This window comes from Triturus cristatus, chromosome 9, assembly GCF_964204655.1.
Source record: "Triturus cristatus chromosome 9, aTriCri1.1, whole genome shotgun sequence".
NCBI lineage: Eukaryota > Metazoa > Chordata > Amphibia > Caudata > Salamandridae > Triturus > Triturus cristatus.
In genome coordinates this window covers 635,845,770-636,134,127 of record NC_140592.1, presented here as the reverse complement: position 1 = coordinate 636,134,127, position 288,358 = coordinate 635,845,770, and the positions used below count along the sequence as shown (strand labels likewise).

The 288,358-nt window shown below is 45.7% G+C and overlaps 1 protein-coding gene across 7 annotated transcripts; it reads left to right on the top strand.

Moving 5' to 3' along the window:
- The first annotated feature begins 55,886 nt into the window (after nt 1-55,886).
- On the top strand, nt 55,887-270,195 carry HIF3A (hypoxia inducible factor 3 subunit alpha). Of its 7 annotated transcripts, XM_085625673.1 has the most exons (17): nt 55,926-55,973; nt 165,001-165,063; nt 215,521-215,576; nt 240,421-240,634; nt 243,041-243,186; nt 243,414-243,495; nt 245,816-245,925; nt 247,033-247,244; nt 248,097-248,203; nt 248,362-248,509; nt 250,563-250,750; nt 251,332-251,576; nt 256,178-256,270; nt 256,497-256,888; nt 259,881-259,983; nt 260,109-260,205; nt 267,758-270,195. In XM_085625673.1, the coding sequence occupies exons 3-17, from the start codon at nt 215,553-215,555 to the stop codon at nt 267,907-267,909; spliced, it is 2,313 nt and encodes a 770-aa protein (XP_085481799.1). In that variant the 5' UTR covers nt 55,926-55,973; nt 165,001-165,063; nt 215,521-215,552; the 3' UTR covers nt 267,910-270,195. The 7 variants fall into 7 exon arrangements, with proteins under 7 accessions (XP_085481804.1, XP_085481800.1, XP_085481799.1 ...); XM_085625674.1 differs by lacking the exon at nt 215,521-215,576 and having other exon boundaries at nt 55,888-55,973; nt 240,444-240,634; XM_085625676.1 differs by lacking the exon at nt 215,521-215,576.
- Nucleotides 270,196-288,358: the final 18,163 nt, after the last annotated feature.

The following is a 288,358-nucleotide window of genomic DNA, read 5'->3' as shown; positions in this document are numbered from 1 at the left end:
TCTTTATCCTGATGACATTCTTTATTGAGTCTGAAGAGTAATCGTCCCACTGTGGGTTTCCGAGTGGCAAAAAGCAAAGTGTACCATGCTCTACAAGAGCCATTATGAGAGAAAGGAAGAGGTATGAATGGCGTTCCTCCTTTCTTCTGATGAGCTGGCATCATACCACATATCCAACAGTTCGTAGCATTGGTGGCAACATGGGTATGATGTAACATCTGGATGAAAGTGTTATTCAAATAGGACTGACGATGCTTCAACTCTTGATACGGAAGGGTATAGAAATAGTGCCCCGCAGGCACTGGAGTGGTCAACACAAGCAACTCTCGGGCAGGAGTCACATCCTCCACAAACCATGTGGTTATCCCTACAATAGCTACTGTGAGCATAAAACCTGTTGCACAAAGGATCTTCTTTTTCTCCATGTCAAAATAGAAAATCAATATCTTCCTGAGACTAAAGGTTTGTCAGAACTCTTCCCCTTGGGCAGCGGTCGATTTCTTCACCAACGGGCCAAGACGGGTGTCGCTACACTAATGCAGGGCTGATCCCCCCCCCTTGCCTCACTGGCTCTCCGTTTCACTAACCCAAGGGCCGTTCTGACAACATGTCCCGATACTGAAGGATTCACTTTCTTGGCCTCAGATGATATCGCCTTCCTCCAGGAGTCGCGTGGTCCGGAAAGAGCTCCTCAGCGTCGTTCGATTCCACAGCACGGCCTTTCTCTGTGGTCAAAATCTCTCGTTGATCGGTCAGTACAGCGGGCTCCACCAATCCGGGCGGTACTTTGCGGCAGTGCAGGGAATGGATCCAATTCTTTCTGTTGGAAACTCGCACAGCCGTCCTCGTTGCCAGTAAGACTTGCTCAGGGCCCACCCATCTCGGCTCCAGGCTGTTCGTCCTGTCGAAGATTTTCAGCATGACATAGTCTCCAGGCCGGAGACTATGTCCTTCGCCGGTGGACCGATCAGGGAGCGCCTCCCGGACCTGTTGATGAATGGAAACCAAGTTATCCGTTAACTGTGCCAGATAATCATTCATCATTACACAAGGTACATCATACACAGTCTTAGGTTTTGGTGGACCCCAAATATTCATTGGACGTCCAAAGACAATCTCATACGGTGTAAGACCGATTCGAGAGTGCGGTACCGACCTAATTGACAACAATGCCAGCGGTAAAGCATCTGGCCAAGTCAAAGACGTTGAAGCTTGAATTTTAGCGATCTTGAGCTTCAGTGTACCATTATACTTCTCGACTAGTCCTGCAGATTGAGGGTGGAATACTGCGTGGAACTTCTGGGTGATGCCTAGACCCTTCAGAACATACAGTCTACAAACGCCATATCGAGGGAAGAACTCCTTCAACAGCATCTTAGCGGTAGTCATTGCAGTATTGTGCTTCGTGGGGTATGCCTCAACCCATTTGCTAAAGGCACACACCACTACTAGAACATACTTCAAATTATTACAACGCTCCAGCTGGATGTAATCCATCTGCAAAACCTCAAAGGGTGCAGTAGGCGTTACGAACCCTCCTGCTGGGGTCCGAGTCCCCTTTCCTGGGTTGTACCTCAGGCAGATCATACAGGTCTGCACCACTCTCTTTGCCGTGCTAGCAATCTCTGGATGCTCCCAAACTTGGGTAAGCAATTTTACAATTGCGGAAGCTCCAACATGTGCTAGCCCATGTGCCATCTGAACCATAGGTTGTACAAAAGCTGTGGGTAATTTCCATCGATCCATCTGCTTATTTCTCCAGCAACCCTCATCATCCAATTCTCCCTCACTGGACCATTGCTCCCGTTCTTTATCAGAAGCGGTCCTCTGTATTTCTCGCACTTCTTCCTTCGCATCATGCCATCTTTCTACTTGTGACTTTACTACATACATGGCAGTAGCACCGGGCTGCATCGCAGTCTCCCGCGCCACCCGGTCTGCTAACGCATTCCCTTCTCCAACTTTATCGACTACTTTCCTATGGGCGCTACATTTAATGATAGCAATTCTCTTCGGATATGTCAATGCAGTTAAAAGATTATGAACTAACTCCCCATGCATTATTTGTACTCCATGCGATGTTAAGAACCCTCTTTCCTTCCAGAGCAGGCCGAAATCGTGCGCTACTCCGAAGGCATAGCGGCTATCTGTATAAACATTCACACACAATCCTGTACTGAGCTCACATGCTCGTGTTAATGCTATCAGTTCCGCTGCTTGAGCTGATTTCTGTGGTATGCGTGCTGTCTCCACTATTGTTTGCAATGTGGTAATCGCATACGCTGCTGAAGTCGTACCATCTGGTAGCTTCAGGCATGACCCATCCACCCACAGTTCTCCATCTACATCTGAAAAGGGCGTATCCTGGAGATCAATACGACCCTTTGTTTGTTCCTCGGTCATAAGGATACAATCATGTGCTTCTCGTGCCTCAGACCGAGTCTCGGGGTATGGCAACAATGTGGCAGGATTTAACGTCACGCACCTCTTCAACGTGATATGAGGAGCCAAAAGCGTCAGCTCATATCCCGTTAAACGGGCACTGGTCAAATGCTGCGTCTTTGTCTGATTAAGCAGGGCATCAACAGCATGGGGGACTAATACCAACAGCTTATGAGATAACACAATTCCCTCGCTCTGGCGTATTGACACAGCTGTCGCCGCAACCGAGCGAAAACAACCAGGCAATGCTCGGGCAACAGGATCAAGTACAGCCGAAAAATATGCACAAGGGCGCTGCTTGTCGCCGTGCATCTGCAGTAAAACCGATAATGCACATCCATCTTTCTCATGCACATACAGCGAAAAAGGCTTGGTATAATCGGGAGTCCCTAACACTGGTGCTGAACAGAGGGCCTGTCGCAGTTTCTGAAAGGCAGTGTCACACTCATTCGTCCAGGGGAGCGGGATAGGTGTATCTTTTGTCAAAAGGGCTAACAATGGCTTGGCTATGTACGAAAACCCTAATATCCACTGCCTGCAAAAAGAGACAAGACCCAAAAATGCGCGCACGTCCTTCTGCGTGGACGGCGTCGGTGTATCCAGAATCACTTGAACACGGTCTGGTGTGAGTGCACGTCCCTCCTTAGACAAAAGGTGACCTAGATAAGTCACCTTTGGTCTACAGAATTGCAACTTTTTCCGAGAGACTTTGTGATTGTGGGATGCCAAAAAGGAAAGCAAAGACAACGTACTCGTTTCACACAACTCCGGGGTGTCAGCCGCCAGCAAGATGTCATCGACGTATTGAATGAGGGCGACACCCTCGGGTAGAACAAAGGAGTCCAATTGTCTTTTCAAAGCTTGACTGTAGATGCTAGGGCTTTCCGTATAGCCCTGAGGTATTCTACAAAATCGGTAAGACCTATTATTGAGAGTGAACCCAAAAAGGTATCGACTATCGGGATGAATGGGAATTGAAAAGAAGGCATTTTTCAAATCAATAACTGAAAACGTGGTTGCCGTAGGCGGGACCAAAGTAAGCAACGTCGTGATATCCGAAACCACTGGGTACTGAGGTATCACGATCTTATTCACTTCTCTCAAATCAATGATAAACCGATAGACTTTGGCATCCGTATCCTTTTTCAGAATAGGTAGAATCGGGCTATTACAAACATTATAGGGAACTTCTTCCACCACTCCCACCTTGATCAAATCCTGCACAATCTGTATAAGAGCCTCTTCCCCCTCCTGCGAAATACGATACTGGGGAAGGCGTGGTAACACCGCCCCCTCCTGGACACTAATGTGAACGGGCAGAATCACCATCTGTCCCACATCAGTATCCGAGGTGGCCCACAGAGCACGAGGGAGGGCAGCTAACACAGCATCTTCTGTAACCACACACATCCGTTCAGACAGGGGGTAATTGTCATTCAATATCACCCGCACTCCAGCAGGGGAACACCGGATCGTAGCTCTGAAGTGCTTCAGCATATCAAGGCCCATAATATTATCCGGCGTGTTCGGAGCTAACAAAAACGGACAGGGTGCAGAAAAGGAATTAACCTGAAATGTGAGGGGCTGCGAAAGAGGGCTTCGGGAGAGTGTTCCATCAAACCCTACCGATGTAACCATTAAGCCAGATGGGGGAGCCCTCGGAACCAATTGTTTAGACAGCGCACTACGAGTCGCTCCTGTGTCCACTAGAAACTGATCAGTGGAGCCCAAAACCTCAGCTGATACGTAAGGACCCCTCTGATCAACTGGCACCTCAACTGATTCTAACCCCCATCCAACGCATTCCTATGCATATTGAGAATCATGGTACCCGGAACGGTCAATCCCCGACACTTGATACTGATTTTGTCGATCAAAAACATTAGACCTATCTCGTTGCTGCCCGGCAAGGTCAAAACGAGCGTGATCATTAGAATTCCCTCTAAAATTCGAGAAACCCCCTCTACCTCTCGGGCCACCCTGAGTGTGTCCCTGACCGTGTCCCTGCCGTGAAGCATGCAACGCTGGGCATTCTCTGGCCCAGTGCCCCGATTGCTTACAATACGCACATTGATTCCTATTCAGATCCGATCGGCCCGAGGGAGGACCATAAAATCCTCCCCTACCTCTATTTACACCCCGTCGGGGCGGACCATATACCTGTGCTAACATCACCTTCGTTTTTAAATCCTTCGATTTCTTTTCCTCCTGCCCCTTCGCTTCTAGCTCCTGGCGCTCATAGTACTGAGCTATAGTCAGGAGGGCTGTCGGGGTCGTAGTGGACCAAGAACTTTCACTCGCTTTGAGGCGAGCTGCAATTGCCGGTAATAAATTCGCCACATATTTGTCAGCAAAAAGGTGCCGACCCGTATCATCCGTAAGAGACTGACCACTAAAATCATGGAACGTCTCCTCAAAGCGCGTAAAGAAATCTGCAACTGATTCATCGGCTTTCTGCTTACACGAGGCTAGCATATTCCAGTCAATCTTTTTAGGAGGAATGATGGTCTTCAACTTAGTCAGAATAGCAGCGGGGAGATCTAAGATAATCTGAGGTGGTTTCTGCGCGGGCTTTCTCTCCCTATCCTCATCCTCAAGTTCAGACCATCGAGCCTTAAAAGTGGCAACATCATCCACCTTCCGCACGGATCGCCACATATCTGGTGGTAGAATAAGCCCAAAGAACAAATCTATATCTGCTAAGGTCATAATACAAGAATTCAAGGCCCCCTCGACTTCTTCGTAAAAGGCCGCTGGATTCTTGCGGGGATCAGGCAACGCATTCTTTAATGCCATGACGTCAGCCCTGTGCCAGGGAGTATAAACCCAATTATACACAAAATATCCCTTAGCATCGGCGGAGGTAATATCCGAGCTAGTCCCCGCTCCTTTAGGAGGAACATACAAAGGCGCCGCCTCGCGCATTGGTTTAGCATGCACTGGATCGCTCTTATCTGATTGAGAGGTGGATGAATGGCCGCCTCCAGTACGCGAATCCGATCGCTTTTCCTCCTCAAGATGTTGGCGCGCTTTCTCTTTAAGGTCTGCTGCCGCATCCCGCAACGCAAACAGTCGCCGAACCGCCTCAGGCGCCTTAGAGGGAGAAAAAACACCATTACGCAATGCTTTAGAATCTAATACCACATCAGCAGGTTCAAAGACACTGGAATATTTCCGAAAGGCAGCAATCACTTCATCAGAAAAGTGTCCCAAGAAATACAACCTTTCTCTATCCTGCCACGACTCCCAAGAAGCCAACAGTTCATCAAGGGATAACTTGCCCTTACATGCACGATAGGAAAACTGGCGAAGCTACCCATTCGCTCAGCCGATAACATGGACCGCGTGTCTACCTTACTCGAACCCGATCCAGAATCTTGTGGCCTCGGGGCAGACGCGCCAACATAAAGAGGCGGAGAACGATCTAATAAATAAAAATCATCGTCATGATTATTAAGGACAGGATAGAGTGGCTGACGAACAGCATATTGACCCGAGACTTGTAACCTATGTTCTTTCTCTTGTTTCTCCGTCTGTTCTCTTTCCTCCCGACGCTTTGCTTCCTGCGCTCTCACATGATCATTCTTTCGTTGCTCTTTATCAAACAGCGCTTTCTCGCGTTTCTCTCGCTCACGCACTTCCTTCACCCATAGTCGCACACACTCAAACATGTCTTGACGTGCACGCCGTTTACACATACACTGTTCCACATACTCAATCTTACGTATATCAAACGACCCATACAACGGCCACCGTAACTCAGGATCCTTCTTGGTATATTTCCTCCATACTGTGCTGTACATTATGGAGGAAAGACCATGCTTCACATACATATCCCTATTAGGAGTCCCCTCTGGGGGAGCTGGAGCAGATTCCTCGAGGTTTAACCGGTTTCCAAAGCAGCAGCACCACTTACGGAGTGCGCTAAAAGCAGGCATGCTCAAAAATAATGCAGAATATGCAGTATTATCAAAAAAATGGCACTTAAACGTTGTGCTGTTCAAAGTTACACAGTTCCGGAGAAATATCTCCACATTACCTGCCTATATGTGTTGCAACGCATATATTCTCACAATAATCAATACAAGATATGACCGGTCATCACAAATCAAACTCAAATAGCCAACCCAGGCTTCAAAAACTCGGAGCAAGTACCGTACAACGGTTCTTACCAATCAAGAGTCCAGATTCCAACTGCCAAGCTCCGAAATTCGCCCAAACGGCTGTCACGGCAGAACCGACAGAAGAGGTCTCAGTCGAGGACCGGCGCCACCCAGATGGTCAGCTCGGAAGGGAAGGAAGAAAAACCTCAGGATGCCAGGACTAAAGTGCCTCTGGCAGTGATCACATCCCCGGCCAAATTCCTCACCTTTGTCGCGACCAATCCTTCGAGCATCCGAGTCGCCGATGAGCCCCACGTGACGGGCGCCAATTGATGAGTACAGGCCCCAGCTAGGCCCGCAGGACACAAGGGTTCGCTCTCCTGTAAAGAAATCTATAAGGAAGTTGGCACGGAAACTGCAAAGTACAAAGACATGGTTTATTAACCCTTAAGGGTGGTCCTACAATCCATACAATACCCTTCAGTATTGCATAGAGTAGCACAAAGAACTTGCATACACGGTCCCCTTTTATACACAACAGAGGGGCTCATAAGTGGGAGGATACGACATGAGACGAAGAATGTTACCTTTTATGGACATTTGCAATACAAGATCGATATGTGGGCGGAGCTGACATACTCCTTAAGCCCGTGAAAACATGGTCAAGCAAGGACTAACTGATAACAGATGTGGTCAAGTCTGGGCATGCGCCAGACGGACAAAGGAACTATTTATAGACTGTTACTAGGCAGATTACAAGAGCAACTGACACAAAGATAAGACTCTTCTCGTGCTGGGCACGTGGAGACATGACAATACAAAATGGAGTCCAGACTTCAGTCAACATAACAAAAGGAACATGTGTAAGGGAGGAGAATTCATGTCTTTAGTAAATGCTTAATCACATCGAAGTTGCAATTTACAACAAGGGGATATGTAGCAGCTTCATCTGGGGTTATAAAAAATCTAGGAAAGCAATTGAGCTACTTAAATCTTCATTTGAACAAGGCGGACTTGGCTTTCCGGATTTCAAAATGTATTTCTGGGCCTCATTTACAGGTCGCTTTCGCTGTCTGTTGGGTCTGGATCAGACAGACTCAGTGTTTGAGTTTATTTTAGGAAACCAGAGGGACATGTTCTTATATGGAATAAATGACCCAAACTACTTCAAGCAAGTGAAGTTTAAGACTGTGAGGGATACTGTATATATTTGGAGAGATATGTCTGCCAGGTGTAAATTACCAATATTTCATAGAAAATTTCCACTATGGGGGAATCCTCTGCTCCCTGAGGTGTTTCAGGACCAAGCAGGCAAATCTTGGGTGAAGTATGGAGTTACATGTTTGGGCGAAATGTACAATGAGAGAGGAATCAAATCATTTGAAAATTTGCGCCTAGCTTATAAACTCCCGGCTCATTTTTTCTTCAAATATCTACAGGTTAGAGATTATTTGGCTCCTAATCTGGCGGTAACTGAGATTATGCAGTCAAATATTTGGGATTGTATATATGGAGGGAAGACCAAATCCTTGATAGGGCTGATGTACATACATCTACATAGTTTTAGATCAGACGGTAGCGAGAAATTAGCTGAACGCTGGAGCCAAACCCTGGGTATAGCGGTCTCATCTAGAATGATTAAACAAGCCTTAGGTAACGTTAAGGATTCGGTCCACTCTGCTAGCTTGCAACTTCAGCAATTACGTACTACCTGCATGTTGTACTTTACCCCGGCTAAAATAGCCAAATGGGCTCAAGGTAATACGACGGGGGCCAAAAAGAACTGCCCCAAATGCGGACTCTATGCTGCTAATCTATTACATATGTTTATTGCATGCCCAGTACTGGCGGGTTATTGGCAGAAAATGGAACAGCTACTCCAGTCTAAACTTGGGCTGGATCATCCACTTACTGATCTTGAGATTATGTTGGGATATAAGGAGGATAACCCCGCTATCGCACGCCTCCTTTCAATCTTGATGGCTTCTGCCAGACTGGCTATTGCCAGGGTATGGGTCTCTCCCACACCTCCCTCGGTTGCGGAATGCTGGGCTATTATTAGAGAAACTTATGGTCTAGAGGCTGCTCTGGCAAAGGCAAGGGGAATTTGCTCCTTAGTTAAATTAGAAGCGCTATGGAGACCGATGGCTTTTGATGGAATAATTTAGTACTTGTTAGTATTATATGAAATAATCTGTGTCCCCTATGATTTTTGATTTTTGCTTTTCTCTCTATTGCAATTTCTATGTTTTATACCTGATGTATAAATTCTAAAACCCCAGTTTTTGTTTTATTGTATAAATGTGCCATTCTTGATGATGAAAATAAAAAATTATTTAAAAAACAAATATATAAAAATTTCTCTGCATGATTTCTTCACCCCTAGTTCCATCTCTGATGATTGGGACATTGATACAGTGCATGACATGCTAGATGATCTGCAGCGTTTTACTGTTTTCAATGACAACGAGATGTATGAGGGCATGGCTAGTTATGGTGAAATGTTCTGTTTTAATGATTTTGCTCACCATTTCCTGCATAAAATGAGTACTCCATAATTAATTACAGACAATGGTAATGATGGAGCGGGTAGTACAAAATGTTGTATACCCCCCTATTCTGCATGTTTATACTAATTTGAATAATCTATTAATTTTAGTATTATTAATGTGTTTGCATGAAGTTTAATGAACATTACTAATGTATGAAAATACACGTAGGATTTGCATTTTGCATTGCTAAATAATTTGTAATTAACATATGTACACATACTAACATTAGAAAATTAGAATATCGCATGATATATGTTGCTTTGTGACGTTTTCGTAATGTTGCACCAGATGACATCAATTGGTGAATATGAACGCTTTAAATGTCGCTATACGCTAGATAATTACAAGCACATAGGGGAATTAGTGAGGGTTTAACGTTTTATTAGTTATTTCTATGTTTTAATTACTCTTTTGTGTTTGTTTCGCTTAAGTTGTCCGTTGGGCCTAAAGTAAAGATGGCCGCCGACATAGTATGACGAGATGGCCACCATTCCATGAGGTTCCAGGCGAGGTGCGCATGCGTTACAACATGCACCAGTGGCCTCGACATGACCCTACTCTCGCTGTACCCAAGCAAGGTCATGATGGGAAGCTCGCCAAGTACACTAACAAAGAACTGCCACATGGAACCGTATGGATCATGTATAATGACATAACCTCTTGAACTGTGTGAAACCTCACCGGACTATTCCAACCGACCAATGGAAAAAGCCCAAATTTTATAAATATGTATCTACTTGACATTACTATTATTATAAAAAGATGGTAGAATAGAGAGGGTGTGCATGATTTTCTTTTTACTGACGGAGACGATGGTGACGCTATGTGATGGCTGCGTTCCTGGATCTTTGAATGACTGAATCTATGGGCACTGATAGATGCTTGCACGTCTCTGGTCCTTGTCCGTTCTTGGGACTGTAGTGTGCCGCATGAAGAACTTATGAATTCCGATTGATTGACGACTAAATTTGATGACTTAGAGGACGACAAATAGCCAGATTAGGTAAATATGGTGTTTTGTGATTTCCGTAAAAACTAATAAATTTATTGGATGGAACTAAATTCTTGCGAAAATTAGATAAACGAGCATTGATTAACAAGAAAATGTGTTTTGTCATTTATTGAGTGAGGTAAAGATCAAATATTGAAGTGTTTTTAGCTAGCCTAGAATCATCTTATCAATCCAACAAAATGATCCATTGATCATGTGGGAGGAGTATCTTGCTGTTTAGGATTGAGATCTGTAGGGGGTAAGGATATTAGTGTATAAATGTGTAAACAAATTTCTCTCTATAGGTTATAAGGTATTCCTCTCATGTCAGTGCTTGGAACATTCATCTCTCCTGTAAGTGCAGACCAGTGAGAAGTGAAGTGTGAATGTTGGTGTTATGGGCCCCACGAATGATTGTAAGAGTGAATGTGCTAATGTGATATTTGGTCTGTGACCAAGGGGGGATATTTGGTACGGTGGTTTGTCCTGATTCCCGTTACCCAGATTCCGCGCTGCATCAGTAACACTACCCTTCACCACCGAAGAGTAGTTCAAAAGCATTTGACAGAAGTTTGCATATTTTTCAGGTCATAATACAGCTGATCCAAAGTCTTATTTTTACAGATTAAGACCCTCACATGCTCAGAAAACTAGGCTCAAATGCACCAAGCTGATATATTCTGCATCCTTCATTTACCAGCTGTCTGTACAGGGGTTTGACTTTTGGAAAGACAATGTTGATTTCAAATCCATTGGGGGAAGTTAAGATTGGCAGGTTCAGGGAACCAAGGCTTTATTTAGAGGAAGACTTATACTACAACAAATGATTTTCCAGAACAAAACTGTGCAGAAAATATCCTGTCTTGGCTTGGCTAAGATAAAAGATTTAAATACATCAAACATTCCCACATTTGAATTGTTTGCGAACTGAGAACAATTCACAAATTACACAGAGGAACCATTAGACATCATGCTTTGTAATGGCTCATACAATTCTTCCGACACCAATCAAAGTGGATGATGGTTAGTGTGGCCGTTAGCTACTAACGGATATCAGGCTCATTTTCTGGGTGAGACTGACGGGTTTAAGATCATGAGGCTCAACCCAAGATACGAACAGACACAACACTCTGGGGTGACAACAACTTACAGTGTTGGGAAATTATGCCTTGACTGGATAAAAACCTCAACATTGTCTGAGGTAAAACAACACTTGTCCTTTCTTTCTGATGTCATTGGTGTAGGAAGATGGAATCTGACTGCATGGTTACCCCCACTTTTTACCTAGTGTTTTGCTGGTTTTCGACTTAGTTTGACTGGGATCCTGCTAATCAGGACCCCAGTCTATCTGCTTTCTCCCTAAATTGATTGCATGTACTTTAGGTTCACTTCAGGTTGGATTCTGGGGTACCCTTATAAGTACCTAGTATATGGTATACTATGTACCTAGGGCATAGGTACCCCAGAGGCCTCTCAGGGGCTGCAGCATGTATTATGCCACCCCTGGGAGAGCATTCAAAATGACACCACAGGTCTGCTACAGCAGCCTGTGTAAAGTGGTGTATGCACCCCTTACTTAGATATAGGTTCACTATATCTATCCTTATCACTGCACATATAAACCTGTCAGTCACCCCTGTGGCAGGCCTTACCAATCCTGAAGGCAGAGTGCTGGGTTTTATGTCAGAGGGTGCCCATGCATGAGCAGAGCCCTTCTGCAGCCTTCGGAACCTCTATTCCGGGGTTGTTTTTGATGCAGCCAACCATATACTCAAGTGCATTATAACCTCGCGGTAAATGCTAACTTTAAAACGGCTGTATGGAAACATGTTGTGTTTGGTGTCAAACACCTTGGAATCATACCTTCATACCAGTAACTGGTGTGGGAGGTATGATTCCACCCTACTAGAGGGAGAAATATGACAGCACCGGTACACCCAGTACCAACATTACAAGCCCTGGCATCACAAAATGGATGCTGCCAGCCACAGACACAAGTCTGCTCTCCTACTGCTGGACAAAACAACGGCAGGGGACGGCTGGACAATAGGTTTCCTGTCACAGGGAGGTGTGACCACCTCCCAGACAGGCTTTAGTGTATTGGGGCTAGGTGGGTGCACTCTTAGAGTGCTTTGATGTCTGCACTGGGGGCACATTTGGTGTCCAAGTGCATAGTCCAGCTCAAACCGGTTACAGGGGCTCTCAGATCTGGTGCGAAACTGGACAAAGGACATGGGTGTAGCCACCCCTCTGTCCCGACCCTCCCATAGGTGGGTCCACAGAGTTTGTCCCACCCCTTCCTTGGGTATAAAGTAGGAACCCCTGGCTACAGGACTTTAAATTTACCTGGAAAAAAGTCTGCTACAGAAACAAGTACTTCAACTATCTACACTACGTTGGATGACCAAAGAATCTCCTTTGGAGTAAAGGAGTTACTCCCCTGCAAGGCAGGCACCAAAGACGCATCTGACCGGTTTGCATCTATGCAGCTCCTGACGGATTCTGTAGATTTTGCAACACAAGAGGTGGGTTCCTAAGCTTCCTCAAGGCTGACCAGGGTTCTCAGCAAACCTGAGACCCGCAGCCCTCGTGGGGACCGTGTAACCCGAACCCCTGGACACCGTGCACATTTGCAGCAGCATATGCTTTTTGGAGATCCCTGAGGCTGTGCTTTGGGCTACTTGTAGTTCAGACCCCGAGCAGTGATTCCACCAAAGATTACTGGCCTACACTCCACAAGTGTTCCGTGGGCTGGTATTTTGTGATTCCTCTCGAGGTCCATTCATGATCCCTGGTCCGTCGACCTGTGGGACCCTGAGAAGGATACTTTAACTTTCAGTGGGCTTTCCTGGTTGCTCCAGATGTGCCCTGACTCTCCATTGCTTGGGGAGTCCACAGGACCTTGCTGGTCCACACCGAAGCATCTTTTCTCTGACCACGTGGGTTGCAGTTGCCAAGGCTTGTTGGTCTCCAATCCGGACACTGACCCCCCCAGCACTCAACATCCTTCGTGGGACAGATTGCCTGTGGACTTTGGTCATCGGCGACGTCTCCTGGTCCCCGTGACTGCAGAGTCAAGCTTCACCTCTTCGCACCTGAAACACCCGACATCGGTGGGCATTCGTCTATCGTGCCCCTGGTCACTGGCAAGTGATCCAGACTCTGTCCCCTCTGCTTTCAGGTTCTTCTCAGCTCCGATCCAGGCTTGGATCACACTTTTCCTCTTCACGGCAGCAGCACTTTGCAGCATCACGCCATTGAAACGACGAATATTCCCGACACCATTTGACACCTAAGCACCCGGCTTCCCTGGGTTAGGTAACACGAGTACTCCAGTGCTCACATGGGTGCTGGGCTTAGAACCTTCTAAGTTTGAAAGGGCTTGCTCCAAGTCCTCTCCTAAGTGTCCTTAAGCTTTAAAATTCCAACCGCGACTTTTCCATTGGATTGTACGGAGCTCGCGTCTGTGTTCTCATTCGGCACGTGTCCCCAGTGGGTCCCCTGTGTCACTACCTTGGGTGGTTCCTTGGGATCCCAGCGATTCTACATGCTCTAGGAACTGTGTCTAGTCAAGTCGGGTTGTTATACCACTTTCTTAATATATGGTTAGGTCTCCCCCTGGGGCCCTCTGTGTATTGTGCTATTTACTGTCATTCTAGTGATTTAATATTGTGTATCTTGTTCTCTAATCTCATAAAGAGGTTAGTAGAGAGTGTTTAGTAATAAATACATATATTTTATATATACCTTGTGTGGTTCTCCTTTCATTTGGTCATTCAGGAGGTTATAATCGGGTAAACCAAGCTGCTTTACATTCCTTCGAGACTTAGCCTGAAGGCTGCTCTCCATACCACTAGGATAGCTTTCAATAAAGGTTGTCTTTAATCTAATCATCCATAAGGGTTGTTTGTACTGGTACAAGGTGCCTACTTCAATTAGTGGACAGCATATACCAAGCCAACTTCTCACAAGTGGATTACAGGACTTTTTACTAGGTCCTCGAAGACCAAGTCAAAAGTGATAATACAGTAGTAGATAATGGTATGACTACTCTATCTGCCAGGATTTACTCTGTGGGTAACATAGTGTCATCTGCAATTGACATCATTCACAGTGACATGTCTTCTTTACAGCATGGGCAGTAACAACTAAGAGCTATAATGTTACTGCATTGGACTCTGCAGACACTTCGGGCTGGTCGTATTCCATGGAAGCACCTTAATGCCACCAGCTTGTTTTTTGCCTATAACCGCACAAAAGAACCAACAGTAATGGCAAAGAAGGAACCAACTTATACCATGTTTACACATAGAGGAGCTATAGAAACAGAAATTCACTTTAGTTGAAACACTTTCCGTGGCTTGGATAATCCACGGATTAATTTCTCTGCCAATTTTGACATTTCACTTCTAATACTGCTTACAACAATATCAAGTGGGCAGATATGAGGCGCTAGGAGAGGGGTAGGTACTTGAGTCATGAATGTTACCTTTCAAATACCGATGTAGGAATAGGGAGATTGAGGTTCTTAGTGGGTCTGACTGCGAGAGTACCTTGAGACATCCCTTGGTTCGAAGGGACGCTTCACTTCATGACCCATGTAATGTGTCTAAGGCAAATTGTCATGCTACTTGAAAGGTTCCCCGCATGCTGTGATCCCTCTGGCTTGATGCTGAATGATCAAGGCTGCTGTGGGATGAGACCGGGTATTGCCTATCTGGTAACAGTCTCTGCGGTTGTGACTTGCTGTACACAAGTACTGTTTCCACCTGCCTGCCCAGTTAGGGATACAACACTTTGGCCTTTGATAAAGCTTACCAATGAGCGTTTTGATGCTTTAAGCCGACCAAAAGCCTTATTGTTCCAGAAAGATATGGCCTTAACATCTGCACTGGAGATGTTTGAGCTTCAAATTGCAAGGTCCTCTTCTGGGATACAGTTGCTACTCCACACTAATTTCTAACACCATTTTGGGGAGCTTGTGTCCTGCATTTTTAACATGTCTAATACGGTAGGAGCAGCACACTTTTTTAAGTCAATTGGCTCTGGCTCATTAGCACCTTCCAGACAGTCTTCAGAGTTATTCTATCATTCAAACACTTTGTGCTTGGAAGCATTTTTGGAGGCTTACTGCTTGTCTTGTTCCTAGTTGTCGAACCATGATTTTACTACCACACGTGCGCCTGTGTCGTAAATGCATGAAACAGTGCTTTGGCGCAACCTTACTTCAGGAACTGAACGACCTTTGGTTCTTGTCCTTTTGGTCTGTCTTGCTAAACTGCGTGCAGCCCGTTTTCCACTGTCTGCTATGCACTTTCAAGTGTGACCTGCACATATGCTTGGGATTGCAATTGATTCAATCCTCAACATTGCCCTACTGGTAGGCCCGTTAAAGTCTCACTTGTACTGTTGTCCCTGATGCTTGTCATTGCTCCTGAATGCATATTATGAGCCCTCCTGCGATGCTTCTTGGTGATCTGGATCCTGGCATCTCAGCGGTTGCTCCACTCTTGGCAGATAATGAGGTGAATGGACTGGAACATCTTTCTCTATAGACCAGATGCATTGGGTGCCTCTGGGATAATTGGCTGTGGCTACTGGGAACAACAGTATTTTGTCTACTCCTCTTAACACATAAACAATCTGGCTGTTTCGAGTTATGGGAATTTTTTTTAATTTGGACTTGTTTTTAACATAAATTGTTTTTAATTTGTTTTATGCACCGTCTTTTGAATGACATTTTTAGATTTGCTTTTAGGCTTTTTAATATGGCTTTCAGGATGTTTTTATCCTCAAGCTAGCATACTTGCCTTTTTATTGTTTTAAGGGTTTTTATTCTTTTACGTAGGTTCAGCATTGTATTTACATAGCTTTATTTTCGTCATATTACGTCCAAGGAGTGGGTGTCACATGGATGTATTAGGCCCGATTGAGAAACACCATCTTTACAAGCTCACATTGTTAAGTTGCCTTCTCTCCCCTTAAACACAATTACATTAGACACACATTCATTTGTGTGCACACACAGGATAACATTCCTCAAACTCAGTTTGCTTACAATACCACTTCATAGGCACTATATCAGAAAATATTAAACAATTTGTACAATGGCTAAGTTCAGCACACAAGGTGTTATTATAGTTTTTGGCCGCTCGGCGACAGAGCTATCACAATAGATTAAACAATAGCGGCCTGACTGGGGCTTCGGCGTGGTAACATAGAGGATGTTATTATATATGTGACATCAAGCCTTTGTTTATTCAGAGGAGCATTTCGCTGGCACTGAGAGGTTTGTCCATGCCAGAATTCTAGCTCCGCTGTTTCCTGTCACCTCATGCGAGGGATGCTGTTCAACTCTACACCAAGACGGGCAGCTTGGTGACATTTACCCACAGACAAAGGGGAGTTAGACCACCGACAGGGATTTGGCAGATTCACTAAACTTAGACAAGATAGGGTAGAATGTGCAAGCATATAGTTTCATGTAATCAGCAAATTGGCTGAATTGTTCATCTTTCTCAACATTATCGTAATGTAAATCGCATTATTCTGTTTCCTCCTATTAATCCTGACAGCGCAAGTATTTTACTCAAGAATCACAATGCTTCAAGAAATATTGAAACTTCATACTGTGTATCTCTTGTGTATTTCTTTGGGTATGCATAAGTGAATGAGTGAAAGAGTTCTATATCTGTTACCACGATTTCCATGGGGAATCGGTGTCATGTTCTGAGGTTGCACATCCATTAGCTACCCTGTAAGGTTAGGGGTACACATGGTGCACTGTCAGCTAGCAGGACTATAGGCCAACATATCCAAGACCTTCTGCTGGAGCTCCAGGGGCCCCCATGTCATTCATTTTAATAAATCTTGCTCACAAAGAACAATCCTACTTGTGAATTTTATTTAAGTTCCTGGTGCTCACACCATTCTGAGCAACTCAGCAAGATGTGCTACTTATGCAAAGGTGCAATGGAATACTGTTTCTCCTTCTAGCCTGGATTGCAGATGCGAGGCGTCCTACCACTATGGAATGGACCATTTTCTTAACATGGACACATCACAACTGAATATATTGTACCAGTCCTGAGGACCATCTTGGGAGATCTTTCTTGCTTGTGGCTCAGTTCCTGATCTTTTCACCAGTGTTTCCTATGCCTTCCTGCCTGAGTCCTGCTGAGAGTTTCTTACTGTGTTCCATTCTGAGCTATTCCTGGTCTGGTTATGTCAATATAGAGCAACCTTTTCTTCTCAGTAGCCCATTCCTGGACCCCCATCAGCCTCTTCCTTACCTTACTCTGAAATGACTGGCTTCGAACCCCAGATTTGTTGCCCTTTTTACCCCACCACCTTCTGAAACTGTATGAGTCTTGTCTAGCTTTGGTTTATCCTTGCCTTCACTATCACCTTCGAGCAAGTCATGTCTGTGACCAACTCCTGAACTACATTGTCTCCCACCCCTCACAGATACTACCTTCCCTACTTTACCCGCCACCTTCTCTGGACTCCCTCAGTATGCCCACCACCTTCCTGCTCTAATGGGCATCTGCTTTTCTTGATCCCTGCCAGTTGCTCTCTGTAATTTCAAACTTGCTTTCCATTCTAGTCCAGGTCTATTTTTCAGTGTTGACAGAAACCTGCAAAGCACCAACACCTTTGCCTCCGTTAGCTTCTTTACCCCACCTTACTCAATCTCAACTGCCAAGATGCGGACTCTCCCTCAATCTGAACCTCCAACCCCCGTCAGCAATCTCACCATCCTCCAACTCTTTGTTCTTGTCATCATAATGCAGTTCAATGTTATCATCCCAATCACTCACCTTCTTCACACTACGCATATCCTTTCTCACACAACACAAACCAACACTAGTACTTAGCAATTTCCCATTCCCAACACCACCATGGTCCAACAATGAAGTCCTCTTTGTGACATACGCCGACGTTGGGAAGGAAGCCATTCTAGACACCTCCCAGAGGCGTCCACAAGATGCCCAAAACTTGACTGGAAATTATTGCTGACCACACATGCCAACTCTGTACTGGCTGACCTCCCTGCAGCACCCAATGAGGGCGGGCCACCACACCTGGACTTTAACTTAACCTGACAATCACCCCCCTTCTTTCCAACCCAAACTCGCCTCCCATTCCTTTTACTAACCATTGAGTTTATTCTCCTCATGTTATTATCCCCCATATCCCTGCTTGCCCCACCCAGTACCCCACTAAACACCATCTTACCCCGTGATGCCTCAACACCATCTGCTCTGCTCATTGCCTTTCCACTAAATGCAGGCATTGGCTATAAAATGGGACCAATTTGCCTGAATTCTTCACTGAAATTAGTAACAACCGTTTGCTGCTCATGGTAAACTGTCTCTGGAATCACCCTCCCCTCTACTGCTCCCTCCTCACCCTTAGCACCACTAATTATTATGATGGTGCCATCCTCACACATGGGAGCTGGCATCTTTTTCTGTCCCCAATGGCATCATGTGCACTCCTCCCACACAAAGACATCCCCAGTTTTTTAGCCCTCTGGCAACTAACACCCTATACCGAACTCACTGGAGTTCGCAGTCCACCTGATACTTGCCCTTGTCCCCTACACTAAGCTTGGGGCGCAGGTCTTGCCTCCTCCCTCAACTAACGCTGACCTACGTAACTGTAGTGAATGAGCCACTTTTGTGGTCTGACACCCTATGATGACCCTCAACCACCACCATTGTGTACTGACTTTAGTGTGTTATGTTACCCTAGCCTTAATGTAGGATGGTCTTGCATATGCCTGCTTCTCTTGCTGTCTTTCATGTTGACTCGAAGATTCCTCGGGAGCGGAACGATGCAAAAAGGGGTCCACCTCTCGACAGCCCCAACCCTGACTGCTATTAAAGCACAGGAGAGTGGGATGGTCAAGCGGGGGAAGGAAAGGATGGGAACAGCTGGGAGGGAGATCTGAAAGTGAAAGACACTAAACACATTAGCCTATTCTTTAATATGCTTGTTCAACTCACTCTAGAGGAAGAATGCGTACCTGCAAACAAACTTAAACAACGTTTTCTCCAGGTGTACTCATCCTGGATCCCACTCAAGCAATACCCTGTTCTGAATGATCTAGAGAGTTCTAGAAACAAAAGGAAGGCGACATGAAAACACTTCCTCACACTCTGTGGCCCAGCAACCCGCAACACTCTATTTGTGCTCCTTATCATACACACCACAAGGGTTGACTTGCTTCACTTCACAGGGGATGAGCAGACTGCCGCCTCATGGCCCCCTGTTAATAAACAATGGTCCGGAGTTAAAATGCTTCTTTCAACTCCGTGGCATTTATTTCACTGTCAACCGTTGGTTAATGTTTTCAGGGTGAATATATACAAGTTCCACTAAACACCTAAATCACCCAGGAACGTGTGCACAGGGAATGCGAAATAATAACACACATGAACATAGAGTAGTCAGGAGACCAAGGTAATCACTCAGCAAGGAATAGCAAGATATGGTCTCTCTCGCCTCACAAGAAAAGTCTAGGCAGGAGTACGAAGTCTTTGTAAGAACTATATCGAGAGCAGCGGCTCTCAATGATCCAGGTGATGCATGTGCACCCTTACCCTACACGGGCGAACTGCAGACGTCGGGGATCTCGGCTGCAACGGGAGAATAATCAGCAACGAGTGAAACGCCGAACGGCGTTTTCAAGGTTTACCTCTTCCGGTTTCTTCCCATGTGATCGGACTTGGTGGCGGAAGTGCAGGGATCATGTGATCGGACTGGGTGGCGGAAGTGCAGGGATCATGGGAATTGTAGTCCTAACTCCCGTTTGGCTCTCGTTCCGTCTCCACCATCCGGCTAACCACCCCATCAGCGCTCTCGTCTTAGCGTCTGGTGAGCTATTCAGGGCATGACGTGAGTCAGGCGAGGCACGGAGAGGAAGGAGTGTGACAGCACATCCTTTCTTCGGGGCCCCTCTTTGAGGGCCAGGTTTACTAGGGTTCTTTTTATGAAATAGATGTATCAATCGAGGGGCATGCACGTTCTTTGCTGGCTCCCAGGAGTTTTCTTCAGGTCCGTAATTCTTCCAAGCCAAAAGGTACCACAGGGATTTGCGTCTCCACTTGGAGTCGAGTATTCTCTTTACCTCGTACTCAGGTTGTCCATCTATTATCGCCGGAGACGTTGGTTGTCGAGGTGGTTTGGCAGATGGTTTCAGAAGGGAAACGTGAAAAACCGGATGGATCCTCATGTGTGTGGGTAAGGCGAGTTTGAACGCCACTGGATTAATCTTTTTCACTATGCGATACGGGCCCACGTATCGTGGATTGAATACACTGTATTTGCGAAACCTGAAATTCCTTGTGGACAACAATACATAGTCACCCTTCATATAGGTGGGACCTGGTCTACGATGCTTGTCGGCCTGTTTTTTGTATTGTTCCTTGGTTTTTTGTAGATTACTTCTGGCGGTTTTCAGAGTTTCTTGAATGACTGTTACTCTTTCTTGTACACTCGGTATTTTCTCATTATACTGAGGTTACCCTATGGGAAGAAAGCGTGGATGAAATCCATAGGTACAGAAAAAGGGTGTCATTTTGTTGGAACTATGCTGAGCATCGTTGTAGGCCACTTCTGCTAACCACAGAAGGTCCACCCATTCGTCCGTTGTTTGATCCACGTAGCAACGTAAGTACTTCTTTAAGGATTGGTTCAGACGTTCTGTTTGACCGTCTGTCTGGGGGTGGAAGGCCGTGGAGGTGTTGTTTGCTATGTGAAGTGTTGAGCACCAGGTTTTCCAAAATTTGCTGGTAAATTGAGGACCCCTATCCGTAATGATGACTTTGGGTATCCCATGAAGACGTACGACATTAGTGAGCAGCAAGGTTGCCAATTGGGATGAGGAGGGCAAGTCAGCGCACGCTATGAAGTGACCCAACTTAGTTAGGTTATCCACGACCACTAAAATGGTTGTACAGCCTTTATCCTTTGGTAAACTGACTATAAAGTCCATTGATATGTATTCCCAAGGTTCTTCTGGAGAGGGTAATGGTTGTAGCAGTCCTTGAGGTTTTCTATGGTCTGCCTTGGCCTGACAGCACACAACGCATTCTTGGATTCTTTTTGTGATATCTTGTTTAATCTTGGGCCACCAAAAGTGGCGCTGAATTTTTTCCATCGTTTTCTCCAAGCCTGTATGTCCAGCGCATGGGTCTTCATGGCACCAGGCGAAGACAGTTTTTCTTAGTGCAGAGACAGGTATTAACAGTTGATGCTGGCGCATGGGAAGACCGTCTTTCAAGTGCCAGTCTGTATTGTCCTTCATCCAGGTTTTCCAAGAGGGCTTTTTAATGGCCTGTTTTACTTGGTCTAGGAAGTTCTCTGTTTGTATTACACCCACAATTTTTGTGGAGGGAATGATGGCCTGCGGCTCCTGTTTGTTCTCAGCAAGGGAATTGTCACGACGAGATAAGGCGTCTGCCTTCCTATTCTCCACCCCGGGTCTATAGGTAACCACAAAGTCGAACTCCGCAAAGAACAACATCCATCGTAGTTGACGCGGAGTGAGTAACCGAGCCGACTTCATAAATTGCAGGTTACGATGGTCTGTATAGACCGTTACGGTATGTCTTGCCCCCATTAGATGATGCCTCCATTCTGTAAAGGCGTCTTTGATAGCAAGGAGTTCTTTTTCTGCTATGGTGTAGTGGGTTTCCGCCGTGTTTAATTTTCGGGACATATAGGCCACCGGATGTAATTGCCCGTTCACTTTGTTTCTTTGTGATAAAATGGCTCCAATGGCCACATCCGAAGCATCTGCCTCCACTACGTAGGGTATGTCACTGTCAGGGTGGGCAAGAATAGGTGCAGTGGTGAAGGCGGTTTTTAACACCGTGAATGCCTTCTGGGCTCCTTCAGTCCACACATAAGGAACGTTCTTCTTCAGTAGTCTGGTCAGAGGAGCCGCCACTTGCGAGAATTGCTGAATAAAACGTCTGTAAAAATTGGCAAACCCCAGAAAACACTGCAGTTCTTTTACGCTTTTGGGGGGTAGCCAATCTAACACAGCTTGTATTTTCCGTGCTGCCATCTCTTGTCCTTCAGCCGATAGAATGATTCCTAGGAATTCCACCTTCCTCACGTGGAATTCACATTTGCTTATTTTACAAAATAAGCGATGTTTTCGTAGCGTGAGCAGAACCGCTCGAACGTCTTCTACGTGGTTTTCTTCTTTCTCAGAGTATATTAAGATGTCGTCAATATAAATGATAACCGTAACATCAAGGAACTCACGCAAGACGTCGGTCAAGAAGAACTGAAAAGCGGCTGGGGCGTTGCATAGGCCGTATGGCATCACACAGTACTCAAATAAGCCATATCTTGTGCGGAAGGCCGTCTTCCACTCGTCCCCAGCACGCATTCTTACCAAATGGTAAGCGCCTTTCAAATCCAGGCGGGTATATATTACCGCTCGGCGTACTTGGTCTAACAACACCGGAATGAGGGGCAGAGGGTAGCGATTCTTAATGGTGATGTTATTCAACGCCCTAAAATCCACACAGGCCCTGAGTTCTCGATTGGCCTTAGGGATAAAAAAAGAGGGGAGATGCAGCGGGTGATTTGGATGGTCTTATAAACCCGTTGTCTAAGTATGTGTCTAGATAGTGGCGTAAATGCTCATTTTCTGGTTCGGTGAGCGCATAGATTCTTCCACATGGCACCACAGCCCCGGGAACCAGATCAATTTGGCAGTCGTAGCTACGATGCGGTGGTAAAATATTGGCTTGGTCTTCGTCAAACACGTCCCGGAGGTCGTGGTATGGTGAAGGTAAACGAACGTTTTTCTCCTCAGCAGTGGCTATCATATGCGTTCGAGAGGACCCTTTCGTTGTGCTCTGTCGATTAGAACTACAGTGTTCTATGCAATAGGGTGAATTAAATTCAATTGTCTCTTTCTCCCAATCAATTATCGGATTGTGTTTCCGGAGCCAGGGAAGACCCAATATGATTCCGTACTGGGGTGCCTTTATCACATTGAAACAAAGCGTTTCCCAATGTTGTTCTTCCCAAGATATCTCTAGGTTTTCCGTACAATATCGAATGGGACCAGAAACCAATTGTCGCCCATCTACCGTCATCACAATTTCGGGTTCTGCCTTAGGTATTAGTTTTAATTTCAAAGCGTGAGCTAAGTCCTTGTCTATAAAAAGACCAGTTGCCCCCGAATCTACCATGGCCTTGAGGGGGCGTTTCTGTTCTCCCAGATGGAGGTGTAACGACACATGTAAATGGGACGTCGAACTGTCATCAATGTTTTGTACGGAAGGGATCGCCATTATGCCCAAGAACCTCCCTTCTTGTCTTCTTGAGCCTTGAAGTTTTCCGTCTTCAGATTGTCTCCACTCCTACGGGACAAGACCTCTCTATCCCTTCCTGGAGGTTTAGCCAAACACTCCCTCACATAATGCCCTTTCTTTCCGCAATATAAGCACAGCCCATTCTTGCGTCTCTGCTCCTTCTCTTCTGTGGTAAGAGAGGCTCGAACTGAACCTATTTCCATGGGTTCCGAAGTAGAGTTATATCCTCCAGGAGCTGGTCTAGCTCGGTCAAACCGAAATGAGGTTTTCTCTCCTCTCCTTTTATCCACCCTACGATCTGCTAATCTGTGGTCTAACCTCTGGGTTAGTTCAATAAGAGCCTTGCAAGAGGTGGGTTGTGGATCTATCGTAGCCAATGCGTCCTTCAATTCGTCTTTAAGACCCTGATAAAACAACGCGCGTTGATTATTCTCGGGCCACTCTGTCTCTGCAACTAATCGTTGGAAGGCGTTGACATACACAACTAATTCTTTATTCCCCTGTCTTAATTCTAGCAGTTCACGTTCAGCGGTAAAGGTGGCGGCCCTGCGATCAAACACTCGTTCAAATTCGTCTCGAAATGCATCCCAGTCATACAAAAGTGGATCATCGCGCCGCACCAAGGGAACAGCCCACTGTGCGGCATCACCGTTCAAATAGGAAATGGTGAAGGCTACTCTAGATTGATTGGAAGGAAAGGCCTTGGGTTTACACGAAAAGTGTAGCAGGATTTGTGTAATAAATACCTGCACCTTATGGGCATCTCCTGAAAACCTTTCGGGAGGTGCAAGGGGAATAGGTGTAGGTAGTTCTACGCTAAATGGTGTGGCTGAGGCTGAAAAGCCACCTAAAGGAACCCGCCCCATACCTGCATCAAAGGGGTTGCGTTGCATTCCTTCAACCCTCTGTCTTAAGGCTGCGGTTTCGGCTCGAGAAGTGGCTAGTTCTTGCTGTACCAAGGCTAAGGCCCCTACAACTTCCTCTAATGTGGCCATGTTTTGCATCGACCCGCCCAGGAGGAAGTCAATTCGTGGGCTGATTATTCTGTTGACTCGAAGATTCCTCGGGGGCGGAACGATGCAAAAAGGGGTCCACCTCTCGACAGCCCCAACCCTGACTGCTATTAAAGCACAGGAGAGTGGGATGGTCAAGCGGGGGAAGGAAAGGATGGGAACAGCTGGGAGGGAGATCTGAAAGTGAAAGACACTAAACACATTAGCCTATTCTTTAATATGCTTGTTCAACTCACTCTAGAGGAAGAATGCGTACCTGCAAACAAACTTAAACAACGTTTTCTCCAGGTGTACTCATCCTGGATCCCACTCAAGCAATACCCTGTTCTGAATGATCTAGAGAGTTCTAGAAACAAAAGGAAGGCGACATGAAAACACTTCCTCACACTCTGTGGCCCAGCAACCCGCAACACTCTATTTGTGCTCCTTATCATACACACCACAAGGGTTGACTTGCTTCACTTCACAGGGGATGAGCAGACTGCCGCCTCATGGCCCCCTGTTAATAAACAATGGTCCGGAGTTAAAATGCTTCTTTCAACTCCGTGGCATTTATTTCACTGTCAACCGTTGGTTAATGTTTTCAGGGTGAATATATACAAGTTCCACTAAACACCTAAATCACCCAGGAACGTGTGCACAGGGAATGCGAAATAATAACACACATGAACATAGAGTAGTCAGGAGACCAAGGTAATCACTCAGCAAGGAATAGCAAGATATGGTCTCTCTCGCCTCACAAGAAAAGTCTAGGCAGGAGTACGAAGTCTTTGTAAGAACTATATCGAGAGCAGCGGCTCTCAATGATCCAGGTGGTGCATGTGCACCCTTACCCTACACGGGCGAACTGCAGACGTCGGGGATCTCGGCTGCAACGGGAGAATAATCAGCAACGAGTGAAACGCCGAACGGCGTTTTCAAGGTTTACCTCTTCCGGTTTCTTCCCATGTGATCGGACTTGGTGGCGGAAGTGCAGGGATCATGTGATCGGACTGGGTGGCGGAAGTGCAGGGATCATGGGAATTGTAGTCCTAACTCCCGTTTGGCTCTCGTTCCGTCTCCACCATCCGGCTAACCACCCCATCAGCGCTCTCGTCTTAGCGTCTGGTGAGCTATTCAGGGCATGACGTGAGTCAGGCGAGGCACGGAGAGGAAGGAGTGTGACATTTCAGTAGAATAGTCTTGCCAAGAATAGAAGGTGTGGGATGTTGAGGTGCAGTGTTGTGGGTGATGGTGCACACACGTGCTCAATGTTGGATACTGAGGGATTAAGTGTATAATGTTATTTGGGTTAGGTGAATTATGACTTTGACCTATTGGCCTTGATGTGGTCTACTGTCATTCTGTTTTCTAAGTCTGAATATATTAGTTTAGCTGCTTCAATTGTAGTGATTCCTGGACTGTCAATTTATAACGCTAGAGCTATTAGTAGATTGGATTGTCTTATGGTTAAATCTATTAACCACATCTTAATAGCTTTATCTTGATATGCGTGGTACACGACAAGCTATTTTGAAGAATAGGGCTGCTAGTGATTACTTGCTGTTGAAATATGACCATGGCTGTTCTGATTTTGATGGATTATGTTGCTTTAATCTTTCTGACCACTCTAAATCCATCCAGTCTCATATTACAGCTTTACATAAATTATCATCTGAAGTTCGACAGAATCTTGATAAAGGGTGGTGGGGCTGGTTTTTTGGCTGGCTACCAGATTTTAGTTTGCTACGTTCTATCTTGGGTGGTGCACTCTTAGTTATTTGTTTTTTAGTTGCATTATGTTGTTGCATTCAATGTGTGCCTAATCTTTTTGGAATGATCCGTCCTCGGATTACCTATGCTCAGTCTATACGTTATGTTACTTATTATTCCAGAGATGGTTTGCATACTGTTTACAGTTTTTGTATGTTTGATGGTGTTGGACGATGGTCATGGGTGGAAGGTAATGAATGTGCCATTTATGTGGATAAATAGCCTGATAATGACCGTCGCCCATCACCATCTCAGTCTTATTTAGCATATTATAACATAATATAGTGATGTGTAGGCCTGCCTAGTAAGAATAAGCTACGAAGTAGGGCATGATTATGTCTCTTTCAGATTCTGACTTTATCTTGCTTAACGGCAGTGCTTGCTATTGGCTTTGGCCTGATCTTATGTCATCTTGCATACTAATTTTGCTCTTTTGCGTGAATAGAGGCTTATGCTTGAGTGACTCCATTTTCTGAGCTGTCGCCATTTTCTGAGCTTCACTAGGTGAGAAGGGCATGTTTTCCTTTTCACTTGTGTTTCGCACTTTACTGACCAGAAAGAACTGGATCTTGTCAGAGGAATGTGCTCGCTCTGCTTTGAAGCCAAAACAGACACCTGGCCCGCTCCAGGTCTTGCTGTTCTGCAAGTCTTCTTCATTGTATGTGCCTGTGCATCTTCTATGATCTTCACCAGACCTGTGGGCATCAAGGACACCCGAAGTAATCTCCTTTGGAGTTAAATGGTCACTCCCCTGCATCAGCAGGCACCGTAACAAAGCTGACCGATCTGCTGCTCCTGCTGCGGACTTCGTAAGGTTCAGCAACACAGGTGGTGGTTCTGCAACTCTCTTGAGGCCTGACCTGCCCTCTCTGCAATCTTGAGGCCAGTATCCCTCGTCAAAACCACTGGGACTGAACACCTGTACACTGTGTCGACTTGCTGTTTCCAAGGCTTGTTGGCTCTGCACTCCAGAGATCTTGGGCTACAAGAAGATCCAGCCTCTCTTCCTGCTAAGCACAGCATCCTCACCGCATCCTCTGCACCTTGGGCCTTCCTTTTTGGTGAGCTGCTTGAGGTTCCCTTATGACTCCTGTGCATTCGGCCTGTGGGCTCTCCTGAGGGTCTTCTCTTGCTTCAGTGGGCTCCCCTGCTTGTTCGGGCATGCTCTGTCTCTCCTGCTGTTAACGAGGTACTTGGACCTCACTGGTCCGAATGTTGCTCTTTCTTCGTTCTCCACGCCAGTTGCTGCTAATAAGGCTTGTTAGTGCTCCAGCCGGACACCGACCACCTAGTCACCGACATCCAACGTGGGACAGCTCGTTCACGCTCCTGGTCTTCCTCAGCGTCGTCTGGTCCTCACAGCTGCAGCGACAAGGACACTGTCAACTCTTTTGAACCATCAGACATCGGTGGGCATTGCTTTTCTGTGCCTCCTGGTCACTTCTGAGTGGCATAGAATCCTTGCAGGTTCAACCTTTCCAGAATCCACCCTTGTATTCCACCGGACTTCTTCACCTTCTTCTCCAGAGGCACTTTTCTCCAAGTTTTCCATTGTGGTCTACGAGGTTTTCTACGTCTCGTCATGTGTATGCACCTGGCTTCCCTAGTGTAGGGTGGGGTGGCTCTCCAACCTTCTGTCCTCCAAGGGAATTATTTGGGGTCCTCTGCGAAGGGTCCTTGTCTGCAAAACTGCAACCATGACTTCTCCATTGACTTTCATCAGTCTCATGGCTGTGTTCCCACTCTGCACACAGCCTCCCTGGGGTTCTTGGGCACTTACCTTGGGTGGTTCCTTGTGACCCCGGCTCCTCTGGGTCTTCTGGTCCAAGTCCCGTCCTCTTCTGCAGTTCGCATTCCACTTTTGAATATATGGTTGATCTCCCCCTGGAGACCACTGTATTTTGTGCTACTTACCTTACTGCAATTGTAGTATTTCTGTTTATTATGTTAATATCTCCGGCTAGAAGCTATACCAATGTGTTAATGAGTGTTGTGTAAATAGAAGTATTTTTATATATACATCGTGTGGTTCTTTTCCGTTTTGACCTACACTACATGATTAAACTGGTAAAACAAGCTTCTTAACACTCTTTCACGATAAGCCTGAAGACTGCTCTCCACAGCACCACTTTGAGAGCTTTCTATGATTATCAAAGACCACTAAAACTACCATAAGGTTTGCCTGGACTACTGCAAGGTGCATCACTTAAATATGTGTGCACCATATACTAAGCCAGCCTCCTACACCAATCAAAACAGCGATAATTGCGTGGAGCGGGGTTGGGGAGTGGACCTTGCTCATTGGGTTTGTAGCTGATGAGGTCAGTTCTGTTTCTATGTCCATGTTCAGAAACGAGCATGCACACCCAGTGGACCTTTGGTAGTCATGGGCGGACAAAAAAGGCTGCTTCCCTCACAGTTGAATCAATACAAGCGGTTTCAGCTCACGATTCAGGAGAAATTTTCTACATGTGGAATAATATTCTCGCAAACACACCCGGTAGAGAACAATCTGCAGGGTTGCAACATTAAATCTGCAGGGTTTCCATGAGGAGGGAAGTCGGACTCCCTCCACCTCATAAATATTTCAGTACTACTTATACACCCTTCAAATATATTTTGAGTGGGTAGCTCCAGCCACTTACCCGATTACTGGACATTTATATATTAATGTATTAAAGTGAGCCAAGCTTGATAATGAGCATTTCTGAAACATTTAACCTCAATGAGTAAGAGGAAGAACTGAGAAGATTGGCCTGGGGAGATCTTGAAAGAGCTAGCGCTCTAAAGGATTCTAAGAGCTTCTGGGAAGTTATAAATAGTCACCTCTTTTCTAGTGAATTAAGGAGTATGGACTCGACTATAACTGGGGAATCTTGGGAATCTCATTTCCTGAGTATATTTAATCCAAACAGCGTCTCATCACAAGAACAAAGGGATGAGATAGCCATTAATTTACAATCAGCACATCAACTTAGCTCATCCCTGTCCCTAAGTGAGGTCGAGGATTCCCTAGTAAAGGGCATTTCCTCGAAAGCCCCAGGACCAGATGGAGTGCCCTTGGACTTATTTAAAAACAATCCTCAATTTTGGGGTCCCTTGTTGTTAAATGTTTTTAAAGCAGTAATAGTGGGACGTATCCCAGTATCATGGAAAAATGCAGTGATGGTCCCGATTTTTAAAAAAGGTAACAGGAATGACCCCACATGCTACAGGCCGATTTCTTCAATTGATGCTACGTGCAAGGTTATGGGGAGGGTAATCCTTGCACGTTTGGAGTCATGGGCTAATGCCTCTGGACTCATATCTAATACTCAATACGGCTTCAGAAAGGGGATGGGAACCAATGAACAGTGCCTCAACTTGTCTATGATTATGGGCAAGTACATGAGGGCCCGGGTCAATCCACCTGGCCTTCATTGACTTGTCCAGCGCCTTCAATACAGTGAGCTGGGGGAAGTTGTGGACGCTGATGGAAAATATGGGTTTCGAAGAACCCCTTATTACCCTGCTGGGTAGGTTACATGCATCTACCACTGTAGCTATCCGTTATGGTCCTGTGGCAGAGAAGACTAGGCCCATTGCTTCTACTGAGGGGTTACGCCAGGGCTGTATCCTGGCCCCATTTTTATTTCTAATATACACAAATGGACTGGAGTCATTCTTGTTAAAGCAGAAATAGGACTTCCCAAGCATAGAAGGTAAACAGGTCCCATTACTGTCCTATGCAGACGACACAGTATTGATGACCTTAACGGCCAATAACCTCAAAAAATGTCTGAATGCATTTACTGAATATATGTTGGCATTGGACCTAAAGGTCAATTTTAGCAAATCATTTATTATGGTCTGTGGCCCCAACCAAACAAAAACAAGGAAATTTGTAGTATGGGAAAAAGTTATTGAAAAGGTGTCAAATTTTACCTACTTGGGGAATGCTTTTAGTAATAGATTAAACTGGGAAAACCCAATTGTGGCCAGGATACAACAAACCAGCAGAACAATAGAGGGGCTCTTTCGTTTTGCTTGTATGTTTGGACACAAGCCGGTAGCTGAAATGATAACTTTATAAAATGTCCATCGGAAGCCACCTTCGGGGAAGGAGTATGGGGTTACCATAAAAGTTCCCAGATTCAAATTTTTAAAAAGACTATTAATGATTCCCCGCAGTTCTCCAACACGTTTTTGCCACTCTGAAGTAGGTTTGGATTTTGTGAAAGATAGAATAAATATTGCCCCATTGATTTTATGGGGTAAAATCTGGACTTCGGAGGACCTATTATTCTCAAGGAGCATCCTTAGAGACTGTATGAATCTTGACAACGCAATGTCAATTCCCTGGCTTCGCTATGTTAAAGATACCTTTTATAAAATAGGTTTGGATAAATATTATGATAATCCTGATGGTATCCAATCAAATATGAAACAGGTTGTAAAAAAAGCATTGTCTAATCAGGATAACGGAACACCAGATTGTAAGTCTCAAAGCCTACAGCTGTTTTACTCATCTTTTACTATGCATGTTCAATCACGTTTCCTTATGACTAGACTTCTTCTTTGCACATTGCACTTTCTTGTGGCTTTCCCTAAACAGACGGGTTGGTGTGCGAGCCTAACCCCCTGCCCTTGTAATAATTTAGCCCATCAGAGTACAATGCACTTTATGCTGTTTTGCACACTTTACAAAGACCCAAGGACACGCTTCATCAAGCCCATTTAAAAGGAAATTTGTCTCTGTTCTTATCAGGAGGGTTTTAATTATTTGCGGTCACTATCTACTGCCATTATTTGCAGCGCTGTGCTTAACGTTATCAGAACTGCTTTTTTCATCAGGAAACGTTAAGAATCCTAAAATGAATTCACGTTTTTAGAGATTTTAGGGTTTTTTAATACTTTGTATTTTGAATAAATGTGTTGCAGAATGGCAGGAGCTTTTTCTCCCTTGTACAACATTTTCTGAAGCACTTTTTATCTTATTATTTAATGTATGTATGTAAACCTTTATGATTCGATTCAATCGAATAAAGTTATTTGAACTGAACTGAGTAAGAGGAATACTGTGAGGAGGATCCTTTGCATACTATTTAGAGGATAGTCTATTGGAGGCCTAGAACCTTTCGGTCCACCAATCTGTTAATTGGACTTAGGATCGCAAGTAATTTATGCTGCAGTCGAAGAACTATGTAAAGCGCCAAGAAGGTGACAAGCCTGCCATGTCCTTCTCACTTTCTCAGGTGGCGGCAGAAGACAAAACAACAAATAAATCAAGTAAGTAGCCTCATTCCGGGGCTATGTCAAGTGTCTAGCTGTTCACAGATATAATCCCACTGCACCTCTGCTAGGAGTGCCTGTTTCAGAGTCACCTGTGATGGTGGATGGTTCTGATCTTGATTCAGACTATTCCAAGGAGTTGGATCCCTTTCAGGGACATCTCATTTACAGCTAGGGGAATCAAAAAAGACAAGTAGAAATGGATTATTCTGCCTTTGCCCCTAAGAACATTCAGTTTTACTTTCATTCAACTCAGATGACATTATTCATCTGTGTTCCTACACCAGCTGTAATGCAGTACATGCAAGCCTGAATCAGAAAAAGCTTAGAGAAAGAGGTTTGTAATTGCCATAGGGCGGAATGCCCTAGACCAGCCCTGCTAGGAAATGTGGCTGAATCTCTGTATACACATCCCAATGTGATTGAATTTATGAAGACCTTTTCCAGTGATCTGAAAAAAAAGTTGGAACATCTTGATGAGCATGCCAAGAAAAACGTTACATTTATCTGGCCCTCGCACGAAAATTCTGGAGTTAGCTTATCAAGCTAAAGAATCCGGTTAGACCATTGACCCAGATATAATAGGAGGCCACACCCAAAGGACCACATACCAATTGGGTAACACGAACTGCATGATTTTCAAAGGAACAGCGATCATCCATAGTAAGGCATATTGATCCTAAAATGACAGACTTAGCCTTGTCTGAGGTGGGTTCTGCGACAGAGGCTCTGCTTTTTTGTGATCCATTTGTGAAGGATCTAGGGAGATTTGTTACTACATTTATCAATTGACAAAGCACAGTTGTCCTTGAAAAAAGTGTTTCAACCTTGCCTTTGCTGAAGGGCTGGACGTTCATCAGGCCATCAGTTTCTTCAGAGTCCCAAGCAGGGTCTTTTACCACGCAGATGTGGGGGCTGGAACAACAGATCCAGTAGAGAAACCTTCTTCCCTTTTAGAGCCAGAGGTGGTCACGGCACGTTCGACCCACATAGTTAACAAGCAGATCTGTGAAGCAGTTAAGGGACTGGATTTACAGGTAAACAGTATTCCTTTTTCGCAAGTAATTGTGGGGGGCAGAGTGAGGTTCTTCTTGAGCAATTGGCAAGTGATCGCACAGGATGCTTGAATTCTAGAAAAAAATCAGGGTTTCAAACTCAACATTTATGGTACTACAGTACAACAGTTTGTTCCTAGGCTACTGAGTTTTTTCCTTCAAGAGCAAACTTTTATCGATTCAGAAATTTAGTAATTGTTGGCCAAAAGGGCGATATGTTTGTCCAAATTTCATCCCAGAGAGTAGTGCAGCAACATATTTCTGGTAGAGAAGAAAGGCAGAGGTTACAAGTTGGTATGAAACCTTTGAGTTCAATGGTTGGAAACCTTTGAAAGTGGTACAAATTCTCCCTTGTCACTTCAGGCTTCTCATCAGCTTCTTAGTACTTTACCAAGGTAATAAAACCTGTGCTCAAAACGCTTAGGGCTAAAGGTGCTTGCTTAATAGTGTTCTGGATGATCTCATTATTACAGGACAATAGCCATCTTAGGTGCTTCTTCATCTGTCGTGGATGATCCATCTTTTGCAAGAACTAGGGTTTGTAATAAATGTAATTAAACTAGTAATGATTCCAAAACAATGTATAGCGTTTCTCAGTTTTCAGGTGGATTCAGTGAAGGTTCAACTGCTCTTGCTAATAGAGAAGATGAAAAACATCAAGAAAGAGTTTAGGTCATCCTTAATCAAGCAGACCCTGTTGTTGAGACTCCCAGTTTGAATTGTAGTACTTTTGGCATCCTCAGTGCAAACAATTTTTCCAGAAGTGCTACATTACAGAGCACTCCAGAGGCTGAAGAAACAACATCGTCACTAGGGTCTGTATTATGCGGATCAGGTCTCACCATCAACTGAAGCCACAACAGAACTGTCATGGCGGCTGGAATATATTGAAGCCTGGAACACCACACCCATATTTGGATCACAAATAAATGGTTGGTGGTATGAAACCTTCAAAGTTCAATGAATGTATTTTGTGTAGGCATCTCAAGAAGGAGGGTTAAGAGATCTACTCCCAGAAAGAGACTGGATGGCCAAGTTGGATCTCAAAGATGCATATTTACCTATTTCGATCTTTGCTCTACACATAAGATTTCTTCAATTTCAATGGAGAGATGAGTGGTACGAAATCTCCGTTCTCGCGTCTTGCTTCTCATCACCTCCTTGGTACTTTACCAAGGTGATGATACTTGTGATCGAAATGCTATGGGTCAAAGGTGTTTACTTGATAGTGTTCCGGATGATCTGATTATCATGGGACAAGAGCAACCTTAGACACCTCTTTATCTGTCATGGATGATCCATCTTTTGCAAGAACTAGGGTTTGTAATAAATGTGCTGAAATCAGTAATGATCCCAAAACAATATATAGAGTTTCACAGTTTTCACGTGAATTCAGTGAAGGCTCAACTGCTATTGCCAGTGCCGAAGCTGAACAACATCAAGAAAGAGTTGAGGTCAGCTTTAACCAAGCTGACCCTGTCGTTGAGACTCTTAGTTCGAATTGTAGTGCTTTTTGCATCATCAGTGTAAACGATTTTTCCAGAAGTGCTACATTACAGAGCACTCCAGAGGCTGAAAATACAACATCTTCACAATTGTCTGTAATATACGGATCAAGTCGCACTATCAGCTGAAACCAAAACAGAAATGTCATGGTGCCTTGAACATATGGAAACCTGGAACAGCAAACCAATATTCAGATCACAACCAAATGAGACACAAGCAGTTGGGGCTGCGGAGCACGATCGAGATCGGTCGCCACAGGCGGACACTGATCACTCTATATCAATTGCTTGGTGCTTCCAGCAGGCTTGTTTGCCATCAAGACTCTTGTCTCACAGAAGACGAACTATTGACAACTGTTGTGGATGGACAATGTATCTACAGTTCAGTATATCAACAAGTTAGGGTAGATAGACTAAATAGTCCTAATGGAAATAGCCGACGACATTCAGCATTCCTGTCTTCAGTATTAGATCTCTGTGATTGTGGAGTATGTGCCGGGGCAATGGAATGTGATAGCAGACTAGAACTCCAGGTATATAAAGGAAGCCAGCGATTGGATGTTGCATCCGCACTGTCGCACAGTGTGCATTTTCCAGTAGGAACTGCGTATTTGTTGAGCAACATAAACGTTTGGAGTTGGTACTAGAGTGATTCTGCGCACCGCTTCAGGATATGTTGTCCTATCGGCCTGCTAGCTCACAGTGCCACCATAAGTCCCCCTAATATGGACGTGTAACGAATGGTTTGAGCAACTTCAGAACATGACAACGCTGATCCCTCCCAGGAATCATGGTAACAGATCTACCACCTTTTCGTTCAGTCACTTGTGCACTCTTGGAGAGCTATACAAGACATACACAAAGGGGCATTTTCATTATTAATTGAACCATTGTGATTCTTGTATAAAATATATGTGCTGCAATGATCAATAGACAGAAGCAGATAAAAGTGATTAGAAGTATGAGAAAAAGTGAAGAGAATGAACAGTTCCACCATTGTGCTAAAACAGTGTGTATATATGCTGGTATATAAATTCTGGGTATAGTGTACTCCTACTATGCGTTCCCTAACCTAGTTGTCTAGTGTGTGTGCTCTGTCAAGAGTCCCCTTTATAATGATCTAACTCCCCTTTACCTGGAGACAATGTATGCAGGTCCCCATCTTGGTCACAAGTTGGACATCCCTCTTCACAGAGGGATCGAATGGAACCAGTTAAGCTGAAACGCCAACACAGCGATGACCATGCAAGTGACATCTAAGTACTCCTCTAATTTGAGCACGGAAGTATGTGTGCATTATAAAAATGGCATACATGCTTCCTTGTTGTTGCTTCAGCTGAGCTGACAATGTTTATTGTCTCTTTGATAGCAAAGTTGCCTCATGAACAAAATAACTACATTTGCACAATGTGTGTCGAGGCCTTACACAAAATGTTCAAGGTGTCGTGATAGTGTACTTGCAAAGTGGTTTTGTAAGCAACTAACCCTGCACTGTCATGCAAGCAAATGTGTCAAAAGTCATCGTGTGAAGAAGAAGGCAACTTAAGAAATGTGTGCATGTTAAAATGGCAGTGTTTCTTCCCAGGACTAACTGAGCCATGTGACAGCAGGTGTTTCAGTATCTCAATTGAATGTGGGGTCCATGCTCAGTGGATCTTTTTGCATCTAGCTTGAGCATACAGCTGAAGGATTTCTTCAGTTGGAGGCTGGATCCTGTGGTGGAAGCAACAGGTGCGTTCCTTCAAAACTGGAACAGGTGCATTCGATATGCCTTTACTCCCTTCATGATGATCCTGAGAGAGGCAGTGCAGGCAAAAAAACAGAAGGCACATTTTATTTTGGTGACTTTGATTTAGAGAGCACATCCCTGGTTCCTAGTTCACATTGAACTGTCTGGGGAGCTGTTAATTAAACCTCCTGTTTTCCCAGAGCTACTGAGCGCCCAGTGGGGCAAGCACACCCATTGATTCTGACTGGCCAGCTGAGGCTTATGACGTAGAAGGTTTTGGGCGTCGTTGGCAAATGCCTGGAATTTTGCAATACGCTGCATTTTACATTCAGCAGACATGGCCCTTGAGCACCCATAAGCCACATTGTCCAGCCTGGAAGAAATTGGTATGTTGGTGAAAAAAAAACCTGTGGATCCTTTGGGATCAGACTCACACTTCATATTACATTTTTTACAAAATTTCAGATCAGCTATTTTGACAGGTCCCATTTCAGTGGACTGTTAACATATTGGTGAAACCCTTTGATGTGCAGGTTGATGAGAGGAATTAGACTCTCTAATCTTCCCATACCTAGATATTCTACATTATGGGATGTTAATATAGTGTTGAAGTTCATGTCTTCAGCTTCTTGCAAAATTGAAGAGAGGAGGAGGCTCTGATGTGGAAGGGGCGGTCATTCCATGCTTTAGGAACAATGTAAGAGAACGTCCGTCCCCTGATCTGGTTCTGTGTATGCTTGTGGTGTGTGCGAGTAGAAGTCCTGCAGAGCGGAAGTGTCTCGGCGGTTGGTAGGAGAGGATGTGACTGTTCAGGTAGGTGGGGCCTAATGTGTGTACTGCCTTGAATATGTGTGTGAGAAGTTTGAAATAAGTGTATTTATGTACCGGGAGCCAGTGAAGCTTCCTGAGGTGTGGTGTGATTTGAGTTTTGTGTGGGAGGTTGAATCTGGCTACTGATTTCTGGATAGTTTGTAGTCTTCTGGTGAGTTACTTTGTAATCCCACCATAGACGGTATTCCTGTAGTCTAACTTGATGGTGACTAGGGCATGAGTGATGTTTTTACTGGTGTAGCAGGGGAGGCATTTGAAGATATTCCTCAGTGTCTTCAGGGTAAGGAAGCAAGATACAGCGATTACGTTAACTAATGCGGTCATGTCCAGTTTGCTGCTGATGATGTCTGGGGTTCCTAGTGTAGGTGCTGGGTCTGAGTGTGACTGTGGGTCCTAGTTCGGCTGGCCATCAGTTGGAGTCCCATGGTGTGGTGTTCTTTCTGAAGATCACTACTTCTGTCTTGTATGTGTTGAACTTGAGATAGTTGTCTTTCATCCAGTTAGTGCTTTTGGTCATGGAGGCGGGAAACTTATTTCTAGTGTTGGGGGTCTTGTCCGAGTGGGAGACTGAGTTACGTGTTGTCGGAGCAGAGGAGGTTGTTGATGTTGTGTGTGCAGATGACACTGGCCAGAAGGATCATGGATGCGTTAAAGAGTGTGGGGCTGTGCGATGAACCTTTAGGCACTCTACGGATGAGGAATAAGGTGCCACGCTAACAGACTGCATCATATCCTTTAAGAAGGAGGAGATCTAGCGGAGAGCGGGTCCTTGGATGCCAATCTCATGCAGGCACCTGATGAGGACGCAATCTGAAACCATGTAAAATGCTGCAGAGAGGTCCAGGACAATGAGGGATAGTGTGTTGCCCATCTTAAAGAGATGGCCAGACAATTTTGATTTGTCTATTAAGCAATTATCCGCTACATTGTCAGTGCTGTTGTGCTTGATCTCATGCAGACAGATGTAGGATGTGCAAGTATTAGATTTAACAGGCAGAATATTTTCACCAGATGAAATTTCATTTCAGTATTCCAAGCACACAAAGACACATTCTAGATCAGCACTTAATTTGAGCTAGTTGTTTCCGGTGCTGGGCACCAGCACTTAATTGTCAACACCGGTGCTTGTGACAGTCTGCCACAAGGTGCTGCTGTCTGGCTAATTTTGAGAGGACCACAATAACAGTAATTACTAATTCTATATACATTAAAAATGCCTATTACATGCTGCCTAAGCCATTCTTATAGCTTTGGAGCCATGAAATAGTCTGAATTGTCACTCTTGTAGGAGTGTGATGGTCAGTAGTTGTGTAGTTACTGTCATTAGCAGCATAGCAGGGGCAAAATGTGGTGCAAGCAGCACCTGCCTCCTGATGAGAACCATGGCACTTATATTTTTACAAATTAAGCACTAGATGTATTTCATATCCCTGACTTCCAGAAAAGCCTGAATTGTGTGTGGTTCAATGTTTAAAAGTGTATGAGAATTGCGCAAGGAAATTTAGACAAGACCATTCTGGTACTTACTCATTGCCCTTCAAAAGCCTTCCAGCCTGATGACATTGGCAACCCTGGCCAGATGGATAAAGTGGCTTACGTGTGAAGCTGGTATTGATGTCACTGAATTTGGGGTGCATTCAGTGAGAGGGGCTATGGCCTCAAAAGCCCATTTGTTGGAAGGAAAACATTATGGAGTTATCTGCTGGGTTTTCTGACTCGATGGGTTTTCTAAAATGTTTTATTAACCCCTTCAGTGCCCGCCCCTTTCCCCGCCCTGTGCCGCGCCTTTCATTAGCGGGCGGGGTCTATGACGAGCTGGACTCGTCATGGGCACAGCGCAACCGCGGCCCATGACGAGTCCAGCTCGTCATGGGCACTGAAGGGGTTAAAAACCTCCTGTTGATGTTGCTTCTGTTGTTGTGTGTAAGCTTTAAATAAGCATAATCTGATCCTACAGTCATGACATAGAAAAATAAATGTTCTAGCTATTGCATCAAGAATTTTCAATTCTATTAAGAACACTAGGAGGACGATTAGCCCACATTTGGCTTATGGTCAATATTTGTGCAAGTCATATAAATGGAATTTTCTGTTGCCTGCTCTTACTGGAGGTGATGAATGAAAGGGGGTAAAAGTTACTACTGATGTTTCAATTTCAGGGAAAGAACAGAAACAACACTGATTATGAAAGGAACTTATGGAAACATCTGTATATTAAAAGTACCCTGAATCTCTCTCTGACCAAGAAGAATCAGCACTGTGTTTTAGAGTTGAAGTGGTTTGTTGTTTGAAAGATGGTTGACGTGACAGGAAATGTACAAAGGCAGGATTGACGGCCGAGACCTGAAGTTTGCCTGGACATGTTTGATGCTTACTTCAAGTTAACTGATAGAACGATTCACAAAAAAAAGAGGCAGCAAGATTGTGCCGGTCCCATTTGGTTGATTAGGTCCATAGTGATTGGTGGATTGGACCGTGACATATTGGGTTTTATCATGGGAGATGTCGATTTTTATTGTAAACTGTTTTGAATGTCTGCTGTGATTTTGAAGTACAGGAAAGAGAAGCCTAATGCTCACCTCTCTGCCCTTAATAGAACTGTAAATTATTAATGCAATAGCTAACAATTGTTTTAATTAGACATCTGACTTGCAACTTAGACACAGATCGCTGCAGCATGTGCATTAACCTATTGGCATTGCTGAGTGTGATTTAAACCTGTTATTGGCAGGGTAGAAACAGATCAGTGGCACAGGTGCTTATCCATGGGGAAATCTTATCTGTCACCTAAAAGTTAGACATGCCAGTGTTATGTTATTGTATAGATATTTCTAGAGTGTGCTATCACTTGGAGGGGTAGGCTGGCGTTGAGCAGGTGAGAGTCTAGAAACATCTCACTACTCAAAGAGCCAGATCTTCAGCTTCTTGCAGAACTCAAGAAGCAAGGAGAAGGCACTTATGTGTAGAGGTAGGTCATTTCATGCTTTAGGAGTGATGTATGAAAAATCCCAACCTCAGGATCTGGAACTGTGTGGAATTTGTTCAAGTAGGAGTCTGGCCAAGCCGAGGTGTCTGGATGGTTTGTGAAAAGAGGTAGGCTGGGCCAGTGATGTGATTGAGGAGTTTGAACTGTGCAGGCTTGTGTTTTGGGAGCCAGTTGAGCTCTTGAGGTGTGGCGTGATGTGTATGCTGCATGGGAGGTTGAGAATTATTCTAGCCGCCAAATTCTGAATTGTTTGCAGCCATCTGGTGAGTTGATTGCTGATCCCAGCGTAGAAGGAGTTCCCATAGTCCAGCTTGCTAGTGACAAGGGTGTAACGGTTTTGCGTGTGCTGCTCTAACGTCATTTTGGGGTTTTCCTCAGCATATTTAGGGTAGATGGAGGCTCTGACAGTGTTGAGTTGGGCAGTCATATCAAGTTTGCAGTAGATGACTACCCAAGTTTCTTGGCATATGTGCTGGGCGTGGTGTGGGTTCTAGTTTGGCTGGCCACCAGGTGGAGTCCCACGGTGAGGTGTTCTTTCCGAAGATCACAACTTCTATTTTGTTGGTGTTGCGTATGAGACAGCTGGTCTTCATCCAGTCAGCGACTTCAGTCATGTAGGCATTTAACCTGTTTGGGGTGTTGGGCTGCTTGTCCAAGAGGGGGTTGAGTGTCGTCTATATAAAAGAGAATGTCTGTAACATTGAGGCGGATAATGTTGGCCAGAGGGTCGTGTATGTGTTAAAAAGAGTCGGGCTGAGTGGAGATTCTTGTGGTACATCACAGATGAGGTTGTGGGCATCTGAGGAATGAGGGGGGGCAGACTGACTGCTTGTGTTCAGCCTGGAGCAAATCAATGGGAGAGAGGGTCACTTGATTTTAAACTTGTGTAGGTGTCTGATGAGGATTGGGTGGGAAACCATATTGAATGCTCGGAGAGGTGCGGGAGGATGAGGGCCCCCATGGCTTCACTGTCTATGATCATACATATGTTGTCTTTGGTAGTTATGAGGGGTGATTCTGTGCCGTGGTTGGGTCTGAAGTGGACTCTGTGTGTGATGTGAGATGTCAAAGAGTTGGTGGTCTCTGGAATGGTTGGAAGGGCCTCTGTTGATGAGTTCCTCTAGGAGTCTAGCTGGGTGTGAAAGCAGGGAGCTTGATCTGTAGTTGGCAAGTGCTGATTGGTCCATAGAGGGTTTCTTGAGCAGTGGGAGGACTATGGAATGTTTCCAGAGTCCGGAAAGGTAGCAGATGGGATGGAGGCATTCAGAATAGGTGTGAGTGCTTTGCTCTGGTGAAAGCGTGATGGGAAAGGGGTCAGATGGGGCCCGAGATTGAATGGACTTAATGGGGATGGCAGTCTCATTCGAGGTGATGGTGGGCCATGTGGTCACGGTTGTTTACCTAGTCGAGACAGGAAAACATGTTGTGAGGTCTGCAGGGCCCGGTTGAGAGTCAAAGTGGAATTATATGGAAGCTCTCTTACTGCAGAAGAATTCAGAGAGTTTGTTGCAGAGGTCCTGTGAGGGGGTGAATGCTGATGGAAGTGGCCGCTGGTGAGGTCAATTCTTTCGCGGTGGCCAATGTTTCTACACTGCTGCTGGCATTGATGTGATCTGCAGCTGTGGTGTGCTTGGTGTTCTGGATCTGTTGGTGGTAGCATCTCATGGTTGATTTGAAGGTGCTATTGTCTGTGATGTCCTGGCTCAATCTCTATCTGCGCTCCATTGTTTGCAGTGGTGCTTTGTCATCCTGAGTTCCTCCGTTGGCTTATGGTCTGGATCTTGTGGCTCTGCTGTGCTTGAGGGGGGCCAGGGTGTTGGCTCAGGAAGGGATTAAGTAGTTAAAATCGTTGATGGATGCAGGCAGTCTGCTGGTGTGTTCGGGCCAGTGTGCAGAGAGAGTGGTAGTCCAGTCCTCCTCTGGGATGTTGTACCAGTATTGGTAGGCAGGACTGGCTGTCATACGCCACCTTTCTGGATCCCAGATGATCCAATGGGATGGCAATGCTAGTTCCTCCCAAGACTTGCCCTCGGTTTACAGGAGGAGACACTGCTCTGGTGGCAAATCCCAGGGGGAAGGAGGTTGGGATGGAGAGAGTGTGTAAAGTCAAAGATGCTGTGGCTCATCTACTCAACAGCAACAGTGCATCACGCATTCACACCAGTCTGATGAATGGTACCGGCAGATATGGTACCTATAAATAAACAAATAGTAAGGCTTTAGTCTAGTATTAACTCTATCTCTTAAGGTATCACCTCAGGAAAGCTTTTCAAATCTCAACCAACCTTTAGTTTTTTTGTTGTTTTGTTTTCATTTATATTGTCTGTAGGGTCTCATTTATCAAAATTTTCGAAATTGTAGTATGATTTCGTATGATTTCAGCATCAAACCCACAAGCAAATTTGGAAGGGGTTAGCTTCACCCAAGTCTTCTCTGGCAGAACCCTGCCAACAGTATGTATAAGTTGAACAAAAATACTGGTTACCTTGGTTTGCAGCACGATGTTGCGACTGAGCTCAGCGCATAGTAAAATCAAGTCTGTCAATCCGTCCCTCCTTTTCTTCTTGTTCTTTTTTCTATCCAGGTGCAAGACTAATGCAGGACGTTCTTTGCGGTGAGGTTCAGGCAGGAGGATCAAGGGAGCTGGCAAGAAAGAGTCCTGGAGGCCGGGAAACATGTAAGTGGCCGGCAGAAAGGAGAGGAGTGTGGACGGTCTTTAAATAAGACTACTTTAGAACATTCATAAAGGTCACATTCTAATTGTTTGTAACACGAAACATGTGCAGATAATTACACTGATGAGGCTGCCTTCTAGAAGGTGCTTTAGAATGTTCACAAAGGTTGCATTCTAATTGCTTATAGCAAGGAACAGGTTCAGGGGATTAATTTGATGAGGGCTGTCTTCCTGAAGGTTCATGTTGAGGTCATCTATGCCGGTTGCTTGATGCTTATTCTGGTGGATTTTTTGGATGATTCTGTGATGCCTGCAACCTGACCTTGCATATCCATTATTAAACATTTGTAAAGGCTATTAAGCCTTTCAAACAAACCGGGGAACACCAGCTGCAGCTAGCTATTATTGTGATAATCAAGAGAGATGGGCTGTGGCAGGAATCCTGACACTGGCAGGGGATGGCCTTTGATGATGAGGTGCAGGAATGCTAAATTTGACAAGGGTGTGGCTGTCAAAGTGACTGGTGTGGACTTATCAATTGAGATGTTGTTGAAGGATGAAAATTGGGTCTTAATGGTGTCTGGCACAGAGTGTGAGTCCATTCCTGCATTGGGTGAGGCTGAGGTTTTCAAGGTCTTCTAGTAGAAGTGTTGAGTTTGGGCCTGCGAAGTCTTTCAGGTGGAAATGTATCTCTCTAAAGAGGACTATGTTGTTGGAGTCGAGGATGAGGGGAGCGACGAAGTCCAGGATGGTGTTGGCGATGTGGAAGCATGGTCCTAGAGGTCTGTAGACAAGGGTTCCGCACAAGGTGAAATTGGCTGTGATGTGAAGTTTAAACATCAGATGTTCCATGTTGCTGGTGCATGTGTCCATGGAGGTGGTGCAGCTAAAGACATCCTTGAAGATTGAGACAACTCCACCTCCTTGCTTGTCCTCACTGTCGATCTTGTAGCAGAGAGGGATGCCTAAGATGTCAGATGTCGATGCTTGGTTCAGACATGTTTCCGCGAGTAACATCAAGTCCTGGGTGTGGACATGGAGCAGGTCCCAAAGCTCTGTGGTGTGTTTGGTGAGAAAGCAGGTGTTGAGGAGCAAGCATGAGAGTGTGCTGTGTTGTACGGAGTGTCGTGTGGTTGATGGCTGGTCCGTGTGAGAGGGTGGGATGTTGAGTGCTGTTGGTTAAGGAGTGGTGAGTGGGGGACATGGTCATAACTTGGTCAGTAAGATTGGGGGGTGAGCTTCAGATTTCCCAACAATCACCCTGGCTTATAATGTACATTATAGGACAAGCAGGACATGAGGGGAGCTTAAGAGGCAGTGGAAAGAGGGAGTAGTGTGGATTGTTAGGGGTAATTAAAATGTAATTGTTTTCAAACTAACCAAGTTTTAAGTCAGCGATAAGCGAGAGAGAGTGCGTATGTGTGTGCTTTGTCTGCGTGTGCATGTAAAAATCCAGAGTTAAATCTGACAGGCACCTCATCATACCTGACTCAAAGCACCTGTAGTAAACTATTTGCAATAGAATATATTTATTTTGTGGGGTACAACACCCCAAACACCCCCCCCCCCCGAAGCTACGCCCCTCATAGTGGGCAATGGAGAGTACAAAAGAACTCGCAGGCGGCAAAGAAGATCGTTATGTCAGTGTTGTGTTGGGCGGTGGGGCAACAGCCCAGTGAGTGACGGCTGGAGTTGAAAGAACGGAGGGCCCCGGGGGTGGGAGGACCAGGGCTCCTTGAGCTGGATGCGAACATACCACAGACTGGCGCAAAAAGAGCTTGCCTTGGTCAATAGAAAGACCACTTGTACTAACCAGCTGTGAAGAAATATGGAAAGCTAGACTTAGGAGAGAGGGTTGCAGCACGAAGACCGACCACTTTGTTGTGTTAAAAAGGCTGCTTTATTGAAATAGGTTCACATCACAACTTTTCCTGGCAAACTGCCTTACAATACCAAAACCTAACTATACATCCAGATGAACTAACTAATGCCCCCACCACCACCCCCACCCCTACGGTGCCCCCCCACATGCCCACCCCACAGCTGATTTAATTTCAGTGCATTTCAACATCTCCAACTTTATATTTCCTGTACTGCCTATGACTGCCTGTATTAATCTGTAAGCAACCAAACGTCCTAAAATGAACCTTGAACTGCCTGTCTACCCTCCCTTTGCACATGGTTCAACAACTGGCAACATCAAACAAACTTCTAACAACTCTTGCAAAACTTTCTGTGCCTCCATTATGCATCTGTTCCAAGCCACAGGGCACATATCATAACCTTTGCCCCTGTCTCAACAACGGGCCCTGAATATCAAGAATTCCCGGGTCACACACCCCAAAGACTAGAGATAAAGGGATGGGCGGGTGGGGGAAAAGCCACAACTTGAAAGGCGGGGCCGGCATCGGCTACGCTGAAGGTATGGCGGTCGTGCCGGCCCCCGACGACCATATGGGGGCGGGCCTGTCGCGCGCAGTGGTGACGCGACAGGCGCGCTCCGCCACTAATTGGTCGTAGTCCTGGGCATGACCCGGAAGTGACTGAAAGCACTTCCGGGTCACGCGTTTTTGGGCTGATGCCAGGCCGGTTAGAACTGGCCTGGCTGGGATCTATCTTGGCAATAAAAGGCTGGGGAGCGGCGGAGTCTCCCTCTTTGCTCGCCGCTCCCTCAGCTTGCTATTAGTCACCCCAGCCTCGCTAGGAGGCTGTAATTTAATTTATTTGAATTTGTCTTGCAGGTCACCGAGACAGTATTGTGGAGGATTCGTCGGCAGAGAGTCGGAGTTGTGCAGCCTCGCGGGGAGGCTTCTTTTCACTGGTCTTCTTTGTTTTTCAGGAGGACCGTAAGCGAGTAGCTGAGATCCTCGGTCCTCGAGTCCGGCTCGACTGCGTTTTGGCAGCGTGAGGAGTGACCCTAAAGGCAGCCGCGCGAACGCTCGTTTCCCTTGAATTTCAGGATCTTGCACTGAGCGATGGCAGCGCGTGGTGAGCGCGTTGGGAGTGCGATTGCAGCTCCGCTGGTATATTGCTTCTGCCGGGACTAACTCTGCCCTGATCAGCAGGGTTCGAGCCCGCTCTCCCCCGATCCTCGCAGGTATTGTGCTATATTTTGTGGCCGGTTTGAAAAAAGGTAATAATTGCGTCTTAAGGCAGGCTTGGGTAGCGCTATTCCCGCCGTTTTTTGTGCTTCAATTTATGATTGGGGGCCTGCTAAAGGGAGCGTTCTTGCAGTAGAATAGCCATGAGTAGGGGCGGGCGGCAGCTCGCACTGAGGCAGCTCCGCTGTGTGTGCCGTTTCCGCTGGGACTGACTCTGCCCTGATCAGCAGGGTTCGAGCCCGCTCTCCCCCGATCCTCCCTGGTATCCTGCTGTATGTGTGCCTGGGCCAGTTTTAACAAGGTAATAATAATTGCATCTTGAGACAGGCTTGGGTAGCACGATTCACGCGTTGTTGGGCAGTACTTCAGCGCTCCGCGTGTTCAGCTGTTTGTCTTCGATTCCAGTAACGATTTCAGTAACGTGAGCAGCGCGCTCGAGAAGACAGGTCAAAGCGCTGAAGAACCCTTTTGAAGGACGGGTGGGGAATATCTAAACGGCGCTGTTGGGCAGTGTATTCCCCATGGTTTTACCACCACATTTAGGCTGTTTTGGGGGGATCAGGGGCGGTGCAGATTACGTTTGAATGCGCTGATGAATTTTAAAGTATTTGGTGAAAATCTGCACAGCGCTATTGGACTGTGTATTCTCCATTGTTTTTAGCACCATATTTAGGCTGTTTTGGGGTTCAGGGGCTGTTTATAGTACGTTTACACTTATCATTTCAGTATTGGCAGCTTCCTGGATCGTGGGAGGCACAGCAGCTCCTCAGCCTCACCTGGAGGCCTCACTTGATTTGCTTCTCGCTGTATTCTAGGTTACAAGCAACTGGGATTCAACGCGGTGTATGCAGTCCTGTCGATAAAAGACCCACGAGGATCTCACTTGGTTCGTGGCCAGCTGGGGCAGATCATAGGAGTGGTTGCTTATGGCCGGTTGTGTGCCTCCAACATTATAAGGTAAAAGGCTCGGGCAGTGACCCAAGCTGCGCTGTGCTGTGGGGTGTACTAGTGTTGAACGCTCCAAAGGTGCCTTTTCAGTTGGGCTTTGTTGTAATTTGGTAGTCACTAGCGCATCCCAGTAACAATTGTTTGCAAAACGGTGCTTATCCCTGAACCACTGCTTAGCTGCTTTGGGGGCATCTAATTTTCTTGTTATAGCTTACTGGTACTCGTTTTTCTGTCAAGCTCAGGTTCTTGAGCTACTGTAGTAAGTAATTGCGAACCAAAAGCATTAATGAATTACAGTTAGTAGTATATTGCCGAGTTCCCAGCACTGCTGCATTAGTCAAAGTCGCAGAATTTTCACGATGAGCGGTGAAAGTAGCGGGGGGTTCAGGGCAGGCCTGTTTTATCTTCAGGCCTTGTGTTGTGCAGGCTTGCATGTTGGCAGTTAATAAAGCTCTGTACAATTAATAGCTGGGGTCAAAAGTCGCTGATTTTGACCAGAATAGGTTAAAGTTGTGTGTGGGGGGGATGTTCATTTCTGGCCTGTAATCTTTCAGGCTTTATGTTGCATAGGTTGGCATGTTGTCCCTTATAAATCAATATCGGCAAATGCTCGCCTGTCTCCTTACATAAGTGCATACATCAAATAGTCAAAAGGAAGGATTTAACCAGGTTCGCCACAAGTGTTTTCCAGGGCCCAAAGGCCTTATAAGCACAGTAGCCACGTCTGCCCTTCTGTCTTTCCTGTAATACCCTGAGCAGTCATTTTTGATAACCGACCGCATTAATTACACAGAGGCAAAGGGGAAAAGATAATTGCAAGTTGCTAGATAAAGAGTCACGGAGCATTCCATTCACGAGCTTTTGCATGAGCAGTCATGTACAATTGACTTCTTTTAGAGGTCGGAATTTTAATAGATGCACTGAAAAGGCACGTACTAGGTGAACCCATCATGTGTGGATTTTGCCTTGATATTGACAAAACGTTTGGGCTTCAGCATTCCTTGAGTAATCAGGAATGCACTATTTGCACTCAACTTTGCACTACAGGTCCATTCTTTATATTGTAGGGCTCGCACATTTGGTGTACACTTTCAGGGGAGCCGGGTGCATGGTATGCTGGTAAACATTAGCCCGTTCTATAACTGAATTGGTGGATGGCATTCCCCTTTCATCAGACAAGGTGGGGGTTAGCCATGGGCATTTCACTCTGCTTTCAGCTCTTCCCATAGGGACCCAAGAGGGGAGATGGCACTTGTCCTTCCCCTTTCACAGGTTTAATTTATCGGGTCAATCAATCAATCAATCAATCAAGAATATTTATAGAGCGCGCTACTCACCCGAGCGGGGCTCAAGGTGCTGGGGGGGGGGGCTGCTACTGCTCGAAGAGCCAGGTCTTGAGGTTCTTCCTGAAGGAGAGGTGATCCTGGGTCAGTCGTAGGTGGGTGGGGAGGGAGTTCCACGTCTTGGCAGTCAGGTAGGAGAAGGATCTTCCTCCGGTGGTGGTTCTGCGAATCAGTGGGACGGTGGTGAGGGCGAGGCTGGCGGAGCGGAGCTGGCGAGTAGAATGTGAGGCGGTTGTTGAGGTATTCGGGGCCCATGTCGTGGAGAGCTTTGTGTGCGTGGGTGAGGAGCCTGAACGTGATCCTCTTGCTGACGGGGAGCCAGTGCAGGTCTCTCAGGTGGGCGGAGATGTGGGTGTAACGAGGGATGTCCGGGATGAGTCGTGCAGATGCGTTCTGTATGCGCTGGAGTCTTTTCTGTAGTTTGGCTGTGATTCCAGCGTAGAGAGCGTTCCCGTAGTCCAGCCGGCTGGTGACGATGGCCTGGGTGACCGCCTTTCTGGTTTCGGTGGGGATCCACCGGAAGATCTTTCGGAGCATGTGAAGGGTGTTGAAGCATGAAGATGAAACGGCGTTGGCTTACTTGGTCATCGTGAGGGAGGAGTCAAGGATGAAGCCCAGGTTGCGTGCATGGTCCGTGGGCTTGGGGGCGGTGCCCAGAGCAGGGGGCCACCAGGAGTCGTCCCAGGCGGAGGGGGCTGTTCCGAGGATGAGGACCTCCGTCTTGTCTGAGTTCAGTTTCAGACGGCTGAGCTTCATCCATTCCGCGACATCCTTCCTGGAGGCTGGTTTTGGCGGTGGCGGGGTCTTTGGTGAGGGAGAGGATCAGCTGGGTGTCGTCAGCGTAGGAGATGATGTTGAGGTTGTGGTTGCGAGCGATGGCTGCGAGGGGGCTCATGTAGACATTGAAGAGGGTAGGGCTGAGCGAGGAGCCTTGGGGTACGCCGCAGATGATCTTGGTGGCCGCGGCACGGTAGGGCGGGAGACGGACTCTCTGGGTTCTGTCGGAGAGGAAGGAGGTGATCCATTTCAGGGCCTTTCCTTGGATCCCGGCGTGATGGAGGCGGGTTGTTAGGGTGCGGTGGCAGACTGGCAGACTGTATCGAATGCGGCCGATAGGTCGAGGAGGATGAGGGCGGCAGTTTCCCCGTTGTCAAGCAGGGTCCTGATGTCGTCGGTGGCTGCGATGAGGGCGGTCTCGGTGCTGTGGTTCGCTCAGAAACCGGACTGCGATGGGTCGAGGGAGTCGTACGTCTCGAGGAAGGCGGTCAGTTGCTTGTTGACGGTCTTCTCGATGACTTTTGCGGGGAAGGGGAGGAGCGAGATGGGGCAGAAGTTCTTGAGGTTTGTGGGGTCCACAGAGGGTTTCTTCAGGAGGGCGCTGATCTCCGCGTGTTTCCAGCTCTCCGGATAGGTAGCGGATGCGAAGGAGTTGTTGATGATGTTCTGGAGTTGGGGTGCGATGATGGAGTCGGCTTTGTTGAAGATGTGGTGGGGGCAGGGGTCGGCTGGGGAGCCGGAGTGGATGGTGTTCATCACGTGGGTGGTGTCTTCAGTGCTGACGGGGGTCCAGGCGCGGAGGGTGGTGGTGGGGGGCGTTGGTGTGGTGGTGGGGCACATGGACTGGGCACCGAAGCTGTCGTGTATATCGACGATCTTGCGGTGGAAGAACGTGGCGAGTGAGTTGCAGAGGTCTTGCGAAGGCGTGATGTCGTTGCTGCTGGCGGTGGGGTTGGAGAGCTCTTTAACGATGCTGAAGAGTTCCTTGCTGTTGTGGGTGTTGTTGTCCAGTCGTTCTCTGAATGATGTCCTTTTGGTGGTGTGGATCAGCTGGTGGTGTTTTCGGGTGGCGATCTTGAGGGCAGTCAGGTTATCTGTCGTCTGATCATGGCGCCAGCCTTTCTCGAGGGTACGGCAGGATTTCTTTGAGTCTTTGAGGTCGTCGGTGAACCATGAGGCTTTCCTGCTGCCAGGTTTGCTTCGAGGGTTCTTCAGTGGTGCCAGGTCATCTGCGCAGTTGGTGATCCACTGTGTGAGGTTGCAGGCTGCGTAGTTGGTGTCCGTAGTGTAGGTAGGGGGGTTTTGGCTCAGGGAAGTGGTAAGCTGGTCAGTGATGATCTTGCTCCAGCATCTTCGGGAAACCTGTTGCGCGTGGTGGTGAGTCGTGGTCTTCCTGAAGTTGAAATGGACGCAGCTGTGATCGGTCCAGTGTAGTCCGGTGGAGTAGCTGTAGGTGACGTGGTTGCTGGAGGAGAAGACAGGGTCAAGCGTGTGGCCGGCATAGTGGGTGGGGGTGTCTACCAGTTGCTTGAGTCCGAGGTTGGCGAGGTTGTCTAGCAGGGTGGTGGAGTTGTTGTCATTGTTGTTCTCCAGCTGGAAGTTCAGGTCCCCTAGGAGGATGTAGTCTGAGGAGGCGAGGGCATGCGGGCTGATGAAGTCTGCGATGGCTTCGCTGAATTGTGTGCGTGGCCCCGGGGGTCTGTAGATAAGGGTACCTCGGAGGGTGGTCTTGGGGTCGGTGTGTATCTGGAAGTGAAGGTGTTCGGCGGCGGTGAGGGTGTTATCGGAGTTGGTCATGATGCGGATGGTGTTCCTGTAGACGATGGCGATGCCTCATCCGGTTTGGTTGGTGCGGTCCCTCCGGGTGATCTTGTAGCCGTCTGGGATGGCTATGGCGATGTCGGGGGCTGAGGAGGCGTTCATCCAAGTTTCCGTGAGGAAGGCGACGTCTGGCGCTGTTGTGTCGAGGAGGTCCCAGAGTTCGACGGCGTGCTTGTGGACGGAGCGGGTGTTGAGCAGGATACACCTGAGGTGGTTGTTGTTGGCGCCTGGTCTGGGGGGCGCGGTGCAGGTCCGGAGGCAGGTGAATTCGCAGGCTTGGCAGGTGAAGGGTCCGTGGATGCGTTTCGGGGTGGCTCGATGACAGGCTGGATTTCGGCCGGTGTTGAGTGCGTGGAGGGCGGCAGTGTCGTATCTCAGGCGGGGCTTCTGGCTCCTGTGGGGGCCAGGGGTTCTGGCGCTGGGCTCGGTCCAAACGCGGACGGGCTTGCCTTTGGCGCGCCAGCGGGGCGCCCGCTGCGCGGCCTCCATAAGAGGGGCAGTGGGAGGGAGGAGCAGCTGGGAGGTGGGAGCGGGACGGCGAATGGGCTCACGGGGGGGCGGGGACGCAGCGGCGGGAGAGTGCAATGGAGGGGAGCGGGAGGGGGCATACAGAAGGCAAAAAAACGGGGGGCAGAGGTACAATGAAGAGCAAAGACAACAAGCGGAAGAATTAAAAGCAAAATTACAACAGAAAGAGGCACAATATTACAATATTACAGCGGAGAGACGCACAATAGGGCACAAGTATACCGGTGGCACAAGGGCAGGAAGCGGCCGGAGCAGGCAGCGGGCCAGGCACAGGCAGCGTCACAGGAGGACCGTGAGGCGGCAGAGGGGGGGCGACCTACCTGAAATCAGGGTCAAGGGTCGCTCCCTTCACCGCTTCGCGGCCTCCACAAGAGGGGCAGTGGGAGGGAGGAGCAGCTGGGAGGCAGGAGCGTGGTGGCGAATGGGCTCACAGGGGGGCGGGGCCGCAGGGACGCAGCGGCGGGAGAGCGCGAAGGAGGGGAGCGAGAGGGGGGACACAGAAGGCAAAAAAACGGGGGGCAGAGGCACAATGAAGAGCAAAGACAACAAGCGGAAGAACCAAAAGCAAAACCACAACAGAAAGAGGCACAATATCACAACACTACAGCGGAGAGACGCACAACAGGGCACAAGTACACCGGTGGCACGAGGGCAGGAAGCGGCCAGAGCAGGCAGCGGGGCAGGCACAGGCAGCGTCACAGGAGGACCGCGAGGCGGCAGAGGGGGGGGGGGGGCGACCCACCCGAAATCAGGGTCAAGGGTCGCTCCCTTCACCGCTTCGCGGCCTCCACAAGAGGGGCAGTGGGAGGGTGGAGCAGCCATATCACTGACCTAGAACACAGGTGATGCTGGGCAGATCATTTAATCTCCTGCGGAAATATATGCAGGGGTCCTCATGTAATGCAACTGGTGCAATGTTAAGCACTCTCGCTATGTGCCTAAATTTCAATGTTCCTCATGTAATACAACTGGTGCGATACTAAGCGCTCTCAGTTGAAAGTCTGAAGCCTTGAATTTGACCAAGCACTTTAGGAAATACTATGTGTGTAGACACATCTACGCTTAAAACAGGAATTGGCAATGCCAAAAGCTCTGTCTTAACAAGAAATGTGCTTGTCGTGCCATTAAGTGGGCTTCAGCATTCCTTAAAGTAACCATAGTGGCGCTACTGTTTAAGTAGTTAGGCTCGCTGAATTTGGTATACACCTTCGGGGAGAAGGGGACATAGTAGGCTGGTAAATATAAGCCTGTTCTATAACGGAATTAGAAGGTTGCATTCCCCTCTCGTTGGACACAGTGGGTTGGCCATGGGCATTTCACTTTGCTTGCAGCTCTTCTCATAGGGATCCAAGAGGGGAGATGTCACCTGTCTTTCCTCTTCCAAGGTTTCATTTATCGGGTCATGAAGCTGGCGAACGGAATATCTCGGCAATGACATTGAACACAGGTGATGTTGGGCAGATCATTTAATCTCCCGCGCAGAAGTATGAAGGGGTCCCCATGTAAGGCAACTAGCACGATGCTAGGCGCTCTCATTGAAGGTCCGCTTTCAATGTTCCTTATTTAATGCAACTGATGCGGTGCTAGGCTCTCACAATAAAACTTCTGATTTCAATGTAAGTTTAAAAAAGCCCAGCTTCGGGACAGTCAACCATCGCAGGCTGAGGACCATTCATGGTTAACATTGAGTTTGGGCCGCTTCACAAGAAACGCAAGGTATAGACGTTACGCACCCATAGTGGTTTTAATGTTCACATTTTAAGTGGGTCAGCGGCAGGCTTTTAGTACCAAATGTTTGGCCGTGGAAATCTTTGCCGCCAGAATGGACAAAACATTGATGTTTTTCAGGGCGAAACGGGGCTTGCCCTAATGTTTGCATCACAGCAACCCACTACAATGTTTTGATGGTCAGTCTTGGGAGGCGCTGGCCTCGGGGGATGTCACTCATGTGCATCATCAGCACTTATGATGTCACATCAGTACGTCCCAGGCCTTGTTGTCGCACCTTTGAGAGTGCTTAAACACACATGTGCAGATACACATGTGAATTAGGGGTCTGTGTCAAGAAGCATCTTGGCACCCAGTGCAGGTACACGTATGCATTAGCAGCGCGTTATGTCACAGGGGGGTACAGCAATATAGGCTGGCGGTGTGTCACACGGTACCGGTGCACCCGTGTGCTCTACATGTATGCATACTACTAATGTATTGTGAACACTGGTGCATTGGATGTCTGTGTTGTGTCACACAGTACCGGTGCACCCTATGTGCTTGATCAATCAAGCATTATATGCCTATGGTTTATCACACGGTCTCGCTGCACGCTATGCCTGTGTTGTTACACTAAACCTATTCCCCGTGGGCTTATGCACGTTTTAGTGTTTTTTGGATGCCTATTATGTTGTCATACATCCGTGTTGTGTCACCCAGTACCTATGCATCATGGGCTGGGGGTGTGGGTGACAAGGGGAGGTGCAGTCTCATGATTTAGACGATAGGGCTGGCATGTAAACTGTATCTTTTACCCAAAGACTAAAAGCACTAATCATCTGTGTTTGGTTTTCCTTTATGCGTGGCTAAATCCATGACTGTGATACATGGGAGGCGCTCCACATCACAATGACTGCAAGATGTGGACAGGCAATGGGACCGTAAGATCCGGAACGTAAGTGGCAGGCAACGGCATCAAGTGTGATGGGCGATAAATAGAAAACCCCAAGAGGTGCCAGCATAAATGGGTGAGATGGTGCGGCCCACGCACTATATAGGTTGAGAATAGATGTCAACCATTTGTTGTTGCCAGCCGGGGTATTTTAGCAGTACGCTACTTTACAGATGTATACCTTGCCAGCTTGACCAAACCCAGGGGTAGCGGGCGGATGCCACACCTCAACACCCCTTGTCATGCAATGGGATTCTGCCATTACGGCGCCTCTGCTCGCAGGTGCCATCGTAGCGGACACTGCGCGGTGTTATGATGCTACATAGTAGGGGGAGAAGCTTACACAGAGCCTATCCCAGAACATAGTGGTCAGGAGTAGTTTGGTCACGTATTCCAGGATATGCTTATGTGAGATCTCGGGGCCTGTGGGGCACTACCTGAGTAGCCTTCCAATGGTGCAGTTGCACCAGCAATGAGTATCATTGTCTGTGGCAACAGGTCTATTGGGAATGGCGTGCTGCTTTCAATTGAGGCCATTTATTGGCTCCAAGACGGGATGTCAATTTCCTCTGAGTCAGCCAGCCCTAGCATTTTATCCTGCACTTGTGGGGGGATGACTGGGTACGCCTGGGTAGAAGGGGGGCTGGTCGAAATACTAATCACTGAAGTGGGTTGGTCAACCGTATTTGCACGGGGTACACCCTGGCACAGAGACAGCAGAAATTCCAATGGGGGGGGGGGGAGTGAGTCTGTGAGCATACTGAGCCACTCGGTAAAAGACTTATTAACAAACTGGGGAGGCTAGCTAGGGCTCTAAACCTGCAGACTATAGCCCATGGGAGCCGTGCTTCTTAAAAAGACGGCTTCCATTTGTCCAAATTAAGGAATGAAATCTGCATGGAGCATCTTCTGGCCTAGTTAGTGGTGTATAGGGACAAGGGCATGACCTTTCAGTGCGCTTTTGGGGGGGTCCTGATAGTCGGGCAACTATGCAGGCCTGTGGCGGTAAGGTCATGCTTGGTGAGCAGTAAATTTAAGGTGCTTAGAGGGCGGCGCCATTCTTGAATGGGGTCAAACAAGGGGGAGGGACGAGTGGTCTCTCATAGAACTCCAGGGGCAGTTACAGCCGGTTGGCTGGATGGGTGCGAGGGAGTGGGAGTTACACTTTCCAGTAGGCTGCTTGGCCACCCCGCACATGCATAATGGTGCAAGTAAGCGGCGCATAACTGCAAGGGCCCCATTATGGAGCAAACATACAGGGCGTACGGGGGTGACCTGGGGGGGGTGGGTGTACCCTCACGGGGAACGGGCCCTCTGCGCATGCGCACTCCGGTTGGAGGGCGGGCATAAGGGAATACGGGGGTGACCTGGGGGCGAAGTCCCCTCACGGTGAACGGGCTCCCTGCGCCTGCACACTCCGGTTGGAGGGCGGGCACAGTGAGATAAGGATCTGGCCCACTTATTGACCTTGCCGTAGGCTCAAAATAGGGATACGCAGAAAAATTAAATGTTATTATTGATTATGGTATGTTTAGATTCGGATAAGAATACCTTTGTATTAGAGATATGTTAAGGTTAGCCATCTGACATCTGTACCTATCAATGAAGCAATGTAATGTAATGGTTTTCTGCGTATTGTGTAAATATTGTATATTCTTTTTTTTTGTTTTAAATATTTTATATAAATAAATACGACTGGGGGTTAACGACCCCCTAATCCAAAATCCTCATGTTATTATCTTGTTATTGATAAAGGGAGGAGGGGTTTAGGTAGTGCCTGGCCATATAACTTCCTGCCACCAGTGCACCTGAACCTACAATGGTGGCAGGGAGCCCAACTACTCTTGTATAGCTTTGGGCTATGGCAGTCTTGGACTGCGCCACCCTCCCAAACCCAAACCCAAACCCTCCTTCTGATTTTAGGATTGGGGAACCAGATAAGCGCAAAATTCAGCCACTGTAAACAAACTTCTTAATCTCCCCGTGCCAAAAAAAGTGTAATTCTAATGTATTCCGTTAGTATGCAAAGCGCTTAAGTCGTGTTCGCGCTATATAAAACCACAAAAATAAATAAAATAACTTTTTGCTAGCCATCGCAACCTACTTCGAGATCGTGCGCAAAATCCAGTGTTTGATTAAATTCGGCTGCATTCATGGATTAAAACACACAACGGCACCTTCAGCAGAGTTGGTCAAAGTAAACAATTGCCGTCGCTAACCCACCACAACCTTTAGACCGTACATGGAACAAACAGACTAACAGTAGCCGTAGCTTTATTTACCGTGCCCCTGCCACAGCCAATAAAACGCAAGATGAAAGCAAGCTCTACCTCCTTATCACATCAATCAGCCGCCGCTTGGCTTCGGACTGGCGGCTTTCCAGATGGGAGTGGCGAAATCACTCTGAGTTCGACTAGCTGTCGGTGGAGTGTGCGCGGGCTGAGAGGGAGGGTGTTGACGTACGTAGAGGGGGTGGGGACAGCCCTGCTGGACTTCAGAACCGGAGAAACGATGGAGAAGGAAGTCGGGGAGTCTGGGTCAAGGTGAGCGTTAGCGACAGATAGGAAGCGGCGGCTTGGACTGATTAAACAATGGAAGAGAAAAGCGTGGATAGTAAATTACTGTTGTTGGGGGCGGGGGATACTACAGTCAAAGGGCACGTTTGGGGTTTGGAGTAGTAAATACAAAGTGCCTATTGCTGCACCAAAGAAATGGCTATTTATGGTGAATAAAGAATTGCACTCCTAGAGGGAATCCCAGGAAGCGAAGCAAATACTAATAGTAAGGGGGGGGGCTTCTTTCTGGGAGAGAAGATGGATAGCTGCTGGAGGCGGGGTAGACACCCTTTGAGAGAGAAGTCCAAATTACCCAGGAAGATTTCTTGCCCTGAACTGAGAGCCATCAGGACAGCAGTGGGCGTGGCGGACACTAGGAGGTTACACTTTCTATTTTAACCCCAGTCCTGGGATATTTGGGGAAAGAGCAACAGTTCCCTAAATATTCCAGGAGGTTTATTTACTCTTCTAACGCTAGTCTTTTAATATTTATATTCTGTAGGAAGTTCTAAATTCCACGAGGATTTTTAGGAAGGGTTGAAAAGTAGTCATGTTGAATTGGAGAAAGTGCTGGCCAGCTCAGGGAAGAAGCTAGGAATTGGGGGGGGGGGGGGTGTCACAGGAAAGCTGAGGAAGGGAACAGAGAACAGGCATCCCTGTGGCATAAGGGGACGGTGAACAGGCATATGGGAGAGTGAATAAGTGACAACTCAGCCATATGGGAGGGTGAATAAGTGACAACTCATGAAAAAAAACGCGGATAGCTGTTTCACGAAGGAAGAAGAGGGGAGTTGATACAGGGGGGGGGGGGTGTAGTTGGCAAGATATCGCAGATATGAGGAAGGAGGCATGTTGCATCCTGGGATACAGGTGGAATGCCACCAAGAGGTGGATGGGGCGGTTAGACCTATCTCTAGAGCTGTAGCAAATAGATGCCCGTAGGGATAAAAAGTGGCGATGTGATAGGGTGAAAGTATGTTCTTGATATGTCAATCAGCTATTGACAAAGTAAAAGAACGGTATGCTTCAGACGTGCTGTTTGTACTTCAACACAGATGTTTAAGACTCCACGGCGTCTGGTGCTCTTTCTCTGTGGAATGTGCAAACAAGGTGTGTAGCTCTAGTGTTTGCCATTGGTAGGGGCGTTAGCACGAAACGTGTTATTCTGCTCCATAATACGTCCTTTTGTATTTGCAGATGGTGGTCGGAAATGTTTAAGCTAAGAGAAAGTCTCATGTTTTCAACCCACATGTGAAAATATACTAATTGCGTATTTAAGAAGCTATATGCTCCTTTTATTAATGCATCTGATTGTTTATGTACGCGCACCCTATCTCGGTATGATTTATAATGAATATATATATATATATATATATATCCGGCCTTCTGTTTTAATCTGTACCTCTCCCACTATGTTTGCAATTTGTTCTCACTCAGGGCACCAATTCACAAACATTTTTGCCCGTCTTAATTGAACTTGGATGTGCAAAAAATGTAGCAGAATATTCAAGAATTCTGTTTTTCAGAATCAATTTCAGACATTCACACATGCAGATGGAACAGAGTACTTCCGGCCCACGGCAATCGGTTAACAAGTAGCAAGCAGGGAAGGGCTGTATAGGAGTGTCCTTACCCAAACTACTCGGTCTGAATGCTTTTGACAACATTTTGCTAGTTGTTTATCATGCGTAAGTAAAAAAATAAAATAAAAAAAAAGACGCAATTTTTGGCTGAAATGGCTCAGCAACTTTGTTTAATAGGTGTCCAGGCCATTGTGAACATTTCTGGGCGGAATGCAGTGTTGGCTCAGACGACGGTTGTTTAATAAGCACACTTATTTGTAATTTAACGTTGTATACTTTGCAGAATTGGCACAGACTTGAGGGCATAACAGTGCAATGGCACTATCTTTAAGTTTGTTGAACGAAGCACATTTATTATTTGTACCTTTTTATATTTGTGTAAAATATATGTGGCCCAGACTTGTGATATATATTAAAATGTACTTCTATGTATATTGATTGAGGTAATAAATCTCATTATTTTTTGTTAACGGATGAATATCAGTGTTTTGGGGTCATGCATCTGTATTCACATGGCCGAATTCTTCCTGTTGTTTTACGTTTTTCCCTTTTTTCACGAGACTGACCAATAGATGCCTAGACTATATTAAAGTGCAAGTTTATGCATGTGACCCAGTCACTTACACCAATAGGATTTGTAGCCAACCCAGAGTTTAAGATATGATTGTCAATTCCATTTGAAGCCAATGAGGTGCTCAGTTCTAGTGTTTGTGATTCTGGAGATTAGCTTGCCTAAGTGATTTTGCTGTTTTTGCATCTCCTTTTCTGAATTGTGTAGTGAACCAGATATAGAACATGTTACAGCACCTCACACGTAGCATCACAAGGGCACTGGCTATGTCTACCTTACTATGAGCATTGAGCAGTCGGAGCGCCAAGAAGAACATTGACTGTTGTACGTTGGTGCACTGCAACTGGATTTCGTCTTGGGCTGTGAAGGACGTTGGCTTCATTCCATTTTTTTTGCCTTCATTGCTGTGGTCAGGGTAGGCTTGTCTGTGTAGGCCAGGGAACGTCAAAAGGTCTGCTCCACCTCGCGCAAGGGTCTGCATGGACTCGGAAGGCAGAGGATGGCAATGGATTTGGGACGCTTCCTCTCTTTGCTCCAATCAAATGTGGCTTTTAATATCCATGGCATACACTTGGAATGGTTGCCCAAAGCCGTTCTTGGGTCAAATGTATACATCCAGATGTTGAAGAGTGACTTTGTTTCCCAAATTATGGTTTGTTGATCCAGAACATGCTGTATTTTCACAGTACGAGACATTGCCCTAGTTGGTGAGAGCAGTATATGTTTACATTGCTCCTTCCTCTTTCAGTACATCATACATTGCCTCATCCAATCCCCATCATCACACCTTCTCGCTGCCCTTAAGTATCACACCGCCCTATTCACCCTTTCATAAAGTGCACTTCTTCACTCCCAGAACCTCCTAATTCTGCACCCCCTCGATCTGATTTTAAACATCCCTCGTTTAATCCATACTTGGTATTTTATATCCTGCCGATTCAATCCCCGAAAGCATCTCCTAAACCTATGCTCTCCCCCATCAGAGCCTCTCCTCCCACTCGGGACATTCCTGCAGTCTCCCAGAATAAAACAAAGCTCGATTCTGACCTCAGCAGCGCTTCCTCCAATAGCACGCAGGCGATTATCCAATCATCAGCCCGTGTTCTCTTCCCGAAATAGCTCGCATGGGAGAGAGCTGAGCACGGGCTTCGATCCTCCCGCCCTACTTACCCGCCTCTCTGCTCTACAGCTGCTTTCTATGAACATTGTATATGTTGTTCGTCTGTCAGCCTAGCACAGGACTGCAATCGGGCGTTGGACAAACAACCCCGGGCCCAGGTTTGTTTACTTAATCAGTTAAATCAACACTATTGCTCACAGCACAGAATTATCCAACAATCTAGCTGATAACCACATCCCCACTGGACAGTACCATATGGGAAAATGCAAGTTACTCCATTCAATTCAATAAGCGTTATTCATTTTCGTGAGTGGAAACCATAAAAGCAAAATGCATATATAAAATGCAGTTACTATTTACAAGTTAAAAGGTCATATAAAAAAATAATTAGGCATATAACGCTTGCTTAAAATTAGAAACCTTCAACAACAATCACCACTGCTCTCAAAATAACAAATCCCCCTATTAACAGGGGTTAGCGCCCCTGCCATCATTCAGTCTATGCACTGCACTCCCTACTACAAACACCCCTTATTTTTTGGGCGAAGTCGGTTCGTCACTTACCTTTGCGTTCTTCCCAACAATGATGGTATACGTTCGCCTCCTGAGGGTTGCTAGTGACTCCCACCTCACACACTGCTCAGAATTTACATTTAAGCTCTTTTGTAGTTAATCAGAGTTGAGTTTAATTAAAACTGTGGTGGCGCGCGCTTTTCAGTGTAACTTATTTCCTCCACGGTCCGCAGGCTGTCCAGTACACATTGGCAATTGAGTGCTCCATAACTGGTGTTAGCTTGGTCATGATAAGAAAGCAATACCATGGTTTGGTGTTCTGGGAACGCTCACCAGTTCTCTGTTGAAAGGCATCATACAATCTTCTTTGGCTAAGAACGACACCCCTGCACACAAGGCCAAAGACCTACACGTAATTCCAGGTCAGTTACTTTTTTTTTTAATAACCTCCAGTAGAAGAGCTGGTAAGACGTATTCTTAGAATTCACTTTCTTGGTTAAGGAAGGTAAATCATTCTATCTCGGCTCCCCTGAGAGTAGTGGTTTCAGGGACCAAGATACATTAAAGACTAATTGTGCCAGAGCATGGTACATCGAAGCCTCCAACAATCTGGTTAGGAATTTTAATAAACTGAAAAACTCTGGGTGACCGGCTCATAGCTGGCCTTTGAAGACCGGGCCAACTTAAATGATGGAAGACATCAGTTGGTGGAAAAAAGTCGTGTTTGATTTGGATGTCACTGCATCGCACACACAGGTGTGTCTTTGGCCCTACCACCATTTTGAAGAGGAAATGAATTTGCCTCAAGCCATATTTATTCAAAGGTTTACCAAAATGGCAGTCTTACCGCTGTGCCCTTTTCAGCTCTGGGTGGCAGGAGTTACGTTGACTTGACATTAATGCAACACTATATTAGAATTCTTTGCATTAGAGAGCTCTCGGGAAAAATGTAAAATCAATCTGAAGACCTTGCGAACAGTTAGTACCGTAGGTATGCCGCAGGTGATAGGCTGTACAGCACCTCGAAATATGTTGGTTATTTGTCAAATGCTTAATACATCCCTTAGGCGGCCTCAAGGAGCTGAGGGCAAGAAGCGATGGAACAGAAGGACCAGGAGAGAGGAAATGAGAAATCAGCGGAAAGATTGAGAGGAGCTGGTTAGAGTAGAAGAGGCAAGGTTAGTTGTGAAATGCAAGAATGGGCAAGACTGCGAAGAAGTAGGGAGTGGGAGAGGCTAAGAAAATTTATTGGACAACGTTTTAGAAAGATCACGGACACTAAATTTATTGTAACAGCTTACTCCAAGCCTGTTAGTCAGGGTTTCACCCAAGTTGTAGCACTTAGACTGCAACAATTTGGGCACAGAAGACTTCAGTCGAATCGCATTAAAACGAACCCCACCCGCCCCCACCTGATATTTCTCCAGCAGTGTCCCTCAGTGTTCAGTGCTGTACAGAGATGCACCTCACCAACCTAGCTAAATTAAGCCAAAAAGGAGCTTGTTGTGTTCCATGGCTGTGCGTCAGAACTCCAAGTTACCTCATGGATAGAGACATGGTCTTGAGAGAGTTTAGCACGCTTCTCACCCATTCTTCGGGTTCTATCTTACCTCGTATGCAGATGATACCCAGATTGTGGTGTCTCTGCTCCCGGGGGAGGAGAAATAACAAGGGGACCCGATCTGGTAGCCTAAGGACCTCGGGTAGTAGCTTATTTTAAAGAACAAAGGTCCTTAGCATAGGAGGAAATAATGAAAGCATTGCTACATAGACTACAATGAGCACTATGAGTAGTCTACCAATGTCCAGCCGGACAAAGGGACGTTTATTCAAACAAAATAAAAGGGAATGAACGGAATAAGGGAAACAACAAGGGTGAGAAAGGCACAATCCTGTACCGAGCTAGGAAATAAAGGGATGGAGAGAATAGAAAAGAGAAAATAACAGGCAAAGAAATTAGTTAAAAGAGCAAAAGGTTGCTTACATTACACGATAATCTTACGTAAGCTCATACCAGCAAACAACACAATAGAATTTACACAATGGTTAAATTGTGGTGTTTTGCTAAACAAGGACTTGTCCATCTCACCCACGTCCGCCTCCCAGGTCGCCCGAAGCGCCCCCATATTATCAGGCATATTGTTCATGAGGGTCCGATATGTGAGGGACACCGCCCTTTCCACCATGTGTTCCTGCAGCAATCTTCCCTCTAGAGGTGCGTATTCGGGGAGAGAAGCCGTCTGTATCCCTTCTGCCTGCCAAGCATGTTTCAGTTGCGCGTACTTATAGTACTGCGTGGGGAGCAATCCAAATTCCCTGCGGAGCACCGAGAAGGATTTCAGCTCCCCCTCACTAGCACGTCTCCCAGTGTCGACACCCCGATGTTATCCCATTGCGTGAACCCCCTCAACTTGTTTAGTTCTGGTAGCCACGTGCATCGCCATAGGGGCGTCTGTCTACTTAGTTTCCTGTCCCAGCCAATCTCCCGGGTCGCCCTTTTCCAAATCGCCAGGGTGATTTTAGTGGCCATCAGTAACCGTCCCGTACCCTTGCCACCATATAAGTAATAATTATACGAGTGGGCGCCCATGACATGTCTTTCCAAAGCAAACGTCGGGTGCATTGCCGGGGCGTGAAGCCAATCATTAATGTATACCAGGTGTTCCGCCCAGTAGTAGGCCTCGATGTTGGGAAGCGAGATCCCCCCCGCTATATTGGTGCCTCTGCAGGGTCTTTATCGCCACCCTGGGTTGTCTACCAAGCCAGAGAAAGCTACGGAGTTCCGAATCAATTTCTCGAAAGACCCGCCGAAGGACCGGATAATATTCGTTCTGTAACGCATACAGGAACCTGGGCAGCGTTATCATTTTAAACATGGCTGCACGCCCCAGCAGCGTAAGCGGCAGCCGACGCCATCTTTGCGCATCCTCCACGAAATTGGTCAGAACCCTCCCAACATTCCTGTCGTAGGAGACAGTCCGGTCTAGTGTTATAAACACTCCCAGATATTGAAACCCCTCCGTCGTCGCCTGGAGCCTGTCTGGGAGACTCGGCCAGTCCCCCCGCCCCTCCGGGGCATATAGCACCGACTTATGCCAGTTCACCCTGTAACCCGAGTGGGCACCATAGCGCTCTAGCTCTGAGAAAATTACCGGGATTGTCGTATCGGGGTGCGTAACATACAGAAGGACGTCGTCCGCATAGAGATATTTTTTCCTCCAGGTCATCTAGCGGACCCTTCCGAAAACCACGAATCTCCGGGTGTTGTCTGACCCGCGCCGCCAGCACGTCTATTGTCAACGTGAAGAGCAGGGGGGACAACGGACATCCCTGCCGCGTACCCCTGCAAATACGGAATTCCCCCGATGTAACCCCATTGACCCTCACCCTCGGGCCCGTATACAGTAATCGCACCCATTGGCGGAAGACAGGTCCGAATCCCAGACGCCCCATGACGCCCTCCAGGAAGGGCCAATACACCGCATCGAACGCCTTTTCCGCGTCCAAAGAGAGAAACCAATGAGGGTCCCGCCGGCCCCTTACCACCTGTAGCCAGTTGTGCGAGCGCCTCAGATTCAATCTTGTCGCCCTACTGGGGAGGAAGCCCGTCTGATCCAGGTGGACCAAGTCTGGGATCACCCGCCGCAGCCGGAGGGCCAGCACCGTCGCCAGTAATTTCACCTCAGTGTTAAGCAGCGAGATCGGGCGGTACGACGTGCACTCCTCCGGCGGTTTCCCCTCCTTGAAAATCGGGACGATCGTGGCCAATCTAAGATCCGGGGGGAGACACCCCTCTCCCTGCGCCCCCTCAAATAACGCCAACATATGGCGGGCCAGGAGATCCGCCGTTTTTTTGAAGAATTCCGCGGGGAACCCGTTCGGACCCGGCGCCTTCCCCACCCGCAGCTTGGCCAACGCCTTTGTAACCTTGTCTAACGTAAGGGGGGCCTCCAGCTCCTTAATGTCTCCATCTGCGAGCGCCGGTAGGTCTAAATCCGTCATGTACTGTAGCGCGTCCTCTTGCGAGCCCAGGTCTCGAGCAGCATAGAATGCCCGGAAGTGCCCTGCAAAGGCTTCCGCGATCTACGCGTCGGAATTCACTAAATTCCCCCTATCATCTCGCACCCGTTCTATCCACCTTGCATCTCTCTCTTTTCTACTGAGCCACGCCAAGAGCTTGCCCGACTTATCACCGACGTCATATAAACGGTGGAGTGTTGCCAACGCCTGTTGTTTGGCTGCTCCCGTAGCCAGATCCCGGTACTGCCGCTGAACGTCAAGCAACCGGCGCAGTGTCTCCCGTGCCGGGTCCGCGAGGTATTCCCTGTCCAACTGAGGTACCTGGCTCTCCAGCGCCTGTAGCTCCCTTTGCCGTTCCCTATTTTCCTCTGAAATCCTATCCTGGACTCTACCCCGCATGACCGCCTTCATAGATTCCCAGAGGGTCACCGGCGACGACACCGAGCCCACATTGTCAGCTAGGCAGACTCTAACATCCGCCCGAATGCCCTTCAGCACCTTCGAGTTCTGGAGGTCCCATGCTGAGACTCGCCACTGCCCCTTCCCCGGTACCCGGGGGGCCACTGTCACCAGAAGGGGAGAATGATCCGACAGGCCCCGTGCTTTATATTCAGCTCGAACACCCTCATTCAACATGTGACGCGCCATGAAGATATAGTCCAACCGGGAATACACCCTGTGGGCCCCTGAGAAAAAGGAGTACTCCCGCCGTGTAGGGTGTAACCAACGCCACACGTCCGTCAGACCCAGAGTCTCCATCGAGGCGACGAGGGCCGTCAGAGGCCGGTCCCTTCCCCTATCTCACGTCCTGTCCAATGCCGGGGCCAGTACATCATAGAAGTCGCCCCCAAGCACTTGCACCGTGTCGGATGTGGCAAGCAGTATTTCCGCCACGCCTTTTAATGTGGACGCCTGCAGCTTAGGTGGAGCATAGACAGACACTAACGTGTACTCCCTTCGGCGCCACACTCCCCGGACCCCCACGTAAGTTCCCAGTGAGTCTGTCCATGTCTGTGTCACTCGAAACGGGTTAGTTTTTCGGACCAGTATCGCCACCCCTCTGGAACCCCGGGTAAAGCCCGCATGTGCTAGAACCGTGTAGTGACCCCGGGCTAGGAATCCACATTTAGTCCCCATAAGGTGCGTTTCCTGTAATAACGCTACGTCTGGGCCGGCCCTCCTAATGTATGCGTTTATCAGGCCTCTCTTAATTTTGCTACCAAGCCCATTGACATTCCACGTTAGGACTGAGAGCCCTTCCTCAGCTACACCTTGTTACCGTCGTGGTAGGCATTGCAACTCCGTCCGTGTGTGCTGTCTCGGGGGTACCTCGCTGGCGGGCAAGCCCCGTGGTGTGTCGTGTGTGCCTGAAATGACCTGTCTCCAACCCCTCCCCGCCCAACCATCCCCCACCGTCCCGTCCCCCCCCCCCCCTCCCGTCCCCAAACTGGAAATCCCCAACACTCCCCCGCTCCCACCCCCTCCCCACCTCCCCCCCCCCCCCACCAGTCCCATTGCCCACAAGCACAGGACTGCTGGCGGAGTAGGCCTGACGCCCTCCCTCGCTATCCCACCCGTCGTTAACCTATCTCGTGCCCTCTATGGGAACAGCTCTAGAACAGTCTGTCTGCCCGACCCGAGAGCACCATACATCAACGGCCAAGTGAGAAGACTACCAAAAGATATACACAAACAAGAAATAACAAAAAAAAAAAGGGGGGGGGGGTGACCACTTGCGTGCTCCATCAGGCCAGAGCTGCAATCAAGATTGTCCGGACCAGTCTCTCTCAGGAGTGGGAGTCCTGGGTGTCAGGCCTCCGCTCCTCCGTAGGGTCGGGTACATCCCGCTCGAGACCTCGGATCGCTACTTCCAGCGGGTGTATGGAGCTCTGCGTCGTCCCGCCTCGTCTCGGCCCGTGAGCCGTATCCTCGACGTCCTCCTCCGAACTGCCACTGTCCGCCAGGCAACTAAAGCGAGATCCCGGCACTCCAGCCCCTCCGGATGGCGGGGAGTCCCTCTTGCGGCGTCGTGGCGAACCACCTTCCGAGCAGGGCGTTTTACGCAACCTCTTCCCAGTTCTCCGCCCCGACTGTCCCCGGGACTGCCGGAGTGTCAGCTCCTTGGGACGTGCTCCACTGCCACCCGGCCGCTCCCGGCCCTCCTCCCTGTCGGCAGGGCGCCTGTCCGTCGTCGATCGTGTCTCCAGCCATTGCCAGGCCTCTTCCGGGTGAGTGAAGAAATGAGTACCACCATCATAGATCACCTTTAGCTTTGCCGGGAAAAGCAGCATGTAGGTAAGGCTGAGGTCTCTGAGCTTCGCTTTGACCGCGTCAAAGGCTCTCCTCTGTTTTTGCACCTCCTGACTGTAGTCTGGGAAGATCGTGTTTTCTATCCGGAGCGCCCCCTTCTTCCGGGCCTCCCGCAAGATCAGATCCCTGTCTGCAAAATTGAGGAACCGGGCAATGACGGGACGTGGCCGCGCCCCCACCGGCGGCTTCACCAGGAGCGCCCTATGTGCCCTTTCAATCATAAACAGTTCGAGAATAGGGCCTGCGGGAACGTGTTCTTCAGCCAGGTGCGGAGAAACAGCGCCATGTCCGATCCCTCAATGCCTTCCCTAAAGCCCACAAAGCGAAGGTTATTGCGTCTCGCCCTGTTTTCCGCGTCGTCCACCTTCCAGAGTAGTTGTCGGTGCGATGCCTGCAGTTCCGCCACATCTCTGCGGAGATGGGTGATGGTATCCTCAGCCTCACTGATCCGGGTTTCGGCCGTCTGCACCCTCTCCGACAAGTTGCGGAAGTCCTGTCTCAGTAGCGTGACTTCGGAGCCCACCTCACCGATCTTAACCTCCAGCGCCGCCCTGGACTCCTGAATGTCCGTCCTGGAGGCTTGTATGGCCTCCATCAGCAACTCCGTGTCCGAACGCGCCGCCGGGGGGGGAGGCGGTGCCCCCGTTTGCACCCGGGTGCGGGTAAAGTCGTCCATCGTCCCCTACCGGGCAGGTTTCTCAGGCGGGGCCTTCTTCCCCATCTCCGACCTTGAGCTCCAATCCCCAACGGGCCCCCGGTCAGTAATTCGCCTCTGGGTCTCTGGGGGGGGGGGGGGGGCTGCGCCGTCCTCCTCTACCCCCGCAGGATTCCGCCGCAACGTCCACTCCACCCCGGCGGCGCCGTGCTCCTGGCGGGGCCCCTGTCGCAGATTCAGGTGCGGCCGCCTCTCGCGCCGGGGGCAAGGAGGGAGGGGAAACAAGGGTCCAGCCGCGCCGCTCCGGGCCGTGCAGAGATGCGCCCAGGGTCCACCAGTGCCGCGGGCCTTCGTCCCGCCGAGGCCTCAGATGGTCGCAAGACCAGATGTCCGACCGAGTGTCCCCCGCCGCTTAGCCTCAAGGGTTCCGTACCCGGAGCAGCCGGCGCAATGCAGTGGGGCGCCTGGCGGATCGATCGCCCCGCTCCTCGCCTCACAGGCCTGCCAAGTCCCCTCGCAGAGGCATTCCGATGCGGGCGCAGTCCCAAGTTCGTCGGAGCACCGAGGGGAGGCGACACGCGTCCCAGCCCCCCCGCTCCAGCCCGTCACTTCTCACCTGTGCAGGCGAGCCCCTACCAGTGCATTTGGGGCAACCAGGCTACCTCTTGCCGGTCGCGGGGGCCGCCGCCATCTTGCCGCCTCCAGGCCTCGGTCGCTCATCGGGCAGCTCCGCACCGGATCCGGCTACCAGGCGCTCCGCGGGTCATCCCCCCGCCACCGTGAATGCCTCCGGTCTCGGGGCATGAGATTTCCGTGTCCTTCAGACTGCCAGATTTAGGTAACTCGCCGGATTCAGAGCAGCTCTGTCGGAGCTCTCGCGAAGCACGTCTTACTCGGCCATTGCGCCGGCCACGCCCCCCCCACCCCAATCTTCACATCTTTGATCTTCACGGCATCATCGACGCTTTTGGCTAGCAGAACTTTTGACTATTTTCCCATTTGAAAATCAGCCCGTGACCCGACAGCAGAAACGACATATGCACACGGCTTCCCTGGGGCAGGTAACAGTGGTACCTCTGTACTCTCGTGGTAGTGGGCATCCCAAAAGCTTAAGTCTAAAGTTTTAACTTTATACTCCTGCTAGAAGTATGTTTAAACTGTTTATTTCCAACCTCGACATTCTCCGTAGGCTGTAATAGAGATCCCGATAGCAGCTACTTGCACTGCACGCGCCTCCCGTGGGTCCCCTTCCTCATAACCTGGGGTGGATTCTTAAGGGGCCAGCGATCCAGAATGCCCTAGGCATTGCCTGTAGAAGTGTCGTGGTTCTTGTACCACTTTTTTAGTATATGGGTTGGTCCCCCCCCGGGGCCCAATGTTAATAGTGCTATTTATTGTGTCTATCAATGCTTGTTTGATATTGTAACTTTGCCACAGCTTCATAAAGAGACTGTGGGATTCTGTCTAGAATAAATACATATATTTTATATATATATACCTGTGTGGGCTACTCTTTCATTTGGTTATTCAAGAGGTTATTATGGTAAAACAATAAGCTTAACACTCCTTCAAGACTTAGCCTGAAGGCTGCTCTCCACAGCTACCACTAGGATAGCTTTCTTCAAAGGTTGTCTTAAACCTATCATCAATAAGAGTCGATTTGGACTGGTGCAAGGTGTCCCTATAACTAGGAGACAGCATATGCCAGGCCAACTAATCACAATAACCAGCTGTCCTATAAAGAACAAGTCAATGCGTTAGTTTCTGCCACATCATTTACTTTGAGGTCATGTAAAAAAATCCTGCCCCTGCTGCCCAAAGAGAGTCAAAGAATTGTGGTCTCAGCCCTTGCCCTTTCAAAATAAAGACTATTGCAATAGCCTTTATCTAAATATTCGGGAAGGGCTATTAAAAAAACTCCAATTATTACAAAATAGAGCCGCTCGACTTATCTCAGGGATTCCAAAATATGCTGCAATCTCGTCTGAAATCAAAAAACTGCACTGGCTTCCAGTGAAAAAACGAATACTGTTTAAAGCCATGTGTGTCGTGCACAGGTCACTTCAAGGCAAGAGGCCTTCTTACCTGACTAAGCACATCCGGTGGTATGCGCCCAGAAGAATGTTACGTTCTTCTGAGGCAAAATTGGCCTCAATTCCTTTGGCAAAAAAAACTAATTGGGGAGGATGAAGCTTCTTAGTTGGAGCAACTAAGGCTTGGAATACTCTGCCACGATACCTCAGAGACACTTCAAATCACCTGAGTTTTAGGAAGGCACTGAAAACTTGGCTATTCGCACTCTAATGGTACTGTTCATATCCAACTCAATCTAAGGAGGGACTTCTTCTATAGCGCCAGGACACCTGCGGGTAGCAGCTGCGCTTTACAAATTTTATAACCTAACATTATGCTCAGTGACCAGGATTCTTCATTCACTCCCATATCTTTTTCAAAAGCCACTAGCTTAGTAGCTTAACATTTTTCGCGCAAGCAAGCCATAACTCCTGGCTAGTGTTGACCATCCAGGCACTGTCCATATCCCAGTTCAGTGATGCTAACACAATACTTGCTGGCCTACATAACACCATTTTGGCACCTTCAATTCCATTTTACATGGAGCCTCATGTCTGATTGACAGCCAGATGAAATCTGACTGTATCTTTCCCAAGCTCAGTGAATTACTCACTGTTATTTATAAGATAATCAACTGAAGCCTAATTATATTGTTAACAAACAGACCATCTCTGGTCATCCCCAGAAACGCATGGACCTAGCCTCAACCTAAACTAAAAGTAAAAAGAAAACCTGTTTAAACAAGCATTGACAAAGCCCGCAGGTCTCATCCATGCAAGAGCTATTGGCTTTGGCAATATCTTTTAGCCATGTTATACAGCAGCACCGCTGTTGTGCAGCATAGTTAAAAGTTGGAGGAAAAAAAAGTTCAAATAAAAAAAATGCTTTGAGGTGGCCAGCGGTGGCTTCATCATAGCAGTTTATTCCCCTGTTGGGGTTGGGAGAGAAGAGGCAACATGAACAACCGGTAGAAGGGAACAGAGCCGTTTAAAACAAATTTACAAAAAAAAATACAATGCAGCCAGCACTGGCTGCATCATTATGCTTCTAAGGACTGGCCTGGGGGAGGTGAGCAGGGAAGAAGCAACACAAAGAATAAATAAAAATAGTACCACGATTAGCGGAAAGAAAGCATTAGCTGAAGCAATCGGTTCTTGGCCCATTCTCCAGCTGAAGAAGAGGAGGTGATGCCGGTACATGCTGCCTAATTACAAAGCAGCAAATAAGAGTGACAAAGAAGCATACATACAAATGGTAAGCAATGGGCAGGCTGCAAACCCAATGTTGCACACAAATAAGTCTTGCAAACAGGAGCGCATGCACTGGTGCAGGCAAGACCTGGAAAAAAAATAAGCTCGGTTTATGCGTCTAAATTTGGAGAACATCCTCACAAATCTAAGACCTTCCTTCCGACAGTTCAGAAAGGAACTTAAAGCTTTGCTTTACCTACAACATATTAAGCTAATTATCGTGCACTTCATATCAACATTCTCTATCCCTCCTTTGACTCATCCGAGACCTCATTTTACTACTTTATCTCCTAAATAATGCTTTCTAGACCCTTCCCTCCTCTATCCTATTCAATCCAACTAGCATACCAACATGTCCACCGCTCAAATTAACAACTTTTTTTCCCTATGGTAATCCGCCACCAGTCAGTCAAAATTCTTTATTCGGCTCTACCGAGCCATAAAAGTCACATCATAAAAGAAATGCACAATGATTGATACATGATTAAAAGGTCAAGAAAAAGGAATTCTAAAAATAGGTTCTAAAACCTTCAATACAATCACAACAAGCATTGGCATAGCCAATAGGTCTCACCTTTGGGACCGTATAAGTGTTTAGCCATGCAACAGTTGATGTTGTTGCACCAAGGATATTGTGCTTGATAACTAAACACTTATAAGGTCCCAAAGGCGAGACCTATTGGCTATGCCAATGCTTGTTCCACTTAGATTTGTACAGTAAGTGAACTCAGTCCAGTGCAATCTGCCCTCCCCACTGCAAACGAGACACAAAGAATAGAAACAAAGGTGATAATTTTTACCTTGCAGTCACTAATGCTATCAATAACCAAAAATTCTAAATGTGGCAATCTGCCTATGCAGTTAACAATCGCTGGGTAAAATGTATTTTTTTAATTCTTATTTTTACGAATTAGGACTACAGAGTATCGCATTCTGTAACATGCGGATACACATGAGCATGCACCAAAGCGTGCTGACTTTTAACCAGTGCAACAGTTCTGAAAGTACAGACAAGTGCTGTCCATTGTTAAATGGATAATGGCCAATAACATTAGTTGGCAATCCTCTGGGGGAAAAAAGATGCCTTAAATGTTGTTTCACCCGTTTTCTTGTCTCACTGTTAAATTACAACGAGACGGTTATTTACAGAATTTAAAAACTTCAAAAATGTGGCATGAAGCTCCCTATAAAAATACTAGTACTGCAAGGTCACGCTGAAAGCAGAGGCACTGCTATGCAGTTGTTTACAAAATAAAGGAAATGCAAACCCCCACTCTTTTCAGGCAGGAAGGAATCCCTGTATTTACAACTCAAAGCTTTCTAGGCCGTGCACTTGAAGGTGTTAATGTATGCAGATTGCGTTCTTTGTCTTTTAAATCTAGGTTAAAGTTAAGAAACTGAGCCTCGGAGCACCTCCCCCATATCCTGCTGTTCCACATACATTTCCGGAGCAATTGGAAACCTCCAAGGAGGAAACAGCATGGCTAGTCTGTAAGAAATGAATGGGGTAAAAGGCAAACAGTATTTACAAAAGGTTAATAAACGTTCTGTTTTTTGTAATTGTTGTGAAAATACCCAAAGAGAATTGACTATCCAAATCGTTCTATTAGTCTTCAACCCTAATTTACCAAAAGATGGACAACATAGCAAAGCGTGCATTGCTACATTGTGCAAACTGTAAAAAAAAACAAGCCCACGAGTGGTGCCCACGCGCCACAGCGAGACATCTGTTTTGAATTATCCCGCACACGTCTGGGCACGATAATTCAAAATAGATGGTGCCAGTGCGGGTAACCGCAAGCAATAGGCCACATGCACGAGCGTGTGGTGAGCTTTTTGAAGCCCCCTTACTAGAAGTCTCGCCAGAGCAGCACATGCGCGCTGTACTAGGCTCGACCTAAAAATCCATAAAATTGTGTAGTAGCAGCTAAATACAAGAAAAATGTCCAGTATTTAGATCGTAATCTCAGAGAATTTAAGATGTAGTGAAAGAAAGCAATAATGACCGTTTCATATCCCAGACACTACAGATAAGAAAAGGTAGATGTGTTGGATCTAAAATCCAGAACACGCAATACGGGGCGCAGGAACTGCCTTCTTTGGGGTAACTAAATTGTGCAGAATAATGTAAAGTGTGGACTGCTTTGTGCGGCGGGGATTTCACAATAACCGGGGGGTGGGGGAAGAAATGAAAACCAGGTGCCTTTGGTGGGAAAGGCTACGAAGAAGTGTATAGCTTTAAGTCAGAACCTTGTAAGTAAGAACTTCTGTCTTTCATCTGCAATAAACTGTAAGTAAAGTGCTGTGTGTAGTAGTGGAGCCCATGAAATGTGATGTGATGTGAAAAGCATTTGTAAAGCGCAGCGTACACTGTACAGTTTCATGGCGCTGAAGTAAGCAACTGCCTGGGAAGGAGGGGAGGAAAAAGAAGGTGAGGAAGGGGGCTGGGGAGAAAGTGAGGATGAGATTAGTAGTACGCTGAGCGGAACAAATGAGTCTTGAGGAGGGATCTGAAGTGGGTGTAGGGTGAAGCCAGTCTGATAACCAGGGGGAGGGTATTCCAGAGAGATGGGGCTAGGAACGAGAATCTTAGACCGCCCCATTTCTTGCGCTTGACTTTGGGGACTTTAAGAAGAGCCAAGTGAGCCGAGCGCAAATTACGGGGAGGGACGTACGGGTGAATAAGAGAAGAAATGAACGAGGGGCTGAGACCGGCCAGGGATTTAAAGATAAGGCACCCTAACTTGAATTTACAGCGTTCAGAGACAGGGAGCCAGTGCAAGGATTTTAACAGAGGACGGGTGTGTTGGTGCCTTGGTTGATGGAAAATAAGGCGAGCTGCCTGGTTCTGGACAAGCTGCAAACGTTTGAGCTGGTAGTAAGGAATGCCTACGTACAGGGAATTGGCATAGTCAATTCTGGAAATGACTAATGCCAGAAGAGCTAAGGTGAGGGCTTCAGTAGTGAGGAAACGTGCAATTTTCCCGATTTTGCGTAATTGAAAGAAACAGGCGGAAACAGTGGCGTTTATCTGGGGTTTCATCGAAAGATCTTTGCTGATGATAACTCCCAGACTTTTAGCCGAGTCAGTAGGGCAGGGAGGAAGACCCAGGCTGGTGGGCCAGAAGTTGGAATTCCAGGGATTGGAAGGGCCTCCGACAAGAAGCAGTTCGGTCTTGTCGGGATTCAGTTTCAAGTGATTAGCCCCCATCCAATTACTGATGTGACAGTGGGTAGCTTGGAAATCAGAAACTGACTGATCCGAGGAGTCAATGTTAAAGACTAACTGGATGTCATCCGCATAATTAAATGCGGAGACATTTTTATCTCGGAGAGAGCTAATCAGGGGGGTGAGGTATAAGTTGAAAAGGAGAGGGGACAAAGAGGATCCCTGAGGCACACCGCAGTTCAGGCCAACTTTGTCCGCAGAAAACTGGGACAGTCGAACCGCTTGTTGACGGCTGGTGAGAAACGAGCGGACCCAATCAAGGGCGGTACCCTCTATCCCAGCCTGCCTGACACGGTCGACCAAAATAGCATGGTCAACCGTGTCGAAGGCAGCCGACAGGTCCAGAAGAACCAGAGCCTGGCAGATGTTAGTCGGCTCCCCTGCGCAGTTCTTCCATCACAGAGAGTATGACCATCTCGGTAGAGTGGGCAGGCCTGAAGCCGGCCTGTTGGGAGTCAAGGAAGTGGGACTGCTCAACATGGGAGCTCAGAATATTAGTAACATGGGTCTCGAGCACCTTACCAAGGTAAGGGAGGAGAGAGATGGGACGAAAGTTACTCATGATCGTGGGGTCGGCAGTCGGTTTTTTTAGGATGGGTACTACCTCGGCTGTCTTAAAGATGCTAGGGACTCGGCCGAGAGTAAGGGAGTTGTTCAGTAGTGCCAAAGGGGGGGCGGGGCAGGCAGAAAAGGCCTTACAAAGGATCTTGGGGGGGCAGCAGTCCCCTCTCTTCCTACCTCTCCCCTTGCCGTGCCGTGCCGTGCCTTTTTGATAAAAAAGATCTTTTATATGCATTGAGGAGATATGGGATAAAATAGCCGCATTGTGATTAAAAAAAAAAACTAGGGTGTCCAGACTTTCAATGCTCTTTTTGAAAAATTTGAGCCAGGGGATATCTAGGCAATTATCCAGATTCATACAATCTAGCAACACTAATCTACAGAATTGGGCTTCTGGGTTTTTCCAAATTCGCTGCCACAACAAGAGGGGTTGTAATTTGATGTGATCCTCCAGGTAGTTTATCCCTACCTCATTGTGCCAAAATGATGTTGGAGTAGAGTTTGGGGCAGGAGGGTAATCAAGGGGGAATGAACCACCTGTCGTGTGTTTTACCAGGGTCTTGGGTTCTGGTAGTGTTACAAATCCTCATTCACAAATTAACCGTTGGTGCGGTATATCTCAGTTCTCCGCTTGGTTGGTTACGTGAAAAGCATTATCATCGGGTCTTAGTTGTGCTTACCTCCACCTGGAGGAAAACGACTGGTATTTACAGTAGTGATTTAAAAAAGTGAGGGGGAGCGTGCAGTGTCATTAAAAGTACCTCCATCTGTTGATCTTGGTTTTATTGTGTCTCAAATGGGGCAAAGGTAAAAACAAAGTGGCGGTGCAAGGATAGAAGGGTTACTGTTCTATCGCACCTGTTCAAAAAACGTAGCTGGTCGACATGTTTCAGCCCAGTTATCCCCAGTTGGGTCAGCGGGCTTTCTTCAGGACCACGGGAGGTCACCTTAATAGTTAGTAACATGCAGGGGTAAGTAGTGCACTTACCCTTCTTCTTAAGTGCGTCTTTTCGCACTTGAGGCCTCCATGGCATGAGAGACTGCGCCAGCACAAGTTGCTCTAAGGACTCTTCAGAGAGAGAGTTCGCCTGACCGTCCCCCGACGGAGCCCAAAACAATCAGAGAAAAGTTATAGACACAAATACATCTATAACTCGTAAGTGTGCGAACAGAAAGTGAATGAGGGTTTGTAAGACTACCAGAACCACAGACCCTGGTAAAACACAGGACAGGTGACTCATTCCCCCTTGATTACCCCTCTACTGGTGGAACCCAAAAGAATTGCAGCTGCTCTCTCCCTCATCTCTGATAACCAGATTAGTTGAGTGTGGGGCAGACACAGAAGTCTTCTTATAAACTTATTCTGTACAATCTGGATAGATTTACAGTTTGCGTGTCCCCAAATACTCACCCCCATATGTTGCAACAGATAAACATTTACTTTTAAAAATACTTGGCAGTTCACTTATGGGTTTTATGTCCCTGCCTTTCTGCGAATCTAAAAACGGTGTCAATTGCCCTTTGGAGTTGCAAGACTCTTCCATTAAATAAGAACTCCAGTTAAAATCAAGATCAAGCAGACACCAAGGTACATGAAGTGGGGGTGCTTTCCACTTCTTCACCACCAAGTACAGACTTTCTGGCCATGGACAATTTTGGGCTGTATTTCATTATAAATTACTTGGTTCGGTTACTTTTAGTCCTAGGTTGTCCATAAAAGTATTAAAAGCATCTAACATAGGTATGGGGTTCCATTCTTCAAAATATGGGGTTCCGTTCTTCAGAGGGAGGGGGAGGTTGGGCGGGTGGGTTTTTTGTTTATTTATTTTTCTTGTATCTACGCCAGCCCAGTTGATGGGGCTCATAGCAAAATTCACAGAATGTAGTGCATTGTGGTTTGTTTATGGTTATCATGAAAATCAATAAAGAAATGTAAACATAAAAGCATATAACGGGGAAAGAAGGCCATTCGCTGTTCTGGCAATAAGCACATCAACTGCATAGAGTAAGACGGGATTTCTCGTGAATTTTTGAGCTCTCTTTTTCCAGCCTTTACCAAGTCGTTTCAAGTGCGTGAGTATAGATTAAAAATAGGAATACACCACTAATCTGCTTTGGATAGATTTTGTCGGGCGTAGTAAGCGCTATATAAATACAATTACAAATGAGTATTGTTATATTACTCTTCTCATCTATGTGGTTGAACTGTCTAGGCGGTACGACCCATCAGGTTTGGTTACAGTGAAAAGAGGATTATTCATGGGTGACACACATGTTTCAATTACACCTTGATATTCCAATTGCTCCTCTTTGGCCTCCCGTCCCCCCCACTGCTGGTTGGCCTCCCGGCCCAGGGTCTCAAACTAAAGCCCAATGTGGCCGATGGCCACATATACAGCGGTCCGCATGGAGACCCCTTACAGGAGACGTGGGCGCCACCTAGGACTGCTCCAAAGATGCATGCTTTCTCTGCAGGGACCTGAGGGGAGAGCATTAGAATAAATAACTAACTGTGCAAATAACCCAGCCCGCCCCTCCCCGTGACTCACTTATCAGGACGCTAAATATAACCTTCCTCCCCGCACCCTTGCAACTGCATGCTGCAAATCTCTTGCTGGGACTGAAACCATGGGTATAACCTAAGCCGCCTCTGTGCCCCAACGGGCCAACAAAATAGATAAATTTATAACTATATATCATGTCGACAGCTGACCTGCAGCACCCCGGGAATCCTGGAGCATCCGTGGGGCAATCATACCCAATAAGATCCTCCAGGCCATCTGCAACATCCGTCCACCCTTTGAGGCCAGATAGAGGATGTGGGGGTCTAAGTGGGCCTCCTGTGTCAAGACTTAAGGTAACAGACAGGTTCAGGGAGGCAGAAGATAGTTTATCTGTGGTGGAAGATGCTGCCCGCCCATGGCCAATGATATCACTCTTCCTTAACCATGTCAACCGAGATGCCATATCAGTCCCATCTCCTGCCGAACCTATTTCACACTGTGGTGAAGGTTCATATTTACTCGGACTATACGACACAGGTCCAGCAGCAACAATGATCCTGCCTCACCTTCAAAGAGAAAGATATGCAATTTATATACATGCTTCTATTTCCCAGAAAGCTGAAAGTAATTCAGGAACACAAAATGCATTTATTTTAACACCCGCAGGATGTGTGGGACTGGCTCGGGGTCTGGATGCTCGGTTGGTGGTGAAGGCAGGAGACATTGAGGCCTATGGTCCGACTCCAGGAACATGGAACCTTCCAGAGAAAAATTGCTGAACAATGTCAGAGGCGACAATAGTTGCAGGGGTTCCATGATTGATGACCTCCTTGAACTCCCTTCCCACTCTTCTACATGCAATTCTTGTTTTGGACTATGTGGAGATCCTTTACAACATGCAAGTAGTTACCTGCAAATGGGGGATGAGAGATCAGGACATGATCCCCTGGCACATTACATTTTTATCATTATCGGATGCTAGGTCAGCTATTGATAGTTTTTTTCATCTAGGTGTGCTTGGCTGCGTCCTCTTCAGGCTACCTTTTCCATTGATCGTGGTTTAGCAAGTAAGATAGATAGTTCACGTTACGAAGCGTAGTGTGGTGGGTGTTGGGGAGTATCTTTAGTACTTTTTCTAGTTTTGTTTCAGTAACATATTGCCAGGACCCCTTTCATTGGCCCATGGGTAAGCAGCAGTTTCCGGGCCAAACCTCAGTGGCTGAGGCCTTTTACTTCCATGTCCTGGGGCCTGACCTCTTATGCATCATGCTCAACTGGGCCAAGCACCTCTTCTGCACCGGACTCTGTTAGGTAGTGTCATATGAACAGTCAAGACTCCATCGGGGGAGTCGCTGATACAGATCAGTGAACACGACTCATAACAACGCTCAAGCAACGCGAACAATAAACCAATGTCCTGTCAAATATTTGTTTCTATGTAACAAGAAGTAGTTTTGTTAGACATGGCTCTCTGGTCACCGGAGGGGAGGGGGGGGGGGAGTACTGTGCTCCAATTGCATCAAGTGGAGTGATCGCTACTGGTGTCCTGGGGACTCCGTACTAGTGGACCAAAAACTTGATAATCAAGTACTCCTCTCCAGCACTTGACTCTCTCAGGGTAGTGAGACCGAGCAGTCCAAGGCTTACTCAAGTAGGTGAGGTGGGCTTAGTCAGAATGCAGTGCACACCGTACTACCAGCTGATAAAATCAATGTTCAGTCAGTGCTTTACTTTTTATAAAAAGAAAAGTACTTTAATACTGTGAGAAGTTGGCCTGGCATATGCTGTCCACTAGTTATAGGGGACGCATTGCACCTGTCCAATTCAACTCTTAAGGTGATAGGTTAAAAGACAACCTTTAAAGAAAGCTATCCTAGTGGTAGCTGTGGAGAGCAGCCTTCAGGCTAAGTCTTGAAGGAGTGTTAAGCTTATTGTTTTACCATGGATAACCTCTTGAATGACCAAATGAAAGAGTAGTCCACACATGTATATATTAAAAATATATGTATTTATTCTAAGAACAAATCCCACTAGTCTCTTGTGAGGCTGGAGGTAAAGATACAATTCAATAAAGCATTTAAACAACAATAAATAGCACTGGAATCACAGGGCCCCAGGGGGGGACCAAACCATATATTAAAGTGGTATAAGAACCACGACAGTTCTGCAGACAGTGCCTAGGGCACTTAGGGTCGCTGGCCCCTTATGAAACCACCCAAGGTAGTGAGGAAGGGGACCCACGGGAGACGGTGCAGTGTTTAAACTACAGTCGGGATCCCCATTAAACCCTATGGGAAATGTCGCAGTTGGAAATTACAAGAATCTGGACACTTCTAGCAGGAGTTCAAGTTCAGGAGCTTAGAGTTAAGCTTTTGGAGGGCCCACACCCACGACAGTACCGAGGTACCACTGTTACCTGCCCCAGGGAAGCCGGGTGCATAGGTAGTTTTCGATGTCGGGTCGCGATCTTGTTTTCAATGGAAAAAGGTGAAGAACTGCTGCTGGCGTGAAGCGTCGTCGATGTCGTGCAAATTGAAGATGTAGATCTTGAAGGGAAGGACCTGAAAGCAGAGGGGACAGAGTCTGGGTCACTAGCCAGTGACCAGGGAGCTCAGGAGAAAGAGCCCTTCAATGTCGGGTGCTTCCAGGTTGAAGACGGGTAGCTGGGATCAGCAGCCACGGGGTCCAGGAGGCTTCAAGGAAGGCCAGCTTCTGGAGGGCGACTGTCCCACGAAGGATGAAGGCCGTTCCAGTGTTAGTGTCCGGATTGGATCCACTAAGCCTTGGCAACCGCAACCCACGCAAAGATCCCTTTAAAGTAAAGATTGACCTCCGCTAGGGTCCACCAGTCGAGAGACAAGGGACCGCGGGAGGCGGCAATTTGGAGTGCGTAAAGATGAGCCCACGGGTCGCCGGAGCGGGCTGGAGCGTCGTCCTTTGGCACAAGTAATGCAGAGAGGTTGGCTCAATGATGGGCCAAAGCACAACTTCCCCAGTGGTCGGGGTCGTGTGCTGTGCAAGAGGCGGCAGGTGTCCTGGGGTATTGGGGATCTCGGCACCCACGGGGTCCACGGTGCTGACCTTTGCTGTGCACACTCACTGGCCTCTGGAATACTTGGAAACCCACCTCAGGGTAGGTAGAAGTCTTCGATGTCCGTAGGAGCAGTGGAGTTCCAACCGGGTCACTTGCAGTGTTTCAGGTGCCTGCCAAGCAGGGGGGTAACTCCTTTACCCCAAGGGAGATTTCTTCATATAGCTGTGCGGCAGCTCGTCGAAGGTTCAAGTCTTTGATGTCCAAGATTAATCTGAGGCTCTGGGGACCCTGCACCCACCTTTATCCAGAGATTAGGGGAGTGTCTGAATCAGAGCCCACCAATGAGAGTTCAAGCGGGAAAGGGTGGCTACACCCTCTCCCCTTTGTGTGTTTTCCCACCTGGGCAGGGGACAGGATGCCCCTGAACCGGTTTGTGGCGGTGTATGCAGAAGTAGGCACTGGAGAAGCCTACGTGCAAGTTTGAAAGACATCCTATGGTGCACCCACCCAGTTCCAATCCACATAGTCTGTCTGGGGAGGTGGGAACACCTCCCTGCAACAAGATCCCTATTGTCCAGCTGCCGTGGCTGGAGTTCTGCCCAGCAACAGGCAGCCAGAGTCGTGTGGGTGGCGGGTAGCATCCATTTTGTACTACATGTGCACTTTTAAATTGGTGTCTACAATCTGCCGCTTTTACCAAATCACCCCTCTAGCAGGGGGGGAATCATGCGCTCACTCCCATGGCTGGATTGGGGGTATGATTCCACGATGTCTGACACCAAACATGACATGGTTCTGTGCAGCCACTCTCAAGTGATCACGCTATCGCGATTACTTATAATGTGGTTAAGAGTATATGGTATGGCTGCACTACAAACAACCCAGCAATAGTTTTAACGAAGGTTGCAGAGGGGCCCTACTCAGGTAGGGGTTCCCCCTCACACCTCTCAGCACCCTGCCTTGTAGGATTAGCAAGGCCTGCCTTAGGGGTGACCTATGAGGATATATGTGTTGTATTTAAGTGGGATACAGGATACCTATATCCCTGTAAGGGATGCAAGCACCACCTTACCCAGACTACAGTAGTGGTCTGGTGGTGTCGGTTTGTATGGCTGTCCCAGGAGTGGCACAATAAGTGCTGCAGCCCCTGGTAGGCCTCTGAGGGACCCATGCCCTGGGTACCTAGGGTACCATCTACAAGGGGCTGATAGGGTGTCCTCAGTATCCAATTGGTATGTACCTAGGGTACTCACATCAGTTTAGAGAGGAAGCAGATAGGCTGGGTTCCTGGATAGCAGGGCCACAGCCTGGCTAGAGTCAGAAAACAGTCAAAACATCAGCAAAAAGTTGGGGGCAACTATGCAGTCGATGCCACTCTCCTACATATACACACACAAGAGAAATATACTACACATAAAACTAGGATAAACCGTGAAAAACAGATGTCTCTACAACCCTCTGGGCCAGAGTTCTGACCCCAAACAGTATTATAGTGCTTAGACGGTAAGCACAATAAAACTACAGTTAACATGTAGATATATAATTAGCATTTCATACACTGGACAATGATGCACAGGGGTGCTCTCCTTCGCTAGAGCCATGATACCAATCCTTGTATTGAAATTAGATAGTTTCTACTTTTGATGTGAAGTCAAGTGTTCTTGATCAGCCCTTAACCCCCAACCAAAGCAACAGAAGTGCCCGCCCATCCTGAGTGAGGACCGCTCTCTAGTGGCATTAGGGATCTGATCACAGGTGCCTGATGTCTTGGCACAGTTTACTGGAGTCCCACTAGTCCAGTAGCCACTGGCTAGCTGTAGACGGGTTGTGGCTGAGTAGAGTGCCAGTACACCCTGGTACCCCCAGATGCCACAAAAAGAAAGGTAGGGACCTGTACCACTGGATTCCCTTTACCAGCTACAGAGTGTAATTAGAAGTTCCACACAGGCTCCCACAGCACAGGAGAGGGGTCTGGGCAAAGTGATCTCACCTTCATGGACTGGGCTCAAGCTTCCCTATCGCTCTCTGCCTCTGTTGATGTGCTGCAAGATTCCTTATCTTGTGCAGCTGTCTGCAATTCCCTTGTACAGAGTGCCAACTCTACAAGCCTCACAGGAACAGCTGGTACTCTGGTCGATGCTGCTGCTTTTCGTCAATATGGCAAACTACTTTGTAGCATAATCCATCTGTCACAGAGAAAACGTCCTCAAATTAACCCCGATCTAGGTTTGTGCAGAGACTCGGTGAGCAAGCCGCTTCTGTTGTCTTTCCACCACACGCAGTAAATGGCTTTCTCAGATGGACTCCATGTAGGGTCTCATCTTCAGAATCGTAGATCAGTCTGTAACCACAACTGACTGCTAAAGCCAGACTTTTATCTCCTCTGATTGATAGGCTCATCCAATCAGAGGGTCTGCTACTTTTTAAATCCTGGGTGCCCCTCAATCCGTAGGCACATCTGTGGCATGTTCACGGAGTGTCCAAAGCATGCAAAGAATGACCTACTGTCTTCCCTCGTACCAGCTTGGGCTATTCCCCAGCGAGGAATGTTAATTGACTCTAGACCAGGGGAGCCTGACTGTCCCTCAACTGTAAGGATCCCTCCCAGCAGAGGTAGTGCTGTTGACCACAGATAAGAGTGAGTGTCTAACCCCAGCCCACCAGGCTTCTCCAAGGAATAGGGAGGGGCAGGGGTGAGCTGGAATGTCCAGCCGAACAGCTCACATTACACACAGTGGCTCAACTCGCCATCCTTCCCTAGTTCACCCACAGGCTCTCAAACATACATCAGGTAGACAAAGACAACAGGACCACAGGCATGGAAGACTGCAGAGACTTGATCAGAAGGGGGGGTAGTCATCCATCCTTGTTAGAATACAGTGCTACAGGTATCCCTGACTATAGATTTATTGATACTACCACTGTCAGTCTATTGCAGCCTGTGTAGAGAGGGCCGCAGCCACTCTGTGAAATAGGGATGCACTATGTATGCCTCCCCCCCCCGACCTCAGAGCCAAGCTCATGGGTCTCAATCCATGTAAACAGGGAGACCCTCAGTGAACATGTATGATCGTCATGCTCACTGAGGTAGGGATCTAGAAACCATACAGTAACTGCTAAGTGACTTGCTTAGAGTTCAGCATAAGCAGGGGAAGCATGCTTTCCAGCCACATGCAGAAGTCTTCCATCCCAACAATTTCAATTCTAATTATACACATGCAAAGGTAAACAACATTCAAAAGCAATAACACAATCCCCCTTGAGGTTTGGACTGCAGTAATTGTCAGGCCACTCCCTGTCCCACTAACTTTGGTGCAACGTTTTCAGAGTTATTCCCCATTCACTGATGGCCACATCCAGGGAATGTAAACAATTCGGCCATACTCAAGAGTGGTCCCCCGACTCATTTCGGCAGCTCAGTCACAAGAATCTCCTGATCTCAGCACCAATTGCAGTATGTACCGCATGGGCCCCAAAGTCCCAGTAGTTAATGGCTTACCTGCTCTGGCAGTATGGATGCTCTCAGCAGTGCACCGAAGATCTGCTCTGGATTGGCAAAGTCAAGCTGCGTATGGTCGCAAATGGCATCAGACGGCAGGCGTATGCTCTCTCCTCCGAGCCACGCTACTGGCTGGTTCTAGCAATTCGGGTTGTCCCCGCTCCGGTGTAAGTCGTACTTCCCTTCGAAAGGGGGTTGATCTCTTGCTCCAGCGATGTCCTTTGATCCTCGGGCTTCCTTCAGCGCAATTCACAGTATATGGGCCAGGCCCTCCTTGGTTACAGCAGCAGTTTCAGGGTCCTGGCTGACAGCCCAAACCCTTGGCATCGTAGTCTCTGGTGGCCCCTCCTGACATTTGGAGTCGCTGCCACGGCACTCACTTGTCTGGTCACGCTGACCTGGTGTTTATGTTCACGGTGGCCTCGTTTCTGTCACACTGGGCCACCCACCACAAGGTCATGAAGACCTGGCACCCTCCACACAACCCTCGCTCCTCGTCTCAGTGTACACCGGCCCCTCCTGGCACACGGGGTCCTCGAATAGATTCTACACACTGGCAACGGGCCTATCGGTGCACACCTGCACTCCATGTACATCCACAGCACACTTAATGCTAGGCACGGTTATCCTCCTGTATTATGCCATCACTAGGATAATTATGTGCAGTAAACTCATTCAGACTGTGCACGCTTTTCAGCACTGCAGCCTTTCTGTATTGTAGCAGTGTGCTATTTTAAAAATACACACTGTCAGCATACGCACATTTACCATATGCGCACTGTACCACACTTCACCCTTTGTGTAGTGTACTTCTTGCGAACGCACCTGCACTCAGCACCTTTCCATCAAGCACGCCCTTCCACATCTACCTGATTTAGGTCTGGGGTGAATTAGGCACATAGCAGCTGGACTTTTATAAAGGGGAGTGATCGTGCATGCCTCGCTCCAGTGGCACAGGGTATAAGTGTCCTGTTCACTAGGAGAAATACTCTACTTGGGCCACAGGCCAATAAAGTAGCAGAATAAAACAAATTAAAACACAGTACATTAGCTGCGCAGAAACAGTACACCGATCTTGCATAAAAATGTTCATAGACTACTCCACTATTGGTCTGAATACACAAAGCAGAATGCACCAGCACAGACCATAGGCAACAAGCATTTGCAATGCAATAGGTCTCGCGATTGAGAGATTTAGAGCTATTGGGAAGAGGGAGGAGGTAGGAGGGAGGGAGAGAGAGAGAGATAGAAAAAAAGTAGGGGGGGTTAAATAAAGCCCTTTCAGCCCTATGGACATTGCGCACCTAAATATATGGAAACAATGGTTCTTACAGACAATCTATGGTTATTAAGAAAAAAGCATAATAGCATTCAATTACTGGAATTAGGGTGTCGTAAGAAAAGCATACGCTAGAAACCAGATACTGTTTGCACAAGATAGTGTATTTATAAAAGGTGATATATGAAGAGTGCTCAGTGTCCCAAGTGAAAAATGGAAATCGCATACAAGTAGTGACCAAGTGCAATACACAATAAGATTTCCTAATACATGAAAACTACCTTATAACAGTATCTATACAGCGATCTCTATTATTTTTAAAGAGGCCTGTAAAGGTTTGTTTGTAATGTAAACCAAGTGGGCAACTTCGAAGCACTGAAGGGAAACAGAAGAGGGAAGGAGGCAACACAAAAAGGAAAAAGGATGGAGGGCAGAAGGAAACTTTTTTTGCATTTGGTTAGTCTCTCAGTAGTATAGCCTGGTATATCTCTGTCCACTTACTAGGGTGCTTCATTTCACGATTCTGAGGTTTTCAACACAATATTTTTTTGGGTTTTGCTCAGTCTCTTGTGAGGTGGCAATGCCAGTCAGTGATCTGAGGATGTATGATATTGGTGTATCAAAGTTCTTCATTGAATTAGCAAATCCATTAATGCATTACAATACAACCTGTACGAAATATTGGCAAACCTAATGGGTTTCTCCAATTATATGTAGACGCAAATACATTGGCTTTGCTAATACTTGTAAGCATAAAGTATGGACAAAGCAGCATATGGCAGGACCTACACACCAATTTTTGCTGAACGTGAACAAACTAATGAGAGACTTTATTAGTAATACTGCAAATAGCATTGCTCGTACCATGCTTGACGCTTGCAATAAAAATTCAATCACCACCCACATGACGCCTATAGCTGCAGAATGGAAATCGAATTTAGGACACAAACTGTTTGTAACATGCCACGGACTGAACTTGTATATGCACTATAAACTTACAACTTCCTCATCACCCAGGAGGTATTTAAAAGCTGACAAACCACGAGCAAATGGAGGCCAAGAAAAGAGAATCGAGTACAATATCAAGCGAGGGAAATATGGAGCCTGGAAACAGAAAAGCTTGAAATTGAAAAAGGAAGCACAGAGCTAGGAAGACGTAACATATAGAGGAACAGAGCCAGGAAACTGAACAAATAACCTAGAGAGAACTAAAGGAGGGCTTATGGAGGCAAACAGAGGAAACGGGTAGTAATGGCAACATAAGGGGGAAGAAGGCCAACAAAGGGCATTGTGCAGACAAGAAACACAATGGGGAACCAGGAAGAAATGGCAGAAGACAGAGGGACACAACCAAGAAACCAGAGAACAAGGCATAATGGCAACAAAGATAGGAAGAAGGCCAACAAAGGGAAAATACTAACAAGAAACAGAAAGGGATCCAAGGAAGAAGCAATAGAACGAGGACACATAGAGTCAAGAAATGGATAACGGGAAGAAACAGCAGAAGGCAGAGGGACCCAACCAAGAAACCAGAGGACAAGGCGTAATGGCAACAAAGATAGGAAGAAGGCCAACAAAGGAAAAATACTAACCAGAAACAGAAAGGGATCCAAGGAAGAAGCAATAGAATGAGGACACATGGAGTCAAGAAATGGATAACGGGGAGAAAATGCAACATAAGGAAGTAGTCTGTCAAACAGAAGAGCACGCCAATAAATAGAACGGGGAATCAGCAAAAGCAACAGAAGGTCAAGAGATAAGGCCAAGAAATGGAGAACTGGAAGTAATGATAACAAAGAAGGCCACAGGGATGAGTACAGGCAAGGAGTAGAAAGAAGAATCCAAAAAGAAGCAATCGGACGATTAATCGCGCCAAGAAACATTATTGGAGTGGCTACAAACACAAGAGTATAAACAAGAAACAGAAGGGGAATGAGAAAGAAATAGGACAACCAAGAAACAGAGAACCGGAAGTAATGGCAACAAACGGAGAAAAGGGCAATCAAGCAAATACTACAGGCAATAAATAAAGAGAGGAACCAGATATGCACAACAGAAAAAGGTAGAGTATGAAGCAACAGGAAAGCACTGCTTTCTGAGCGGCCTGAGCTCTGCAGTATCGGTTGCCACTAGTTTTAAGATATTTTGAGCATTTACATTCACTGCGCTCCCACAAAGCATAGCAATCCACTTACAAATGCGGTTGCCAGAACAACCAAACCCGTGCTGGTGTTTCCCGGCATTTACACATTTACAGGAAAATTAATGGGTCTTTTCCACGAAGCAAAGACATCTTCACCATCCGCAGAAAAATGCTGTGTCGCACACCGATGTTATCATACTTTATACCACTTACCATGGAAAACATGCAATGCACCAAGACGCTCACGGCCAGCCTCAAGACAGAGGATCAACACTACGGCAAACCAATGCTAAAGCGTGAGACCACCTCGGATATGCCCCTTTGTGGTCGTCGCATACTGTTGGATTGTTTAGTTCTCTGTGCAGGCAGAAGGGTGGAATACTTTTCGTTTCTTTCAGCACTGCTTTATAGAAATACAGAAATGACCTTTCTTCTGCACGCAGGGGCTTCCCAGAGACGTTGTGTAAAAGTCATAACTAGTCTGAAGCTTTTACATAATTAAGAGCATGTTTTTTCCTGTTGGAACCTTGGTCAAAACAATACTCCAGAGTTATCTTTCAGAACATAGTGTAGGTAAAAGAATGTCCTGCATTAGGTGCCAAGATATAGAAGGGGTTTACTTGACGTTTTAAATCAATAACTAGCAAAAAGTGGTGGGAGGTGGCAACAGGAGCACGCCGATGCGCATTTTAAACAAGCTGTTGGCGTTGTGCGAAAAATATAGTGCGTAGCAGCTAATGAAGGAGTGTGTGAAACACCGCAAGTGAGAGATCCAATCCCGGTGGGTGGGGCCAAAAGTGGACAGGGCGGTAACAAGGAGGGACTAAGAAGCCTCCTTTTCAATCGTGAGCCAGCGTTTAGCATGGAGGATGATGCCAGTGAATGAAAGAGATGGGCGGGGCTTCCAGTCTGCCTCTAAGCCCTCGCATGTCGAGGGCAGCGCATGCGCTGCTCACGCCAGGCGAGACCTAAAAACCTAAAGTGGTCTGCATTGTCTAGAGGTACAGTTCATGCATATCGCAGTATAGTAATGATTGTATTTGTTTGAAATCACAGACAATGTAAATACCAATAAAATTCATTAATGCACTTTGTTAGTGTACAAAATAAAAACGAAAAAATCATAAATATCTAAAATATAACTGCGTAGCTTTCACATGTGCTGAGAAGTAACAACGGTGGCTCACATATCAGCTACACATACATGTCCTGCATAATTCCACAGGTAAGCCAATTTAAGTGCGGGTGCTCTAATACTATGGTGGGTGCCAAGTTACTTCTTTGTTTCTCCCTCCACCAATTTGGCTGAGATGCACAGCTCTGGTGTTATAGTGGCAAGCAACACAAGATCCTAAGTAATAGCCTCACAACGACAACACATGTTGCCTGCCGTCCCAAGGACTTAAACAACTGCAAAAGCGCTCTTTGGAGGGCCTGGGAAGCCAAGAAAAGAGGTGGCAAATTAATTGACGCCCGAACCATTACTGCTCTGAGGTCAGCCTACAAAAAAAAAGTATGGGAGAATAAAAGGGAGCACATCAAAACGGAATGACTCAAATATTTTTTCTCTATTGATGGAGAAGAACCACTACAGGCTGTGGAGGCACATTAATCCGCTTGAGAACCTAGGGATGACAATGGAAAACGGGGTTGCCGAACACAACTAGAGAATGTATGTAAAATGTCTGTATTCGACGACTGACCAGATGAGGTGACCACCTCAGCGAGTCGCTTGGAAACTGTGTCACCTCCCAAGGCACTTTAATCACTGATGGCTAACTAATAGAGACCATCAATAAAATGAGTAAAGCTGGAGCACCAGGCCAACTACGCCGTACTCTTGAAGAGGCTACTTACTCTTTCCTATCCACAAAAAAGACAACCACTCCAACCCAGCAAACTAAAGGCTTGTTGCCCTGCTTGATATAGAAAGCAAAGGCTTACGCCAGAGTCCTTTTGAAGGAGCTAGAGTCATTGGTAAAAGAAAAAGAAATCCTCCCGGTTTTCGAGTCTGGATTTAGGCCACACTGCTAAACCATGGACAACATCATAACATTGGCATATCTAGCCACACAAGCGGTGAAGAAGCACCTGCCCATGTTCTGCTATTTTATAGACTACAGCACCACTTTTGCTAGGGTGGACCGCGTAGACTACGGAGCAAATTGACTGCATGGGGGAACCCTCCTTATCTACTGAAAGCAATTACATCTTTATATCGGGGGACATGGGTTCAGGTCAAAACAAGCCCTGACCCAGTAATCTCAAGACTAGCCACAAACAATGAGCTCAAACAGGGCTTAGTTTTGGCCCCCTCCCTTTTAATCTCTACTGCAGATTTGGGGGTCTCCCTACTAGGCACCAGCCTAGTTGCTCCAGGGCTGGGAGGGGTGTGACTCACGATCTTGGGATATGCGGAAGACCCAGAAATAATGAACCATACCAAGGTGGGCCTCCAGAGAGCCTCAATGCACTCTTATGGTTACACAGTCATGTACTTATCCAATAGGATGAGTTCACTAGTGCCTTGCCTGTATGGTTCAAGCTCTAGGCACGGCCATGTCCTAACCCAGCATACCAGAAGTCTCAAAACGGCCAGATCACCAATTCGCTTTAAAGCTAGGTGGACGTACAAGGGGACGAGTGGCATAGATTGGGGGAGGGATAGTAGAGACCTTATAAAATGTTTTTCTATGAGGGACTCCAGATGACTTGTAACCCAAACCCCTGCCCCATAAAGTGCATCCAACTGGCCAGCGACTTTGTAAACCTCCAGTGCTGAGGATACTGCCCTCTGGATGGAATCCCTTTGCATACTTCAAATAGCAACTGATTTATGTAGTAAGATAGCCCTGGACTTTTCAATATGAGAAGACCGTGACAGAGCTGCCATACTAAATACCAAGGTCATCGAAGTGCTTGACTTCCTCAAGTACCGCAGTCCCCAATTTCAAGTGTCTACAGAAGATCTGTGCATCCTTAGGGTCATGAATTTGATGTTCTCGCCATTTATATCAAGCCTCATGAGATTACAGAATTCTTGAAATTTCTTTAGGAGATTCTGCATCTCAACAGGGGTTTTTGAGATAAGAAGCCTATCATCGGCAAACAGGCTGGGGATGGAAACACCACTAAGTTTAGGGGCGTTGTTGATACAATCATGGAGGTAGTTGATCGCATCATTGATGTTGAGGTAGAACCGCGTTGGTGCAAGGATGCAACCTTGTTGCACCTCCCGTGTAACAATCCTCTCCGTTAACACCCAGTCCCTCCCCCCCCATTGCACTTGGGCATAGTTGTTCTCATGCAGCCTCACCAAGATCCATACCAAGGTGGGTAGGATCCCCATTGACCCGGGGAGTCCCATAGACAAGCTCTAGGAACCATATCAGAGGCTGCTCTCGGGTCAATGACGGCATCATAGAGATGAACCTTAAGAATCTGGATATACTTCCAGAGTATCAACAAGAATCTGAATATGTGTTCCACTGTTCCCTAATTGTATCTGAGCCCCACCTGGAATGGGGAGAGGATATTAAAGTTGGTGGCACACACTTGAAGTTTGGCTAAAATCTGGTGGCAAAACTCCTTCTGTAAGATGTCAATCAGGCTAATAGGACTATAATTACTTGGGTCTGACCTGACACCCTTTTGGAAGATTGAGATGAATACCTGTCCTCTCCATGAATCAGGGAGGGGAGCTCCTGACATGATGGAGTTAGACAGGATATTAATATATGGTGCCCAGATCTTGATCTCAGAGTGGTACAAGTCGTCAGGGATAAGATCTAATCTGGGTACTTTTCTAGGTGTCAGGGTCAGAATCTCTTCCTTGTTGTTGTCTAAAGAAAAGATTATAGGATCCAATACCACAGAATCTATGTTAGACTGCAAGTGCAAATCAGTGCTAGAAGGCAGCTGAGCTAGGGGAGGCATAGAATAGAGATTGCCAAAGTGTTGGACCCAGGTCTGTGGTTGGATATGGTTGACTGTTATAGTTTGGGCTTCGGCACTACTATGAGCAATTACTTGGATCCCAAAAGGAGGAAACATTCATCAACCAGTTTTCCTATTTTTGCTGGCCTCTAACACCTTTTGGGACACACTTCTTGCCTCACGAATCTGCACAGGGCATAAAGACTTAATAGCAGGTAACAAATGTGTTTTGACCTGTTTGCAGCCCTTGGAAAACGAGGGGACGGACTCCGAGATAGCTCTTTTGTGTATGCCAATTCCCACCTCTACTTCAAAGAGGCGACTTAAAGAGCCAAGGAAGTGGCAAAGAAAGGTAGAGATAGAAATATTGAATACGTCCGCGTCCCCTTAGGGAGAAAGAACTCCAGGTAGCCTGTTCTGGTGTAAAATATCAAACCGCCCTTCTTTAAGGGTGAGGTGAAGTGGGTTGTGATCACTCTCTGACCAATTAGTAACACAGAAATCCACCAACCAGTTCCATAGGTCAAGGGATAACAATATGTTACCGATTCTGCTTTTACTAGACCCTTGGGGAACCTTAAAGCCCTATTCTGTTCATTGCACACCCAGAACCTTGGGGCAATGGTGCACAGGGTCATCTGTGTGGTCACTGCAGAACTTGTTTTTTAATTGGGGGGACATTCAGTTCAGGTATGGCCAGGGCTGTATCTCCACTTTGGTTACCAGTGTGATATAATACAGTTGTCCTGTTCACAATTACGGCTCGCTACACGGTATGCTGCCACTGCAACGCATGTGCTGGTTAACTCCTGGCGAAGAATGTACAGTTCCACCACTATGAGGACAGCGCTTTGGGCACCCCTCCCAGTCCATCAAAACCACAATCCATGAGACATGCCTATGTCCTGTCGAACATGCATAATTCTTGGACGCGGACCACAAATGATCTGCATTAGGGATCCAAACAACAGTACATTTGGGCACTCGGGGCAAGGGTACACGTCTCTTGCCATGCAGAGTACTTTTCCGTCCCAACACATCTATACATTAACAGCAGTGTACAACAGACTTTTACGCTGACATTATCTGGGGGGCTATTACATGGTGATTTTGAAGGATACTTTATCGCTTCTTTCTTGGAACATTTATGTCCTTAACGAAAAGATAAATGGACAAGCAGTTTATTAACATCTCAAGCAACATGCCTTGCAGGTAGTTCTCTTACACAAAACCCAATTATTAGGCACCCGATATCTGTTCTTGGATACACATGGGTCTACTTCTCAAGCTATACAAGACATTCCTGGGGCATGGCAGTCCTCATACACAAACTCCTTCCATTGCAGGTAGCACTAGTACACATCGACAACAAGAAGCAATATGTAGGCTGAGCTCACCGAGTTACTTACCGAGCTCAACTTCACTCAACACATATCCATACCCACTCATATCAAAGGTCATATTCTTGACCAGGTTTGGACCACGAATATTCCTGTGTCCATGGTTTCCGTAGATCCTTGCCCCTGGTCCGATCACCATCTCATTCATTTCTCCTTCTCTATTGAGGCAATGATTAAAAATCCCAGCCTGGCCACTTACGCCTGTAGAAACTGGAACAAACTGGAGAAATCACCCTTCATCGACTATCTGATGAATACCGCCCCTCTGGACAATCCTATCCTTGACTCAGCCAACGCTCAGCTCACTAGCTGGCTTCTGACTGCCTCTGATAAGTTTGCGCCCCTTAAAAAGCTTTCCACCCTCCGTCCTCACGACACCCAAAAATGGTTCTCCAATGAACTTAAACTCCTCAAACTCACCCTCAGGAAATTAGAAAGGAAATGGCGCTGTGATTATAAACTAGAAGATAAACTGCTATATCTTAACTTTCGGAATTCCTACAAAAAATCCATCGCAACGGCAAAATCTACCTATTTCTCATCCAAACTTTTGTCCGCTACCAATCGTTCTAAGGAGATTTTCCGTATCGTTAACAAGCTCTCTAACCCTGAAAGAACCCTCTGCAGCTCCTCACCCTCTCAAATTTTCTGCAACTCCCTTAACACCTTTTTCATTGACAAAATTAAGAAAATTCAGTCCAGCATCTCTGCTATCCCAGATTCGCCCTCTTCTCCTCCACTTAGCACCAACCCCAGCTTGTTATCTCACTTTCCCTTACTAACAGACCACACCTTCGCTAAACTCCTTTCCAAAGTCAAATCTGGCTCGCCCACTGACTGCTGCCCCCCCCAGCGTTCTGAAAGAAATATTCACTACGCTCCCACATCCTGCTCTCAATCTTCTTAACAAATCCCTACTTCAAGGTACCGTCCCGACCTCCTTTAAAAAGGCCATTGTCATTCCTCTTCTGAAAAAGACTGGCTCAGACCCCGCCATTCTCACCAATTACCGGCCCATTTCTCTTCTTCCCTTTCTGGCCAAGCTCTTGGAAGCCCATGTCACCAGTTGCCTTGTCGATTTCCTGGAGAAATCTGAATTTCTTGACCCCCAGCAAGCTGGCTTCCGCCCTGCCCACTCCACCGAGGCGGTCATCCTCACTGTTTTGGACACTCTCCGCTGTGAGGTTGACAAAGGCTCCCCACAGGCTTTGGTCCTACTTGACCTATTGACAGCTTTTGACACGGTCGACCACCACCTCCTGGTCGACCGTGTCAGGGAAGCTGGTATCTCGGGCCTGGCCCTAAGTTGGATCATCTCCTTCTTGGAAAATCGCTCCCAGGCAGTTCGAACAGCTCAGTTCACTGCTCCCAGTGTGCATACCTCTTGTGGTGTTCCCCAGGGCTCCTCTCTTTCCCCTCTACTATTCAGTCTTTACCTCCGCCCCCTTGTCCGCTCCTTGCTGGATCGGAAAGTCTGCACCTTCAACTACGCCGATGATTTCCAACTTATCTTCTCTCTCTGTGACACCTCTGAATCGGTCCACGCTTTCCAATCCACAATGCTGTTCATCAGCACCTGGATGAACAAGAATCACTTAAAACTTAATCCGGACAAGACGGAAGTCGTTCTAACTGGTGGTACTGCTCAAAATCCCTGGGGACCCCACTTCTGGCCTGGAGAACTGGGTCAGCCTCCCACCCCCTCTAGTACAGCCAAAAGCCTGGGAGTGCACATCAGTCAAGACCTAACTTTGAAACCCCAGATTAGTTCGGTGGTATCCACCTGTTCTTTTCAACTTCGGAAAATCAAGAAAATCTGTAAATACCTCACCTTTGACGCCCGCATTCAAGTCATCATTGCTATGGTTATGTCACATATCGACTACGCCAACTCACTGTACTTTGGCATTCCCCTTCATCTTTCTAAAAAGCTTCAGCTTATACAAAACCAGGCAGCACGTCTCATCACTCACCTTCCCAGGCATCACCATATTACCCCTGTTTTGAAGCATCTTCACTGGTTGCCTGTTGCTCAGCGCAGCGCTTTCAAAATTGGCTGCCTTATCTTCAAATCACTTAATGGACCTAGCCCGAAACTTGTCAACAACATGATCACAAAATACACCCCCACACGCCATCTGCGATCTGTTCATAAAAATCTTCTTTCGACCCCTACTTTCAAACTCATACGCACCGGTTGAACCAGGTTCTCTGTCCTGGCCCCCCAGTTCTGGAACCCCCTCCCCTCTGAAATCCGTCTCTCCTCCACTCTTCTTATTTTCAGACGTCTTCTAAAAACCTGGCTTTTCCGTCTGGCTTTCTAACTTTTCTTTTTGAACTTGCTTTTTCGGCTAAACCAGCGCCATGAAACCTTCCCGGTGTACGTGCGCTTTACAAATTCTTAATGACATGACATTCTTAATGACATGTAGTTGTGGAATGCACAATGGGGGAGGCCCACTGGGTGTTTGCAGATGTCTACGTCCCACCAACACTCCTGAATCCCACATCAACAGCACTTTCTGAGGTACTGTTGCAGACCCCTGTAGGTATGACTAAAGGGGGTGACTTTAACTGTCATGGGCTCCGGTAGTGACACCAGAAGCCTAGCGGCCCCATGTATCCTCTTCACAAGTGGTTTCATTTGCTAGGCTTAAGCAATGTCTGGTGGACACTGATCCCTACCGAGAGCGAATTTACATATTACTCCGTCCCACACCAGTCCTCACATAGAACCCATTATGTATTCCTTCCTGCTGGCAACATTGGTACAGTGGCAGGTGCGCGTATTTTACCCCATGCTCTCACAGACCATGCTCCAGTACAAGTAATTGCCAGCTGACTTGGATGACCACGGGGTGGAACATGGAAATTGAGCATAAGGCCCCTCTGGGACAATCAGTCCTTGGAACATCTTTGCTATCATATTGCAGACTACTTTAAGCTCAACAGGGGTTTGATTGAATCTATGTTCACACCTTGGGAGGTCTTCAAAACTGTTATCCTGAGTTAAGCCATATCTTATCAGTTGGAGGCTCTGAAAAAGAAATCTAGAGAGGTCGACACACTGGAGGGAGTCATTGTTGACATAGATCGACAACAAACACACAACTTTGACATGTTGGTGGGACGACAGCTGGACTTACTCTGCCTTACCCTAAAGCAAAAGCTACTTGCTACTGCTGTGCTGGCATGCGCCACAATGTAATACAGAAAATACGAATCAGGTGATAAAGCCGGGAAGCTCTTTTACTGGCTGGTAACAGAACTCCGAGTAGTGCCCCCAAAAGGGGTTGAGGACGGACAGACGGTCCAGGGTTTCACTGACTATTACCATTCACTGAATCTGGCAAATCCCTCACTAGCAGAAGCCCCGAACCCTATTAAGGATTTATAGATCTCGCGTGTCTCCAGTTTGGAAAGTCTGCAACTGGATGAGCCCTTCCTAAGGGAGGAAATCCTTGAAGCAATCAGCGTTATTGCCTCTGGAAAGAGCCCTTGTCCAAACAGCTTCTGTCTATAATGCTTCGCTCTTGACTCCTCGCTTTTTAAAAACTTTTATGAGGAGGCCTATAAGATGGAAAATTTGCTGTATGAGCTATAGGGTACTATGATCTCGGTTATCCTGATTCCAGTATCACTACCAGCGCACTACTTTTCCTACCATCCCATTTCTTTGATTAATTTTGAGGCCAAACTTTTGGCTAAAATCCTAGCCAACAGGCTGGCCAAGATCATACAAACACGGATACATCGGGACCCAAACATCTTTATACTGGGCTGTAGTACACGCCATTGCCTGCAGCGTTTAAGTATTGCATTGGATCGCACCTAGAATTCTATTGAGAGAAAGGCCCTTGTTGTGATTGATTTTCTAAAAGGTCCTCAACTCCGTACACTGATCTTTTCTATTTCAATTATTGGCCCTGATGGATTTCAGTGCGTGCTTCCAAATGTATGTGCGGGTCTTAATAAGGACCCATGGGCAGTAGTCCAGGTTAACGGCAATCAATACACCCCCTTTCATATCCAAAGAGGCACAAGACGGGTGCCCTCTCTAATCCCTTTTGTTTGCACTGATTATTGATCCTCTAGCCAAATGGATACGACTGGATGTGCAGGTCAGCGGCTTCTCTGACGGCTTACTCAGGGAAGATAGAATATCACTATATAGAGATGACCTTTTTCTATTCCTTCAAAGCCCTGAACATTCATTGCCCAGACTGCTGCATATCTTGGATATATATGGAGATGCCTCTGGATTGACTGTTAACTGGGAGTTAACGGTTTATATCACGTTAACAGGAGACCATTCTGATACAGCACAAGTGTCCACTCTGTGGGAGGCAAACGGGCACTTTACTTGGGCATGCTAATAGCCCTCGCCCACTAAACGGCTTGGGAACTAAACGTGGAACCTCTGACTTGTGTTACAGACATGGTAGAGTGGAGACATCTGCCCCTCACTGTGGCCTGTAGGGGTGCACTTTTCTAAATGATTTCACTTTCTCGATTACTTTATCTGCTACAAAACTTACCACAGGTGATACCAGATGCAGTGTTTCAGTCCCTGCAGTCCTGCATTACCTCTTTTCTATAGTGGGTGGTGGCCGCGCCCATATTGCCTTTTTGCAAGCGTGCCATGTCGCCTCGTGATGGTGGGTTGGGCTGGTGGTTGTCTAATTGTACTATCTGGCTAGCTAAATTATACCTATAAATGACTGGCTATTCGCAGACTAGGACGATCTGTTGGTAGCACCAGAGCTGGAATGTATTGAGCATTGGGGTTCTTGATTTACTTTATTGCACATATAGACATTGAAAGTTACCACACACGACAAACATGCCTGGCTTGTTGGCATTGAGTACTCAGGTGGATGTGGGAGAAGGGGGTCCCGACAGGGAAGACCCCGCTTTGGTGGGGAATGTAGCTCCAAAATACAGCAGCCCCTGGTGACTTCCATTGCTGGGATAATATAGGAATCTCCAAATTAGGGGACATATGGGAAGTTAATCACATGAAATCATTTGCACGACTGGTGGAAACTTGTGACATGCATCATACGCAGTTTTACAGATACCTCCAATTGCGTCACACATTGGATGTCCATACACAAGGAAGGGATGCAATCCTGGAATATAACCCCTTAGAGGCCCACTTGACACATTGGGACATAAAGAGAGATTGCAACTCTACCATTTATTGGTGCTTGATACACTGATATCCTTCAGAAACAGAGAGATAAGTAGACGCCAGGTGTGGGTCAGTTAGACAATGACTGGACTGAGGCAAAGATGGCTTCCCTGGCCCTTGCAGCCTAGACAGATCCAACTGTAATATTTCTCTTGAGTGTACTACCATCCTACTAGATTGCACAATATGGATGCAGGGGTTGATCCTTGCTGTTTACACAGAGGGGACAGCCGTGGTACCTTTTTTCACACTGTTTGGTCCGGCCCAGTGATACACACCTACTGGCAAGAAGTGCACACAGTATTATCAAAGGTAACTGCCATACATATAACTCCTGACCCTAAAATGGCACTACTGGGTCTGATGGATGAGTAGGGGACCAAGATGTACTAGGCTTTTCATAGCTGTGGGTTTTTTGATAGCCGAACATGCTATTGCCTTCCACTGGCGATCAGAAGCTGTACATGTGGCATGGACTATTGTGCCAAAGTGGTGGAACAAGTATGCCTCTGAGAGGGTCTCCATACAAATACCACAAGATATGGAATTAGTGGTGGACTTATTAAGGTCTTAATCGACTGTAGGGTGACATTGTGATGTAGTAAGATTTTTCTTCAGCTTGCATTGTAATTGTACGGGAACAAAATTATGTAATTCTGTGCTACTGCTGTGCATTGATTAAGTGTTATAATACCATAACATGTCACAAGTCAACACCCAAAGAACCTGTAACCATGCTTGAGTCCTCCAGAGGGGCATTAAGACCAGTTCTGCTGTCTGCTTTCTGGTCTTAAAAGTACCCCACAGCATCAAGGAAAAGTGGGGGGAAGCCATAATTCAATCCCATCAATCACACACAAAAGTGATAATAGATGGATTTGTAAATAGTTTAATCCAGTGATTTGTACAAAATATAGTGCCGGGGACCTGGTCTGGAAGCCTTCGCTGCTAACACCACCATTTGCCGCTGCTAGCACCACCATTTGCCACTGCCAGCACTGCCAATGACAGTACCTACACATTTGCCAACTATCACACTGCTACAAGTGTGACAATTCAGACTGTTCGGGCCTCAGAGCTACAAGAATGGCTTGGGTTGTTTTTAATGTATATTGAACTAATAAACAACTGTTGTTCTGCTCATCTTTAAATTACACAAACAGCGCTACCATGTGTCAGCTGTTTTAAGTGCTGGTGTTGCCTAGCACAGTCAACCACAGGGTCCAATTAAGCACTGGTTTAGATTGCTACCCTGAGTCATAGCCAGAGGTTCTACTATTTGTAAGTGTTCCCCTTGTCACGTTTTGTGCATTTGATATTTCAATCCAATCCATTACCGTAACGGTGCAGCTGTTGCTAATGCTAAACCATCTAGTCTCCAGCTAAATATGAGAGCTAAAAAGTGAGGTGAGCCACAAATAAGTCCCTCCTGCATGATTTCCAAAAACAATATGAACATCTTCCAGTCCCTGGAATGCTTGAAGTAGAGTGAGTTCTGATCCGCCACCTTGTTCTCCTTGCCCGATGATCAGCCACCATCACCGCACTACTCTGAGTCGGGCAGAAGTGCCAAAGTCTTTTGCTATCTCCGCCAATACTGTGATTTTTGTACCTCCTAAGCAATTACTGTATTGGACAACTGGACGTTGCCCATTCTCTGGAGAGTGCAAAAATTGGAGGTTTGAGGAGCCAGAGACTGGATCTCAAATAATCCAGCTAAGAACTCCAGACAATTTATATGAAAATGAAACTCTTCACCAGACCATCTGCCCTCTGTGGTCTCCTCTCCACATCTTGTTCTCTAACCGTGGTGACTGGCAATTGACTTGATAACTATGTGCGGAATAAGACTGAAGATGACTGCGGTTTTATGCTTTCATGTGTGACCGCTACCATTTAAGTACTTGTCAGCTTTACTCATTCAGCTGGATCAACTCTCATAGGAAAGGCCATGCAAGTGTGAATGCTTTTCATTTGCTAGAGGGCCTGGAAAAATTGCCTGAATAGAAGAATCTTATAGGATGACAGGTCTGGCTTTCCAGCGAAGGAAACGCTGTCTATCCCCCGAACTATGCTATTCCCTATCTCGGTGTATCTTACATTTTGATCTGGGAAGATAAAATAGCAGATTTTGAGTCTTTTAAGACGCCCAAGAATGACATGTATTTGGAGGGGGCAATGTTTAGCATTTCCTGGTTGATGGAAAAAAACTAGATCTTTCAAGAGGTTCACTGTCATTACCAGAAGCTGAAGTAAGATCATGGAGTCTTGGACCATGAGAAGCTGGTTAAATAAATAGGCAGACGTGACTCCCTTGCTCTCAGGAATTCTATCATTGGTTTCATCAGTCATGATGGTAGCCAAAGAGTAAAGCAAATAATTAGTAAGTGAAAGACCTCTATTGGAACTGGAAAAATTGGCAAAGGGGTATTAAAATAGGATCAAGAATCCTCATCCTTCAGGTCTAGATGTACTGTGAAGTCTCTATTTTTAGCAAGTCCACGTGGAGGTAGAGGGCCTCTGTTCTTATGTGCCCTCCATTTTGATATGCCTGTTTTAAAATCCAGGTATTCTGGTTCTATAGGTTGATGCCCTCTTGGAAATGTCCACCTTTTTTTGCATTCAGGAACATATTGCTGTGGAAACCCTTTGAATAAGTGGACCCTGTCTGGATTGAGCTCTTTTGTGGAAGAGACTAGGGGGCATATTATCAAGACGGGCGTTAAAATTATCGCCGCTTTAGCGGCAGAAAACTGCAGCTAAAACGGCGATAATGGGCTTGATAATATGCTCTATGGAATTCCAGTTGAAGCCCATGTTAGATGTGAAGGACATCTAACCTTAGCTTCAATTGGAATTCCATAGAGCATATTATCAAGCCCATTATTGCCGTTTTAGTGGCAGTTTTCTGCCGCTAAAGCGGCGATAACTTTATCGCCTGTCTTGATAATATGCCCCTTGATCTCTTGATCTATAAATGTCCTCATGTCTGGAGTGTCTGCTTCCGGCTGGCCCTCAAGAGTTGGTCTGGGAAGTTCGTCCCTCAGGCGATCCATCACCTCTTTAGGAAAAACTATGCACAGCCTTGCTTGCTCGTAGACTTACATCTTAACTAATGGATCTAATCCGTAGAATGGGTATGACCATCTCCTCCAGGTAAATGGTGTTTCTCAAAAGGGTACAAAGGGAGTGCTATCTAGATGATGGTACCTCCTCTTCTATGAACTCCTATCTCTTTTTTTTGTTTTAGATCCCAGCTGCCAAGTTCTAGCTCGATCTTCATCTTAGGGGACCGAATCATGTCCACCTCAAAGTTCATCTGAGGATCAATTGATCATAGGATCAATTGACAGGTTTTCTTCACAACCACCAGCATGGTTAGATTTTTCAAATGACCATCCCATAATCCATTCCAGGTGTTCACCTGAGGAAAGGCATGTATACCTATGAGGCCAGGTGACATCATCTGTCCTGCAGGAAGGCCCTTCATAGGGAAAGGAGAATTCTGAAGAGAGAGAAGTGGAGTGAGGGGAAAGGAGGAAGGAACAAAACTAGTCTTAGTTTTGTCTCAAGTGGCATAGTGAAGTCAAGCTCGAGGTTTTTGTTTGTACATATGTGTTAATTGCTCAATCCAAGAGTACCTTATTGTGGCCAGAAATGCAGTTTGTATCCTTCTTCTCGATAGGATCTACCTGAGCCATCATAGGGGTTCCATGCATGTTACTTGCTAACTGCCAACAGCACCTATAATTAAGCTCTCTCAATATGGCTGAAAGGGAAGGTAGTGGCAAGACTGGGGCGAGAGTCCCAGGAGAAACGCTCCGAGTCCCGGAGCCGAAGCAAAGTTGCACCTTTTGGATGTGGATCGGACCTGAGAGCGCACAAACATGCTAAAGCACACAATGAGGAATACAATTGCCAGGGGCAAGATGATGGTAAGCTGTGCATTGACAGCTGTCCGCACAGCACTGCTTAACAGACTGTATGCTGTCAAAGTGAAATAATTTCAGCAAACAACATGAATAACAATACTGAGCAATGCTTAGTTATGGGTTCTAGGCAGCAATAAAAAGGAAGTACTGAAAATAGACACTTATTGGAAATAATGCAATGTGATTGGTTATCGTTATGAACTGACTCTTTTGATATGTTGTCCTTTACACCAAGCTCTGTAGGCATTTGTTTTTTTAATACTTATTTGGTGCTTTTAACTTATTTTTGGTGCAGTTCATTAAAACAGAAAAGAATGTGCATAAGTATTGCCTCTGGTCCTTCCATAGGATAACAATCAGTAATTGAGCGGGGCCTCTGGAGAGAGTGTTGCAATCTGGCACCAATGTACAATGTTCTTTGAAAGAGTAGTTCTCACTCGTGCCTTGTTCTCTGATAAAACCACATACTCAGGATTTCACTGAGGTCGTTTACTTCAGGAGATAGATAAGTCTTGGTCCCTGGGTTACTGCAGGATATCAGTACCCCTGGAGCAATTACATGCATTACGTTTTCATGGAATCTAGCTGGGACATATAAGCAAATTGAAATATCCAAAGACGGTCTACCACAATTATTTATTTGAAGTTTAAGACGTCCAGAGTAATAGGTTTTATAAAAAAAACTTGAGTACCTCTAACTGTGAAGAAACAGTTTCCTGGTACTGTAGAAAGCAACTAACAGTGGTGGCCTAGCAATACTGATAAGCTGTTCCTGGAAAGTCAAATACAAGTATCTCCAACAAGATCAGACTTTATTTTAGCAGCTAAGATACAACTGATTAGGATTAAAAGTGCTTAATGAGAGGCCTTCAACCTGGTCAGGGGGACTGCATGAATCTTAGTGGGGGGCTCCATCCAGGCACTGGCCAAGAGGAGCACCATGCTGTAAACGGTGCTGTGTTTTTAGTGATAAACGAAGTGGAAATGAGCTACTGTGTAATGGGCTATCAGCAATGTCTTTTTAGGTCTCGCCTGAGACAGCGTGCATGTACTCTTGCTTATGAAAATCTATTGCTTCTTAAAACAAAAACAAAAAAACTCTAAAAAGAGGCTTTCAGCCCACTCATTACTTAGAATTGATTGGCTTCTTGGTCCCTCTGATTTTCCTCCTCTTCATTGGTGAGCTCAAATATGCGCATGTTGGCTTCATGATGGTTTTCTTCCCTGCAGCATGAACTAAGTACTGATTGATTTTGTTTCATTAGAGTTCTCCACGGAGCTTGCAATCAGATTGTGGTATTTTTTTTGTGAGTGTGTATTGTTTGTATGTATGGTTTTTTTTTTGTTGTTTTTTTTTTTTACACTGTCCTATACCTCTCAATCTTGTTTTTTAGTTGTATTTATTCCCATCCCGTTTTTTTGCCTTTTTTGTCTTAGCCCCGCCGCTCCCCTCGCTCATTATTTGCTTTTCAGACTTTTCAAAACTTAGCTTTCTAGTAAGCTTCTTTTTTTCCAGCCAGTCTTACCTGAGCTGCATAACACAGTTTTATTGAATTTGAATAATGCTTCATGTTGCAGCATTCACTAAAGGTGCCTTCGTTTATGACTCATCCTTGTTTTGGTCGCATTCCTTGTAATGTTGCCTTCCTACATAATCTGGGAAAGTCAATGTAAGTTACATGTTTTCAAATTGTCCCAACTGTTGATATTGGCTCTTACCTAAATGCATATGTATGCATACGTCCTGTTAGCAGTTCATAGGCTGTACGCCTCAATAACATGCCATACTTATACCATGATATAGTATAGAATAATAGGCCATGCCATACCATACCATACAATATTATGCCATAAAATGCAATATAAATCCATACCATAACATGCCCAACTATTCAATAGCATGCCCTACTACACGATACAATAAAATGACCGTATACCAGATCCTACCATATTATACAAGAACAGGCCAAACCATATCATATCAAACACTAACAGGCCATTCTATACTATAAAATGACATGTTCTACCATAAGGCTGTACCATATCATGGTATCCAATCAAGTCACTTCTACCCAACCTTGAACCCTCAAGCCTCCCTCACGTCCCTTTACCCACCCCTGAACCCTCATGTCACCCTCGCCACCTTTTACCTCTACCCACCCCTGCACCCTTAAGTCACACATGCTTCCCTTTACCTCTAGCTACCCCCTGAACGTTCCTCCTCACCTTTCTCCGCCTCACACCCACTCTGCAACCCTCAAGTCCCCTTCACATCCCTTCACTTCTACTTACCCCTGAACCCTAAAATCAATTACCAGCTGTTTCCCCAAGGACCCCCAGGAGAAAAGTGGACTTCATTCTCCAACTAGTAGTGCACCAGGAGGCACATTTGAAGAGTGGTGAAGTAAGGGGGTGTGGCCTCTAAAGACCTCTCAGCAATCCTGCTGTGTTGGACTTACTGGAGGTAACAGAAGGGCTTGTTGGCCCCCGAGGACCATCGGCATCCAAGGGGGCTAATCCCAGCATAAAGGTGCGGTCCCCAGCCCTGAGCGCGCAACTGCATGTATAGCTGGTGTCCTGACTTGCTATTTTGGCCCTGGCGTCCTGCTAATCAGCATGTGTGCAGGGACCCAGGCTTATCCCTAGAGATGAGAGGTCCTGGACTCGTCTGTGACCTGGAGAAGCGCACCAAGTGTGCTCTCAGTACGGACAGTGAACTAGTGTCACAGTCATGGGTATAATATAGCACATAGAGGGCTAGTTGCTGCAGTTAGGAGACCTCTATAGGGTGACCAGACATTTTTTTTTTTTTTAAACATTTTTTAATCTGGGTCACTTGGGTTTTGGCCTATCGAAGTCTACCTCCTATATGTGTACCTTGGCCTTGCGCTGACCTCCTGTATGTGTAGTGAGAGGAGCACATGTATGGTGTGTGGGTTAGCTAGAGTAATGGAAGTCAGTAGGATCAATTTTGGATTATCCTGGCATGGCTTAACACAAGATGGAAGGAGAGGACTGTGTTCGCAGACAGTGGAAGTGTATTTATGGCATTCCTGTAGCTGGAGGGAGGAGATTTGTACACTAAAAGTCTCCATGAGAGTACAATTTTGTTGATGGTAGTGGTGCGGGTGGGACTGCAGACTGTGCTTTGTAAAATGAGGAGGTCTGCAAGTGAAGCCTTCACTTTTGTCATTTCATGATAACGCCTTCAGTTTTGCTGATGCCAGCCAGATGTAGACAACTCGCACCTCTTTGTTCCTCTGTTGTGGTTGCTCCAGGTTGGAGATGCCTCAATTCCTGCTGTAAAAATCTCCACTCTAATCAAATGTTGTGTCAGGAAAACAACCTGAAGAGGACAATTGAAAAGAGAACCACCCCAAACTAGTTTTACAGTTTGAGGCAGTTTCTCCATATCCCCTGTCTAGAAATTTAGTTTAAAAGATTGATCCAAACCACCCCTCTGTTCCAGTTCCACGTCCTTTATGACCACGAAAGGGAGTGCTCTCAACGGTACTCAGAGGATAGCTGTTCAACCAGGGCCAGTGTCTGCCTGACAGCCAGTCTCCTAAAGGTGAGGGGACCTGAAGTTTAGACTTTGTGGTGGAGAAGCTGTGAACCTGACTAAAGCGCCTAGGAGCCTGCATGTCAGCTGAGGTAAGGAGTCTTCCTTGGCCTTCAGGAGGAGCACTGTCCAGTGGAGCTGGGGCCCAGTGCTTCCCTGGTGGCTGCATGACGCCTAGGTAGAAGCGTTGTGCTTGAACGATCTACGAAGGAGGCTGGAGGTCAAGGGCTCTGCTTGTCTCTTACCCAGTTCTTGTTCAAAACTGTGACACTCTGCTCCATGTTGACTCTATCGGGCTGCATCTGCCAGAGTACCAAAGGCTCGAATGTCGACTTGGTCTACCCGATTACTATTGGCGTGGTAGGTTGCTTGTGCCTGCCTCTCAGGGGGATACACTTGGCTGTATATGCCTGACTGCCATATTCCCACCCAACCAACTGACTACTGATGCCCACCTGGAAGCGGGCATTACTTGTTCAAAGCAACCGCAGCCCGTCCATGTGAGCAAGCCACAACCCTCCGCTTTTTCCCAAGAGGAACAGTGTCTGTCACACTGAGCAAAGATCAGCTTAACGGACATTGTTCTTGTTCAGGTCAGGTAGACGGGAGCTAGACATGCACTAAATGCGAAGGCTTCTGTCTGCATGAGCTGAACTTTGCTAGGCTGAGGATTTCACAGCCCTGTGGGCGTGACCTCAGCCTGGCAAAAGTGCCTCGAGGCCCTCCCCTTGTGACGAGGAGGAGTGTCACTGATTTCCTCGGTCATGGGCTCTTCAGTTTTAAGCCCTGAAGTGCCCCGGGCCGAGTGTCAATCATTGACACCTCGTTACAGCGTGGGGTGGGGTCAGCACCTCTCGCTGAACCCATCCCTCTCTGTGACGAGTGTGGGACTCCTGCCCCTTATTGGCTGACCTAGGGTCAGCCAATGAAGGAAAGCAGCAGTCCCACACTTCCTGGGACCTCTGAGGCTTTCCTCTATCAGAGCTGCAGAACAAGTATGTTTCTGTATTTGAATGTTTGGTGCGTGCGTGTGTGCTTGTATGAATGTGTTGTGAGTGTTGTGAATAGGTGTGGGAGTGTGCATTGTGAATGCATGGGTGTGAGAGAGTGTATTTGTGTGGCCTGCCCCTCCCCCCGGCCTGTCAAAATGACTGGCCGCCACTGGTTCAGAGGAAGCAGCTCTACAGATGAACTGCTGCAATCGGAGCCTTGCTGACCTGATCATAGCCCTATGCTGCACATTGTGAAAGAGGGCTGGGCAGGCACTTTACAGGACATGACCTGCACATGGCCCTGCCACACACAAAAAGACTTGCCCGCTGCCTATTGAATCCTGTCAACCCTAAAGAGGGGTTAGATATTGAAAAAACTGAGCACAGTTGAATGTTGGGCATTTACTGACTGCAACTGAGACTAACTCACTCCACTCTGACTACCTGTGGCCTCCTGATAAAGGCCCTGGCACTATATATTATTTTAGAAACTAAGCAATGCCTAGCATGCTGTATTATTGTAGCAGAGACCAGGTCAAATCGCTTCTGTGGACGAATAGAGCCCCTGAGAGCCCAGGACCCATGTGGGAGAAATATGTGGTAGAGACCCCCTGTGCTTTTGCAGCACAGTGGAGTAGTCTGTTGCCACCATTAGCCAGTAGCTCATGTCGAGAACTTGGGCCTCTGGAGAAAAATGTGCCCACTGGGCCACATACTTCCTATTCAAAAATATTACAGACCATTACTATGTGTTGAACAGGGCACAGGTTTGGGTTTGCCCCCTCTGGGGGAATAGGGCACCCTGGAATATGTTTGAGTGGTGTTTGGGTTGCTGTCAGGGCCGGACTGGCTGTAGCGGGCACCGGGCATTTCCCCGGTGGGCCGGTTTTGGGCCCCTGGGGAGCTGTTTTTGTTACAGGGCCATTTTTGCAGCATAGCTGCAATATCTGCCCCTGTAACAAAATCGGCCGAAACCGGCCATGGCAAACAGCTCAGCCGCACCCCCAAACCCCAGGAGGGCAGGCCGAGCACTTTGCCAGGGCCGGTTTTGGTTCCCAGTCCGGCCATGGTTGCTGTAGATCAGTGATACTCAAAGTACAGCCCCGGGGCCGCATGCGGCCCTCCTGACCTTTACATGTGGCCCTCCGGGAAACAGCAGCACTGAGCTACTTTTTACTCGACTCAAATATTAAAAAAATGTTGAATAAACAGCAATCATTTTTTTACAGGTTAATTACAGTTAAAGAAAGGAAGTAACTAGTGTGTACTGCACCTCATAACTTTAGGAACACCTGCATTTTTAAAGACCGCAAACGGGTAAAAATATGATTGACTCTTCAGAATTCAAAAAGTGTATTTCATTAACCTGCAGAACCGTTCTACCTTAGTAAATCAGATTTTAGCAGTGCATTCATAAGTATTTTTTTTTAAAGTGATTATTTTCAAACATGAATTTAGAAATGGTCGTGCCCCCTCTCCCCCTCCCACGCTGACAAGAATGCCATTAGTGATTTAATCCAAACACAGTAGAAAGTTTTGTACAGCACACATTCTGAAGTCATGTATTTGGAGGTCCTCTTATGTATAATAATGAAGAAAAAGGAGGAAGAGTGAAATAAAGTAATTGCCCAGGATCATAGAATTTGGTCAAGTGGGGAAGCCGGGATTCATCGCATGTCTTATCGTCCCACATTGTGTAATTCAGTTCAGCCACTAGTTGTACATGCTTTGTTTCCCTTACGCCCACTTTATACCCCCCATTTCCCCCCTGACCATCAGTGAAGCCCTCGGTCATCCCAAAGGCCTATTTTGGGCCCCGGGAAAATTTTAGCGAGTATCCATGCTGTAGGTAGAACGCCCTGGGCCTCAGTGACACGGAAGTCCAACTGGCATTAAACAGGCTGGGGGGCATTTTACGGTTTATATAGCCTGCTGGTACACGGGTACTCCATGGAACAAACTTACTCTGTAGCCTCCTGCCCAAAGTCGCCGTCAGACAGTTGTGTGCCCTAGCAGGGGAGAATCCTGCATATAGGACCACACCAAGGCCACTCCTGAATTGCCCAGGGCGTATGTGGGACAGTTAAGCCACCTGTGTGTGGCCATCCCTGCAGTGAGACATGAGTTTACAACTACACTTCCCCCTTCCCATTTTGTCACCACCCATTTCCAAACGGGGCATAGTTTTCACAATATCCCTTTTTGCAACTTTTTTTTTAGAATGTTTGTTCCTAACAGTTCGTTAAGTACTCAACGAAAACGAAACCACGTGAAGAAATTCCCCGTGACACCAAAATAGAGCACATCTCGCGTCCGAGAACATTTCGTCCCCTGAGTCACTGAGGGCTCTTTGGTGTTGAGTCTGTTTATGCAAAACCAGCGCGGCCCAGAATGCCTAGGGCCTTTGTGTTGTTGGAAATGGCGCCGCCTGGAGCTCCGCATCCTGGTGCCCGGCCGGGCCTTTGTGGCAAAGAGCTCGCCGTGGCTGGGGTTATGCTTTTCCCCTCGGGCCCCCTGGGTCGTGCGCGTGCCATGTAACAGGCAGTGCCACCTTCCAAATAAGTACACGCTGAGTGTCGTCACAGTTAACCGTGGGCGGAGAAAGGAGTACACTGTATTCCATGCAGGATGACAGGCCAACCCGTGGTACCGCCCAGGACCCGAGGCACTTGTAATCCGCCAGTCCCCGTTGTCATTTCGAATTAATCAGTCAGCAGGAACAAGAGGTAGGACAGACCCAGGGGACCTCATGTGAACAAACAGCCTTCAGCACCTTTCATCACACACACAAGACAAGCTGTGACGCACACGGCGTCCGTACAGCGTCTCTTACTGCCTCTCACCGTCGTGTGATGATTATGCTAATCACGCTCCGAAAACACTAATCATAATCGGCACACACACACAGAGTGTACTCTACAAACCAGATTGCCTTTTACCGTTGATCACCTGTAATTAACCGACGTGATGCTGCGCCCTTTATAGAGTTCACCTGGAATGCTGTAGAGAGGACTCGCTTGTAAACGCGACCTTCGAAGAGTGCGCAGATGTCCGGCGTAGGCGCATTAACCCATTGGGCGATCCTGGCCGTTTTATCACTGGAGACTCAATGTCAATGAGTGCACGCACCATTGGACATACTTGTTCCATTTTCAGGCCGAAGCCTACTAGTCTAGTTTGCCTAAAGCAGTCTTGGGGACTTCAGAAAGCTTCCATGGGAATGCATTCCGCCCATTGTTACCATTGGCTTTGTGGTTTGTGAGGCACATTTTCCGGCTTTCTGTTTGCTATCTTTATTTGTTTTAGGCTGTCAAGGTTCATTCAGTTCGTTCCTCCTAAGGACCAAAGCCTTTTCAAACTGCTTCTCCTTGTATTCTTCCACAAGTTCTCCTTTCTGTAAACAGGCCTGTAAATCTTGTTCTTATCTTGTCACATTTGGTGTGTATTCAAAGACAAAGGTGAAATGTCAGGCTGTTTCTTCTGAGGGAGGTTGGTGTTTACCTTTCTTTCTGTGACTTTAAAGTGAGAGGATTTATGTGACAATATTGCTGGATATTGGGGGTAGGAAAGGGGTTTTTCTAGCACACAAGAAGTAAATGAACTATGCAAGTACTTATAAACTGTATAGTTTTATTAGTAAATCTGTATGTCTGCGCAAATGTAATGGACATTTCAATTGAAAATGTGTTGTCTGTAATGTCAGTGTGCTACCACACCATGCATACTCCTTTTGCACCACTCTGCACTATTGCACAGCACTGTGCTCTGCACTACTCCCTTGCACTCTACGTCGCTCTACTCTGCACCACTCTACTTAATGGCAATGCACTTCATGCCACTGCTCCCTACACCACTTTACTGTACGCCATTACACTACACCACTCTCCTCCATGCTATGCTCTCTGACCTGCATCACTCTGCTCTGAAACAATCTACTCTATGCCACTGTACTCTCTGCCATTCTACTCCACTCTGTGCCACTGCACTCTATGTCACTGAACTCTACGCAACTGCCCTCCACGCTACTCTACACAACTGCACTTTATGCCACTTAACTCTACTCTGCACTACTGCATTCAATGCCCTCAACGCCACTCTATTCTACATCACTCCACTCTATGCCACTGCACTCCATGCCACTGTATTCTTCACTGCTCTATGCCTATGCACAACCTGCAGCTCCACTCCACGCTCTCTATTCTGCACCACCGCACTCTACGCCACCATACTTAACGCCACTACACGCTATGCCACTGCAGTCTGTCACTTTACTCTGCAACACTGTATGTTAATGCACTCTACACCAGTCCACTCTACTCTACGCCATGTCAGTGTATGCTACTCAGCCACTGCACTCTACTCTGCACCACTCAACTCGCCTCTACTATATGCCACTCACTCTACACCACTGCACTCTGACACTCTACGCTGCAACACTGTAATTTATGCCAATGCACTCTTCGCTACTCAACATCACTCCACTCTATGCTGCACTCTACGCCACCTTACTCTGCAACACTCTATGCCAATGCAATCTACACCAGTCCACTCTACCCCATGCCACTCTGCCACTGCACTCTACTCTACACCACTCTACTCCTGCCACCCTACTCGACACGACTCTACTGTTTGCCACTGCAGTCTACGCCACTCTACACCTCTGCACTCTATGACACTCTACTCTGCAACACTGCGCTCTGTGCCACTGCACACTGCATCACATAAACTTAGGAACTTATCTACTCCCCTGCCATGACAACAGGGCCATTAGTGAACCAAGAGGAGGTTAGTTTCATGTGATCATCCTATATGTGGCCTACATTTTTATTATAGATGGAGAAACATAGTCTAGTATGTCCAACAGAAGTTTTTTTGTACAGCACATATCTAGAATGCACATATTTGAAGGTGCTCTCATATGTTGTAAGGAAGAAAAAGGAGCCTCTGTGAAATACAATATTTTTCTTGGATCACACAGTTTGCCCAAGTGGGTAAGCCAGGATTGATCCCAGGCACTGTTCCCTGTAAGGTGCACGCCTGGGCGCCCGCGCACCTCTGTTCTCCTGAGCATGCAGTGCTGTGTGTGAAGCGCGCACACACAGCACATCCCGGAAGAGCGTTTCTGCGCCGAAAGCCAGAAAATGCTCATGCACTTGCATGCCTTTCTATTCTAATTAGAACGCGGCTGCCGGGCAGATTGTGGTCCTTTTGAAAGTATTTGGTAATCACAGCGCCCGTCAAGGGCTGCATTTAACATAAATACTTTCAAACGGCAAACAATCAGCCCACAGCTGCGCTGTTTTGAAAAGAAATGCAGCAAGTCAACAAACAATCATCTGAAAGCACACGTTTGTGCTTTTAAACTTGCTGCATTTCTTTTCTAAATAGAGCGCAGCTCTGGGGCTGATTGTTTGTCTTTTGAAAGTATTTGTTAAATGCAGCCCTTAACGGGTGCAGTGATTAACATAATTACTTTCAAAAGGTCTACAATCCGCCCCGCAGTTGCGCAGCATCAAGAAAAGACATGCAGCAAGTTTAAAAGCACAAACGTGTGCTTTCAGATGATCCTGGATCCTGAAACACACGTTCTACTTTTAAACTTGCAGCAATGCCCATAGGCGTAAAAACGCTTCAATAGTTAACCCCTTCGGTACCACAACATGTAGGTGCAACTCTAGTTCACTGGAAGGGCTGGGATAAGGTGGTCAGTGGTTGGTTATTGGGCGCCTCTCTTTTGACACTCAAGCACTCCTTCATTATTTCCATGCACGTCTGTGAGCACGACTAGCGGCCTGGTCCCCATAGCACAGCAATTAACTCCGGCACAGGAAAGTGAGATAGGTGGAGTACAAGGCTGAGCACTAGTTTTCACTACCTCTGTTTCCACACAAATCTGCAGAGCATGATTGGTGCACTGGCCTCCTTAGCACAGCAGCGAACTCCTGCACAGCAGCTATCACATGCCTGCATAGCAGAGTGGGGCAGGTGCATCAAAAGGCCGGAGCACTACTCTCCACTGTCTCTGTTTCCACACTAGCCTACAGAGCACTATTAGCGCCCAGGCCCCCTTAGCACAGCAGCTAAAACCTGCACAGCAGCTCAGCTCTGCACAGCACAGTGAGAGAGCTACAATGCAAGACCGAACACTAGTTTTCACCACCTGTTTTTCCACACAAGTCCACCGAGCACAACTGCTGCCCTTCTCTCTTTAGCACAGTAGCTAAACCCTGCACAAAAGCTAGACCCTGCGCAGCAGCTAACCCCTTCACACTAGAGCGAGGCAAGTGTAACTCATGACCGGAGCCCTAGTTTTCACTACCTCTTTCCCAAAAAGTCTGCAGAGCATGACTGGCGCCCTGATTCTTTTAGAACAGCTAAACTCTGCATAGCAGCCAAACTCTGCACAGCAAGGTGAGGCAGGTAAAGCACAAGGCTAGGGCACTAGTTTCCACACAAACACCCCATCTATTCCCACCCAAGTGTGCAGTGCACTGCCATCTTCCCATCATTATCTGACAACATTTAGCCCCGACAGCAGCACAGTGAGTCTAGACTCTCATCACTAGTTCGATTAGCCTCTGGGGGCAGCTGGCTACAGGCTGATTAGTGCTTTATAATGGTTGGCACATAGTTCCACATAAACAAGACTCCAATATTTCCACAGATATACTCCTGCCCTTATGACAGTGCACATGGCAGATGGGCTGGGGAAACTGCAGCCGGTGCATGAATAGTTATTAGAATCCTAGGGGGCCTGGTGATAAGATGGTCTGTGGTTAATAGTGACCATTGTTGCAAAGCACTGCTTTCTCAGACCCTTAGGATGAGAGTTAACCCCTACAGCACACAAGGAGACTCTGATGGAGAACCCCCTGCAAGTACATTAGTCCCTGGGGGTGGGTGGCGGAGGAATAATGTGGGTTTATGGTGAGCGGCACTGTTTTCACACCATTTCAAACCTGTAATGCCTGGCTACCTCAAGACCAAACACAAGTTAACCCCTTCAGCACCCAGTGATGCTGTGCAGAATAACCCTCTGCTGGTGCCTCATTACTTTACTAGATCACAAGAGGCCTTGCGACAGAGTGATCAGTGGCTGACAGGGGTCAACTATGTTCTCATAAACACCCCCCCCTCCCCCCCCGATGCTTCCACAAAAGCAGCTTCTCAATCGGCTCCTCACAGCTGTATAAACAATACATGATAGGGAAATTAACCCGGGCAGCTGAGCCCGGCATGCTGATAGCCAGACAGAAGTCTCCTGGCTACTCAGAAACAGGTAGGACTTCAGAGACAAAAAGTCATCTCAGCTTAGTCACTCAAGCTGCAGTGAAATGCGTTCATTGCAGCTCTGCTGCGTCCTTCTGAAAACCACACTGTGTATATTGTTTCTACAGTCTGTGTGCTCTCTCTAGTGATCAATGTACAATACATCCAAAATATCGTAGGCATAGAAAAGGGGTAGACACCGCTAAACTCCGCTACGCAGAGGCAGGTAGAGTTTTGGTCGAAATGTAGAATGGCAAAACTCTGTTGGCAGGGAAGAGTTTAGGGTTTGTCCCTGGGCATTTATTGTGCAACTATCTCCACATGCTGGCCCATGTGTTGTGTTCAGCGAGGGACCTCCTCGAAGTGGCTCTCGCCCTATCCGTGGACCCACACAGCGCAGTGGGTTAATGTGCCTCCTACAAAAAAAGTGTACCGTGCAGATCACAGAAATGAGTGTGAGTAAACTAGGAGCAGCGTTATTAAAAAATGAAATGTTTGTCAGAAAGGTGCTATAGAGAGATGAGGTGCACTGTTGGTGAGTCGTAGTGAGGGAATTCATGGAGGAGGAGGAGGAAATGGGGGAGGGGCGCCACTGTTGCACAGTGTGCGACCAGTGCTAGGGCCAGCCATGGCTGGGAGTGTTAGCCTCTCCTGATGTTTGTGTCTAGTTTGCTCCTCTGATCACAGCGTCCGTCATGGGCTGCATTTAACATAAATTCTTTCAAAAAGCAAACTATCCGCCCCGCATTTAGAAAAGAAATGCAGCAAGTTTTATTTAGTGCTAACTCAACCCAAAGGTATTGGAGTGATTTACATGATTTATTGAATTATTTGTATTCATGGGGAGATTCATTGATTTGCTGAAAATCATAGGATGTTAATCTGACCCGAAACTCAAAATCCATCTCCTAAGTCGGCAGCTCGAGCTTTAAGCCACAACCTCTACCACAAGAGCAGAAGCATTTTCAATATTATATGCAACTTTATGCCACAAACAACCGTTGACAAAGCGAATAGTCCTGGCTTCTTGTAGGTGTAATGTTACTTGTATTAAATATCTGGATGCAATGACAGAAGAAGCAAAATATCAGTCGGGTGGCCCATTATCCTAAGCACAGATTTTTAGTTTAATTGCTAAGCCACGCCCTTAATTGCATCGGTCATGCCCCTTTGAGACACACCCAGTTTTTTCATCCCACTTACAGCCCTAGTCTACAAGTGCGGTCAGGTTGTTAGCGCACATAGCCTTCGCTGCAGTGCACAGAGACCTTACTCTGCCGCACACAGAGGAAAGAAATTAGAGGAAACATTTATCCCAAGTTTTCTTGGTTTACATTGTGCTATTCGGCCACTAGATGGTTATCTTTCCTACACCCATTAGATATCAAAGGCCACTGCTTTGTTTTTAATTCTTGGTGCTTGATGTTACAGCATGGGTGGCATGCAGAAGCCACTTGAATGCTGTACTCGTTTCTGGCTTGAGCCGGAGCCAGACTCGAGTCTTCAGTGACTCGCCCACCTGTAATCTACTACACCACAGCCACAATTCTTTTATTGAATACAGTTAATCATTACACATCATCGTTACCAGTGTATCTACATACGCAGACTGTATTCTGAGCAATACCTTCTTTTGTTTTCAAGTCTTGCCTGTAGAAAGCAGATAGGCAGCTTTTAGCTGTCTGCTATGGGAGATCTTTTGTGTACAAAAACAATAATTAGTAGGCTTTTGGGCCAGTCTGCTGCTTACCACTGGTTGGCTTTTATTTCAATCATGCTTGCTTCTTATTCAATGGCTTTCCTTCCTCTTCTTGTGTTTGTTCCTCCACCTGAACATAGTTTGTTTTGATTGGATGATTTGTATTCTTCCATTGCTCACATTCATGAAACTACTTTCAAAGGGAGTACATGCATGCCCTTGCTAATTTCCTTGTGTACCTCAAATAGCCTCTTCTCCCTTGTGCTCTGTCTTGCTCCCCAGCTCATCCACGCTTCCCCCACCTCTCCTTTGCTGTTGTCTTTTTGAAAAAATTATTTACCCACCCCTCAGCACAACTTCAGTTTCTCCGTTGCTCCCCCACACGCTTCTCCATTGGCCACCCACCCTTCTCGATGCATTTAGTTTTTTAGGTCTTGCCTAGCGTTGCAGCGCATGCGCGGCTCGCTCGGCGAGACCTAAAGTGAGAGAGGAGCTTTCAGAAGGGGACTTGAAGCCCCACCCATCATTTTCATTGGGTCGCATCAGCGTTTATGCTAAACACTGGCTTCCCATTGAAAATGATGCCTTTTGGCCACTGCCCTTTCTCCCTTTCGTCCGGCCCATCCGGACTGGGTTGTCTGGTTCACGGCTGTCGTGAAGCACTTTCTTATCTTTAGGGGGGGCCCTCTGTTTATAATTAGCATAGCCTTAGCGCAGTCATGCTAATTAGAAACAGATGGCCCCCCTAAAGAAAGTCTGCAGGCACTACCCTGCACACTGAGGTCTCCTCGCTTCAGCGTCCCACCCTTGACTTTCCCTTCTCCTTCCCAAAGACACCGGCCCTTCTCAAAGGCATCTCCCCACCCGGCCTGCTGCTGGTCGCTCAGGGCGACAGTTTCAATTTTCTCTCTCCCCTTGGCTTCTTCTTTTTTAGGAGAAATTGGACTAATTGTGACAAAACGCTGGTTATCTCTGGAAAAACTATTAAATCCCTTTGATTACATTTAAAGCAAAATGTGCTTAGCACCGTAAAGAGACCAGGCGCTGTGGGCGTGCATATCTCTTTCAGGCAGCTTGCAAAGTCTCTGCTAACATATAAATTATAAGTAAGGCTCCCTGTTTTTCCGTTTTACGGATTTTTACAGATAAATACAGACCGAAAACATTTATCTTCTTGTCTGTATTTATTTTTATATGTGGATAAAAACGGAAATTGGGTTGCTTTTTCAGTAATTCTATATAGTGTCTGCCATGACTGCCAGGCCAATTGCTGTGTGAATTGATAGGTATAGGGATAAAAAAGAAAGGAATTTTAGTAAAGAGGTTTTAACAGCAGTAGATATGCACAAAGTTGATACTGAAGTATGCATATTTTCTTATCAGTGCATTGATTTATCTTTTGTGGGGGTTTACAACATTGAAACCTCATAGCCATTCAAGCATGAGTGCATATTTACCGGTTAAATAAATGTGGAAATATACTAATTTCAGCTGCATTTTTTCACAAATTCCAAAATAAATATGGATAAATACAGATAAAATTAGCAAAAAATAAATATGGATAAATACAGGCGGAAATGTCAAAAAAATAAATACCATAAAACCGGGAGCCCTAATTATAAGGTCACAATTCGGATAATTACTTGATTAAAACCTATTACACTTAATAGGGCCCGCTATTGATCATGGCTGCGTTCGACCGAGGCTGCAGATTGCTTTTCACTCCCACTGACATATTTCAACTTTCACACTGGGATCTGGGAACCACGATGATTTACTGCCACACGTCGAGAGAGGGAGCTCGTGTGTGCGTGAGGGAGTGCGTGTGTGGTTGAATGAGTGTGCTCAGTGTGTGTGCGTGTGACCCAGTGTCTGTGCGAGACTATATATGTGAGATGTGTGTGAATAAGAGGACGTGTGTGTGACTAAATGTGCGTCCCGAGAGAAAATGTTTGTGTTTTGTATGTGTGTGCGTGTGGATGAATGTGTAGTGTGTGTGCATACATATGTGCATGATAGACTGTGTAAGGGGCTGTGTGGGAGATAATAACTAAGCGTGAATGAGTATGTGTGCGTGCCTGACAGGGAATATGTGTGTGTTCATTTATAAAAGAGTAAGTGTGCATGGAGGTGGCGAGAGAGTGATTAGGTTTGTGAGAGTATGTGCGTGCACACGCGTGTGGAAGAATGTGTTGTGTGTGTGCATACCTATGTGAGTGAGAAAGAGTCTGTGTAAGGTGCTACATGTGTGTGAGAAAGAATAAAAACATGTGTGCGTAAGAGTGTGTGCGTGCCTGAGAGGGAATGTGCGATTGTGTGTTTGTGTGTGAGAAATTGGCGTGTGTCGGGGAGGCTGGTGTATGTCCATTTATGAAAGAGTGAGTGTGCTTGGAGGTGGCGAGAGAGTCATTGGGTGTGTGAGGTGTGTTAGCTATGTGAGAGTACGTTTGTGAGTTTTTTTCGGATAATTGATATAAAGTTACTCTTATCTAAATGCCTACCTTATTATTTACTTTACACAGGAACTAGTTTTATAAATGCAAATGCATAGATACTTTTTTACATGTATAAAACTATTCCTATGGAAACTGAAACGTAAGGCCGACGACAGTCTATCGCCGACTCTGTGAACCACGCCTGTGTCCCCTACATGCGTGTATGTGTGTTTGCATATGTTATCACATGCTCATACATTTAGACACAGCCACATAGACATATATACGTGTGAGTCGGAGCACATCTCCATATCTGTATACAAACACCTCGATGCCGGTGTTGGTATATACACGTCAAAACCAAAGGAAATGATGGACGGAGTGTTGAACATTGCAAGCACTCACCCCCAGTCAATTGATCTGGGTTTAATCCATCACTGTTCTTTTGCCCACTCTGCCACCCCAGTTCAGACATGGCCATATGCAAATCAGTCTGACCCTGTGCCTCATGGGAACAGTCCAGCCCGAACTGCCAAGCCATGTCTTCCCTGGACCGGAAACAAGCTTCCTAGGACCGGTTTCTGGCATTTCAGCCATCTTCAGCCAGGCTTGCTTGAATCCAGTGGCAAAGTGAGCAAAGGACTCACGTCTGAGCATACCCTGCCAACTTATGGCTGGGGATGAGTGCTTGCAATGTTCAACACTCCGTCCATCATTTCCTTTGGTTTTTGGTATATACACGTCACCAGCTTTGTACTGCAAGATTTTAAGCATCAATAGGTCTGTAAACAATAAATCAGAGATTATTATATGTGTGTTCGTAAGTGGGCATGTTTTTTGCATATGACAAACTTCTGGGTGTGAACAAACGCAAAAAAAAAAAAACACCAAAGGAATTGCATATGGCCATGTCTGAACTGGGTTGGCAGAGTGGGCTAAAGAACGGTGATGGATTAAACCCAGATCAGTTGACTGGGGGTGAGTGCTTGCAATGTTCAACACTCCGTCCATCATTTCCTTTGGTTTTTGCTTTGTTCGCCATAAGTTGGCAGGGTATGCTCAGACGTGAGTCCCTTGCTCACTTTGCCACTGGATTCAAGCAAGCCTGGCTGAAGACGGCTGAAATGCCAGAAACCGGTCCTAGGAAGCTTGTTTCCGGTCCAGGGAAGACATGGCTTGGCAGTTCGGGCTGGACTGTTCCCATGAGGCACAGGGTCAGACTGATTTGCATATGGCCATGCCTGAACTGGGGTGGCAGAGTGGGCTAAAGAACGGTGATGGATTAAACCCAGATCAGTTGACTGGGGGTGAGTGCTTGCAATGTTCAACACTCCGTCCATCATTTCCTTTGGTTTTTGCTGTGAACAAACACACCCACAAAGTATTGTGTGTGTGTGTGTTTCCGCAACGCAGTCATTTCAGCCCGGAAGTATAAAGGGGCTTGTCAATGAGTAGGGATGGGGGCTGGTGGTTGTACGAGACAGGGTTCCAAGAGACACGAAAGGCTGGTGATAGAAAGGTGTTCATGGAGCGGAACGTGTCACTGATGCAAACAGGAACAAACAGGGTGAAGGGGGAAAGGAAAACCAAGGAGAGATAGGGACAGAACGGAGAAGCGAGGAAGAAATACCAAGAAAAGATAGGAGGAGATAGGAAAACACCGGATAGAAAGAAATCGTAGGCCTGGTTGAAATTTAACTTGTAGGCGGAAATTGTAAAAAGAAATCTGAAATTCAAGTTACCGGGCATTTGGGGACATTTAAAAAAAAAGAATTTCGTATTTTTCGGATTTGAAATCATTTTCACTTCAATTGAGGTTGGTTCGTGCAGAAAATGTCTCGCTTGAGAAATATATTTATCTACCAGTTGCCCGCTGGTGTGCCCCCACGTGAAAACTGCGTCTACTGAGACACTTTATAACCACTTTTATATTGAATCCACACTTTCACGAAATTGCATCAAATTGTGAAACATTTCGCAAAATGACAATGCTACTTTGCATAAAACAATACTTACCTTGGCACACCTTCCCTTTTGACTAATGCATACTAACTGCTGAACATGTTTTATATACCCCAGCAATGCATGAATCGCTGGCTTTCAGGCAACTTTACGTTTCTTCAACAGAAGGAAAACCAGCATTGGCATCGCAATAGGTCTCGCCGTTGGGACCTGCTGCATAACTAAATACTTATAAGGTCCCAAATGCGAGACCTATTGGCTATGCCAATACTTGTTTAATAACCTGTTCCTCCCCCAATGCTGCTCATACCCCACATTAATTTCTTCTCACCTGCTGTTCCCTTGCTCATCAGCCCTTTCCATCAGCATTTGTTATTTTTGTGTGGTCCCAAAGCATAAATATATATCAGCGTCCCTGCAGTGAAACCATGGGGTGTTCACTATTGCAGCAGCGTGTTCGTTTGGATCTACACCAACCCACTGGGGTGTTTTACAAATTTGTTTTTTTTTTTTTTGCAAATAGACAATGTTGGGCATGCGAACTCACTGGAGTTTACATTTTCGAAAGACAACCAAAAATACCAGAAGGCCTTGGGTGAGGCTGCGCCCACTGAGGAGGTGTTTTTGTTTGAAAAAGGTTGCTCTTCACGAAGCCTGCTTAACATTCAGCTGCCATTGAAGAAGGGAAACGATATCCTGAAACGCGTCTGGCGTCTATGCTGGTGACTTCCATCACGGTTCCTCTGTGTGCACTCTTGCAAATAAAGACAAGTATTACCTACCTTATGTGGCTCCTTCCACATGAAGTGCTTCATTTTTGTTTTATATATATATATATATATATATATTCACTGAAAAAACCATAGGTTTCACACAAGTTATAGTTAGCTGTACATTTCACTCGTAAAAAACCAATGAAATTCCACGTTATAGTTCGTGCAGGCAACTATAACTCACGCGACCGCAATCCTCTGCTAATGACATATGTGTCTTTATGAAAAAAAAATATTTGTAATATATGTATAGCTAAAATTTAATGGAAGAAGACATGGGCAAATAAGTGTCTAAATACAGTATTAGCATCAGCAGAGGATTGCGGTCGCGTGAGTTATAGTTGCCTGCACTAACTATAACGTGGAATTTCATTGGTTTTTTACGAGTGAAATGTACAGCTAACTATAACTTGTGTGAAACCTATGGTTTTTTCAGTGAATTTGCAAGGTTTTTTAAATGCTAATTCCTAACTATAACGTGTGTGAAACCTATGGTTTTTTCAGTGAATTTGTACGGTTTTTTAAATGCTAAGTTACTTTACGCCGTTCGTGCCGTGCGCGCCCACTTCACGCAGTTCGTTCCGTGCGCGCACGGTGCGCTTCGCGCACCGTGCGCGCCCACTTAACGCAGTTAGTGCACCGCGTGCCCACGTTACGCTGGATGGGCCATGTACGCACGATGCCCTTCGCGCACCGTCCGCACACGGAGGACATATTATGCGCTTAGTTGTGAAAGGTTTTCTATTAAATGTTCGTTTAATTTATATGCCATGCACAAAAGGTGGCCTGCGGGCACCTTTTGCACACGGGGGCGGGAAATATGGTTTTTGTATTTTTTTTATTTTTTTTTTACCATACGCGTACGGTAAGCGTATTCGGCGTTTTTTCAAAAAAAAAAAAATTAATTTTTTGACCTTGAATGGCCTTCTGGCACACCATAACCAAGGCTAGGTGGTTAGGAGCTGTCTAGCCTGCCCCCTTTTTATGATATCCAACTTTGTTTTTCCTCCCCCCCTCAGAGTGCGAGAGAGAAAATGGCGGCCGACACTTCCTGGTTTCGACCGATTCGAATGTTTACTAAGATCTAACAGCCAATCAGAATCGCGCACGGCACCGTACGCGTACGGTAAGCTTACGGTGCGCGCTCGGAGCGCGCTTACAGATATATATATTGATTTAAATGCTATTTTCTCAGGAACTACTGAACAGATTTACACCAGACCTACAAAAGGCACTTCCTTGACCTGAGGACTACCTCTCTGCCAAATTACAAGTAATTCTGTTCAGCCGTTCGGGCTGTAGCTGTGTCTAAAGGTCCTATGGAAAAATGCATGGGGAAAATGCGTTTTGGGACCCCCTTTTTTCTCAGCCCCCGCTTGACGAATCCCCCCGAGACTTTCAGGGTAGGAGCGGAGCGGAGCGCCCCATTAGTTTTGAAAATTTCGCGAGGATTTGTCGACCGGCGCCAAAGTTATTCCAAATAGAATGTTGCGGATTTCCTATGGAAACAGGGTCCTAACTATAACTACCTACTGGCGACCGCCAGTAGGTAATATATATATATATATATATATATCTATATATCTCAAATTGGTGCCTATCTTAGAACCGTAAAAAATAATTTCAAAACTGGAGGTTGCACCATGCTATATGCATACCCCTATGCATCCTCACACTGGGCTACTGTAGCATCATGTTGCATATGTGCTCATGGATAATGATGCATGCGCACGTAAATGTCATACTTTTAAAAGTTTTTTTTCTGCTGATGCTGGAAGCATTGGCAAAGCCAACATATCTGCATTGGCATCCACAGTGCTAGACCTATTGGCTTTGCCAATGCTTGTTTGGTTCACAAGTCCACTGATCTAACCTTGACCCACTCGTGTGAGGGACCTAAAGTCCTATTATAAAGAGCTTATTCAAATTTTCAAACATTTCCATGGAATGGAAATGGTCACATTTCCTTAAATGTGATCCTGAGTAGCAGATGTCTACGTGGAAACATTTTGACCACTCAGAGGGACTGGATTTTTCAGAGGTCTTCCTCGGGACTGGCATCTTGAGGTAATCGGACCGTTTTTTTGCCGGATTTATCTAATTCTTCAAACTCCTTGTTTGGAATAATTATTTTTCATTTCTTTGTTTTGAAGTAGCACGGGTACTCTTCTCCCCAGAAACAAGTTATCCATCTTCTTCCTTTTGGCTACTCACAGACACATAATGCAGCTGGGTGATGTGGTGTACTTTATTTGTCAACTGTTCATGCCAAAGTGTGTATGCTCCCTTCTTCGCGGGCTGCTTCATTGTTTTGTTTTTTTTAGTATTGATTTCAGCTTCTGGCCACAGACACATAACAAATATTGCCTTCCTGCGGCCATGAGGACACTTAAGGCCTGATTACGATGAGGCTCGAATAACCTCCAACCACAGGTCAAAGGCTTTCGAGCCTCATCGCGGTTTCAAGGAGCCCATCAGCCAGCCACAGACCGGCACATAATCCCAATGGATGTAGTTTCCACCATTCGGATTAAGATGTCAGTTTCCGACAGGCTTTCCATGTCAGGCTTTCTGACTTGGAAAGCGCCATTGGGGGCCCCTAGCTGGGTCCCCTTCACCCTGCGGCCTCCGATTGGGGGCAGAGGGGGCACCTATGGTACCTCCGGTGAATCCCTGCACGGTGCAGGGATTCACACAAACTCCCATTTCTCTATGGGAGCTTGTGCTACGGGTGGTTACGGCCACAGCACAACCTCCCATAGGGAAATATGGGAGTTTGTGACCACACAATATGCAGTCGCATTGTAATTAGGTATGCGGAACCACCGGCCCATGGTTAGGCGGTTCCCATACCTACAGTCCATCCGACATCGCGATAAGGCCTTTAATGTGATAAACAGCCTTTGTGAATGCAATGCATGTATCCATTTGGATATGGCCTTATGCAGTCTTAGCCACAACCTTTTTGCCTTCTTCCTTTTTTTTTTTTCTTTACCTTTTTGTTGGTTTTACGACTTTGGGCATGTTACCACTGCTAACCAGTGCTAAAGTGCATGTGCCTTCCCTCTAAAACATGTTATGATTGGTTTACACCCGTTTGGCATATTTGTTTTACATGTAAGTCCCTAGTACAGTGGTATTCCATTTACCTAGGTCCTGTAAATTAAATGCTACTAGTGGGTCTGCAGCACTGCTTGTGCCACCCACAAAAGCAAGAGTAGCTTTTCAAACCTTTCTCAGTTCTGTCACTTCAGGGCCTGCGTGCGCAGTTACTGCCACGTTAACTTGCCATTTAAAAGTAGCCAAGTCTTAAACTTTACTTTTATTACACGTCACCCCTAAGGTAGGCCCTAAGTAGCCCTTTGGCCAGGGTGTTGTGCAAGTAAAAGGTAGGACATGTGCCTTTATTGTGTGGCATATTCTGGTATTGACAAACAGCCTATTTAGTTTCTCACTGCTCTGAGGCCTACTCCTCTCGTAGGCTAGCATTGGAAGTTACATTAGAAGTGGTTAAGTGGTAATTCCTGATCTGAAAGGAGCAGCTTTGCCATGTTTAGTATGTTTAGAAGGATAGTGATAAATCTTGCTTACTGGTGTAGTTTTAGAAAGTGGGCATTTCTCTGTGCTTATCACTCTTTGTGCTTTGCAGGCCGACTCCAATCCACGTCAAGGCCTGGGTAACAGCTACACTTTGAACATATTTTCCAGACAGCCATCACACAGGAAGGGTTGGGTGTGGCAGGGTTATATACCTGCATTCATTTGCATACTGATGGTCTTCCTGGGCTGGGAGAGAGAGAGGGGCGTTCAAACTTTATATTTGTATAGGCTGTGTCCAGCCCTCACACACAAGGTTGATTCACCCCCTACTGATGTCTGTAGCCAGGGCTGGGTTGAAAGGAGATTGTTGTGCACCTGAAAGGGTTCCTTAAAAGTCACCCCTTGAACACAGACAATTTTGAGTGTAAGTACAGGGGTTCTGACCCCATGATTTTAGACATGCATGGGACTTGTAACCAGAGCCTGCTGGCTCTACATACTGCACCAGAGGATTGATGTGCTGCCAGGAGGAACCACCATTTGGACTACTTGCTCTGTTGTGCTAACCTGCTGCCTGCTAGGTTGCTGAAGGGACTGCCACTCTGCAAAGTGACTCTGTGTGCTGACCTGCCTGCTGCTCCGGAGTGCTGCCCAGTTTTATCCAGGGACTGGTTGGCTGCTCCCCCCACCCCGGTTCGTTTAGAAACCTGGAGTTTATGAGGCTCCGGAAAGATTCTTCCTTTTCTTTTGCATCTTAATCAAAACCAGCACGTGGTGAGCTCTTAATTTTTTATGTCATTTTGTGCCAAAAACGAGTGTGTGGTGAGAGCTTCTTGTTTTGCATCTCCAGCGTGTGTTGAGCGCTTTGCCAGCGGAGCCTCTGTCTGTAGTACAGCCCCCAAGATGAGGGGACTGTGGCAGACAACCTGGTGGGGAGCAGTGCTGTTCAGTAGCACCAGCTCTCCCCTTGAGGATATCCTGACCAGCTCTCTTAAACCCCCCAGTTGGGCATGTTTCAGTGAGGTAGCCGCTGTGCTGGTTGAGGATCTCTCCTGTTGCTGCCTGCCCTAGTCATGTCAGTGTGTAGTCCCCCCCCCCCCCCCCCGATCCTCCCCACAGTCCCTAAAGGTTACCAAAGTGCTGGGGCGGTTTTTAGGGACCGACATGCCCCTCTCATGTATTGCGCCGCACCAGCAGTGAGTGCCGACTCAGCAAAGCAACTCCACAACAACGCTTTGTTGAGACGATGTAGGGACTCCATTGTTGACATCGGAGTAACTCCGCTCTGCTCCTGGAGCGCAGCCGATTCAGAGGCCGCTGGCTCGGTTTTCAAGACCTGCTAAAGGTACTGTACTTGGACAGCTGCAACCACGCGCACACGGGCATCTCTTCCCCCCCCCCCTCCCTTACTTGTAGGAAATATCTGGGGGGTGTTTGCTTTGTGGGTCCCTTGTTCAGTGTTACAACATACTGTGCGGATCCTCGACAGAAGTCTCTGTGTTGTGGATCTAGGAACCTACTGAAATTACCATATCACCTGTAGTAGCCTCGCAGGTGATCCTGTACCCTACGTTGTATGCCTATTTAAAATCATTACACCAGGGCTCCCAAAGATTACTGTAACTCCTGACAATGGGGGTGCAGGGGTTAACACTTTACTCATTGCCTCTGATGATAAGCCTGACTCCTTTGTGCCAAGCTACCAGAGGGTGAGCACAAGTTATCTTTGGTGTGTAACTTACCCTGACTAGAGTAGTGGGTTCTGCCTGGTTTAGGTGCATACCCTAACCAACCAGAAATCACATTTCTAACAATGTGTTTGTGTGTTGGTACATTAAAGCCAGACCTGCTGACTTTGCCATTGTTGTATTTTGGGCTGTGAGGGAGTTTGCAAGTGATTTTAGGGATGTGCCTTCATTAGGTTTACACATCCGACCAAAGGTGCATTTGTTCATGGACAGGAACATGCCAGGATTTTTTCTTAGAGCGGTCTAGGGCCAATTATCTATTTAGTACTTGGGTCATGACATTGTATTGCAAACCATTCATGTTCCCGAACCCCATGGATGCCTAGTCACGCATCTCAATTCTCCCCTCCACCTAAACAAAAACTAAACAAAGGGAAATTATTATTTTTTAGTTCCAAGATGGAACTGTAACTTAAGCACTGCTTAATTTGTATTGGTTGCAGCAGGTGGTGCGCACCACCATTGAATTTTAGAGACAGTACATATTTTTTTTTCATAACAGATTTTATTGGGTTTTAACAAAGATGCATGGCCGCACTGGCCGAGAAATGTTGGAAGAAGTACACCCAGGAACGAAAACTAATTAAATTGCACAGTCAATCCCACCCAGATACCATATTACATCATGCATGTCCCTTAACAGATTAGGCATTAGTACAGACATCATTCCCTTGTGTTGCGGCTTCATAACCTTGAAGTTCCTCTTCAAGAAAGTAATCGGCTGAGCAAACCGGATCCAAGAGAACTCCCCTGTAGTCGGCTGAAACTTTATATATATTTTGAATCAGTAGAGATTGAGAGAAAATGATAGAGAAAGATGGAAGATGAGAAAGACAGCAAAAGGGTGACACATGGAGAATTAAGGTTGAAAAGGAACATACAAAAGTGACATAATGAGGCAGCAAGTGATGGGTGATGGAAAATAGATACTTGGCTTCTAATAAATACCAGGCAGTTGTCTGGCATTCTGCAATGCTGACAGCGGGCTTAAAAAAAAAACCTTGGGTCTTCAAGTTAATTTTCTTGTTTTACACGTTTTATGTAGGAGAAGAGAGATTTTGTTTGAGTAGTACTGATTGCCGCATAGATACCTCTCTTCTCATCCCAAACAGAAATGGAACGAATAGCTTTCAAATAGTTAGTATCAAGTGAAATTATAAAACATAAAGAGGTGTATGCTTCACCTACAAAGTGAAAAGTACAAGAACTATTATAATATTTATCAGTCGTAGTAGAACTATATAGTAGTAAGAAAAACGATAGTTGGAACACCTTTCTATTAGTTTGCGATCTATTGAACTTCCAATTTTATGCATTTCTTTTAGAACGGTCAAAGGCACTGAAGTATTGTGCAGGACATCATGGGATATTACGCGTGGTTAATCGGAATTACAAGGAAAATTTTTTAAAATTAATTTTGATACATAATATTTAGATTTGGTATACTTATAAGAGATTCATGCATAAACAGCGCTATAATATCCAGAGTAGGTAACAAATGTGGACTCTGCTGGAGAGTTGGGTAACTTACATTGTGATGTTGGACCTAGCCGTTCAAGGACCCACTCTGAATTAATTCTAAGATAATACATTTATTGAATGAAAATAATGTGTAAAACCTAGTTAGTCCTGATGCTTGACCATGCAAAACCACCTCTCTGCTACCTCCTTGTGAAGTGATAGGCCAAATTCATTGGCATCACCTTCAAGGCTACTGAAGCAAAGAGTTTAGTTACTTCTGAAATCTAGTTCCAAGATTTTTCTTTTTAGAACCCATGCTTGCAATGTTAAAAGAAAGATGAACCTAAAAGTAATGAAAGTCCAAATTAGGCCTTTCCCAAACTTTACTTGCTCTGACTGGAACACCCAGACCAGAAATCCATATAACAACCAAATTGTAGTAACACGTGGATTTATTAAATATTAACTACTTAATTCTGCTCGACAACAGGCCACACCTTGCACTGAAAAGTCAGCTGCATTTCTACTTCAACTAGCAAGTAGTAAACTGGGCATAATACATCAGATTATATTTATTGCTACATTATCATGTGGCGATTGTGCTTGCTGTTTTTGTATTGAAATAGTTAGCTTCATTTACTAAATGCAAATGTTAGTGTTATTATATTTAAGATGTCTTTGTTCATTTATTTGCATGGTATAAACAAACGGGTAATATACGATGAAGGTAGGTGGAACTTCCCACTAGGCACCTCTACAAATAGCCATATTGGAAACACCCTGAACCTCCATTCAGGATAATCTAAAAGGAGTAGTGTGGAGAAATCTTGACGCTGGGAGGAATACTTGAGTCAGGATCCCACTAACATTTAGCGGCTAATAAAAACAGCTTTGATCTAAACCGACTTGGCAAAGAGCAAAGGATAAACAACTTCCAGGCTCCACCAGCGATTGACTAGCATAATGTTGCACTGTAAGAGAGTGGACACTACAAGCTCTTCTGAAACCCTTCATGAGGAGTTGAAGGCCCAGTGTCTTTCCCTCAATTCGTTCCACAAACTAAGATTTCTACTAGTACCCCATTTCTGGAAGAATGCCCAGTGGCGATCACATGGTTTAAGATTGAAACTGTAGTGAGACTTATGAGCTGCTGAAAGCCCCTTGAGAGGAAACACACCTGTAGAAGTAAGAACCTCTCGAGCTGTGGTCACAAACCAAGCCCGGCAGATCTTTATCAGCACATGATGATTTTCATTTGACTTGAAAACCCTGTTAGCACCAATTACTGCATAGTCCCTCTTCTCCTGAGAAGGGTAACCAAGTTGTACAGGCCCAAAACAATGTATCCGACAAGACCTTGACGGCCACTCTTATAAACCTCTGAAACCGCTTTGGAAGTACCCAAATTGAAATAAAAGTGTAAAGTAGGCTTTCTGGATAGGTAGGGCAGCCACCTTCCACTCCAAAGCAAACGTTTTATCACACTGAACTACATGCGGAGTTTACAAAAATTGTATTTGAGGGCAATCTGAAGCCTGAAAATTAGATTGGGGGCAATTCTGTGAGAGAATTACCACACGGTGTCACACTAGACTCGAAAGTGCCCTGCAGTGGTTCCCGGGCTAATCATTTTTATGTGTCTTCACTATGGTTTTGTGTGCATACCAAGAACACATCTCACTGAGAATAGCAAATTCCCAGCATTATCTCAAATTAGCCCCTAGCTCCTTCCAGTTGGACAGTTAGTACTTTCTTGGAGTGATCAAGGACCATGATCCAACCATGACTGTAGTGTTTCAGCATCAACCCATTCTGATGGCATTTATTAGGACTACTGGGTCCAGAAGGGTCCGAGGTACCACCTCTTACAGACTGAATAGAAACAACCTCAAGTCAATGTTATGTTTGACCTCTAAGAGCCCCAAGGTACTGGATTTGGCATCATTTGAGCAACTGGACAAAAACAGATCTTGTCTGCCTAGGATACCTTTATGAACTGTGGCTGCCTGCTGAATGAAAAGACAATGTGAGGGCCTGCTTAAGTGCCAACCATATCCCAACTTGCCTATGCTTTCCCTGGCTGCTTCAATGCACACACTGCAGGCAGGTCTACTTAATCTAGCTAATCTTAATCTAATTGGCTTTGCTGTTTTGAAAGCCCTACGGTGGTGCCAGGTGTGCTTTCTTGCAGTTCTTTGGAAAGTTATATTATTGCAACAGCTTGTGTACAGGCCTTCTCCCTTGGAGACTGCTCCCTGCAGAGGTGTGCAACAGTCACTAGTTAAGTTAGATGCATGCCACCTGAATCCACCTAGATGATGGGCCCACCAGTGCTGTGAGGACCGCAGGGAACACCACGAAGAAGCTTTCTGAGGCTGAAAGAAAGAACATCAGGCAGGGACCAACAATTACCCAGGATTGTGAATCAGTGGAATCACTGGAGCAAGATGCAGATGAACATCTTCCAACCTCCATTCCCCAGGAGGGGGCGGGCATGAGCTGCGTACATTTCCTTCTAACACTACATCTAATGAGGAACCGATTTCCTAGTTCCGATCCAGTGGGCGCTCTTCGGCACGCCCCGTGTTTATGTACATCGATAGTGCACCCTGTGTCAAATGAGTCGTCTCTGGGTGCGTCAGCGCCTTTTTGCAGCATAATACAAGGAAAGTGCAGCGGGGTCCATATTTCATTCTTGCTGCAGTTAGGGTTAAAAAAGAAAGCTACTCGGCGTGGGTGTCAGGCCGAGCCGTACCGAGCACCAGTCCAAGAGCACACGGATGCATTTCCCCGAGGAGAGTGTCACGGGAAGGATGATGCTGTGGTAATTGGATATCTAAAATGACTGTTGGTGCGTTCGTCAGACTAATTTCTCGAGGGCCAGTCAGGTCAAATGCAGAACAGGAAGCCCTTCAGAAAAGTTGTACATTTAGCGGTCACATCTATTAGATATTACTATTGGTCGCGCATTGAGAAAAGCAGCTGTGAAAAGTAGGGCTTCTTTACGGGTTCCTGTTAATTTGTCTATGACGTACATTTAACAGTGATTTCAGGCCCAGACAGTGTAGGGCCGTATAAAGTTGTTAATACGTTTGTGATGCTATTCAGAATAGCTCCGTACCCCTGAGGAAAATTCAAGTCAGGGATTTAAGTGGACCCGGTCTCACCAGGTCTGACCACCGGCAGATTTTTTTAAGAGGGGCGTCAAAACGGGGCTCTTTCGGGCTGTTTTGTGCCTGCTGTCACTGCAATCCGTTTTTTCCGGACTGCAGTGACTGACAGCAGGCACATCGATGTGGCGTGCTCACACTGCTCACTAGTGGAGGTTACGGCATGACATCAAGCCAGGTGAGTGTTGTAGGGGAAGGGAAATCCTTTAAAGAGTTATTTTATCTCTGGATTTCCCTTCTCTTTTTGAAACTCAGGAGCAGCAACACTGTCCTGGTGTCACCACGGCTTTAAGTGGAAGCTTTTTCAATATTGTATACAACAAGCCATAGTTGCTGCTTATTTATCAAATGGAACTTACCACCATTGACCAAGTCAATAATCCTGCCTTATTGTAGGTATGATGTTACTTGTTGTATCATATATCTGGATGCAATGACAGAAACCGCAAAATACTGGTCCGGCGGCACACTATGCGAAGCACAGTTTTTTTTAGTTTGAGTGGTTTTAAGCCACGCCCTTAATTGCATTGGCCACGCCCCTTTGAGAGACCCTCCAGTTTTTTCATCCCACTTAAAGCCCTGAGTAAAGTGTCCACTCTGGGATAGTTAAGTCCACACTACCATGCCTGTAGGAGCCCAGTGACCATACAGGGCAGTACACACGTCATTGTAGGGTAACAATGTGCTCTTGGTGGGCCGTACACTTTTGTTTGCCCTAGCTAGAGTAGGGCAGCCCTTGTCTTAGGAAGTGGGTCGGGCACGCAGAAAGGCAGTCCAGACCAGTGTATGTAGTTAAAGCCCTCTCGTGAGCAATATAACGCTCCCAGTTCGGTGGGAGAGTCCCTCTGGTGCGCGGCGCACTCCCTGCCTGTGCTGCGTAAGTGCTGTCCACGGGGATGGAAATTGTACTGTGTGGCTCGGAGTCGGAGAGGTGTCTTCGTCCAAGTCGGGATTGAGATATGTCAGCTCCTTTGGTGAGCGGTTTAGATGGTAGTTCGGGCGCTCTGTTGCTGTTGTGTGTGTTAGGGTACGGAGAGTTCACTCCTGCGGTCCTGGTTAGCAGAATATGCCTCCTTGGAGTTTCGTAAACCCTCTGTACATTGTGTCTAGGCTGGCACAATGCCTGTGGTGAGAAGTACAAGCGCCATTCCTGGCTTTGCTAAGTCCCTTGTGTCTCACTCCTTCTAGTGTAAGTAAGGAGTGATGTAGTGATGGAGTAAGGAGAGGATGTGGTCCGTCGCCTGCGCTGCCGCCTCTGGTGCAGGAAACCAGGGTTCGAGCCTCGAGGTCGCGTCCACATCCTGTGATTCTGGGCAAATCTCTTAATCTCCCCGTGCCTGAATGTGTAGTGTAAATACGGTGCTATGTAAAGCGCTCCAATACCTTCGGGTAGAGTTCGCCCTATATAAATATGCACAAAAAAAAAACATATGTCCATCACGAGGAAGAGAACTCCCTCAAACCCAAGCCCTTCTGATGGGCAGGGCACACGTCTGTCATGGGGTTGGTAAATCAGCCTGGCAGGCAATGCACTAGGTTCAATGTATTTGTGAAACCTAAATACGTTCTTCATAAGGTAGATCAGTGCCAGTAGTAGGTGCTACGGTGTCTGGGGCAGGTCAGTCTCTTCGGTGTGGGGTACAGATGTTTACTTTGAGAGGTCGTTCTATATGTTGGGCAGTACACCGTGTGTGTGGGGGTTACTCAGTCCTCGTGGTTGTCAGTGCACGAGGGGGCTTGCTCTGTTACTCTCTGGTAGTCACTTTTTTATGTCCAGTACTTGTCGTGGAAAGTAAAGTTGCCTTTCTTGGAATAGTTCAGTTCTCTGTTGGGCAGGACATGTATCCATCCCACCATAGCTCAGGCCCTGGTAGCATAGAGTCCCTCTGCGGGGGAGAGTGGGTGTTGTGTGTGTGGTGTGTGGTGAAGGGGGAAGCGCACCTCTTTATCTTGGGGAGTGGTGGGGGGAGGAGGGGGAGGCCTGTCCCTCTGGTAGGCAGTATCAAGAGCTATCAAGGTTTTCAGAACCACGCATCAGTAACCCGTCCAGTCATTTTTCTTTTTTCTCTGCATTCTGGGATTTGTTGTCTCGTTTATGCCATTAAAAAATACAATTTACTAAATCAAAGGGAAAAAAACATTGAAAACCTTGACTGTGTGAGCTACTGGGGAATGGAGCTGGGAAACTAACTGCCCCTCTGCCGGGCGGAGCAGATTATGGCAACCTAGTCTCTGCGGTGAAAGGGCGATTTCTTCCTTGGTTAAAAGTCAGTCGCTGTGTGGAAAGTAGCACTGGCAGGGCAATCCCCCGGTGCGCCGCACAGGTGGGGGACGATTTTGGGCCCCTGGGGGCCTTTTTTGTTACAGGGCCGTTCTTGCAGCATAGCTGCAAAATCGGCCCTGTAACAAAATCGGCCGAAAACCGGCCCTGGCACAGAGCTCGGCTGCACCCGAGGGGGCCGGCCGAGCACTTTGACAGGGCCGGTTGTGGTTCCCAGTCCGGCCCTGGGCACTGGTAGCTCAGTCCCCCCCACACACGTGTACAGCGCAGGGCCCCGTGGGGGCAGTGCACGTGTGTTGTCTGTGTCGAGTCGGCTCTTTTGTCTGCGCCTGGCACACGCTGCAGGGAGTCGCTCTGTTCTCACAGACAGATAAACAAGTGGTTAGAACAGGATGTTCTGAGCTCTGAGGCCCTTCCTCTGAAGGCAGAAAGCGAATGTGTGTGTGTGTGTGTGCGCTGTACAGAGGCGGTGGAAACAATGAACGCCAACAGCATTCAGAACGCCTAGCTTTTAAACACCATTTCTAACCGCCCCACACCCTCCGAATTACAGCTCCATGACCCATCCAACTCCTCTACTCCCCACACCCCCCAGTCCTTGTGGGTACTTCTTTGTACCTTCTCGAGTTTCTCTTCTTTCACTCGATATGTTCCACGTATCTTCCCTGAAAGGCACCGTATTTTACTCTTCTCGGCCACTCTTGCCCCAAATATCTGGATTTCTTACCCTCGCTCTTTTGTTCTCGTAATTTCCTACACTAATCCTTTATGGGTGCCGGAGCAGGCCCGGCTACAGGAATTTTTATTTGGGTGGGCCAAGGGTGCATTTGGGTGGGCCACTGCGGGCTCGATTTGTCGCAAATATGTCTAGGCAGCCCTGCTTCAAGGCCCTCCTTTATCTCTTCTTAGTCTTTCAAGACCCAGTAAAACGCACTCTTTTCCAAATATCTTTCTAAATATTATCCCTCTCAAAAACTGTTTTTTCTATGTAATTTTCCTTTGATGGGAAGAGGAGGTTTCTGAGGTGGTAGTATCAGGCAAATGACACTACTTGGGCTCCCTCTGTTCGAGCCTTCATGGAGGATCCCTCTTCATAACTACCTCCACCAGACTCAGACTCTGCCCCGCAGTCACTCCCTTGCATGCTTGATTATCCACTACTCCTCTCCGGTGCACCTTATCTCACAGCTGAGGGCCCCAACCCCATATCGGGCACCATCGGTCTCCATTTTCATTATTCCCATTAAAAACATCAGTAAAATCACCTTCCAACTTAAAACATTGAATATAGCAGTAAATATAATTAGCACACACTTTAAAGTATGTTCCACAGTAGCCCTTACGACTGCTAATTAAATAAACAAAAACAGAAAGACCGTGACAGGGCCGGCTTTAGCGCTGATGCGAAAGTCTTTTTTTGGTGCCGCACCAATAACCTCTTTCTCCGTAAATACCTTTACTACCACCTTCCAACAGTGCCCCTCATCCCTCCATGGCCCCTCTATTGACCTCCTCCTCAGATTCCCTCACTGCCATACGCCACAAATGCCCCTCATCTCCCCATAGCCCCTCCTCCTCATGACCTCCTCCTCGGATTCCCTCACTGCCACCCTCCACCAGTGCCCCTCATTTCTCTGTAGCCCCTCCCCCCTCATGACCTTCTCCTCAGAATCCCTCACTACCACCCTCCAGCAGTGCCCCTCATCTCTCCCTAGCTCCCCCCATGACCTCTTCCTCGGATTCCTTCACTGCCACCCTCCCAACAGTGCCCCTCATCGCTCCATAGCCACTCCCACTACCTCCTCCTCGGATTCCCTCACTGCCACCCTCCAGTGCCCCTCATGGCTTCATAGCCCCTCCCACTACCTCCTCCTCGGATTCCCTCACTGCCACCCTCCAACAGTGCCCCTCATCTTTACGTAGCCCCTCTCTCATATGCATTTCATTTGGTGTTTAGCGCTACTCATATCAGTGTAGTGTGTGTCAGTACTTTACACCACGCACACATTATACAGAGACAACTAATCATACAAGTATGTAAATCAGCCTATAGGGAATGTCCCATAAGCCAATGAGGATTACAAGGTGTATGAATCACATGTCATCCATACTGGTGGGCAGTATATTTTAAGAGGGTTTGGTCTGGAGAAGCACAAACTCAGGACTTAAAGAGTACTCCAGTGGTTAGGGGTTGGCTTTACTGATAAAAATGTATATCTGCCCAAAGATACTCATTTTAGCAACATTAGAATAATGAAAGACTGGGGAAGTTCTAACTACATCACAAAACAAAAAAAGCGAAGTTCTTACTATACCATTCAGGTTTGCATGCAGCTCTTTGATGACAGTTCATAGGACAGTGACCAATGTTAGGATTGTAACTTCTGAACTGCAAGTAACACAAGGATCTCTGTCACAATAACAGGAACCCACTGAGCTTCCACATAAAATACAGTTCATCTGCACTTAACTACTAACAGAGAAATCTCCAGCAGGATCATTAATCACCAGCATTATCTGGGCATTTTTTATTGTCTTATTGTTGTCCTGCATCGGCCATGATCATGATAAAACTGATTAAATGAAGCACACACGAAGAACATGTCCTGCTGGGCCTGTGCAGATTTTAAAAAGAAAAACAAATAATGCCACATTCTCTTACCTACTCCATTAGTCCAACTTAGTGTCCCAGCCTAATGTGATAAGCAGCTGCAGGGGTTGGGAAAGGTGAATCAAAATAAACAAACTTCTTTTCTCCTGCGCTGCATAGAAAAGAATATCCACGCAGTAGGACAGTAGGCAAAGGTTACCGCGGCCAATGAAAGGATTTGTCGCATTTCGCCATGCACCTGGTGGAGATGAAGGGGTGAAAAAATAAACAAAGCCTTGTTAACTTGTAAATGGTCTTTTAAAGACCTGTGAAGAACTCCGGTGCGGCTGCGATAATCTCAAAAACTGTGTGTGTGTGTGTGTGTGTGTGTGTGCGCGCGCCCGGGAAGCTGTCTCAGCCCGGGCGCGCACACACGACAGGAGGGGGGGGGGGGCTTAGAAGCACTTTGAGACCCATAGCGTTGCACGCCTGCCTTCAAGTCGTCACTGCAAGGGCCAAGGCTCCTGTTTGGGTGGGCCAGGCTCATGCTTGGGTGGGCCTGGCCCACCCGCTAGAACCGGGCCTGTGCTGGAGTAGCGTGCTACTCGCCGTAAAAGTGCTTCGACGCCTCGTCTAGTCGTCAGCGCTATTTAATTACAATACAGACACATTCTTGCTTCTGCCCTCTCCCCTTTTCGCCCGCGCCTCTTCTTTTCGTATTACAGCCGCACGCTTTCCTCTTTTTGAGCCCTGGACTGCTGTCTTTTGGCCATGCGCCAATCATAGGCTGAGTTCCTCTCTTCTCACTTCCCCTCATTTCTCCCTGCCTTTCTCTCCTTCGCCCCCTATCCTCGCCTCTTGTCCCAAGTTCTCGCCCCTTGTCCCAAGTTTTCGCCTTGGCTTCCAGCCCATCCCTATTCTTTGGCCCTACATGCCCGCTCCACCCTGACTTTGCTCTGCTCCTCACATTTGTCTTGGCCCTTGAAGTCTCCCCTCCTTTTTAGGTCTCGTCTGAGCCAGCGCATGCGCCGCTCTGGCGAGACATTTAGGAGTGGAGTTTTAAAAATCAGACCACAGCTTTGTGTGGCATACAGTGTGCGGTTACGTGCACAGACACGAGCAGAGGTGCCATCTGGCTTTCCTCTCGCTCGGCCAAGCGCGTGCGCCTCGCTTCAATGCTCTTCCCCCACCACAGCGCGCGTCTCGCAGCTTGTTTTGACTTCTGCGCAAGGCGCGCGCCTTTCATGCCAGGCATGCATTGTCTAACTTCCCATAAACATGCATCCCCTGTGTACACACACCCATATGTAGCCCTCACTCACAACTTTTATCTTGCCTTGTTGTCGGCATACATCACCTCCTACTTTGCCCATATGCAGGAGAATCGCATCATTGAAGTAACGTTTTTTCGAGCGAACCCTAAATCCTGTGTGAGTGGTTTTTCTTGTTAAATACCGACTAACTTTACCGTCTAGTGCGTTTTAAATGGACAATTCCACACATCACCAACAGGAAACTCCAGCATTTTTTCTCCTACACGGATATGCTCACTCACAGCCAATCGTCTTTCAGAGTCGTAAATGGGCGGCTGTAACTGGACCATACCAAATCTATATGTGGGGGATGATAATAAGATTTTTTTTAATCCGCATTTACTATCACAGCATGCCTCTCTGTGAATGTTAATCATATAGATAGATACACGTCAATTAAAAGGCAACAAACTTGTGTCCTTGGTCAAAGGGGCGCAGTATTTTTACCGGACTGTTGGAGCATCAGCATTTCACCTCCGCCTTAGTCTCCCTGCAATGGTATATCCCGCAGCCCGTCCTCTTCTTCTGGGGACCTCTGGATCAGAAAGTGGCAGCTGGATAGCGTAGGCTGACTTGGGTTTCTTGGCTGGGCTCTCACTTCTGTTGTTGCTCGAAGGTCTTTTTCACATATTAAGGAGTCAGAGCTTTTCTATTCCTCATCTTCCAACTCACCGCAGCCTCTGGCGAGTGGCAGTAGGGGTCAGCTGGAGAAAACGCCGCCTTGTCATAGGTCTGTCCTAAAAGGCGTCCTAATGGTTTTTTAATCAAAAATCTCTTGCTAGACTAATTGTAATCCACTTTAACTGGGTTATTTTGGTTGATGGTCGTTCGAAGGTTTGGGGGCTAATTTGATCTTTGCTCGCGAACTGGCATTTTGTTTTGATCGGAGCTGTGCTCTCTGGGGTTGGCTTGGCACAGTTGTTGGAGTGTGGCCAGCTCCTGCGTTGTGTGCCATAACAGCAGTAGAATTAGGAGAGACTTCCTTTGACGCTAGTTTCCATTATTGTTCCCACTTATTTGCATCTAAGTTAATTATTTTTTAAGTAATAGAATGCTGATATAGTATGTTTGCTTGCTTTGCAATTCAGGAGATTCCACAGCATCACTCAGCGCCACCACAGCATCACTCGGCACCACCACAGCATCACTCGGCACCACCACAGCATCACTCGGCACCACCACAGCATCACTCGGCACCACCACAGCATCACTCGGCACCACCACAGCATCACTCGGCACCACCACAGCATCACTCGGCACCACCACAGCATCACTCGGCACCACCACAGCATCACTCGGCACCACCACAGCATCACTCGGCACCACCACAGCATCACGCGGCACCACCACAGCATCACTCGGCGCCACCACCGCATCACTCGGCGCCACCACCGCATCACTCGGCGCCACCACCGCATCACTCGGCGCCACCACCGCATCACTCGGCGCCACCACCGCATCACTCGGCGCCACCACCGTATCCCCTCAATGACGGCACAGCACCACTCCATGACGGCACAGCACCCCTCCACGACGGCACAGCACCACTCCACGACGGCACAGCACCACTCCACGACGGCACAGCACCACTCCACGACGGCACAGCACCACTCCACGACGGCACAGCACCACTCCACGACGGCACAGCACCACTCCACGACGGCACAGCACCCCTCCACGACGGCACAGCACCCCTCCACGACGGCACAGCACCACTCCACGACGGCACAGCACCACTCCACGACGGCACAGCACCACTCCATGACGGCACAGCACCACTCCATGACGGCACAGCACCACTCCATGACGGCACAGCACCACTCCATGACGGCACAGCATCACTCCATGACGGCACAGCATCACTCCATGACGGCACAGCATCACTCCATGACGGCACAGCATCACTCAGTGCTTCTTACACTTTTTAATTACAACTTCTCAGCATGCTGCACAGCAGCCACACTTCTCTACAGCACAGCTTAGAAACCTTTCCAAAGTCAATAGCTCTACCTAACCACTTATAAGGCCCCCCAATGCATAGCCAATAGGTCTCGCCTTTGGGACATTATAAATGTTTAGTTATCCAGCACAATATCCTAGATTAGACAACATCAAGTGTTGCATGGCTATTCACTTATAAGGTCCCAAAAGCGATACCTATTGGCTATGCCAATGCTTTTTTTATATACTGGCAGGCGAGCCAGCAATTTAACAGGGGAGAGCCAAGCCAAGGGTTTGATAGGCTCTTAGAGCCCGTGCATGAGCCAAGCCCTGAAAATGTTTGCCCTGTAATCATGCAAAAAACATCACATAAAATGTTTTAAAGTCTCTTCACAGTTCAAACAAGTGTATTTCTTCGACAAGTGGAAGCGTTGACATTAATACGAAGTACTCATTGAAAACAATAGATTTTAAACGCAAACTGTGAATGAACCAAGAGGCAAGACAGTTGTCATGTAAACCCTGTACGATGTAATGAGTGAGCGGTCTAGTGAACAACCCCGGCGGAGGCCGGATATGGTGCACCCACGCGCTCACGCCGTGAGGCGGAGTGCGTACAAATAAAAGGAGGGGTGTGCCCGAGTATGGGCAGTTTTACCCCTAGACCAAGTATCTGAGTGGTGTCTGTTTATTTGCATGCGCCCGCTGGTCTGGGTGCACTGGCCGGCTCACACTGGGCCTACACTGGCGACGAGGGAGCCGTCCCCATGCTCCTGTGCCCACCGTGCATTGGGCGGCAACTGACCGCAGCTCCGACCCGCGGTGCATCAGCAGGATACGTGCGCACCACCCCCCTGCAAGATCAGCAGCATTCCCCCTCACCCCCCCCCCCCCGGTGCCATAAACTGCAGTGCCGGTAAGACGCGGCCCTCGCAACCACATCGAGGCGCGTGCACCGTTTTCTTTCTCCTCATCACCTACGCGCTAGGCAGCCCACGCAGCCAGACGAGGTGCCGCCCACAGAGCATGCCAGGCAGCGCGTCAGCAGACCCCGAGAAGGTCAGTTCCTGAGCAAGTGGGGCCCAACACTCTGCAGCAAGGGAGAGAAAGGAACGAAAAAAAAAAAACAAAGAAGGGGAAGAAAAGGCCAAAGCAAGAATCGAGGTGAAGATCAGACACGGCCTAAGAAGGAAGAGAAACAAAAAACACACACACAGGTGGGCCTAGCCACACCCCGATGCAGTAGCAAGACCTGGGGAGATACACACACACACACACACACACACACACACACACACACACAAGCAGTGTCACAGCACAACCCACCTCACGCGGAACAGAGTTTGGCACCCACTATCCACAGGGTGCAAGAAGCATGGGGGGATAACCCCGATGCGGACAGGTGCCTGGTCCCCATCATCACACAACATGCACCTACAGGCGTCCTGCCCCCGTTCAGCACGGCGGCTGACCCCACAACAGCGTCCTCACGATGGAAAACGTGGCTAGAACGTTTGGAAAATTACTTTATAGCCACCAGGGAAACAGATAGGGCAGTTAGGTGGTCGCTCCTACTCCACTATGCAGGGGAAGAGGTTTACCTGCTATTCAAGCATCTCCCGAACACAGGTGGCCCAGCCGACTACGACGCAGCGGTGGCAGCCCTCAACGAGCACTTTGACCCACACATGAATCCAGACTATGAGAGATTCAAGTAGCGACAGGCCAGACAAAGGGAAGGTGAATCCATCAATGCTTTCCACACAAGACTGTGTGAGCTAGCGAGCACACATCTTGCCGACGAAAGGGCCGCAGAAGAAATCCAAGCCCAGCTCATCCAGGGTGTACGCAGCAAGGTACTACGCGGGCTCATCCTAAGGCAGCCGAACATAACCCTAAATGACATACTGGTCATGGCCCGGACGCACGACCTGTCGGCAGTGCGGGCAGACAAAATGGACTTGGCGCTGACACGCACAACCTAAAAGAGCGCAACCATGAAAACCGAGCAGGCCGATGCCATAACGACATGAGACAAGCGGAGCAGGCCGTGGGCCCGCCCACCCATGACTCAGAGGGGCCAGTGTGGATACTGTAGGCATGAAGAACACTCACCTAATGCATGCCCCGCCCAAGGGAAGACCAAATGCGGCATCCCAAACCATTTTGCATCTGTATGTAGGCGGAAGGGCCCGGGCAAAGATGTCAGGGGAGCCAGGCCCATGCAGAAGCTCGTGTGACAGCTGTCGAGTGTGTCGTTCACATCCTCCCAAGGGGGAAGAAAGAATGACCGAGCCGCCCACCCAGCAGATAATTCATCCACCGAAGATGACGGAGGTGAAACGTACCTGGTGTCATTCACACAGGTATTAAAGAAACTGAGAAGGCCACAGCCCACGTGCACAGTAAAGATCGCTGGGTCGGAAGTGAGCGCGGTGATCGACACTGGCGCATCACCAAATGTCATGGGGATCCAGCAGTATAACTGACTGAAGCCCAAACCGTAACTTAAACCGCCCAAAAAAAGATATTTGCATACTGCAGTGATGCACCCCTACCACTCAGTGGCAAGATGACAGTGCTGATACGATCAGAGGACCACAAGATCACTACCGACATTCATGTCATCAACCAAGAGGCCGATACCCTACTGAGCAGCCACACGGCAGAGGATCTTGGTCTGGTAATGTTTTCAAGGAGTCTGCAGGCGAACCAAACCAAGGAGCTAGTCGACCAATTTGCAAACTTGTTCCAAAGCCTGGGACGGATCAAGAAGGCCCCAGTCAAGCTGCACATTGACCTGTTGGGTCACACCTACGGCGCTCTGATACAGGAGGATCCCGTTCCACCTCAGACCGCTAGTGGAGCAAGAGCTACAAAAGCTTGAAGATCAAGGGGTCATCGAGAAGGTCACTGAACCCATGCCGTGGGTATCCCCCATGATGATAGCCGAGAAACCCCGACAGCCGGGGAAAATCTGGCTTTGCATAGACATGCGCCTCCCCAATAAGACTATCTGGCGCGAATGCCACATCATAGCAACGATGGATGACATCGTAGCCAACTGGTCCCGCTGGTTTCCAAAATTAGACCTGAACGCAGGATATCATCAGCTGGTCCTAGCCAAAGAGAGCCGCTACATCACCACGTTCAGTACCCATCTGGGGCTAAGGAGGTACAAGCGTCTCAACTTTGGGATATCCTTGGAAGCCAAGGTAATCCAGGACACAGTGAGGTAGATCTTATCCGGCCTGCCAGGAGTGTTGAACGTGAGTGATGATATCTTCATTCACTCTGAAACCGCGGACGAGCAGTACCGCCATCTAAGGGCTACGCTGAAGCGGCTACAAGATCATGGAGTCACCCTGTACAGGGAGTAGTGCCTCTTTTTCCAGAAACAGATAGAGTTCTTCGGCTACCTATTCAATCAGGAAGGCATCCAAGTGGACCCGCGAAAGTCCCAAGCAATCAAGGACGCCCCAGCCCCGTGACAGTGTCTAGAGTTTGATGTTTCCTCGGGGTGGCCACATACTGTGGCTGCTTCATCCCTGACCTGGCCACCACGGCAGAGCCACTCCGAAACCTCACCAAGGCAGATGCGATGTGGAAATGGGGGACACTGGAAAAACCGGCGTTCCAGAAAATCAAGACCATACCATCCTGCTGTACATCAACCCTGCCAAGCAGATGGAGATACTAGTCTACGCCAGCCCCGTAGGCCTAGGGGCAGTGCTAACACAGGAGCAGGATCTCGGAAGATGAGCGGCCCTGGTATATGCCAGCAAGGCGCGCTCACCCACCGAGAGGTGCTGTGCACAGATCGAGAGGAAAGCCCTGGACATCCGGTGGGCGTGCTGCCGTTTTCATTTATATGCCTGCGGCCAGCCATTCAGGGTTGTCCCAGATCACCAACCCATGGTGCCACTGTTCAGAGGGTCAGCGCCACACCCACCCCAAGGATCGAGTGGTGGGCCATTGGACTGCAGCAGTATGAGATGGAAGTGAGCTACTGACCGGGCGCCAAAAATCCCGCCGACTTCCTGTCGTGACATCCGGCACCCCAGGATAATCAAGGAGAGGAGTCGGATGTCGAGGGACTTGAAGCCCACCTGAACATGATCTCCACCATCACATGTCCAAAAGCCCTGATGCTGGAGGACGTTGCTGCCGATGGAGATCCCGTAATCACCAAGGTATGCACAGCCATCCAAGAAGGCCACTGGAAGGAGCCAAGTAGATTCTGCTGAGAGGTTCCCGAACTGTCATACCAGTGGCACTACAATATCAGGCAACCCAGCTGGCTCACGGAGACGCCAGGGGGTGGAGAAGATGAAAGCCCGGATGCGTGAAAAGGTGTGGTTTCCGGGGCTCGAGGCTCAGGTAGAAGTCGTAAGAAGGTGCCCAGCTTGTCAGCTAACCAGTGCCTCAGAAAGACCAGCACCCGTCCAGATGGAAGAGCATGTGTAGGCCCCGTGGGAGAAGGCGAGCATCGATTTTGGGAGTTTCTCTGATGGCCGAACGACCGTAGTCATGATCAACAGCTACTTCAAATACCCCCTGATGGAGGTCGTTAGCTCCACCGCCTTCTCCCGGGTTGCCCCCGTACTTGAGAAGACATTTGCAATGTTCGGGTGCCCGTAGGAGATCAAGAGCGATAACTGGCCTCCGTTTCAGGGAAACGAATTCCACAACTTCATGCAGCATCATGGCATACGACATTGCCGCATCACCCCACAATGGCCACAAGCCAACGGAGAGGTTCAGAGGTTCATGAGGACCCTCAACAAAGCGCTGCGGATTGCTGTGGCAGAGAACACAGACCCCGAGCTGCACCTTCAACTGTTCCTCCTAGAGTATAGAAGCACCACCCGCTGTACGCCATGGTCGCTGATGTTCAATGGGGCACGCCGGGACACCCCCCAGCCTGTCAAGGGTGGACCCCGCCTCCGTACAAGGAGGAAGACGCCCTCAAGCGGAAAGAGAAGCAAAATCTGGTGCCAGCTGGGCCAGGAGGGCGGTGCCGAGAGAGGTGCGAAGAGGGGACACCGTGATAATGACGGACAGGAGACCAGGGTGAAAATTCGAAACTAGGTATGAACCAGGCCACTGGACGGTGGTCGGCGTAAAGGGGACAATGATAACCGTACGCAAAGGAGGAGAGAAGGTGACCCGGAACGTCTCCTGGTTTAAGAGGGTGCCTGAAACCTCCCCCCAGCATGGAATCTGAAAGAGCCCAAGACGCCGGAGAAAATAGCGGAACAGAGAAGGAAGAAACCCCCGCGAGCACTGCATCACCAATGAGCCCTGCGGCACATCACAAACGGAGCCAGGAAGCAGAACCAACAGCGCCAAGGGCCCGTGAGGTGACGACAACAGCAAATAGACCACCAGAACTCCAAGTCATTGCTAGGAGTGACCATCCCAGATACAGACAGAGCGAGAACCCAAGGCCCAGCTCCCGCCTGAAGGACTGTGCATGCCATGTAGGGAGACGGCGGGCTCCCAGCAAAAGAACAAGAGACTAAGTTGGGATGGGATGTAATGAATGAGCGGTCTAGTAAACAACCCCGGCGGAGGCCGGATATAGCGCACCCACTCGCTCACGTCGTTGGGCGGAGCGAGCACAAATAAAAAGAGGGGCATGCGCGAGTATGGGCAGTTTTACGCCTAGACCAAGTATACAAGTGGTGTCTGTTTATTTGCATGCGCCCGCTGGTCTGAGCGCACTGGGCCCAGCTTACACCAGACCTAAATACATGGCCCAGACAGACATTCTAGTCTATTAAATGAAACACAATAGGGTTTGTACAACTTGTATTCTGAACACTCATATTTGAAGGTGCTTTTATATGCAATAACAAAAAAAGGAATTTTGGTGAAGTAAAATATTTGCTTAAGATCGCGCAATTTAAGTGTGGAAGCTGTGATTTATCCAGGGTTTCACGTTTCACTCTGTACAAATCGGCCACTAATTGGGTATCTATTTGTCTTTCCTTATGTATATGTACTGTTCTTAACTCTGTACGTTTATCTACCATTTTTACATAGCTTGAACTTAACCTGAAGGTATTAGGGCTCTTTACATGAGCACTAATTACATTAGACAAGCCTACATACATTTTTTTTGTAGGCACGAGTAGAATACGTGTTTGCCAAGAATCCTAGGACGTTAAGCTGACGCAGAGATTTAAACCTGATTCCCCAATTGCTAAGTTGGAACGTCACATCATGGGTAGAGCGAGGGTGGCAGACAGAAGCCACATGAAAGCTCGGCTTGACATGGGCTCGAGGTTATAGGGCCACGAGCTGAGCCAGAGCCTGGCTCTAGGTCTCAGTGGCTAGCCCACCTGTACTTGTTGATAACACCCCGTCATCTGGGACTTCTTTTCTCATCTGGATCCCCCCTCTTTTGTGTTCCTACATTTTTCGGCTCCCTGAGTGAGTTAATCACCCAGCCCAGTGTTTTCATTTAATTCTGATACTTTTATTCCTGCCTATGTTCTCTAATGAATTAAAGGCCTCAGGTAGTTGCATGCAATTGAAAAAAATGTGGATTGATGATAAGCTACTAACGCATAGACCTAGGAAGCTTTTAAACCTCTTCCTTTCGCTGGCCCACTAGCACCTCCTTGACAGGATCCAGTGACGATTGGTAAAAGTTAGAAAATGGTGGGGTTGGGTGAAATAGTTTTAATAAATGGTGTAAAATAGTGAATTTTCCAATCTTTCTACGAGAATTTTCAAACTATTTGAGAACTTTCCTGAGATACAAAATGAGTTCTGCTAGTTCTCAACTGAAATGGCAGCAATCACCCCTATTACTTTACATCAGGTAAAGGCATCACTCTGACCCATGGGAAAGTTTACATTACCCTGGCACAAAGGCTCTTGCAGAATGTTAACCACACAGCAAGAAAAAGTATCGTTTTATATATCTCTAGATAGATATTATAGAATGTTATCTTGAAAGTAAATATTTTCTGATGGGGCAGGATTTGAAATACACAGCATTAGAATACACGTTTGGAAAGTCAATAGGTCTGGCTTTAATGTGCTAATGCGAAGTCCATGTGCAGTGGCACATTAAAGCCAGATCTTTTGTCTTTGCCAATGTATTATTCACCTGAGACCACAAGCACTGCTGGAGCTCAGAGTGTCCACCAGACCTGCGAGCATTGGATGTCTGCAAGATGGTTGGAACCAAGCGAGTCCTGTGTATGTTAGAAAAGAAATCACTGAAGACTTACTGGAGAAGTGTATTTTCTGATTAAAAGTAGTATGAACTGCATAATGATAACATGCTTCCAGGGAACAAGAAGATGTGGGCGGGTGAATCTCCCAATGTGCCCAATAAAGTGCTCCCACAGACACTGAGAAGTAGACTTGACGTCTGTAGAATAAACTGGGATAAAGAAATTCATGGGACCTTCTATAATACAGTCACAAATTGAGGTGGGCTCTCCAATTGCTCTAAAGGAAGGGGTATCCACAGAGAATAATAAGCTGGGTACCTGTTCACAATGTAAAAGCTTGCATGTCTTGGTATTTCTGTAGCATGAACTTAGCCCGAGAACAACAGAACTTTGCCTGTTATGGGAGGTGATGAAAAATGATGCAAGATTGTATACATCAATTGGTAGCTTCTAGCTCTTTGTTACTTACACTAGTATCTCACGCATTGACATTTTAGGCACATTGTGATTAAGTGATTTCCCAGAGCTGCACAAATTTCCGTCAATGCCAAACTGGGTTAAAATCAAGATTTTCAGGCCGGCAGCTTATCCACTAGACCACATCTCCTTCCTTAGTTGATGTGCAAGAACATAATGTTTTTTTTAACTTTGTTTCACCACTCCGTGTGAACGCTCATGTTCTGTTGATGCTTTAACAGATCTTAAGAATCAACAGAGGGAGGGAGAAGTTAAAATTCCACACAACGTCCCTAAATTAATATATAAAATCAAAAGGAGTGGAAATGTTGGGTTGCGACAGGAGGGCGGGGAGAGCAACACCAATGGACACGCCTCTGCCCAGACCTATGAAGACCTTCTAAAAAAGAAACTAAGGACTGGACAAAGAGTCCCACATGACGAAAAAAGAAGAAAAAAACTTCAATAGTTTGAAGGAAAGTGTCCCATTTGTATTATTATATTTGACTTCATGAAGGGATACTATAAAACAAACTTTCGGTCCTTACGAAAGCCATTGACCCATAGGGTGCAAAGTTGGCTGAAACTTGTCAATCTGGTTCTTCCAGAGATAAATGTGAGAGCACCTAATACCTGTCTTTTCACATCTCACATTTTTTAATCATACCACTACCTTTGATCTTCTTAATAAAATCTGTCCTTTCCAAAGGTAGGAGGGACTTTTTAACTTTTTTCCTCACATCACCATGTGAGGAAAAAAAGTTTAAAAATCCCGCGTGCTGTCAGATTCAAGGGACAATCCATCCTGGTGAAGGAAAAGACCCAATGATGTCCTGATCAGTGGCTAAGTATGCCAACGGGAGACATGCCTTTGGCGGAACAACACTGTTGAGGGTCTCAAAACAATTTTGATGTTTTATCATAGCCATGAGGCCACATTCTTCATGCTGTCTAGTGAGTGGACTGAATGCAAATTATTTGATATTTGTTTTATACATAGGTAGCGTCTAAAATAGTTATCCTTGTTTAAGGTTGAGGTTTATCTAACAGCAAATACACAATGTTTTAAAGTTAAATACATACAGAGCATGCATAATGGGTAACTGTAATCTGGTCAAATGGTAGCATTGAGGGGTTCTGGTGATATCTTTTGCCGTGTAGTTTCTAAATGTCACCAGAAGTCTGAGATAGCAATCTATTTTTATATTACAAACTGTTTTATTCAGAGTGCAGCTAACATTGGGCATTGACTGCAATTAAAATGTTGAGGTTTTGTTTACTTGTCACAAATACATTCTTGATAAAACAATAGACAATAACAAAATAATTGGATTTGTTGCTCTGTGGCTGCAGAGTTTACAGCATAATTATGGACTTACTAAATTTGCCACATAATTGCTAAAATATGCAGATTTCACCAAAATTGTTATTTCCAGCTAAGACGGATGAAAATATCGCCAGACAGAGTGCCACATAAATTGCATTTTTTGCTACATGATTTAGCTAATCTTGGTATTCCAAGATGCATAATCTTAATGGCCTGGCCAATATAAAACTTTTTCACAGTGGTGACAAAATCGGTATTTCACTTGTAACCATAAAAAAGTGTCCATATTTCACGGTTCCTTAAAATATGTGAGTTTAATACCACTGCTTTTTGTGTAATAAAAGCTTAAATACATGTAACGCACACATTTTTACTCAAAGATGTAATGACTTCTCAATAACCTCCACAGTACCCATCAGTGTGAGGGATGGGTATCTTTTTTATTAATGAGGCATTTTCTGTCATCCAAGGTAGTCTTTAAATAGTTGATGAATCTTTTGTTCAGTTTTTGGCCCTGCAATACTTCTTTAAAATGGCTAAATACTGCTGTCAGAGACATTAAGCTATATTGTAATTTACAACTATACAGCCAGTTAGCGCTACATTAATTTTCTTATAAAAATACACACTTGCACCTGTGCCAAACCTGCTCTCATTCACTGTTTCTTTCTCTCCATATGAAAGAAGGTCGGACAAAGATGCACAGATTAAAATGTGTGCATGCTGCAACAGAAAGCCATCATGGGAAGTAGTGTGGCAGCCATGTTAGTAAAGGAGCTGAAGCCATGTAAATATGACATTTATTCTTGTTATTGCGAGCATCAACAGCATAAGACACTTCTGCAGGATTAGCTTGAGGTAGCCAGAAGGAGACCCATGCATGTGGTAAAGTGTGTGCATGCCCATTGTAAGATTCATCCAAATAAGAAGTTCCAAGCAGGAGGTTGTGAGAAGATCATAGTTTATTACAGAGTAAGAAAGATCCCATCCATCAAGACCTATCAGCCAGATGCAACTGACTCAGATCCAGACCTCAGCATTCCATCACCATGGAGCTACTTTGATGGTCAACACTTGTCCTGTACATGGATCTTAAAGTGGCACAACACCTATGTACAACATATGTATAAATATATAATTAATATGCACATTACTACACATCCTCCTCCTTTACAAACAAAAACCACCCCGTATGGAAAAAACAAATAAATAATTAAAGCCAGAAAAACAATAGAAATAACATTCTAATATAGTGTTTTGATCATAAAAACGATGGAGATTACATTCTGACAAAGTCTTTGAATTTCTCAGGAGGCTTCATGAACCTTTTACTTTTGTCTCTCAGATAACTTGCTTGACCCGTATTATCTGAGTTTAACACTGTCTTATCAAAATTCTCCTTTACTACGGAATTATTGATAAGAACCACTCTGTTGAGATTCCAGATCCTAGAATCCTCAGTTTTGATTGCATTAGAAAATACCTTTTTGACTTTATGTATCATTTTAAATAGTTCAGAAGACTTCCGCCCTGGTGGTGCTCTGATCATCACTAAATCACCTACCTTTACAATAGTTTTCTTGACAGCTTTCTTATTATCAAAACTCAGTTTTCTATCCATAATCTTTTTAGCTTCTCTTTCCCTCCATGACCCAAAAGACAAATCTTCTTCGTTCTTGATGACCTTTTGATTGACCCAATAAGGTGCGATGAAGGTATTGGGTTGTCTGTTTTTAAGAAGAAGGAATGGTGTACACCCAGTAGTGGAATGAGGGGTAATCCTATACATTTCTACCGTTTTAGTAATTCCTTCCTTCCAATTTATGTTAGTTTGTTTAGACAGAGAAATGGACTCCTTGAGGACTCTAACAAATCTCTCCACCGTACCATTACTTTCCGGGTGGTATAGAGAGCAACGCTTGTGCTTAATAGAGCATTTCTCTAAAAACTCTCCCATTTCCTTAGAAACAAATTATACCCCGTTATCTGTGAGTAGATACCCAGGAAACCCCTCTCTAGAGAACACATCCATAAGGAAAGAAATAACATGTTTGGAATCAATGGACCGTGTGATTTTAATTTCAGGCCACCTTGAGTACAGATCTATCAACACAAACACATATAACTCACCTTCTTTGCTTTTAACGGGACCCAAAATATCAAGGGCTAATTCCTCCCAGGGTGCATCGGGTCTGTTCCTAATAACCATTGGTTGTACTCTTGGTTTAAAACATTTTTCACTTAATGCACACGGGATGCACTCCCTCACTAATTTCTCAATGTCCAAATCCATCCCGGCCCACCAATAATTGAGTCTGATGCTTTCCTTGATTTTAGAAATACCCTGATGTCCTTGATGAGCTAAAGTGATCAATTCCTCACGGATGCATTTAGGAGGAATGAGTCTTGTACCACGAAAAAGCAACCCATCAGAAACAGATAATTCGTCCTTCACATTCCAGTATTTTTCTGACACACCTTTTCTATTCTTAACCCATCCATTAACAAGAAAGGAGGATAACTCAACAAGTTCCTCATCAGTTCTACACTCTTCTCTCCACCTCTCTTGTTTTATTCCATCGCAATCAATAACGCACACCCAATCAAGTTCCTCCTCTTCCTCTCGCTTAGAATAATTTTCAACAAGAGTTACCAGTCTGAACAAAGCATCTGCTGTGTGATTACGTACGCCAGGTAAATACTCAACTTGAAAATCATAACCTTGTAAATCAACCACCCATCTTGAGATCCTGCTCGAGATGGCATCCGTTCCTTTCTTATTGAAAACTTCAACTAAAGGTTTGTGGTCCGTTCTGACCACAAATTTGGCACTCCACAATACATTCTTCAATTTTTTTTATAGCCTAATGGACAGCTAAAGCCTCTCTTTCTATCACCGAATACCTGGTTTCAGCTCCTCTTAGAATCCGTGATAGAAATGAAATGATATTTGTTTTCCCTTCACCTTCTTGCTGCAACACCGCACCCAAGCCTTTGTTACTTGCATCGGTGACTAACACCGACTTTGCCGTAGGGTCAAAACTACTCAACCTAGGAGTCTCCCTAAGGTACTCTTTTATTCTGGCAAATTCCATCTCACATTCCTTGTTCCAACTGAACTCGACACCTTTGCAAAGTAGTGTGCGCATGTTAACATACTTCTCAGCAAAGCCTTTTACAAATTTACTGTAATATTCAGCCATTCCTAGAAACTTCATGAGCTCTTCTCTGTTTTTCGGCGAAGCCAGCTTTTCTATAGATTGAACCAACTCACTTTTAGGTTCAATACCTCTTCCAGATATTGTATGCCCCAAGTAATCAATCGAGGATTGCCTAAATTTGCCCTTGTTAATCCTCACCGTGAGGTTATGGGAACTAAACTTCTCCAATACTGCCTTTACTCTTAAATCATGCTCACATGCATCTCTCCCAAAAATCAAAACATCATCTTGGTAGATTTTTACGCCTTTCTGACCCTTCAAAACTCGTTCAAGAGCTCTCTGAAACACCGAGGCCGCCAAAACCAAACCAAATGGTAAGCGTTTAAATCTAAAAGTGCCAAAAGGTGTGATGAACGCGGTATAATCCTTGGACTCTTCATCCAATTTGATCTGGTGATAGGCCGATTTAAGATCAACCGTTGAAAAAACACTAGCTCCCTTAAGAAGCATTAACATGTCTGAGATTTTGGGAAGGGGATATTTATCAATCACCACCTGTTTAAGTTCTCGGAGGTCAATGCACAGACGGAGACTTCCGTCAGATTTGCGAGCGGCCACCACCGGAGCCAACCACTCTGTCCCTTCCACCTCCTCTATTATACCTTCTAACTTAAGTTTTTCTAACTGTTCTCTCATCTCTTCTCTAACCGCTAAAGGGACCCCTCGTACCTTGCTGGCAAAGGGAACCACCCCCGATTTAAGCTTTATCTTGTGAACATAATCATTAAGACATCCTAGCTCATTTTTAAAAACCTTAGGGAAGGAGTTCTTAAGTTCTTCTGTGTATCCTTTATCACAGGACTGTAACTTGATACTATTTGTGTCAAAATTTTCTTTCAAAATAATAGGCGGATCATTGTTTGGATCCAAAATTACGCCTAGGTCTTTCTGGTGTAGCCAGCTCAATAAGCTATCACCTTTATACGAGACATAAACCTTTCCAGAGGTATATCTTCCCTTGTATTCAATCAAACCATGAAAGTACCCTATTAGTGTAATAGGCTCCCCACCATATGAATAAGGATTAATGTCAGCCTTCACAAGATTAACTCTGTTGAGCAGATGTTTTTCATAAAATATTGGACACAATGGTTATTTTAGCACCCGAGTCACAGAACATTTGTTTTACAATTTTCTACTATCACCTCATCAATGGGGCCTCTCTTTTTATCATTGGTAACATGAGAGATGATTTGCCCACAATCTAGGTCAGAATCAGAAGCACTAGGACTTTCTACATCCTTGCATACCATGTTAACTTTAGAACCAACTTTTTTAACTCTGCAAGAGGTGGAATAGTGTCCATTTTTTTTACACTTATTGCATTTCACTTTAAGGGCAGGACATTTCCTATCATTTGCTAAATGATCGGGATTCCCACACCTGTAACATTTGAATTTGTACTCCTGGTCCTTAGAAGTAATCACAACTTTCTTGTCAGACCTGGATGTTTTGATTTTCTTATCGTACTTATCTTTGTTTTCACCATTATCCTTTCCATGAACTTTAACTACTTGAACATTATCACTCTTATTTTCCTTCTTAGTTATCACTTCCACACATTTAAGAGAATGTTCAATCTGTTTTGCAATCACCAGAAGTTCATCAAGAGTAGGGTCGTCCTTCTGCCATATATCATCCCTTACCTTCTGTACATTGCACCCTAGCATGAATTGATCTCTTATGCTTTCCTCCAAAAGCCCTCCAAATTTACAAGAAGAACCTAGCTTCCTAAGAGCAGTCACATAATTCTCCACTGACTCTCCCTCATTTTGAGTCCGCCTACCAAAATGATAGCGCTCAAGTATGGTGCTCACCTTGGGTAAATAATGACGATGACTTCGAAAAACAGAGAAGAGCTCATGAAGTTTCTAGGAATGGCTGAATATTACAGTAAATTTGTAAAAGGCTTTGCTGAGAAGTGTGTTAACATGCGCACACTACTTTGCAAAGGTGTCGAGTTCAGTTGGAACAAGAATTGTGAGATGGAATTTGCCAGAATAAAAGAGTACCTTAGGGAGACTCCTAGGTTGAGTAGTTTTGACCCTACGGCAAAGTCGGTGTTAGTCACCGATGCAAGTAACAAAGGCTTGGGTGCGGCGTTGCAGCAAAAAGGTGAAGGGAAAACAAATATCATTTTATTTCTATCACGGAGTCTAAGAGGAGCTGAAACCCCTGTATATTTCATTAAGAGAATAGTACTAACCTGTGACCTTTTCCATTTAGAACAAGTGGAGGTGCCCATTAGTTGGTAATTATTTTTTTTCCTTTTTGCGATATGTTCTAGCTCTCCTTCAAACTACAAGTTTATTCAGTATTTGGCGGAGATGCAGAATGTGGCCACTCCACCTTTCTTTCTGTCCAACCTAATCACACAGCAGAAAAAAAAATATGTAGGTTCACAACTCAGTGAGGATGATGAGTTAATCCCACCTTCGTCGCCAGTGTAAGATTCATCCAAATAAGAAGTTCCAAGCAGGAGGTTGTGAGAAGATCCTAGTTTATTACAGAGTAAGAAAGATCCCATCCATCAAGACCGATCAGCCAGATGCAACTGACTCAGATCCAGACCTTCGTATTCCATCACCATGGAGCTACTTTGATGGTCAACACTTGTCCTGTACATGGATCTTAAGGTGGCACAACACCTATGTACAACATATGTATAAATATATAATTAATATCCACATTACTACACACATAACCCTGCTGCACCACTTTCAGGGGGCTCCTGTAGCTCCAGCCAGTGCACAACGCCTGAACTCTTGGTCTCTGCGGTGCTCATGTTCCTTCACCTGAACAGATGCCTGGTGCTCTCTCGCAGGAAGATGAAAGGTACAGCTAGCAGTGTATAGGAGTATTCAACGTTTTTGCCCACTGAGAGGACACTGATTTGAGGGCACCTTGATTGGAGTCCTTCGCTTTGGTGTCAGCAAGCCATACATTAACAATAAGCGCACAAGCAGAGGCTACTGCAAGAAATCCCTCCTGTTGCACCCTTGAAGTTGACCTGCCCTCGCAAGCTTTATGGTTTACTCCTCCATCCACTCACTTTGGGGTTTGACTACTTCAACCACAACAGGGAAGAGAATATATAAAACACCAAACTCCTTCAGTGTGTGAAGAGTTTGATGTTTCACATGGAAAAACCATTTCAAAATTGCCAAAGCCACCGTTTATAATTCTAAAACATAACTGCCACGTGAATCTGTCACGTGTGCAACACCTTTACTCACACCCAGTGCTTAATTTGCTTTAAAAAAAAGTGTGCTGGTGACCAAAATGTTTCTTTGGAGATTGGTATCGGCACCATCCACAGACCCCACCAGTAATGCCCAGTGACACAGGGAAAGGCAGACGTTTTATGGAGGGAGCAAGAGGAATGGGTGAAATATGCTATAAAGTTTGCTTTTGTCAACGTAGTTACTGCCTCCTGTTCAAAATGCTCAATGAAATCTCCAAATGGCTCCATGTCAGCTCATGCAGAAAGGTCACCCAGGCCATCATCACCAGCAAGCTGGACTACGGCGATGCATTCTGTCGGAATTACTAACTGCTAGAAGACCACAGCACAAAAAGAGAGGGTTGCGAGTGGATGCCCAAAAGGTTGGATTCAGAGACTATTTACTGCAGTTCACCCAGGGCCAGTGTTGTTTATACATCTCTCACTCTGGTCTCTCCCGTTTCGCTCTCAGTCTCAGTTTTTTTTCCATCTCACTCACACTCTCTTCATTTCTTTCTCCTCTATTTCTCACCTTTCTGACCATATTCACATGCATGATTAATTCTTTTACTACTACCTACCTTGTCACTCCCTCTCTTCAATCTCTTCTCTCAATCTCTTCTCTGAACAGTGCTAAGGTCCAGGTTACAACCTATAGGCAATGCAATAGAAGTTAAACTGCTCTGTAGGAAAGAGTGGGTCTGAGCAGAAAAGCAAAGTTAAAGAAAAAACATAACATCTGAACTATTTCTGAGTACCGAGTATCATCTTTAAAGCAGGTGGACTCTGAAAGAGGGGAGTCAGGTGGACCTTGTCTCTGAAGTAGGTGTGTTAACCCATGGGGCTACACTTACCAGTTTGTATCTTTTGACATGTGAATGCGTCTTGGATTTGGAGCAGGCATCCTCTCCCTTTGGCTCAAGGTTTCCAAACCACCAACTGCCACTTGCAGAGATGGCACGAATGATCAAGAGGTAAACCACATGAGGGCAGGGCAGTCTGGGTAACACCATGCTGCTATGGCTGGTAGCTTGTCGTGTAGTTCACACTAATCCATAGGACCTGCGCATTTGTTGGACAACATAAACTGTGGGCGTGGTGACTACACTCCTTCCAAGCACCCCAGCAGGATATTTTGGCCTAGAGACCAGCTAGCTCACAGTGCCACCATAAGCCTCCCCATACCTTACCAGGGAGTGAATAGTTTCTGGCAACTACTGAACATGACAACCCTGACTCCTCAGGGACTGTGGTAACAGATCAGAATCTTGGGACGTTTTCAATATATTTATTGAACCAATGTTATTCTTGTATAGAATACATGTGCTCCGATAATCAGTAGACAGAAGCAGATAAAAGGGATTACAAGCACCAAAAGAATAAATAGTAGATACCATGGTGCTAAAACAGTGTGTGTGTGTGCATATGTATATATATATATTCACTGAAAAAACCATAGGTTTCACACACGTTATAGTTAGGAATTAGCATTTAAAAAACCTTGCAAATTCACTGAAAAAACCATAGGTTTCACACATGTTATAGTTAGCGGAAATTTTACTGATAAAAAACCAATGAAATTCCCCCGTTATAGTTAGTGCAGGCAACTATAACTCACGCGACCGCAATCTTCTGCTGATGCTAATACTGTATTTAGACACTTATTTGCCCATGTCTTCTTCCATACATTTTTAGCTATACATATATTACAAATATTTTTTTTTCATAAAGACACATATGTCATCAGCAGAAGATTGCGGTCGCGTGAGTTATAGTTGCCTGCACTAACTATAACGGGGGAATTTCATTGGTTTTTTATCAGTAAAATTTCCGCTAACTATAACATGTGTGAAACCTATGGTTTTTTCAGTGAATTTGCAAGGTTTTTTAAATGCTAATTCCTAACTATAACGTGTGTGAAACCTATGGTTTTTTCAGTGAATTTGTACGGTTTTTTAAATGCTAAGTTACTTTACGCCATTCGTGGCGTGCGCGCCCACTTAACGCAGTTCGTTCCGTGCGCGCACGGTGCGCTTCGCGCACCGTGCGCGCACAGTGAGCACGCGGTGCGCTTCGCGCACCGCGCGCCCACTTTACGCAGTTAGTGCCGTGCACGCACGGTGGGCACGCGGTGCGATGACAAAGCAAGAAAGCACGTCAACAAATCTGTTTCTGCTTTCCTCCGTGACTATGGTATGGGTGCCATTTACCACAACAACTTGCGTTATGACATGCAAGACATTTATAGAGGAGATGGTGTGCACTTCAATGATGAAGGGAACAGAGTCTTCCTCTTGAACCTTAGACTCTGCATCGGTACTTACTTGTAGGTACCACTAAAAAATCATTTCATAAACACAACGGCTCTTTTTAGAGCCCCCTAATATCTAAACACTTAAATCTGATTTTCTTTTTTTTTTTTTTTTTTTTTTCTACCGTACACTTACCGTAAGCTTACCGTACGCGTACCCCGTGATTTTTTTTAAAATCAATAAATGTTTTCTTTGTACTTTTCTGTCCTTCTTTGACCCCCTTACAAATGTTAGGGGGTCTGTAACTCTCCTCATTGCCCCCTTTCCTTGTTTTCACTCTTTTTTTTCAGAGTGAAATACACAAAATGGCGGCCGCCGCTTCCTGGTTTCGGCCGATTCGAATGTTTACTAAGATCTAAGAGCCAATCAGAATCGCGCTCGCGCACGCCACCGTACGCTTACCGTAAGCGTACGGTAAGCGTACCGTAAGCGGGCTCAGATATATATATTGATTTAAAGGCTATTTTCTCAGAATCTACTGAACAGATTTACACCAAACCTACAAAAGGCACTTCCTTGACCTAGGGACTACCTCTCTGCCAAATTTTGAGTAATTCTGTTCAGCCGTTCGGGCTGTAGCTCGTTCTAAAGGTCCTATGGAAAAATGCATGGGAAAAACGCGTTTTGGGACCCCCCTTTTATCTCAGCCCCCGCTTGACGGATCCCCCCGAGACTTTCAGGGTAGGAGCGGAGCGTAGCGCCCCACCTATTTTGAGAAATTCGAGAGGATTCGTCGACCGGCGCCAAAGTTATTCAAAATAGAATGTTGAGGTTTTCCTATGGAAACGTGGTCCTAACTATAACTACCTACTGGCGACCGCCAGTAGGTAATATATATCTATTCACTTAAAAAACCATAGGTTTCACACATGTTATAGTTAGCTGTACATTTCACTCGTAAAAAACCAATGAAATTCCACGTTATAGTTAGATCAGGTAACTATAACTTGCGCGCCCACAATAAACTGCTGATGACGTCACATATTACATCACTCATGACATGGTCAGTGACATCACTCATGACATCAATGATGACATCTGAAATTACACATTGTGGATTGCGGTCGCGCAAGTTATAGTTACCTGATCTAACTATAACGTGGAATTTCATTGTTTTTTTACGAGTGAAATGTACAGCTAACTATAACATGTGTGAAACCTATGGTTTTTTAAGTGAATTTGCAAGGTTTTGTAAATGATAATTCCTAACTATAACGTGTGTGAAACCTATGGTTTTTTCAGTGAATTTGTACGGTTTTTTAAAAGCTAAGTTATGTATTTATTTATTTTTTCTCGTTTTTCACTATGCGCACACCCTGCGCGCACTGTGCGCTTCGCGCACCGTACGCGCGCTGTGGGCGCTCTGTGCGCTTCGCGCACCGAGCGCCCACGTTGCGCAGTCCATGCCGTGCGCGCCTCGCTTTTTTTTACGCAGTAACATTTGTTTTTTTCTCCCTTGTGGGTCCTTTAATTTATTTAATAAATGTGATTACTACTTTATTTTTTTTTAATTTTTTTTTTTGCCGTGCGCGTACGGTAAGCTTACCGTACGCGTACCCGCGATTTTTTTTAAAAATTATTAAATGTATTTTTCGTACTTTTGGGTCCTTCTTGGACCCCCTGACAAACACTAGGGGGTCTGCAACTCTCTTCGTTGCCCCCGTTTTACGTTCCCCACCTTTGTTTCTCAGTGCGAGAGACAGAAAATGGCGGCCGACACTTCCTGATTTCGACCGATTCGAATGTTTACAGTCATGTAACCACCAATCAGAATTGAGCTCGCGCACGGCACCGTACGCGTACGGTAAGCTTACGGTAAGCGCACGGAGCGCGCTTACAGATATATATATTGATTTAAATGCTATTTTCTCAGGACCTACTGAACAGATTTACACCAGACCTACAAAAGGCACATCCTTGACCTGAGGACTACCTCTCTGCCAAATTTCAAGTAATTCTGTTCAGCCGTTCGGGCTGTAGCTCGGACTAAAGGTCCTATGGCAAAATGCATGGGGAAAACGCGTTTTGGGACCCCCCTTTTTTCTCAGCCCCCGCTTGACGAATCCCCCCGAGACTTTCAGGGTAGGAGCAGAGCGTAGCGCCCCATTAGTTTTGAAAATTTCGCGAGGATTCGTCGACCGGCGCCAAAGTTATTCCAAATAGAATGTTGCGGATTTCCTATGGAAACACGGTCCTAACTATAATTATCTACTGGCGACCGCCAGTAGATAATATATATATATATATATAATAAAGGCAGCAATCAGGCGTACTCCTACTATGCAAACCCTACTCTGCTTGTACCTAGAGTGTGTGTAGGTGTGAAGCCAAGAATCCCCCCAAGGGAGCATCCAACCCCATTACCTGGTGGGAGAGAATGAAGGACCGCGTCTTGGTCACAAATTGGACCCCCCTCGCGGAGATGTCCGAACACTGCGTGGTGAAATCTCAGCATGCAGGGACCCTCAGTGTTAGCTGAAGTACCTCCTCTGCTAATCTTTTGGGATGCTCATTATTTATAATAGAAAGCATCCATGCGATGTACATATAGATTAGCAATGTTATGGATATGTAGATAGCTCTGTCGCCCTGTGGATGAAGATAGAACGACATTTGTTCAGATGCAAAAAGAGACCTTGTACATGATGTTCAGGGCATTGTGATAATGTTGTGCGAAGCTAGATGTGTAAACAAAGTATTTCCTTTTGCACACTAACATGTGCAAAAGGTCACAGCAGAAATGTTATTGTGCAAAAGTAGGAACATGTAAGAAAGTGCTGCTTCGTTACTAGGGCCTAACCCGAGCACATAAAAAGCTTTGGTGTGGTAAATGCAAGATGCTATCTATTCACACTATCGTTCTGATCCACCTCTTCAGTCTATATCTGTCCACCAAACAAAAAATGGCAAGGGGCACACAAGGACCTTCTGGGAGGTTGACTGTGAGAAGTCTGAGGTGCGTAGTTCAATTATGATCCCCTAATACAGGCGCTATCCATTTTATTTAGCAGATATATTGCACATGCCTCAGACACTACAGTATATCTGCTAAAATGCGATTGCCAGAGCACACAACTGCATCCCTGAAGCCAATGAAAAGCCACAAAGGGCAGCTCGGGCAGGATCCCCAGTACTATCCGAGCTTCTTATAGGCTTGTGCTTCCAGTCCTATCAACGGGGCCACTGGAAATATGGGATTGTGAGGCTGCGGCGTTTTTTGCATAATTATGGTTTTGCTGCATTTGCCACATAATCCATCATCTACTGCATAATCTCCAGATTTTAACGAAAAAAAGAAATATGATATGATAAAAAACAGAGACATGCTGCTGCGTAAAGGAAGGCCCTTTGCAAAGGTTGCCTGGCTACCTTTCTGCTGCTTATTGCTATATTTAGGTGATAAATTGGTACCAATGAAATGCAACCATTTGCCTGGAAAATGTTAAGTGTAAAAATGACAAAATAATGAAATGATACTATCACAAAATGTGCTGCATTACGCCACATAATTTGCCTTTTCTTGACTCATAATTTAGTCAACTCTGCCGCATAATTTGGGCCTCCCAGACACATAATTTAAGTGGCCCTGCCTATCAAGAAGCTGGGAGAGGTATTGAGGTGGGTCCTTCCCCTTTACAACCCTGTCTTTGCTGCTCCACCTGGCTCCTCATTGGGAATCATGGCTTGTTGGTTGCTGTGTCCAGCACTAGATTCCTGCTTTGCTGCTGCTATGGAGCCTCAGAGTTGCCAGGTAAGTAAAACAAAAATGTTATTTCTCTATTTGTTTGTGTATGTGTTTGTGAGTGATTGAGATTGAGTGAAAGTGTGTGTGTTTGAGAGTGTCAATGATAGTGAAAGTGAGAATCGGAGTTTGGGAGTGTTCGTGAATAAGTGAAAGTGAGTACAAGGGAGTGAGCGAAGGAGTAGGAGTGTGTTAGAACGTGTTATTTATTGGAGGTTGTGAGAGGAAGAGGAAGTAAATTGTGGTGTAGTTATCAATGGTGCAGTAGGTGTAGTTGCACCAGGACCCAGAGTTAGTGGGTGTGGTCAGGTGTGTCAGTAAGTGACAATGAGAATCTGTGAGTATGAGTATGTTTGTGTGTTGGAAACAGTGAGTAGAAGTGAAAATGTTCAAGTGAGCGAATATGAGTTTAGTGAGTGAGGGTAAAGAGACTAAAGCCCAGATTATAAAAACTTTCACAAAATGCAACGCAGCAGCCAAAATTGCTGCGTTGCATGAGAGAGAGAGCAGGAAAGCGCCATATCCACAAAGACATGGCACTATCCTGCTCTCTCCCTAGTGCTGGCACACAAATAGCTTGCCAAACACTATGCGCACACCTTTGTGCCTTAGTGCAAAGGTGTTTGCACAAGTCTGCAACATCAATGGATTCAAGCTAGCTTGCCTATGAGGGGCGATACCCCAAACCGGTCCCACAATGCTTGTTTCCGGTCCAGGGAGGACCTGACTTGGCAGTTCGGGTTGGACTGTTCTTATGGGGAGCAGGCTCAAGACTGATTTGCATATGGCTAGGTCCAAACTTGGGTGACGTGGCGAGCAAAATCATGATGGATTAAACCCAGATCTTTGACCAGGGATGAGTGTTTCAACACTCCGTCCATCATTTTATTTTGTGATGTTACTTGATTTGCGTGAGTTTCGCATAGATTTTGTACTGGAAGGGTGCCCTTTTAGTACAAAATACTATGCTTTGACTAACTTTAAACATTTTCCTACTGCGGGTTTGCACTGTTCAGTCCAGTACACAGGCAAAGTGGGAAAAGGTAGGAGAACTAAAACCATCTCTCCTTTTTAACATCTGCTTTCAAGTGGCTTTTAATTTTTGACGTAAAACAGTATTTTTAGTAGGTAAGGTTTTACATAACAAAATCATGGATGATTGCATGCTAAAACACAGGTACTACCCATGGAATGCCCCCTTGACGCAGAGTAGGACAAAGCAGCATTTTGCAACTCTTTGCGTTCCTTTCATCCAACTTTCCAGTGCAAAAGAGGTTTTGCATTGAAAAGTAAATAAATAAATAAAACATTTGTGCAGGTTTGCGTCACTTTTGTGACACAAACACAGAGCTAAATGGTTGTTAATCTGTGTTTAAATGTGAGAGGGAATGTGGTAATTTTTTTTTTAAATGGGGTTAACTCCTGGGGGATATTACGCCCCATCACTTTCAAAGATCACTAACCGCAAAATATGCCACAGCGTTTTATATATTAATAAAAGCAAGATCAATATTGTGAGATTTAAGGAATTGAAAGAATTCTAATTTGTTTTTAATAAGAACCCTGGCATTGATTAAAGTACAGTGCATCAAATAATGAGGGACCCTTGCTTATATAAGAATTGTTCCGCTTTCATGACTGGGCTCACCTTGGAGTTAATAACCTTAATGAGCAATCGGGGCCGGTCCAACCATTTTCAAATTTCAATGGGTCAAACCGAGTACAACAATGATTCTTACTGTTAGGACGCAAGGCAAGAAGGTCTTCATTGGTATACAGAGAGGGCTGCCTAAGGTCCGGCCACAAATGGGCAGCATGGCTGCTGCTGAGCGCCGTCCGAGCATGGACAGGCGCAACTGGCTTGCCTTTGGTATGCCTTTGGTGGACCAGTGGCACAGGACACGCAGTTCAGCTGCTTTTGTAGCCAAACACCTGCGGCGGGAAAGGAGGCGGAGGGGAACCAGGCGCTCCTTGGTGCAAAACAGTGAGGGAAAATCAGAAGACGGACCAGAATCCAGCAACCCCATTTGCTGAAAGACAAGCTCCCTTGTCCACTGCAAATGCTGGTAAATAAAAGCCAAAACTAACAAAACTGGAAGAAACCACTAATAAAACAGAGAATTTATTATAAAAATCCAAACAGGACATTTGTAGATGTAGTGGCATGCAGGTGAGCCAGGCACCTCCCTAAAGGACGCGCACTAGCGCTATAGAAGGAAGCGTCGTTGGAAGGGCTAACCTTCTGTTGTAGTCTGTGCGGATGTGTAGTTTGGCTTCTTTTGTAGCTCAACATCTGGTACGGAAAAAGAGGGGGGGCATGTCCAGGCACTCATCTGCGCAAAACAGTTAGGGAAAATTAAAAGACGAATCAGAGTTACTTACTTTCAACCGTTGGCATCTTATCATCAAATTAGTGTCATGCCTCAAAAGAACTGGCAGCAGCCTGATTTTTGTATCCAGATGGCATAGATTATTAATACAGTATGTGCCTTAAGAGAACACATGGTGCCTCTTCAGATGCCATTATTGACTACGAAAATGGAACCCCTGGGTCTATAATAAATAGAAAACAAAACTGGAGAAAGACCTAGTATTGGCTGGTGGAGTGTCCCTTTTTAAGGATGGTTTCCCTCACCCACCCAAAGGTGGCATGCTTCATTATAGGGTAACCTCCTCGCACAGTGAAAACCTAGTCACGGTGCAGTCTACAACCCCCTCTCTGAGAGGGAGGAGCTCCGGGATTACTAATTTCCTCAGATTAACTAAAGTGTGGTGAGACGAGCGTACCAAAAAAATAAGTTACAATTGTAATATCTAAAACTAGCTCCAAGGTCCACAAAAGACTTTATTTTCTCAGGGCCAGGATTGCAAAACAAAGCTACAACAGGAAGGAATGCAATCTGCTTTAAGATGAAATATCAAGGGTTTGTCGACATGTTACAGCCTAATACCCTTAACCGAGGTGTAGCAGCTTTCTTCAGGACCTGTTATTGAAGCTTCTGCGTGGTACTGTGCTCACATAACGGAAACATGATCATACAAAAAGAAAGGGTGATACAAAACCAGTGGTCTTTGTGGCAGTCCACGTAATTGGAGCTCTACTGGCGATTTTATGTGAAAAACAATATTCACAACGTCTTCATTAAGTCCACCAAACAATTAAACTTAACACTACTAGGGCATACATGTTAATTTCCCAGAACCCACTTTGAGGTCTGGAGATAACGGGGTTTCACATAACTAGTGACATCCCTAGAGTATGTGCAATGTTCCCAATCACTAAGCTCAGCATCTTCATCATATTTCTTCAGAACAACAATGCGTGCATTTAAAAAAAAAAAAAAAGAGGCAGTGGCTTATCCGCTGTCGTCGGGCATCATGCCTCTACTTTACTCTGGTCTGGTGTGCCAGGAGTCATCTTGTCCTATATTAAGTCGAAGGACAGATAAAACCAGAATGTGGGATGAGAAGGAGACTCTGGGTATTCCAAAACTCATTTAAGCATTACGATTCCCCGTATGGACTGATCTACAACATAGTTCTCTCAATGCCTGCAGTAAGAAAAGATAAAATGGAAGAGAATATAAATAGTACAAGGGTTTCCAAAACTTGAGGATACCTCAGCGGGGGTGGGAGGGGTGCATTTATTACACTTAATGTAAGGAAAACTGACTTTGTATCACAATTTGTCATTTTGAACTGATAAAATGAAATGTGCCCCAATTGCTGCCAAAAGCATTGGCGTGCCACGTATTGAGGGTCCTCCGCCTTTGAATGCTAAATCCGTATCATATGTCTGTCCATTAAAAAGGAAGCAGAAATCTTCTATTGTGCAATAACAACATATGCAGAGGGTTGGAACTATGCTGGGTAGTATGAGATTCACCCGCCTTCTTATGTCCAGTTAAAATGCACAACCATATGAGTAAAACAGCCGCATGACCAAGCTACGTTATGTTGGGACCAAAATATCGGTACCATGACAACCGTGTGATGTTTCATAATGCCCCTTTAAAACATATAGGTAGCACCAGCTGGTGCTCTTACCTTGTCTCCGCTATATTGTACTGCTCACCATGGCATGGAAAAGGCATAACTGGGGACGAGCAGCTCAAGTCTTCATCTATGGAAGTTTGTTGGACGCGAACTGGCGTGTCCAGTTGCAGCGTGCGTTCAGTTGTGAAGCGTGTTGCTAGAGCATAATGAGATTTGTGGTTTCCGGAAATCAGAAAGGATTTAGAAACTGAGGATATGTATGCGCAGCGAGTCGTATTCTGTACTGCACATGCAGTGGCACAGTGAGTGTCAATTAGGTGTATTGTAGACCACGTAACTGGACCATCTCACGTGGTGTTATGACTAAAGTATGTCAGCAAGATATTGAAGAGAGCAGTCGGAGTGCATGTTTGATGAAACTGGACGATCTGATTGCGAAGAAAAGATGTTCGTAAAGGGATGGAATCTATAACGCCTGGAAGCGTGTAAAAGTAACGCTGTAAGTGTTGGAATATGTCGGTAGAAGAGAGTCAGCAATGGTGCATAGTACTAATATAGACTCCAAGGTATGATGTGAAGATACACCAGCTACTCTGTACACCTTGTTGAGGTGTTGGATCTCCACCTCACATTTCACCTCACTCTACCAATGTGGCCATGAGCGGGACGACACTCTGTCAATGAGGGGTAGTCATGGTTGCTGTACTCTAACAGGAAATCTCAGCCATTAAGCCCCTGGAGTTTTAAGTAGTGGCGGACCACGTAATATCATTCAGCCCCTCCTTATCACTGTGTAGAAAGAAAACCTATCTCTGTTCTTTTCTGAACAGGTATTATGTGATATTGATGATGGATGGTGGAATGTTCGGTTCTTCAAGTACAGTCCAACGCAAATCATCCGAATGACGCCCTTTCTCAAGAAAATTCGTGGTCAATTTGCTAGCTTGCTTATTGCACCTGGTGGTGCTCTTATACATGATCTGAGGTTTTATTTGTCGTGTTGTCATTCCCACGTACCTGAGGCCGCAGGGGCATGTGATGATATAGATCAACCTCTCGCTGTTAGTTTGTGTGCTTCTTTCTGTTCCCATGGTTTTGTAGTGTTGATGTCAATCTGTGTGGAATGTAAGGTCTGCGAGCAAATACCACAGGATCCACAGTCTCACTGTCTTCCTAGCACAACCCATACAAGTTTACAATGCCCGCAAAGGTGGTACCATTGATAATGTAGCAGCTGCAGTAGCATCCAGTGGACTTCAAGATCCATTTTCCTTCCTTGCTTTACAACTCCTGGCGCCCTTGCTACGACTCCCATCTACATGACTCTCAACAAGCACTGGCAAAGCCAATAGGTACAGTTGTTACATTTTTATTGCAAGGCCAATAGGTCCTGCCTTTGGGATTAATTGGCTTTGTAAATGGTTTGTACCCAGTTTGCTTTCCTAATGCTGTGCAGCATGACTAAAGAATTAAAAAACGACAACAACAACAACAAATGTCTGACACAGCCAGTCTTGCCAATTTTGTAGGTGCATGCAACACTCAGGTGTTTGTCTAAAAAAATGACATCGCCATTTATTTTCTATTTAGTTACCAATCTGTGTTGGATTGGTAACTGAAAAGAAAAAAAAGTATTTGGGGAAAATACCAAAAATTAAAAGAGTAGTGCCTGAAAAGTAAGCCGTGTAAGGACACAATTAATGCCTTCATATTTATAGAGGGAGGGACACACATTTGATGAGCAAGGAAAGTCCACGCTAACTAGAGGATAAGAAGTTAGCAAATGAGTGACATTAAAGTGAACAAATGGTAAGGAATGTGCAGACTGTAAAACCACTGTAAACTAACAATATGTCTCAAGAATACGAGACCTTAAAAGGCTACTGGCAGACATTGAGACCAACATGTCATATATCGGCACATATGGAGAATCTTAATGTTTGAATACCTAGTCTCCTTCTCTTCCCACATTCTCATTTTCTCTATCTTTCCACATAATATAGGAAGAGATGAATCCTTGAGCACCACACCAGCGTAGAAGTAGACATGATGCCTGACAACAGCGGGTAAGCCATTGCCTCCTTTTTTAAAAAAAAAAAATGCGTGCATAGTTGTTTTGAATGAATATGATGAAGATGCTCCGCTTAGTAGTGAGTGGGCACACCGCACACATTCAAGGACAGTCACTAGTTATGTGGAACCCCGTTATCTCAAGATCTCACCGTGGGTTCAGGGAAATTAATATTTATTTATGACCTATTTGTGTTAAGTTTGTTTGGTGGACTCAATGAAGATGTTGTAAAGATTGTTTTTCAGTTAAAATCGCCAGTGGATCTCAAATTACTTGGACTGCCACAAAGACCACTGGTTTTGTATCACCCTGTGTTTTTGAATTATCACGTTTTCTTTAGGTGAGCACATAACCACGCAGAAGCTTCAATAACAGGTCCTGAAGAAAGCCACTACACCTCGGGTTAGGGTATTAGGCTGAAAGATGTCGACCTACCTCTGATACTTCACCTTGAAACGGGTTGAATTTCCTCCTGTTCTAGCTTGGTTTTTAAACCTGGCCCAGAGATGCACTAATAGTCTTTTGCAGACCCTGGAGCTAGTTTTAGATATCACATTTTAAATGTATTCTTGCCCTGCTCTCCTGACCATACTTTAGCTCATCTGAGGTAATTAGTACACCTCCTCCTAAATCATTCCTGAGCTCCTCCCTCTCAGAGAAGGGGTTGTTACCCACACCGTGACTAGGTTTTCACAGTGTGAGGCGGTTACCCACAATGAAACCTGCTATCTTTGGGTGGGTGAGGGAACCGTCCTTAAAAAGGGACACTCCACCAGTACTAGGTCTTTCTATTTTGTTTTTTATTTATTGTAGACCCAGGGGTTCCTTTTTTTTTGTGGTCGATATTGTCAAATTGGGGGAGTTATGCCCTGAAGCTCAAAATATCCTCCGGCCCTCTTCGTGTTAAAGAACCTCTTCAGACATCCCACAATACGGGGTGCATCACCATATGATTCAACCATAATGCTCAGGGAAGTTTAGAGAGGAGGTGGGAGAAGGGTTCTATTGTGTTGTCTTGTAATAGGACAAAGGAAGGAAAGGTATGAAGGAACAACTAATAGACCGAGCAGAGAGATTGAGGAAAAAGAGCAGTAGCAAGAGTGGTGTGTGGAGGCGACAGGAGGCTGCCAACAGGGCCTGCAGTGTTGCTATCGCTAGAATCTGTTCAGAGATTTTGTTAAAACATAGCTCCCCAGGAGTCCCAAAAGGAATTGCTGGCCTTGATAAGTACCCTGATGTAGATGCAGGAGGACTACTCCAATACATCCACGAGCTCTTAATCCTCATTGAGCGTTTTATCCCTCACTGTGAAATACTCTGCACTGTACACCTGCATTACGCAAAATACTGCAAAAGTCTATGAGAAAAGGCATAGAAGAAATATGGGTCTTAGACTAGTGTGTTTTTTTTCTAAACTGATACAAGCTGTCCTAAAAAACCAAAAGTAGAAGGAGTTGGTGGGTAGGAGGAGAAGGATGTGGTGCTATGACCAGAGCTGCTATCTTCAGAACTGGGTTTACAGGTTCTAGTCTGAGTCTGCTCAACATCTTGTGATTCTAGGCAGATCACGTAACCTCCCCGTGCCTAAAACAATGAATGTGAACTTGTGTGATGTAAACGGTGCCTACGTAAAGCACTCCAATACTTTCAACTTGGGTCGAGTTGAGTGACCGTAAAAATGCAAAAAAAGAAGAAGAAATAGTACCTCAAACAGTGCGAGTAGAGATGGGCACTCATTAAACTGGATCAATTTGCGCCAGGTCTGTGGGCCACAGAGCCAATTAGGAGGCAGCAAAGAAGAACAACAATGATGCCAACAAATGGTATGCAGTAGGCTGGCGGATAGACCTTTATTGTAAACAATGCCCCTCTGTTAGAACGTGGTTCTGACACTATGGGCCGCCCGGATTTTTCGCTTTTTGAGCACCTAATTGTTGAGCTTTTACTGTGGGGGAGCCTCATAAGTTGGGACTCACCCACAGTGAACTCTGGATGTAAGAGACTGCATGGGGATTTTACTGGTGTTCCCCTGGCTTGACCAGGCCACTGCGCAGCAGCTAGAGTAAGGGACACCGGGCTGGTTACATGCAGACACATGTGTACATGCGTGTGCACACGTGTACGGGCTGCGCAGGGGAGATTCCTAGCATGCGCAGTCCAGGAGCAGCTACCAAGTGAATGGTGTGGCAGGACTTGTGCAGTATTGGGTGGTGACATGGAATAGGTTTTATACACTGAAAAGAAACATGCCAGGGAAAGTCAGTGTGTTTTACTGTGTTTTCACTTCATTATTCCCCTATGGGGATGTGGGGCCCATGGCTAGATTAACTTCCGTTAGGCCTACAGATTCCAGACACGCACTTAAGTCCAATGTAGCGAATGTGAAAATAAGTATTCTGCAGAGTCCAAAGTCATATTTGTACTGCTTTTGGGTCATCCAGAACTGTCCTATTTCTCTGAGCCAGCCATGACCAAACCCGGGCTGACCTCAGCTGGATGGATTGATAACCTTTCTTCCACAAGCGAGGGCCTCCTCTCCATGAAGAGATGATGGGTGGGGCTACAGACTCATCCATCACTAGGTGCCAGGCACCAGGCTGCACCAAGGAGGGAAGGAGTTGGGTTTCAGAGGCCATGTGGCCAGAGACACTGGACGACGCCATTTTTAACAAACCCAGAGGCTGGACAAGAAGGAGGGAGCAGGGGCAGGAAAGTGATGTGTCGCTGTTTGATAGGACCAACAGGGACTTCCTGCCAGCTGCCTACTCAACTTTTAAAAAGTGCTTGCACAGGAAAAGAAGCTCTCTGGGGTGTGGTCTGCTGAGGCTGAAGGTGCTGGAGCCTTGCGCAATGGGCAGTTGGAAGGAGAGACCCCCTGACTGCCCCCAGGACACTAACAGCACCAGAAGAAGAGCCCAGGACCGGTGCGCAGGAGCAGTGGCCTCTGCGCAGGGAGAAGAGAGGCCACGGAGAAGAGCCAGGCGAAAGGCTGGCGCAGGGAGCCAGTGAAGACAGCACCCTGCTGAATCCGAGACCCCGAGGGCGGAGGAGAGTGTTCCCAGTGGCTGGGGCTGGTAAAAAGGAGCATGACGCACCCCATAATGCCTCGCCAGGCATTTGGAAATCTGCCGCTTTAGTGCTTTGTGGCCCGCAGAGGAGGGGGGTCACCCTCATTTTTGAAAAGGTGCTGGGGGAGCTGCTGATGAAGCGCAGTCTCCACCCCCCCCCCCCCCCCCCCCCCCCAGCACGAAGAAATCTGCCGTTTTGGTTCCTGGTGGCCCCCAGAGGAGGGGGTCACCCTCATGTGTGAAAAGGGGTGCAGGGGGGCTGCAGGAGCACCGCAGCCTCTCCCAGCATAAAGAAGAACAGTCCACCTATAAGTTTCACAGGCATCTGAAAGAATAACCCCTCAAGGGCTCAGCCAGCCTTTAACACCTTCTAGGCTGGAACTTATGTTCTACAGCTGAGGGTGTACTATGAAGTGCATCATGGAGTGAAGGGCTGAGTTGGGGATGTCTGGAGAAGGGCATCCCCTGGAGGTGAAGTGGTGTAATTGCATTGACATACATTTACTATTGGTTATTTTTTTTAGGTGGACTAAAAGTCACATGTGTAAAGTGAAGTACCTGTGTAAGGTGATGTTAAGCTAAATGGAGTTATGTTGATGGACCTTCCTGCTAGGGGGTCTGGCTGTATTTACGTAATCCCATGCTTTTAACTGTGATTCCTTTTAAAGTGAAGAGGCGCACTGCAGGAGAAGTGTAGTTGCCAGGAGTACTTCTTTTGAAGGGACTGCAAGTCACATATGTAGAAAATGTCATAAGCCAAGTGGGGCTATGTTGCCAGAAAGTCCTGCTAGGGTGTCTGGCTGTATATGCGCAATCCTGTGATTTCATCTGTGATGCCTTTAGGGGCTGTAATTGCAATGCATTCAAATGATCAACCAAGGTGATGAGTACTGTCATTCTAAAGTGTGCGTAAACATGGATTCTTTCTGCTGCGCTTAGGTGAAGTCCCCAGACTGCTAGCCCTTAAGATATAGAGGTGCATACTTTATGGTCAGTAGGAGATGCTCAGTCAGGGTCATGTGTCACCAAGGCAGGTTTACCCCTTTTTAATGCTTGTTGAGGTAATGGGGTGGGTCGCCACTGGGATGGTGCCAGTGCGCAGGGCCCTCGCTCCAGGTTATGTTCAACCATCTGCATTGGGAGCAAGTTGACGTGCATACATGGGGGTGTTGGTACTAGACCCCACCCCCCCCTTTGCGGGAGGGGTGGAGATGTTATGCAATGTCACAAAGTAATTCCAACAGCTTATGTATATTTGTAAATTGGTGCATAGTATTGAGTAGTGTGTGTGTTTAATAAATGTACTCTCACTTTTATAAAGCAAAGTACAGACTGGACAATCCATTATTGAGTGTTATTTTTGTGCACCTGCAAATGACGATTACTAGCCCACACCACCTCCCTTGAGTAAGCCTCAGACTGCTCTGCAACTCTACCCTCAGAGTCAAAGCAGTACAAAAGGGGGTGGTGATGGACGGAGCATCAGAACCAATCAAACACTCACACCCAGTCAACAGATCTGGGTTTGAACCATCACCGTTCTTTAGCCCACTCTTCCACCCCAGTTCAGACATGGCCATATGCAAATCAGTCTGACCACAGGGTCAGACTGATTTGCATATGGCCATGTCTGAACTGGGGTGGCAGAGTGGGCTAAAGAACGGTGATGGTTCAAACCCAGATCTGTTGACTGGGTGTGAGTGTTTGATTGGTTCTGATGCTCCGTCCATCACCACCCCCTTTTGTACCGCTTTGTTCGCCATAAGTTGGCAGGGTATGCTCAGACGTGAGTCCCTTGCTCACTTTGCCACTGGATTCAAGCAAGCCTGGCTGAAGACGGCTGAAATGCCAGAAACCGGTCCTAGGAAGCTTGTTTCCGGTCCAGCTTGCTGGGTGTGTGAGGGCACTAGTTCCGAAAGGAGAAATTCCTCTCCTCCCACTACTCAACTGACAGGTCAGCCTGCCTCAAGTGACTTTAACTAGGTCTCTGACTAAGATTTTTAAGGCACCAAGGAACTTCGTACCCTTCTTCCTTTTGACGTACCTTAGCCGAACTCAAAGTTAATTCAGCCAATAGCTCAAAGGAAATATGGTTCCCAGACCTCGTACTCAATCATCCGCTAAGCATCTTGGTCCATCTTCTCTAGACGTCTTCGCTCCATAGGTTCTTCACAGTGGTTTGCTGCCTCAACCCCAGCTCCTCACTCCATAAATCGTCACCAAAAATGTTGTAATGAATAGTAGCTACAAGCTTCTCTTACTTCCGTTGAGCTTTACTGATAAGAGACAAGACCACCTAACTGTTACAGCCAGGAGCAGTGTCAATGAAAACAGCTCAAACCCAGAACGTTAACCCTGTCATTGGAACCAGGGCTTTAAGTGGGCCGTGTCTCACCAGTGCTGAGTACCGGCAGTTTTTTAAAGGGGGCCTTTGAATGGGTCCCTATCGGGCTCTGTTTTGTGCCCTGGCACAGGTGTTCCATTTTTTCTGGACTGCAGTGACAGCAGGCACATATCAGTGTGCGTGCTCACACTGCTCATTTCTCACAAGTGGAGAAGTTACGTCATGTCAGGGGAGCGTTGTAGAGGAATGGAAATCCTTTAAAGAGGGTCATTTTCTCTCTGGATTTCCCTTCTCTTTTTGAAACTCAGGAGCAGTAACATTGTCTGGTGTCACCAGGGCTTTTAAGTGGAAGCTTTTTCAATATTATATACTAGCTATAGTTGCTGCTTATTTATTTTATGCAACTAACAACCATTGACAAAGCCAATAGTCCTGACTTGTAGGTATGATGTTACTTGTATCATATATCTGGATACATTGACAGAAACAGTAAAATACAAGTCGGCGGCACGCTATGCTATGCACAGATTTTTAGTTTGTGTTTTTAAGCCATGCCCTGAATTACATTGACCACGCCCCTTTGAGACACCCCGCAGTTTTTCATCCCACTTAAAGCCCTGATTAGAACATTACTACGTCACAGCAGTCTCAGCCCGGCTGAGACTGCTCAATAGTATTATAAAAACCTCATATAAGAAGAGCGGAGGCCGAGGCTTTGTTTCATTCCCTTTATTCCTCTTCCATTTCAGATTCGCTATTATTATAGCTGTCATAAGAATCGTATGTATTTTTTAAATACAAAAAGGAAAATTGTAATGGTTTTAAGTAATCACACAATAAATAATATTATTATTATTATAGCTGTCCCGGTCCTCGAGACACTGCGACCCCTACCTCTGATGGCTTTCCTGTTCTTAGGTCCCGAGGTAGAGGAGTCACCTCCCCCGGGTCCTAGTGCCGACTGCACATCTTCTACTGGTATTGATTCTGGGAGTATGTGTTCCCTCCCAAACACCAACCACAGGTCTTTTCTCCAAGTCTCAGGGTAGTTGCAGGTTACTGGGCGATATCTTTCACTAGTCCCCTGATTTACCACTCCTGTTTAAGCTCCTTAGGTACTGCAGCACTGCAACTGGATTAGATAAGACCTCTGTTTGTGTACTCGTTTCACCTTGGGTGACAGTCCACAATCCAGGTTTACTCGATGGAGACTTAATACTGTATAAGACCATAATCACATACAATAAAGTTAAAAGTCGATGCTGATCTGTATCTTATAAAAGTTATTTATGAGAGAGAAGCGTTCTGCAGTTAAAATGAGGTGTCACGACCCGGAATGCCCGCGCGGCGCGAGGAAGCGCGCGCAGGGAGTAAGACTACATCTCCCAGCATGCCGAGCGGAAGGCGCGATCACGGGACCTATATAGGCCCCGCCTTCCTTCGCCCCGGCGCTTGTCAACCATTGTGGAATCCGAACGAGCCCGGAACGCTGCTCGCGTTCCTCGTCAACCTGCGAACCACCAGCTACCTAGTTTTGAACTGGGAACCTCCCGCTTCCTTGTCTTCGCTATCGGCCGAGCACTGCCAGGGGAGAAGAGCGTGCTCCGTCGAACCTCCGATTCCCGCCACGGCAACGGACGCTTCAGGGTGCTCCCGAAGCCCTGCGGCTTTGTTGCTTTGCCTACACCCCCCTACCTGCACAGGCTAGAACGCAGGGACGCCTTCTCCGGACGCTGCGTTAGCCTGTAGGAGGTGGGAAACGACTTCCTTCATCCCCTGTCTCACAGTGTTCGTCCCCGTTGGGCAGCCCGCTTGTTTTCCGGCTGCTCCTTCACAGTGCACCTGACTTCAGGAATCCTCCTCCTTCCCGCTTGGAGCCGCATGAAAGGCTCGGGGAGCGTCCCGGACCGCAACCTCTATGCGCTTGGAGCCGCTTGAAAGGCTCGGAGAGCGGCATAGACCCTAGACTCCGCCCTGTGCTACCGCGCTGAACCCGTGAGTACCGCTCCCCGACCTAGGGCTCAGTGTTACCAGGCTTTGGGTGAAGGGAGGGGACTCTTCTACTGGACCTCGTTTTTCTCACTCTGCTATCTCTTCACAGGGTCGCTAAAGAGGTGCGCAGGAGTGAGGTTACCTTCAGACGTGCTACCCCCCTTCGAGAGTCCTTCCCTTACCCCTATCCAGGGATTCCATCCGTTCCCTCTCCCCCTGGGGGTGGTGTCCCTCGCTCGACGTCCTACTAAGGGGTTGGCGGCTACACCACACAGGAGGGGAGGGTTCTTCGCATCGCTCCCGCTGTATCCGGCTTATGAGGTGAGTGGTCCTCGACCTTCTATCTCACAGAACCTGACAGGAGGATTCTCACACTAGCTGTGTTTCAGATAGGTCCCCAAATTATATGCGTTGCAGTAAGTTTAAAACGCATTACAAACTTTTAACTTTGAAGTGTCTGAGCAATGTTATTTATGGCTGGGAAAACTTTAGGGATACACAGTTTTGTTTTGGTCAAAGGGAAATTTCAGTCAGTGAAACCGAGGCCAGGTTGGACTTTTTCAACACTGTGTCTGTCTGACATTTTCCCTCTTTCCACTCTTGGTAAGGAATTGCAACAAAAAAAGTTCTGCATGTTCTGCCCTTCCCTTCCCTGCCCAAATTCCCACATCAGATACCCAAATACCAACTGGAAATAGTCCCTCCCCAAAAGCGTGTTCCCTGTGTGCCAAAGATCCTGCATAGTAAATCAAAGGTGTTTTTTTTGTTGTTGTTGCAGCAAACCTGATTGACTTTTGATGGCCCACACATTTCTTTAAATCTTTTAGGAGATTAACCGAGTGTCGGAACTGGGCATACTTCATGTTCAAAGTGCCACAGGTGATGGGCGAAGGGTAGACCAACAGTTGATGACAGGGTTGCATTTAGCTAATAAAGGGGTTGTCACATTCCAGATTTTTCAGTGGTGTGTACCCAGAAATCCATGTCACCAGCGGAAATTGGCATATTCTGCTTCTTGGTTGTGGTTACTTAAAAATATTCTACACACAGTAACTCTGGATTGCCATGTTGATTGATGGGCACGAGTGACCAGTGGTAGTGTTAACCTCTTTCTCAGGCATGTTTTCTAGAGGTACTGCAAGAAGTAAAATGGGGTTCACTTGAAACCATGGTTGACATGGTGGTGTTGCCCCCTGACACGCTCGGTCGCAGGCCAAACACTCTCTACCAGACCCTGGAAGTGAAAGGGGAGATTCGTGCCTTAAAAAGACTAGCAAAATGTTTTGCTTTGCATTGCAGGTGTTTTTAAATCGGTTGAGTTAAAGGATGTGTCCTTCTTCCAAGGATTTGGTCTCTTGTTTTCATTTTTCCTCATTCCTGATTTCTTTTTTTTTTTTTAGTGTTGTTTTTGGTGTAACGTTTTCAACTTTTACCTACTTTTTGCTTGCTTATCTCAATACATTTGTATCTTTTACTTTAACTTGTAGATTCTCGAATATCTTTATTTCTTCCTGTTATGTTGTATTCCTGGCTTGTATTGTACACTATTTTCACACCGCTTCTCTCAAGTTTGAGGCTTTGCCCTAGCCAAAGTTCCAAAGATTAACCTAATTGAAACCTGATTATCTCTGTGGACATGACGTGGGTCATTACCCAACCGGTCACTTTCTCACAGTTCTTTGCAGAGGTCGCAGTTCAGCCTGGCCTTCACTCTTGTCTCATGGCCAAGTACAGCTGCCCTTACATGGCAGCCCAGACTATCGTTTTCCAGACTGGTCAAAGAGTACAGCGAGGGAGTCCCGTTCATGGTGCATTTTCCTCTTTGCTGGTCCCCACAATGGGTACAAAATACTAGTTCCACATAGCTGGTACATGGCTGGAAGTTGATGTATAATCCATGGGCAGTCAGTGGGAACAAGGAGGATTTTCACTGACTTATTACTAGGTATGTTGCACTACAAATGTGATTGGGCATTACAGGGTATGTTTTTTGTGCATGTGAATTCAGTATCCCAAACCAGATAGCTTTCAGGAAGGTAGGTGCCGCTGGCTTTTCTCAAAGTCTTATGTGCGTTTGGTGGGCAGACAAGACCGGTCAAGATGTAGCATTTACAGCTCTGTCAGAAAGACCAATACAGGGTCTCTGAGGCCCAGGCCCCATATCCTGCACCCTTATGTAGCTGATAGTCTTGTTAATCTGTGACTGTGTATGATAGGTACACCCACCATGCAATTGGAGGGATGCAAATGACCCTAATACTTGGGTACGTAACAGCTTTTCCTAATTGTACACTCCTCTTTGAAGGATGCTAGATAAAAAGCGCTGTACTCTGATCTGTTAAAATATTACCGTCAATAGTCCGTCTTCCGTAGCCTGGTTTTTGGACAGAAATTCTGTACATGGATTGTAGACGCTGTGCATCCATGCCCCCATGCCCTGTACATTACTTTTGACGTGTCCTATTTTCCCTCCAGTTCATTTGATAATATGCCACTACACTGGAGTTGATCCACTTTTTTTTGCCCTATTTTCTGTCAGCAGAGCTTACTTTTGCTGAGAGAGTTTCACCCAAAATGAACCATACTCTAAGCGAGGGTGCCCATTTGCTGCCTCGTCCCAGTCTATGAAGAGACAGGCCTTGGAGGCCAGTAATTGCAGGCCAGGTGCTCAGATACTTGTTAATGCTGCACCTGTGGCAGGGTGCCTAGACTGCAAAAGTCCCTCTGGTCCCCAAATTATTGGACTGAGGTCCTTCACCAATCCTCATGTGAGGCATGTGCATAGGGGCGTGGTCCCAAGGCAAGGGTAAATTGTGTTTTTCATTTGAGATGTGTTCCTGCTGAACAAGATGGTTGGTTTCCATTCAGGTGTGTCCTTCTCCATATCTGCAAGTGACCAACTACATGTTATTCCAGGGGCCCCTACTCCCCAAAACCGGCCGCACCTGCTGGTTGGAGGAGGCTTCATGCTGGACTTTGTCTGAGGGCAAACCACAAAAAGAGCTTGACCAGTTTGAAGTGGTATGACCTTGACGATGCTCTTTGGGTTGTGACTCTTGAGAAAGGTGGCATGTTGGTTGGCTCGGCCATGATTTTTTGCTCACCAAAGCTGGATAATTACGAGCATCCTTGAGCCTGGATTATTTTCAATATTTATCCAAACTCAGGAGCCTGCATCAGTCCAGCGCAAATACGTGATCAGTTATCAGCTGGGTTGCAGTTATGTGGTACAGCCTAGATTGTTGGAGGAGGCCTTGCTGCAGTTGCACGTGGAGAGAAGAGGAGCAGTCCTGCCCTGAAAAAAATATACTTCTGAGAAGCTGCCTAGATTCTGGAAAGACCCATGGAAGGCCCAGCTGACTGGAGAATCCTCATGAAGGAAGCCCTGAGGAACCAAGTCTTTCCACGAGGAACGATATCTCTGCAACCTTGCTTGCCTAGAGGAGCAAAGGCAAAGCATAGCCAAGACATGGAGCTATAAACATCTGTTGTATAAATGTATTGTGATCCTTCACCATCCCCAGCCATTTCTGCACTTTTAGGATGCCCTTTGTTACCCACTTTCCATGTCCCAGATGGAACAGGAGATCTTTCATTCACATCCCAGTACAAGGTACAGTTCTGTTTATTCAAAAAATATTAGAACGTCTTTAAAGCCTATACTTTTTCGTAGGTGTTTGCAGTAATGGGTTGATGCCACCTCCCCCCTCGTCCCCTAATCCCAGAGCCCACTTCCCAGTGGGTATTGGTGAATGCTTGGGGTTAGTGGGTGCTCTGGATCTCTGGGTGCCCCTTCCCTCTGCAAATATTGACCACGGATAGCACTTCCAGAAATATAGATCACCCATAGATCGGTATGCCCAGGGTGGTTCATGGTGACTTCTGTTTGGCTGTTACCTCTGCCCAATATTTAAAAATACTGAGTTGTCTTGAACGGATTCGCTGACCGTACTGAAGTTCCCCATTGACTTGTACTCTAAGACTCTTAAAGGACCTTGCCTACACCATTGGGCTCGTTGGGTGGGGCACTTGTTGTTTAGGTGGTGCGTTTTTGGATTCAGGGACATTTTACTACCTTTTGACTATTGGGCTGGAAACTTAGCTGCTGAGGCTTCAACCTGCCTATATTTAGCCTAATGCCCAAAGTCTGAGCCGTTGAAATAGAGGCTCGTATGTATTGTCGCAAGTTTGCTGCATTGAATGGATTCCGTGTGGCACATTTGTCTCATTGACTGGAGCAGGAAATAACTATTGTCATAAATTTACAGTAAAAGATTGGACGAGTCCCGAAGTTCCTCAGGCTGACCAGAGTGCAGAACCTGTAGAATAAAATAGCCAGTTGGGCACGTAGTATGCATGACACTTCACATATGACTGTCTTTTCATGTACCTGCCTTTGGTGTGCCTGACTTGTTAATGGCATTTCCTGAGCTCTGTTGAGTTGTCGGATGTCTACCTGACGTGCGAGTGACCCTTCCAATGCCTTTCCAGAGATTCAACTGACGTGCAACAAACTCTGACACGTCTCTTTTTATAAGGGGTTTCTATATCATGTGACTGACTGTTCCGGACCAATTTGCCTTTCAGAGGTAATGCTGGCATTACATCAGCTCTACTGACTTGTCATAAGTAGATGTGGCAATGATTAACTCCGCTCCAGCTACACCGGCCTTTTATAGGTCTGTCTGGGATGTGACTGTTTCTGTCTAAGTCATACTCGTCTGTCAGATATGTGAGTGACCTTGCCCCATCCCTACTCAGAGTGATTTGACTTGTCACAAGCTCTGCCCCATTCCTACACTCTTATCAAAGTCACGCCTGAATTGACTGATTCTGTCCCGTGTCTATGGGATTTTTGGTGACCATGGACGGCTGTAAAGTCCCCCATTCCTCTGGAGGCTAGTCTTCCATTAATCCTTCAATACTTGCCTTATGGGCTATTTTATGAGCTTTGAGTACCCTTTGGATAAAGGCTCAAATTGTTAAAAACAAGTTACACATTCTTCACATTTTAATTGGGCTATGAGTCCTTGAGTTTGCTTTAAATGGAAGCAAACAGCAGATTTTAATACTACATTTTGACTTATGTGGTCACAGATAAACCTAATTCATACCCAAAAAGTGTTTCCTCAACTCACAAAGAGTCCCTGCAATCAATTTGGCTCTCGTATCTTGGAAAAAGCTGTTACCATGCATTTCTGCACAGGACTGACAGCGCGTGGGCAGCAACTGCAGTGCAAGCATCCCTAATATAAGTAACATTTACAAGGCAGGCAGCGCAGATAGCAAACCAGGTGAAGCAAGGGATAAGAATGCTTCATAAAGAGCAGCTGGGGAAACTGATGACCCTGTGTTTACTATCTGGTTGGGTATCCAGCAAATGCCTGGCCCAGCTGGAGTCTAAAACAGGAGTACAGCAACTGATGTCTTGTAATCCCGACCCCCTGATACACCTCCTTAAAATAATTGTTGTCAAGAGATTTTCATTTTTGATTTGTGTTTTAGGATCATTAGAGAAGTAATGTAGATTGGGTAGACATTGCTGATCCGGGACAAATTTTTCTGGAGAATATTTTTTTAAATGGGCGATGTAGGTACGAGACCCGAAGAGTCCTCCCCGCTGGAGGATAGGCTCCTAACAGACCACCTCCACAAAAAGGCAATTTCACTAACATAAAAGAAAATAGTTAATAATCACAAAGACCCCACGGTGACACTGAAGGCTACGTGGGAGCGCGAACTAGGAGATATTGACGAGGCAGACTGGCAGGAAGCGTTGGCATCCCCCAGAGGCTACAATCCCATCACGACTACGGCTCGTCCAATTAAAAATTCGACACCGCACATACTGCACTAGGACACTTCTGTACAAGATACATTGTGCGGACACACCGCTCTGTCTTCAACAGTGTGGAGGGGACGGCACATTCTACCATACTATCTGGCTCTGCCCCAAAATAGTGCATTACTGGATGGCGGTAATGCGGACTCTCCCAGGTCACACATATTACCACACTCCCAAGCCCGAGGTGCTGCCTGCTCAATATCTGGGAACCAACAGATCTCAGCACGGTTCCTCAGGATTGGGTAACTCTGGGCATGACAATAGCAGAACGCAACGTTGCACAACGCTGGGGGTCCAGAGCTAGCCCCACACTTGATCAATGGTGTAAAGACATGGACATGGCGATGATGGCGGAAAAGTCCGTATATATCCATCGGGGGTGTCCAAAAAGTGGGAGAAGCTCTGGGGAGATTGGAACGCCTACCGGGGCAATATATGTGAGCCCCCCGCTGGACGATTCGGAATCTGATGTCCGTGTATAAGCAATCTATGATGGACGATTACTTAATATATGTATCCAGTAGAGACATGTGGACGCAGGAGATGAAACTATGGGGTCTGTACTGTGAGACGTACGTGAATGAACATCTGTATACCAAAGGAATTGTGTTATCATGTCATACAAACAGAATGCAACTGTCACACTTTGCAAAATGTTCAATACAAATTGTTTTTTAAAAAAAAAAGCAAATGGTGAATGTGTTGTAGTGATGATGTAATATTTCAGGAACCATGATACCTATATACTTTATGTTGGTGTCAAAACATAGGTTTTGTGGGTCAAGTAGTCTTATAGAAACCAAAAATAACTCCTCAGAGCAACCCTTCCGCAATTTTCCAAAATGGCGGCTATAATAGAGGAAGAAGAGACCTATATAGAAATTAAACAAATAATAATGGTGTTTAATCCTTTTATGTATGCACCAAACAGTGTTTATGATCTGAATATGAAAAAAATATAAGGTTTATCACTTCTGTTTTAGACATATTTTCATAGTTCACTTTATTTGTTTCGGCAATCGCTTGAGGCATTTGCAGAATGTCGAACATTTGAAAAGAGCATATCGACAGGGACATCTTTTGTAGCACAGATTTTTCAAGTACATGTATGTGTCTGTTCTGTGGGTAGAGGATTTAGAAATTTAATAGGTTTTAGCGCCCCATCAATATATTCCCATCTAAATTCATTGGATCTTTCTCTACATATGCATGATCGAACACATTTATGCATCTTCTGATCAAGTAGAATGCTCTTTTAATGTGTTCAGGCACGGATTATGACGTTGTGGAAGATCACTTAGCGGGACTGATCTCATGAAATCACTGTACTGAAGATCATCATATGTGTGACGTCAGAACTCGTTTTCCACACATGCACAAGGTATTTTTCTGCATCTTTAAAGTCAGATTATTCTTCTGTCTCCGCAAATCCTTATCGAAACTTTACAGGATCAGCAGTTAAAGCTTCAAGCTGTGTTCCAATTGTGCTCATAGTGTCTTCACCTGTAAGAATAATTGCCTTGATAAGAACACTGGGCATCCCTGGGTCAAGTTTAAATCCCTGGGTCAAGTTTAAATCCCTGGGTCAAGGTCACATTGCGATTCCCTAAATGCAATGCATTAACCCAAAATTTTTTGCAATTTCGCAATTAAGAAATGCAAATTACCATCAATTCAAAGTTGATGGTAATTTTCAAGAACTATGAAAAATGCACAAAAGTGCATTTTAGAAAGTTCCATGTTACACACATACATGCCGTTTTTAAAGATTTTTTAATAACCCAGACAGATCCAAGAATAAAGGGAAACCAGGGGTCTGCCTGAGGTTTTTTAATCTTTAATCCCCCTGGTCTTCATTTATCTAAAGAGCTCCCAACACTGTGGTCGAGCCCACCCCGACTTTTAGGAGTCAGGGTGACCCGATGATGAAGCATGACACCACTAGGGTGTGTGAGGATAATTAAACAAAGAGTGTTTTCGTTCCTCACATTCATGGTTGAGTTAGGTGCAACCCTTCATTAGAGAGGCCCCCTTCCTTCCTTCCCCTCCCCCATTTTTTGCATAATAAGATAACCAGCACCATTGACCACGAGCTGGTTCATTGGGGTATTTTTTGTGATTTTAAATTCTGCCTAGGGAGGACATACTCCACCTGAGAAACCTCTCAAACCCTTCAGCTACGGGGAGATTTCCCCAACACCTTATTGTGTATATAAATTTATGGGGTGCATCAGGGTGTTCTTTTTGGCACCCTTGAAATTTCATGGGCAATTTGCAAGTACCTATTTGGTACTCGCGAATTGTGCGTGCAATTCCTATTCATTCCTATGGGCCTCTAGGCCCATAGGAATAAATGGAAAGCAATTCCCTAATTGCGATTCGCTATTTGCAAGCTGCAATTAAGGAATGTGTAGAAATCACACTTTCTCTTGCAATTCCGACGTGCATAAGCAATTGCGATTTCTTAAAAATCGGAATTTAGGAATCACAATTATAAAGTTTGATGCATGTGGCCTTAAGTGTCTTTTCCTGCCTGTTCCACAACATATCCATAACTCTGACAATTCTTGACTTATGTACATAGTAACAAATCTAAGTCGCACAATAATAATGTCTGTGTCATTTGACAGTACAATGACTCGATTGGAACCATTTTTAACAGCCCGCCCAACATATGGCACAACACAAAGGTCAGCTTCCTCTAATTTGCTGTTAAGTTCTTCAAAAATTTGGCCCATACATTTTGAATAAATCTTTGCAGGCACCAACTCCTCATTGATGATCATTCCACTTGCAATATTTGGAAATCCAGTGTTCACTGAAGCATCAGCAATGTTTTGGCAAGTTAATGTCTCCAAGTTCATCTTGTTCAATGTTGATGCCAGAATTTATCAAGTTGAACAGGTATAGGTGCTCAATTTTTGATGCAGGCAAGGTCAACTGTTTCACTTGTAGACATTCGTCTGATTCTCTCACATTCTTTGACAGATCAAGATAACTTTCAAAGACAATGTGCAGTTCTTGCACACTGACTTTGATATCTGTAGAACAGTCTGAACGACCTCTCCAAAGTTTTACAAGGATGAACTCTTGACCATTTTCAGTTGTGACATATAGTGCACAACAAAAGTAGTTTTCAATGAGGACACATTTTTTAATTGAAATTCTTCAGTTGAAAGTTTATTTTCAAGTTCTTGTACGAGTTTGTGCTTTACTGGTTTGGTTGCAGCATCTCCATCAAATAATGTGTTTGTTGGAAGATCGTGTGACACCCCTTTCTTTTGCTATATCCATCTCTCTCTGTGCTTGTGAAAGTTGTGTTTTTTTGTAACCTATTTTGTAGTGGCTGGTTGGATGAAACTCTTACTATAGCAATTAAAGCGTGGAGGTTTAGCTTTTGTGATTATGACAAATAGCTTTTTCTCTTTCAATACAAATCTCTCCTGCTTCAGTTCTGCGTATACTTTTGATCCATGTTCCAGGACATCTAGTAGACATGTCTTTATTGTTAGCCACATATTGTTTGGTCAAGAAGTTGTGTAGTCACACAGGCTCAGTCATTTCAAAGGGTTTTCCTTGCTACTGCATGAAATTAAGAAGGTAGTCAACCTTTTATTTATTTGTTAAACGTTCCCCTCTCTTTCCCACAATTTCCTGGTGAGGAACAGTTTCATGATGGTCCATTCATTTTGAATTTGTCATCTCTCTGAAAACATTGCAAATAGAAAGGACTTCATGGTAAGCTAGCTGCCATTGAGCAACATATTCACTCTTGCATGTCTGACCAACAATTCCCTTGCAACTTATCTCTGATCTCTGGATCGTCTGTTCCAGTTTAATATCTGGAGCCACAGCATTGACTATTCCCTCTCTGTCTTTCACCATAAAATGCCTTTGGATGAATTTTCCGTAGAGGTATAATTTTTCGACCTCTAGCTTCTTGACTCTTTCCAAACACCAGGACACACATCTCAGGTAGTTTATACAATCAAATTCGCGAAACACAGTAATTAGAGACTCCACAGTCTTCAATTGCAGCTCCCAATCACATTCTCGATCAGCATGTGTGTACCAAGTTGTTCAAGAGAGCTATCATGTCTAAAACATTTCCCCAGTACTTGCAACGTTCTGGTTTTTCTTCACATTCTTTGACAAACTCCACCAACTTGGTTTTCTGATTTTGAATTGAGTGTATTGAACATTGGCTGGCTTTGCTTTCTGTCTTTTGAATTAAGTGCACCCAGTGCCTTGTTCACCTTTGGGATAAGATATGCAAAACCTAATTTGTCATTCTTGTTCCAGAAAGCATTTCAACACAATGTTTCTATCGCCTCAGATATGATGAGAATGCCTTGTAATGAACAAACCTAATGTGTTCGGCACAATACTGACTGGACAGTTTTGCTCCCAAAGTTTTCAGCCTCAGTAAGTGCATAGTCTATGCCACATCTACCAAGGTACCTACCCGCACAAGCAACGCACCTTTTGTCATGTGGAAAATACCCATCATTGGATAAAGATCATCAATTTCAACTGGATTGCTCATAAAAATGCCAGCTACAATACAGAAAACACCTTCATCTCTGAAAATTGGCAGGATAGGCTGTTCTTCAAGCTACGCATGAACATTTCGGAATTGTTTTAGAGCTGTGTATACTGTTGTGTAGTTTGTGACTGGAGATGGTATTCCTGGAAAAACCCAACCTCCTTCATTGGGATGGTATTCTGAGAGATCAGAGCATGAATTCCAGCCCACGGAGGAACTGGATTTTCTTCATCCTTCAGACCGCACTGAATAAGCGCTATGATAAATTCAGTTAAATCAGCATTGATGACCGCAGCATCTGGTAGAAGACTATCCATGTCCTCAGCCTCTTTGAAACTTTCTGGTAGACTGGGACGTGTTGATGGCTTGTAGTAATTTTGCACACGTTGGCAAAGCATTTGGGTTATAATTTTGCAGCTTGGTTTGTTTCTGCCTACAGCTGACACAGCTTGTTTTCCAGCAGATACTTCATTGGTACAGACTTGAAAAACACCATGGAACTATCATGTGTGCTGGATGTTTCAGACAAAGAAGCGTTGTCTACAAAATCTAAATTATCAAGAGCAGCAATTATAAATCCTTTCCTGGTAAAGTGACTTGAAGGTGGTGTGCTGTTGGATTCACAAGATTTTACAGCATGAGCTTCTAACACGGTCCTGCCCCGTACTATGTCATTATAACTTGTTGGTACACCAATCCAATTGAATGAAGTGATTATCTCTCTACTTTTGCACTTGTCATAGATTGCGTGGACGGACAGTCCTCATGTGTAGCAGGCTTCAGGCAGTCCTCATGTGCATCAGGCATCCTTGTTGACTCTCATGCATTTGCGGAGCTCTGGGGCATCGCAAAAATTTGTCATGAAACCTAAAATCTAAATCTTTCAGGACTTTTCTTAAAATGGTTCCTACTGATTTTACTGCATCCTGTGATCTTACTTTGGGAGTCAGATCAGCTGACAACACCGTAAGTGGCTCATTCTTTTTGTTAGATTGTCAAAAACGAATTCTGTCATTGTACATTGTTACCAGAAAAATCTTAATTTCATTATTATGGATCAATACAGTTTTATTGCTGTTGACAATTATTTCTCTGATCTCACTGAGTGTGAACCCGTCCGTACCCAGCACGCAAGAGTGGCTTTTAACCTTTTTTTCTTTTTCAGAGTGCAAACTTAACTGAAGGCTGGCGGTTACGTTGCTGCCGGGAGGTCATTGTACATTCATATTTTCGAATGAATGCACGCATAGAGTTCGGGTGGGCATACAAATCTGCTGTAAATACATTCACCTTGCTGTTTAGATCAGCTACTCAGCTAAAATCTCCATCTTGGAAGAAACTAGCTGCAAATAAAAAAAAAAGTTTTCCCCTTTGAGACTCACATATTCTGCACTTCTTTCGTCAGCACCTCTGGCCCGGTAAACAGCGTTTTGTTCGCATGCTAAACAACGCATGCCATAACAACGCAGTTGTTACAATGACTGCATTGTTATTTTGCATACCGTTACAACGCAAGTCGGAAGAACAACTTGCGTTAGGGGGAAGAAGGTGTTGGATTTAAAATCCGACACCTTCCCTAGTGTCCGCACAGACTGGAGTTGGAATAGTGAATTATACTATTCCAACATCCAACATCCTGCGCCTCCTAAAAGCAAGTCGTTGTTCCGACTTTCATTGTAATGGTATGCGAAATAACAACACGGTCGTTGTAACGACCGCGTTGTTATGGCATGCGTTGTTTACGCATGCGAAAAAAGGCCTATATTCCTCTGGCCACTGTTCTGGCTAATAGATAACACATTGAAGATCCTCTGCTTTCTGATCAATTGTTGGAGGTGGACGAGGGGTAGCAATCGATCTTCTAAGTGGATGGGCACTGGGTTTGGTTGTCATCGCCTTCTTAGAAGATTCAGATTCTTGTTGTGAATCACTGGTTTCTGCTATTTTTTGTCAATTATTTCCAGGATTTTTTCCATTGTATACAACTTGGGGTACTTGTTACAGTGCTAAAATATTTGATCCACTTCACCCATCAGTATCAATCTTTTGTGAACTTCCTCTCGACGTATTTCTGCATCATCTCGAACTCTCTTCTATCCAGCCGTTGATAGCTTTTCTTTCAAATTAGTTTGGTATATGACAAATTATTCTTTGTTGGAGTCCTCAGATATTGTACTTAGCAGCACTCTGTCACAGTAAAGATCCTCTGCTACCACCTGCTTCGCTCATGTTTAAAAATTTGAATCAATGGAAGACCTGAAACAAAAATATTAAAATAAATTACCATTATGATGGCTAAAACACATCATTATAGAGCCGCCATTTTAGTAAATGGTGGAATGGTTGCTCTGAGGAGTTATTTTCGGACTCTAAAAAACTACTTGACCCCCAAAATCTATGTATTGACACCAAAATGAAGTATATAGGTCTCATGGTTCTTGAAATATTACATCATCAGTGCAACACATCCGCCATTTTTAAAAATGTCGTCCAGAAAAGTTAGACGAGGATTAGCAATTTCTACCCAAGCTTAATTACTTCTCTAATTATATAAAAACAGAAATCAAAAATGATATTCTCTGGACAACAAATTTTTTTACGGAGGTCTATCTGGGGGTCCAGGACTATTGACTGTGAATCACCGAGGATGAACCTAGCTCATGGCACACGCCTTCCCGGGGACACACTTCTGACTGGCTATTGTTTCCAATAGCTCTTAGGCAGAGTAGACATGGTACCATTTTTGGACCGAAGCATCGCCCTTCCTAAGTTCTTCTGCTCAAAACCTCTTCTCAGCAGTGGCATATCAAGGGTACCATGGTCCCCCGTGCATGCAATGAAAAACGTCCCCCAACTGCTCATTAGGTAATACACCATTAACCAGGGGTTTACTGGCCCGTCTAGGCCCCGGCACCACTGCAACTGCAGCACCACTGGAAGCTACTCCCATGCTGCTTAGGCTTTTTTGGAAAATAGATTTTAATCAGCGGCTTTTTCTACATGAGGGAGGAGGAGCATTGAACAACCCCCAGCAAATGTGCAAAAATAAAATGACAATTTATGATTTCGATGCCAATTTTATGTTTTTTACTGATGTGCACTGCAACCTACTTCTGAGCTGAGAGATATGTGGGGCATTTCCTCTGCTGCCGATTGGAAGCATGGAGGACTGGAGCAGTGGCTGGTCAGACATTCCAAAGTGTGCATGTCAGTTTGGCTGGCTGTCTTGTGATGGCCAGCTCCAACCCGAGCAAGTACAGGCCTTTTTGGCCTAAAAGAGCGTCCAGCCAACCATCAGGCCTACTAGCAAACATTCCAATGTAGCAAATGCAAGGTTCAGTTAACCTCTTCGCTGCAGCGCAAATTCCGCCGCTGCGCTGCCGCGGTGCTGGACATTCCATTCGTGGGCGTGGTCATGACGTCTCCCGGCCGTCGTCCGCACACGCCCATTGTGACTCATGACGGCCGGGAGACGTCATTAGCATGGAAGAGGTTAATTATTTTTCCCATGTATTTGTAAATTAAAGCTTGAGTCATAGATTTAATTTCCAAAGTTCTGGGTAGGAGCAGTTGTAGACTCAACTGTTTGTGCCACGAAAACAGTGCTGCCCCAGTGACTGCCATTCTGAACCAAGGCATCTTCAGGCTGGGCTGAGGAGACAAGAGAAGGTGTTGATAATTGCAGGCTGAAGTGGATACCTGCCCTGCCATGAATAACATCTGATAGGTGCTGCAACAGTTCTCTGTCCTGCAGATATGCTCAGAGCCTTTCTTCGAGTCATCAGGCTGCTGCTGACACTTTTAAAGTGTGCTTCAGATCAGAGAGCAAACATGTGTGCTGTGAATATTACCAGAGGGCAGAGAAACTAACAACAAGTAGTTGTCAATTAAAACCAAACGCGAAATCTATGGATATGGGGCTGGGTGCTCTGGAAAGAGAAACATGTGATCCAAAGTAATAACTTAGCTGGGTTCAGGCAGGACATCACCATAGCAACCAGTAACCTTAACCTGTGCTTGGCACATTATAGCCTGAGGCTGCAGTGCACCGGTAGTGTGCTGACTCTTTGGTTTATTTACTCCCCCAAGCTGCCTTCAGAGCCTCATCTTGCATTAGGCTAGAATATGGGTGATATTAGAATTTCAGTGCGGTAATGCAGACACCTGCACTGAAAGGCATTAGTTCTGATCCCTGATGCATTGTACTTGGCAGGGCTGAGTAGGAGCAGGCAGCCAGTGCAGTCTACTTGATGCCATTGGGCAATGGGGAGGAGAAGCTGAGACTACTGCCTCAGGCCCCGTTACATTGAAGAGCTGCTGAGCCTTCTCCCACTCAGGCACCTATGTTCTGTGACTTGGCGGCTGGCAAATATAGCGTTGATCCCTGATATGGACTGCACCCAACGGCCTCCGGCTTCAGTGACTAAGCCACAATTCAAGCTGGTATTTGCGCTTGTGATGCCCTGACGAGCTCCTGTTGGTGGATCTCCTTTGTGCAGTCAGCTCTGTAGCTCAGTCTGCTCCCCATGGTTTGAGCGGCAGGGGGCGAGGAGGGACTGAGTGCAGGTGGCCATATGAAGTGGACCACCTGCCCGTGGGGGCTGGGCTTTTTGATCACCCCAAAGTTGAGAGAACTCTACCTAACAGTTGGTGTAGAGACAGTGGTACACTCACTATGGGAAGGGCAGATGGCAAACAGTCCAAGCTGCATTTTGAATCATGGTCATCGGTGACTGATGGAGACACTAGGAGCACCCATACCTTTTGCAAAACTCTGCCGCCGCGGACAACGACATGAAGACACTCCTTCGGTCAGTGCATAAAAGCTTGGTCTCCACTGATGGAAAAATGGACACTTTGAAAGCTTGTATGCATACCATGACAACTAAACTTGAGCATCATGATCACGGGCTGGTTACCGCTGCTTGAAATTGGCTAGCCACCAAAGGAGAGACCGTACAAAATACATAAAAAGTCATCCGCCTCATAGCGGCCAAAAACGAAGATTTGGAAGCCTGCTCCAGATATAATAATATCAGAATACTAGGGGTCCCTGAGTCTGCCAACACCAGGAAGATGGAAGAATACGTTAAATGTATGCTCTTTGAGGAAGAATCGTTCTCTAGAATGTGAATAGTGGAAATAGCACATAGTTCACTGATGACCAGGCTCCTACCTGGAGCACCGGGCAGATCTATCATAATGCGTTTGCTCCACTATAGAGACAGGTACACAGCACTCTGAATAGCCCAATATAAACGTGTCCTGCAATATGATGGCAACACCATCTCTCTTACCAGATTGCACGGTGGCAGTGCAGGTAGCCAGGCAGAAATTTTGTCCGACAAAACAAAAACTCCTGAAAACTAACATATAGCATGCCATGTTATATCCAGCACTTCTACAGATCACACATTGGGGCACTCAGCAGGTCTTCCAGACACCAGGGCAAGCAGAGGATTTTCTGAAAAATCTTACTTGGAGAGATGGGTGCCTATGGGATTCCTTCACAGCTAATTGCTCTCTCTTGCACCATGGTGATTCTCACTAGCTGCTCTGCATGACAAGGGACTTTCCCCTACTGCTGGAGCCCTATGATGGATCTCACCCATCCCGCCTTCACATGAGATGCCATTGTATAATGCTCTATGATCCATGCAAGCTAAAGTTTGTGGGGGACCCACTCCATTTAAACATAAATGAATAAAGCCTGTATGCAGACTTACCTTAACCTCCTACGCCGTTGCAGAGAAGGTTAAGTTGGTGTGTCTCTGTGTGTGTAACCCAGGGGTTGCTCCCACTGCTTTGTTCCTTATGTATTTTGCAGATTACTTACTATGTGCCATACAGAATTTAATTTTTCAGGGAGGGTTATTGTACCTAATCGGTTTGGGCCATCATATTAAACAAACCTGTCTGGATCTCTGGGACATCCTGAATACTTTGAATGTCTGGCTACATTACATAGTATTAGTAGGAAGAAACTAAAAAATGCATTATTTCTCTGTTTGAGGATCCTAGACTGACTACAGAACTTGCAAAACCCAGCACTGTCAAGAATTGAAGGATTTTAGTTACCTACGATATAAAACCTATCTCAGATTTGAACATTACTGTCATCATAGGTTTTTTATGACCCATTTCAGACTTGATACTTTTCACCGCATGATAAAATATCTCTCAAAAAATAACTGATCTGAAGTTTTAATCAAATGTCCTTGTGATACTCTATCTAAACAAAGCACTTTTGTTCATTCTGTTCTGTATATTTTATAAGGATTTGAAGAAGCGTTTCATATTGCCTATTTTAAGAGATTTAAATTTGAAACAATGTCACCCTGCTTTTCTGTTTCTGCAATCACCTCCCAATTTATCAATTTGCTGTACCGTATCTAAGTTATTTATGGTCTGTGATACAGCGTAGGTAACACTTGGGCACATGGAATGATCAAGCTGTGTGGAGCTGAACTTCTACATATTGAGCTATTTGTACTAGATTATATTATATTGTATTTCTTTGTGTTTTTTAATAACTTATTTATGTTTAATCACAGTGTGCTATATTATATTATTTTGAGTGATTTTATGATTTTTAATGCATAAATCTAAAAAAGCGGATTCTGATTGGGTCACCCGAGTGGGAGAAGGTTGGGGAGGGATTTCTTTGGGTACAGTTTAAGTTCTTCGTAGCTTTTTATTGTTCATGTTTTCTACTGCAGACATGTGCTAATTATGGTTTTGGACAACAACGCAACAGTAAGCACTACTCCCCAGACACAAAATCACACTTAAAGATAGGACTCATGTGATCGCCTGCTGCACTGTATCACTTGGATTGTGCGGGGCTTAACAATCCATGCAAAACTAGACAAGTTCTTGACTGTTTGGACAGACACACGGTCAATATAGCCCTGCTGCAGGAGACTCCTCTCACACCACACACGGACAGACCACTGGCAAGGGAGTGGGCCTCACATTGTATCACCTCGTCCTACTCTTATGCATGTGGAGTAGCCATTATCATCAAACAAGGCACACAATTTACACAACGAGGCATTGTTGGTGACCAACTGGAATGTTCTATTATCCTGTGGGGTCAGTTTCCTCCTATTAGTCTTGCTATAATCAATTGTTATGGGCCTAAAATGGATGATCCTGAATTCTTTGACCACCTCTGTGAAATATGTGCTTTCCACTGACCGGCAGCCACTAATATGGGGGGGGGCGGGGGGGGGGGACTTTAATTGCACACTAGAAGATGGCATGGACAGATTCCACAAGTTCCCCACCCCCACTCCCCGGCAGGTCAGTGCCAGCCACTCATATCAAGGAGATAATGACCGATCATGATATATTGGATATTTAAAGGGATAGACACCCAGCCACTGCAGAGGGAACACACTATTCCTCTGTACATAGTAGTTAGTGCCACCTCGACTGTTGGCTGATATCTAGTGCCTGGTTGAGGGAGGTCACGGATCTTGCCCGTACACTTTCAGACCACGTACCAGTGCTGTTGTCCCTGACCCTGCCTGGGTGGCCTCGGTCGGGATTCGCCTGGAGACTACACCGAAAGACTCTGCTAGATTCTACCTTCTTAGCAGAAATCCGGGCAGACATCGTGTATTATTTTGAACTAAATATAGGCACCATAGATTGCATGTCCATTATATGGGAGGCATTGAAGGTCACTATTCGGGCAAATGAATATCTAAATTCAATGAGGTACTGTAGGCTGTTCGTTCTAATCTCTCCCAACTAGAGTCAGACCTTGGAGCACTGGAGCAGGCCCTAGCGCAAAGTACAGATGTCCAACTACTCGAGCAAATCAAGTCCAAATTTGAAGAATATAATCAAGTGGCAGCCACAGAGTGCAGCTATTTTGGAAAGTATGCAGTGGCGATGGCCTATGGGGAGGAAGGGTGACCTGGTAGGTTGCTTGCAGCCATGCTAAAACCACAACACGCATCCAATTAGCTGGTGGAAATTGAAGACTCACTAGGCTGGACGTGCTGGGACACCAACCAACTCTGTCGGTTTTCTCCACCTTCATTAGGCTGTGACATTGCTACCCCTATGCCATGTTCCGATTCATCTGTTTGAACAATAAACTCCTTGGAGTAGTCAGGGGCCTTGAACACAGGCTGTGCACCTGGTCTGTTTACAGTAGTCAAATGCAGTTTGGCATTCCTCTGTCCAAATCACATGTCTGGGCTGCTTCTTAAAAGTCACCGCTGTCAAGGGGGCAACAATGGTGCCATACCCCTTGACAAACCTCCTGCTTGTACCTAGTGAGTCCCAAGAATGCTTTGACCTTAGTCTGGGCTTTGGGGGTTCCTAGGCCATGATAGTCTCTATCTTGACCTGAAGGGGCTGCAACTTTCCTCTGCCCACCAGGTGTCCCAAGTACACCACAGACCTCTGCCCTATCTGGCACTTACTGGCCTTGATAGTCAGGCCTTCCTGATGCAGAGTTTAAGTTTCCGTTCTTTGGGATAAAATCCAATTGATACAAGTAGATCCGGTTGATGTTAGTATTTTTTATTTTTTCTTATTAGTAGCTGCAAACAAAAAGGATGGCACAGCCAACACGTCTTTCGCCCCCTAGTTGGCCATCAAGCCTGGGGCTTCCTCAGGGCTGTACATAATCAATGTAAAACCAAGGTTTTTGATAAGGACATGGTGTGGCGAGTCATGTGTGCATTATGTACATAATGAACGGTGATAGAAAATAATAAGGAGACGCAGCGTTAGATGGGAGGAAAAGTAGATGTGGGAAGAGAAAATGAAGGTAAGGTGAGAAGGGGATCAGGGTAGGCGTGCGGCAGGTTAGATCAAGTAAGGAAAGCAATGTGTGTGGCATGAGTAAGAGCGAAAATGTGTCAGTGAGGGAGACAGAAATATAGTAAAATGGTAGTGCAGAGTGTAGTCGGTTTGGAGGAAGAGGATAAGCAGATGTGATTCGAAAGTGAGATTTAGAACACGAAGGGTGGGTATATTATGTGGAGAGGGTTAGAGTTTAAAGTACATTTTACAATTATAACAGTACCCGGTGTAAGTTAGCGCGAAAAGAACACATAGTATTATATACATTATTGTCATCAAACGGTCATATGGAGAAAGGATATAAAAGGAATTGTAGGTCAGATAGGAGCATAGTGAACAAATTAAGTCAAAAATAAAAATTACATGGCATTTAAGCGATTCCAATGTTCAATTTGAGATTGCGCGATCATAGGACGTGTAGAATCAATTATCGACATTTTAAAGAGAATAGTGAATATCCACAATCGGCATAATGCGTTATTATTTAAAACAAGAGCAGAGTGTCATTGAAAAAATAGAATAAAAATATAGTTACAGTAAGATTTGAGAGGGCCACATCAAATTACCGGGTCAGGCGCGAAATAAGGGAGGAAAAGTAGGCATTAGTCTTGTCCTTAATGGTATTGGAAAGAAAGGAGTTTTGGCGCCAAAAGTGTATCAGTGACTTCGTGTGGTATAAGGTACCGGCGCGTCCTGGGTCACAAGGTCTATTTATATACATTATTTTTAAAAAAAGGAATGTGACAAAGGTTTAGAAAGGTATGTTGCGCCGATAAAGTGAATCAGTGACCTCGTGTAGTATGAGGTACCGGTGCGTCATGCGTCATAAGGTCTAGTTATACATTATGATGAACGGGGATAAGGTGACATTTAAATTAACAAATGAAAGTTGAGTGGTACAGGTAATGGTTCGTTGGTGGTACAATCTTTATCAAGGAGGTAAGCACAAGATTATAGAAGTGGAACTATCGCCGCGTGAAAGCGGTGCTCTTAGGTTTTCTAAACACTATAAATAGTCAAAGCCACACGTGGATGCTTGTCTATACGGGATTCAAGACAGTGTTAAGAGTGATGTGAGGCATACGCATGCTCTAAACGATAAGGTGAGCATGTGCGATTGAAAAATTAAGCAGGATCAGGAATTCCTTACCAGGTGTTCAGGTAATTTGGTATTTTTAGCGGGGGTTTTGTGAACCCGAAGATTTCTAAAATGCGGAGAAAGCACAAGGGGGAACAAGCAAAGAAACGTGTAAGCGGGAGGCAGTCCTGTAATACTAGGTGGCAGGGAGGGGGAAGGTGGGAGCGTGGGTAGGAGTCCCTTACCTCTGGTCTCGGCTAATGCCAGGTGCTGCTGTTGTCCATGTTGTGGTGGTAGTGACAGCTCAAGGTAGCGAGCAGTGAAGAGGAGTCGTGTGAGGGGACTTCCGGTTCATAACCCGGAAGTAACAGGGTGCTTTTGCTGGGCGCCATATTGGGTTGGGCATTTGCAGGGAGATAGGCGGGATTAGATTAACGATCATCATTTTATGAGAGAAATGAATTAAGCCGAAAAATAGCGAGAAGAAAGTAAATGTAAAGTTGTTAAAAGTATGTAGACGGTTAATACCAGAGGAAAGAAAGTGAATGTGTCAGGCATCTTAATCCATTAAAACATATGCCAAATATATTATAGACAGCACATATATCAGTAGACTCTGAAAAGCAAAATCTTAAGAAAATACGGAGGGCAGAGTTATGTTAATTCACACAGAAACGCCCAATAGTCACGATGTTTGCCTCCTGGTATCTGCACATATTATAACATATTATGAAAGAGTTGCATTCAATCAGGAGGGTATGATGTATGTTCCCTGGTAGCATTGAGGGAACCTTGGTTGGTAATTGTTGACAGCGGCAAGGTTGTGTTAGTCCTCGGGTAATGGAAGGTGCGGTTGGAGCAGTGTGTTGGGGCATCTAGTCCTCTCCCAACCATATATGCATTTCCGCATCCTTATTGAGCCCCAGATTGGTGGTTTTATAGTTCATTATTAGTTCACTTTCGCGTCGTCGTAGTTTGAGTTCACGGTCTCACCCTCTTTTAGTTTGGTGTACAATCTCCAAGCCAAAGAAGCGGAAGTCTTTTTTGTGAGGATGATGGTCTTCGAAGTGTTCAGTAAGTGGATGGCCTGAGTGGTGCTTGTGGATGTTACGGTAATGTTCCTGAATCCTGGTCCGTAGAGGTCTGATTGTACTGCCGATGTACGGAAGATTGCAGGGACAGATTATCACATAGACACAGAATTTGCTGTTGCAGTCAATCCATTCTTTTATAAAGAATTCTCGTCCTTCAGTTAATGGGACTTTTGTTGTTTTGTTTTTGCTTAGTTTGCAAATATTGCAATTTCTGCAAATGTGGAATCCCGGAGGTCTGTCCAGGAATGTGCTGACCATGTTCCGTTTGTCCACAAATTCTGATTTGCACAGCATGTCCTTCAGATTAGGGGCGCGTCTGAATGTTATCTCAGGGTATGTTTTTAGATCATGAGTGAGGTTTGGTGTTTGTTGTAACAGATGCCAATGTTTCTTGAGGCTTTGTCTAATTTGGTGGTGGCCGTTGTTGTAATCCGTTATGAAGCGTATAGCTGAATCGTTCTTTTTTGCTTCTCCTTTGTTTTGTTTGAACATCTGTTTTCTTTCTATTTTGGCAACTGTAGTCATTGTGTTTTTAAGCATAGATTGTTCATATCCTCGTTGTGTGAGTCTAGACACCAATTCTTCTCCTTTTGTCTTGAAGACCTCGTCCTCACTGCAGTTTCTGAGTGTTCTTAGCAATTCTCCCTTAGGGATGTTTCTTATGTTGTGTCGTGGGTGGAAGCTATCGGCACGTAGGATGGAATTGACAGCTGTTTCTTTCCGATAGAGTTTGCTTTGTAGGGTATTGTCTTTGACATAGAGAGTTACATCCAAAAAGTTAATCTCTTCCTTGGAGAAAGTATGGGTTGTTTTAATTCCCCATGGGTTTTTGTCTAATTGCTTCAGGAATCTTTTGAGCAATGTCTCATCTCCTTGCCAGATACAGAGGATGTCGTCTATATAGCGTCGCCACATTACGATATGGGCGGTGTACTCAGTGAACTCAGGGTCCCATAGCCAGAATTTCTCCACATGGCTCATTAGGATGCAGGCGTACGGCGGCGCAAATTTGGCTCCCATGGCCGTACCGCGTGTCTGTCGGTATATCTTTCCGTTGAAACTGAAAACATTGTTTTTTAAGCAGAAGTCGAGCATTTCCAAGATCATTTTGTTACTTTCTAGTAGGTTCGCCGATTGTGTCCATAATGATTGTTGTACTGCACTGAGTCCGTCCTGATGTTGGATAGATGTATAGAGACTGACAATGTCTATACAAACCAGTATGAAGTCCGGTTCCCAGGTGATGTTTTGTAATTTGTCTAGAATGTCCTTAGTGTCTTGGATAAAGGATGGGATCTCCTTCATAAGACCTTGTAATTTTCTGTCAACATATTCCCCAAGCCTGGAGCATGGTGAGTTGATGCCTGCTATGATAGGTCTGCCTGGTGGGGGGTAAGTTCCTTTATGGATCTTTGGGAGGAGGTATAAAGTGGGCATAGTTGGATGTGCAATGTACAGGAAAAGTTTTTCAGATTGTGTGATAAGTCCAGAGGCGTACCAATTGTTCAGCATAGTTGTAATTGATTTTAGTATGTCTTTTGTGGGGTCTGTGGTAAGGAGTTCATAGCAGGCCGTGTCGGCAAGTTGTCTATTTGCCTCTTGGATGTATATGTTTGTATAGACATTGTCAGTCTCTATACATCTATCCAACATCAGGACGGACTCAGTGCAGTACAACAATCATTATGGACACAATCGGCGAACCTACTAGAAAGTAACAAAATGATCTTGGAAATGCTCGACTTCTGCTTAAAAAACAATGTTTTCAGTTTCAACGGAAAGATATACCGACAGACACGCGGTACGGCCATGGGAGCCAAATTTGCGCCGCCGTACGCCTGCATCCTAATGAGCCATGTGGAGAAATTCTGGCTATGGGACCCTGAGTTCACTGAGTACACCGCCCATATTGTAATGTGGCGACGCTATATAGACGACATCCTCTGTATCTGGCAAGGAGATGAGACATTGCTCAAAAGATTCCTGAAGCAATTAGACAAAAACCCATGGGGAATTAAAACAACCCATACTTTCTCCAAGGAAGAGATTAACTTTTTGGATGTAACTCTCTATGTCAAAGACAATACCCTACAAAGCAAACTCTATCGGAAAGAAACAGCTGCCAATTCCATCCTACGTGCCGATAGCTTCCACCCACGACACAACATAAGAAACATCCCTAAGGGAGAATTGCTAAGAACACGCAGAAACTGCAGTGAGGACGAGGTCTTCAAGACAAAAGGAGAAGAATTGGTGTCTAGACTCACACAACGAGGATATGAACAATCTATGCTTAAAAACACAATGACTACAGTTGCCAAAATAGAAAGAAAACAGATGTTCAAACAAAACAAAGGAGAAGCAAAAAAGAACGATACAGCTATACGCTTCATAACGGATTACAACAACGGCCACCACCAAATTAGACAAAGCCTCAAGAAACATTGGCATCTGTTACAACAAACACCAAACCTCACTCATGATCTAAAAACATACCCTGAGATAACATTCAGACGCGCCCCTAATCTGAAGGACATGCTGTGCAAATCAGAATTTGTGGACAAACGGAACATGGTCAGCACATTCCTGGACAGACCTCCGGGATTCCACATTTGCAGAAATTGCAATATTTGCAAACTAAGCAAAAACAAAATAACAAAAGTCCCATTAACTGAAGGACGAGAATTCTTTATAAAAGAATGGATTGACTGCAACAGCAAATTCTGTGTCTATGTGATAATCTGTCCCTGCAATCTTCCGTACATCGGCAGTACAATCAGACCTCTACGGACCAGGATTCAGGAACATTACCGTAACATCCACAAGCACCACTCAGGCCATCCACTTACTGAACACTTCGAAGACTATCATCCTCACAAAAAAGACTTCCGCTTCTTTGGCTTGGAGATTGTACACCAAACTAAAAGAGGGGGAGACCGTGAACTCAAACTACGACGACGCGAAAGTGAACTAATAATGAACTATAAAACCACCAATCTGGGGCTCAATAAGGATGCGGAAATGCATATATGGTTGGGAGAGGACTAGATGCCCCAACACACTGCTCCAACCGCACCTTCCATTACCCGAGGACTAACACAACCTTGCCGCTGTCAACAATTACCAACCAAGGTTCCCTCAATGCTACCAGGGAACATACATCATACCCTCCTGATTGAATGCAACTCTTTCATAATATGTTATAATATGTGCAGATACCAGGTGGCAAACATCGTGACTATTGGGCGTTTCTGTGTGAATTAACATAACTCTGCCCTCCGTATTTTCTTAAGATTTTGCTTTTCAGAGTCTACTGATATATGTGCTGTCTATAATATATTTGGCATATGTTTTAATGGATTAAGATGCCTGACACATTCACTTACTTTCCTCTGGTATTAACCGTCTACATACTTTTAACAACTTTACATTTACTTTCTTCTCGCTATTTTTCGGCTTAATTCATTTCTCTCATAAAATGATGATCGTTAATCTAATCCCGCCTATCTCCCTGCAAATGCCCAACCCAATATGGCGCCCAGCAAAAGCACCCTGTTACTTCCGGGTTATGAACCGGAAGTCCCCTCACACGACTCCTCTTCACTGCTCGCTACCTTGAGCTGTCACTACCACCACAACATGGACAACAGCAGCACCTGGCATTAGCCGAGACCAGAGGTAAGGGACTCCTACCCACGCTCCCACCTTCCCCCTCCCTGCCACCTAGCATTACAGGACTGCCTCCCGCTTACACGTTTCTTTGCTTGTTCCCCCTTGTGCTTTCTCCGCATTTTAGAAATCTTCGGGTTCACAAAACCCCCGCTAAAAATACCAAATTACCTGAACACCTGGTAAGGAATTCCTGATCCTGCTTAATTTTTCAATCGCACATGCTCACCTTATCGTTTAGAGCATGCGTATGCCTCACATCACTCTTAACACTGTCTTGAATCCCGTATAGACAAGCATCCACGTGTGGCTTTGACTATTTATAGTGTTTAGAAAACCTAAGAGCACCGCTTTCACTCGGCGATAGTTCTACTTCTATAATCTTGTGCTTACCGCATTGATAAAGATTGTACCACCAACGAACCATTACCTGTACCACTCAACTTTCATTTGTTAATTTAAATGTCACCTTATCCCCGTTCATCATAATGTATAACTAGACCTTATGACGCATGACGCACCGGTACCTCATACTACACGAGGTCACTGATTCACTTTATCGGCGCAACATACCTTTCTAAACCTTTGTCACATTCCTTTTTTTTAAAATAATGTATATAAATAGACCTTGTGACCCAGGACGCGCCGGTACCTTATACCACACGAAGTCACTGATACACTTTTGGCGCCAAAACTCCTTTCTTTCCAATACCATTAAGGACAAGACTAATGCCTACTTTTCCTCCCTTATTTCGCGCCTGACCCGGTAATTTGATGTGGCCCTCTCAAATCTTACTGTAACTATATTTTTATTATATTTTTTCAATGACACTCTGCTCTTGTTTTAAATAATAACGCATTATGCCGATTGTGGATATTCACTATTCTCTTTAAAATGTCGATAATTGATTCTACACGTCCTATGATCGCGCAATCTCAAATTGAACATTGGAATCGCTTAAATGCCATGTAATTTTTATTTTTGACTTAATTTGTTCACTATGCTCCTATCTGACCTACAATTCCTTTTATATCCTTTCTCCATATGACCGTTTGATGACAATAATGTATATAATACTATGTGTTCTTTTCGCGTTAACTTACACCGGGTACTGTTATAATTGTAAAATGTACTTTAAACTCTAACCCTCTCCACATAATATATCCACCCTTCGTGTTCTAAATCTCACTTTCGAATCACATCTGCTTATCCTCTTCCTCCAAACCGACTACACTCTGCACTACCATTTTACTATATTTCTGTCTCCCTCACTGACACATTTTCGCTCTTACTCATGCCACACACATTGCTTTCCTTACTTGATCTAATCTGCCGCACGCCTACCCTGATCCCCTTCTCACCTTACCTTCATTTTCTCTTCCCACATCTACTTTTCCTCCCATCTAACGCTGCGTCTCCTTATTATTTTCTATCACCGTTCATTATGTACATAATACACACATGACTCGCCACACCATGTCCTTATCAAAAACCTTGGGTTTACATTGATTATGTACAGCCCTGAGGAAGCCCCAGGCTTGATGGCCAACTAGGGGGCGAAACACGTGTTGGCTGTGCCATCCTTTAAATTTGCAGCTACTAATAAGAAAAAAGAAAAAATACTAACATCAACCGGATCTACTTGTATCAATTGGATTTTATCCCAAAGAACGGAAACTTAAACTCTAGCCCAGACACACCATCAAAAACTCGTTTCAATTTAGGGGGAAAGGGGCATCTCCCCCTGTCTCTGGGCAAGAACCAGCACACGAAGGCTTTTCGCTTATTAAATGATGAGTAAGGGATGAGGATCTCTTTCCCCTCACATACATACAACCTTCCTGATGCAGAGTCTGTAGCTCTTCCAGAAGGTGATGAAGGTGGTCCTTCCAGCTGCTACTGAAGGCAGCTATATCATCCAGATAAGCAGTAATAAAGGCCTCCATACCAGCAAGGCCTGGTTCACCAACCTCTGGAAGGTGGCATGGTCATTGAGTCCAAGGGCATCACTCTAAACTGATAGTGGCCCTCTAGAGTGGAGATGGCTTGCCGCTCCTTTGCTCCTCCATTTAGGATGATCTGCCAGTACCCTTATGTAAGATCAAATGTACTTAAACACTGGACAGACCCTAACCTGTCAATAAGCTCATCAGTCCAAGGGGTGGGATGATCATCTGTCTTTGTGACTCAACTTAGCTTTCTATAATCCACACAGAACCTGAGTTCAGGTGTTGTGCCCCCCGGTGGGGCGGCTTTTGGTTCCAGAACCACAGGACTGGACCACGGGCTACTGAAGGGTTCTATCACCCCCCATCTTCAGCATTTTGAAAACCTCTTCCTTAATGCTGATTCTCACCTTATCAGACAAACTGAAAGATTTGTTGTTGACAGGAAGGTTGTCTCCTGAGTCCACATCAAGGGGACATAGGTGTGTAGTTCTAGGTATGAGAGAAAACCGAGGCGTACTACCCAACACACAGTGGCAATCCCTCTGCTGGTCAGGAGTCAGACCGGAGGACAGGATTACTTCCTCCACAGACCCATCTTTCTCCTTGGAGTCTAAGAGGTCTGGTAGATGTTCACTCTCCTCGTTCTCTTCTACATCTGTCACAAACAGCATGGTGAGCTCAGACCTCTCAAAGTAGGGTTTGAGGCGATTGACACGGAGGACCCTGTGAGGGTGCCTAGGGGGTCTTAAGGTCTACCAGGTAGGTGGCCTCACCCTTCCTCTCAACCACCTCATAAGGCCCAGTCCAACAGTCCTGGAGGGCCCTGGGCTACACAGGTTCCATAACCCACACTTTCTGCCCAGGTCTTCATTGCAGTGTATAATGTCTGGTCCCCCACCTCTAGTGTGAGAAGTGTTTCCCTCCCAACTGTAGGCATGTACCCCCACAAATTACCATTCTAGGATTCCTCTGGGACCTTCTGCACTCTTAGAGCCAGCTCATAGGAGGCAAACCATTTGTCTATGTCATTCCCCACCACATAACTGGGCACCAAATCCTTGGGTATCCAGACTCTTACTTCTGTAGTAGACAGTGCAGGTATGGTGTCACCATTGCTGTTGCTGGACCCCACTTGTAGGGCTCGTATGTCCAGCTCTGATTTTGTGCTCCTTGGTTAGTTTCCTTTCCTCCAGAGCCATCCTTCTTTCCTCCAGAGCTTGCTCCTTCTCCAATTTCATTTTGTCCAGCTCCGACTTTAGTTTTCTTTCCTCCCTCCTGTCTGCCAGCTCCTCTTGGGACAGGTTATTGGAAGAGACACTGCTCCCTGCTCTGGGGGCCACTACTACTCCTGGCAAGTTGTTGCCTGCCCTCTACAGGCAGTTCCAGAGCCACCTCAGACTCCAGATCAGGTCATCCTCTTCCTCTGGAATTTCCTGCTCCTCCTCCTCTGGGGCATCTGCCCCAGCATTACGGGCCTCTGCCCATGCTCTCAAAGAGTTCTGCACCTCCACCTTCTGGGTGAAGCCTCTCATGGAAACCTGAAACTCCTTGCAAAAGCCCTTCAGCTGGACCACAGTATAAGACTCTAACTGGGCCAGCTCAAAATCCGTGCCTTTAGGTGCAGGTGCTACTTCTCCAGATTGAGACATGGTTTAGCAGAAAAATCAAGAAGGCCATTTGGAGAGAATTTTAAAAGGTTTGAATTGGTCTTAGTATAGAGTTGTAGTGAACAATAACTTACTATATAGTATAGCACAAACAAGTCCTATCCTCATCGCTGATCACCAATGTTAAAAATGGGATCTCTGGTTGCAGAGCTGTGCAACCTGTCCAAGTAGGGACCACCACTCTAATCGGGTAAGTAACATACACACTAAAAGATAACCTGTGCTCCCCCTCTGGTAGCTTGGCACAGAGCAGACAGGCTTATTCAAAGAAGCAATGTGTAAAGTATTTGTGCAACACACAGTAACACAAGGAAACACCACAAAATGTCTCCACGCGGGTTTAGAAAAATTATAGATAAATCCAGACCTAAACAACAAAATTCTAATAAGTAGAAGTTGAGAAGAATAAAAACTTCTAGCCCTTAGAAGCAATAAACGCCTTTGAGAGTTATCCGGTCGTGCTGGACCGTGGCAAGTCAACAGTTCAGGCTGACTGCAATAGAGCGCAGGCCGGGGTCAAGAACCACGCAAGCCCGGTGAACAGAGTACATTGATCCTGGTCGCAACAGAAAAATGCGGGATGAAGATGTGCAATGTGTCAATTTCGGGCCCCAGTCGAGATGATGCATTGATTTTCTTCACGCACTGGCGGTGATGCGTGGGGTCCATTGAGCGAAACCCTAGTTCAGAGTGAGACGGTTCTGAAGATAATGCACCGGGTTAATCTACACTGGAGGGTTGCTGCGTTGATCAACTCCACGCAGTGTCGGCGATGCTGTGGTTCCGGACACAATGCAGAGGTTCCATGTACGATGTGCTGGGCTCTACTCCTGCAACAGTGTCAATGCACCGGTTCTGCTACACGCAGATTAAAAATGTTTTGATTTCTCTGGTGCAGGTATCTGCGCCCACCTCCTGAGTCTCAAGCAACAGGGGGCAAGCCAACGGTCCCTTGGAGATCACTTCAGTTGCATGGTAGAGTCAAGCTCTCCTCAGCAGGGTCAGAGAGCAGCAGGCAGCAATGCAACACAGCAAAAAAGCAAGCTTTCCAGGTCAGCAGAGTGTCAGTCCTTGATGCAGCACAGCACTTCTCCTGACAGAGACCTGTTGTAGGTCCAGAAGTGTCTGATTTGGTGGGGTCGGGGACCCAGTACTTCTACTCAAATGTGCCTTTGATGTACGGGTGACTGCAAAGAAGGGTCTTTGAAGTGCACAAGTATACTTGCTTCCTCAGCCCTGGGTTCAGGCTATAAGTGGGGGGTAATCAGGCCTTTGTGTGGGGTCAGGCCACTACCTATTCAGGTTGAGCCATCAGAATGTAGAGGAGTACTCAGACATACCTAACCTTCCTGTGTTTGTGCATTCCTTCTAGGCAGCCACAAAGAGTAGCTTTCACCCACCCCAGACGTGTATTGAAGACAGGCTGCAGGCACACAGAGCAGTAAGATTAGAGAAATGTCCACTTTCTAAACATGTCATTTCCAAAATAGTAATGGTAAATCCAATTTTACCCTAAAGAGAATTTATCATTACTATTCTCAAGATATAAAACATGACCAACCTACTTTGTTCTAATCCGGAATTGCAGCTTAAAAATGTTTTAAGGAATTCCCAATGTTAACCTATGAGAGGAGTAGGCCTCAATGTAGTGAAAAACGAATTTATGTATTTTTCACTACCAGAACATGCAAAACTTAAAAGTACATGCCCTACCTTTTACGTGCACAGCACCCTGCCCATTGGGCTACCTAGGGCCTAACTTAAGGGTGACATCTGTAATTAAAGGGGAGTTTAGGGCTTGGCAAAAGGTTTTAAATGCCACCTTGAAGTGGCAGTAAAACTGCGCACACAGACTCTGCAGTGGCAGGCCTGGGACAGGTTTGAAAGACTACTGGTGTGGGTGGCACAATCAATGCTGCAGGCTCACTAGTAGTATTTAATTAACAAGCCAGTTTATAGTATACCACTTTTCAGGGGACTTATTAGTATACGAAATATGCCAATTGTGTATAACCCAACAGAAGCACATGCACTTTAGCACTGGTCAGCAGTGGTAAAGTGCTCAGAGTCCTAAGGCCACCAAAAAGAATCTGCCAAAACCAGAGTTAAGCAGGCAATATGTTTGGGGAAGACCACCCTTAGGATGACAGGTCTAACACTGCATGTATGAATGATATGTGATTCCTCCGCCTTATAACTCTCATTGCCTTATGTGACATTTCCTGTACACTTGCATGACTTATTGTTACTCGATGTGTGAAATCAAGCGCTCCGACGCCCCACACTGGGATTTGTAGCGCTATAAAAGAATTAAATTTAAAAAAATAGTAGGGACCACTAATATCAAGATGTGTGTACATTCTCATACAAACAAATACATCTTGCATTCTCGCAATGCAGGCCTATCTCTCACATAGGGAGCTGAGCAAAGTCAAAAACCTGCCTCCTCTTAAGTACTTCTCAAGTGATAACAAGCTAGGGTGCCTTGTGTTTCCTTCCATTGCAGTTGCCTCGGTGTTAGGCTACAGATAGCTGCCGACCGAATTGATAGATGGCCAAAACGAGGGCTGACTGCCCTTTAAATGAGGCCTTTGTTCTGGGTACAGCAGGACGTATATATAGGAAAGTCCATATGCTGCCTGCAGTTTGCTGCTCCGGATGGAATTCAGACAACTTGGGGGCGCTTCCGAATTGTGTCCCGGTGTCGGGAAATGACACAACCGCAAATTCAGTATGTTACCCTGGGAAACAGCTGCCGGAACCGGGATCCGGCAGGTCCCCCTACTCTCCAACACTGATTCAGTATTTTTATTTTTTTTAATTCCTACGCGGTTTAACATCAACACCACCTCTTTATTTCTTTTCGTTTGGTCAGTGCCGAATAGCATTGACAATGCCGAAAGGTCAAATAATGCCTTTAAAGCCGAGACGGATTGACTTTGGCAATGCCTATTTTCTATTCTCGTATCTTCGGCTTCCTCAGATTTTCTCTTCTTCCTTTTGTTCGCCCCCTCCACCGGTCTGCCTTTTTCTGCCCCTTTCTTTCCTCCTCCTGCTTTTGACGTTTCCCTTTGACTTTATTTGTTCTTCACCGCCCCCTCCTTCCCCATCATGGTCTCATTAATCCAATTTCTACTGTGCAGACGCTGCTGTTCTCGCTCTCTTGACCCTCTTTTCTAAGAATCTTTCAGCAGGGAGTGTCCCATAAATGCACAGCCGGCGGATAAGACAGGTATTCCTGGAACTGTTCGTTCTGTTCTGCTTCTAATTGCTTTTCTGTCCACTGCAGCATTCGGTTTAAAAAAAACTGCTTTATTAGCGTATTTCTGCCATGGGTCCTTCGGCTATGCATTGACGGACCCACGCTGCTGATAGCCAGTATCTGCAAAATCTGAACTCAAAACGTAATGGAGGGCGCCCCCTCGCCTCACTCAATTGGAGATGTATTGTAGCCCTGCTAATGGCTCCTGTTCCCTCTGGAGGCAACCCTTCGAGCTTCCTGAACAGAACAGGTTGTTCTTTCCGAGATGAATGGCCGGTTACAATGCTTCAGCTGAAGAGCCCAGCGCGGGGGGAGGAGGGGTGCGCGGGGCGGGCGCGGGTCAGCTTTCGCTCACGACCGCTCTCTTCCTAAGAAATTCTGTTCTCTTTTCAATGATTTTGTGGAAGTTGTGAAACATATTATGCTAGAACATTGCGACCGCGTTTCGAAACCGCAATGATGCGCTCGCCGTCTTTAAAGTGAATCAGCCGTGAACAACTGCTGAGAGGGGTCGGGGAGGCGGGGGTGGTTTGGGCAGATGGAGGAGAGAAGGGAGGCACAATAGATGCAGATGTGTTGGGGAGGGGTAAGGGGGCGAGTTTGGGGTACGAGTAGAAGGAAGAGAGAGAGTATGGTTTACAGTGGTGGGCAGGAATTGAGATATATATTTATGCTAATTTATAAAGCGTGGACATTACCCAAAGGTGCTAGAGCGCTTCACAGGAGCAGTCTTTGGTTACATGGAGGTTACTTATGGTTTAAGATAGATAATAAGGCATTACGGAGGTTGAAAATACAACAAGGTAGATCATACATAAGAGAGTATACAGGCTGTAAAAAGGTTGAGGTACAATGCAGAGTGTACAAAAGGATTAGATATAAATGGCCGCACACTGCTCGTCATACCAGCAAGTTGCCCCATGGAACTATGGGCGATGTAGTAGCAACGGCGAGTATGCCTATGCTACGAAGTGTAAGAGTAAGTATGTGTCGCATTAGCCATCCCTGGACACGTGTTTCGAGGTAGTTGCCTCTCGTCAGCAGGGAGTAGGTAAGTGTAGAGGGGTGCCGTGTAGACTGCCTGCAATTAAAAATAGGTAAAGTACCTTTCAAGGCGCGCAGGTGCCGGTCAAAGACTCGTCAGTCCGGTAGCTCAGGAGAGCCGTAATGAATTAGATATAAATGGCCGCACACTGCTCGTCATACCAGCAAGTTGCCCCATGGAACTATGGGCGATGTAGTAGCAACGGCGAGTATGCCTATGCTACGAAGTGTAAGAGTAAGTATGTGTCGCATTAGCCATCCCTGGACACGTGTTTCGAGGTAGTTGCCTCTCGTCAGCAGGGAGTAGGTAAGTGTAGAGGGGTGTCGTGTAGACTGCCTGGGTAGCATAGGTGTACTCGCCGCTGCTACTCTATCATCCAGAATCCTATGGGGCTACTTGCTAAAGACCAGCGGAGTGCGACCCACGTGAAAATAATGTTTGAAGCTCCCTGAGCGATTGGCTGACGAGCCTGGAGTCTGCACCCGCGCGCCGCCACGAAAGGTACTTAAACCTCATATCTTTTGGCAGTCTACGGCACCCCCCACACAGTCCTGCTCCCTGCTGACGAGAGGCAACTACCTCGAAACACGTGTCCAGGGATGGCATTTATTATTACACTTCGTAGCATAGGTGTACTCGCCGCTGCTACTCTATCATCCAGAATCCTATGGGGCTACTTGCTAAAGACCAGCGGAGTGCGACCCACGTGAAAATAATGTTTGAAGCTCCCTGAGCGATTGGCTGACGAGCCTGGAGTCTGCACCCGCGCGCCGCCACGAAAGGTACTTAAACCTCATATCTTTTGGCAGTCTACGGCACCCCCCACACAGTCCTGCTCCCTGCTGACGAGAGGCAACTACCTCGAAACACGTGTCCAGGGATGGCATTTATTATTACACTTCGTAGCATAGGTGTACTCGCCGCTGCTACTCTATCATCCAGAATCCTATGGGGCTACTTGCTAAAGACCAGCGGAGTGCGACCCACGTGAAAATAATGTTTGAAGCTCCCTGAGCGATTGGCTGACGAGCCTGGAGTCTGCACCCGCGCGCCGCCACGAAAGGTACTTAAACCTCATATCTTTTGGCAGTCTACGGCACCCCCCACACAGTCCTGCTCCCTGCTGACGAGAGGCAACTACCTCGAAACACGTGTCCAGGGATGGCATTTATTATTACACTTCGTAGCATAGGTGTACTCGCCGCTGCTACTCTATCATCCAGAATCCTATGGGGCTACTTGCTAAAGACCAGCGGAGTGCGACCCACGTGAAAATAATGTTTGAAGCTCCCTGAGCGATTGGCTGACGAGCCTGGAGTCTGCACCCGCGCGCCGCCACGAAAGGTACTTAAACCTCATATCTTTTGGCAGTCTACGGCACCCCCCACACAGTCCTGCTCCCTGCTGACGAGAGGCAACTACCTCGAAACACGTGTCCAGGGATGGCATTTATTATTACACTTCGTAGCATAGGTGTACTCGCCGCTGCTACTCTATCATCCAGAATCCTATGGGGCTACTTGCTAAAGACCAGCGGAGTGCGACCCACGTGAAAATAATGTTTGAAGCTCCCTGAGCGATTGGCTGACGAGCCTGGAGTCTGCACCCGCGCGCCGCCACGAAAGGTACTTAAACCTCATATCTTTTGGCAGTCTACGGCACCCCCCACACAGTCCTGCTCCCTGCTGACGAGAGGCAACTACCTCGAAACACGTGTCCAGGGATGGCATTTATTATTACACTTCGTAGCATAGGTGTACTCGCCGCTGCTACTCTATCATCCAGAATCCTATGGGGCTACTTGCTAAAGACCAGCGGAGTGCGACCCACGTGAAAATAATGTTTGAAGCTCCCTGAGCGATTGGCTGACGAGCCTGGAGTCTGCACCCGCGCGCCGCCACGAAAGGTACTTAAACCTCATATCTTTTGGCAGTCTACGGCACCCCCCACACAGTCCTGCTCCCTGCTGACGAGAGGCAACTACCTCGAAACACGTGTCCAGGGATGGCATTTATTATTACACTTCGTAGCATAGGTGTACTCGCCGCTGCTACTCTATCATCCAGAATCCTATGGGGCTACTTGCTAAAGACCAGCGGAGTGCGACCCACGTGAAAATAGAGTGTACAAAAGGAGTATATAGTCATAAAAAGGTTGAAGTAGTAGACCACTGTAAAGGCTGTTGAGATAGTATAAAGGTCTTGGCCAGGAATTGTTTACAGTGTTTTAGATGAAATACCTTTGGAAGAGAAGGGCTTACAGGTCCACTTTGAAAGTCGTCAGCGAGGTAGTTGTATGTAGATTTGAAGGAAGTGAATTCTAGATTCCGGTTGCGCTTCCCAAGGAGGATTGTGCCATTAGTTGTTCCTTTTTAAAGGACAGGGGTTCAAGTAGCATTGCTTGGCCGTTTCGTGATGGTCTGGAGCCACCTGAGCGCTTGAGTTTGTTTGCCAGGTGTAGGAAAGTAGGATCTGCTTTTATGGTTACCCCCACTTTTTGCCTGGTGCTAAGCTGTTACTGACTGGTCTGACTGGGATCCTGCTAATCAGGACCCCAGTCTGTCTGCTTTCTCCCATTAATTGGTATGTTCAGTACTTAGGTACACATCAGATTGGATACTGGGGTACCCTCATCGGTTCCTAGTATATGGTACTAAGGTACCCAGGGCATACGTATCCCAGAGGTCCCCCATGGGCTGAAGCATGCATTGTTACCCATGGGAGACCATTCAAAATGGAACTACAAACCTACCATTGCAGCCTGTGTAAGCTGGTGCTAGGACCACGTACTACAGATATAGGTTTCCGATAGCTGGGGTCACTGCACTTAAAACCTATAAGTCGCCCCTATAGCAGGTCATATCAATCCTGAAGGCAGGTTGCTTGGTTCTAAGTGTGAGGGTGCCCCTGCATGAGCAGGACACCCCTGCAGCCTACGGAGTCTATTCTCCCGGGTTGTAAGTGAAGCAGCCATATACTATATAGAGGGGCACCGCGTAATTACACGATGACCATCTCGAAACTGGCTGCAACGAATCCTATCATGGTGGTATCAAACATGTTGGAATCATACCCCCACACCATAAACTGTGTGAGAGGTATGATTCCAAGCACTGGGAGAGCCCTCCGTCAGGCTCTCAGTGCTCCCGGTACCAGCCTTCTTGACCGGGACAGCACAAAATGGTTGCTACCGACCTGAGACACTATTCTGCCCTCCTGCTGCTGAGCCAAGCTCGAGCAGGGGAAGGCAGAACAATAGGCATCCTGTCACAGGGAGGTGTGACCACCTCCCAGACATTATTTAGTGTATTGTAGCCGAGTTGGGTGCACTTGCCAGCGCCACTCAGTCTGCATGAGGGGCACATTTGGTATCCCCATGCATAGTCCTGCTCAAACCAGCTCTGGGAGCCGTAGGCTCTTGCTGTAGCGCGAAACTGGACAAAGGATATGGATGTAACCTCCCCCCTGTCCAGACCCTCCCCTGAATCGTCCCAACCCTTTCCTTAGGGTACTGAAGAGCCTACTTGTGGGTGGGTCCCTAGATTCGTCATGGGCCAAGATTCAGATCAGACACCACTTCTTCTACCGACTGGGCACTCTGGACTTCGTCTCCCTTCCAGTCTGCTGCATCATCTGTGCCTGTGCACCCTACAGTAATCTTCCAAGGCCTGTGGGCATCAAAGACACCTGAAGGAATCTCCCTTGGAGTGAAGGAGTCACTCCCCTGCTTTCACAGACACTGCAAGTAAGTCGACCGGTCTGCTGATCCTGAGCTCCTCCGGACTTCATAAGGTTCTGCAAGACAGGTGGTGGTTCTCCACAGCTCCTGAGGCCTTCCCTCTCAAACAAAGTTTGATGCCAGTATCCCTCTTATGGGTTGCAATAACCGAACCCCTGTGCACCTGTGTTTTGGCTTCCTTCCAAGAAGATCTTCGGGCTCCAAGTAACCCCAACCTCGAGCACCTCCAATGACCAGAATCTTCAGCCACACCACATCGTTGTGCATCGTGGTCTGCATCGTTTGGTGAGCTGCTTGAGGCCCTGTCACGACTCCAGTGCCTCCGGCCTGTGGGTCCATTTGAGGGTCACCTTGTTAATTTTGGGCTCCCCTGATTGCTCGGAGCCTGCTCTGACTCCCCTGCTTGTGCTGAGTCCCCTGGACCTTGCTGGTCCTGATGTTGCACCTTCTTTGATTTCTGCATTGGTTGCATTTGCCAAGGCTTGTTGGTGCTCCAGCTGGACACTAACCCCATAGCACTCGACATCCAATGTGGGACCGCTCGTGCACGGCTCCTGGTCTTCCTTAGCATCGCCTGGTCCTCACAGCTGCAGAGTCAAGGTCCTCGTCAACTCTCCTGCAACTCCCGTCATTACTGGGCATTCGTCTTCCAGATCTCCTTGTCACTCCTGAGTGACATAGACTCTGTCCCCTCAGCTTGCAGATACCTCTCAACTAGAATCCACCTTCGCATTCCACCAGACATTTTCTCCTTCGTCAGCAGCGGCACTTTCGTGAAGTCCTCCATTGGGTTAGACGGCGCTTTCCGACACCACTTCACAGCTATGCACCAGGCTTCCCTGGTGTAGGTAACATGGGTACTATGGTATCCACGGTGGGGTGGCTCTCCAACCTTCTATCTTCCACTGGGTTTTTTCAGGGTCCACCTTAAAATCCTTAACTCCAACCACGACTTACACGTAGAGTTGTACGGAGCACGCGGTCGTATTCCCACACTGCTCACGCTCTCTGTGGGGTTCCTAGTCACTCACCTTGGGTGGTTCCTTGGGTCCCCAGCACTTCTAAGTCTTCTTGACATTGCCTTGACCCAAGTCCTGGTTCTTATACCACTTTCTTAGTATATGGTTTGGTCCCCCCCTGGGGCCCACTGTGTATTCAGTGCAATTTACTCTATTTCTATGCAAAGTATTGTGTGCATTGTGTTTATCTCCAGGTAGGAGATATCTAAATACATTAGAGAGTATTCTATAATAAATACATATTTTTATAAATACCTTGTGTGGTTCTTTTTTAGTTAATCTGTGGGATTTTATTCTGGTAAAACAAGCAGCTTTACACTCCTGGACGAAGCCTGAAGGCTGCTCTCCACAGCTACCACTTAGAGAGCTTTATAAGGTTGTCTAAGACCTCTTAAATCACCATAAGGGTTGTCTGGACCTGGTGCAAGGTGCCCACTTACATTAGGGAACATCATATACCAGGCCAGCTTCTCACACCAGGATTTGTCGAGGGAAGTGTGGAGCTTTATGAGTGATACAGGCAGTCTTGTAGATAGCCTTCTCTTCAGCTGGCAGCCAACGGTGGGTGATGTTGTAATTTCTTTTGGCCCAGTAGACAAACTGTCCTGCCGAGTGTAGAATCGATACCAAGGGGTTGAGATTGGTTTTGTGTAGACCAGTCAGGAGAGAGTTACAATAGCCTATTCTGGAGATAACCAGTGTATAAGCAGGAGATTTAAGAACTTTTTCTGGGAAGTAACGGCCGATTCCCTACAGAAGATGTAGTTGATAGCGAGCGTTTTTGGCCATGGTACTGATCTGAGAATGTTGGTTGAGTCTTTTGTCTAGCATGACTCCTAGTGACCTGGCACTGCCAATTATGGTGGGTTAATTAATGAAGCTGTTGTGTGAGTCCATCCAGGATTGCAGTGGATATGATGTTTTCAAAGGCAAGATATAGAGAAATTCAGTTTTAGAAGGAGTTAGCTGCAGGTGATGAGAGGTCATCCAGCCATAAACAGAGTTTAGGATGGCGGTGGGCAGCGAGATTTCGCCGGTAAGGCGACCTTTTAGATACAGCTGTGAGTTGTCTGCATATTGGTGACAGAACATCCTTGGCTCAGGACTCAGAGTGGCTCATTGTTTATGACCATAAGAAGCATGTAACTCACGAGGGTGGTGAGTAAATAATGTAGGATTTAGAGAGTATTGGATTGACACAAAGTTATTGAGATACTGTATTTGTGTATACAAAATGAAAGAATTGATATGTGTGTCATAACAGTTATCAAATGCCTTAGGTTATAGGTATATGCAATTGTTACAGGGGTAATGTACTACAAGGCATCTGTATGCACGTGTGATTACTCTGCACTTGGTACACATCTTGGGGGCACATTATGTGTGCTGCCCATTATTAATACTGAGTATTACAATGGTTATTCATTACTTCCAGCCCTGAAGAAGTCGTATGGGACACACCCGTAAAACGACGAAACGCGTTGGGATTGGAAGGATCTCCCATGAATAATAAAAGAAGAACAGAAGTTCATATGTGTTAATATCGTTTACTGTGTATCTTTATTGTCAACAGCGTGTGCATCAATATTATTGCATTCTAAAGTATTGATTGATTGTTTGGCAACTGTTCTCTTGTAAAGCATTCTTATGCCTTCTGACCATACCCGAACAGTATAAAATTTCAAAAATAAATACAATAACTAGCACTGGCAAAGCCAATAGGTCTCACCTGTGGGAGAGCTATTGGCTATTCCAATGTCTTTTAGTTATGTTGCACAGCAACATGGCTAAACATTTAGTAGTGTGTCGTCGAGGAAAGTGGATTAGAAAGGCATAGGGTGGAGTAGCGTAGGTTGGAATGGCATAGAGTGGCGTACAGTAGAGAGAGGGGTGTAGAGTGAAGTGGCTTGGGGGCTGTAGAGTGTCATTGTGAGGAACTGCGTAGAGTGGCATAAAGTGGAATGGAGTGGTGTAGCGTGATATGTAGTGGTGTGTAGAGTGGATTGGCCTAGGGTGCAGTGGAGCAGCATTTTTTGGGGTAGGGTGGCGTGGAGTAGAGTGGGGTGGTGTAGAGTAGTGCGGTTGTAGGTGTAAGTTAAGCATTAATAGAGATAGCAGATAGGATAAAGCAACAAAATTAAGAAGCTGTATGCCGGTGTTAAACATAGGAAAGTACATTGCACGCCCAGGAATAATTCTGAAATGCTTACAAAATGAAAAAAAGAAATTGTGTGTTTTTAAAAAAAAAGAGGAGAAAGAACACATGTACTCGGCACATGCTTCAGCGAGGAGCTAACACAAGAAAGGAAGGGGAGCATACAGGAGCTAAGGTATCGAAGGATTGCAAATGAGAGTGGCAATGAAAACCACGAAAGATTGCAATGAAAACCACTAACAATATGCCTCACAACACACCACATTTTCTGTGTAGGCATTACCTAAAAATTTGTGAAAGAGTGATGGAGATTTGCTAGAGGGGTTAAAAGAGGTGGGAGGGGTATTCATAAGGTACATGCTGAGAGGAAAAGTTGGTAAGGAATTGAGATTAAAACCTGGTATGAGGCATAGTAGTTGCTAAAAGGCACACGTGAGAACAGAGCAGGTCAGAGGGAGAAGCATGTTGGGGTTAGAGGGCCTACCCTGAGAGAGGGTGAAGTAAGTGAAATGGCAAAGAAAAGGACAGAAGGTGGGGGATAGAATCTAGATGCAAGAGTGCAGAAAAGGACTGAGGGTAGTGGAGCAGGATGGAGGGTGGGAGAGAGTGTGAAGAGATTAGGCAATCAGAGACTGCATGGTTGGGTGTAGGTTAGGAGAGATGGGAGGGATATTGGAGAGTTAGAAATAGAGAAGGGGCAGAAAGGTAGGAGTTTGGGGTAAGTGTATATGTTTGGGACGGTGGGGAAGGGAGCACAATGGGGAGAGCTGTTTTTTGGCCCTCCTGCTTAGGAGTTCCCGATTCCCTGTCCTCATGCTTTGTTGCTCACCTGGATACAGGATTCTTGTTGCATTAAGACGGTTTCCTCTCCAAGACCTTATAAGGGTGCCCCAGAGACCTAAGGAGCGTGGTTAAGGATCATAAGTTGTACAAGTGAAGTTCTAATTCGACTGGACACTGGCGTACTCTATGGTAACAGGTGGGGCCCATTCTAACCAATAGGACTGGAAAGTCAGGGCCTGATTCACTGATTCGCGGGTATGCCGGAGGCTCTGCAGTGCTGGCGGGATTTCCACACTGCGGGTTTCTTATTCCAAAGAGCCTGCCACAGCTGCGGAGGCTCTTTGTGAAATGGGCCCTCAATGTGCAAAAACATGTATCAAAAGGGAACAAACCAAGGTAAAGCAAAATGTTTTGGACTGGCCTACTGCCAAGATTCGTTGGTCAAGCCAGTGAGACCCTACAGGGGAGCGGTGAAATAAAACTGAAACCTAAAGTATTCTGGGCAGGCAAGTGGCAAAATAGGCACAAAAGGGGAAATTAAAAGAAAAACAGATTTGGATATGTCAAGCAGCTGGTGAGAACCGTGCTGGGAACATACCCTTACTGCATCCAGCAAACTCCACATATAGAGCAGGGTAAGAGACCTAGAAAAAAAACCATGAGGTCAGGAAACACTAGACCACGCCCAATTTAAAACAAGCATTAAAAATGCAATAGGTCTCGCCTGTTATTAAGTTAAAGCCATTTGCTTTGCTAATGGTATTGTATAGCAAAGCAATTGGCTTTAACTTAATTAAAGGCAAGACCTATTACATTTTTAATGCTTGTTTTTCCTGCGTGATGTCGCATCTTGATTTTGTCTAGAGCTGCACAGCTGTCCTTGTACTAACTTTATGAGAAAAAACACAACCCTAAGAAGTTACTCCCCACAGTTCCCGAGTTAGTCTTCCCACACAAACTCACAACCGCCTCCCCCTCCTCACACAAGTTCGGGTCTTTCAAGAGTTTCCCGGGACTCGAGAACACTTACTTGGTCTGCTCACTATCCGAGGGGCTTCTCCTCTTCAACCCAGGTACACACAGAGTCTTCACCTTTCACGTCCCTCACACTCTCCACCTGTGGGGACCACACCACACGCCGTGTCCATGGAGAGGACGGCAAACACACACACCCCAGACCTGTCCGCGAGAGGCAGCATCCCTCGCTGAAGCCAGAGCCATTAATCACTCTGAGACAACAGCCATCGCGCTTCCGCATCCACGACCCGTTTTTAGGAAGGAAGGAGGGTCACAGAATTTAGTAAAACCAGTTAACTAATGATGAGCATCACTGGCAGCACGAGGCAGGGTATAAACAATGACACCGCATCTTGCGCGTCATGTGATTACCACACACTCTACTCAGTACGCACGTGCTTGGCGTCTTTCAGCAACGGGGTCGCTGCTGTTAGTGCGTAAAGAGCCTCTTGTGGTACAAGTTTGAGCCACACTGCTTGGCATCTTGAATTTGACACATGGGCCGTCGGAAAAGTGGACGCGAGCGCGCAAGTCCATTTAAAGTAAACAAAGATGGCGTCGGGCTGTCCAGGCGAGCGTGCGTGCACATCTGTCTGTCGGTGCGCGTGCATTTTTTTGTCCCTCCGTATGCGTGCACATCTAGCTTTCGAATCTGAATCGATTACAAAAGGCCCTCGCATGGCGAGAGCAGCACTGTGCGCTGCCAACGCCAGGCGAGACCTAAAAAGGGGGACGGCCTGCTCATTGTGCCATATTGGAGTAGGTGTCAGGAATGCAGTATTGCATCCAGGGGGCATAGAAAAACAGGTAAGCGAAAACAACAACATACCAATATGCAAGATAATAAAATAAAAGGGGGTGGGGAGTTTCAATTGGTAATAGACCAATCGAGGAAAACCCTTGATTAAAAAAAAAAAAAAAATACTCAAAATAACGTATGGAAGACTATGCTAGACAGGCATGGAGGCAGGGCGTGCCTGACGAGCACAAGTAAGTTTCAGTTACCACTAAGAGCAATACTTTGGCCGGCATCATGGCCAGTGCCCATTATTTCTTAACCTGCACTATTCTTTTTTATTTCTCCTTAAGAACATTTTGGATGCATGCGAGTATTGTATGCTTCACTTCTACACACTATTGCCCCGAACACTTTTCACAATAGGTCCTTTAGTCTCTTCTGAATGCCTCTCCCTTTTTGCATCCAAAGTTTCCCCCTACTTCATACTATTCTCTACTTTTTTTTCAATACTGCCTAGTTCTAATGATGATTCCAGATCTGTATGGGATCGAAACGTCCTCAACCGTACCCTATACGACTTCAAATAAATTATATGTCTTACTTTGTTTTCACCAGATGGATAATCACTAAGGGGCTGATTACGATGCATGCTGGAAAGCCTCCGTCCTCAGGTCAGTTTCACTTCCGTACGCCTAATTACAATTTAAGCAGTCAGTATTGAAACTGGCCAGTCAGAAATTGGCCCATAATCCTAAAAGACGGCACTTCCGCCGTTGGGATTACGGTGCTCGGTTTCACAGAGGCTTTCCATGCCGAACATTTAGACATAGAAAGCCTGTGGGAAAGCGAGTTTGAGGGACCCTAGCAATTTCTCCTTCACCCTGCGGCCTCCGGTTGGGGGCCGAGGGGGCACCGATGGTGCCCCCCTGTTGATCCCTGCACCGTGTGGCAGGCACCTTGAGGTGCCTGCCAGGCGGTGCAAGGATGAACACAATCTCCCATTTCTCTATGGGAGCTTGTGCTATGGCCTATTTACAGCCGTAGCACAAGCTCCCATTGAGAAATAGGAGTTTACAACTGCACCATGTACGGCCGCCTTATAATTGCGGTGTCAGTCGGAGGCAACTCCGACCTACATCGTAATAAGGCCCGAAGTGTTTCACACTGGAATGTGTGTTTTTAGGTCTCGCCTGACCCAGCGCATGCGCTGGTCTGGCGAGACTTATTGAGAGGGCTCCAAAAAGTGCTACCAGGCCAGCCTAGCGCTACAGTGCATGTGCACGGGCGCGCGTGCCGCGCTTTACCGCAATTACTTTCACTTTCGTGGCTGCACAGCCGCTTTGATGTTTGATCGTGATCCCGATCGCGATCACTTTAAATTTTGCGGCCGCTTTGCATAGCCAATAGGTCTTGCTTTTGGGACCTTATTAAGTATTTAGTTATGCAACTGTTGCATGGCTAAACACTTATAAGGTCCCAAAGGCGAGACCTATTGGCTATGCCAATGCTTGTTTTTTTTATCCCAGTGTGTTACACGTGTCCGCACCAAACACTTTTCTTTCACTCAATTTCAACTGGAGTATGGTACTTTTATTATGTTAAAAGTAAAATGATTTATTGACAGTTGTTTATCACATACCATACTCTGCATATGCTTAGTTTGAGGACTATAATCAGAAGTTTCATAGGCTGCACTGTCCTTCTCACAAACACAAAGGTGTTCTGTTTAGGTCAAGGAGCAAAGCTGGAGTATGGTATAGTGGGGTGAATGAGGAGTTTAGGAGGCAGGCATGCATGGGTTTTAGGGCACGTTGTTTTTTCTGGCAGAGCCTGCTCCAGAGTCTCCGCTCCCCCTATGGTCAATGAAGACGCATTATTCTATCGGTTATGCATGACATCCATAGACTCTAACATTTACACCAGATTCTAAGTCTGGTAATCCAATGCTATGATGTAGCTACAGTTGAAAACGAAACTCAAAGCCAGGCTTATAGGACTCTCTTCGACTGTTAGCACAGTACTGCTTCTCTGCTTTGACTGATGGCACAATGCGCAGCTGCGAGGTGAGGAAGGAAGGCAAGGAAGTCAGAGGGGTTTGGTTAAGTATGGAAGGTAAAGTATTTTTTGACTTTTGGGTCGGGAGGAGAGGCTCCTTTTCCTCGGAGTAGCAGATGTAAGCAGAGGCAGATGATTATGGAGGCCTTACACAATGTAAAATTATAGGTGGGTAAATTTAAGAAACTGATGTTTTTCACCTCTGGGTTCTGAGTAACTATTGCAGTCTTTAAATCAAACCGATCCTTTTGGGCAGAACTCTTCATGCCACTTTTTAATCAAGTCTTTCTTGCAGCCACAATTCCATCTACTTGGCAAGGCTCAATATTACATCCAATTTACAAAAAAAGGGCAGCCGCTTAAACCCGGCCAATTACAGATTAATAGCGGTATTGGAAATTAAAGCCAAGGTTTACGCTTGTGTCCAGCTGGCTGAATTAGAAAATTGGGTCACAGAAAATAGTATTCTACCCTGTACCCAGTCAGGCTTCAGATAGGGCTGTTCTACAACAGACAATATAACAGCGCTGGCCTATTTGTCCTGGAAGGCTCCTCTGGGTAACAATCCACCCTTATTCTACTGTTTTGTGGACTTCAGTGCAGCATTCGATAGAAAGCAGATTCAGTTTTCGGTTTTTATGGTGTAATTCAGAATAATCCAGCCAGCCAACACGTGTTTCGTCATGGGGTACACACACCCCCGACTTCTTCAGGGCTGGTAAGAAAACATATACAGAGTACATATCACAGGCAAGTACCTGAATGTTATGACAGACAGAAATAGAGTTTTCCAATCTAATTCGGAAGGTGGGAAACCGACATTAGTCAAAGTGCACCATGGTCTACAAAACGAGATTCATTAAAAGGGGATACAGCAAATCTATAATCCAGAAAGCAGGGAACAAAATCAGAAACACAGACAGAACCAAAACTATTACAGACAAGGAGAAGAAACCCACAGACACATCAGTCAGGCTGATCACCAATTACGATGGTTACAGTAGGGCCCTATCTAAAAGCCTACAGAAACACTGGCACATCCTCACAAATGACTCCTCTTTATCAAAATTTATTAACAAAAGACCACAGATTACTTACCGTAGGGGCAAAACTTTACGCGCACGCCTTAGTCCCAGTTATACACACAACGCATTCCCAGACACATGGCTTAGCGTAAGATCCATAGGTTTTTTTAAATGTGGCTTTTGTGGAATTTGTAGATGGGCTGACGACAAGAAAAAGACGTTTCAAGGCCCAAACAAAGAATATGATATCAGGGCGAACATTAATTGCAATACTAAATTTGTAGTCTATGTACTAGAATGTACGTGTGGAGGCAAATATGTAGGCAGCACTATAAGATGCCTGAAGGAAAGGATTGTAGAACATGTAAGAGCCTTAAAACAGAAAGATTCAAGATACCCCATGGCATTACACATTTGGGAGTGTTCTACACAAGGCCAGACCAAAAAGTTCAAATTCTATGGTATAGACTTTTGCATACAGAACCCTAGAGGAGGTAATAGGGAGCTTAACTTAAGGAGACTGGAAGCCTTTTGGATCATGCGCTTACGAACCCATGACCTAGGTTTTAATAGTGACAATGAGATGCACTATTTCCTAGGAGACTGATAGGGTGTTCACTTTTGGAGTCTGGGATGACATTGATTTTGCATGTTTTGTCCATATCATGTGACCATCTCAACAATGTATATATACTGTAATGATCACAACTGAACCATACACCGCATTAGAAATTAAAAGTAACATCATGTATTCACAATCACATTACACTGTGCGTTCAAAGAATAAATGTCACCACAACCATCAAATGAAAGTATACTAAGAACGATATAAGATGGACAGCACAGTATAATGTAGACTTCGGTATGTATTTTCTGCATCTACAAATTACTGTGCCCTTGTGGCTTGCATTCTTCTCCAATATGCATTTGACTGTTCTGCTTTTCGCTACCATGTGCTTGATATACAAACTGTAATTTACATGTTCATTCTGCGATATTACATATACGATGCGTTGCTGTAATTTTTACCGTTTCTCTATCGCAAACCGAGAAGGTGAATCCATTATTTTATATCTTGTATCGATTTTCTGCCATGTATTCTCTTGTAAGGATTGTCTCAATAACCATTATTTTCTCGAGTTTCACGTATCTTGACAAACTTTCAGATAAACACACCTCAACCAACGCATGCGCACCACCAAACCCGTTCGAATACACTCGTTCTAGTGTTTGCATTAGTGTCCCAATAAAAGCACTTCCGGGTATGCGCACTAAAGACACCCGCAAACACACGCGGAGAGCACCGGGCACCTACGGATGGATGTACTCGTCGTCTGGTAAGAAATAATCCTGAACCTTGGGATTCTAGTATATTTTGCCGCCCCATTCGATTAATGTAAAGCGAGCGAGTGACCGATTACGTATTATTCCTTACAGAGCCTGAGTGTTTAAATAGAACAGTGTGACAAACTCACAGACTGTGTTGGACCTTATGGTGAATACCTACAGATAACGCCGAATCACACCGGTTTTGTTTTGAAATATAAGACCTCCTGGGTCGGAATTATCACCAGGTGGAAGGTAAGCCTGGATTGGAGTACACACTCCGCCGCATGTTGTTAACTAGTGTATCATAGGACTCTCTTTTGATTGTGTTTGGCTAATTTATAGTCAGGAAGACGATCGTGATAGTTTGTTGGTTATCTTACTTGCTTATAGGTCCGAATCAATGGCCGTACTACGATAAGGTAGGGGTACTTCGTTAATCGGCTCGCACGTTTATAATTTCCTCCCTCTGTGGGGCTAATGATAGAATTTTACCCACTCACTTGGTCATCTCGGTCTAATACAATTTTAAACCAGGGTGTTTGAACACACAAGATTCTCACATGAATATTGTTTTAATATAGAGGATATATCCGTTCACGTGGCACTTGCTGTGAAGGGGTCTCCATAGAATTTTCACGCACTAATGACGACGAATGCCTTGATTTATTTCCCTATTTCTCTGTTTTTTGTCAAGAATACTCAAAATTTCAAATTTTGGCACCTATACTTACTCATGGGTGATTAATCCTTAACACCTGGTTACCGTTTTGTAGACCATGGTGCACTTTGACTAATGTCGGTTTCCCACCTTCCGAATTAGATTGGAAAACTCTATTTCTGTCTGTCATAACATTCAGGTACTTGCCTGTGATATGTACTCTGTATATGTTTTCTTACCAGCCCTGAAGAAGTCGGGGGTGTGTGTACCCCATGACGAAACACGTGTTGGCTGGCTGGATTATTCTGAATTACACCATAAAAACCGAAAACTGAATCTACCTGATCGTCCTATGATCCCTCATTATTCAATTATTGTATTGCATGATTTTGTTTCAGATACAAATGGTAATATGCCTTAAACACTGTGATTTTGACGTGTGCACAGTCTTGCTTTCTGTTCGTATAGTGGGCCTTGGCCCACTTGTAGAGGGTTTAGGGGTTGTTTTTCTCTCTTCTGTGGCACCGTTACTGATATATTCAACTTGTGACAAGAACGTATAAAAGAGAGCGCTCGTAAATAACCTGACAATTTGAAATAATACCCCCATTTTTGCTAATTACAGCATTCGATAGAGTCGATCGAGGAGTGCATGGAATAAGCTAAATTCTTGGGAGATAACCTCCACACTTCTCTCTGCACTGATGTCACTACATCAGAAGACCTGGGTGAGGATTAAAACTAGTGCCACAAAAATATCTGCAAAAATCCCAACAGAAAATGGATTAAAACAAGACTGCGTATTAGCCCCGCTACTTTTTAATCTCTATACTTCCGACTTACCCAAAGCACTGGCTGGTGCAACCTTGGTTGCCCCAAAACTGGGCGACTAACAGCTCCAGATCATGCAATACGCCGATGACATTGTCATCATGGACCATACAAGAACTGGTCTACAAAGAGCGCTCACTGCCCTCAACATGTACAACACAAGGAACAAACTCCTGATGAATGAGTCAAAAACTAAAGTCATGATTTTTGGGAAACATCAAAGAAACAAAATCTTTTCTTGGAGAGTAGGTGGGTCACAAATAACCACCTGCACCAGCTACAATTATTTGGGAGTCTGGTTCAATGAAAGGGCAAATCAAGTGGTCCATCTTAAACCTCTTCGGTCCAAGGGAGCTGGGGTTATACATAGCCTGAGGCGCCTGAATCTGCAGTTGCACAGCCCCTCCGCCAAGCCAATTCTAAGGGTCTTACACGCCAAATTGCTTCCAGCATTCTCTTCTGGCCATCTGGCTTTTCCAGGTAAAACGGACCTATTTCTTGCGAACTATCAAACAATGGCCTATAAGAAAATATTTTCCATTCCCCAGCATGCAAGAAGGGCCAGGCTGAGGCTCGAGTTGGGCCTGGCAAGTGCAGACCTTCACTGCTTAGGCGATTTAATGAAATTTTACATCTATACCCCGCGTGCCTCAGCTCAATCCTTGAAAAAACAACTCCAATTTATATTCACGGATGAACTCTCCCCCTGGTACAGACAGCTGCATTTGGCCATTTCCACATTGATGATCAAAACTACAAACCTCTCTAATTCTGCCATTCCTCTGTCAACGTGGAAAAAAACTATAAAAAGCCAAATTATCTTACTGTCATTCGAGAGAGACATTGCTCGGCTTTCTGAAAACCCACTCTTTACAGCCCTGGATGTCTCGTACATCAAAGGGAAACATCAACCATATTTTAATTACTCCCTTCAACCACAGACTTCAAATAAAATTATTTCCATGAGGCTTTTAGCCCTTCCAATCTACGACTTTAACCCCTTGCATGCGGGTTTATTTCTCCCGCTGTGCGGGAGAAATAAACGGCGTTCGGGAACACGACGTCTCCCGGCCGTCGTGCGCACATGCCCACCGTAATGCACGACGGCCGGGAGACGTCGTGCGCACGCAAGGGGTTAATCTGCTTTGAGCTCGGAGGAATGGTCAGCTAACGTGTTGGCTTTGTAATTACCCAGATGAGTCTTGGCTTCACCTGCTATGCTGTTGTCCCCGTCTTGCTCACGACCGTCGTCGGCTACTGTTTCCAGTCTATCGGGACAAGCTGCTGAGGCATTGCAGGGAAGCATCTGATTTGTGTTTTAGCAACAACTCCGCTCAAGTTCTTGCAAGGGCTGGGAAGTTTATTAACATTATTTTAATCACATTGCACACAGCTCAGCATTAAGATACAGCCAAAGAACATGAGTCGGCGTCCAGGGGTCCAAATCGGATCATCTTGCAGGGTCCAACAACACACTTACAGAGAAAAGCTCACTAAGAGCTGTTGAAGCATTCTCAAGTCCCTTCCTATATTGCCACTGTACAAATGGACTTTGCTGAAAGCCAGGCACTGGCAACTGTAGCAAACCCTGGGACATTCTGATATTGCCTTTTGCACCTCACACTTTTCTTCTGGCTCTAAATGGTTAAATGTAACACTCTTGCTATTAACCAGAAATGCTGCTTGGGAATTGTTATTAATCTTGACTGCCTGCTTTTACAATGTGCTTTTAAATTTTCTTTCCATGTTTTAATTAAGTATTGATGAGATGTTTGTATGTTATGGTTTTAATTAACTGTATAATAAAGATGAGTAAGTTCAAAAAGTACTTTATTCGGTTTAAAAACAAAAACCATAAAAGCAACATATCAAATTGCAATTTGCACAGGAAAAATGTAAGGGAAAACAGATCTAATATATTTCATCAAAACCCATAGTTTTTCCGTAATTTAAAAACATGTTTTAAAAAACTTAAAACTGCAGTAACAGTTAAAACAGTATCCATTCTCTGAAGTTCTAAAAAAGCTGGGCGACATTTATTTATTTTCAGCTCTTTGAGGAGTGGGACAATGAATTTCCTACGTGATAAAATATAAAAATTACAAAAAAATAAAATATGGATATCAGATTGAGTTGAGGAATCATCACACGGGCACATAGGCAAATTTCGCATCCATGAATTCATTACTGGGAAGGACAAGAGTCTAAAAACAATATTTAGTCTAAAACGGGTCAAAAGAAATCGATCATAATTTGACATCGGCAGGGTTAAATATGGCTGTACTTTGTTACCAATTAACAACAAGAGATGCGAGGTTACTGTTTTCTTCATTTCCTCTCGCCTTCTGTTTTCCTCGAGGTATTCCATACATAGCTTATTCAACAATTTTCTAGATATTCTAGACAACTTGGGATAAGCACTTGTTTTCTATTTGATGTCACTCAGAGCCCCTCCGAAGAAAACATCCCAGTAACTCAGTTACCCATCTCTAATTCCATAGGTTATGCTTGGCTCTCATAGAGCTCAATCAGTGTGAACTGCTTTTGAGTCCACTAATTCGCTGCTAGGGCGTAGCAGTGGCAGAGTAACAGAGCTTGTTAATCACTGCTGCTATGTCATAATGAAATTCCAGGCTGCTCTGACCAGCTCTTGGAGAGTTCACTCAGAGCGGTGCTGCAAAGCTGGTAACGCAGCTTCTGGAGGAGAGGGCAGGAAAGGCAGAGTGAGTGATGTAGGTGGATGGCAGGAGGCCACGTAGTGGTTACTGCTGTTGCCCTAGATCAGACTTCAATAGCGCCCAGACGCCCTCGGGCATGAGTTGCACTTGATAAATCATATTTACATTACATTACACTTTGTTTTTTATATTCAGACAGGGAGGAGAGCCCATGTTATGTCTGGACCCCTATTATCCCTCTGCCCCTGCGTAGTAGTTGAAAGCAAGGGCAGATAATTTTGGGGCACGTGTATAACATACAATTATAGATGGGTAGGTAAAAAGTGAATTAGGGGGATGTTTTTCTCTTTGGACCCTGAGTGAAATTGTAAAGACAATTTGAGTTTTGCTCACATTATCTCTTTGATGTCACTCAGGCCCCTCAGTGTAAAACATCCCTGTAATTTACTGTTACCAATCTATAGTTCTCTCTTTATGATCTTCATCCAGCTTTGGGAAGGCCTCGTGTGAGAAGTGCATACACTTGTCACTAGTTTGTGTAGGGCCCAGCTTTTAGCGGAAAGCCTTGATGAGGTGGGAATATGCCTAGATATATTGTACAGAATGTAGTTGTAAAGTTTAGGACCTTGTTGAGTGTACAAAAGACAGATTGAGATCCACTGGTGAGCTATTCCAGCCCTGTCTGCTTAGTACTATCGGGTTAGTGCTTTGTTTGTGCCTAGTGTGGTGAGACAATTGTTTCGTGTAGGTAGGTTATTCAGTTTCTCTTACGTGTAACAGACACCCCTGCAGCCCCCGCGGTGTGGGGAAGGGGGGGCAGAATTCTATACATGGGGGGCTTAGTTTATCAGCTCGAGTGTATGGGTATTGCTAGAGGCCCCCTGACCATCCCTTGGGGGGGTGGGGGGTGGTTTGCTAAGGTGTCCTTTCGGCACAGGGTAGCAGCCATGGGCACACCCGCGCTGCAAGGTACCCAGCGTCTGTACTGCGTGTCCAGCTCAGAGATGAGTCAGGCCGGGACTGAAGAAAGGCCTGGGCAGTGTGGAAGCAGCATGTACGGCATGTTCAGCTCCGGGGGTGACTCAACTGGGACACATTTCTCTCCTGATTAACGAACTCGAGTTTTGTGTGTTTTCAGTACGTGTTCTCTAAAAACAGGCTTTGTTTCTCAGAACCTCACTTCCTTCTGACAGGGCTCCCTTTCCTGCCCACCCCTTCTCGCCTTGATCTGTCTCTGGAAGCCCGACTCCCACTGGCAAAACAGCCTGTTCCTATGGGCAGAGCCCGCAGAGGTACAGCAGGCCGGGGGCCAGGGACAGGAACAGGACGGGATGTACCAGGAGGTGCGGTGACGGGGAGGGACGAACCCGACGGGAGGGGGAGCCGCGCAGCAGCGAGACGCGGTCACAAAAAGGAGGTGCAACGATGGGAAGGGTGGTACAGAGGCAGGGGGGAGGAGCTTACTCGAGGAAGGAGCAGAAGAGGTGGGAGGGACAGAGGAAGGGTGGGAGTGGAAGGAGTGTGCCTGAAGTGGGAGCACAGAACAAGGCGTCCCCACTCTAGAGAAAGTGCAGTGCCAAGGCGGACATGGCCCTCCACCTGTCACTGATGAGGAGGCAGCGGTTGCGTCAGAGGCCAAAGCGGCTGAGGAGGTGAGACCCACGGGGACAGGAGGAGGACGGCACGAGCTTCACGGGGATGAAAAGAGTGCCCGAGACTTGAGAAGTGACATGTAGTTTAGAGACCCATGGGTGCGACATTACAGTGACAGCGAAAGTGGGAGGTAGGAGTAAAGTTGAAGCACTCGGAGTTGGCAGCAGGAAAGGGGAGGATCCGGGGCGACATGGACTCGTAGAGCGACGGGGCTATGGGAGATTGGGGAAGTACAAAGAAGAGGTGTACCGTACGGGGAGCGGAACCTAGTATAAGTTGTAGAAAAGGCAGCGGGCCCGGGCAGAGGTATTTATTTTTATTTTTTAATGCAGATTTATATAGCGCGAACTCGACCCGAAGGTATTGGAGCGCTTTACATGAGCACCGGTTACGTTACACAAGGACACATTCAGGGAATTTCAGGCACGGGGAGATGAAGTGATTTACCCAGAATCACAGGATGTGGCCGCGACCCCGAGGCTCTAACCATGGTTTCCAGCACCAAAGTCGGCAGTCTAGCGTCAGACCACATTCAGTGAGAGCCTGTGATTAACGGGGACACTATAAGTGACGGGATCCTGAGAGACTGACAGGGAATTGGGGCGCCTGCCATAGCAAGAAAAGGTGGCCCTTGGGGCCCGGGTGCCAGGGGCCCGGAGGCACATGCAAGCGAATGAAGCATGTGTGCAGTGGAAGAGTGAAGGCAGTGGTCGTAGGAGAGGGTGGCGCTAAGCACTCTAAGCAGGGCGGGGAGTCTCTCGAGCAGTGGTAGAAATGTGTGGGGGAAGCCTCTGGTAGGAGGGATGCAGTGCTTGAGGTCAGATTAGGGATGCAAAGTTAAGTGCAGTCGGGAGTATCACGGTGAATGAGGGGCGCTAAGACGGGAGACATGGGGTAGTGAGTAGAGGTGGCGGGAGGGAAGGAGAAGGAAGCCTGGGGTCACCAGGCTAAAGAGAGGCCAGGGTAGCAGTTCTAAGGGGCAGTAGGTTGGAAAAGATGGGGCACGCAGGCCAGGAAGTAGGGATGTGGGTTAGCAGGGCGAAGAGGTAGGAAGTGGCGATGGACCTGACGCCGGGGTAGGGGTAACTGCTGTGAGCTTTGTACATGCTAGAGTCCAAAGGGCTTGGGTCTGCTGTGCATGCTGGCAGCATTACTTTGTTTTCCCTTTTTACCGATGGCCCATACTTCCCCGTGGGCTCTGTGTTCTGGTGCCTTCTGTGAGCCTGACCCCTTCCGTGCCAGGCGTTCACCCGCCCACATCCTGGCCGGAGCCCTCTTGCCCGGTCTGAGGGTCTCTGACCCGAGCTGCGCGCGCCTCACTTCCCTCCGGGTCTCCCGTTCTCCAGCACACCGGGCCTTCCTTCCCTGACACAGCGAAAGATCATGGAGGGCAGCCCATCTTGCTAGGTTCTTAGTGTTCTAATGTTCAGTGCTTTTAGGTGGTGGATGAATGGATGGATATACACTACAAAACAGCAATATACATTGGAAGTAAGCCAAATAAAGGAGTACAGCCAATCTGTTAATGGCTAGACGGTTCGATAATGACAGAAGAGTAACATGGCAGTGTTTTCCTGATAGATACCAATGGAAAAGGTAAACCAGCTGTCATTTCCAGGGAGTCTGTCTGTGTCATGGTTCTTTGCTGGTTAGGGTATCTCCAAAGCAGGTGCTTTCTCCTTTGTAGTTCTGGGTAGCCAGGGCCGACACACCATTCATGTATTACAAGAAGCTGCCAGCAGAAAGGTGCTACCAAATTCACTTAGACATTTCAAAGGCGTCAGTATTTACATGGCAAAGAGCAGCAAAGCATCATGTGTGCCTATGTCGGCAAAATCACTCCACCCTTACTGAATGCAGTTATTCTTGGGAATAGACATCTGGCATCTGCCGGGTCTCCTTACTGTTGCTGAACATCAGTCATTAATTTATTTTCATTTTTATGCTTTGTAAGGATACATGAAGTCTAAACTCGCCTTCCGGGTTGGCTTGATGTTCATTGGGGGCTGTCTGAGAAGCCTGCAATTTAGTGAGTGACTGCAATCCCCACTGCTTTAGAAGTGTTCAGTCTGTGCCTCTCATGGACGCGCCTGTCCTAGTTGTCCTCTTTCCTTCACATAATTGACGAGCCCTTTTGCACTCTTGTTTTCTGGTTCCCTTATAATCCTTGTGAGACTACCCCCAAAATGTGCAAATATATTCCTGTGTCCTCCACCCTAACCCCACTCCCTCCTCCACCTCAGTTGCATGTAGCAGCTTGGTTTAGGATGGCATATTTAGGCTCTGACCAAGCAAGGTAAGAGACTTTGGCATGGCATATCTATCAATGTGTTGATTTGCCCTTGCGCCACACAATGGTGACGCAACACTAAAGTAAGATTTATCAAGCCACACAAGGCCACCTGCATGGCTTGATAAATATAAAGCAACACAGAGCAAATCTCTGTGTTGTGTTACTCTGCCCTAGGGCGGTTTTCCATGGGTAGAGCGTGGGTGTTCCCATGCATTCACACATGGGTTTAGGCACATTTCCAGATTTACCAATACTGGTAAACCTGGGAATGTGTCACAATGCTACACCTTCCTAGGGGAGGAACAATAAGGAAGAATATCTTTATTTCTCCTCGTTGTTGGAACTTAGAAAGAGGAAAATGCCTCTAAAGTTTGTTTTTGGGGCACAAAACAAGACTGCCTACAACGCAGGAATTTTTGCATCACGGTGCAAGGGTGCCTGCATTGGCGCTCAGCAGCCAAAATGGCGGCAGCTCATGGAAAGGACAGGAATGCACTGTATAATGTTAAATACTGTACTTTTCTGCCCTTTCATGCAGCACAGTGCAGGAAGGTGGATGGCTGCGCTGCGTGAAAGTGTGATAAATCTGCCCCTGGGTGTTTGAGCACAGAGCCATAGAATCTGAACTTTTTTTTGGTGCCTCCTTCTCAAGCCAGGTATTGATGAGACAATTGGTGTGTGCCTGAGTGCAGGTTTGAGAGCTGGACAACTCCTTTGTTCTTACAAGCAGCAAGGGCCCGCCACACTTGGGATGGATGTGTCCTGGATTTGTAAAGACTGGCTAGTCCCCTCCTAAGGTGGACTGGTTTTGGATTTGTGACATGGATTTTCATCCCAAAAGTTGGGTGACTTGTGTGTATGCAGAGATGATGAGCCCTGGGGATGGGGAGGTTTGGCGAGCCGGCTTCTGAATTTGCAGACATGGCCTGGATTGGCTCCTGGAATTGCAAACATGCCTGATCGCCCAAGGTTGGATGCTCTTTATGTTGCAGACAGAAGTTACCTCTATGTGCTAGGGTTGCATTACTTTTGGTCCCCCACGAGTACACATGGCCTTTTGCCCCACTGGAGCTGGATACCCACTGCTAAACTTGACTCTTGTTCTCTAGGATTCAGTATCTTCGACGATTCCCATGTCGATACACAACCTCATACCTCTAAAGCTGTGTGGGTCCTGCAGGGAAACGCAGACTTTTACTCATCGTTGAACGCACAAGGTGTAAATGCAGTGATTGGAAAACGTTAGCAATGGGGGCACTTTGGCATCAGGGGACACAGGTACTAGGACCTGGTGACATAGGCACCAGAGACAGGTGATGAAGATGCTGGGGCAGTATAATGCATGCATAGAAATGCTACATGAGGACTCGGTGCTCTGGAGACATGCCCTGGCACTGATGCAAAGGTAGCTTGGCATGGGCGCTGGGCGCCAGGAGATGTTGGGAATTGGAGAGACTTAACCACAAAAGAGACTTGTATCTAAATCTACGAATGCTGCAAGCAACAAGCCACACTCCCAAAACAAACCACACAATTTGAGGCAATAACAATGACACAATTGAACCATACAAGAACAAGTAACATAAGTAAGTCTGGCCTTGGTAAGCGTGCAATATTTGTTACTTTTTTTTTGCAGACAGATGCAACAAAAAATGGTAAATATGTAAAAATATAGGAGCGGCCCTGAAATGCGCACCTTTTCTTGCAGCACTGCACGTTATGAGGCAAAAAGCTGACACAGTGCAAGGCAGCCAATTAATGAAATAGGCTTGACCCTCTGCTCCTAGGTGAATGCTGTGGTGGACAGAAGCAACATTTGAAAGACTAATGGATGGAGAGGGCAGGTTGAAAGCCTCTTCTGAAATTACCTATGTTTTTTAGCATGATTTTTTGGGGGAAAGCATGAGGCTGGAGAGTTGGCTAAAGCTGTCTTTAGGCTAGACATAACCAGCCATGGCCTGTTTGGGTTTGCATCTCTTTAGTTTGTAGACATTAACTATCACTTCTAGAGTTAGATAGTTCTGAAATTGAACAGGCAGCTGCTGCTTATTAGTTTAGGGGTGGATTCGGTTTGATTCGGTATGGTGATACATACCGTCTTTTTTTAATTTTATTTTGCTAAGGTGTTGGCCAGTGCTTTAAATTGGCCGGTACAGTCCAGTACGGAGTACCTGCACTTTTTAGGTCTCGCCTGAGCCAGCGCTTTTGTAAATGGGGGATTTAAAAGTGCAAACTAGTGCTATCAGGCCTCCAAATACAGTGCATGTGCGCCGGGCGCGCGCACCATTTGGCAGCCTGCGTGATCATTTCATAGCCGCTTTGATGTTCTCAGTGAGCCGCGCGGCCACTGATAACATCAAAGCGGCCGCGAAAGTGCTCACTATATGCCACCCTGGATGCCTCTCTCCCCTACCCCCTCCCTTATCCCACTTTCTGCTTGTTCTATGTCCCTGTCAGTGTCCATTAGTCCACATCTCCCCCAGTAACCTTTTAACTGCTTCCCTCCGCATTGCCTCACCCCACCCCCATGCCTGTATCACTGAACTCCCTCTACCGCGCTCCCTCTCACTGTGTACACCCATCTCTCGGCACCTGTCCTATTGTCTATGTTTCACCAATCTTTTGTGTTTCTTTCTTTGTATTCACCTTCTCATTCTCTCCAGGTTGTCCCTCCATTAGTGCTCAACTCTCTTCAGTGTGTCTCTTTCGTTTGTTCGCATGTCTCGCTTTGCTTACTTTACTTCATATTTTCTCGACGCCATCTCTTGGTTTTAATTGCTCCCCTTTGATCTCCTCGGAATCAATCGACTCATTACGGGACCAGTCCTTTACATTTCCATATCTGCGACCATCTTTAACAGTCCCCCCTAATCTTTGTGCAAAACAGCACTGTTGTCCGGAGAAGAAAGCGGAACACTTCGATGAGGTAGGCCACCCGGACTGCATCCCCAGTTATGTGAGCCCAGCCCACGGCAGCTCAGAAGGCGGCCAAAGGAAGGTCTATTAGCCCAACAGTGGTTGCTCTGCTTGATTGATTGATTGATTGATTGTGTGCCTAGTGCATGTGCCAATTTGCCTTGAAGGTAGCTTATTTACAAGCCCCTACCCCGCCAGGGCGTCACTTTAAAATGGGAATAAGTGATGTACCACCGGCGCAAGGGGCTTGTAAATAAGCCCATGTATTTAAAACGAAAACTGAGAACTCCACGTTTTAAATTAATATAAAAGCTCTGCGCTTTCCCAGCAGAACCCCGTGAATGGAACATTTATGATATGAGAGGCCTTCCAATGTGATCTCACATGTCCCACCCTACTCTTCCCTTTCCTTCATTCCTTCTTTTCTTTGTCCTACGTCTTTCTTTTCATGCTCTTTCTTATCCACTTTTCCCTCTCTTCCTCAAGTTAATATCTCTCCATTTCTGTCCCCTTCTCCCCCTTTCCATTTCCCTTTCCTTCCATTAGTTGTTTTCCCTAACTCTTCTATCCTCACTCCTTCTGTCACCCTTTCCTTTCCCTTTCCTTCCCCCACCCTTCCCTTTTCCTCCTCTTCACTTTTCCCTTTCCGTCCCCCTCCCTCCTCTCCCCTCCCCTTTCCATCCATCTCTTCCCTTCCGTTTGCCCTCTCCCTCCACCTCCCCTTCTTCGCTTCCCTTCTCTACTCTTCCCTTTCCATCCCATCCCGTCCCATACCTCCCCTCTCCTCCCCCTCCTCCTCCTCTCCCTCCCTTTGTGTCAACACCTTCCTGTCCTTTCCCATCCCCTCCACCTCACTCCACCCTGCCTTCCCTTTCCACTCCCTTCTTCCTAATCCTCATTCCTTTTCCCTTTCCTTCCCTTCCCATACCCTCCCCCCCTTTGACATTTCCCTTCCCTCTTATTGGTCTCCGAAAACAATTAAAACAAGCATTGGCATAGACAATAGGTCTCGCTTTTGGGACCCTATAATTATTTAGTTATGCAACTGTTGCATGGCTAAACACTTATAAGGTCCCAAAAGTGAGACCTATTGGCTATGCCAATGCTTGTTTACTTTGAGAGGGAGAGTACCTGCACTTCTCAACAGAAATGTAATACTTTTAATTGGAGAGTACAGGCACTTCTCAGAACCAAAAGACACACAATTGATGGACGGAATGCAGAACAAATCAAAACATTAACCCCCAGTCAAGAGATCTGAGTTAAATCCATCATTCTTTTGCTCACCATGCCACTCCAGTTTAGACCTGACCATATCCAAATCAGTCTTGACCCTGTGCCTCATGGGAACAGTCCAGCCCGAACTGCCAAGCCAGGTCCTCCCTTGACTGGAAACAAGCATCCTAGGACCGGTTTCGGGGTTTCACCCCTCTTCTGCCAGGATAGCTTGATTCCAGTGGCACAGTGAGCCCAGGACCCACGTCTGGGCATACCTAGCGCACTTAGGCGAGAAAGCAAAAGACACACAATTGATGGACGGAATGCAGAACAAATCAAAACATTCACCCTCCAGTCAAGCCGGTACTCTGGTACAGAGTACCTGCTCTTCTGTTTTTCCATTTCTTTGCTAGCAGACCGCTTTTAGCTGTCTGTAAGCCAAAGCCGCTTATGGACCATATGTACAATTTAGAGTGGGCTAAGAGCCGACCATTTGCATACCATGGTTGACTTTATTATCTCTTGCATGTGCTTGTTTTTTGTTCGATGGCTTGCCTTCTTCTTCTTGTGTTTGTTCCTCCCCTGGAGCATAGCATTTTTACCATCTTTTTGATTGGCTGGCTTGTATCCTTCCACTGCTCACATTTAGGAAACTACTTTTGTCTTTGTCTTTCAACATTTTGAGAGTGCACATCTTTCTATCTCTCTTGTGTGCTGCTCCATCCCTTGCATGCACACCGCATTTGCTGCGCTGACCATTCGCTGTTCATTCTCCACCACCTGTGCTGTGTGTTGCTCCCACCTCCACTCTAGTGGTACTTTTTAGTTAATACCTTCCACTACCTAAAGCTCGCCCAATACTTCCCCTGCCCACTTCCTTGGCTTCTTTTGCTCCTTCCCCTGACAGCCCTTCCAGTCCTTTTATTTATGCATTTATTTAACATGATTTGGGAGGGCTCTGCAGTTCCCACTTGACACTCTGCTTTGAGAAATGTGCTTTTGCACAAGTAACTTTTTGTTTATGAACCACCCCAAGTGGTGTCCGCCATCTTGGATTAGTAACCGATTTACAAGGTCAAGATCCATTGGTTTTGCCAATGCTTTTTGCGTGTTGCTTGGTATAATATCACATGTCTCCAAATATGGCTAACGGGCCTTGAATGCTTGATTGTAGCAGCAAGTTTTGCAGGGGTAGGTCGCCTTGATGAAGCCTCATGTAATGAACGTTTCAGCATAAAAGGAAAAGAAAGTTGAAAGCTTCATCTGACAAGGCCACTTGCTGTTTGCCTAACGGCTAATTTGTGGTGATTAACTTAGTCTTTCACAGTGTACTTTTTTGTTGCTTTTGGCATTAACAATGCGATACAAAACTTTATCACTTGCCCGGGACTGCTTGTGCCTTGGAACTGGCACAAATGCACTGAACGTTTCCTTCCAGCACTGGCTGTTCTTTTCATTTTGGCTGGGATACAAGTCGTCTCCTCCCCTGCGCTAAAGCCCCTATGGGGCCAAGAAGGGACAGGCAGTGTCTACTACCTCTAGGTCTGGGTGCAGATTGGGACTTGGACAGAAAATTGTTGAAGATAAATCTCAAGACACTTCTAGTTAGTTACATGTAGATTTATTGTAGGACACATCTTGCCCCTGAGGCAGGTGCTGAGCCACGGGGTCTCGCCCCTCTCTTGAGGTGCTGCACTTACCTTCACAATAAAGAACTCATTACACAGAGGCCTAGGACTGAATGGGTGGGACCTCTCCAGCAGTGGTTGGCAGGCGAGGCTCTAATATTTCCATGGGTTTGGTCAGTTGAGTGATCTCTCCCTATCAGTATCGCGTCCGTGAGTCTCTGCCAGCCCGAGGCTGTCCGTGCATCTGCCCAGATGTTGTCCTTTCATTCGGGCTCTCCGGCCTTGGTTGGGCGCCGCCCTCTGCTTCAGCTTTTATTTCACAGGATAGAACTGGAGCTCACTTAGTTTGTGGATAACAACCCGGTATCTATGCACAACCAAGGTGTCACTCGGTCGAAAATACCAACGTTGTCCTCCTCTAAATCAAGCTGAGGCTAATATGCATCGGTCACTCGTTTTGTTCCCTTTTGTTTCATGTTTAGCATTCAGTATGCACCTGATTCGCTCAATGCGCACTTTGTTCCCGGCTGAACCTATGAGCCGCTAAGAACGTATGCTTCTGTTCCGAGGAATGCATTGATTCTGATGCCATTTTGTTGTCAGGCAGGTGAGGTGTCACCCTATCTGCGACTAGCATGCCCGGATGTGGGTCCCTGCTGGCTGTGCCACAGGACTTGCCCTGCCAGCTCACCAGTGAGACCGAATCCGGCATGCGGCCTCAGTTGCCTGTTTACCGTACATAGGCCTCAGGCTCCAGGCATGGTAGTTAAGAACAGACTCTTCCTTTTTATACGATCTAAGTGTGACTTGCCTAGGGCTGTAACCTGTTTGGGGTTGCACAGAGTGGAAAAACGATTGACTGGTATGTGGCCCGATAGAGATTTCCTGTGGCGGAAACGTTTACAATTACTAAACCTATCCGTCCCCTTTGTGTGTAAATGTACCTTAATGTAGTTTTCTTCCTTGCATTTCAGCCCCCTTCCCCGCCCTTGTCTAAGCCCCCACCTTTGTCCCCTTGCTCTCTTTTCTAACTGTGCCTTGCCATTACCCAGCCCGCTTCCAGCCTACCCCCGACCCTATCCATTTGAAAGACATTTGGACGAAGCGGTGTTGCCCCCGCCCCCCCCCGATAGCAGCTCTGTGGAGTGATTGAGCAAGCACATCTGAGGAGCGGCTCGTCTGTCAGCCGCGCGGCGTGTGGGCGAGGCCTCCTGCCTGCGTCATGAACTGCCAGTTCCAGGTATTCCCTTCCCGAGAAGCCTCGAGGCCGGAGCGGAATGTTCTCACCGCAGGAATCCTGTTCACCTGGGAGGTGAAGTCACAGCCGAGCAGCTCTGGTATTGAGGAATAAGCGGATTGTACCAGCCGGGAATGAGGGGAGTTTATTCAGCGGAGCACGGCATTCGGCTGACTCTTCCCCATCCGTACCTCCTTTCAGAGGAGACCGCCTGCAGGGAAAGTGCTCCAATCCCGTACGGGAGATAGTCCACTTCTTGCCATACCTCACCATAGAAGGTCACACACAGGTCAATGTCTTCCTAGCCACACATTAAAGACTATGTGGAGGAAGACGTCGATCGACCCCATGTCTTGAAGATGAAGTTCAGACAGTCCTAGGTTTTTAGCCTACAACACTAAGCATGCTTGGACTTGTAGTTTCATCTGTTATTTAAGTATCGGCCTACAGCTCCCAACATTCTTAGTGCTGCTGGATATACAGGGGCAGTTGGCTGCGGTAAGTAATTGTAATTGCATTTGTATAGCACTTGCTGCCACTGCCACTAGAGGCGGTATAGTTAGAGGGAAGGGGTTGCATTATTATAGCGTTTGCTACCCCTGATGAGGTGTTAAAGTGCTTTTTGGGGGGGGGGGGGGTGTAGAACGCTACTCCAGAACCCCAAAAGTTATTAGTGGGTAATTATTATAGGAAATTCATTTGAGCTGTGGACATGTTAGTCTGTTAGTTGGATTGAAAAGGATAGTGGAGGGATAGAAGAGAGAAGGGTCTAAAAAATGGTGAGTTTTTTTGGGAGCTCAATGCAGTAGGAGGAGGTTTGGGATGTTTAAAGGGGCGGTGGAGGGGGGCAATGAGTGCCAAAAAGTTCACTGCATTGGTTCGTGCGTAAAACACGATCACGAAGGGTTTTGGTTGAAGAAAATAACGTATCACATTATCAAGCAGCGTTTCATTTATTTCAAACTTATAGTTCCAATAAATGGGTCTGGTGTTTTGGCTTTCATTGAATGCAACCATAGGGTGCCTCTGATGTTGCATGCAGCAGTGCTATGCTCCCACCATAGGGGTTACAGCATTAATGGACCGCTTTCATAGGGCCTGCTTGGCATTGCTGGAACATGGCTTTCAGCACTCCATAAGTGCAGCAGCAGGCAGTGGTGTTAGTGCATGCATGGTCCATTAGCGGCACCCCTGCCCTGCCAGACAGGGTGTGCTTTGTGATGTGCACTGCTCCAGGTGGGTGCTTTGTGGGGACTTAGGAATAAGGTTGTTCGCTACTCAAGCAGTTCCTTTTAGGTTGAGCCTGGGCAGCGCATGCGCTGCTCTGCAAGCCATGCTGTATTCAAGTATGGTCTTGAAGCCCCGCCCATATTTCTTATTGGCTTGTGTCATTGTCCTTTGTAAATGCTGGCTTCTCATTCGTTAATAGGCTTGTTAGTCCCTCCTTAGTACCGCCTTGTCTTCATTTGTAACCTCCCATGAGGACTGGCCCTTTTACTCCTGTTACACGATATGTCTTATTTAGTCTAGAAGTACTATTTCATTTAATGAGTTTCTCCTACTGCATGCACGACATGCTTTCTTGCAATATTCAGCGTGCCATACACACTTCACTTTCCAAGCAGCCCAGTACAATGGCGGCCACTTTTTAAAAATGAAACCGGTCCCGCATTTACAAGAGTTTGAGCTATTGGCATTGTAAATGACAAGGCCTTTTATTTAAGCGTTTAATTATCAAAACAGATAAATAAAAGGCATTGTCATTTACAATGCCAATAGCTTAAACTCTCGCAAATGCGAGACAAGACTTATTGCATTGCAAATGCTTGGTATATTGTGCTGCTAGGTTTAATCTTTTCTGCCAAAGCTGCAGCTGCCATCGAATGTTCAGTTTGCTGGTGCTTTGGTTGGGATGCCTTTAGGATACATTTGGCACATTTTCCAGCTTTGGGGGACCTTTGTGCAAAGAGTTACCTCGTTTTGACGTCCAGCATAGTTTTCAAGGGGGTTTACTCTCCTAGACAAAGACGGACCAGACACCTCAAACAGCTTGTGACACCAAGTGCACATGGTTTTCTAGAGGTGGACGAGCCATGGAAAGCTGGAGCCTGATGTCTGGCTCAGCTCGAGGTCCTGTTGGAACCTTGAGCCCATAACAAGCCGAGCTTTCATGTGCCTCCCTCTACCCGGATGTGGCGTTAAAGAGCTGCCGTCTATGAAACATGGGAAGCACTTCGAGTTCATGGTCGGCTCAACATCATGTAATTCTTGGCAAATCACTTAATCTCCCTGTGCATGCAAGTCATTTATGTGACCTTGAGTAATGTAACTGGTGCTCATGTAACGCGCTCCAATACCTTGCGGTCGAATTTGCGCTTTATTTTAAAAACTGCAGAAGAATTTAGTACGAGGTAAAACCAAAGCCTTAGCACAGGAAAAAACAAATAGATACCCATTTACTGGTTGATTTGTACAGAGTGAAACCAGAACACCTAGACAAATTGTAGCTTCCTTGCTTAAATTGGATGATCTTGTATGATTTACATAACCTATATTTGCAGGACTCTGCTGGTGCACAGGCTCTAAGACCCGAGCCAGACCCTTGGCTCGCCCCTGTTAAATTGTTGGCTCGCGCACCTCGAACACGTTCTAACTGTTGAGGCATGTTAATCATCTAAAGTAAGAGTAATCAGCAAAGACTTTTGGCACCATGCTGGGTGAATTATAACTCTCCATCAAACTGTTCAGCACGACCAGAGACAATCAGTTTAAATATTAATCTAATGTTCACACAACACCCCCCCCCCCACCCCAAACATTCAAGTTATACTGCAGAGTCAGAGGTGGACTAGAATACCGTATCCAAAACATTTAGGTATCTAGGCCCAGCCTGACCCTTGTCCAGACACCCACATTACAAATGTGGTGTTGTTGGGGTGGTCACGGGATAGTCTTGGGGCTCCCAGTGAAATGCTGCTAAGACAGGTCTTCTTGCTGTGAAGCTGTCCTATTTATACAGGTCACATGATGGGGTTGCAGAGCTGCATATTTTTCATGTATCAGGATGCGAGTGGGCATAAGTGTATGCTACTCGTACAGGACAAAAGCGCTTGGGTCTCACCTAGTCTGCTACATAACTATAATGTGGGTAGAAACCTGTGTTGCACAAATGCCTGCAGTGCACAACACTCTACCATATTGATGAAGGGCAAACCAGCTGCTCCTAGACCTGTGGGAGATCACACCTAGGTTGTAATCTCTATGTTTCAGTTTTAATCGCATGCACACTATGCACCAAGCAAGGTTAAACAATCCTGTGGTATTTATAGAAAGCTGAAGCAAGGCCGCCATGTTGCGAGTTACATTTGCTCTCAGCAAGAGAGAACTCCATTTACTTGGACGTGAATTGGCCACCGCCATGCCTAGTTTATGAAGCATAATGACCATTCTTTTGAGTCTTGACCTATTTTAGCCATTTAGGTGTCTTTTAAATTGTCTAGACCTCTTTAGATCCTGCCCCAGTACATCTTAATGGCTGTATACATTACAAAGCTTAAGATTTCCCTTGTTTTAAAAGGTAGAGGCATGCTTAGTTTGGTTGTTTTCGCACTCTGTCAAATTCCATAGGCGATGCCCACATTTTCACATGTACAGCTTTGCCTCTTGTGTTTTTGAAGACTCTGTAGTGACGTGTTTTGTGTTTAAGTGTATTCTGATCTTGTTTCGTTTGTAAGGTTTTTGTTAACACTTTATTTAAATTTAGCATCATAAACAAAACAATAAGCACTGAACACAGTGGAGCAAGGTTCTACTTAGAAAAGAGACAGTGAAATAAGAGAAGCTTCCATCTGGGAGTTTGAGGGGTGGGGCAGGTGACACTAGACCATGGGTACTCACATTTTTGTGAGGGCAGCAAAGTTTGGTCTGTGGTGTGCCTGAGAGCTGCGTGGAAGCCAGCAGGGTGTTAGTAGGGCTTTGCAGTGAGGGGGGGGGGGGGGGGTGCAGGGGGCTGGTTAAGAGACTGGGGTTAAAGTGGACATAGGGGAAGCAAAAGTGGTGTGGAAAGTGAGCCATGGAGTTATTTTGAGAGTTTCATTCCATGCTGCCTCCTACATTATGCCCCTAGTCTCTAGAAGAGTCATAGATTTGCCAATACTGTGTTATGCTGTATCTGAATTGAATATGACTAGTTACTACGCGAGTCATTACATCGTGTGTCTTCACAATGCGGTTGTTACAACGACCGCGTTGTTAACACGCAATGCCATTATTACGCAAGTCATTACATCGACTTGCAGTAGATGGCACCGTAACAATAGGAATGTATAATTTACAATTCCAACTCCAGCCTACACAACAGTAGGGAAGGTGTTGGAATAGTAAATTGTACTATTACTTATGTTAGAGGGCCATCTACTGCAAGTCGATGTAATGACTTGCGTAGTAATGGCAATTCGTGGTAACAACGCGGTCGTTGTAACGACCGTGTTGTAATGGCATCGTGCTCTAATGACCACGATGTAAAGGTTGTTTCCCATCTGAATCGCTAGCCCTCTGCCGCACCTTGGGACACTTGCATGTTCATTTAAGATATTTCTGCATGTTAGTGCTCTCTCAAGTAAGCAGCAGCCTGGTACTATCTTAGCAGGGGGTCTCATGAGAAGGTCAGAAGGGCAGCAAGCGACCCCCGGGCCATACTGAGTATCACTAACATAGACTGGATTTGTCTTTACATTTAGAGAGTTGCTCGAAACTTTCTGTGTCGAGTTGAGGAGCGAGTAAGGACATTCTGAGAGAAGTAAACATTGCATGACTCGATAAGAAGGCCCACCCAGCCCCCTAAAACATTTCAACTTCTGTTTCAAATTATTCGGAAGATCGAACATGCTGTGCAACTGCCCCTTCCTTAGCAAGTCGGGGGGCATAGCTTCCCATTTCTCACCTTCCTAATTGGTTCTTATCTGTGTTTTGAATAACGTCCATGACCTTTCGATCCAATGATTCATGTTTGCTATTATTGCAGTCAATTTCTCCATTGATAAATATGTAACATTTTTGCCCACAATATACCCAGTGGTGGTGGGTGTGTTGCCTTGAGCTTGGGCCAGCCTCCTGGCCAACTAAGTGCACAATCAGTTTTCCCGATCGAGAGTGCAATAGGATATATCCTATACTCCCTTAGTAGCCCCTACAATTTTATAATCGGAGCAAGCGGTAAGAGTTATGAGAAGCAACAGAGATGTCCAATAAGGTTGGACCCCGGAACCAAGCCACCATTGTCCCCCTCCCCTATTTGACACTTACTCCTGTGTGTCAGTGGCCCTAAACGTGTTCGGGGTCAAGTACCACATGGCCAGACTTTATATCCGTTCTCTTTGTACTTTGTAGAACTAGAGAATTTTGCTCCTCTCGTCTAAATTCTCTTCCCAATCCTCCTGGCCTGATTCTACTTCTTCTTCCCACTTTGCCATATAACAGTTGGGATGAGGTCATATCTAAGGTTTGATAGTATCAGTAGGTCCCTTTCCATATGGAGTCTTTCTCGAGAATAGTTTCTGCTGGAGTCAACTCTCGACCACCTAGGGCAGTCTCTTGCCTGTTCCTATCCAGTTCTGTGCCTGCAATAATATTAAACCTGGTTATGGGGTGGATTTTGTATAGATCCTCACATTTCAGTTTTCAGAGTTCCTTTTTTCTCAAAGGAATCATAGTTTTTGTGGGCCATGGTCTCATGCCCTGAGTAAGTATGGGTCATGCAGCCCTGGCAGATTATGTGGATAACTTGTCAGGGGGACACAAAGGCAGATGTGGTACGTTGTTTGTGAGTTTTTAATGCATTTGCACAGTTATCCTGGGAGCTGCTTGCAGGAAAGTATGTAGTGTAAGTATAAATGGCAGCAGGGCATTTACCATAAGTAGTGAGCTTACAATGAGCTGAGGCCTCTCACATGGAGTTTGCTAACTGTTGTACGTTTTTTCCTCTGTGGTTAACAGATTGTTTTCCATGGCCTTTGCAGGTCCATAATGGAACTCCGGAAAGAGAAGTCACGCAATGCTGCTCGAAGCCGCCGTGGCCAGGAGACGGAGGTGTTCTATGACCTAGCTCATGCCCTGCCCGTGGCCCACAATATCAGAACCCACTTGGACAAAGCTTCGATAATGAGACTGGCTCTCAGTCATTTAAAAATGCAGCGGCTTCTTGCAGCAGGTGGGTTTTGGAAGCATGGCGGATTCAAGTTCCTGATTTTACTCATGGTGTATTATGAAGGGTTGGGCTTCCTCTCCAGATTCGACTTGTCTTTGACAACTCCAGAGCCTGACCAAGCATATCTAGTTTCTAGTTAAGGGGTTGTCTGTTCCTCTTCTAAACCTCATGCTGGGGTTCTCGTCCACCACTAACATATGAGTCTTGTTATGTAGCTCTCCTGCCATGCTTATCCAGTGCTGAACTTCTTGCTAAGTTTTCCTAACACTTCTGATGTTTTTCCTGCTTCATGCCACATCAGTAAAGAACATGTTTAGAGTTGAGTTGCATGAAAGGAGTTTTTTCCACAAGTAATCATCGTTTTTTGGTCTCGCCTGTCAGACTGTGGTTAGCTGTCTGTAGGCGAATGCCTCTTTTGGACCTTACAGTGGGCTTAGAACCTGTCCATTGGTTGTCTTTCTTGTCACTCATTTGCTTCTTGATTAGTCGATGGCTTTCCTTCCTCCTCTTGTGTTTATTTCTGCCCTGAAGTATAGCTTCTCTGCAATACTTTTATGGCTGACTTGTATCCTTCCACTGTTCCCATTCAGGGAACTACTTTTTCATTTTCTTTCAGCTCTCCCAGCAAAGATGTTTTATAGCTCACTCCCTCTTGTACTGCTTTCCTCCCAAACACTGCTCATCCCCCAAACACTGCTCATGCCCCGCTCTGTACTGCTCCCCCAGTCCTCTTCTCAAGCTCGACCATTGCTTTCCACAGCTCTCTCGGACTTCTATGTTCTTTAGAGACCTCCCAGGACCCAGCCTTAAGGGCCTCCTTTGCTCCTTCGCCTGCAGTCCACCCCCCATTGTTTCCCCACTACCCACTTCTTCATTGCTCCGCAAATCAGTCGCAGTCCATATTTTCTATTTTATTTACATTTTTGTTGAGTGTGTGCCATTCCGCTCTGCGAAAAGTCTTCTTGCACCACTAAAATCGCATTTTTTTAATTTACCAAGCCAACCATTTTGAATCTGTAAATATAAAAAAATGGTAACTGTGTCATTCCCTAGGTGCGTGGTGATGCATGCGTGTGCATAAGTCATCCTACAGGCAGGCACATACGTCATCACAAATGCATGCCCCAAGGAAATGACACAACTGCCTCTACTTGACATTTTTTCCCTTTACTATGCCAATGCTACACAGAATCAATAACAAGCATTTAGCTTTTTGTCGATACTGCAAAACATCAGAGGCAAACCAAAGAACTTGTCAAAACTTATTTGGAAGGGAAGTACGTCTGTCACATCATTTGCTTTTAAAATCCAGGGCGACTCGCCTTTTAGCAGACCGCGTTCAGTAGAAAGCGGGTGCTGGTGGGTGATTATGGGAATATGATCATTGTAGTCCTTAAGCGATATATCCGATATAACATTTATAATTGAATAGTACTTGAAATGGTGCACATTTCAAGGTAGAAGTACGAACTGCACAGAAAGTGCAAGTTAACATATTGCAAGAGGTCCTGAACCAGGCTGTCATTACCAATGTTTCACAAGCTGCGAACTCCCTGTGATAATGTGTGGAGATAGTATGCCGGGAGAGTGGAAAGATTATAGGTCCAAGAGAGAAGCATATGCCATCCTCTACAGATGCACTAGTCTAGGCTGCCTTGTACTCTGTGTGTGGATCAATCTAATAGTCTGACAGGAGTGACTTGTTATGCCTTAGTTAGTATATGGTACAACTTCAACTAAGTGGCTTAAACCAGGGACATCCTAAGGATTTTGGGGGCCTGGGGCCGAATGCATTTTTGGGACCCCTGTTCGAAATAGCTTTGAATTTATGATCCAATTTCAGTTCTTTCATGCGGTCTTTGGCCAGGTCATTGTCAGTGAGCAGGTGCACTCCTCCAAATTCTAAAGTTGTTACATCTAATATTCAGGGATAGTGACGTGTGTTTTCAATATTGTAATTCTAATATTACTGCAAATAATCTCGGACACCCTGCCATTTCTTGTATGTGAGGTCCTGTTTCGTTCTAAAAGAATCTTCTTATGGATGTTGCATGAAACAAAAACATTTCTCTGCAGAATGTCTGTAATAGACTTTCACACACCATTCACATTAAAAATAAATTAAAGGGAAACAGTATTTTACACAATCTGTTTGAGAATTATTCAAGGTCATCAGGGCAAGACTCCCTGCAGAACGGAGCTGGCTCTATCAGGGGGTCCCCTGAAAGGCTGGGGCCCTGGGCCAGAGCCCACTTTGCTCATGCCTTAAAACGTCCCTGGCGTAAACTGCTGTGCAGTAGGGAGTCTTGTGCATGGTGAAGCTGTACTGGGGGTGACTGGGAAAGTATGAACATCTGGGTACAGGTGTGTCGGTCTGTGTTTACTAATAAGAATGTCTCCCCTTTCTAGTGGAGTGGACCGATTCTACAGAAATGGATATACAACTGGAAGGCTGCCCGCTGCGATCCTTGGATGGGTTTCTTATGGTCCTGAGTGAGGATGGAGATATGATCTTCCTGTCGGATAACGTGGACAAGCACCTGGGGCTTGGCCAAGTAAGAAACGAGGGCATGTAAGGGGCATAACAAAACACTTGGGGGAGGAGCTATGTTGCAGAATCCTACAGCAGAGTTATCAGGGGCACAGGATATAGATTAGTGGCTAAAAGAGCAGAGGGCAATATACTGGCAACTGATTTAGATGTTTTCATACAGATGTGGGTTACTCCTGACATTGTGTTTAATTTCGGATGCCCTCTCCTACACCCTCGTTTCTCCTACAGCTGGAGCTGATTGGACAGAGTGTCTATGACTTCATCCATCCATGCGACCAAGACGAGCTACAGGACCTGTTAAGCACGCGGGGTGAGTACTTTTACCAGCAATACATTCATTGTGTGTCTGCTGGGTTGTATATGTCTAAGCCTTGCGTGCTGGATGTATACCTGTGGCACTCACTTATGCTTTACTTGGCAGGGATATTCCCTATTGAGGGGTTGGCACACTTCCTTTCTTGCACCCCTACCAGTTGTCCTCTTCAGAGGCATAACCTCTGTAATCTCCATCCATACTGTGTTTCTCCTAGCACATGCTGTTAAGATGGCACTTGGCCTGAAACGCCTCAAGGCAACCCTGAGTCCCTTTGAGAACTAACATAACTGATTGTAAATAGAGATGGCTGTTCCCAGGGGGTAGTTATCTATGACCTTATTCTGAATCCTGATTAGTGTACAGGCAATCTGGAAAATCGAAAGGTGTGGCCCGTTGTCACTATGCTACATTATTTTGTTACTCGAGGAAAACGGACGTTATCTATTGTTCAACACAATGCTTCTTCAAATAGACCGGGTAGCTAGTGTGTAATCTAGTATTACACTTATAATACTTGGTGAATAGTCAAGTGAAATCAGTTTTTCAAAAAGGCGTTATCCAGTGGAGATAAGCAAAAATAATCAGAACAACATTAGTCTTATGTTGCAGTTGGAGACTGCTAACTTTAATATGTGACCAGGCAAAATCAGTTTTATGGACAGTACATTACATAGCATTTGAATTAACCTCAAAAGAAGCCAGATATTATGTGCTTACAGCTCCCCTGAAGATAAAACAGTCAAGTATAGTAAAGAGACATCTGTGTGCGTTAGAATAACGCTCGATAAAAGGAGGAAACTAGCTGAAAAGTATATTTAATAATGTCACATTTTAGATTCCCAGTTTTATTAGGCTGGCCCAAATTGTTTCTCTTTTTTCACAGATTTCCTCCTTGGCTGTTAATCATTGAAAAAAAAAACAATTTTCAAGGTCTGTAATTTTTCCTTACAGAACATGTTGATTTGACCGTCATAAGGCGTGTATGCAATGCTTGCTGTCTGAGTAAGACAACAGCCTGCGGAAGCATTCATCCCCCATGCACTTCGGTTGATATTAGTTACCTGTGCGCCGAGAGCAGGGCACGAGACTAAGGAAGATTTCATGTGTTTTTCTATTTTTTTTAAAACTATTTTTGGGATTGAGGATCTAGAGCTTTTGTGGTTTCCACTCATCAGTCAGGCTGGACACCTAAGATGGAGTAAGTCCACTTGACTCATTCAAATCCCAAGTGATAGATATCTCCACAGAATAAGTCCTCAACCCTTTCATCTGTCCCAGCTCAAAAATAAGTGTCCTCTTTCCGAATCTTTTGTGGTTACTGATGTCTAAATCATATCAATATCCAATGAATTTGCTTAAGGTATCAGTCATAGTTTTTAGTCTTGGATAGTTCACTTCTCTGTCATGAGTCCTCAGGTATTCTTAAGAATTACGTAGTCTCCTTCGGGTATTCAGAGCAGCTAATCCTTTGTATGCCTCCACCCATTTCTCCACTGAAGATGGCACCAGTGTCAAGGCACTGCACAGACCACATTTCTCCAGGGTTGCCAGGTCTCATTCAGTGTGCCCATCCTCTCATCCGAGGAGAGGTTTATGATGAAACGTGCATCCTGTTCTATGTTGATGTCAAGGAGTGAGAGACATGATTGATACTCGCAGCATTAGTGCCTGGTTTGGCACCTCAGTCTAATTCAGTCCAGTTGCAGAAAAGTTACATGACCTAAATGTTTCAATAACTCCTGAACCCATGTGAGTTGTTAATCCTGTGTACATACAGGGAGGTGCTCTAATGCTCTGCTCTGCACGATATATATATATATATATATATATATATATATATATATATATATATATATATATATATATATATATATATATATATATATATATATATATATATATATATATATACATACATACATACATACATACATTCTTTCTCTTTCTCTTTCTCCTCCAATCATTGCTTCTCTCTGCAAGCTCCATGCCTATGGTCTTCGGAATGATAACCTACAAGGGTTCCAGTTTTTCTCCCAGTTCTTTCATGTACATCTGCACTAGGCTTCAGGCCTTTGCTCACCTCTGAGGGATCATCACTTTGTAGAGAAGAAGCTTCAAGTCTCTGCCCCCGTTCAGCCCTTCCTCTCCACTACAGTGCCCTTTAACAATTCCACCTTTGCCCTCAACTGCTCAGCTCTGAATGCAAAGCTATGTTTGCCGCCCAATGGATTTGATTTTTTTTTTTGTGTGTGCTGCAAATCACGTTTGACTTGTTGGGGACCTGTATTCATATGTCACCTATATTTGACCACAGGTCTGTCGCAGAAGGAGACGCTCGGCGCAGATTACTGTTTCTCTCTCAGGATGAAGAGCACTTTAGTCAGCAAAGGCCGAACAGTTAACCTTAAATCAGCCAGCTGGAAGGTGAGGACCGAGTCACGATAGGGCTAGGGCTCTGGCTCCGCAGTGGCCGGGCCTAGGCTGAACCTGTGATGTGGGTGTGGAAAGAGTCATAGGGTTTTGGCACAGACAGGATTAGCTATCTCTGAGGTACAAGTGAGCACACAGCAAGACACAGGCTTTTACTAAGGATCAGGTACCGGTGCAGACTGAACCCTAGGGTGTGGCTCAGTGAGGGCCAGCTCTGAGTTACAGATCTGGGTCATGGATGTGATGAATCATGTCTGGGAACTGGCACACCAAGATCCTGCCCTGAAATTAGAGCAAGGTTTTTCTCCTAAGGAAAATGCCTGGGATGCAGGGAGCGAGTCTTATAAGGTTCTCACACCATAAGGGATAAATGCAATGAAAATCATGTATGTCATGGGGGAATGTATGACGTTGCAATACTTACATTTACAACGCATGCCTTTACAACACAGTTTTTACAACGCAACATCCTTTACATCGCATGCCATTACATCGCATTTTTAGAAACTACCTTTACAACGCATTCCATTACATCGCATTATACCTTTACAATGCATGCCATTACAATGCATACCATTACATCGCATTTAAGGTAAGTGTTGGATAGTATAGGGGTAATAATTACTATTCTAACTCCAGTGAGTGCAACAGTAGGGTAAGTGTTGGATGGTATTCATTGTAATGACTTGTGATGTAATGCCTGCGTTGTAGTGACATGCGATGTAATGACTGGTATGTAAAGGTAGTGCAATGTAATGACTGCGTTGTAAAGGTTGTTTCCCGGCATGGGGGCCATGAGGCACTGAGGGTGGGGTGAGGAGAATTATGTAAGGGTCTTGGTGCAGCAAACGTGAGGTGTAAGTCTAACCTGAGATATAGATGTAGTCATGATAGGATACGTGAACAGCAAAGGGCAAATCTAAGCTTAACCTAGAGTATAGGTGGAAGCCGAGTCATAGTAGAATAAGTACATAGATGGGGGGGCAGGGCTTTAGTCTGAGGTGTAACTAATTACCGTGTGTCTTAATGGGTTTTCTATAAGTGGCTACAATGTTTAGGTTACTTTGCACTCCAGTGACGCTCTCCCGGTATTTGCCCTAGGTCTTGCAGTGCTCCGGACATTTGAAGACCAGTCGTTTTCACATCCAGCCAGCGTCCAGTACAGGTCCAGGGCCCCAAGAGGCTCCACAGAGGTTCCTTGTTCTGGTCTGTGAAGCCATTCCACACCCGTCTCACATTGAGTACCCTCTGGACAGCCGGACCTTCCTGAGCCGCCACTCCCTGGACATGAGGTTCACGTACTGTGATGAAAGGTGAGCAGAGGGCACAGTGAAGGTGTGTTTGCGCCGCATGGTAAAACAAATCTCGCCAGAAGCATACATGCCAACAGACCCGATTCAGGCTGCACACTTCCAATTTTTTAAGCTAAAATTGGCTTTATTTTAGCTGTCTCCCGCCTACAATTCCCCCTGCTTCAATCCAAGTCAATGGGGAAAATACATTCCTCCGATTTTGTTTTCAAAAGCTCCCACTTTACAGGTTTGAAATGTTGGCTTAAATGCCTGAGAATGTAAGGGTGTTCAGGATACAGGTTTAACCCCCGGTTTGGCGTCGTAGATCTGCTTCAAAGTGTCCTGGTTCTGTTACATATCATGCAGCAGTAGGGGGATATAGCATGATTGTGTAAGATTTCACACTGCACAGGCTGTGTGTTTCTTAGGAGCACTTGTACTGCATGATGACTTGTTACCATTTTGCAGGGTCTCTCAGGGTAATGTACAAGACTAAAGACACCAGTGCTTTCACTTTGATATCTTTCAGAGCACTGCCTCCTACCACAGACTAGCCGGAAAATATATTATCCGGATGCTTGTTAACATACTGCATGCCTCCGCTATATAGTGGGTGATGGACATATAAAAGACGGTGCAGTCTGTTGGGCTATTGCAGCCTCTGGATCTGGTTAGATTATTGTACACTGTTCGGGTTAGTTGCAGTGTTGCTGGTTGGGGAATTGTTGGTTGGGGCATAACCGGCTCCGAGTGTAGGCACTGGAATCGGTGCGGCTGATTGGGCCTTTCATGCTGTCAGGGCTGGTTGCGCTTTTGGAAGAAAGAGGGTGATCCAGGCAGTTATTCATATGGCTATCCGACGTCTCTCCCCAGGATATCAGAACTTGCAGGATACTCATCAGAGGATCTAATTGGCTGCACACTCTACGAGTACGTTCACGCACAGGATTCAGATTCTGTTGGGAAAAGCATGCACAGCTGTGAGTATGGCACCTGATTTGTGAGTCTGGTCCCCAATTTGTTTTTCTTGTGTCCTCCTTCCTTTAGTTTCTAAGTTGCCACATCTATTTTTGCTTCTTTAGAATTCTCATTCCAAGGTGTTTCCTTACTAATGGTTTTGTCTGGACTCTTCCCACAGTACTGAGCAAAGGTCAGGCAATCACAGCGTATTACCGATTTCTGGCCAAGAATGGTGGATATTTCTGGGCACAAACCCAAGCCACGGCGGTCGGATTTGGAAAGAGCGGCTTGCCCGAAGGCGTGGTCTGCCTGCACTCCATGCTTAGGTGAGTTTGGCTCAGATAATGGCTTGTGTGGGTGCCGAATTTGGCTGTTGCAGGCAGTGTTCTCCTGTTGGGTCTGTCACCTACTGTTGCTGGCAGTGTTCCCCAATACCGCTTTTTATGCGACTAATACCTGCTTTGTGTCCCTGATGCTTTCTCTGAGGTCCACATATTCAGATCAGGAGTGGGAACACAGAACCGTAATCACACCATCATAAATGGAATCCGACCCAAGTTGCTGAAGGACATCTCAAAACCATGTTGGGCAACTACCCAAACTACTGTCTGAGCTAAGAGGGCCTGACCGTGGCAGAATGTGTGCTAAGCAAATGGCACTAACCAAACGTTGCATTCTGATGTATGTCTGCTCTGTCCACTTGTACTGACAATATCTGCTATGGACCAGTAACTTTTATATGTACTTAATCATGTTGCTATTTATCCTGCTTTTATCCCCTTCTGTCTGGTCGGTGACTCCTGCATGCTATGTGCCCCCTGCTTGCTGCTTAGATCCCCTTGCTTCCAGCTCCGAGCACCCTGCTTCGGATAAAGGTCTTGTTGCTCAGATCCCCTTGCTTCCAGCTCCAAGCACCCTGCTTCGGATAAAGTTCTCTCTGCTTAGATCCCCTTGCTTCCAGCTCCGAGCACCCTGCTTCGGATAAAGTTCTCGCTGCTTAGATCCCCTTGCTTCCAGCTCCGAGCACCCTGCTTCGGATAAAGTTCTCGCTGCTTAGATTCCCTTGCATCCAGCCCCAAGCACCCTGCTCGGATAAAGTTCTTGCTGCTTAGATCCCCTTGCTTCCATCTCCAAGCACCCTGTTTAGGATACAGTTCTCGCTGCTTAGATCCCCTTGCTTCCACCTCCGAGCACCCTGCTTCGGATACAGTTCTCGCTGCTTAGATCCCCTTGCTTCCATCTCGGAGCACCCTGCTTCGGATAAAGTTCTTGCTGCTTAGATCCCCTTGCTTCCACCTCCGAGCACCCTGCTTCGGATACAGTTCTCGCTGCTTAGATTCCCTTGCTTCCATCTCCGAGCACCCTGCTTAGGATAAAGTTCTTGCTGCTTAGATCCCCTTGCTTCCACCTCCGAGCACCCTGCTTCGGATACAGTTCTCGCTGCTTAGATCCCCTTGCTTCCAGCTCCGAGCACCCTGCTTCAGATACAGTTCTTGCTGCTTAGATCCCCTTGCTCCCATCTCCAAGCACCCTGCTTCGGATAAAGTTCGTGCTGCTTAGATCCCCTTGCTTCCAGCTCCGAGCACCCTGCTTCGGATAAAGTTCTCGCTGCTTCGATCCCCTTGCTTCCACCTCCGAGCACCCTGCTTCGGATAAGGTTCTTGATGCTTAGCAACCACTGCTACCCACTTAGCACCAACTTGTTACATTTTAGGTCCCTTGATACCTGTTTGGTGCCTCTGCCGAATATTTCAGAAACTTGAAAATAAACTGCTTTGTTTTTATGTTTTGGTGGGAGCAGGATGCCCTCAAAACCATTTCCTCCAGTGCCATTACCATGACTACTCACTGTCGCATCCCATTTCCCTTCATGGATCAGACAGCTAAAGTCACTTATCTCCAGCCATTGTGTCACATTCCATATGTCGTCTGGAGAAATTAAAAGTTTTAAAAAAATAAAAAAGTAAAGGGAGTTAGCAGCAGGGTGAGGCTTCACTAGGGACTCCAGTGCATTAGGAATGTTTATCTGCAAGGTACTAATAGAACGTATTTCTTATTGATAGAGCAGGGTGGTTGGTAAAGTTAGAAGCAGTGCAAGTCCTTTGCAGATTCATTGCTTAAGCACTGCTGGGAAAGACTTCTGGTTAGAAGTCACTCAGTGACTATCACCAGCTCGTTCTCTCTGCCTCTTTCTCTGAATCCCCACTCCAAGGACTCCCTCACCCCGAGTACATCTTCCCCATTTTCATTCGTTGGCTCACCCAGCAGATTCTCGTTGGTCTTTTACTCTCCTCATGTTTTTTTGTTTAGGTATCATTCCTTCCGATTGGGCCCTTTCTTTATACTTTTTAAAACGGACATATTTGCTTCTTCCCGCAGCACCATCCAAGGGGCGGACACCATCCTGTCATTGGAGCAGACTGAGGGCAAACGCTCGCAGCCAGGCCCTGGGAGCTCACTCGAACTTGCCAAATTCACTCCAGAGACAGACATGCACCCTAGGCAGGCTGGAGAGGTGGAGCCACTGTGTGCAGAGATCATCATGGCCCTGGCCAACTGCAAGTCAGGTAAGTTGCTAAAAAAGCGAAAGAATTACTTCACTGGTTGAGGCATTTCGGTGGACAAGTTGGCTTTTATTTCAGACGTGGTTACAGTGTGTGAAATAGGAACATATGGTTCTTTGATCCAAGAGCAGTCATTGTGGGAAGCAAAGTCTGAAAAATAGGGATCACATGTATCAACATGCAGTATGTGTATCACCGACCCTAAAGCAAGAGTGGTTACAGAACGGTACATATACAGAAAGAAAAGTTGCAGGATAACCTGATTTTCTACAGGAAGGAAAGTGCATAATGGTCATGAACTACTGCGTAAAGGGTGCTTTACACCAAGCATAAAACATCAGATGATGGGAATTTGTCTTTGTGCACAAAATTTAAAGACAAGTTATAGATTGTGTTGTTAGCCAGGAAAGCTGTTGATATCCCAGTTAAACCGTGGCCTATGTATAAGAAGAAAAGAAAACGGTCTCCACTCAAAGGAGATTTAAACTAGAAATTTGCCTAGATAGCAGGTGAACAGAGGGTAGGAGGAACATATTACATTGAGCAAGGGCCTCTATACTCAGACATGCCTGTCTCCCATGCAGGGTTGAGCAAGAACAAACTCCTGGTTTTCCTGCGCCCGGCGGATCTCAGTGATGAAGACATCGAATCTGACCCACGCCAGTTCTCCAGCCCAGACCTCCAGGAGCTCCTGGGGCCTATTTTTGACCAACCCAGAAAGGGACCTTCAGCGACACAAAAACCTTTGATTGAGGAGACCTGCAAACCCACAAAAGGCCTGGGGCCCTCAACGCCTGTGCCAGCAAACACCTCAGACAGCACGCCCCTGGTAAACGTCAGTCTGTGGTGAGGGAGCAGCTAGGGCCTGGGAATGGGCAGGGGATGGAGTTATGGTTGTGCTGGTTGTCAGAATGAAAAGTGTGAACGGGTGTGTGAGGGAGTGGATGGCTTTGGAAATAAACCACTGATGGAGTGACTGGGCCAGGATTAGGGTCTGGAGGCCAGTCGTTTGTTGAGTGCTGTTCTAGGATGCTCCGGGAGCGTGTGGAAGGTCTGATTAGGGAGCACCAACAGTAGAAGAATTCAGTTTGAGGTTTCGGGCACACACATGACATAACCCAGGTCTGCCATCAATCTTATCTATCCCAAAGTTTGAACTGTACTTATTTTATTATTCCATCTCTTTCCTTTCACTCCTTGTTTGTCTCAAACCTCCACATCTACTCCGCACAGTCACCTTTTCCGTTGCCTATGTCTTGTCTCTCCTTTCATCCCTAAAGCTTCCCTCTTCTTCCCTTTCCATATCGCCCCGTATATTGTTCACACACATTGCTTCCACATCTCCACCCCTCCTTTCTCTGTGTATTTCCAGTGGCACATCTGTCTCCACATCCAGCTCTCTCGCCTGCCTTGAGCTCTTTCCCTACATCTTTCTGCCTGTTTGTTGTAATACTGTTTTGATGACCCTTCTTTACTTCCTTAGTCATTCTCGATCTCTCCTTCCTCTTTTCCCCAGTTTCTCATTTCTCCCTTCTGTCTTCCTTTGTCAACTGTGTCCTTCCAAAAATTGGTCTGAAGCCCTGGGATTCGTAATCTTGAGCTGTGGATGCCTGTTACGGCTCATTTACTTAAATAGAGGCCAAGGCATTCAGCCATATGTATTTTTGCAGCAAGGGTGTTCACATACATTTGAGTTCTTGCTTTACTTTTCTGGAGAAGTCAACCACTGACGCTGTGCCAACCACATGTCAACAAGGGGCACAACTGCTGGGATTCATCTTATTGACTGCTAACTAGAACCAATTGCCACACACTTTTTTAATTCGATCTTGGAACTCATGAGACACAGAAGTGGGCAGCATTCTAGCTTCAAGAGGCAATGCAGTACTGATAACTCAAGTAGTGAGGAATGCCCCAAGTTTACTTGCGAGACGTACTGTAGTGTAATATGCATGGTTAAGTGAATGTCTGTATTTTGTTGGAGAAAATTTTCCAATTTCGCATGCCCCTAGTTTTTATAACCTCATGGAGGAAATGAGGCATAGTTGAAAGTTTACTTCGTAATGATACTCAGAGACTACTACAGCATAGTGCTGTTGACTAGGACGTATTGATGCATTCTAGTATGCTTAGCCAATTTAATTGAGCAAGCAAGGGCTTCCTAAGAAGATAACAGGTCTGCTGTTCTCTTGGTATAAGTTACATGAACTATACTGCTCTACATTTCTAGGAATTGGTAACTCATCCACAAACAAATAAAAAGAATCATTGTAGAGTGTGATTAGTGTGTATGCCGGATGTAAGGAAGCCTGTGTAGAGAATTAACTGCGTTCTCGGTGATGGAAAAAAGATTCAGTGTTTTAAGTATTTTTTTGCACGTCCAAATAGATGTCGTTTAGCGTGTTAATTGCATGCTGGTAGCAAATTCAGTAAAAGTAAGAAAACCTTGATGAGTACAATCAAGCTTGCTCGTTGTTAGGTCATCTGTCTTAATATTTTTGTTTCAAATTCTCCCACGTGTGCTTATCTCCTTTACTTAAAACGGCAGGACTGCATGACAAGAAATTAGAAAATTAGATCAGGTCAGCAGAGTAATGCTTCTTCCTGATGGCTACTTTTAACCGCTGATTCCTCACATTATGACTATACCCAGATGCCATACTGAATCCGAAAGATGCAAAGCAGTACTCCTGTTTGCCAGCAGGTAGTGCTGTGCATCTCTGCGTCAATGCTGTTCTGCTCTAGTCTTGATGTACCATGAGTTACCGGGCCCATCCTTGATGTTGAAGTCTTTAGAGAGATAATGCTTTTCATTTTTGGCACACTTCCAGCTCTCACTGGCACACCTTTCGGCCCCAAGGATCCATAGACCCCCCTATTCGGGGTCTCACTATAGCGTTCACCCATGTCCCATTTGGGCTCCTTGAACGCACTTTGGTTTGCCTCATCAGCATCTGGCTGGGTACCACAGCCCATGTCCGCTCCTCGAACATTGGCATTGGTGCCGGAGAAGGTTGGTGCCGGAGAAGGACCCGCAACCTATTGTGTTGCCTGACTCCCAGCCGTCCCACCCTCTGCCGCAGTCACGCCCAGATCTTGAAATGCCGCAACCTATAATACACCTGTTGTACTCTGATACAATTCCTCTACTGCACAGATGCACACTCATATTGCACCAGCTTTTTGTCTTGGACTCTGATCAGAGCCTGACTTATACCAGCAACAGAAGACGGCTATTCTTTCAAAACTGTTATCAGGAGGGCTACTGAGGTCCTTGATCTCCACCTCCTCACTATAGAGGTTCAAACAAACTTACAACTTAAACCTCTTTTGCCCTCAATGCTGGTTTCATGAGTGTATCATGTCCCTTCCCCTCGCACCTAATCTTCAGTTCAGCTGACAAATTGACCGTCTCCATAGACGTGCCCCTGGCGACCAAGATTTTGTACCCCAATCCAACCCAGAGTTTGGTGGTGCAAGCATCCACCAGTAGATTTAACTGTAATGCTTTTCCAACAAGATAGGAACTCAAAACAAGGGGGGTATCTTTGGCAAGCATAATATGTTCTTCAGCTAGTCTTGCCTTGAGGTCCATTAATGCAAGCTGCCTCCTTTAGACATTATACTCATGCACTTTGGGCCTGTGCAATCTGCACCTCCATGTGTGAAGATTGAGTGTCAGGAGTGGAGTTCTTTTGATTTCACCTCTGAGGTTGTTGTCATTCTAGCTGCTGAGCACCTTTCAACAAAATCTGTAAACCAGGGCATTGGGACAAGTTTGTAGTGTGGTACCCAGCAGTTAGACCGCTGGTAAAACTGTTAGGTGTGTTGTTTTTGTTTTTGGCCAAGCTAGGCCTTGCTGAGTACAGAGTTACAGGTTAGCTCTTTCGTCCTTTTTACAAGAGCAGCTGTCCTTGCTCAAATCACCAGCTATATGTTGTAAACCTTTTATAAATGTGTCATGTTTTCACCAACACACATTGTAATCTACTTTAGCACTTAAATGTAATCCTAACCTTGCTGCTGTGTACCCCTTTTGAACCAATGTTGTGTCTGTCCGTTTTCAAAACAGTCTTGCTGTTGGCGACAGCATTCGCATGCCTGGTGGGTGAACTTTAGGCCCTCTCCGTCCAGCCTCTTTATACCACTTTTTCCCCAGACAAACCGGTGCTCAGAACTCAAACGGTATTCCTGCAAAAAAAAGGAACCAACTTGCGGCTGACCAAGGTTCTGCACCTCTACTTCTTAAATAAACAATTAAATATGTTGTCCGTGCAATCTCGTCCAGAGTATGCCGCACTTATACTCCACTGGAGAGCCAGATAAGGAGATTAAAAAAATTGAAGAACGGTGCACCAGAATGAAGTTGAGAGAGATCCGGATGTATTCCAAAATATATATTCATTTATTAATGTTTCTTAAAATTAGGATTTGAACATCAGCCAACGCGTTTCATTCCAAAAGGAACTTCGTCAGGGCAAAATTCGTATGATACATTCAGCGTACCACTGGGTTCCAGTTACGTCAAATCTAGTAGAAACCAAGTCCTTCGTATTTCACAATCAAAGTCTCATCAAAATATATATTGCGTTGGCACGCCAGGTGCATGTCCTCAATATCTGTCAGACAGCTATGTGGGCATCCGTGCACTCTTAAAAAGAGCTCTGCTGCCTCGACAGTGTGGTCTGTAGAGATGGGCATTTTGCCTGTTTGGTCCTGCAGGACGTAATAGTCTGAGCCATTCCACAGACCCATCACCTTTGGAGGTAATGCTTTGATATCTATGGTATCTATTCATAAGGTAAGCAATCTGCAGTTGGAAGTAGCCATCAAAAGAACAAGTTCCTTACCTTTGGTAATTCTCTTTTCAATGGATACTCTATCTACCTACAAAGTCCTCTCAGCCCTTCCACCTCCCCATTCTTTGGTACAATCTTATCCATCTAAAATGATCCCAATCTAGGAATCTGCACACTGGTTTGTTCAATTCGCTAATATGCTCCATGTATGGCATGGGTGACGCTTATATGCAGCTCTGTTGATCCGAATCGGAGCTGAACGACATAGGTGCGGAGTTGCACGGCTCCACCTGCCTGAGCGCAGGAACACTGCTTTGAATTTTCTAGGTCCAGTCTGGTGCCTGTGGATATTCAGAAGGTGAGGATTATGCAGTTCGAGTATCTACAGAAAGATTGTTAGCGGAGATAAACTTTTACAGAACTGTGACCTAAAATAGGCTTGTGTGGCAAGTGTTTCAAACTTTATCATTATGGGTAAAATATCAATTCAAGTTTAAACCATAAGCTTGAACCTCCTTATTGCTGCTTTGATTAATGTTCTAAGAGCTGAAACTTTGGGGAACACTAATTTCAATTATTAAGTTGCCTATGTTGACATTAAAATCTAAATACATGCTCTCTCTTACCACAGGCACAGTCACAGACGAAACGCCTTCTGGGCATGGAAGAGATTCAGAAATTCTTCGCTTCTGGCAAAGAGGGTACAAGCGAGGAGACGCTGCAGGTGAGTGCCTGGGGGTATCTGTTTCTGGTTAGAGGGCCAAGAAAAGTTGCATTATCTGTAAGAACTTGAAGGTTTCTCTTGGGTTGCAATGGATTTTGTTAGTCTGGTCGATGTCTCAGGTCGAGGATGGCATATCCTCTGGGCAGCAAAGTTCTTGTCAGAGCCGAGGGTCTTTGTTTCTCTGTTAAACTTGTGACATTTTGAGTGACAACCTGGTTTGTTTCAGGAATTGGAGTCACTGGACCTGGAGATGCTGGCCCCGTACATTTCAATGGACGAAGATTTCTTGCTGAACTCTGCAGGACAACTGTCCTGGGAAACGAAGGATGCCAGAGTGCCAGAGATCTGTGTTCAGAAGTCCACCTTATCTGCCTCTTTAGTTGTACTTACGACCAGTACCCAGCAAGACCAAAATCACTTTCAGATTAGAGAGAACCTTTTTGGTTGGGAGGGTGAGACTTGTTTAGCTCCCTCTGGAATAACTCGGTCTACAGAAGAGGTTCATTTGCATCCACTTGACCTCAGAGAAGGTGCAGTGTTGGATTCAACAGAGGCTGAAGTGCCAGAAGAGACGAGGGAAGGAAGCCACACCGGGACACAGCTTAAGCACCGGAAGAGGTAAGAATGGCCACTTTGGGCAGCTTTTGATATCGGACGGTGATTGGACGGAAGTGTGAATTTAGTGGAACAAAGTATTAACTCTAATTTTTGGCTCCCTGTGTTTTTAAAATGTAAACAAACTGTATGGGGTAAGGAACATTGTCACACAATTGTTAGATATGCTAGGAAAAAGATTTGCTGGTGGGAGTTGATGAGTATTGTTCGCCTCCCACATTGATTTCGGTGGTCATCCATCTTTCTCTCACCAATGTAACTTTAAATCAGTAAAATGCACCACTAGTGTTTTCCTGCATCATATATAGGGCTCCCGGTTTTATGGTATTTATTTCTTTGCCATTTCTGTCTGTATTTATACATATTTATTTTTTGGGCATTTTTCCTGTATTTATCCACATTTATTTTTGCCACAAGCAAAAGACGACGCTACAGCTAGTATTTTTCCACATTTATTTTTCCTTCACCTACACTTTTCTTTCTTTGTTTCTATCTTTCTCTATTTGTTTATTTCTATCTGTTTTACTTCCTTCCTAAATTATTTTCTTCATCCCTCTTGTAGCTTACAGGCATGCAATAGTGGCAGCCAAAAGTGACTATTTTGCAACCAAAATTAGGAAGGATGGCAATTCGGCCAAGGAGCTTTTCAAGACTATAACATCTCTTGCCAAACCGCCGCAGGATAACACCTACCGACCTGACCTGGAAACCTGCCAAAAGTTGGCGGTATATTTCCAGGAGAAGGTACAGACTATCTACAATGAGGTCAGTAGTATGTCCCCTAGTGCAGAGTGGGGCGAGCAGAGCCAGGAACCTGGCCCTAGGGGCTCTACGGTTCTCAGAGTTTGCTCCGATCACGGTGGAGGAAACTCGTAGGCTAATCCTCTCAATCAATTCAGGATCACCCTTAGATCCTTGTCCGCCATCAGTCTTTCATTTGGCTGCCGATGTGATTGCGGAGGAGTTATCTAAGCTAGTTAATATAGCATTGCAGTCCGGTTGCTGTCCCGCAAGCTGGAAGAGGGCAATAATCAAGCCGCTGCTAAAAAAAAAAAAACCTACACTAGACCTCCCTGGTCCTAAAAACTATCGGCCCATTGCCGCCTTGCCCATGGCGGCCAAGATTCTGGAGAAGGAGCTAAATCGCTCCTTGACGGCATATTTGGTGTCCTATGATCTACTCGACTCTTCTCAGCATGGTTTCCGCGCCCAGCACTCCACAGAGTCAGCACTTTTGATGGCAGCGGAAAATGTTCGTACCATAGTTGATGGGGGAGGGCAGGCAGTCCTGGTGATGTTGGATCTCTCGGCTGCCTTCGATACCGTGAATCATAAGATGCTGATTCGAAGGCTCCAGGAGTTTGGTGTCCAGGGGACTGCATTGGCCCTACTAGCTTCTTTTTTGGAGGGTAGGGAGCAGAGCTTGTCATGGGATGGTCTACAGTCCGACCCGTTTCACTTACCATGTGGAGTGCCACAGGACTCTGCTTTATCTCCCACGCTCTTCAACATCTATGTAGCCCCTTTGGCCAAGCTCATTAGGGCGCATGGTTTCACTATCATCTCCTATGCTGATGATTCCCAGCTCATTGTGTCTGCTGGTGAAGAAGCAAAGGACACTGCCATTAAGTTCCATAGTTGCATGTCAGAAATCATGAGATGGATGCGAGAAAATTGTCTGAAAATCAATACGGAGAAAACGGAGATAATAGAGTTTGGCCGGGGACACGTGTGGAATAACTCTTGGTGGCCGGCAGAGGCTGGCGAATGCCCCCGCCCCGTACCTAAGGTCAAGAACTTGGGAGTGGTGTTTGACAATCAGCTCAATTTTTCTGCCCATGTCAATCTTGCCTCCTCCTGCTCTTATCTAGTCAGGACGTTGCGGAAGATTTTCCCTTTTATCAAACCTGATCTGCGCAGGAATGTGGTGGTGGCGCTAGTCCTGTCCAGAATGGACTATTGTAATGGATTACTATTAGGAATTAACAAGACCTTAATGAGGAGATTGCAAGTTCTGCAGAATGCGGCAGCCAGACTCTTGCTAGACGTTACCAGAGATCAGTCTGTCGCCGAGGGAATCAAGGCACTGCACTGGCTCCCAGTCCAGCAGCGCATAGATTTTAAGGCCCTATGCCTAGTACACAAGGCTGTGTTTGGGGGGGGAGCCAAGGAGGTCCAGAAGCTTTTTACTCCCTACTCCCCGGGTCGAGCACTTGGGTCCTCATCTCAATGCCTTCTTAAGCTAAACCGTGTCAGGAAAGCCAGATGGGGCGGCAGAGCCTTTTCGTTTCATGCCACCAGTCTCTGGAATAAGCTTCCTGGCTCTCTGAAACTAACAGTCATCAAATGTTCAGAAAACTGTTAAAAACACGGCTTTTTGATGTGACCAGGTGTTAAGATGGGGCTGTATCTCTCTACTTACCAGCGCCAAGACGCTTCGGCAATCGTTCGCGCTTATCAAATGGCTATCCTATCCTATCCCTCTCTCTCTCTTAAACCCTCCCTCCGTCTCTTCTTTACTGAATTTCTGCTTTCCTTCCTCTCTTCCTGCCTTCTTTTCCTGCTCCCATTCTTCCTGCTTTTGCAACAACTGTCTGAGAGAGGCATGGGATAACTATCACTCCTCACCTACCCGTGGCTGGAATTGTTTATTTATAATAAAGACAAATGTCATCCCGTGTAGCACAGTACTTATTGATTTTTAACAAGTTAACTCTGGATTGGAGCAGGGCAGCGCGGCAACATTTTCTGGTATTTTGCAGTTTTTACATATAAATACAGACAAAGGAAACATTGTTTTCCGTCTGTATTTATATGTAAAAATCTGTTTAAACAGAAAACCGGGTGCCCTATTCATAAACTAGTCAAATAGGGAAAGGGGGAGGGGCAGCAGTGTTTTCTTTTCCAGGAGGCGACTTTACTAGAGTCCCACCAGGCTTGCATCCAGTGAGTTTTGTTTCAAAACTGAATTTCCATCTTTGGTTTTGTTTCTCAGGGCATTTCAGCAGTCTGAGGAAGTGGAATCTGAGGCGGCAGATGTCCCTAAACGTCCTTGTCTGTCACAGTGTGGCCACTTGGACCTGTCTGTCCAGAGAATGGTAGGTTTCACATCATAAACCCAAAAACCTAGTGTAAGATGTTTGTGCTAACTGTGGAACGTGGCAGTGTGTATTGATGAGGGTTTGGAAGGTAGCAGTTTGCTTTTAACAGGACTTTATTACAGGGGTCCCTGAAGAGTGCTGACGGAAGAAACACGGAAAGGCATGACCAAGAGCGAGTTCTCACACAGAGGAGGCTGTCTATGCTGAATCAGCCTCTAGGTGAGTAAAGTGTAGGATCAGTGGCCAGTGATCAAGGGGTGTCGGGGTTGTCAAGCTGAAGTTTCTTTCACTCCGTGGTTTTACTGTCTTTTATTATTTATATGAGCGCTTCATTTCCCATTGAGAGGCACCGAAGAGCATTTTTTCATGGGTAGCATGCTACACCATGCTGGAGTGTGTGGTTGGCAGTGTTATATTTCTGGTGATCTTATGTGGCAAGCGTTGTTGTGTCAAACATGAAAGCATAGAGAGGTGCTCTCATATGGTGTAGGACACAGCTCTTCGCACAGTGATGAAAGAGGTGAGAGAGATGGGTGTTCGTAATCTAATTGCAATTAGATTGCGTTTATGTATTACCCTACCAGTCCTATGTTAGGATTCACGGTTTCATTATGCTAGAAGCAGAAAAAAAGAGGCTAGATTTACCTGGATGATCTGTGTTATGGGTAGTTGAGTTGGGAGGGAGACTCTAACATACAGGCAGCAACACAGCACCACGTTAGCCAAACAGGCAGTGGGGTGCTCGCGGAAACTGAAAGAGGGGTAATCAAAGAAGGCCCAGCAATCCATAGGGCAACATGGAAAGGCACAGACTGTCAGATGATGCTAAATGGGTGACCAAGGACGTTTGTGACATGAGCAGTAGTTGTGCAATGCTTAAAGTCCGGGATACCTTCTAGTCCGAATCCACTTCAAGACCAAGGAAAGAAGGGTAAGTGAATTGAAGGTTGGCAACCTGAGCAGAAGCCACACAATCTGTAAAGGCTCCAGATTGCATGTTCTCCTGCTAAACAAAAGGACGCCAACATTTAGAACATGGGTTTGCACCCCAAGGTCCTCTCGCGTTCCTGAAGGCTCCAGAATGCAGATGAGCAGGAGTCTTGTGGGCCCTAGTTGGCTTATGTCTCGGGCCTTAGCCAACTTGGCATCCTGCATTTGAGAAGGTTGAAGACAAAGAACTTTGTAGGTTGCTTTTCTGACAGCACAAGAACTAATAGGCCAGCTTCGCATTACCCTCTACCCGCACCTCTTCATACAAGACTAATAGGTTTCTTAGATCCCAGAGACCATTGCTGTATTTTACCTGAGGTGGCATCTTTCGTCCCTTGTAGAATTTGTTCCCAGACACCTTCCATGTTCATTATTATTAGGCAATGACATTTCAGGACATTTCAGGATAAAAATTAGATGAAAGAAAGCTCGTCCTGCTTTTGTTTTGGCTAGGACAGGAGAATGCCAGATTTCTTAGTTTTGTTCAGTCCTAGCTCACCTCTGTGGGGAAGTTAGAAATAGTTATGGTAAGGAAATGGAAAAGTGAGAAAACCATGCTCTGGCTGTAGATGAATTTCCATTATTTGTGGTTTGAAAGTGGAGAAGCTTCAGATATCCATGATTTTCTAGAACGTGCATTCACATACCGTGATAATGTAAAGGGATGATGCTAGAGTGCATTTCGCAGGAATAAATCCTAAAATGTTTTGGTCGATCAGTGTCTTTAGAAGATAACTCTCATACAGAAAAAATAATTTCCCACTTTGAAATCCCAGATAGGGGCTTCCGCAGCAGGCAACCTCTGCTACTGCTGGTGGAGGCTAAGTCCCAATGTCCGAGGAGCTCCTTTCCCTCTCCTGGGTGCCCACTTCCATCCTGTAAGATGCCGAACCTAAGGCTAAAGGGTGCCAGTGATAGTGGGTCATGGAGAGCTGGTTTGAGGAGAGGATACTGCCTGTACAAATATGTGCTTTTGACCCCTTGAAGACCTGCCCAACCCGGTATTGAGATCAGCAAACCTATTTTCGCACACTTTCACCTATCATTGCTAAGTTTCCGGCATACCGTCTTTTTAGCTTATTGGAAACCTTTTCGGCTCACACGTCCGGTTTTTGAATTTGCCCCATATAGTTTTCCTTTTTAATTTGAATTTATTTATTTTTGCACCTTTTCAAATATTTTTCTTGTTTACTCTTACAGTTTTTGTGTTTTAGGTTAAAGTTTTTCACAAATTCAGGTCTTTGCCTACGGTGAAATTAAAAAATGAAGGGATCATTTTTGACGTGTAGTGTGCATAATGTTGCCTCACATAAGCTATACAACATATCAATTTTGGTTTATTTAAAATTTACATTAATGTACGACTAGAATGGTCAGTCGCATTAAAAGCAGGAAAATGTTGACATAAAAAATCTGAGTTATGTAAAATTTAAGCTTAATCTATTAGTTCTATAGATCAAAGTTTAATAGCAATGAAGGGTCCTCAGTTGTGCCTTTTGTAGTTGACCTGACAACAAAACATCTAACAATGCGATACGAGATTTGATTCAAAATCCATCAAGCTTATTACAACAATTCTAGTTTCAGGCTACAATGCCATTAAAGCTTGAAGACTAATTGTCCTATTTTGAAATTAGGTGTTTTTAGCGACATCTTTATCTTAGTCTCGTTAAGGACCTTCCCTCCTTTAATTAAAAAAATTAATAAGCACGCGAGAAAAGCCTCTTTCTCATGAACATTTTCTCCCAAAGTTTAAAATCACCTCGTTGGCTTCCGCGCGGTGTCTGAAATCAGGGCGCGAAGATTATAACAGGAACACCAGACTTCCTTAGGTTTCGACTTTTTTTCCTAGCGTTTTAATTGTGTAAAGAATGGTTCTGATCGTCATTTTTCACTGAGGACTGCAAGTAAAGAGATTTTATTTATTCAGCAGTTTACAAAAAATATAATTTGCATGTAACTTCCTATTTCAGAGCACTTTACATATAATCCGCATCATATGAAAAAATAACGCAACACCTACGACAGAGTGGGATAAAAAAGAAAATGTATTAACGTCCTGTAGATTAAGGGATAGAAAACTGAAGAATGAGAGAGAGTTAGTCTAACAGTTGGGTAATGTTACATTTTCAAGCTCACAGTGTCCAGTAGCTTCGAAGGTGCGTAATATTGATTAGCACCAAAAGAAAAAGTGTGTGTGTGTGTGTGTGTGTGTGTGTACGAACGATATGGTAGTGAAAATTAATACTATTTAGAGCAATTGTACTAACAAACACCTTTATTTCTAAAGCGAAAAATTAGAATTTTAGTTTATTATCATAGTCCAGCAAAAGTGGCATGAGAAAAACACGTTTTACTGCTTCACAGATTGCATGTAATACCAGCCCTTGTTGAGGTAGGGGCAGGGCATCATTACACACAAGGCTTTGCGTATTGTGAGTCACGGCTCCTCCCTACACTCAACTATGGTGATAAATAGCATATTGCACTCAGTGCATCAGCATGTATGTTATATGTATATATATTACCCAGTGGAAGTCGCCACTGTCACGATTTACTTGTCCTTTCCAGTGAAAAGGTATTCTTTGATTTGCCTATGACTTTTGACCCCATATGCGGATATGCACCAAATCTGGTAGCTGCATGGTGTATTTGTCTAAGGTCTGGCGTGCCAATTTTCATTTGGATCCACGCAGGAGGAAAAAAGTTAAAAGGGGTGGGGTTTGAAAACCCATGTTTTCTCATTTTAGCTCCCATAGAAAAGTTTGCTTTCACTATAGCCCAAACCGCTGATCATATTTACACCAGACTTGGCATGAAAGTGCATGTTTACTTGGGGTGCTTTCGTTGCTTTGCTGTATATCTGCTCAGTAGTTTTGGAGATATGAGCATTTAAAAAAGCTGCAGCTCACGCTTGATAGGGTTACGGCATTTGTGCATCTGTTCCTTTTAAAATCACTGTATAGAAAATCGCAAATGTTTTCAATTACATTTGAATTTTATCAAATGTGATTGGCTGAACGAGATTTCGTTTTTCCACCAGTATGTGCGATCTAAAAGCAGAATTTTATGACGAGCACAAAAATGACTGTTTTGTGCAAAAAATGAAAGAAAAATAAAAAATTGCAAAATAATTTTAAAGAAAGAAAAACTTCCCTGCGAACAGCCAAAGGACATTTTGTAACTTTTTTTAGTGAATACACTCACACTTACGTATTATGCTCTTTATTATTTTGGTGAGTGTGGGGAATCACAGTTACTCTCAAGAGGTGAAACGCTTAGTATTAGTGAGTCGTGATGCACCTTCTTCAAACAATGATAACGAGTTGCAAATATGTTTTATGCTATGGCAGTTTTTATCATGGTTATTTTATTTTTTTTAATTAAAGTTTAAGAAGCGATGCAGAGTTAAATTAATGCAGTGAAGTAAAATCACATTAAAGAAGTCAATACTATGTTTCTCGTGTCAGTTTGGCTGTAATGTGGTAATATGAAATTTGACCTTTGAGCTATAGTAAATAATGTTAAAGGTGTGTTTATTACTACAACTAAATAGCATGTTCTGTTGGGGTACATTTATTTTCAATAGCATGGTGTAAATAGATTTGTTGTGCTTGTGAAATAAACTGTGGCCCATTATTAGCTATTACCATAATGGAGCGGAACTGACTTGAACACATTGAGTGTCTCTTCTTACTGATTCCCATATATGATCACTTTAGAGAAGAAAACAGCTGGGGCCATAGTTACACTGCCTGTTTATTGTGGGTTTATTTCACTACAATGATTTAGCCCCTTGTGTCCTGGCTATGGTTCAACACCATTGTTTAGAAGTAGTGTACTGCATAAACCATATATGAAGACATTTCAGTGAAAGTTCCTGAGTTTCACTCCAAACGTACTCTTGAATAAGCTAATAAATTGAAACCAATTCAAGACGTGCCTCTTTGGTCTGCTCTTTGTCTGGGTCCACCGCAATGAAACAGAAGTGTAGTCTTTTCCACTACCATGTGGTAGTCCCAATGGGCACAATCAAAATGGCCGCGAGTTGCTCAGTGGCTTAAACAATTCCAAAATCTAATCACCAAAAGTTGTAATGCTTATTGGTGATTTTTCGTGCCTGTTGGCGTCTTCATTCATGCTCTTGTAGAAGTTCAAAGTTTCATATCAAACTCATGTTTGAAGTCGTAGGTTACTAATCCATGTTTACATTGAACTGTTACTGTGACGGTTTTTGTTGTACTTATAACTTTGTCGCCATTTGACAAATCTGCTCAAAACTTTCCCAAATAGATGTCATGCACCTCTACTCCTTCCAGCCTTTTTACTGCTGCAGGCCGAGAGAGCTGATTGGCAGGTGTACCCCAGAGATAAATGTTGGGGCTGTCATTCTAGGACTTGGAGTCTCTGTCCCTGTGTTCTAACTTTGTTTCACTAAACTAGTATAAGGGTGTAGGGACATCCCAACTCTCTGGCACTGGCGGGGAGGGGGAGATGGCTGGGTGGGGACCCAAAGACCCTCCTACCAGGGTCCAAAAGTGTAAAAAACAAAAAAAACACTTTTTTATTGTACCACAGGACCTCATGAGACTGTAGTGCTGGATCTTTTTGGAGCCTATGTTTAGGCTTAACTTCCTGGGTACCACTGTACCATGCAACATATCCAAGAAATGCTTGCAAATAAAATTTAGGTGCGGGATCCATGGTGGGTTGGGTGCTGAACCCACCTTGCTTCGCATGGCCAAAAATTGTCTGAATAGGAAAAAAAAAGTGACATTATAGTTGGGTATGGTAATAAGATCTTAGCATACACAAAAAAAACAAGAATTCACAGGAAAAAAGCAAAGGTTAAAGTGACAAAATAGTTTGGGGTTGAAATCACATAAAAGCTAATGTTTAAAACCAGTAAAACACAAATTCACCAGTTACTGATTTTGACCCAACTATCACTTTTATCCCTGCTTATGACCTCACTTGTATTCTTGTGTTATTTCAACTTCGAATTATAACACCACTTTAGCCTTAGTTTTTTTCAGGGAATTTACGTGTTTTTTGTTATGACATTCAGCCAGCTTTTGTCTGTGTACAGCTGAATGTTGGCTGCAGGGCTTGTGTGTGTGCAACCTGCCACGGATCCTCAACCCACATTTATTTGTTCAAGTTACTCTCAGAGAAGCTTGTATTGTACCATGGCATCATGGGCGCTAAGCTGGAGTAGCAGCTCCCATGGGACCCAGCGCAGCACTCCCTGAAGGCACCAAAGAACTTCTTTCAATTTCGGGCTCTTGGGGGGAGGACAACCACCCGTGGCTCTTGGGGGGGGGGGGAGGGAACGCACCCTAAGACTAGGGGGTCAGGGTGTCCCTACCCAGTCCCCTTGTACTACTTTGTTGGAATAAATTCAGGACAAGGGGACAGGGTCCCTCTCTGAGTCCTGGAATGGTGGGCGCAGCATTAGTTTCAGGGTTGGGCCCAGCTAATCCGATCTCTCGTTTTACAGTGCCGAAATTGCTGGCAGCCAATCAGTGTTTTTTTCTGTGAGCTATATATATGCAGATGTGCAGAGTGTAATTTGCTATTTATTACCACTGCAGAGTGTGGGAAGGGGCAATGACTCTTATGAAAGCCCAACTGCAGTTAGACGATATGGTGGCACATAGGAAGGAGGTGGTACTACCACTTATCAAAGTCTTTCCATAGTAATCCAAGGAATAGCAGCAGAATGAGCAGCTTTATAAGCCTCTCTCCCTAGGGAAGGGAGAGCTAGAAGAATGTAATCAAACTATCACTCATGGCATATTTGCATGATTTAATGCAGCCGGTCCTACATGTATTAATCTGTCGAGAGAGGATTTCATGTTTTCTTGTCACTAGTGACAGATAATCTTGGATAAATGGGCCCTGGATTACGAAGGGACACTGAGCTCTTCTTTTGGTTAATGCCTTGTCAAAGGAGCGAGTGTCCTTTCATTGCAGCTCCACTGCAATCTTTCTTGTCACTGGAGTAAAAGAGTTAGAACCTCAGTGTAAGTGAAATCATAATTTGTGCTTCTTATACTAAAAAAAAAAACTTGTTGGAATGAGTGGATGAACAGTATGACTAATGGGGAGAATTGGGTTTCCAGCATAACTGTAATCTGGGAATGAGGTAAGGCTGGTATATTATTTCAGGATATTAAAGGAGTAGTGAAAATTGATCAGTAGCTGTGGAATTTACTAGAAATGAGGCCATGTATTGTGAGGAGTTTTTGACTGTGACCAGGGAATCCAGGGATTAAGGGTGGTACAACTTGTGCCAAGGATAGGGGGATACCAATTTCACCAAGTTGGGGAATAAAGTGGGACTTGGCATGACCGGGACATGAAATGAATAAGAGGCTGTGCATAACTGTAGGCAAGGAATGGGGAGTTCCTAATAATTAGTATTAGTTAATGGGGGCACTTAGTATAGTGAGGGTTACTGAATGAGGAGAGTTAGGATTTGAGGGTATGGAATGTTGTGGTGGGCCCTGAATATGTGTGTTAGTATTTGGGTGGATCTGGAACACAAGTATTGATATCATTCAATGACAGTTAAGGGAGATGTATGGTTTGCAGCAATACATACATAAGTCCCCAACTACAGGGAAGCTAAAGTTGGACTTGGTACAGCTAAGCATGGGATATTAATGCGACCTACCAGAAACGTATTCACATTTGGGGTTTGTAGCCATGATAGTGAGTTGCGCAGACTGTTCTGGTTGACGTAGTGGACCTAATAGACTCTTCATTTCTTTCACAGTTCTTTTCAGCAGTATTCACCCATTTGTGACAGAGGATCCTGCACTGTCAGAGCTGGCACAGAGTGACGATGAGCAAGAGCCTCTGCAGTCAAGTGGGGCGCACTACCTGTCTGAAGACGAGTTTATGTGGGGCCTGGGACAGGCCACCTGAACATTACGAGCATCACTGACACCACGCACAACAATAAATACCTCACTCCACAGGCTGCCAAGTGAATGCTCGCAGCTAGGCATTGACACTTGCAACGCAATACCTCAGCACTCCATCAGTGGAGCCAGAAGCCTCAGCCCACAGGAGAGCCACTTCAGAGACTGTCCTCGCCAGCCCTGGTGGGAATCTGTCCCAATAACTGTTATCTTCCACCTGCAAGAAAGGGAGATGTCCGACAAGTTGCATCATTCTCCCATGTAGGAGTACTCTTAGCAACCATGTAATCGGGTCTACTGCTACCTCTCCCTCCTGAGATTGGGAAAGCCTGACTAGATCACCACATCTGTGGCACCATCCTTACTGATCTGAGACTAAGCAAGACCTCGGTTTTCCCCTAAATCCATGCTGCCACATCAGCTGCTTTCTGCCTTGTTTGTCAAAGTTGAGCACCTTGTCTGCTGCATCCTCTTCTTCTGAGCACTTGAGCTCCATGCTTTTCACCATTGAGTGACAGTGCCACTAAACCAAGCTTTCTTCCAGCGCCATTCTGCGCTCAGTGTTGCACAGACAATAAATCTGGGTCCAGCATTAAGCAAAGACTGACTGTATAGTGTCGGGACTGCTATTTCCAAGAGAAGGGCAATGAGTGTTTTTGTCTGAAAATATTAATCTGCCAGAAACTTGGATTGTAAAATGCATGCAAAACTTATTCACTCACTGATTTAACGACCCCAACTGTTCACTCCACTCCAGACTGCAGAGGATTTTGACATAAATTCAAACCCCCCTTCCTACCTCTGCTCACACATCCCAAACTGTGAGCCATGGATCAAGTTCAGGAGTGCTGTCTTTGATCTTGGCTGGTGTTAAAATAACAGTTTAAATGTATATTTTTCTTTTTTCATACTAAATATTTTCTTTGTTTATAGAAATGAAAAAAATGGCAGCTATATAAGCCGTATGTCGTAACACACACAACTGAAATGGGGTGACCAGAATCCAATGCGGTCCAGAACCGCTCTGCAACTCTTTAATGGCAGGGTCCAGCAGCTTTAATTGGGTTATCCATAATATTTGTCTTTTATGGAAAAAATATGTTCAGCATCTTCATGTGATGCCATCAGAATGGAGAACAAGTGTGGGGCCCTGGGCAAACAGCTTTGGGAGCCTACGGGGGATACTGCATCTCTGTAAGGTACCAGGCTAAGTTACTTTACTTGACAAGACAGATGCAACACATCCATGAAGTGTGGGGCCAGTACTGCATCTCTATGGGCAGCCAGATGGGTACAAGACTTGTAAGATGCACATGCTATATAAAGCTCCCCTGATTGTCCGGTGTTTATAATGCATCTGTGGAGTACTAACTTAGGTTCAAGGCATTTGAAGAGTGCTAGATTGGCCATGCCTTTTTTGGGTGGTACTTGGGACATAGTGGGTATGTCTTGGTCATATACCATGTAGTGTACAGCATCACTGCTGGCAAGTTGGCGGAGAAAAATATTAGAGATGCCAGGTGAAGAAACATCAGCTCGTGTGAATAGTAAATTGGTATGAAAATATCATATGCGGGATGCAACATGGCTGTCAGGTCTCTGTAGAAATATAGGTTTCTGTAGGTTCTCTGCAGAGTGCCAGGCAAGAATCTTTTACTTAATGGTATCCAGGCAAGTGTAGATTCCCTGTAGGATGGTAGGGAGGATTGTGTCTACTTGGAGTGACTGTATAGTCCAATGTGCACATGGAGTGCCAGACAAGTTGTATGTGTTTGGTATCAGGGGGATACAGGCTCTCTTTGTGGGTGCATGCTCGTCCTACATTTCTGTTGTGTGCTAGTTGGGTCTAACATCTTTGTAGTCTACTAAGAGGGTACAGTGTGTCTTGTGGGATAGTATTTTGCTAGTGTACCAGGCAGCAATATCATCTATAAGATGTTAACTAAGACCACTGGGTGCTTGTGGGGTTGCAGGGAAGTATTTTCTACCTCTGCTCTGTCAGTTGGGCTACAGCTACGCTACAGTACCCGGTGGGTTCAACATCTCTGCTGGATTTCAGGCAGGTAAAAAAGTTCATTGTGGTGCCAGTCAGGTGAGCCAACCCCTAGTAGTTGGCCAGACATCAGTGGGGATGCTGTTAGCCACACTGTTTCTTTAATCCACCAGTGAATTATATCTATGTACTGAATTGTTTGTTGTGACAGTTGTCTGAATTTGGCAGTTTCTGTTCCAGCCAATTTGAACTCCTGATGAAATATGCAATAAAAAAACCTTTATTTAAAGAAGAAAATGCATGTATGAACTGACTGAAGACCAATAACTCTGTATTTCTGCTCTTGAATTGTTCTTTGTATTTTGAGTCTTGCTTTCAAACCACTGGAAAACACCATTGCAACTGAAAGGGTTCTGATTGACATTTCTAATTGCAGATTCCTCACCTTTAGAATTCCTTCCTGGTGCCAGACTAGATCTGGAAGTTTTCATAGCAGTGCTCCAGTGAGCCACTGGTGGCTCCGTGGGACTCTGCATTGACTTTATTCTACTCCGTAGGTGACTCAGAAACCACCCCTGTGTGCTGATGTTCATTTCTGTTCGAGGCATGTGTGCTGTAGATAAACATGCTTTGCATACTCCTGCCATCTAGTGTTGGGTCCGGATGTTTGCAAGTTGTTTTTCTTCAAAAAAGTCTTTCCAGTCACAAAGTAAGGTGACTCCTGCTTTCGGTGATAGTGCGCATGGGCCTTGACTTATTGTCAGATTTTCCACCATCGGATTTGGACGTGTGTTGCTGCGCTCCGGTTTGAAACCGCTCTTCAGGTTCCCCTCTGTGCACAATCCACTGTACCCTAGACGGTACCGTTTCCGTACGCGTTAACATGTTCTACGCATCTCAAATCGGTCAACAATTTCTCCATCTTCGATCGAAAACCTTGTGGGCGGCCATCGGGCCAGCCTTCTCCCAATGGAACGTACTCTATTCCAGTTCTGTCCTCGGTGCCATGCCAAGTACTCTCGCACCGAACCAACATCAAGTTTGTAACTTGTGCCTCTCTCCGGAGCACCAGGAGGCCGACTGTGACGCTTGTAAATCGTTTTAGTCCAAGAATAGACTAAGCGATCGTCAAGCTCGACGATGAGACTTGCAACGTCAAAGCATTCATCATACTCTGGATATCTTCGGGGAAGAATCCGAGCAAGAGGGGATCGAAGCGTCCGCCGCAGAAGAAGAGGCGTTCTCGGTTTCAGTCCAAACCTGAGCTGGAGATCGATCTGGAGTCTGAAGATGTGCCTCCGGGACAAGGTGATGTGAGTACCGAAGACCCGCTTTCCACCTAAAACCTCTTCCAAAACACATAAGGCTTCGGCACCACCTCTGTCTTCTGGCCAAGGTCCGCACCAAGACATTGTTTCTGAATCCCCACCTACCGGCTCAGCCCCGAAACAGACAGTCAAGCCTCAGGCTCGGGACCGAGTCGAACAAAATCATCTTACGATCCAAAACAATCCGTATCGAAGGACATATATAGGTCGGAGCCTTAACCCTCCGCTTAGAGACAAATCGCTCCGTAACAAAAACACAATTCAGAGCCGAAACCTTCAACTCCCAAGGACAAGTCAATTTCAACGCCGAAATCCAAGAACAGCCTCTCTGAGCCTCCAGACCAATTTTAGACATTCTTAAGGCCAAATGAGATCCTAAGCCGAATTGTTTGTATATTAATCTTGATACAGAACATATTTCTGCTAAAACAGCTAAAACACCATCAAAACGCAAACTTCCTTCAGAGGACCCTGCCTACATGATTCCTCTGAAAAAGGAGGACATGGCTACTAGCCCTGCTTATTCTGCCCTACAACCTTCTCCACCTCCATTTTCTCCACACTTAATAATTGAGGATCCCTTCCATATAACGCCTCGGGGATCTCCACATTCAGATCCAGATGGGAATCATATTGATGAGGTCACTCATTTGCCTGTAGAACCATGGAATGACTACACCATTGACCCTCCAGTAGATAATGACCCAGACCTTTATCCTGCAAACTCATCACCTCCAAACGATAATATGACATCAACAACTCATTGCTAGGGCAGCAGAGTATCATGGGGTGGCTTTACATAGAGTCCTTAGAAGAAGACTTTTTATTTGAAACACTTGAGTCCGCACACAGGTCCAGTCAATCACTCCCTATGCTTAAAGGCATGATGAGACATGCAGAGGATATCTTTACGGGCATGTATTTTAACTCCAAGAGTAGATAAAACATACAAACCCTCACTATCAGACCCTGTGTTTATCACGGGACAATTACCTTTTGACTCCCTACTAGTGTCCAATGCTCGTAAAAGAGCTAATTCACAAACCTCTGGTGACGCACCTCCCCCAGACAAAGAATCTTAAGCTGATTGATTTATCAGGAAAACAAGTGGCTCTTCAAGCTGCTAACCACTGGCGCATCGCGAACACACAGGGTCTACTAGCCAGGTACGACAGGGCACACTAGGATGATACGGAGCAGCTGCTCCAATACCTTCCAGAAGAACACAAAGTTAAGGCACAACAATTGGTTGAAGAGGGAAAACTAATCTCTAACTCATCAATCTGTTGTGCTCTAGACGCAGCTGACACCCTACTAAGGAGGTCAATACCAGCATTCTCCTTCAAAGGCATGATTAGCTTAGTATTTCGGGCTTTAAGCTGGAGGTCCAACAGTTCATTTTAAACACCCTCTTTGACTAAGAACACTTATTTGGTCCTGTAGGCGACCAATCCCTAGAAAAAATGATAGCAAAGTCCATGGGAGCGCTCCAGTCCCCATCAAATAGCAGCTCCTTTTGTCGCTCCTTTTACAGAGCAGGGTCTAAAACAACATTCTCAGACCCAAATGCTTTCTCTTTCAAAAGCAATACCCAATTCTCTCCCTCTAGAGGTTTCTATAGAGGAGGGTATAGAGGAAACCATTTCAAGGGTAGGAGTAAAGGCACCACACCGCATGACCCTATCAAACAGTGACTTGCCCACACTTTCCCTGATCACTTTACACCTGTCTGGGGAAGACTTCTACAATTTCTCCCCATTTGGCAATCCATAACTGTCAAATGGGTGATCGAAATTATCCAACATGGTTATTGCCTGGAGCTTACCACCAATTCTCCAAACATACCAACTCGTATTCACTAACTGTCGTCAGACCACTTGCAGTTTCTCTAAGAGAGATTGCACCTCTTGTTTGAATAAGGAGCCGTAGAACCAGTTCCTTTACAGTACCAAGGTTCAGGGGTTTACGCTCTATTTTCTAATCCCTAATAAAGATGTTCCTTAAGACCAATTTTGGATCTCAGAGTATTAAACTACTACATACTGTCAGAACACTTCCATACGGTAACGCTTCAAGTCCTTCCACTTCTACAGCAAGGCTATTCTATGTCTATGCTAGACTTAAAAAATGCATATTTTCAAATTCCCGTTTATCCAGCTCATCGCAAATATCTCAGACTTGGGATAGCAGGCAAACGCTACCAGTTCAAAGTACTCCCATTCGGAGTAACTACAGCTCCCAGAGTATTTACCAAATGTCTAGCGGTAATGGCCGCTTATCTCAGAGTACAACAAACTCACGTCTTCCTATACCTAGACGACTGGCTCATCATGGCCAGCACACAGACAACGTATCTAGAACACACACAGACCACGCTACACCTACTCCACCAATTGGGTTTCACAGTCAACATGCAAAAGTCTCACCTAATAACCTTCACAGATACAATCCTATTTAGGAGCCACTCACACAGCTCTAGCCTCTCCCAATGCAGCCAGAATTTACGGTATCCAGACTCTATTGCTGCAGTTCCAAATCGACCAATTTGCCTACCAGGACTTTCATGCGCCTAGTCGGAATGATGGTGCCATGCATTGCAATAGTGCCTCATGCAAGACTACACATGTGTCCACTACAAGAATGCTTAGCATGTCAGTGGAATCAGTCACAGGGTCAATTAATAGATCTAGTGTTGATAGACAGCTGAACTCATAGCTCTCTACAGTGGTGAAACCCACAAAATGTATCAAAAGGGTGGCCTTTCATCGACCCTGTTCCTCAGATCGTGCTAACAGCAGACACATCTCTCACAGGTTGGGGTGCACATCTCCATCATTACACAATTCAGGGTCTCTGGGACGACAAACACAAGTGTCTCTTCATCAACTATCTAGAGCTTCTAGCACTATTTCTAGCACTGAAAGCTTTTCAGTCTCATCTCACAGGCAAAGTTGTCCTAGTCCGCAAAGACAACATGACAGAGATGTACTATGTACAAAAACAGGGAGGGGGACACACTCAAACTTTCACGCCTGTTTCAGACAATTTGAAAATGGGCAATCCATCACAGAATTCACCTTGTGAAAGAACACCCTTCAGGATCAAATTGCTTACCTCCTCAGCAGACAGAGGCAGCAAAAATACACGGTGGGAACTTCATCCCCAAGTTCTTCTTCCGTACTTTCAATAGTGGGGAATACCTGCAAATAGATCTATTCACCACAGTAGACAACGCAAAATGCCAAACTTCGCCTCCATATGCCCACACCCTCTATCCAATGCCCTGCAGATGAATTGGTCAGGGATATTTGCCTACGCTTTTCCGCCTCTCTAACTCCTTCCGTTTCTGGTTTGGAAACTCAGGCAAACATCACTCACACTGATTTTGGTTGCTCCCACATGGCCTGTCAACAATGGTACACCACCCTGTTAGAACTGTCAGTAGTTCCACATCAAACCTTCAGTCTTCTCACTCAGAGCCATGGAGAAATCAAGCATCCAAATCCCAAACAGCTTAATTTAGCGATTTGGCTCCTGAAGGTATAGAGTCTGGATATTTAAATTTGCCACCAGACTGTATGACTATTCTGAGAGAAGCAAGAAAACCTACCACCAGAGCTTGCTATGCAGCAAAGTGGAAACGATTTGTTATCTACTGTAACAACAAAAAAATGATTCCCCTAAATGCTCTGTTCAGAACATTCTGTTACCTTTTACACTTACAGCAATGTGGGCTAGCTTACACATCTATTTGATTGCATCTTTCAGCAGTAGCTACATATTTGCAGAACAGGCAGCATTTATCTTTATTTAAAGTTCCTGTCATTCAAGTCTGTATGGAGGGCTTAAAAAGAGTAATACCACCAAGAATCCCTCCGGCACCAGTATGGAATCTTAATGTTGTACTTACAAGACTTATGGGTCCACCCTTTGAACCATTACACAATTGTCCTTTACAGTTTCTTTCATGGAAGGTTGCCTTCCTCATTGCAATCACTTTATTAAGGAAAGTTGGTGAGCTACAGGCTTTAACCATAGAAGAACCATTCTTTCAACTACGTAGAGATGGTTCTTTGCACCAATCCCAGATTCCTTCCCAAAGTAGTTTCTGCTTTTCATATCAACCAATCAGTTGAGTTACCTTTGTTATTTCCTCAACCTGATTCAATAGCAGAACGGGCTCTTCATACACTTGATGTCAGAAGAGCTTTATTGTACTATATTGAAAGGACAAAAGATTTTCATAAATCAAAGCAACTGTTCGTTTCATTTGCACCACTTCACAAAGACAATCCTATCTCTAAATATACCACTTCAAGATGGATTGTTAAGTGCATTCAAACTTGCTACACAAAATTTAAAAGAACTTTATACCCCCTAGAGCGCATTCCACTCGCAAAATAGGGGCAATTATAGCCTTTTTAGGTAATAATCCTATAGTTGACATTTGTAAAGCAGCAACATGGTCTACGCCTCCCACATTTACTAAAACACTATTGTTTAGCTGTACTAGCATGCCAACAAGCCAATGTAGGGCAAGCAGTGCTAAAGGCACTTTTTCAGACAACTGCAACATCTACTGATTAGCCACCGCTTTGGGAGAATACTGCTATATTTTCTATGCAAAGCATGTGTATCTACAGCACACATGCCTGGTGTGGAGCCATATATAGACACTACCTTGGCATGCTTACATCTGTTCTTTTTCTTCTGTGCCATTTGTTGCCGATCTGGGGCTGTGCTCCTGAAATTGTTAGTTTGTCACCTTTTTCACCTCTTTTCTTCCAAAGTAGTATCTTTTCAGTGACGGTCATATATAGATGAAAGGATCAATTGCAACACTTTGGTAGCATAATGGCCCTTTCATTCTTCAGAGACCGACATTTGGCTGTGCAGTACCTCCTCCAGACTCAAATCTCCAAAATGTTATGAAGGTGTAATTAATGATCCTACTTACTGGTGTACATCCACCCCGTATTTTTAGGGTGGTCAAATGGCGATCCACAAGGACTGCTCTTGGTTTCCTTGTCCACATTGACGCCACAGAGATAATTTAGCATTTGCCTGCTGGCACCCACTTTTCAGAGGTAAGCATCTCCATTCACTTTGCAAGAAATGCTTTACAATCTGATCCCTGCTGGGAGAACCACAGTGACACGTAAAGTGCTAGGCTGGAAATGCACTGTTAAAAAAAAACAGAGGGTGACAATAAAATACAAAAGGTATTCCTCAAAAGTACTGCAGAAAAAAACTTCTAAAAAACATAAATTAACTTAGAACGTAAGGAAAGTAACAAGCATGCAGTTCACAGATGGCAAATTGTCTCCTTAAAACCGAGGTAATGAAACAGTCTTATGAAAGCATGTTACACTTTTTTGCTGAGCATATCACTTCCATGCTGTGAAGAAACACCTTGTTGCAAAATTGAAAGACTGACATAAGCCGGGAAGGTAAGTGAGCAAACATCCCCACCACTGGAGCGCAGATTATGCATGCAGGAAAAGAACATTCTGTATTTTACTAACCAAAAACAGATAACAGTTTATGGATTGTTTTTTGAAAACATATTTTATTGAGTTTTTATGGTACCGCTTGGGATGTTGCCCTACATAAACCAATTTAAGACAGGATAATGGCAAAGTACCAAGCTTGGAAACATCATTGGGTACAGTTTGCATATGTAACAACAACAACTTTGTGTAGACATTTCCACACCATCTATATTGAAGAGCATGTTGAAGTATCTGTGTATGCCACAAGGAAGAATACAATATGCAGTGTGTTATGGCGCAGAACATCCGATGAAGACCGCTTGTCAAGGGGATTGAGAGGGAAGGGGGGAAGGTCTATACCCCAGTACTTAGCCCATCAAGACCACATTTGTTTTTATGCTTCTGAGGGCAGCCCATGCCTGAAAAACCGCTATCTCTGCACCCATGCATTTGTCGAATTAATTTAGCCATTTCCCTGTTTGAGGGGGGGAAATCCCCATCCATAGCTGAGCAAAATCGCGATTGGCAATAGTGAGGGCAAGAAAGAGCAGGTGTTGTTTGTATTGATTCCCCCCTATGTTGTCAGTGCTATGGAGTGGAGTAGGAACAGTCTAGGATCGTGTGAGAAATCCCAGGACAGCACCTCCTTTATACAAGTCGAGACCCTGTCCCAGAAGGGCTGTATTGCGGTGCAGCTCCATACCGAGTGAAAAAAGACCCCTCCTCCCTTTACCACCGTAGGTACGGTGGTGCGTGTATTAATACAATGGACATATTTAAATTGAATGAGACAGTATCTAGAGGACACCGCAGCGCCCTGGAGACTCGCTATAGCCTCAGCCCAGTCATCGTCTGTCAGGTCTGGGATATCATCTTGCCACGCCTTTCTGGTCTTATGTAGGGTAGTAGTGAAATGTGTTGTCAGTGTTTGGTACGTCTGTCGAATTTTGTGGACACCGAAATTGCCCATGAGGAGGTGACCCTCTAGGGGGTGGAACACTGGAAGGCTGTCCAAGTCAAGAAGCATGGGGGTAAGAGCATGACACATTTGGAGGTATTTGTAGAACTGGGTTTTATGGAGTTGGAATTCCTCCTGCAACTGTTGAAAGGACTTTTGGGTAGTGCCCCGTATGACATCCCCCAGTGTGGATATGCTGATCAGGTCCTACTGGCGGAACCCATTTAATGTTGCCACCTGGCGTAAGTATGTACCATGCCACAGGGGTGTTGCCTGAGTCAGACGCCCATGCCACCCCATCCACCGAACAGTGTACCGCCAGAGCCGAATCGTTGTTCTGCTAGCATGGGTTAGAGAATTGAAGCTCTGTGCACTGTATAGTAACCATAGAAGGGGAGCCCCCCTCCATTGCTGCATGTTCTAGAGCAAACGCTGGGTCTGTAGGTGTATTGTACCACCATTCGTTAATGACCAAAATGTGAGAAACCACATAGTATGAATACATGTCTGTTGCAGCAATGCCGCCACAGTTGTTAGATTGCACACAGGTCTGTAGCGCTACTCTAACAGCTCCCCCGCCCCATAGGAATTTATTATGTATGGTGTTTGTTTGTGTGAGCCATGACCGCGGTATATGGTACGGGAAATTTTGAAGCCGATAAAGCACTCTGCGGAGAGAGACCATTTTAAAAATCGCTGATCGCCTGTACAGCGAAAGAGGTAGGGATGACTATATTGTTGTCTCGTCCCGGAGGCTGTCAAGAAGTGGATTAATGTTGCACGCCCAAGCAATCTTCGGACAGGAAGTCATAAATATATATACCCAGGTATCGGAATCCCTCTGTTGCATGTGTTAACTGAGCTGCCCATGTATTTCTACCCAGAGGCCCACATACTGGAAACAGCACAGACTTGGAAGGTTTGGTATGGAGCCCAGTGGTATGGCCGAAAACTTGAAGGATCTGTAGGAAACGTTGACCCGAGATCCATGAATCAGTCATGAAGAATAAGACGTTGTCCGCATATAGTGCAATGCGGTCGGGTTGTGACCTCGGCCTTTCAAAGCCTCGAAGCACTGGGTCTCATACCACCAGGGGCTCCACCGCCAGGGCAAATAAGAGTGGAGACAGGGGACAACCCTGCCATGTGCCGAGACTGATGGGGTAAAAAGGGGGAAAGATGACCAGCAACACGCACTGAGGCCATTGGTTTCGCGTATAATAGCCGAATGTATGCCAGAAAGCGCGGACCAAAATTAACCGCCTCCAAAAGCTGGAACAGATACTCCCAACTTAGAGAATCAAATGCCTTATCAGTATCGACGAGGAGTATGGCCGCGAGGCGGCCCAGCTCTGGGGCCAATGCCATGGCATTATGGACCTGGCGAATGTTATCGCAAGTGGCTGGGCATGGCATAAAGCCAGATTGGTCTAAGTGGATCAAATCCTGGATACATGTCCGCAAGCGATCAGCAAGTACTTTTCCCAATAGTTTAGATGCAAAATTGATTAGAGAAATCGGATGGGATGAGGATGGGTCCTCCGGTGGTCGGCCAGGCTTTAAGAAGAGAACGATCTTGGCTTGCCGCCAGTCTCGTGGTAATGTTTGCCTTTCAAGGGCATCATGCATTGTCTCTAATAGGTGTGGGCCTAGTGTGGACATATATGGGCAAAGGAACTCCATAGGAAACCCATTGGGGCCGGGTGCCAGCCCAGACGCATCGCGGCTAATGCCGCCGTTAAGTCATCCACTGTAATGGGAGCATCAAGTTGGTGTCTCATCTGGTCTGTTAATCTCGGGGTAGGGGGAGAATATCCCTAAGGAACTCTGCGATTAGGGCCTCTGATAGCTGTTCCTTTCGAGTATATAGTGTAGAGAAATAGCATGCAAATTCTGCTACAACCTTTGCAGGATAAGTACGTTAGACATCATCTATACCCTGAATGATTGGGGTGGTGGCTGGGGACTGCTCAGTTTGGCACAGTCTATGCAACATTTTGCTTGATTTGTTCCCCCACTGGTATATTCGATGTTGTGACGCTAACCAAATTTCTTTCACCTCATCCATAAGGTGTTGTTGCAACTGTTGCTGTGGGAGGGACAGATTTTGCTGAAGGGTGGGACTGCGATTATGTATATCTCGTTCTGAGCCTCCATCTCGGCACGCTGGCTAGAGCGCTTACGTTTTTCATTTGCCTGGTAACTGATGTCCGCCCCCTGGATTGTGGGTTTTAAGGAGTCCCAAAGGGTTTCTTTGGACGAGACCGAGCCAACGTTTATGTCTAGATATGCTTGGATTGCCATGCCCAGACACTCTTGGTAATCAGGGTCTCGAAGGTGCCATAGAAACAATCACCACCTAAAGGGAGGCTTTTGAAATTGTAGAAGTAGTGTCACCGTGACCGGGGAGTGATCAGATAACCCTCTGTGGAGTTTATAGACTGTTTGGCCTAAAAAAACTAAATGTTGTAAATGGACACCTACGCAGAAAATCGCCAAACAAAATACAATAATAACTAAGGTTTTGAAAATTGTTCCAGGTCAGGGGTGAAAAGGTCATTCTGTCCGATTTTCTCTCATTGCATTCTGGTACTTGTAGTCCCCTGTTTATGAATGAGAACGTAAAGAAATTAACAGATCTAGGTGAGACACTCGAGCATGACATGGTCCACTTTGAGAGCTCTCTTAGAAAAACTGAAATTGCAGTCTCTTTCAACTTAAGCCCTCCGTTCTTAAGTGAACAGTACTATAGTGATGCTTCACAGAAACTGAAGCTTTTCAGGTGACAAACGACTTTAGCATAATCTATTTTGAGGTAGAGCCTAGACAGCGCGTGTGCGGTCTGCAAGACCTACTGTATTCATTCTATGGGCTTTAAACACGCCCAGCGCTTTTGGTTGGTTGGTTTGGCCTGCCTTTCGAAATTCCTTTGCTCTGATTGGTGAGTAGTGTACAGCTGTCCCACATTTGGGTTCTTGGTTCCCTCCCAACAGAATTCACTGTTTGTTCCTTTTTGTTGTTTTGGGAAAAAGGGGGTGGTGATGGACAGAGTTTCTGAATGATGCAGAATACTCTTACCAAGTCAAGAGATCATGGTTTTAATCCATCACCGTTTTTTAGCTCACTGCACCATCCCAGCTCAGAACCTGGCTACATGCAAATTAGTCTGTACCTGTCCCAGTGCATGATGGGAACAGGGCAAACCAAACTACCAAGCCAATTCTTATACTGGGAAGGAAACAAGCTTCCGGGGTCCCTTGCTCATTGCACCATCAGGATTCAGGCAAGCCGGGCCGACGAAGGCTGTGATGCCAGAAACCGGTCCCCGGAAGCTTGTTTCCTTCCCAGTATAAGAATTGGCGATGGATTAAAACCATGATCTCTTGACTTGGTAAGAGTATTCTGCATCATTCAGAAACTCTGTCCATCACCACCCCCTTTTTCCCAAATCGAATGTTCCTTTTTGTTGGCCATCTCTGGCTATCTGTTGCCTCCTTGCTCGCACCCCCTCCTTCCCAACATTGCATTTTCTTTTTTTTCCCCAGAGTTTTTTAATAGCGCTATCTTGACCTGAAGGTATCAGAGCGGTTTACATGAGCACCAGTTGCATTACACAAGGACACATTCATTTTTTGTTAGGCATAGGGACATTTAGGTGATTTGCCTAGAATCACAAGATATCGAGCATCCCTGCTGAGACTCGAACCCGGTTCCCCAGCATCGAGGTCGACCACTCTAGCCGTAAGGCCACGTCCTCTCCCTCATCCTATCTGCTTGCACAAAGATTTAAAAGAAGCATCATGGATCTCGATTCACCAAAATGCTTGGGGTAGCACAAAAAACGTCTTTCCCTCAGTGACATGACAAGAATTGTCATCAGATGATCTTTGACAGCAATCACAAGTGATTTCACGTGACTTCTGACCACACACCATCACATAAATTGACATCATTGTTAAGAACTGTATAATAAGTGCACAATTAGTAGTTACTAAGGTACAGTATGTTTTTTCTATACCCCCGATATTTTAAATAGGGTATTGCTGCAATATTGCAGAGGCTCAGTCATCACCTGCCCAGGTACAGCCGTCTTATACCTAACACAGTATATGCAAGTACAGCCTGAAACACCTGGGCACAGCCATCGTATATCCAGCCTTTTATTCCTTATCTGTTCTTGCCAGTGTTTGATTGCAATTCAGTGGCTGCTCCTTCATCGACTGTTCAGTGTAACCTTCCCTTTCGTCTCCAATACACTAGTCCAGCCTCCAGAGCCAGGTACACCCCTCCCAGGCTCAGCACCGGTGTCCAATGCCTGGGGCAATCTCTTTTGGAGCAACCCAAGCTGTCCACCGCCTAGTCTGCAGTAAGTGTACTTAAGTTTGATGTTCCCCATGAGGTCCATCAGATCTTATTTTACCACTTTTGGAAATAGAATTCTCTTGTAGGGGATTTCCGTGTATAGTCATAACCATGTGAATAGTCCCGCCCATGTGCGTGGACCCCGGAGCACTTCATTAGATAGCTTCTTAAGTTGTCATCTTCTGCCTTTCTTAAGGAAGGCCTGTATGGACACTTTTTTTTTTTAAGTTTAAGTTTATTGAGACCAGCAAGAAAATACAATGTACAATCAAAATCCGGTCAGACAACATGAATAATTATGATATGAACAATAAAGGATATTTAAGCATAATGGTTACAATAAACACGGTGACCTAGAAAAGAAAAAGGGAGAAAGAGGAAGAAAAAAGGGGGGGGGAAGCAATATGAATTTCATTGGAAAGAGTTCAGAGCAATCGATGGCAACAAAAGAGGTAAAATGAAGCATTACATTGCATGTACTTTAAAACTCTAAACGCATATAGTGATATAATGGGAGGAGTACAGTATGCAAGAACAATAATAAATTATTCAAACAAAAGACAACGAAACTAAATCAGGGCGGTTTGCGGACATCGTCCGATGTTCTCACAATATCAGTAATTGAAGTATTCGAAGGGGGGGAAGCAGATAAATATGTAGTGAGAGGGAGCCATAACAAATCCCTTTTAATTGCTAGTGATATAGGGGTAACATAGTTGGTGTCAAGTCTGTGATTAAAACAGATGGCGTTCCACCAGGCTCTGTAAGTGACTTTATCCGCGTGTTTCCAATTCAAGGTGATTAGATGTAAGGCTATAGCAATTAACAAATCTATTAACTGACAATGTGACGAAGGTTGAGGCCATGAGGGGGATAAAGAACCAAGAAATATATTTGAGAGGGAAAAAGGAACTTCAGTGTTAAATATTTTGTTAATTTGAGACCAAACTAAGAGCCAGAATTTAGCAATGTTAGGACAATCAAATAGCATGTGTTTTAAGTCAGCCTTTAAACATGAGCAGGACCAGCAGTGTGATGAAGTGGTGGAAGAAAAGGAAGCCAATTGTGCGGGTGAATATAATGCACGTTGATATACAAAATAAAGAGTCTGAGTGGTATTGGCCGCCCGTGAAGTTTTATGAATCTTTAACCACAACTTATCCCACAAAGAGACAGACCAGGATTGTAATAAGTCCTTTTCCCATGCCAGCTCAGTTCTTGTTTTGCACCGCGTTGTAAGAGATAAGAGACCTTTGTAAAGGGAAGATGCAGAAGGGGAAGCGTTTAACACTGGAAACAGTGTAGAGCAAGTTGTAGGGAGATTTGGAGAAGGTGGGAGCGATGAAAGATATTGGTGAAGAGAGGGAAGCAGAAGGTCATATTGCTTCTTACAGGAATTAGGAAGGGCAAAGTTAGATTTGAGGACTGAGAAGGATAGAGGTGTACCACCCATCAAGAGTTGGGAAATCCACTTCAAACCCTTGGAGTGCCATATCTTCCAGTAGAAAGAACGATTTTTAATACGTAGTAATTTATTATGCCAAATAGGTTGTTGAGAAAGTGAGTTAAGCGAGGGGTAAGAGGCTGGTAGGAGAGGAGTTAAAAGTTTTCGTGTGTGAGAGATAACAGGATGACGCAAAGAAGAAGTGTGCGCAGAGAAAGCAAGGGATTCCAAAAAGGCGAAGGGGGAAGTGAAAAACTTCTCGATGCTAAGCCAAATTGGAGGATAGGTAGGAAGGTCCGAGGAAAGCCATGAAGAGGCTTGTTTTAGGGAAAATGCGTGGTGATAAGATTTAAAGTCAGGAAACTTAAGCCCACCATTTGATTTATCTTTTTTGAGAGTAGATAAGGCTATCCGAGGGGGCTTACCTTTCCAGAGGAATTTTAGTAAAGTGCGATCTAATGTCTTAAAGTAATAATCTGGGATGTGTACAGGAATCATTGAGAGAGAATATAAAATAACAGGAGCAAGCATCATCTTAATAGAGTCTAACCTACCCCACCAAGAGAGAAAAAGAGGGTGCCACTTGGTAATAGAATCATTTAGCTTCTTAGTAATGTAATCAAAATTGTGTTTAAGAGTTTCGGAGATAGACGGGGAGAACCATAATCCTAAATATTTTAATTTAGAGGATTGCCAGGAAAAACCGGTATGGTCAAAATAGTGTTTAAGACACAAAACATTGAGGGGTAAGACTTCACATTTATCACGGTTTAGGCGGTATCCTGAAAGTTTTGAAAACGCATCTACTTGGTAAAGGAAAGGAGGAAGAGAAGTATCGGGATTGGAGCAGTATAAAAGAATATCATCTGCATAAACAGACATTTTGACTTGGCGGGAGCCTAAATGGAATCCTGTAATTAGGGAGTCCTGTCTAATTTTGGTAAGGAAAGGCTCTAACGCCACTACAAATAGGAGAGGGGATAGGGGGCAACCCTGCCGTACACCTCTTGAAAGAGAAAAATAATCGGAGACCTTACCATTAGCAAAAATAGATGCCTTGGGACCAGAATACAAGAGAGAGATCAAGGAAATTAACTTAGAGGGAAACCCTATCCACTGAAGAGCATGGAACATAAAGTCCCAACCAATCCTATCAAAAGCCTTTTCGGCGTCTAAAGCTATGGCAGCAAGCGGGTAGTCTAAGGAAGAGGCCTTGCTAAGAATGTTAAAAAAGACTCTGGAATTATCAGAGGATAAGCGACCTTTTACAAAGCCCGATTGCTCCGAACCAAGAAGCTCAGGTAAGATTGGGTCAATACGTAAGGCAAGAATTTTAGCAAAAATTTTATAATCCGTGTTCACTAAAGATATCGGGCGATAATTTTTACAGAAAGAGGGATCTTTGCCTTCTTTGGGGATTAGGCAAATCATAGCATCCTGGAAGGTACCTTGAGATGTTCCGTTTGTGATAAAAGAAGTAAACAAAAGAAGAAGTTGTGGAAGAAGGAGTTTTGAAAAGTGTTCATAAAATTCAATGGTAAATCCATCAGGGCCAGGGGTTTTCCCTCGCCTCAAAACCGATACGGCATGAGAAATTTCTGTTAATGTGATATCTAGCTGCAATGAATCAAAATCAATATGTTGCGAGGGAGGAGAAGAGATGGATTGGAAGTAGGAGGAAAGGTCAGATTGAAGAGGTTGGGCCTCAGGGGTATAAAGAGTTTTATAAAAGGAGACAAACTCATTTAAGATATCTTCATCCTTGAGAAGAATGTCACCATTGGAATCCTTCAGAGACTCTATCCTAGTTCTGTCCCGCCGAGATTTTAGATAGTTGGCCAATATTTTCCCCATTTTATTCTGACCTCCATAGTAACGAGCACTACTCTTCAGAAGATAAGAAGAAGCCGCTTCCGTGGATGCTTTGTTGAAGGTAATTTTGGCAGTGATAAGATCTTTCAAAGAAGCTTCAGAGTACGAGTGGTAATAGGCGTATTCTAATTTTTTTAATTTTGGCAAGCAATTGAGCCGAATGTTTCTCAAAAACTTTTTTCTTCCGAGAAACAAAGTTAATAATAAAGCCTCTGGCAGCTGCCTTAAAAGAATCCCAAATCATAGCGGGGGAGGAATCATGAGTTGTGTTTATGGTGAAGAATTCCGACGCAAAAGAACTGAACTGGCTGGAAAAATTAGGATCTGCAAGCAGTGAATTATTAAAACGCCAACGTCCAGCAAATGGGGTGTAAGGAAGAAGATCAAAATCAACAGAAACCGGGGCATGGTCTGAAATTAAAATGGACCCTATTTCTGATTGAAGTACGTGTTGCGTTAGAGGTTTACTTAAAAAGAGGTAGTCAATACGAGATTGTGATTTGTGTGGGGGGGAGCTATATTCACGAAGATCAGGGTGACACAGTCGCCAGATGTCAACTAAAGACTTTTGACGAATGGTGGAAGCAAATTGTGAGTGCATTTTGTTGTTTACAAATCTGACTGGGGAATTCCTATCTAAAATGGGATCACAAACTTGATTACAATCACCCCCAAAAACAATATAATCGTCTGCAAGGGAGAGCAACTTATCAGAAATATGTAACCAAAAAACATTGTCAACTGAAACTGGAGCATAAACGTTGAAGAAAACCACTGGTATTTTGTCAATAAGTAATTTAACAATTAACCAACGACCTTCAGAATCAGTCTCTTGAGAAATCACCGATACATTAAACTTTTTATGAGTAAGAATAAGAACACCATTTTTCTTACCTAAAGCTGGAGAAGAAAACACATTACCTACCCAACATCTTTTTAATTTAGATGCTTCAGCCTCAGGAAGGTGGGTTTCCTGAAGGAAAGCAACATCAGTTTTTAACTTTGCTAAGTGGGAGAGAACTCGTTGTCTTTTAATGGGATTGTTCAATCCTTTAACATTCCATGTGATAACTCTGAACTTGACTGGATGAGATTGAAGTCAAAAACCATGAACATACAATGCGATAAATAGGGTTGAGAGTGAGAAGAGTAGAGAAATGAGAACTCAGGAGTGTACAAAGAAGAAGATAAGAGAGGAAAAGATTAAAAACAATAATATTAAGAAATTCGATAAGGGATAAGAAACATAAGCAAGGAATATGGATTTGCGAATGACCAAAGAAAGGGAGAAGAGGATAGAATGAGGGAGGCGTAAGCGGGAAGAAAAGAAAAGGAAAAAAGAAAAAGAGGAGAAGAGGAACAATGTCAGAAGACAGCAAAAAAAGCATAAAAGTAGAATATGAACAGGAGGCATACTTACATGAAGAAGATCCAAGAGAACAGGGGGGAGGGGAAGAAGCCACACGAGACAGACAGCCCATCCAGGCTGACCAGACGGAGGACGAGGGGGAAAACGCCAATAAAATAGGATATCTACGGATGCGAGAGAGAACAAAAAAAAAACAAAAACATAAAAACTATTTAGCACAGTAAGTGATGAAGAATAGGAGAGTTAAAACAGAACAAAACGATTAGGTACCAATTCAAATTAAGAAGACCATCCAAGCTACAAAAGAACACCAAAGAATACATGAAGGACGATGATAAAGAGAAGCAATGAATGAAAGAACCATAAGAAAAATCATCAGAACATCAAGTAACATTTGAAGACGAGGGTCCCGAAGCTTCCATGGTCTCCGTCTTGTGAAAGTTTATGAAACTCTGTAACTGCTGCGGATCTTCATAGGATGTCGTCTTGTTGTTAAACGTGACCTTAAAGAGGCAGGGGTGAAAAAGACCATAACGCGCTCCCATGGCACGAAGAGTAGGTCTCATATCAAGAAAGGCCTTACGTCTGTTGGCTGTGGACTTGGCATAATCTTGAGCGAAAAACAAAGTGGCGCCGGACCAGGTGACTCGTTGAGAGGATTTAGCCGCTGACAAAACCTTTAGCAAGTCCGTGTACTCCAAAAAGTACAAAATGACACCTCTCGGTCTCTGTGAAGAAGATGCATTCGATGGAAGACGTCCTAACCTATGGGCTCGTTGAATGTTGAGAGCAGTGCCTTCCTGCATATGGAGAATCTTGGGTAGAAAAGTTTTAAAGAAGGTAGGAGGATCCGACCCCTCTGATCCCTCCACCAGACCATAAATACGCAGGTTGTTCCGCCTATTACGGTTTTCAAGATCCTCGACTTGGCGTTGGAGGGCAGACACTTGAGATTGAAGGTGAGATACATTGGTGTTAGTGTCTGTAAAGGAAGACATATGACTTTCAACTGCAGTAATTCGTGAATCAAGTTGAGCCCAAGTGTCAGTGAGAACTTGTAGTTTATTATTTGTTTCCTCCATAAAGGGACGAAGGGCCCTAATTTCTTCCAATAGTGTTTCCATGGAAACAGGCGAGGTCGATTTAGGAGGAGAAGGCGGGTTATGCTTTAAACGCTTTGTGACAGACTTCACAGCAGGCACTGGTGAGGGAGAGGAATCCATATTCTCCGTAGGGTCTTGTGAGAATAACAATGAATCCTCTAGTTTGGAGAAGGCAGTAAAAACTTTTGAATTTTTGATGAGGGTATGCTTAGGCGTAGGGTGTTTAGCAAGTGAGCCTTTCGTTCTCCCCATAAGAGGCAAGTCCAACAGTCCAAGTGAGAGGGGCAGAGACGTGGCCCAGAAGGAGAGTAGCACTAGTTAAATGGTCAGATCCAGCAAGTATCAGCAAGCCTCATTGAAGCACGCGTTTAAACGGAATTAAAGAAATAGTCACTGAATTGACGTATCCGAAAAAATGAGGCAGTTCCATAAAACTATTTCAATATCTGAGACAAAAACACTCGTCAAGAATAGCCATGAGTGAGGAAGAACTGTGTTATCTGAGGAGAACAGCACAGAAAAACACTCTCGT

Bases quoted from the DNA above. Each gene is read 5' to 3' on its own strand.
- HIF3A (XM_085625672.1), top strand. From the start codon at position 225,069: ATGGCCCTCCACCTGTCACTGATGAGGAGGCAGCGGTTGCGTCAGAGG. The intron at 259,984-260,108 runs GTAGGTTTCACA...ACTTTATTACAG, and splicing joins ACCTGTCTGTCCAGAGAATG to GGGTCCCTGAAGAGTGCTGA. The intron at 260,206-267,757 runs GTGAGTAAAGTG...TTTCTTTCACAG, and splicing joins TATGCTGAATCAGCCTCTAG to TTCTTTTCAGCAGTATTCAC.